General features: G+C 43.8%; 2 protein-coding genes across 7 annotated transcripts; one reads left to right on the top strand and one right to left on the bottom strand.

Annotated features, from left to right (window-relative positions):
- Positions 1-50,635: 50,635 nt before the first annotated feature.
- On the bottom strand, positions 50,636-69,770 carry LOC103529419 (protein transport protein Sec16B). 3 transcript variants are annotated; one of them, XM_030455665.1, is made up of 26 exons: positions 69,735-69,770; positions 68,018-68,330; positions 66,513-66,619; positions 65,919-66,024; positions 65,684-65,798; positions 64,790-64,931; positions 64,313-64,470; positions 64,093-64,154; positions 62,791-62,926; positions 62,193-62,423; positions 61,535-61,632; positions 60,742-60,823; positions 60,522-60,639; positions 59,887-59,998; positions 59,618-59,726; positions 58,950-59,090; positions 57,443-57,556; positions 56,537-56,609; positions 54,238-54,429; positions 53,351-53,421; positions 52,931-53,068; positions 52,638-52,745; positions 51,717-51,804; positions 51,507-51,604; positions 51,353-51,418; positions 50,636-50,862 (listed from the first exon to the last, which is right to left on the bottom strand). In XM_030455665.1, exons 2-26 carry the CDS (start codon positions 68,254-68,256, stop codon positions 50,794-50,796), a joined length of 2,973 nt encoding a protein of 990 aa, XP_030311525.1. In that variant the 5' UTR covers positions 68,257-68,330; positions 69,735-69,770; the 3' UTR covers positions 50,636-50,793. The 3 variants fall into 3 exon arrangements, with proteins under 3 accessions (XP_030311525.1, XP_030311527.1, XP_030311526.1); XM_030455667.1 differs by having other exon boundaries at positions 52,952-53,068; XM_030455666.1 differs by having other exon boundaries at positions 59,618-59,723.
- A 22,832-nt stretch (positions 69,771-92,602) lies between these two features.
- On the top strand, positions 92,603-265,846 carry RASAL2 (RAS protein activator like 2). Of its 4 annotated transcripts, XM_030455340.1 has the most exons (19): positions 92,603-92,863; positions 175,521-175,648; positions 183,680-183,803; positions 218,300-218,406; positions 233,281-233,390; positions 242,104-242,257; positions 243,405-243,503; positions 244,195-244,749; positions 246,882-247,026; positions 250,303-250,447; positions 251,317-251,553; positions 252,238-252,439; positions 254,014-254,213; positions 255,137-255,452; positions 255,561-256,001; positions 260,335-260,469; positions 261,832-262,034; positions 262,241-262,328; positions 265,563-265,810. In XM_030455340.1, the coding sequence occupies exons 1-19, from the start codon at positions 92,698-92,700 to the stop codon at positions 265,725-265,727; spliced, it is 3,720 nt and encodes a 1,239-aa protein (XP_030311200.1). In that variant the 5' UTR covers positions 92,603-92,697; the 3' UTR covers positions 265,728-265,810. The 4 variants fall into 4 exon arrangements, with proteins under 4 accessions (XP_030311200.1, XP_030311199.1, XP_030311198.1 ...); XM_030455339.1 differs by having other exon boundaries at positions 254,035-254,213; positions 255,137-256,001; positions 265,563-265,846; XM_030455338.1 differs by having other exon boundaries at positions 255,137-256,001.
- The last annotated feature ends 22,512 nt before the right edge of the window (positions 265,847-288,358 follow it).

Genomic DNA, 288,358 nt, shown 5'->3' with positions numbered 1-288,358 from the left:
CAGAAGCAGCATTCCCAGTACAGCCTTCCTTTCTTTCACACATAAACCAGATGGCTTTGTAAGAGCTGAACCAGACACCCCCAGCTACTAAATAGAAATTAAACTTACACCACGTGGCTCCTTTATCAGCAAAAGACTTCTGCCATAGTTCAGGAAAACACTTGTGTGCCAGGCAGCACTTAAGCAACTGAGACCCTGTGTGCCAGGAGAACAAATAGGAAAGCTTTGCAGGAAACAGACCCTAATCTTCTTCAGAAACATCTTGGCTACCTTTAAGCTCCTAGCCCCAACAAAATGTACACAGATGACTTTATAACTACTTATAAGTAGTTTATATAAGTAGTTTATAGTTATAAATAAGACCACTACATACTGAATGTTACAAATAATCACTACTGCTCCGCTTCACTTTAAACCAGTCCCAGTGCCTCCCTCATCCATGAAAGGGACCAACACCTTTCTGTTCTAACATGCAAGAGCCTTTCCTGCTGGTCACCAGCCTCCAAAGTTCAAGGTTAGCCCATAACTAGTTGTCCTTGTGCCAACATTTGCTTACTCTGAACAGTTCATCTCCCTGCTGACTATTTCTGGTTTGAATTACATGCAGTGCAACAGCTCTCAGCCTTGTTTTTTTGTGAAGCCAAGTTCCACCTGTGGAGGGATATTCCCACTTCTGAATTTTTGTGGGCTTCTTTATCCTGTCTCCCATTTAAATCCATTTGCTTCCAGGAAGACTGGCCAGAGCATTCCTGCTATTCCTGATGTGGGCTCACCCAACTACCTGACAGCAGGGCTAACACTTATCCTGGTCCATCAGGAACTGATGAAACACATCAATGGGTCCTGAAGGAACTGGCTAGTCCAGTAGCCATCCTGTTTGAGAAGTTGTGGCAGTCTGGAGAAGTTCCCACAGACTGGAAAAGGGGAAAATACAACCCCCACCTGTGCCTTAGTACAGATCTCCCTGGCATCCCTACTAAGGCACAACACAAACAAGGTGCAGTGACCACCAGCATGGCTTCACTGTGCCTGACAAACTTGGTGGACTTCCCCAACAGAGTAGAGTAGCTGGTAGATACCTGAAGAGCAAATTATGTCATCCATCTGGACTTGTCCATGGCATTTGACACTGTCCCACATGACACTCTGGAAGCTAAAAAACCAAAAAAATAATAAAAAGTATCCTAGAGCCTGGCTCTGGAGTCTCAGCTCTCCCTCACCACAGCTTTGAGACACAGAGGAGATGTAGTGAAATGAGGCAGCCAGGTGCCACTAATTGCCAGGGAGTGAGCATGAGCTTGTGTCAAGCCCACCTGTGCCTAATTAGGGTGAGCCCCCACTGCGCATGAGCAGAACCAGCAGGCCAATAAAAGGACCCTAATTAGGCACAGGTGAGCTTGACACAAGCTCATGCTCATTCCCTGGCAATTAGTGGCACCTGGTTGCCTCATTTCACTACAAGGAGAGGTCAAAAGAGGAAACATTTGCTGGAGAGCTGGGTAGGATCACCAAACCTTTTCCTATCATTATTCTTTCAGAATGGTGAGACTCAGGCACCCTCACCTGGGAGCTGAGAGAGCCCCCAGGCATCTGGGACATAACCTTCCTTCTGCTCTCCCCCAGCACAGGCAACATCAAGTTGCTTAGAGAGGGCTGCCTCACCCCAGCTTTACTCTTCTGCATTTCCACTACAGAAAAGCAGGGTAAAGAGCTGGAAAGGTCTTTAATTTCTGGGAAGGGCAGCTGAAGTCCCACCAGCTCAGCCCATCACCCAGGAGCTAGCTTACCCACCAAGAGAACTGTCCTGCCATGAAAAAAGCCTCACTCTGTCTGCAGAAGGGACCTGGCAACAACCACTCCCTCCCAGGCAATTGCCCAGATGATCCAGAGGCAAAAAATACCAGGTGCATCCCAGCCAGGGGCACCTCTATTAATCACAGCCCTCTGCAGTTAAACTTATTTCATTCAGAGGTGAGAGAAGCTGCTCAGCTGTTTATGTCCAAGGGTTAAACTTGCCCCAGCCACACACTAAACACATTTTTTACAATCTGGCAGTGATCCTTGCCTATTAAGCATCTCTGGCTCCAGAGAAGAGTTATTGATTTATTTCACTTTTATGGCTGGAGGTATTTATTCCTATTTGCTTTCTTACTTCTTCACCCCAGCTGGCAGGGCTGAGGGGGGAGGATGAGGAAGAGAAAAACATATTATGGCACTGGTGGAGGCAAGACATGATGACTCAGGGTTTTCTGATGGAGGGCTTGAAGGCTGGGACAAGAGAGGTGGGGACCAGGTCCTGGGCTGTATCAGGCTTTGTCACAGATTTTCTTTTCATGATGAAAGAGAGACAAATATGTGGCAGCAAGAAGAAAAAAAACTTCAGAGGGAAGGTTCCTATCAAAGCTGTGTCCCCACAGGGTGCTTTGTGAGTTAGAGCTTGAATGATGTGCACCAACTAAGGACCTCAGCAAATCTCTCCAGTGGGAAGAATGTCAACACTTTCCTGTATCTTAAAGACAATCTGGAAAGGAAGATAAAACCATGCAGTCACAAGAGACAAGCATGGACTAACAACCCTGAATTTAGCCCATTCTCCATACTGCACAGACACTCATTTCCAGGCAAGATTCCTAGACAGGGCCCAGTTTTAATGCTGTGTTTCCATCTCCTCCTGCTATACCTAATTTTGTAAGGGAGAAGGCTTTGTTCTACAGTGCCAATACAATCACAGATTTGCACTTGCACCCTTCCAGATGTTTTTTTTTTTTGCACGTGTGACATGCCATGAGATGCCTGAGGATGTGATGAAAGCCACAGAAGAACAGTTCAGACTCTTCAAGACAGCAGATGCTCACTGCATGACCCCCATCTCATGGGCCCAGCTTGTTCTGCCTCCTAACTGGGAGTTTGCTTCTCAGAAATGCCAAAAAGTCACTCACTATTAAAAAAAACCCAAACACATCCATTTTCAGCAGCATCCCATGTCAATGCAACAGCTTCAAGCTCTGCCACAGAAGCTTCTTGCCACACAGGACCAGGCAAAGCATCTTCCTCCTGCTCTTCTCTGACTGCTTGGCCTATTTTGGTAGCAGACAAGTTTGGGGAGGGCATTCCTTCCATTCCCATGTGCATGACATGAGGATGCAACGTGAGAATGTGGTGTGTAGGCACCATCTGAGGATATCTGGAACCAGAGTCTGTGAAATCCCATGGCACAGGGCATGCTGACAAAGTGAACAAGGGTTTGGTTGAAGCATCAAATGCTGGGAGAAGAAAGGGAGGTGAGTGCCAGGGGCTGTAGTGAAAAGAACTGGGCAAGGAGAAGCTGGATGGGTGCTGGGGGAGGTGGGAGGTGCATTTTGGGAGCTCTGGGGTGAGAAGGGCTGGCAGCTTGGAACCCCATAGAGAGCAGCTCTGGGGCACAGAGCACCCCAAATCCAGGTCTGTTGTCAAGGATTAAAAAAAAATAATAATAATAATCCATAAGGATTTCTGGGCAGTTAGGAGACACTCAAAGATCCCTTCTTTGCACCCCACTGAACCTACAAAATTCAGGGTCTCCATTCAGCTTGAGGTCCCAAAGACTGTAAAAATCCCTCCCCCAGATGCTTTGCACATCCTCCAATACCCTAGCACATCCTCCCAGCCCAGGAAAATAAGAATTTGAGCTCCCACTCTATCTGCTTGTTTGCCATCCTTCCTGCTCCAAAGCAAAGCCTGCGTTTTCACTCTTCAAACACAACATGCAAATACAGAAGGAATGGAAGGCAGCAGCATGCAGGCAGGCAGGCAGGCTGGTGGCAGATAGCACAGGAGCTGCCGCTGAGCTCAGCCAGCTCACGCTTCATTAGCATCCCCTCTCCCCACAGCCTTGCAGCCTGGCTGCACACAGACAGGGAGGGAAGGAAGGATGCATGTTTCCCACCTGGGATCCTCGTTTCCCACCCTTCCAAAATACAGTTAACCCCCACTGAGGCTTCCTTGGGCTCAAAGGTGCATACTTCTGCTCCAGTGTCTCCAACAGGAGTTAAACATCCCTTCAGGCAAACATCAAGAGTGAGCTCAGTTTGAAACTTATTGTGTTGTCAAGCTGACAAGTGCTCTGCCAGGCTGTTAAGTCTCTACTGCCCTTCCTGAGTCTGTTCCCCCTCCCCTTCTGCTCATTAGAAGCTCCCTTGATAAACCAAGGCTGAGTGGTGTGGGTTGTGTTTTTTTTTAATCATTTCAATGTTTTCTTAGCTTCAAAACATCAGCAGCTGTGGGACTGAAAGAAGAATGATGCTTTCCCCCAGATACAGAGAGAGATTCAGCCCACTGCAACGTGGTAAGTCAGGTTGGTGGACGGAGCAGAGCCTGGTGTGTTGTACTCAGATGGCAGCAAGCAGGAGCCCAGCCTGTGACAGAGCAGCTGCTCAGCTCACCCCAGCCTGGTGATCCTGCCAAGAGACTTGGGGAACCATCCAGCATGTCCTGCTTCAGCCTTTGCCTACCCCAGTGCAGTATTCTCACCTCAAATACCCCTCACTTCTGTTTTTTATATGACCAAGGCACTTGAGCACATCCAGAGAATAGAGCTGGGGGAGGTTCTGGAGCACAAGTCTTAGGAGGAGCAGCGGAGGGAACTGGGAGTGTTCAGCCTGGAAAAAAAGAGGCTGTGTGAGACCATTTTGCTCTCTACACCTCCCTGAAAAGAGCCTGGAGCAAGGCAAGGGTCAGGTTTTTTCTCCCAAGTAACACACAACAAGACAAGAGGAAACTATCTCAAGTTGTGCCAGGGAAGGTTTAGATTGGATATTAGAACAAACTTCTTCACTGAAAGGCTGAGGTCCCTTCCAACCCAGCCAATTCTATGATTCTATGATTCTTATTAAATACTGGAACAAGCTGCCCAGAAAGCTGCTTGAATCACCATCCCTGGAGATGTTTAAAAGATGTCCAAATGTGATGCTGAGGGATGTGGTTTTGCACTGGACTTGGCAGGGTTAGGTTAATGGTTGGACTCGATGGTCTTTAGGGTCTTCTCCTACCAGAAGGATTCTCTGGTGGCCTTCACAGGCAACCAAACCTGTGTTTACACAAGGCTAGAGCCACAGAGCCTGCTTCTTAGTCCCCTGGCCTCCATAGCATTAGATTTCTGTTCCTGTTGCTGGGTCCTTTAAGCATATCAGTCAGGGAGTCAGCTGGTTCTGAGAAGCACAAACTAAACTCCCCTGGAAAATAAACTGGTGCTCTGAGCCTTCCTACAGACCTTTCCTAGTGCATGCTCCTGCCTGGTTTCCTCACAGCAATAAAATAATAACTCTCTTGCCCTGTTAGATGTACTGGAAAGCATCTTAACTAGCAGCCTGAGCCTCTGGAAGAGCTTGCTTTAAGTCTCAGCCAGACCACTGAACAAAAACAGCTTGAGAGGGGATGTGAATTAAGCATTCTCCTCCTTGCCTGCAAACAAAGGCCTCGGGGTGAGGATTAAAGGCCATCTGAAACAGTGGGGAACCACAGGACTATCAGATATGACTATTGCCAGAATTTACTCTCCCTGTCAAGTTTTCCTTGGAGGACTTAAAGCTTTTTTTATTCTCTCCTACCCTGGTTTCCTCAGGAAAAGAGGTTTATGCAGCTGTGCAATGTGCCTGCCCACTTGTCTCCCCAATAATTCTGGTTCCAGCTGATGAAGCCAGAAGTACAGCAACAAGGAGGACGTGTGGACAGCAGAGAGGTTCTGCTGCTGCTGCTCAAGGGAGTATTTGTTAAGCAGTGTGGTGGAGAGAGATCTCCACTGGCTTCAGTGATTCCCCACAGTGTCTTCCAACAGCAGCAAATGCTGCAGCTGGGGCTGAATGCCCCATCCAAGTCTGCCTACCTTGCCTGGGCTCTCCCTCCACAGTGAATCCATTCTCCAGGGCTGGCTCCTCTTCCTTCCCTAAGCACACACAGCATCTGGCACACTGGGCTCCTGTCGTGTGTGGGGGGGGGCTTTTTGGTGCCACTGAAAATAAATAACCATGATTAGCTGCTCTCTATGAGCATTCCCATCTTTCTAATACACATTGTAAAAGAGAAATGAAACTTAATTCACTTTTACTGTCACAACTGACATGTTGCAAGATCTTAATTGGACTGAAAAGAGTTTCCAGTAAGGAGAGGCTGCTTAACTAACACATTAGCAGCAGCCTGACAGAGATGGATGCTTCAGTTTTAGAAAGAGATGAAAAGGAAATGCAGATCTCACCCTATCCTCACCTGCCTAAGCCCATAGACACAGGGCATCCCTTGGATGGTCCCAGGAAGGGACTCAACAGCCTCCTTTTTAATTCAGGTACATAGCAGCCAGTGCAGCACACACCCAATCAAACATCTGCCCTATGTTCCCTTCTACCAGCCAGCAACAACAATCCTAAAAAGGGATTTGCTTTGATCTCTTCTCCAACACTGCTTACACACTGGGGTCCTCACAAGGTCTTGGGAAGGCAGGCAAGGAGTGCAGCTCCTCACCTTTCTCTCACACAGAAAAACAAAACCTCAACTCAGGAACCTAGTCAGATAAAACACCACCCCCACAAAGCAAACTCCTCAGTAAATTCAGGAGCTGAAATGAAAACCACTGTGGAGTTGTTACTGCCACCCCAGCACCAGCAGCACCTGAGCATCTCAGACATGGACAGACAGACAGCTCTGTGCCAGTTGTGTTACTCAGCTCCAAGATCTGGAGCAGCACCTGGCTGCTTTACTCCAGTGCTCTCTGTCCCAGTGCAGATAAATTTAGCTTTCTGCTCTCACTGCCTGGGGAAGAGTAGGGAGGGGGAGCTGATATCTTTCAAATGAGACCTTAAAAATAAGCTGTCTGCATGTCTGGATATTGAAGAATCCCAGGCAGAGCTTTGGCTGGATAAAAGAGCTTGCTCCAGCACCTCAACCAGGTTGTGCCCTAACCAGACTGCTACTCACTCATAAACATCTCCACTTCAGTACCATGATAATCCTTGTTTGTAGTAAGGTTGTCATGACCAGCATTTCTTGCTGTGCCAGGGATGCTCTGGGTGTGCCACCATGCTATGTGCAGCAGTAACACTCCCTGCTTTTAATTTCTTAAGATCTCCACTGAAATCTACAAGACAAGGGGCCAGGAATAAAAGTCCAGATTGCCCATCTTCCATAACTGTGACCTGCTCCAGTCACTAGCCCAGCTTCCCTTCTAACAAGATGCTTGCTTTCCCTGGGGCTGAAAGCTGCTCTGTAAAGGCAAGTAAGCACTTGATAAAGAAAATAGCAGGATGACTAAAACTATGTGTTTGTACAAGAAAGCTTTTGCTCTGATCTTTAGTGCTGCAGTATGTTTTGACCTACTACTGCAAGACTCAGCTACATCTCCCCTCCTTCCAAATGTGACAGAAGGCAAAAAGGAAGCAGTGACTGATGCTGCAGAGCCCTGTGCTGGGATTCCAGCTGAGGAAAAGCATCAGCAGAGCTGTCTGCACACACACAGATTAAAACCCATGCCCTCTGCTCTCCTGTCACCTGCAGGAGGAAGCACACACACCCATACATACACAATATGGGCCTGATTCCACCCTCAGACACTTGCTGAAATATCAGCAGTCTCCAACAGGTTCAGATGTGAGGAGCAACACACCCACGAGATTTATTCTCTAATGAGGGCTGACATTTCCCAGCTACCACATATCCCACATGACCAAGAATAAAACTTACAGGCAGAACCATCTCTGCTTGCAGAGGGCTGTTTTCTAGCAGTGAGCCAGGAGGGTGAGGGTGGGCACAGGTTCCAAACAATCCTTGTAACAACTGCATGCAGAAAACACAAGGAGAGGGCAGCAACCCACCACACACGAGAAGCTGAGGGTGGTTTTCCAAGTGGCAACTTGTGCAGCATCCAAGGGGAAGAAGAAAGATTTTTCATGGCCTTCCTCATACATCCTCTCCAGGCTGCCTGGCTACCACACAAACCTTATAAACTTATATGCTTATAAACTCCATGTTGATACAGAGGGAAAAGGGCCACTTGGCACTACCATTAGAGGCTTGTAGAGTGATGAAGACCCCAAAAAGCCCTAAAAAACTGCTGGGACCTCACCCAGGATGGGATTTCAAGGTTTGCTCCAGAGAGCTGTAGGGCCAACTCTTCTTGTGTATGGGAAAGTCCTGAAAAACACACAAAAGAAGTGAATTTTGCAATGGACTCCAAGCCCTTGCTGGACACGCCTCATCTGATTTGCTATTGCTGCCAAAGAAGGTGGATTTATTCCCAATTTTAGCAGGTGCCAAATCATTGTGAGAGTGTTGACACTGGGACTTGTCACAAGCTTTTGTTAAGCCAGGGCAGGACCTGTACAGTGAACAGCTCTTCCCTTGAGAGGTATCAAGTCCATGGCATGGGTTGTTCATAAGGTATCTCACTCCTGCCTAAATCCTGTTTGAAGCTGGTAACCCACCTTTCACAGATGACACAGTGACAGACGATGAAGAGATGACAAAGAAAAGGGTTCTGTGCTCCACATTGCTCTTCTAAACTTCAGCCCCAGCTTGGCACATAGGATGCTTAGCAGTGGGTCTATTTTTCAGTGAACAAGTTTCCTTTCTTCCAGTCAGCTCAGAGGCAATAAGAGGTGGGTTTCAACACAGCATAAATCTGCCAGGAGTGTATCAAGGCTTCTGGATAGCAAGGGCACAGACAATTGTCCAGTGGAAAAGCAAAAAAAAAAAAAAAAAGGTTAGAGCAGTAACTCTTGCAGTATATGTTCCACAAACAGAGAAGGTTTACAAAGCTTTTCTGGGCAATTATGAAGCATGAAATAAATCTCAACAGAAACTCATCTTCTTCTCCCACTTTGCAGCTAAACCTCTTTGCCTCATGCCCCTAGAAATGTCCCCAAAATGCTTTGCAACAAGATGTCAATTATACAACCCAAGGCTGTGCCCCAAGAGCCAGTGGAGATCTGTATTAAATGTAATAGCTTTGCTCCAGGTAATCTATGGCCACTTCTAATGACATGTCCATGCCCACCACAGCATGACTGTAGCCAACTTCCCAGGGCTGCAGGTGCAGGACTGGCAAAGGAAGCTCCTGCAGAGGCTGGGGACAAAAGCAAGCTCTGGCACAGCCTGGAGAAGAGGAGGCTGGGAGGCAGCCAGCCCACCCCTGCTGCCACACTCCTGTAAAGCCAGGGTACAAGGTCTCCTAGTGGATCAGAGAGCCCAAGCATAAGGACACCAAATCCAAAGAAATTGTTATCCATGGCAAGGAGGAGCCAGGGTTTCCCCTTTGGCATCAGTTCAATGAGGCAAGAAAATGATTGCTGGTTTATGGAGAGGGAAATGATGCACATGGAGATGGGAAGGATTTCTCCTCTGCTGTGACAGAGTTGGGAAATGATTGGCATCTCCTGCAGCTCCTGACATTCCAAACCCATCCATGCTCTGCAGCAGCAGTGTCATTTCACTGCCCATGACCACCTCTAAGGTCTCCTCCTCAGCACTGGCAAAGAGGAGCACAAGGTGGTAGCCCACAGATGACACAGTGACAGAAGATGAAGAGACAAGAAGCCCCAGTTGAGGGGGAGAGGGCTCAGAGAGCCAGCCAGGCAAGGGAAAAGGTGGAGCAGGGCTTGCTACTTGCCAAGCAGGTGGGAAACACTTGTCACACACACCTCAACACTTCCCACAGTGGAAGAGGCAGGAATTAGCTCAAAGTACCACCAAAAGCCAGGGAGGAGATGGCCCCAGGGTCAACTGTTAGCACCACACCAGACAAGTTCAAGCAGGACTGGGTCTTGTCTCTATTTCTGGTCCACAAAACAGACCTAATCCTCCCAAGATGAGGGTACACTTGGATTTGTGAAACTCCAAGGAGTCCCTGCATGTACAAAATGGGTCACCTGGATCTCTTGCCCAGACCTCTGCTGGACACAGTGCTTTGCCTTGCCTGGCTCCTTCTCAGCAAGGGACTGCATTTTCTCAAAAGCTTCCAGGAGGATGGGAGGAGGGAAGAGTTACAGGAGCTCAGTCCACACATGCTGCACTCCTCAGTGTCCAGAGGCTGGAAGACAACCCCAGTTGTCTAAGTTTTCCTCCTCTCTTCTTGCCAACAAGTATGTAGAGTCCATGATAAAACATGGTCAGGAGAAGCCAGGTGAGCTCAATCCCCCAGGGGGACTTCAAGGGACAGAGTGGTTTGGCATGGCAGCGGACTCCTCTGGTAGTCACCAGGTTGCTTCTGGAGGGCAAGAAAAGATTTGCTTGAACCAAGGCTGTCTGTGCATCAGTGAGGGACAGCAACCACCTGGTAGCCCTCCAAGCCTTCCTCCAGCTTTTCCCTCTGGATACTGGAGAAGGTAACTGTTGCCCTGGCATGCAGGGGAGGTGATAAACACACACACAGCCTCCAAGGATGGACTCTCCATCCAGCATCATGGCAGAAGCCCCAGGAAAGGGAGAGGGTCTTGAGCCCAGCAACGCCATCAGTTGGCAGTGAGCAGAGACAGCTCCAGGGGACAGACAGCAAGTGACAGTCCTAAATGTGCAGGAACAATTACAGTCTCCTCTCCAGGAACATTCCCCTTCTCTATCCTCTCAGCTCTTCTCCAGCCAAATAGCAAAGCCCTTTTTCCATACATGTGCCCTCCACACACAATGATTGCATCAGAGGGAGATTCCCCTACATCCTCAAGCACACGGGGGAAACAGCCCCGAGCACCAATAACACCAAACCCTTTACCCAGCAGCTCCCAGTCACAGCAAGGGACTCCCATCACCTCCAAAACCCTGGTACCTCCCTGACCAACAGGCCTGAGCAATCAAGCCTGAACCAATTTCATTGCATGGAGGGGAAGGACAGCCAGAAAACCACTGCCCAGCCTGCTCAGACTGCTGATCCTCTGAGGTCACAAAATCCAAGCCATTTTCCCTGAGGAAGAGATAAGAGACAGCAGGGAGCTAAGCTGTCCACTTCAGCCCAGCATAACTCACAAAGCTTCTCCACAACTCCACATGAAAGGGAATAGTACAGCTTGCCTGAAAAACAGCTCCTGGCTTCCTGAACAGAAACATTGCCATCTAGAGGCCCCTTGCCTTGGTTGTGGAAGGGCTTGGGACCAGGAACCTGAGAAAAGAACTGTGAGTAGGAATGGAGATTTAGGAATGAAGCATGGACCAGACTCCATTTCAACCAGCACTGGATAGGGAGCCTTGAGGGATGTTGCGACACTTTGGTCGTCCTTTTTTCCTTGGGAGAACTTGGATGGAACTTAGGCAATTGTTCCTCCTGCTTTGGGGTGTCTGAAGGCATACCTTGATCTCAGCAACCCACTTGGACAGAAATGAGCTGGGCAATCTCCCCTACACCCATCCCCAAGTGACAGAGCTGTCCTGTGGGGAGACACGAGTGGAGCCTTACTGGAGAGTCTGTGAAATGAACAAGTGTGAAAGCACCTGGCTTCTCAGTGGATCTCAAGATCCTTCTGCACAAGCAGAAGTGTCAACCACCCAGCAAAGTCTCTGTAAAGGTAGGCTAAGATCCCAGCAGATCCCACGTTGGACAAGACCCCTGTTCCACAGCAGAGACATTCTGCAAGAAGCTTTTTTGGCCCATGCTCCTTTCCAAGTTGATAGACCCTCACACACTGCTCTGTCTCCATCACACAAGGCCAGAGGCACATCAGGACCTGTAGTGGCATCAGCTGCTCAGCAGAGAGAGGAAAGTCCTCCAGAGAGGAGAATGTCTCAGGCAGCAAATAAGTGTGCCCTGCAGGATTGCCAACAGTGTCCTCTTCCAGCATGCTCAGTGCTGCAGAGATCATACCTGCACCAAAGGCTCCAGCACAAGCAAACCTGAAGGACAGCAGACCAGAGGAGGCTGAGCCAGGTCTCCTACTTCTGGTCACAGGCTGCAAGAGCGAAGAGCATCCAAGCACAGAGAAGACCTTCCTTGAACCTTGAAGGGAGATGAAACAAGAACAAGGCAGAGGAAGAGCATGGCAGCCTCTGTCCTTTCCAGTGACACCTCAGCCAGCAGCTAAGGCCCAGCATTGCTGCTGTGGCTCAGATTTTGGCCCTGACAACAGAAGCAAGGTGGACCCCAGCAAGCTGGGGGTCAGCAAGGCAAGGAAAGTGGAGGTCTGAGTAGACTATGGGAGATGTACCAGGGAATTCAACTGAGGTCAGAAGTAAAATCTCGTTTCAGGTAAACTGAATCTAGCTTGTTGAAATCAGCAGCTGTAGAACAGGATTTGGAGCATATAGCCTCCAAGCTGGAAAAACCTCTCATTCCTACAGAGCAGCCTGGAGGAGAGATGCAGATCTTATCTTTAGCTTATGGGTCTCGCCCTCCAAAATGCCCAGCAATAGCAAGGGCTGAGCAAATACACAGTCACTGTCACAGCCAGAAAGTGGCCTTAACTCTGTCCCATGGTAAGTGTACAGCCTACTGTGTTCTGCAACTGCAGTGGCAAGGGACATCCTAGTGCCATCTCCACCTTTTCAAGCTCACCTAGCAGTGCCCTTCTCACGCATGGTCTGCAACTTCAAGCACGTCCTCAAATCCAAACCAGTGCTTAGTTGGGAAGCTTTTGTCAGCAAAGATTAATTCCTGTAGTTTGCAGCTTTCTACCTCAGCTACCTCAGAGCTTGAGCTGTCTGAGGAGAAAAAGAAAAGATAATAAAATCCTCTGAATGTGTTGATCAGAAAGAAAGTCTGCCCAGGTATCCCGCAGTCCTCTCACATTTTTAAACTACTGGATCACTGGAACTACTAAAGAAAAGGAAAAAATGCCAACCCTGAGCCACAGAAATCTCATCTGGGAAGGTGAGAGGCTAGAAAAATGCATTTGGAGCATGGGTTTTTAAAATAAACCACTCTCCAGCCATAATTAGGGCTGGCCCAGGCCAAGCAGCCATTAAGGTGCTCGAGCAAGGAGTCGTGGTTTGTACCCACTAATGGATGCCTGAGAAGTATCCCCCAGGACTAAAGGTACTGGCGCCTCCAAGGACTGATGGAGGCAACGCTTCCTGGCAGCTTTTTCTTCCTCTCCTCCACGGTCAGGGGTTTGGTGATGGATGTCTGAGTCCCCAGTCCTTCTCTCCCGCAGCACATCATCTGATTTGCCGCAGACTCGGGGCTGGAGGTCCCTGGCAGCGCTCTGTGTGCCAGGAGAGGTCACTGTCTCTTTGAATAACGTCCTCTTGGAGCGCCAAGAAGTGACATCAAGCTTTGCCCCTTGCCACCCCCTTGGCATCACAAGGACGCTAGTCAGAGTAGGGGCTAGAGGAGGCACGTTCCCTGCCGTCTCCGGCTGCCCATGCATGATTTATACCTGCTGTGTCAGACAGACATTTACATACATTGCCGTGATGGCACAGGCTGCCTCCCGGCAGCGGCAGCACGGCTCACAGAGATGGGTGGGAAGATCGGGCTGCACCCTGCCAGCCCAAGACCTCTCCCATCCCCCTTCCACAGGGGAGAGTTAATCCCCCCTTCACCCTGCCAGCCATGCGAGACATCCCCCGAGGGCACTGCTGTTAGCACACAGGACACTTCTGTAACAGACTTATCCCCCTGGGATGCCACTCTGCAAAGGACCACGTTGGACAAACAGCTCAGAGGACTCAGAGCATGAGCCAACACAAAGCCAGGATAACACAGCCCACACCGAAGGCACTGATTTCCTAACATCTCATTCCCTCTCCATCCCAGCCCAGCACTTCAAGCCTGTCTTCTGCTCCCTGCCCCTGCTTTGAGAGGCAGAGACGGTCTATGAAGCAGCAGGTCAGACGCAAAGGTGATGGCACAGGGCTGACAGAGCTGAGGAGACACAGCCAAAACACGGAGGAGAGAGCCCCGGCTGCAGGAAGGCCCCGATGGAATCAGAACAATGGAACAGACTGGCTCGGCAGAGCAAGAATTCCTGACCACCCCAGGTCATGGTTGGGAAGCTCCCCTCATCCCAGCATTTACCTTTTCAAGTCACCAAATGGTCTGGCTTTAGAACAACCCACAACTTCACATCCTACCCATGTCCCTGCCTGCAAGGGAGCACTGTTCTGGCATGGATAACCCTCCCCCACTCACATTCACTGTTGTTATACAGCCCACACAATCCTATTATAAACTGTGTTTTCTCCTCCTTTCCCTCCAAGAAGGGGAAGGGTCCCACCTTCAGACAACACACACGAGCACTCATCTACAGACACCACTGAGCACTCCAGGGCCGGAGCTTTACAGTGGCATTTCTGCTGCCCTCTGGCTGGTACGACCCAGGGATGATTAAGGGGGTTGAGGGCATCACTGTGAGGTTGCTCAACCTGAAACCACAAGTATTGTCCCATCACCGTGTCACTCACCACAAGATCTTCCACCACCGCAGCCAGCAGGGATCCTTGCTAATTTTCAGCTGCAAAATCAGCATTCAGACAGGGCTGGGGCTGCTCTCCCATCCACTGCCAACCGGGTATTTAAAAAACTTAAGCGCAGAGGTAGCGAAGTGCCGGAGGGGGTGGCAAGGAGCAGGGAGATGTTAATTTGTCCTTGGCATAGCAGCACCGCGGCACCAGCAAACGCTCGGCTGTGAGGGCAGAGAAAAGCACAGGCAGCTGCAAATTAGTAATCAATGTCGGGTAACAACAGCAGCTAATAACAAAGGGCTGATCAGCTTACTATGGGAGTAATTATTTCTGACACCAGCCCTCAGAAGGAGCATCCAGGCTTAGGACGCTGTCTACCCTGATGGTAACTCATGATAACTAGAGAAATCTTGTGCTAGAGAAAAGGGAAGGAGAAGAGGGGGGGAAAAAATTATCTCGGCGATTAGCAAGACTTGTGGTGCTAATTACACTGTGAATGGTGTGCAGGCTTTGTCAGAGCTAACTTAAGCACCTTCCCCGTGATGCCCGGGAGAGATGTGAAGTGCCAGCACACCTTTCACAAAGCTACGGTGACAAACGCTTTTGGCACCTGATTATTTTTGCTAACAACGCAACTGGCTGCTATCACACCAAACTCACCACCACCCTGGTGGAAAAGCTGGGGAAAAGCCTCTCACCTCCGTTGTGTAGAAAAAGTTGGGCTTCTCTTTGCATCACTAGGTGGTCCTGTGCCCACCTAATCTGGCTCATATCCTTTTGACATGAAACACAGCCATTGTGAGGCAAAAAATCTTAATTTATCATTGTTCCTGAGGTGTGTTTGTTCAAAACTTGCCTTCACCCACAGCCTCTCAGTAACCTGCAGTGATGATGCTCTGCCAGCAGCGCAGATCCCCACCACTTCCAGTACAACCACCCATCCTGCTGTTGAAGCAAAGTTTCTGTCAGCACCCATTCACCAGTGAAGGAAGAGTTATTACACCCAGCAGAGGTAGAAGCATGAATGTGTGAACACACATGTGCTTCCTTCCATGCCCTTCTGACTGCTAGAATAGGTGAGAAAAAAATATAACAGCCCCCAAAGGCTTGTGATTGCACATGCCACCCCTCCCATTTCTCTCCCTGGCAGGTGTAATTAAGTGCACCCTTTCCTTACATCCTTCATGCAAGGAGGCTGCCAAGTTCCTCTCTCAGCAATGGTTTGTATTTTATCGACTTGAGCTTCCTGGGAAGCTGCTTTGGGGTACAGGTCACTGCAGTAGCTGGTGCATGGAATCTTAAGTTCTGTGTGGCCAGAGACAAATGAAGAGGTTGCAGCATTTCTTGGTGCAGAGCAATGTGGTTACAGCAGCAGGAAGAGCACACTGTACCTGGTTCAGATACCAGACTCCCAGCCTCTTCTGTCTCCTCAAAGGCTCCCAGACATTGGAACCATACAGAGAACAGGGGCTTTACCTCAGAGCCCTGCAACCTGCCAGGAATACAAACCAGGCATTTCACCAGACAGGTAAGACCCAGAAATTTGAGACACATGAGAGGTGCCTTTCAACTCCATGGCTGAATCCTGCAAAACATCCCAATACATCCCAACTTCACATCCTACCCATGTCCCTGCCTGCAAGGGTGCCCTGTTCTGGCCTGGACAACCCTCCCCCACTCACATTCACTGTTGCTATACAGCCCACACAATCCTATTATAGGGCAGTGTTAGGGGGATGTGGCTACCAGCCCCTTGCACAAACAAAATCCTATTACAATGGAGATCCTGATCCCAGCCTTTATTTAGAGAAGTTATTATTATTACAAGGGACCCTGAGGGAAATCATGGTTCTGGGCTTTATATAACTAAACTCATCATTGCTGGGGAAGAAGCCTCAGAATGCTTTGAGACACGCTGAGATGCAAACCACCTCCAAGTTGTATATCATGGAGTGGGGAAGGGAAGAAAAAATAAAACACGCACAGACTAAGCTGTTGCAGGAGAAGAGGAAGGGAACAGCACACATGTGTTTCTGTTGTCCATCCCCAGGCAATTTCAGTCTGCAAAGGTGCACTGAATCTTTTGCACCACTCAATTAAATTATGACTGACCTAAGCACAGATCGTTGTTCTGCCAAAAAGACCAAAAAAAGGAGCAATCCAGCCTCAACATCTCCCTCCACAGGGTAAATAATCCTGTAGGGGCAACCCAAGGGGGCTTAGGAAGGGAAGGAGGGAGATGCTGCAGGGCTGAAGTGGTTTGGAGCCACTGCCACATGTGGTATCACAAGCAGTGCCAGCACCAACACCAACTGCTGGGCTGGAGCATCTGCTTTGGAGTGAGAGAACACAGAGAAGGCAGAGGGAGCAAAGTCCTGTTGCAACCTCCTGAGATGCCACATTCAGATGTGCAGGAAAAGTCAAAGGATCAAGTGTTATGGGACACCCTCCCAGCTGCAACTCATGCAGAGCCCAGCAACATCTGAGCTCCTACATGGTCCTGGGGCAAGAGAGTTCCCTTGTCCTTTGACTGATTGATACAAGGAAAGATGGAAGAGTTTTGATGTCAAAGAGGGAAGAGACAGGAAGTCTTCAGGTAGATCAGCCTGTCAGATGCAAGCTGTTCAAGGATTCTGAAAGCAAGGAGAAGGAGAAAGAGGAATCTAAACTACACAGAGTGGCTCCTAAAAGTTGATGGTGCAAAGTGGTTGAGGTGTCAGAGGCAAAGGAAAGGGGATCTGTACAGAGAGGTCCCACAACACTGCACCCTCAGGATTACAAGTCAAAGAGCTGGCACCAGCCCAACTGCATGGACCACACAGCACCAGCAGCATGACAAGCACCTGCTACATACAGAGAGACCTTCTCCAACAGTATGATCCCCCTCACCCTGTAGATGCTTGTAATAAACCAACATCACTTTTCTGGCACAAAGGCAGAAATTCTGACTTGCCTTTTCAACCAGATGTTTATTCAAGCATTCCCATCCACATGTACCTAGAGGTTAGGCACTCCACTTGAATATATCTTCTCATGGTAAAGGGCTCAGGGACATGTCCTACATGAGAGAGAAGGCACATCAGGCACACCACAGCAGAGAAGGCAAATTCTGACAGAGAAGAGGAAGGTCCCACCAGCTAACACCAATAGGGGACCATGACAGCTCTCCAGGAAAGAACCTGGAGAAATGGTGTTGCTCAGGGACAAACCAGGAATGACTGGCATGTCCCTCAAGAGAGGGAGGGGACATCAGCACAGGGTGTGCTCTCAGGTGCTGAACCAGACTTCCAAAAATTAAAGGTTGGAACCAAACTTTTCCTCATTTGTGGCCTCAGTCAATTCTTATCTCTTGCTGCTGTCTCCACCAGGAAGGAAGGTTGTGGTCTTCCTTATCTCTGTGGTCTGCAGCCAGAACAGAAGCCCTGACAATGGAAGGTAACATGGGTGTGGGTCCCTGCAAAGCTGTCTGCCAGCATCACAAGGTGAATCTGAGGACAAAGCTGTTTTTTTCAAGTGTTAAGAACCCTGACTTCTCATCTCCAGCAACACGCAGTGCCCAGGGGCAGTTTGCCAAAAGCAAAAAAACCACACACAGGACAAAAAGCAACACCTTTGGGAAATCTGCATCCAAGGTAGGCTGGAAATCTCTCCCCTCCCTTCCCAAACTGACATAAGCACAAGGTTATTCAAATCCCTCCCCTGCTGAGACAGTCTCTTTCAATTTGTTCAGTGGAGGCATTTCATGCCTCACCTGCAGAGAGACTGTTTCCTGAAGAAGGAGGAACCATGGAAAAGTTTGAGCATGGCAGAAAGCCAAACCTGGATCCTGCCTTTTGCTTTTTACCTCTTTTTCCCCCACTGAGGCATGCTGGGAGGGAGATTTCAGAGACACTGGCAATATTGGTAGCATCTGAGCCACAAGCAGCAACCTCAACTGGAAGGAACACTACAGCCCATTAAAGGACCTGCTTTTTCTCTTGTCATAGCACAAGTTGGTGGTTAAACTCACACTCCAGTGACAGCACTGGGGATGTCATCTTGCCTGCTGTCAGCTGGAAAGGTAATGATGAAATTTCATCAATTATCAGCAACAAGGCAGTAGGGACAGGGGCTGCAGGAGCAGCAAGAGAGGTCAACATTTCATCCTGGCCTGTATCAGGAACAGCGTGGCCAGCAGGTCCAAGGAAGGGATTCTGCCCCTGTACTCAGCACTGGTGAGGCCACATCTCGAGTCCTGTGTCCAGTTCTGGGCCCCTCAGCTCAGGAAGGAGATTGAGGTCCTGGAGCAGGTCCAAAGGAGGCAACTGGGCTGGTGAAGGGACAGATCCTATGAGGTGAGGCTGAGGGAGCTGGGGTGTTCAGGCTGGAGAAGAGGAGGCTCAGGGGAGACCTCATCACTCTCTACAACTCCCTGAAAGGAGGTTGGAGCCAGGGGGGGGTTGGGCTCTTTTCCCAGGCAACTCTCAGCAAGACAAGAGGGCAGGGTCTCAAGTTGTGCCAGGGGAGGTTTAGGTTGGATATTAGAAAGAATTTCTTTCTGGAGAGGGTGATCAGCCATTGGAATGGGCTGCCCAGGGAAGTAGTGGATTCTCCGTGTCTGGAGATATTTCAAAAGAGCCTGGATGTGGCACTGAGTGCCATGGGCTGGGAACTGCAGCGGGAGTGGACCAAGGGTTGGACTTGATGATCTCTGAGGTCCCTTCCAACCCAGCCAATTCTATGATTCTATGATTTGTGAGCCTGAAAGAGGGACATTCTCAGAAGCCCCAGCCTTTTTCGCAGTTCCTACATGAGCTCAGCATTGCTTCAACACCTAAAACCAAGTTAAACATCTGCTTGCAGAGACAGCAACTGCCTCTTGCACCTGCCTGTGGAGAAGAAGACTTTTGAGGGAGTCAAGGACAATTTTAGCACCAAATGATGGCAAGTTATTAATGCTTTCAAGCTGGGAGTCCTGCAGGGTCACCAGAGGTGGAGTCACAGATCATAATGTCACTGACTAATCACACCCAGCTCTTGGCTGGCTGCCTGGTTAAAGACCTGGATTACTCTGATGGGAAGTTGATCCTGACTTAAAGTCAAGCCCATATTTTACAGCTTCACACAGCAGCTGCAAGGCTTTACCTTATATACCTTCTCTTTTATATACCTTCTTTCCTCTCCCTCTTCTGATCTGCCACCAAGAAGCAGGACCACTGGCAAGGTTTCATAATTGACAGGTCTAAGAAAGCAACTTCCAGCAAACCAGGATGGTACATTAGAAGCAGTCAAGCAGCAAAACTGACTGGTTAAAAATTACTTGCAGCTGTACATGTCCTTTCAACAGGCTTCCCTAGGACAGCCCACTTTATTAATACTAAAAGCAATACCTTCAAACTTGCACATTTCACCCTCAAGATGCAAAAGTAGGACCCCTGTCACATAAAAAGTGCCACCCACCAAATTGGAGAACACATTTTAAGAGCACCTTCCCAGCTCCAAAAGGAGGCCTTGATGTAGCCCTTGGCCTGCAAGATGGGTGCCCATGTTCCCATGGCATGTTTAACCCTGAAAAGTGACAGCACTTTCCTCCTGTAATTTGAAATTTAACAAGGCAGCTCAGGCTCAGTGACTCATGATGGAATGGGTATGAAAGAGATGGTCTCTTACTCAAATACATATAATTTTGGATGATAGCTATAATGGACATCAGAGCCTTGCTCTCCATGGGAGATTCAGTCAGAGATCACCTCCACAGGATCAGCAATCTGACCAGAATATAAAGGCAGCCATTGGCACTGAGATTGGTGCTTCAGGGATCTGGGAAAAGTTGCCTTCCCAAATGGCAAAGTAAAGCAGATAAAGAAGCTGTAGGCTTATTTGATTATTAAATCAATAAGATAATTACATTAATTCAATAATTTGATACAAAGCCACTTCCTTTCTTTTTGATTTAACTGCGTTTCAGAATTCATTACTTAGTTGATCAAATATATAAAATAGCAAATTTCTGCTAATTAATTAATCAGATGTATCCTCCTTAACTATGAATTGCAAGAGGCCCAGAGGCAGAGAGCAATCACCCAGTGACCACGTAATGACAGCCCATAGATTTGCATCTATACTCATCCTGAAATCCACTACTGGTGCCAGATTTCATCTAAAAGGCAGCACAACCAAGGGGAGCTGGCAGAGAACAGAGATGGTGATGCTCTCACATCCTGACAGTGTCCACACTCAATAAAAATGGGGTCCAACCCCTTCTGGTAAAGAGGGATCAGTAGATCAGATAGAAATATATTTTTCTTTTATAGGGAAAAGGAGAAAAAATTCTTCCTTCAGGAGGGTAGAAGAACTTTTAGAGGTGCATTTTTTAGCCAGGTACCCTAAGGAAACACTAGCTAGGAAAGCCAGTCAGCACCACTTAGATTGGATAAAAGGAAAAAAATTATTTACTGAAAGAGTGGTCAAGAATTAGAACAGGCTGCCCATGAAAGTGGTGGAGTCACCACCCCTGAGGTTGTTAAAAAAAAACACCTAGTGTAGATGTGGCACTTGGGGACACAGTTTAGTTGGCACACTGGTATTAGGTTGATTGTTGGACTTGATGATCTTGCAGGTCTTTTCCAGCCTTAATGATTCCAAGAGTCTATGACCACCTCCCCTGCCCAAAGGCAGAGTTATCTGGTGAGCCCCATCTCTTGTATTAACACCCCAGAGAATCCCTGTAAGAGGCAGTAAAAACACACTGGAAACCTCCACCTTGTTAGACTGCAGGTATTAATCACTCTGTCTCACAAAGATACTCTTCCTGTTGCTGGAGAGCAGATCCTTGGGCTTTTCCTTTCCTCAGGAAGGTCAAAAAACCACACACACCCCCCTGACTGCAACTAGAGCCATGTAGTAATTCCCATTGCTACCACAACTTTCTTTCAAACCAATTCTTTTTTTTCCTCCCCTCCTCCTTTCTCTACTTGAAAATTATCCAACCCCTGACACTGCCAGAAGAGATGCAGTAAAGGCAATCATAGGTCAGCCTCCTTCAAACAATTCCAGAGTCTTCTTGCCAGGTTCCTCTCTGGGTAATGCCATCCCTCCAGCAAGAAAGCCTCTAAATTAAAAAGACCTGGACAGCAACCCCCCAGCTCCCACTCCTGCCCTGATCAATGAAGCTTCATAATTAAAAGCAGTTGACCTGAGCAAAAAAATGGCTTGGAGGAGATTAGCCCAAGGGAGATAAGATTTGAGAATTAAATTACTTGACTGGTCTGTTTCATTTTATTTTACAACTGTGATTTTTTTTTTTTCCTCATCCCACGTGCAGGTAAATGGTGGTTTTGAGGTCCCAATTTGTAAGAGCAAAGGAGCAGAGAACATGGTCCTGCTGTTTAATTCACTGTCAAAACACCACCACCTGAGTGCTTGGGGCTGTCAGAGCAGCTCCTCTGTCTGATCACCAGGTGACAACTGAAAAACAGCCAGGTGGGTGGCACCTAGTTTCTCCAGATTGATTAACTAGTCCTCTGCACCCTGCCACATCAAATGGCTGAACAAACACCCCAGCAATGCCTCTGCCACTCACTCTGACTCCACAGCCAGGGCCTCACTGATGTATTTATCTTTGGCTGTAATCCCCTGGGAGATTTATGCTCAGCAATCAAAAGATGACTACCAACCCAAAAGCAATAGCTGGGGTCAGGTCCCCTTCATCCAGTCTGAATCTCAGCTCCTTGGTTGGAGAATCACACTGCACAGGGCTGTAAAGCAGACCTGAAGCAAACCAGCAGGTAAAAACCACCCTGGGTCTTGTATCTGGGCATCCTGCAGGAGGCACTGGAATAGCAAGGAAGCAAAGAGAGGACTGGGCTCCAAGGAAGAGCTCTTGCATCTAATTTTTAGAGTTTCTTTGCCACATCTGTGGGAACTCAGTGCCTCTGGAATCCCTGTTAATAGGAGGCAAAGGAGAGGACTGGAACATTTCCTCACTTCAAGGGAACTGGCTGGAAACATGGTGGCTTTTTCCCCATACAACCAGGAACTTCAGTGCAACATTCTCCTCCAAACATCAGTATTCAAGGGCCTTCACCACAAAATAATCTTAAGGTTATTTTGCCCAGAGCACATGCACAGAGAGAAAGAAGTATTCTTGGGAGAATAAAAAAACCAAAAAAACCCAGCTTCCTAACAAAACACTTGGGATTTTGTATATGCTCCACATGCAGTCTTGGCATTTGTTTTCTTTTAAAAATCACTGTCTTGGACTTGAGGGTGATAAGACCCAGAAGAGGAGCAACAGCAATCTGATTCGTATAACTTATTAATCCCCTGTCCTTTTTGCTCCTGCATCCCATTTCCTTCCTCATGCAAGACACTTCCTTGCTCAGATGCTTCAGACCCAGCTGGCTGGGGAGCTGTCACACTCCCAGGCCATGTGCTGTCTCCCACTGTAATAACAGATGTAATACAGTGGGTGCTGCTCCCTGATGGCACATATAGTCAAAGGAGGCAGCAGTCTGTGCAGGCAGCTGGGAGTGGGAAGCCCCAGGTGGATCATGCACCCTATCTCCCAGACCAGTGTCCTCCCTTCAGAGCTTCCTTTTCTGGTCACCATGCCATGTTCTGACTTGCCACAGAGAACAGCTTGTGCAAAAAGAGCCACATACCTGACAGAAGAGCTTTGCCCACATATAAGGAAAGAGAGTGGCCTTTTACAATCCCCATCCCAGACAAAACACACACCTGGATAAGAGCTGCTGTAGGTCTGGCTGTTCCTTCCATGAGCCTTTCAGCAGAGTACTGGATTTCTTCTGTACCTACACTTCAGTGGCTGCTCCAGTAAATTGGAAACTGGGCCCTCCATTGCAATCCAAAGGCTTTCTGTGTCCAGCAAGACCTGCAGTGAGAAGTAAATGGTGTAGCAGCCCCATGGCACAGTCCACTGGCACATATCCCACACCTCTCAATGCATCTGAGGTCATCAGGCACAGGCACTTGCCATGAGCTGGCAAACAGGCTGCTTTGCTCCTCAGCCTGCTGGCAAAGCAAACCTGCTTTTTCCTCCAGCTCCCATCTACTTGGGGGACCCCAGCTGAGAGCCAGTGGGGTGAGGTGACCAGCTTGCTTTTCCCTCTGCAAGTGAAGAGATTTCTTCTGGATAACCTGCTGTGGGGATCTTGGTGACAATGCAAGTGGTGGTGACACACCTGGTCCTGTTCTTGCCCACTTTGTCTCTGGCATGGCTGCAGGGACCAAAGGGTACCCCTGTACTCCTGGCTGTTGATACCAGATCTTCAGAGTCATCTCACCTTTCTGTCTGCCATGATTACACTTTTCTTTTCACCTTCATGCAGCCTGAAGCAACTTGCTTCTTATTTTCCAGCCAGCGTAGCTTAAACAGTCCCAATGCTGGACTGCCCACTGGAACAAGGCATTATTATTTCAACTGCAATTCCCCAACTAAAATAATATTCTATTGCTGCCCTCCAGTTCCCTGCAGAAAAACTAAGAGTGAGGAAAAAGTGACTGCATAGCATCCAGCAAGAGGCACTAACAACAAAAAAAAATAAAATGTTTTCTTGTGTCATGGTTTAGGTCCAGCCAGTACCAACCAGGCCTCTGTTCACTGACCCACACTGTGGGACAGGGAGGAGAAAATCCACCCAAAAGCTCATTAATCAAGGCACAGATAGGGAGATTTTCACTCCCCAGTTAGAGGCAAAATACAGACAGGTTCAACTTGGGAAGAAAAAAAAAGAGAAAATATGACCAGATCTTAATAATTTCCCCCCACCCCTCCCTTCTTCCCGGGCCCTTCCCGCCTCACTGCCGCCTCCCCCTCAGGGCACAGGGGACGGGCAGGGGGGGTTCAAGGTCAGTTCCCCACACCGTGTTTCTGCTGCTCCTTCCTCCTCAGGGGGAGGACTCCTCACATTCTTCCCCTGCTCCAACGCTGGGTCCCTCTCATGGCAGAGAGTCCTTCAGGAACCCCTCCGACATGAGTCCCTCCCGTGAGGTGCAGTCCCTCAGGAACTGCTCCAGCCCGGGCTGCCCACAGAGTCACGGCTGCTGCGGGAACAGTCACCTCCTCTGACACGGGGTCCTACACGGCTGCAGAGCCACATCTGACCCTCTCCAAGATCCTCCACAGGCTGCTGCTTCAGCTCTGCCCCACCTGAGACACTTCAGGGGCTACAAATCCACATTTACCCCACTGGGGTCCTTCAGGGACTGCTCCCCTGTGCTCCTCCATGGGCTGCAGGGGCACAGCCGCCATCTCACCATGGGCTGAGGGGAAATCTCTGCCCGGGCACCTTTCCCCCTCCTTCACTGACCTTGGTGTCTTTCCTCTGGCACTACTCTCCCACCTCCTCCTCTCCTCTGCAAGTCTCTTTTTTAATATTTTTTGCAGTTTTATTTCACCTTTCTTGAATATGTTCCTCACAGAGACACCTCCAGCTTCCCATATCTGCTTGGCCTCAGGATTGAAACCAGGGAAGCTTCAAGCAGCTTCTCACAGGAGCCACCCTTGTGCTCCTCCCTCACTCCCAAATCACCATTGCACTAACCTAAGACACTGCAAAAATGTCAACCAAAGGCGAACTAATTCAGCATCTGAAATCTAACCATACCCAAGCTGCCTCTCAGCAAGGCAGCAATCCATGTTCTTCACCCACAAAAGGTGCAAATAAGCATGTGCCAGTCACCAGGGAATCAAACATATTCTGCAAAATCAGAGATGTGTCTCAGAGGTGCCCTGGATGCCCTACAGCTTGTAGGATTCACCAAACCTATGGGGACATCATGGCTCATACATTGTTTAAGCTGCATAAACAAACATGTCTGAGATGTTCTAATATACTGCTATTCAGCCTTAATTCTCCAGCCACTGTCCCTGAAGTAACCCCATCATTTCTATGACCAGGAGGGAACCAATTGCAAATCCAACCAAATTTCCTTCTGAAGGGAAGAAAATTCATCAGAGATGCAGGAAAACACCTTCATCTGACTTGTGAAGCAAGAGATTTCTTTAAATCCTCTCTCCAGTGGCACCTCCCTCCTGCCCAAAGGAAGGAGAAGTACAGAAAGGCATGAAGGGAAGCAGTCCTAGATAGTTCATCAGAGGAGGGTGCTGAGATTCAGAGCCTTCAGCTACCTGGCTGCAATTCAAATGCTGGATTAGTGTCTCTGGAACATTGTTAATAGAAGGCAAAAGAGAGAACCGTAACACTTCCTCCCAGCCTTTCAGATTGACAGACTTCTCCCAGGTAGCAGACAGTCTGATCCATCAAAGGGAGATTAGAATCAGAAAGGAGACTAATTTGTCATATAAATTTTCCAGGTATGAGGAACTATGCTGAATTTATATCAGGCAGGGATGCTGAAATAACAGAGCAGCAGCTGGGAGCTCCAGTCAGGTGAAGGTTAGGGCTGCTTGGCAGCTGGTTTAGTCATGGGCCTCTCAGAAAACCAAAAAGAGCAAAAGGATGAACAGCTTCACAAGCTTTCTCCCATCCAGCTGGATTTCATGGGCTTCAGTGGTTGGAAACTCAGCAGGGTTGGCTGCAGTGGAACATGGGGGGAAAGGGAGATGTGGCAAAAGAAAAAAAATCTTCAAAAACGATGCATTTTTATTCATCTTGTCTCTGGTCACCAAGGTAGCTCCAGATGTGACATGTGCTCTGGGACTGAAAGGAAAATGCCAGATGGAGCTCTTGAGAACTGGAGTCACACATCCTCTTTGTACCCAGTTACAGCTCACAAAAACGAAGGTGGCAAGACCTGAAGGTGCTCTTTGGCCTCAAAAAGGCAAAAAGTGCTGCAAAACACAGAACTTGGTAAAACATGATCCAAATGGGAACATATTCAGCATCCCTGGGGATACATGAAAGCTGTGCAATCACCCCAACAGCTCCAGGCAGGGCTCGGGCCCTGGCTTCTGCCCAGATCCATTCAGCAGGTCAGAGCAAGAGCAAAGGGACTGGTGTTTCACTCAGATTTGGGTATGTCCTGGTTACCCCTATCAATCTCTCCAAAAGCAGTGGTTTTCCACTTCCCACCCTGGATACCTACAAGGATCATCAGCTGGAAGCCCTTCACCACTACCAGTCCCAGCACCCAAGGACCTGCCATCTGCACTGCAGCCTTTTTTTGTACCCATTTGTTAAGTTTTTGCCCTGACTGCACTCCTCAGGCAGGTGGCAGTTGCTTTGTGCAGGACTTGGAGGAGAGAAATTTTACAGCTTGGCAGCTGCCAACAGGCAGATGTTAGAGACTGGGGCACGGCAAGGTGCTAAAGGCCCTCAGAAATGTTGCAAAGCATTAATTATGTTACCACAGCTGTTCTTTTTTAACCCTCCTGCATGTCTCCTTTCTTCCTGGGGCTGCCAGAATGACAACTGCAAACAGGAAATCAAAGCAGGAGGCTTTGAAAGAAAACAAAGCAGAGACTTTAAAGGCTAAAAAGAAACAGCACTTGGGGAACACAGTTTTTTGCTTGTCCCTGCCATTTGAATGTTTCCTTTTCTCCCACTTCATGCTGTGCTGAACTCCAACAGCACCCAAGGAGAGATGGGAGAGGACATCCCAACCCTGACATGTCAAAGAACCCATCTAAGCTGGGAGGCTGATCCATGGGCTCTGAAATACTGTGTGCAAGACTGGAGGGAATGGTTTGTGAGGTGGGTTTAAACAGCATTCCCATCTGTGTAGATCCAGAGATGAGAGTGCACTATAGCCACCTGAGAGGGAAATGGGATTTCTTCAGAGGTCAAAACCACCCCGTGAGGACCCAGTTGGAACAGAGCTGTAGAAGAAAACCCAGATGCACCAATGACCAAACCAGAGTTTCTACCATCCCTGCTCCAAAGGCCAAAGAATGTCAAAGGTCAAGGCAGCATTCAAGTAGGTTTACCTGGAAAGTGCTGGCAGACACAGGGACTCAGTAGACTCTCACTTCATATGCATCAGACCCCAGACAGACACCTTCCCTGCAGAGACAGTCTCAAGAGGACCTTGGGCAATGGGAGCACTGGAAAACCTAAAGCTACTAGTGAGAAAGCAGCTCTGTCTATACAGCCTGGTGACATTCTGAGGTGTCACCACAGGCAAGCAGAATCACTTCATTTAGGAGGTCTGCATCCATCCAAGCCCTGATGAACATGGGGACTAATGAGTGCCAGTGCAACACCAGGGCAGTCGTTCCACTGCTAAAACTGCAGCCTGCCTGGGGAGGGCTTCCCACAGGAAGAGTGGGAATGTAGATTATATTTATGTAGATTACATCCATGGCTACATAATCTACATCCAAGGCTAATCTACAGACCAGCTGCACATTGAAGCCCCAGACCAAACATAGGCATCCACTAAAGATGTGCACAGACTGGGCTGCAGCTGTGACACAGGACCAGAAGTAGTCTGGTAAAACCCACCAGGCTCCTGACCAGCTTCTCCCTCCCCCCATTCCCCATGCTCCAAAGCTGCAGTCAAACAAAGCACAACTCCTTCCTTTTAAGACTCACAGATGTTGTGTTCCTGAATCATCCGGCTGGGAAACTGGCGCTGGCAAGAGGAAACAAAATTGTCCCTGGAATCCTTTGTGCTGCAACTCTTTGTGCACAATGAACTCCTGTGCCCTCTTCTTATGCTAGAAATGAAGTAGGCAGGGAGGAAAAAACCAAAATGAAGGCACAACAGCAAACAAACAAGCAGAGGCTGAGGTGACAGCAAAAGCAGGCAGAAAAAGCTACGTTGTCGTGACTGGAAATCCATCCTACACAACAGCATCTTCCACATTTTAAAAGGCAGAATAAAGGCTAAGTTTGGCCTGACATCTCTCAGACATGCCTTCAGCTGGGGATCATTAATACACACAACACTGGCCATGAATTTAACTTCTGTATAATGGCCCTAGACAGCTTCTAAACTGCTCAGCTACTGCTGGCACAAATGTTTGCTCCACTGGAGTCTCAGGAGCTGAGATAACTAAAAAAAAAAAGCTCAATGTTCAAGCCTTGAAAAGGGATCCACCACATCATTAAGCACTCTGAGCCCCAGGGCCACCTAACACCAACCCCAAAACCCCTGACAGCCAAAAAGGAGCTTTCTTCAGGCAGCTCAGGACCCTTACCCCAAGTTCCCAAAAAGGATGCAAGTCCACTCATACCAAAGCAGTGGGTGACAGGGACACCCCATGGAGAAGCCTGGCCCTGGGCATAATGCAATTTCAAGAGGGAATCAGGGATGAGAAGTGTCACCCTAACTCAAACTCATTGCATTCCCTCAGTCATTCCAACCTGGGCTTGGGATTGCTCTCCATGGGCAGCTGGGGATGGGCTGGCACCAGATTCCCACCAAAATGGACCAACATCAGTCTAAAGGCTTTGCAGGAGTAGTTCCTGCCTCAGATATTGCTGGGATCCCCCATTAAATATGAAGCAACCTGACAATGTTTTTATCTGCTTAATAGAGCTCTTCACCCACAACCACGTGGCCTAGGCTGGCTGTTTTAAACCAACATTCAGCTGAGACATTTGTTTGCACCAGAATAATTTAACACCCTGCTCTCCCAGAGTACTTTCACCCCCAAATATCAGAGCATTTGATTTTACAAACCAGGGAGGGGAAAACACAGCAGTATCACTGATACCACCTGCCATCCCAGGAGTAAAAACTCCATCCTGCCCAAAACTGCCCCAGCAGGGACAGGCAGAGAGGCAGCTCCTCCAGCAGCTTCACCCAAACTGCAGCTTTCCTCCTTCTGCTTCTTTGTCTGCCTTTTTTTTTTTTTTTCCTTCACTCACTCTGACCCCAAGTTCAACTTACTTAAATTTCATGGAGGAGCTGACATCTTCTGCCAAAGATGATCCCATTGGTGTTGCTGTCTGGCTGCCAGCTCCCAGGAATCAGTCAAGGCATGAGGGTGGTTGCTGTTTTTAACCAGAGGCTGTAACTGACTCAAGCATTAGGAGAGTTAATAAGCACAGTGCAGTGGAAGGGAGGGCTGGGAAAAAGCAAAAAGGGAAAGCCTTATTTCTGTATTTAATTATTTCTACATGAAATAAAGGGCAATAAAAGGGGGAAACAAAGGGGATTTTTTTTAAATTTTTTTTAAATTACTGTTATTTTTTAATAGGATTACAGGTTTGCAGCTGGAAGAGCCTGCTAGGATGTCCTGTGCCCAGAGGTGAGTAGAAGGTTCTCCATGCAGGATACTACAGGAGCCCTTCCTCTTCTAAGTTTCAAGGAGGTCTAGAAGGGAGACATCTCTCAGACTGTGTTAAGGGGATGCTGTTGGGGATGGAGCAGCAGCCAAAAGGGAAGCTTTGACCTTCTGTAGTAAGGGCCAGACATGTTCTTCACAGCTGCTTGAGGTTCACTTCACCTTCTAGAAATTGATACCTGCACCAGTTTGCAGGGTATGAAGAAAAGACCACACCAGCCACTCTTGCCAGTGTGAACCTCAAGATATTCACATACACACACTACAGCTCTAGAGAACCCTCTGTAGCTCACCACATCCACCCAACCCCATCCCAGACACAAGAAGGACCCTGCATGATGGACCCTCTCTTGGGGGTGACAGCCCCAGGGTGTCTGAAAATGTCCAGGCAACCTGGGAGCACCAACTACAAAAGGGGTTCAGGCCACTCAGTGGGTGCTCAGCACTAGGGAATTGGAAGCCAAACCAAATTGTCTCTAGAAAGGATGGACAGGGACAGCAAATGTGACATTATTCTCCTTAAAGCAGCAGATAAAAGGTTAAAAGAGAAGATAGATGAGCATACGTCTCTGCCAGAACCACCAGGTGATCATGTGCACACATTTCTCTACTCTAAGACCTAATTTTCCACCATTTCCCTTGATTTGCTGTTCCTTTTCTCCCATTTCCTTGATTTAGGGCCCAATTATTTCTTGTCCTATTGCCAGTGAAACAAAATATTTCTTAAGCACTCCTGCTGCCTCTCACCATTCCCTCCCTCCATTGGATGGTGCTTTCAATGCCTGACTCATGCCTCATGTTCTGCAAAATTTTAAGTATTTTAGTGAACACCTAACAGTGATTTACCATTTTTCACAGCAATGCAAAGGGGATCTGGCACCAATGAGCCCACTGGTGGAATTTAAGCAAGTCTGTGTGTGTCCCCCAGCTCTGGCATGTCTTTGGAAAGCTGTCCCTGGGGATTGTCACCTGGGCAGGATGAGACTGTGTCCTTCACTAAGGATTTGCCACATGCCCTGGGCTGATGGCAACACTCTGTGATGGGGTAGGGAGAGTGCCAGTCAGCTCCATAGCTCATCTAACTCCTGACCAACCCAGATACAAAAGCAACACCCTGCAAGAGTTGTGAAGAGCAGGACTGTGCTAACACCAGGTGATTCCCTGGATCAACCCCCTCACTCCCTTGATGTAGCTTCCATCCCCACACAAATACCTCTAGGCTCTGATCCTTCCCTTTAATGATACAGACAGCAAATTCTGCCTTTATTTAAAAAATAAGAAAAAAACAAAAGGAAAATGCCTGTCTCTGGTGGGCTCCCAGTCTAAGCTTCCAGGCATAATCAAATCTTTCAAGGGGTTTATCACATGTGGACCCCTGGGCCCCACTCCAAAAACAGCAGCAAAGGGCAGACTGACTTCTGTCAGCATGGAAAGCACCAGCCCTTGGGAAAAAGTCCAGGAAAATGCTCTCCCTGTGGAGCAGTGGTTTTACAATAGCTTTCCATCCTTCTTCCTCCCCCATGCCCAGGCTTGCACAATCACAGCATATAGTATTTCTATAGCATCCTCCTACTTGTTCCCATAATCATATCCAAAGCTGTCACAATACAACACAACCACAAAAAAGACAGCTAAAAGTGCTATTTCAATAGTGCCAACCTTTTTCAGGGAGATGTATCCATAAAGTTGAGTCAGGAAGGTTAGGGGACCAACAGCACAGATCACACTGGAGGTTCCCTAGGCTGCAAAAGGGAATTAAAAAACAAAGTTTGATTTGGAGCAAGCAGAGCAAGGACTAAAAATGAGGTCTGCTGTGTTCTCATGTCCCAGACCCTAGTGACCTCTAACTTCTATGACTATCAGCTCCTTACCTCTACCTGCACAACACAATTCCTTTACATTCCCTTCCTCCCAGGAGCTTCTGCTCCTGTATCACTATTTGTTGTAAAGCCCAGACCTGAAATTCCACCTCTCTGGTTTACACCATGGCTGTACATGGATTATAAACAGAAGGCACTTGAGCCACATAGGCCAGGAGCTTCTCCTACAGCCAACTCCTCTTCTCCATGCACATACCCAGCAAGGGGCATCTCCAGAGATTCCAGCTCTCCCAGTAACAAGGAGGACTGAGCATCTGGAGAAGGTGATCAGAAGGAAGGGATAAGGAGAGGTAGACTCTCCTACTTATTTTGATCTAGGCCCCTTCTCTTCACCCAAGCAGACCATGGCCACAGCACATGGAGCCATCCATGTCCAAACCTGACTCCAGCCATCACTGGTGGGATCAAGCAGGCAAGAGAGCTGGGCACAAGCTGGGAGATGCAGAGCTATCAGAAACCAAACCCTAAAGTATCATGATGAGAAGCCCTGGCTACTCCCTTATGCATTATACGGAGCCTGAGGGACCAGCAGAGCTGTGTGATGCTGACCAGCCACAGCAGACTTCTGTGGGATTGGGCAATTTCTCTCTAAAAAGCTTTCCAAAGTAACTGACAAGAAAATGCCACAAAAATGAGACTGCTTTGGTAATAGAAGAAAGGACTGATATTTGTTGAAGGGGGAGGGGAGGGGTTTCCTCTATCTGAACTTAAGCATAAAACTAGAACCTAGCCAGAAAGAGATAACAAGACAGGAAAAACAAATGCAGAAGCCTGAGAAAGGTTCTGTACACTGGCTCATGCACAGGCATCTCCTTTTTTATCAGAGGCTATGTAAGGCAAGACTATTTTGAGAGTGCCCTGGGAAAATCTTCTGGGACCCTGCCTGCCATTGTGGGGGACATCAAACCTGCTCTGGGCTCCCTCTGCAGATCAGCCCAGCTGAAATCCACCTCCAGCTTTGGGAGATTTGAGGATCAGTATCCTCCAGGTCTGTAATATCCAGAGCCCTTAAGAGGAGGCTAACCAAGCTAACTTCATTCCTCTTCAGGACTTGGTACTATCAGCTCTGCTAACTGTGTTGGTCTGGGGCTTGCTAGATTAATGTCACTTTGAATTCATCACATGGCTGGGGCTGGCTGGAAGCATCCCCACCAGGGAAAGCTGCCTCACCCTGAGCACACTGCTCTCCACAGGGCAATCTCAGTACCATCCAGCAGACCAGCTTTCCTTCAAGCTACTTGTCAACCTAGCACAAGCTGGAGAGTCCCCTGAAGCTAACATACCCCAGGCTGTGTCCCTGGAAAGTGCCATCACAGGGCTTAACTGCCCTGAAAAACAGGAGAGTAAAAGCTAACTGTTAGGACACTTTTATATGGATAGAAAGATTCTATGCTGTAAAGTGGGTTTGAAAGGACCATTATACTTCTTCCCTTTTCCCTCCTCAGAGAAAAGAAGACAAATGTCTAGCTGGCTATATGTAACCCACAGCAAAGGAAATGCAAGCAGAAGTACTGGCAGGAAGAGACAAGCAGGAATTCCACTCAGAGACACCACAACTGGCTTGCCCAGTGCTGCACCAGCTCAAACCCAAACCAGCACCAGCAATCCCACTCCAGCAGCTCTGTAGCACCCACCCTGCAGCTGAGATGTTAGGGGAAGAGGTGCTTGCTAAGATTCTATCCCTGAGCAAAACTGCAGTGCCTGGGACTGCTCTCAAGATAACAAGCATCCAAGTGTGCAAGCAGTGCAGTGCCTCTGTCTCCTTACTCTGCCACCACCAGGAACCTCTCCTGTTTGATTTGACAGTTCCACAAGAAGAGAGAGGAACTGTGTTTGGTCCCAGAGAGATGGCTAAGCCACTATTTCTCTGGGAAACAGGTGCCTGTGCACCAGCATCTAAATACAGCTTTAAAATATAACATCAGCCTCTACTTCATCTGAACAAGAGAAAAGTCTTCAGAGGGAAACCAAGACAAGAGTGTTTGCTCAGATTTATGGGGAGGCTGAGTAACAACCTAGAGAGGTCTGAACTGAATCCATCCCTTGAGTGGCAGTGTAACTAAATAACTCCAAAGTCCAGCTCTATCTTTCTCTGCTCCTTGGCAAAATGCCCAAAAGAGGCCTTTAATGATCTTTCTCAGCAGCTTAGATGGCAGGGCCCAAGGCACTTCTCACAAGCTTGCAGCTGACACAAAACAGGGAAGAAGGGGTGGACAGACTGGATGGCTGCCAAAAAGTTGATGAAGGCAACTTCAGCTGACTCTGCTTTGAGCAGGCAGGCTGGACAAGATGATCTCCAGAGGTCCCTCAAACCTCAGCTTGTTCATGATTCTGAGGGATGCAGGGATTCACAGTGCTCTACTTGTGATGCTGGGAATTGCAGGAACGTGGTTAGGGCCACAGCAGATCTTCCATCCTTTGTTCCATCTCATCTGATTTCTAACAAGACTTTGATTCAAAGAGCTCCAGCACCTTCCCCAAAAAAAGGAGCTGACAAACATTTACAGGTTTCAGCTTTAGAAGGGCAAATGTCCAGAGATTCATTTTTTCACTCATTCATGGGATGGATCAGATCAAAAGAGCAAAAGCAACAACAGAAACATACAGCTCCTCAAACACTAAAACATTTCCCAGCCCTTTCTTTGCCAGATTTTGGGGTGGGGGATGCGGGGTGGGCAAGGGAAGAAGGGAGGGAAAGGGAAGAGGGGAGGGAAAGGGAAGAGGGGAAGGCAGGGTAAGATGGCACAGAAGAAAGATGAAACTTAGTTTACTGGACCCTCTAGTGTCTGGGATCAAATATTAGTTTATTAAAATCCAATTTCAAAGCTTATTAACTTTTGAATGAGAAATGCCTCCATGGTGAGCTTCCTCCAGCAGGCTATTTCTGGCTTGGCAGAAGTGGCTGGCAGGGAAAAAACATCTCTTTGGTTATCAGCACCCAGCTTAGACCCAGATGAGGCAGGAGAATTTTGTTTCCCCAGACCACTTTAAACCAAGGCTAAACATAATGACAAAATGTCCTGTCCAAGCCTAAAGCCCTGTCATGCCACCACAAACCATTGTGCTGCATTTCTAAGCTACTCAACATTTGCTTCCTTGCAAGATATTTTGGTCAAGCTGCCAGCTCTGTCATGAACTCTCTAGGTGTCCTTCAGCCCATGTCCTCCATTGGACCTGTGACCTGGAGCTTCAGGATTAAACACATTTCATTGCCCTAAGGACAAATGGGAGGTTAAGCACTGCCTTTTGGAGAGTCAGGTCACCCTTTCCCTCCTGTTTGAGCTACACCCATTGTACCACTTGCAGAGTTTCCCAGCTTTTGTTTCCCAGGCACAGAAACCACATGTAAGAACTGCAACACTTCCACACAAACTTCTTCAGATGCTAAAGGCCCATTTTTCTCTAAGGCACACAGCTTTTCAGAACCCCTCTCCTTCAGGGAGACAGGATTTCAGGCTGTCTGTGCCCAAACAATGGGCTTCACCTCCTCTGCTGAAGGACTGAGTTTATCAGCCAAGTGCAGCAGTTGTCTGCATCAGCTATTGACAAGGACTCATACCTGTGTGACAAAGGTGACAACTGTGAAGCATCAAAGTCTGGGTCTTGTCCTATTCAAAGTGAAACACATGACATTACCTCAAAAAGCATCATAACAAAGAGGTTAACACTGAAGCAGGGTCTGCAGGGGTGAGGAGGGGGGAAAGGAAGGCTATTAAAACAATTGCACATTAAAGAGAGCAGGTAGCAAGTCCTCTAGGTCACCAGGGTTGCTTTGAAGAGTGGTTGGTGACAGCTATGTGACAAATATCTCTCTGGGAGACACCTCAGTAGCTTCTTTCCTCTCTCCTGCTCTGCTCCAGGAATCTCAGACACACACTGTGGAGCACAGCATGGCTGAAAGAGTTTCACCTCACCAGAGGCCTTCCAAACCCAAAGCCAAATGGCCACAAGAACACTAAATGACACAGCAAACAGTCAACTTGTCTCTCATTTAATTAAGCCCTTCTTCTTTAACCAAAGGAAAAGGAAAAGCAACCTTTCACAATGTGCCTGTGGTATACAGAGGGGCATGAAGTATGCAAGTCCCCCTCAGAAGGATTCCTGCTCTAGCAGATCACACACAGGCTTTCCATAGGAGGGAAATCAGTTCTTTCCATGCATCCCTTTGCAGAGATCAACCAGGAACCAAAGGGCTGCTTCCTGCTATGCACTCCTTCCCACATCCCCCACCCCAAAATCTGGCAAAGAAAGAGTTGGGAAATGTTTTAGTGTTTGAGGAGCTGTATCTTTGTGTTGATGCTCTTGCTCTTTTGATCTGATCCATCCCATGGATGAGTGAAAAAACTCATCTCTGAACATTTGCCCTTCTAAGGCTGAAGCCTGTTTGTCAACTCCTTTTTTAGTGAGCTTTCTGGGGAGGGAGCAGTCTGGACAGCACAAACCAAAATCCTTCCCCATCCCTGCCAAACCAGACAGAGCATGAGATGATGGGGAAAGAAACCCACAGAGCGGCATAATTTACCCAGGTATGGGCACACTGCTGGGATCCAGTCTCTGAGAATGAGCCCATAGAGAACTCTGAATATATAGAAAAACACTGGTTATGAGAATGTAGTAGCACATTATCTCCCCACTGGTGATGAGGCAGCTATCACACTGGGAAAAGAGGAGAGCATATTTTTTCTCCTGAGAGAAACTGTGCAGAAGTTGGTACAGAAAGGTTAAAAAAAGTTTTTTTTTCTGTAAATTATAGGTTTTCTAAACCACCTGATAGCAGCATCTGGTGCTCCCATGATGCAGCCAAAGGGGAAAGAGTCTCCATGCAGTCTCTAACAGGGTCAGAAAGTCAGCACAGGTTTTGCAAGTACAACCCAACAACCCCAGCTTCCTGCTCTCAAGACCTGTGACCCTGCTCTCTCTCCCAAGGCCATGCTGCACTCTCCAGCAGCCAGGTACAGGTCCAGCTGAGCTGTGGAACAACACTCAGGAGCAAAGACAACACCACATCACCCAGGCAAACACTGAGGGGAGGTGACTGTAATCAGAAGGGTTATGTTTAGCCTCACATCAGTGCTGTTTGAAGGTTCTCTTCAGGGAAGGAGAAGAAAACATCTTAAGAATAAATCTTTTACTAGGGAAATATCCAACCTGGGGATAATAATTAAAAAAACAAAACAAAACAAACCTAAAACAAACAAACAAAAACCAGTCTATGATAATAAGTAATTCAATGGAGACATTGTTGAACAGCAGAGGTCAGGATATGATAAGAGTCCTAGAATGGTTTGGGTTGGAAGGGACCTTAAAGATCATCTAATCCAATCCCTGCTATGGGCAGGGACACTTTCCATTAGACCAGGTTACTCCAAGGCCCATCCAACCTGGCCTTGAACAATTCCTGGGATGGGGCAGCCACAGCTTCTCTGGGCAACCTGAGCCAGTGTCTCACCCACACTGGAAAGAATCTCTCTCTAATTTCTAACCTAAATCTACCCTCAAAATTGGTTTCAGTGCAGAGAGGATCTGGGGAAAGCAGCCACCTTCAGAGAAGACAGGAAAGCTTCTGCTCCTATTGCCTTGCTCTCTCCTCAGGATCCCATTGCAGAGGAAGGAATGAAGCCCTGTGCTGTGTCCACTTCTCACAGCCTCCCCTCATAGAGAAATGGGAATTAGTTCCATTCTTCCCTGAGCTCTTCCATCCCAAAACCTGGCAGAAATCCAGATGCCAGGCACGAACTGGGAGTTACTGCTGAATGGAGCCCAGTATGGAGGACATGCAAAGTCACTGGAAGGCTGTCTGAAACTCCCCACTTCATACAGTAGCCAAACAACACAGAGACAACCTACACCTCCTCCAAAAAGTAACAGTACTTCTTTCTCAATCTTCATCCAGCTCCACCACACCAGGTCTCACCTTACCTGGTCTTGGATCACATTTTACTGCAACAGTGTGAAGCAGCAGAGTGCCAGCAGAGCAGTGGGAAGGCTCACACCATTTATTTAGGATCAGCTCAATCTACACAACTGCAAGCACATTCCCACCTAGTTTTCCTGTGTCCCAACAGCCTCCAAGAGCCAGCATGTCATGGCAGCAATTCCTCCCTGCTTACTGCACTCCAGTCCCAAGCAAGAAACATCACTCAGTTAAAATTTCATGCAAACAGCCACCTGGGCCACATAAAGCAACTCCAGACAGGCTTGCTAGGGACATTTCTCCAATGCTGCTTCAGCAGCAGGTGACATATCTGAAGCCCACTGCAGTACAGGTGGTTCAAGCCTAATTTCCTTCCCTAAAAAACTAGGCATTTTTCCATGTACCATGACTCCCCTGCACCCTGCCTAAGGATGGAGAAACTGGCTGAACACTCAGTTCAAACCCCACTGAGCATTAATCCTGCATGTTCAAATCAAACCCCCTCATCTCTAATTTACTTCATCCTGAAGTCACTGAAATGGAAGCATCACTCATGGTCTGGCTTCTATATTTATTTCTATGGTTTCAGGTATTATAATTATTGTACTAACAGCACTTCAGCTGTGATTATAAATACACAAACTCCCACGCCTGTGGATGTGCAGCCACACATCTGCACACACTCACTCTTCTGCCTCTTGAGAAATGGGCCCGTTCCGCTTTCTTCTGCTACTGATAAAATATTGATTAGGGAATTTGAAAATTTGAAATGATTTAGGAGTCCCTGGATGGGAAACGTAATGTACTGTGCCGGTCACATTATGAGCCATCCATCACCTGTCAGCAAGCAGCAAGAAAGTGACAGAATCGATACAAACTTGTCTGAAGATGGGTTTAACTCATTTCCCTTCCCCCTCGGGCAATGGCTGGAGCATCAGCTGAAGCATCCCCTCTGGAGGAGAAGGGAGGCTTGGTACCAAACACCAGCCCAACCTCAATCGACCCAAAGTGCAAGGGGTTTAACTTCTTCCTTGGCAGCCCTGCTACACCGTGTCCAAGAGCCAAGGGTGAGGGAGCTCAGCCACACTTCCTGGGGAGAAAAGCCAGGCCAAGCAGCCAGGAATTGCTAATTCAGCTGCCCTCATGTCACACGTTGCTGTTTCAGGGGTACCTGAGACCTCCATGTGGGTCACAGCACCTGCACAGCTCCCACTGAGGCTGCTTTGAGACTTGGGGCAGGTTTGGTTTTTGTCCCTAAAGCCTCCCAACAGCTGAAAACATTATCCACTCCTGCCTCTCCCAGCACACTTCAACCCCATGGCCCACTCCAAGACACTCACACATTATTCCACTTTTTGCAGTAATCAGGCTGGGCAACAGCACAGTCCAAATCCCTGCCTTGCTTCCTTCACCATTGCTGCCACCTCAGCTTCAGCTTCCCTTCTCCATCACTCACCCTCAGTCACCACAGCCTGATCCAGCTCCTCGTCACACCACAGAACTTGCTACTTAAACTCTCTGTTGTTCTTACTAGGTTCAAGAGTTTTAAAATTTAAAAAAAAAAAAAGGAAGGAGAAAGGGGGGGAAGGCAGAATCCACCCATAGGGTGATAAATTATCCTCCCGTGCCTTGCAGATGGATTCAATTGGCCCGTGATCCTATTTTGCAGATTCCCTTAGAGCACTGTAATTCATCCTGCAAGGCATTTCAAATGAGACCAGACAGAACACCAGAGAAATGATAGAAACAGAGCTTGCTAGCTCACTGCCTCACTGCTCCCAGGCAGGGTGACCAGGCAGACTGTTGCTCATGGGTTATTAGAGTTAATTATTCTGAGGGCACACCACAGGAGGTGATGGCAGCACAAGGGCAGCTCAAACAAGGCCAATAGAGCAGCCTGGGCCTGGAGAAACTGTTCCTCAACTCAAGCCTGACACATCTGGGATGAACAGGATTGACCCTGACTGCAGAGAACGTGGCATGGGGTGAGGGGTGGAGCAGGGGACAGCACCAGACAGCTTTTGACCTGCCAGCTGTGGGGTGCAAGACTCCAGACCCACTGGGGGGGAGTAATGAGGATCTCAATGAGGATCTCTAAGCTTTCCCAGGTCTCACCCTGGGATGTTCTTCTCTGTCTTGCCAGGCAGCTGGTACACACCCTTTCCTAACACCTTGCAAGGCTCTGGGGAAGCAGCACTGGGCAATGGATACAGCAGCAAACACTCAATCTTCTGGGCAGCTCTGATCTGCTCTGCTCTGCCCACAAGGGTGACACTTCAGGCTGCAGGCAGAGTCAGGGCTTTAGGAGGTTCAGCCTTTCTACAGGCAGCAGAAAAAAAAACAGAAAAGTATCACAGCCCAGCACTGTCATGGCAGCTGATGACATGATTGCAGGTCAAGCTTCTCGGACAAAACTTTTTCATTTATTTTGCTTTTAATTCCATTATTTAATAGGCTGCAAAAGCCTTAATTTGGGAGTTTCGACTACTGAGTCTGTGCAATTCACTCCAGATACATCCTTTCTACCTCCCAAATACCTTCTACATCCCTAATAGACTCTATAAAAGGTTTCCAAATGCAGCAGAAGTGGTCTATTTGCTGCCTAGTATACCATGTAATCTTTTGCAGAGGTGGTATTGATCTTATTAAACCTGCAGCCATTGAGTCCTCAGATCTCAGTGGCTCAGCAGTTGCTTTCCCCACAGCAGAGCAAAGCACCTCTTCCCACCCCACAGCAACAGGCAGGTGACAGCCCCAGCCTACCCTGACCTGCAGACAAGCTGATTGCAGCCTTTCTGAGAGCAATTTAATAGTCAGTAGAGCCATGGCTGTAGGGTGCTTAGTCAGAAGCAATACCCCATTTCAGAAAAGAAATGTCTGGATCATTTTAACTCCAAGAGACAGAAATTAGGGACTAATTCAGTCTGTAACAGGTACTGAATGCTGAGCCCAGAAGCAGCTCTCATGGGTAATGGATTTTGCACAGTGAGAGTGGCTCAGGCCTCTCGCCTCGCTGCGCCAAGACACTCTCAAGATTCCCTCCCCGCAGCCTTGCCAAGCACTCCTCTTCCAGCCCCAAATGAAGAAATTCATTTTTTCCAAACATCTAACCCATCACAGAGCACACAAGCTGGCCCCAGGTAAGTGAGGAGATACACACAGTGCTATGGAGGCAGGAGGCCAGGTAAAAGAAGAGGCAACAAGAGTCACAAAGCAAGAAGCACAAAGCTCCCTCTAAAAAAAAACAACAAAACAGAAAACCAACCAAAAACCAGCTATAAACACACACCTATATGTGCAGATACATGAAGAAGCAGCTCACCTTTGGGGAGGGAAAGCAGCACCATGGTGTGCTGGGAAGGTAGAGGCATAGAACACAGTCTACACAGATGTTTATCTGACAGAGCATCAGCACTGTGTTACATTCCCAAGCTGCCCTGGCAGCAGCATCCAAGGAGATGACAGATGGCAGCCTACAGAGCAGATTAGGACCAAGAGTGGTGTCTTTCTTCTAGATGAGGCTCTAATGCTGCCAACTTACAGCAGTCACTGAAGGAAGTGGTGATAAGTGGCCACTGTCTGTCCCAGAGGCACTGGGGTGCCAAACAGAGGGGAGACAGACACAGCCTCCACCCCTTCAACACTGGCACTGGCCCAGTTGTGTCAGCCCCACTTCTCAGCCCATTTGTCACCATGCTGGTTCCTGTCAGGGCCTCAGGACCTGCAAAAGTGGCTGCACATGTTGGACTATTCATCTTTTTGAGTTGCTGGAACAAGAGGTCTGACAGCCCTATTAGTTATCCTACAAAGCAAAGTCCAAAGGCATCCTCAGGGAGGTGAACAGGGAAAAACCCCAGGGAAGAGGGAAGCACCACAACCCACCTGGCTCCCTGGTCCTCCATCCTCAGAGGCAGCAGCATAGCCTGTGCACTGAAAACCTTGCAGTAAGTATGTGAGGAGGAACCCTGGGAGTTGAAGCTTTTGCTCATCATCTGTCACCTTCCCTTAGCCATGAGTAAGGCACCACAGTTCATGGACAGGGGTCATTCCCACTTTTGGGCTGAACTTCCAAGCCCCATCCTGGGATGCCACGACTCTGAAGGGTGAGGCAAGCAACATTTTAAACACAGCTACACACTGCAACTCGTGAGCTCTTCTAGGAAGAATCATGGGCCAACACTCACCTCTTCTAGGCTCATGACAACACTGATCCTTTGCTAGGCTGCTGTGGTGGAGACTGAGACTATTCCTGCACCATCCCAAACTAATCATACAGTCCTCAAGGAAGTACAACACTCCTCTGGGAACCAGCTGCCCACCCTCAGACTGCTGTCTACAAAAAGGAAGAAACTTACCTCCAACAGCTACGAGATGCTCACATGTCCTGGAAGCAGCAGTTTGGAACCAGCTTCTCTCTCTACTCCAGAAGAGCCAGGATGTAATACAAGAGCTCACCAAGGCACTGAAGGAACCAGACATGAGTGGGTGAGTGATTAAGAGAAAGTGTCCTACAAGTCCTCAGGACACATAAGTGGGAAGTATTGCTTCATTAAGATGGCAAAAGAAGTGCCCTGTTCCCAAAGCTGCCACACCAAGAGCTGCTCCAACTGGTACAAGTGTTTTCCAAGTGGCACACACACACACACAAACACACACAGCCCAGGCCATGCATCAAGGCAGCTCCAGACTCCTCATCTGTGCTGGCTTTTGGGTGGGGGATCTCCACATGAGTTATTATAAGCCAGCTACTCACTGACACCTAGGGCTGTCCACTTGCCTCACTGACACCTCCAGCAGGGCAGGAACACCCCCAGTACTAGGGGAGAATCCACTTCAGCAGCTCAGGATACAGCCAGGATTCAGAGGCTGAGGAAAGGCTTAGTAAAATGGAGCATGTTGCAGGTGGGAAGGAAGGAACACGGTTCTTTAGGCAACTAATTTCAATTACCTTGAGAAAACAGGTTGGTAAAATGATGGAAATAAAAGAGTTGTTTGAAAAGCCTCAGAAATGCTTTCAAAGAAAGCTTCCAGGTAGGAATGTTGATTGCAAATACTCATTAACCACTGCTTCATTGTCAAAGATAATGATAGCTATGTTTACATATTTTGATATGTTTTTATTAATGCTACTTACCTGTTCAATTCCCTAAAGCTGCTCAGAGGGGCTGTCACCAAGCAACTCTCCAAACACAGCCTCAACTTCTGCACTATGGGTGTGAGCATTGGAGGAGTCACTCAGGCGTCTGCCTGTACTGAGGAACACCCATCACCTGGAACAGCTCTTCTGATCCCAGCCCCCCAGCTTCTATCCACAGATGGAGCAGGGTAGGGTCATTTACCTGCTTTTGTCCACTCATGACAGCCATCAGCCAAGCAACTGTAGGTCCCCCTGATTTCAGCCTCCTATTTCCAGCAGCAACCAAGCTTGGTGCTACTGGAAAGAGCTGAACTAAAGGAGGAACAAGGAGCTGTTGTTTCAGGACATTTCTCCAGCTCCTAACAACCTGGCACTTAGAGACTCCCAAGCTATAAATCACTCCAGGACTGTGTTCTCTGCCCATAGTCAAGAGTTATATGCCATGAAATTGCTGAATTACTATTTAAAGGTTCATAGTATTTTTGGCCTCCACAACATCCTGGGAAAAGAAGTTTCCAGGGTTGAATTATTTCACCCCCCTACACATAGCATGTAATGCTGTTTGGTTTAAAACCACTGCTTGGTATTTTTGGTGGGAAGCCCCTGCAGGAAACACTTCCCTCTTCATCACCTTCATGGGTGATTTTATAGCTCTCCTCACTCACGGCTTTTCCCAGCTGGTGAATCCCAATCTAGGCCACACTCAGATGGAAGCTGCAACACCATCAAGTTACATAAAGCACAGCACCCCAATTCCAGGCAAATCTCCAGCAGCAGTACCAGCTGGAGCAATGCACTGTGCTGGGACAAGGTTTCTCCTCTGGGGCTCTTCTGCAGCTCTTCTTCCCATGCAGAAACCTGAAAGTCTGTTTCTTTTAACCAGGGCTTGAGAGAGATGCACAGACAGAGGATGGGTGAGGAGGATGAGGAGGATCCCTGCCCCTACATGATGGCACAGCCTGCCACAGGCAACTGCTTCAACAAGAGACAAGATTTTCCCCTGAGCTAGCCCATGCCAGAAGGGTGCAAAGATCAGCACCTTCTGGCCACCTGGGCAGGGGTTTCTGTCCAAAGCAGAGGTATCCCACTGAAGGACAGATCCTTTCAGGATTCCACAGCTTCCCTCATCTTGCTGGGAGCAAAGGGCCCTGCAAAGCCCCCTTCCAACAATCCTGCTCAGGAAACTGCAATGTTCCAGCTAGGAACTGCCCTCCCAAGTACAAGAGAAGCACAACAATAGCACTACAGTCTATAGACTCCATCTACCACAGAGATCACAGTCAATTAAAAACCACATCATTTAGTGAGCTGCAGAGTCCTGGACTCTTCACTGTTACCACGTTGCCTTCAGACCACACACAGCATGGCTGGTGTTTGCCAGAGAAAAAGGGAAATATCCTCTCTCCACATACAGTCAGTACAAAACTCACCAGAAGGGTAAATCCAGCAGAGGCTCCAAGGTACAAATTGGGAGGCTCAGAATATCTGATGGCCTTCATTCCCTGTACATTATCTCCCATCAGCTCCAGAACTAAAAAACCAAACCAAAAGCCACTAACCAAAATAAAAGACCAAGAACCAAAAACAAAAACAAAAAACCAAAACAAAAAACCAAAACACAGGCAAAGACAAAACACACACAGCTCTCCATATATAGCATTGCCTTGGTGTTGCAATTTTCATTCTGTTAGAGCAAAGATACCAGGTCACAGCAGCCAGATGTGTTTTTGCACCAAACGTGATATCCACAGAGCTTTTGGCCCTCAATACCTCTGCAGAGTCCTAAAATGGAACCAGATTCTTTGGCACAAAAGCCAGTCCCCAAGTCATCTGTGGGAAACCCAAATTCACCTCCCAGCCACACAGCCTCCAGAGACACCTCTGCCAAGATGTGAGACCCAGCACACTGCACCCTCCTTAATTCAACCCTAAGCCACTGCCTGCAAATTTCACTTAGAAGTATAATAAAGTTTTGGGTTTTTTTTACCAGCAGCCAAGTAGGGGCCACAACCCCAAAGCTTTGGACCTATCTGTAAAGCCCATGCAGTATTTCCACCACAGAGAGAAAAAACCAGCAGGACTTTCCACGTGCACAGACTTTAGCCTTCCCTCTCTGCAACTATGGGGTCCTGGGGGCCTTAATTAACTGTTGTGCCTTCTTGCAGGGAGATGCTCCACGGGAACATTTACATGTTCAGATCCTTTGGACAAGTTCACAGGCAGGCAGCTAATCCTCTCCCAGGTCTCAATGTCATACCAATTTCCTGTTTGAAGCTGAGCTCTCTCCATCAGGGTTTTTAAACTAATGAGATGCACCGAGGCCTTCAACTCTGGGGATATCAAATGCAGTGGGATTCAATTTCACTTGATTTTCATGTCATTTTCCCTTTGTAATTAACACCAGACAGCATGCAGCTTCTCTTTATCCTACCACCAGATACAATCTCTGCTCAAGACAAACATGTCAAGAAAGGTGATGCTTTTACCCTACACTGCCAAAGCCTTCTAGCATTTTTTTTTCTGGTTTGGTTTTTTTGGTTTTTGGTTTAGGCTGTTTTTTTGTTTTTCCTCTGTGAATATAATCCACATCCTCAAGGTGATATTCAGAAGGTTAAATCTCCAAGAGCAGTGGCATAGGTCCCTGTGGGCTCATAGCTCCAGCAGCCCCTCCTGCTTCTTCCTCACATGGATTCTACTCCAGAATCACGGGTGCATGGGCAGAGGCTCAGGGAAGATTTTGTAGGTCAGCCTTTCCTACCAGTGTTAGGGGTCTGAGGACTTGAAGCATGGGTGAGCAAAGATGAGGAGGTATGAAACCTGTATCCTTCACAGAGGCAGCTCATTAGTCTTCCTGCCACTGCAAATCTCCCTTTTCCTCATTCCTTCCAAAACACTCCTAGGCTGTGCTAACCAGGTCACAAAACTACCTGCAAGCTCCCCAGGCACATGATGTTCCTGCACCAGCTAAGCTTTTCCACAAGTTGGTTTTTTTTTTTTTGGGGGCGGGGGGGGAACTGAAGGATCAGCTTTCTGATCTATTAATACCTTGCTTACAGTAAAAAGCCAGTTTTACTGCAGCTGCTGGACACTGTGAGAACAACTAAAACAGTTCCCACCTTTGCATTTCATCCCTGGGTGTCAGATGAAGGAGCTGAGCACCTTCACAGGATGCACAGTGTGGCCTTGGAGGCTTTCAAGGCTGCTGAGACACAACAGCCTGCAGTGGCCATAGCCCTGAGACAACACACAACACCTACCACATTTTTTTTTTAAGCCTGAATGAGCTCAGCTGTGCCACACCTGGCAGGACCTGCAGGAAAGGTTATGCTGCTTTTGCTTGGAGGAGTTTGGAACAGGGTCCCTGTAGAGCAAGAGGATGCACAGTAATACAGCATGATGAAAAAAACTGGTGAACAAGGGGCAACTGGTACATGAAGGTTTTGAGGGAGGATTTATGTAATTTCATGTCTGTTACTAAAACCAGACACCACCTAAATCCCACTGATTCAGCAAAAATCCCTGCAGTCTCTATGGCCACAGAACACCCCAGGTTGGAGAGGAAAAAAATGCTGCCCAAAGCAAAAGCAAAGTAGTCAGATCTGGAGTGAAGCAGATATCTCCCCACAGACAAGAAAATAAGCCAACAGCTATCCATGCCACCCAGCCTGACCCTGGGTTCTCATTTCAGGAGTCACATGAAGAATCAGAGCAAGAGACCTAAATGAGGTTTTCTCTCTCCAGAATAATCTTTTCTGGGAGGAAATTTGCTGCCATTCAAGCACAGATACTAAACATACCTTGGTTAAAATGCCCAGTGCACTGCCTGCATAATATATTCCAGATTAGTATGGAAAAAGCCCCATATTTCCTAAAACAACAGTTACTACACTGATTTTCCTACAATGAGTAGCAGAAGCTGGAAGGGACATTCCCAGCTTAATGCAGCACAAGCCCAAATTATGCTCTTCCTTTGTACATTATCTAACAGCTGCCATCCCCTTCCTTCTGGTGATTCCCAGCTGGTACCAGCAACCCAAAAAGGCCATTTTAATATATCCCCCTTTGCTTTGATCACAGCTCAGAGCCTTGGAAAGCGTGAGGTTCCACTAACCAAACTGTGTTTGGCACCTGGAGCACCACCAAATTTTCCATACTTGCATCACCCAAAATGTCCCCAGGAGCCCCTCCCTGGCTGGCACCCACACTGCAGTGCAAGAACCTGCTTTAGAAAACACCAAACCAGTGTCACAGTGCTGTGCCAAAAGTCCTGCACAGCACCTCAGAGCAGAGTTCACAAACACTTTATTATGGAACCATCATGGAGTTCCCCGCACTGCTGGGAAGCTCCAAATGAGCCCTCCACAGCCATGACAGCACCATGGAGGTTTCATTAATATTTATTTCCCATTGGCACTTGAGTAAGCAATGAAAGCTTGCTTTCTACAGCAGATCATTAAGGGAGGAGGAAGGAGCGACCTCATAAGACCAGCTCCATCACAAATGTCACCAGGAGCTGAAGGGACCGAGACAGGGTCAAAACCCCCGTGCTTCTTTTAATAAATAATAGTTCTAAATGAGTGTGGCCTTGTACCCAGCAAGACCCACATGAGACTGAAAGCATCCAAGAACTGAGAGCTGGGCAGGGCTGTGGCCTGGAGCGGCTGGGTGGGCAAGATGCAGGGAAGCAAGAAAGCGACATCTCACTGGCAGATGGGGAAGGTGCTTCTGAAATCAGTTTCAGGCACAGTCAAGTTCAGTGGGAACACCCTCAGCTTGGGGAGCTGAGACACAGCTCCCTCTACAAGCTGGCAGGAGAATCCAAGGGCTTCCTGGAAACACCTCAGCTCAGGGTGTTCAGCAGAGAGCTTCCCCGGGTGTTACAACCCTAATGGCTGCTATCAGTCTGAGTAACTGCATCAGCTTAATGCATTCCCAGTGTTCCGAGGGAAGAAAGGAAAGGGAGGGAAAAGGGAGTCTTAGTCCCAAGTTTACAGGTTAATGCATTCCCAGTGTTCTGAGGGAAGAAAGGACAGGGAGGGAAAAGGGAGTCTTAGTCCCAAGTTTACCTCAAGTTCACAGGGAGGCTGCGAGAAAGCAGCACAGGGAAACTTCCAAGACACCCAGTTTCCCTAGGATATTCACTACTTCTAACACCCAAAGCCACACAGAAAAAAATCAGCACCTCCAGCCCTCCTAGCCCAAGCAGGCAGCTGCCTTACCTCTACATTTCCAGAGACAGAAACTCAGGGAAGATCACATCTCACACAAACCAAGCCACCCTCCCTTGCTGCCAGAAGCCACCGACATCACTGACAGCCTCTCCCCTTTTCTCAGCTTTCACTGAAGCCTGACTGGGTGCCAGACAAGGCAGATTCAGCCTCTTCCTCATAACACTCAATCTCCATACCCCCATGGTGCCAGAAAGAGTACAACAGGCCACAGAAAAGCAAGCAAACTCCTGTATCCCCCACACATGTGGCTGCCTCTCCTGTGGGGATCTGCAGGATGCTACAAACTTCACCACCTGACTCTCTATATCCTCAGGGGGGTTAAGAGAGGAGTCAGAAACTAAAGATCTGAGGAGCCATCCCAACCCCTCAAGTTTTATTTCTAAAACTATATGCCAGATCTGCAAATTTATACAAGCGAGAAGTCCCTTGTGTTTATTATTTTCCTCCAGAAAAGAAATTGCCCGAGGAACAAGACAGACCATGTTCAATCTGGGAAAAAAAAAAGCAGGACATGCCAGGCCTCAGGTGAGAGCTTTGCTTACTGCTCAGCCCATTTAAAGCAACACAAAAGACTGGAGAATAGCAAAAAGCCCTTACAAAGCCAGGGGAGCAACATATTGACCCCACAAAGGGTTGGCCCACGAGCACTGCTGCCCAAAGCTTCCTGCAGCTGGGACAGATGGACAGAAAGGTGCCTACACACAGGACTACAAGAGGCAGAGCTGTGAGGACACCAAGCCTGGACACAGACTCAGCACAACATGGAGAGGCCTCTTCCTGCACCACAAGAGGCAGAGGCATCCCAGGAGTCCCATACTCAGGAATTCCATTGGATTTTTGGTGCTGCTATCAGCCAGACTCACCCAGTACAGTATTCTGACTCATCCAGTGCAGTATCCTGGACTCAGCCTGTCCTGGGCAGCCCTATGAGCCATACCCAGAGGAGTTCAGGCCTGGAAGAAGGGCAATGTGTGCTGGGAGCACTTCTTTGTGTGGTGTCTGCCCAGCCAGAAACACATAACCCCAACACTAAGGAGGTTCACATTTCTGGGGGTGTTTTAAAGCCACTCACATTCTTCTGCACCACCTTCACCCCAAGCTGACTCTGTCCTCCCTGTTCCACATACCTCCAGCCTTGTCCTCTGCTGGGGGGCACCAGTGATGAGGGATAAGCATGCTGCTCTGCAGGGCTGCACACCTAGGCCCCCCCAGGAGCCCTGAGCCTGGCCCAGGTTGCCCTCACCCACCACCTCAGCCCTCGCTGCACCTCACCAGGTGCACTGCCTGGAGCTCATGGGGCAGTGGCCCCCTCACAAATGAGGCTCAGCCCCGCAGCCTCTCATAAGTGCACCCCAAGCCCACTGCCTGCAGGTTTCAGCCTCGTAGCCCTTCACGAGTGGGCTCTAACCCCATAGGCTGGCTGCAAGCACTGCTCGGCCCCACACTTTGTCACATCAGCCTTGCAGCCTGGCACAAGCAGGCCTTGGCCTCAAAAGCCCACCGAAGGAGGGGTGTGCTTGGCCCCCAGGACCCCTGGACCCAGCCCCTGACCCTGATCCAGCCCCTGACCCAGACCAAGACCCTGACGCAGGCCCAGACCCTGATCCAGACGAAGATCAAGACGCAGACGCTGACCTTGACGCTAACCCTGACTCTGAACCTGACATGACTCCAGCCCCTGACCCAGCCCAAGACCCAGACCCTGATCCAGACTCAGCCTCAGCCCCTGACCCTTACCATGACCCAGACCCTGACCCTGACCCCGACGCCGACCCAGCCTCAGCCCCTGAGCCAGAACCAGAACCAGAACCAGCCCTGGGCATCAGGCACGCGTCATCCTCACACACTCCGCCTCCTCATGAATAAATTACCATACAGCGCAGTGCACGCTGGGTAGCGCCGGCACTCACCCTGCCCTAGATAGCAGAAAGCGAAGCGAGTCTTTATATATCTCTCTCAACTGCAAAGTTCCGTGTCCGGGGGAAGCTCACTGCCGAGGCCACGCACTGGGTGCTCCGTCACCCGCGGACCCCGCCTCGGGGAAGGTCTGAGAGAAGGGCCTCGTAGCGGCTCTAGCAGAGCTCCGCCCGCGAGGGGCGGGTGAGCCACCAGCAAGGGGGGGCGCCGCGCTGGCCGGCCTGGGCAGGAGAAGCCGCGGTGGTTCCTGCGGGAACTGCGGGTGGATGCTCGTGGCCTCGCGGTGCTTTGAGACAGACTCACGGCCGGCGAGTGCTGAGTCCAATGGGTGAGGTGGGGCACGGCTCTACAACCCAATTCAGACTACTCTCTCCCGGGCACTTTTTATCTCTCCCGACCTTTCAATTTGTTTTACAGAGCTGCTGATAGGAGCACTTCTGTTTGTTTAGCAGAAGCTAAGACACTGTCTAAGAGAGGCAAAGAAATTGTTTAGGAAGCAAAATAATAAGGAAAATATGTTTTTTTATATATATATATAATATATATAATTTATATTATATATAGTACATGTTATATATATATATATGCATATTATACATATAATACATACTATATCTAATATATATAATTATATTATATAATATAAGGAAAATGTATGTGGTAAACTGATAACTATAGCAACCTTGAGATAAGAAACACAACGTTGGCTTGGCTGAAGAAATGTGCATACCCAGAGAGGAAGAAGAGGTGAAAAGTTTACCCGGGGAAAGACCTTTGCTTCATTTTTTCTTCATCCCCACAACCATCACCAGCAGACACTACGCAAGCACAGGAGGGAGGAGATGATGAAAATGAGCTCTTGGGACTAATCTGAATACGAAGCAGGAGTAGGTGATGCATATGTATAGGTGCATTGTGAAATCTGATGAATACGCAGCACTTCAGTGTATATAACAAAAGCCTAATTGTGAGATTGGTGCACACAGATTTTGGAGGAATTATCCCCTCCTGTGCCCATTGTTGAATAAACACACCCCTCTCTAGAACGTTCCCAGTTGTAGAGTCGTTTTCCACAAGTCAATGTAAACCCACATTTTAGGTGCCCCCTCCCTTCGAAATAATCACAACCACGCTTCTGATTAAAACAACTTTCCACTCTTGATTTCTGCTCACAAGGGGTTGGGGTAGCGGCGCTGGGAAAGCAGCCTGGGTTGGTTGGGTCGGGAGGCAGCAGCAAGCTGGGAACCAAGAGAGAAATGGTTTAGGTTAGAAGAATGGTTTAGGTTTAGGAAGAAATTCTCCACTGTGAGGGTGGTGAAACACTGGACCAGGTTGCCTAAAAAAGCTGCTCCTGCCCCATCCCTGGAAATATTCACAGACAGATTGGATGGCTTGAAGCAGCCTGGTTCAGTGGAAGGTGTCCCTGGCCGTGGCAGCAGGATTTGGAGTATATGAGCTTCAGTCTGTGAAGCTAGGATGCTAAGGGAGGGTTGTATCCCAAAATGAACACCCACTGTCCTCAGGATGCAGCCAACAAGTATCTATCACCACCACCACCTATCACACTCCCATCACTGTCCTCCCCCAGTTTGTTTTCTTAGTCATCAAACTCATCCCCAGGGGTGGTATCCCCCTGCACAAATAGTTGCAGGCAACCTCATATCACTCCAAAAAGCCAAGAACCACCCCCATCCCTATCCCACAGCACCCCAGGAGGATGGGTCTCACCTGAGACACCTGGAGAGGGTTGAAGAGGGGGATTGTCCCCACTGGGAGAGATTCCTGGGAGGTGGTCTGGAAGGGGTGAAGGGAGAAAAACTTAATGGCAGCTCCTCAGGTTTGGACACCACACACCCCCAACACACACAAATACACCCCTCACCTGCTGTCCTGCTGCCTCCCCACCATCTGCACCCCACAAGCCTTTCACCTCAGTGGATGCTGGAATAGCAGGGAAGGAATTGTCACCTTGCATTCCCCCTGGGACACACAACCAAAAAAAAAAACAAAAAAAAAAAACCCAAAAAAGCACCTTAAAATCAGAGGCTTCTACAAGACTGACAAGGAGAGAGGGGATCCATGCAGCATTTACCAGGGTTTCCAAACAGAGGTTGAGCCAAAGGGTTTTGGTTTGTCCCAGCAGTGAGAGGAGTATCCTGTGGGGATGGTGATGTCCGTTCCTGAAACCACATCCACATCCACCCTTTAGAGGAGAAGCTCCTTGTGTGGTGAGGGCCTTTCCACCAGACAGCACACCACACTCTCAGGGTACTGCTCTGCACCCGTCCTGCTGCAGAAGTACCCCAAGAGCTACAGGCACCCAACCCACAGAGGAGCTACAGGGCAAACAACCTCTGTCACAGAGCTAAACCACCTGGAGAGCTCAAAATTAGGCAGGATTCTGGATACCAAGCCTCTCTACAGTGTAAAGTGCCACTAGGTTTGGCCTCTGTTCCTCACCTCCTGCTAGTTTTGAAATATCCCAAAATTTCCTGCCCTGGGCCCGTATGTCATTCTCAATCAGGAGCAAGGTGCCAGGGAGGATCTTGCTCTAAGATCTGCCTCCAAGCCCACTGCCAGCCTGCAGTCAGAGATGTAATACCCTGAGGACTCAACCAGGACTGGGATAACCACACATGGGTGCTTCCTCCCTCTCCTGTGCTTCCAATTAAAGAGGTTTTCATCCTTTCAGCTCCTAAAACCTTCCCCTCAGCTCACAGCACTGCTTCCAACCCAGCAGAGGCAAGTGATTCCCACAGAGTTTCCCAAGTGCTCAGAGGGCCTCCTGGATCAAAAAGGCTTTATAAATGTACAATTATTATTAATCAAGGATTCACTTCTAGGCTAAAAGAGCTCCTGGCCCTGCCCTGTCCCCATACAGAGTGGTTACAGCCATGAAGAGCTGTAGCAGGAGGACAGAGGGAGAAATAGGGGATGAAGGGGAACATGTGTTCACCCTGTTCCAGGAGCTGTAATCCTGGATGTCACCAGAGGACAGACTTTCATTCCCTACCTGTGGTTCTGGTACAGGAGAGTCCGGGGCTGCCTCAGATGTAGCTTTGGGAGCTTTTTCTTTGGTGGGCTTCAACCAAAACCACCCAAACCACCTGAATCCAGAGCTCTGGGAAATGGAAGGTTTTCCAGTCAACAGAAATGGGTGGAGAAGAGGAGCATGCCACAGCCTTCCAGTTGGCTCCCCACATCAACTGGGAGCAGGCACTATTTTGCCCAGGTCAGGCATGGTGGGCATCAGGGACAGGAAAGCCCAGAGCCAGGAGTCTTCACACCAATTCTGTCATGGCTCACCTTATCCTCCTCCTTATTCACTTCTTTTGGCTCTCCATCAGCATCCTCAGCTGTGCTCTCTGAGGAATTCTGGCTGCCATCTTCCAAGGAGATGGTGGAGCTCTCTGACATGGTTCGAGCCCTTGCTTTTAGCTCCTCCTGGCATCAGAGGTCAGAGTCACAACTTGGTGCTCCCAGAGCATCTGTGTAACTGCTTTGCATGCCAGGCTACACAGACACCAACCCTGGGGACACTCTCATGTCTCTTACACATCAAGAGGACAGCACCCACAGCAAGGTGCAAGGCCACCCTAAATCTCTCAAGGTCCCTGAGGGGACTGCTGGCACAGCAATGGGAGTTTCTGAATGAGTGCAGGGAAGAATGAGCCAGCTAGTCCCAGATTTCCCATTGGGATGGTCTCCCTGATCCCTCTGACTCACCTGCTCTGTTGGGAGAGATGGTTGCACCCCTTCAGGGGACAGAAGGGTGCCCCAGGACTCCCCAGCTTCTCCTGTGGAGCAAAGGGAAGGACAGTGTCAGGGTTTGGCCTGAGGACCTCCTGCCACATGTCAGAGCTATTTTCAGTGCTTCCACCGCAGAGCAAGACTATGTGGCCAAGATGTACCCCCAAGAGATGCAAAAGACCCTCCTGGACCCTGTTCCCTGGCACCACCAGGGAGAGAGGAATCCACAAGGCTGCATCAGAACATCTCAAGAACCTTCCTTGCTCTGCTGGACATGGAGCTGGTTTTCTGTTGGCCAAGAAAACCAGCAGCATCGTGGGGTACACCAGCAATAGCATAGCCAGCAGGAATTGTCCCCCTGTGCTTGGCACTGGTGAGGCCACACTTTGAATCCTGAGTTCAACTCTGGGCCCTTCACAACAAGAAGGATGTTGAGGGGCCAGAGAAGGGCAATGGAGCTGGGGAAGGGTTTGGAGCACAAGTCTTACAGGGAGCAGCTGAGGGAACAGGGGATGTTCAGTCTGGAGAAAAGGGGGCTGAGGGTTTACTAGGGGAGACCAGCTATGCTAGGGGAGGTTTTGACTGGATATTAGGATATTTCTTCACCCAAAGGAGGTTTTGACTGGATATTAGGATATTTCTTCCCCCAAAGAATTGTCAGGCTCTGGCATGAGCTACCTACAGCAGTGTAGGAGAGAAATAAGCATCTTGCAGATGTGGTGCTGAGGGACATGATTTATGGGGCAGTGATGGGTAAACAGTGGGACTTAATGACCTTAAATGTCTCTTCAAACCAAAGTGATTCTATGATTCTCTTAATTGGGCATGGGCATTTTTCAGAGAAATTAGGCTTGAGCACTTACCTGCTGATGACACCACCTGCAGAGGGGGCTCAGTAAAAACCTGTCTTGAGGGCTGCAGCTCCTGCCTAACACTGAGATGTGGCAATGCTGCCACATCCTCGTGTGAGCTGGGTCCCTGGGGTGGCATGGCATGGTACCTCTGGTTATACTGGTAACCTTCACCCTGTGGAAGCTCCTGGCCAGGCCTTTCATCTGAAAATAAAAGCAAAAAAACCCCACATCAGAATCTTGCTCTGATGCTTGTAACTACTGCACACAATTCTCCCCTTTTCCATTATACATTAGCAGAAGCCAGGAGGGTGAGGAGGGACCCCAAGGACAACTGGTGGGCAAGGGAGGAGGTAATCCACAGGCTTTAAGGAAGGTGGGCTCTGAAAGATGACAGGGAGGCGGGGGGGTGTGGAGAAAAAAACCTCCCAGGAACATGCCTGAGGTTGCAAATGAACTCAGAATTAAACAAACTACGGAAGCAAAGAGAGATGCACAAGCAGCACGTGCCCAGTAGTTCAAAGGAGCCCAGGGCCTCCAGCCTTTTCTTCCACTCCCAATGCACATCTCAAGTAGGAAAGAAAATTCACCAGGAAGCTGCAAGCTTTCATTCCTGCTCAGCAGGAGCAACCATGGATGAGGTTTTATTGCTTTAGGTAGACTTATTAAGGTGGTTTGGTGGTTTTTTTATGTTTTTTGCTTGAAAGGCAGATTGAGCAAAAATTAAGTTTCTTTCATTTAAGACAGACACATATTGCTGTGTCTGATGTTTGACAGTGCAGTCAGCATGATGCCACTGGCCCCAGGTAAATGTTCTGCTTTTTGCAGCTCTGCAGTCTCCAGCCAGAAACATGCTGGGCACCAGAAATTTTCTCTCCTATCACTATGAGACACAGCCAGGCATAACCCCAGCCCTGGCCATAGCACCCCTTGGATGTGGTGCTACAAAACATTTTGCTTTGCCCACCAGCATCACCTGCAGCCTGCTCAGGGTCAGCTTTTCACCCACAGGCTGCTCCTGCACAGCCTGGAGATGCTCAAGATCCCTAAGAGAGGAAGATGGATGCTCAAATCCATGCTGCCCAGCAAGCTCAGACAAAAAGAAGTCACAGAGGACAAGCCCAGGCTGTAAGGATGGAGATGGAGGTTGCTGTGATTGTGTAGATCCCAGCTTGGCACTTTGCTTCAGGGTTTGCCTTTCCAAAGATGAATGAATTCAGCACTGAGCCATCTTTCTCTGCATGCAAGGCCCTCAGATGGTGACCCTGGATGGCCTTCTCCCTGGGATGGCCCAGGGATTAGGAAAGCAAGTTAGCAAGACCACAAGAGGAAGACCTCACCACTTAGACAAACCATCCCATCATAATTGTGGCTTTTTTTCCAGGGAAGGATGATCATAGCCTCAGCCCTGATAGCAGCAGAAGGCAATCAGAATTGATGATCCTTTTTACTGCCCGGGAGAGCTCTTTGAAGAGAGATTTGGCAGGGAAAGCTGAAGAAGAAATGGCTTGGAGGAATTTGTCATGTTTTATCCTGTCTGCCCCAGCATCCATTCTCCACCCAGCAGAAAGTTACAGCTGAGGAGCAGAGGCTGTGTTGGGGGGTCCTGCTGATCCCATGGCTGGGTAGCAATGCTGATGGGTCACCAGCTCCTTTACTTCTCAGTGGGACATCCCAATGGACATTATACCCAGCCAGGAAAGGAAAGCTTTCCAGCCCTTGACTTGACAGCCACCCAGGGGAGGGTCATGTCCTTCATAGTGATGTCCCTCTTGACCCTCTGAGTGGACTGGCACTGGAGGGGATCCCTTGGCATCACAGAGAGGCAAAGCAAAGGGATGAAAGAGGCACTGGGGAAGGGGAAAAGCTAGGAGGCTTCACCCAGAGGCACGCTGCATGGAAGGACAAGCTCCTTCCCAAATCTTCCACTCTGCAAGTGTGAAATCCCCTTAGTTCAGCTCCAACTTGCATCCTCGGAGGAGTGCCCGGGAATGGGGCCATCTCCCCAGAGCCCCAGCTGGGAGGCAAATGCTTCATCCAGCCGCCCACCACCACCCCCTTTTTTTCCCTCCCCATGGCATCCCACAGGGACTCCTGAAGCTGCAGTAATTAGGCCCAATTACTCAGACTTCACGGGGAGAACACAAACCATCAAGCCCTTGTTTTGCAGCCTCATGCTGGTGGGATGCTTTCAAGCAGGAGCCAGATTTTGAGCTCCGTGGGGATGCAAGGAGCAAGGAGCATCCACTGAGAAACCCTCCAGGGAGCAGGGAGCTGTGGCCATTGCAACCTCCTGCTTCTTTTTCTTTACCTGCCCGTGATGAAGCAGCCCAGGAGAGCCCTGGCTGAGTGGGTGTCACCTCCAGAGGGAGCTCATTCTTCATCTGTAAGGAACCAGAGGGAAACAGTGACAAAACAGCGAGGAAAAGGGACAGCACAGGGCAAAGACTGAGGAAAGCACAAAGCTGAGGTAAAGGGCAACGTGGTTCTGGTGGATCTGGGGCTCATGACTCCCTCCAGTCTGCAGGAACCCAGGTTACAGGTGAGGTCCATACCAACAGGGTCACAGCAAGTGAAGGGGCCAACAGCAAGCACAAGGGGTAACTGGAGAGAGAAAGGGCCACAAAATCAAAAGCAAACATGCAACCTGAGCAAACAGCATTAATCCAAGTACCTGACCACAGTTAAGGGACCCAAAAGAACACATCTGCAAGGTGATGGCCCAACAGCATTCTCTGCAGCATCCTTGCTGCAAGAGATCCTCACTCACCCTCCAGCCCCTGGCTGCCCTCCTTGAGCCAAGGAGCAATTTTCCTGGTGGGAAGCTCCTGCAGCCCTCATTCCTTACACATGCAGGTGCTACAACCTCCCTGTTCCCACTGAAGCCAGAGATCCCACACTAGAGAACACACCTGGGAGCTCACAAGCCAAGGGGAAAAGCAGCCTCCCCTCAACATCCATACCCCCCTCCTCAACATCCACACCCTCCCTTCAACATCCATACCCTCCTCTCAACATCCATATCCTCCCCTCAACATCCATACCCTCCCCTCAACATCCATACCCTCCCCTCAACATCCATACCCTCCCCTCAACATCCATACCCTCCCCTCAACATCCATACCCTCCCCTCAACATCCACACCCATCCCCTCAGATGAAGGCAGAGGAGGAGGATGGTCCTGCAGATAGCCCATCCCCAACCTGCTCCTCCTTACCTCCCACTCCTGGCAGCAGGCTCGGAGCTGTTCCAGCCACTCAGGCTCCAGATTCTGGTCCTTCTCTGGCATCTCCAGGAGCAGTGGGTCAGAGAGCTTCAGCCTCTCAGCAAGCTGTGGAGCCAGGAGGGCAATGGGGCTCAGCACACTTGATGCATGCATCAAGGGCCACCAAAAGCCATCAAGGCCACCAAGAGCCATAAAAGGCCACCAAGAGCCATCCAGTGGTTGACTTTGCAGCTCATCCTCAGCCACACAGGTCTCAGCTATCCCCCAGCACCAGCCCTATGGGCCATTTCCTTCCTACAGCTGAAGTATTTTTAAAACAAAGCTAAAACCAGCACAAACCACACTTCCCAGTTCCAGGAGGTTACAGTGAGACGTGACCCATGTGGTCACAGCTCAGGACAGGGGACAACAACAGAGAGTGGAGTAACCCAGCACCCAGCCAGAAGCTTGAGGTGCCAGCAGACCCACCATCCCCATCATTTTTTGCAGACACACGTGTGCTCATCCTAAAATCAATGGCAGGAAAGAGGAAATTAGGAGCATGATTACTTCTAAACAGGGGGGAATGTTTAATCCAAAAGCTAATGTGCACTTTGATCCAGTATTAATGAATCAGCACCTGGTTATGTATCGTCCCCAGCTTCAAAAGAAGGGAAGTCTTAATCAAACACTAATATGTATCATAATTTGTAACACTGTCTAAAACATCAAAGATAAGAGCATCTACCAGTGCACTAGTTTTTCAGATGAAAGTGTTTTCTCCCAGGAGGAGCATTATCCCCAGCAGAACGACAGATTTGAGAGGCTGTTAGGCAGTAAATAGGTTTCAGCAATGGGGTGAGGGGTGAGGGAGCTGTGCCAGCAATGGGGTGAGGGAGCTGTGCCAGCTGGGTTTTGGGCAATTTCTATAGCACCTGCTCTAGCTTGGCACCCCCGTGCTGCCCCTTGTCTCCCAGAAACAGAAGTGCTGAGGTACTAACAGGCTGACTCCTGTTCTTACCTCTGCTGTCAGAGTGGCTCCAAAGAATGCTTATCATATATATGGTGATAACCATGTGGTAATATGGTGATAGGCGATTTATATATAAAAATATAAATATATATTTTTTTTTTTTCTCCCCAACCCCATGGAGGAAGGCTCCCAGCAGACTTGGCACTGCCCCAGCGATTCATATGGAGCAGATAGGGACCTGCTCAGGGGGAACATAGGACATTTCACTTCTCCTCTCCCTGCCCCAGCACCCCACTCACGAGACAGATGAGCTGGGCTCTGCGTTACAAGCTGGGACATGCTCCTGCTGCCTGTCACACCAAAAAAAGCCTCCTACATCCATGGTTATTAGATACCCCACAAAGGTGTTGGCTTTGCCATGCTTAGGGGCTGCTCAGAGCTTCCAAGCACCACTCTAGACTTGGGATAGCCCAAGGATGCTTCCCACCACACCAAGTCCTGAATAGGTACCACCTGCCAAGGAGGCAGGAGAGGGATGAGACTCACCTTCATCACTTGCTGGGCCAGAACAGGGTGTCTGGCCAGACCTTGGCCCAGGAGGGCAGTGGCAATCTGCTCACAGTATTGCAGGGCCTGGGCTGGGAGCCCATGGTCAGCCAGGCGAGAGGCGTAGAGGAGTTTGTAGACCTTGGGAGAGGGAAGCAGAGCAGACAGAGGTGAGCAAGGAGATGCTCATGCCCATGGGTCCCCTCTGCCCTGGCATAGCATCTCAGCATGATTCAGAGCACCCCAGGTCATGAGTCTCATCACCCAGAGGTCATCTGCACCTTGAGGACACCCAGGTATGGACATGCCACACCACAGTGCTGTCATGGGGACAGACTGCCTTCATTTATCCAATTTGTGTGCAGCAGCAGCATCTGGGTGCTCATTTGCAAAATCAAAACTAATCTGTGTAATCAATTACCCAGAGAGCAGGAATACAAAGAGAACCAAGCAAGCATCCAAACACACCACCTCCCAAAACCTGCCCAAAGCTCTGCCCTGGAGGAGCCCTGCAGACAGGGCAGCATCACTCCCAAAGCCCAAAGAGGTGATAACGCCTTGTAGAACAGCCTAAACCCCTGGATTCAGGGAGATGGATGGATGGATGGATGGATGTTTGGGGGCAGGGCTGTGCTGCTGCTCCAGATGTGCTCGTGCACATCTGCTACCTGGAAGGGGAGCAGGAAGGACTCAGGCTGTCGGAGCTGCTGACAGTACTCCAGGATTTCCATCCTCTGGATGGCCTCTGTTGTGGCAAACTGGGTGAACGTCTGACTGCTGGGGAGAGAGGCAGGTTCAGCAAAAGCAAGCAGAGCTCTTCCCCCCAGGGAAATAAAATCCACAGGGATTGATTTTCTCCACAAGGGAGATCCTAGGGATGGGGGGAAGGTGGGATATGTCACCCTGCCCAGAGCACTGTCTGCCTGGGCTGGCTCACCGGTGGCTGCTGCCCAGCAGAACCATGTGGTCTGCCTTAGCCCCAAAGTAGCCAAAAGGAATATCTGCCATCAGGTAGCAGAAATGGGCTGCTTCCACTGCTCCCTTGCCAGCTGGGTGGGAAGGAAAAAAAGACAAATACTTAAGCATCACTTCATGGTCAGCACAGCTTTGGAGGAACCCAAGCTCAGGTGAAAACCCAAACCCAATCACCCCACTGTTCTCCACTGCACACTCAGACCCTGAGACCTCTCTTCTCCCCAATTTTTTTCTCTTTTCCTCCATCGGTGCTTTCTGTGCCAAGCAGGGAGTTTCAGTTCAGTGGCAGGAACAGGGGAGCCAGTGCAGGGCCCAGCTTCACTTCTGCAGAGTGAAACCACTGAAACCCCTGTGGTTCCACACCACTGGGAGCCAGGCTCTGTCCCTGCAGTCCCTCCTGGTCCAGTTGCTCCAGAAATCTCAAAAAAGCAGCCAAATGATGTGCCCTAACCTGACAGCTCCAGGGGTACAGGTGTGCAGGACCCATTTCAACGCTGACACAAATCCATGCCAGCACCTAGGTGCATGGTGACCACGCAGGTGACCCACCCAAATGTTACAGCAGGAACAGAACTGCTCACAGTGGTCTTGGCTCACCCAAAGTATCCCCCATGGTGATGATGGCTTGGTGGTTCAGCTCCATGTCTCCAGCTTTGTTGGACAACATCACTGCCAGGTGGGGCCTCCAGTCTCCCCATGTGGCATCCCCACAGCACTGGAAGGAGAGGAGAGGAAACGTGAGCAGAGATGGTGACCACAAGGTCAGCATCACAGGCAAGTAAAAGCACAGGGGTTGCTTGCTCTCTTGCTCACAGACCAGTGCTGCCTGAGGGATCCTTCCTGACATGAGCTGGAAGAGGGTCTGCAATGGGTCGTTGGTGGCCAATGTGCTGGTGAACCTGTGAGGAGACAGCAGAGACAAGGCTGCCATGCTGGCACCCCAAACTCCCATTCATCTCCAAGAGCATGTCCCAAATGCCCTCCCAAACCCTCATTCATCTCCAAGAGCATGTCCCCAATGCCCCAGGGAAGTGGAGTCCTGAGATGATTCCTGGAGAAAACAGGAAGGACCATCAGCCCACCAGGCTGCTCTTCTGCATCACCTCCAGAGCAGGCAAATCTCCAGGACAACAGTGGATAAAATGCCTTTGAAAAGATTGGGGTTACACAAGAGTGAAAACTTCTACTTAAGAGTCCCTGAAGGGATAAACTCAGTGAAGACAAAGTACATTAATTCTACCAGGAAAACATACACAGAAGTGGGATGCACTGTTCAGACCAGGCTGGATCATTGTGAAGATGGCTCAGCTACCCCAACCCTGATGGCTGCCTTAGTTTGGGCAGCCAGGGAAAAGCCAAAAACACAGAATAAATCCACCCCACTTCTCCAGGGAATGGTTTTCCTTTTGCTTTCTAGCCCTCACCTTTTTCCTGTCCCTCAGCAAGCCTAAAGGACTCAGGCCCATCCAGATGGATGCCTCCTATCCCCTTTGCCCCTTCCAAAATCAATGGGCTTTTTACAGGCACTGGGGCTGAGGGAACCTGAAGGGATAGCAGGCTTGGCAGAACCAGTTGGCAAATCCTACCTTGCTTTAGCTTCTCCAACTCACCCAGTGAGCACCCAGCTGTAGGTCCGAGGGTCCATCTTGCTGGAGAGAAAGAGGGCATGGCCCCATAGATGGTTTCTCATGGCCCAGACCAGAGCATCCTTCAGTGAATGGGGAGAAGAAAAAGGATTTGCATTAGCTCTGTTTCCCTGCCCTCTCCTGGACCATGTGCTCACCCCACTCAGAGAAGAGCTCAGAATAACAGCTCTGGCTCTGATGCATACTCTCCAAAAAAACTCTTCCATGTTCACAAAGGCCACTTTATCTTTCTACCTTCTGGGACTTTCACAGCAATGTTATCCTTCCTGGATTTCCAGGTCTGTGCTCCCTGTTAGATTTTCCATGCCACTGCTATGAGACTCCAGCCTGGGCACCCAAACTTCTCTACCTCCAACCCTCCTCTCCTCCTGTGCCTTTGGTGTCCCTTGAGCTGCAGCTAAACCTGCAGTGCTGGTGCTCAGCATCTTCTCTTCACTTGGGGCCTCATCCCAATTTGCAGTGGTGGGAAACAGCCCTGTGGTTGTACAAACACCACTTGAAGGGTTGACCCCACAATCACAAGGCACATTTTGTCCATTCCCCTCCCTCCCTCTGAAACCTGGCTGAGAAGGGACCAAGAAAAAGCATCAGCTCTGTGTCCTGCATCCCCCCCACCACTTACTTTCTTCCTGCCATAGTAGAGGAGCTTGGTGAACTTCTCCACTATCTGTGCCTGAGTCTCCACAACAGGAGGCACCTCCCCTGTGATAAGGTCCAATGTCCCTGGCTGATGGGACATCCACTCTTCATCTGTCAAGCCCATCAGGTTTGCTTCAGGGTTTTTCCTCTTGTATTTCTCCCGGCACTTGCAGTCCTGCATCAGCAGCTCAGCTGTGTCTGAGCCCACCATGGACTGTGACAGGGAAGGAGAGGAGCTTAAGAGGCTTCTTAAATTTGTATCATCATCAACATGACCAGCACCCACTTTTGGAGGGGTAAAGGATTCAGCACAACCAGCAAGACTTCCAGAGCACTTGCTCTCATGATCTTACTCATCTGCTTCCAACAAGCAGCCACAGATTAGATTGGGTGATTAGATTCCCACTGGGTTAAGGGAATAATTCCCTTTTAAGCATAATTGCTGGCTTCTCCATGAAGGAATGGGATGCATTTAAGGTGCACCCACCCCTGAAAACAACAGGATTGCAAGGCACCTAAATGGCAGAGAAGTTGTCTCATTTCTAAGATCCAAAGGGTCAGCTCCTCCACAGGACACCCACCCCATTCTGCTGGCAGAGGACAACCAGCAGTTTCCAGAGAAGAGCTGAATCTCTGCCTCTTTGTGTTGAGAGATCACAGCCTGTGGCTATCTTCTGCTGACAAAATGTCATCACATCCACCTTGTGCAGATCTTCCCTAGAGCAGCAGAGAAAAGCATCAGAAGGACCCAAGGCAGAGAGATCTGAGGTAACAAACTCAAAGCAGCCCCAGGTTCACTGATGGGCATGCCAAAGATTCACAGGGAGAGATGGAGGAGACAAGATCCCCAGTGTCAATGACCACATGGGCCACACCAAGCCCAAAGATGCTTAATTTTTATCATTATTGTGACTCTTTGGAGGTCTCTGTCTCAGGGATGCAGATTGCATCTCAGCCTCTGCTCTCCTGCTAATATTTTCCTCCATTCATCTGCAAAGAGCCTCAGTTTTGTTTTGCTGTGCTGCTGCCTGGGTCTGCAGTGCCTTTTATTTAAGTGCCAAAGTGCAGAAAGACCACACAAACCCTGTGGGTCTGAAATAGAAAGCTTTAAGCTATGTGCAAAGCCAGGCAGAACTCCTGCCTTCCAATAAAATAATCAGGCAGCTGGGAAGAAAGGATGGCTGAGACACAAGATGGAGGGATGGAGATGCTGATCCTGACTCAATCACACCAACATCTCATATGGAGATTCCCAGCATCACAAGGGGTAACCTCCAGGTCTCCTACCCAGATTCTAAGGATACACCAATCTTTTGGTCAGGGGGTGGTTTTCCTCCTCCTGCACACTCCTTTTCTATCCCCACTTTAGCTGTGAGTGTCCAGCAGGCACCCTGGTGTAACTAGTGCAATACAAAGTCAGCCTGGGGGACTTCAGGCCATGGTTCATCCCCAGGCTCATGATGGATGAAGGTGATGAAGGTACATACAAGGTCTGACCCTGCTGTGCTCAGCCTCAATGGACAAAAAACTTGGGAAAAGCAAAACCACAGGTTGACTCAGGACTTCAGGCATCCCAAAAATCAATTTTCTGAGACATGAGTATAAAATAAGGTCAGACATACAAACCACACCAAACCCACCCCCTAGAACCATTCAGAAGAAATATCTCCCACTATCCAAAGCAATCCACACCCTAGCAAAAGGGCTGAGAGGGCTGGAATAGGCTCCCAATCTGAACCCAGATTTTTGCAGCTATCTCAAAACCATGGGAACCCTAAAGTCTGCCTTGAGCTCACATCTCCACCCAAAGGAGAGGTGCTCCCAGGTGAGCCCCACCAGCACAGCCAGAGAACACAGCTCCCAGAACTGCTGGTGCAGCACACCTGACCAGGGGTCCTGGGAAAGCCTGGAGCTCCTCCAGCTCTTTTGTGTCATGAAGGATAACCTGAAAAACAAGAGCAAAGTCAGCAGCTGGACTCCAGCAATCAGACCCTGATTGTGGGCTGGAGATAAGAGGGCAGCAGGGAATGGGAAGGCAGCTGAGGAGGCTGCTTGTGTGATAAACCATCCCTCAGGTCACATCAGACAGAGGCTGTAGGATACCTCCAGGCTGTGTAGCTCCACATGGGCTTGCTGTCCCTCAGCAGGGCAGTGGGGACACACCAACACCAGCTGGCCTCCAGCTCCAAAGCACATTGCCACGTGAGGCAGTGAGAACTTTAAGGGTACCACAGGGGCTGGGGTGGACACCAAGGACCTCCCTGCAATGACACAGAGGCCACCATCAGTCCCCTTGGCCCTGACTCCACGTTACCTCCACTCTGCAGGAGGTGACCAGGTCCCGACCTTGGCCCCCAGATTAAATCAGTGATTCCCTCCTGAAAAAAAACCCCTGTCCCCTAAAGCAGAAGCCATGCATGGCAGCTCCTGTACCTACTCCTGCAGCCCCCCAGTCCTGCCTGTGCCTGCACAACCTTTCTCTAGGAAAGAACCAAGCTATGGGACAGCAAACTGGATGCCAGCCAATTATTTCTTTCCTCCACCTTTTCAGGAGGGGGCCAGGGCACCATCAAACCTCACCTGGTGGTGCTGGGCTCCAGGTCTCTGATGGTGTGGGGTCGTGGTGGTCAGCACCATCATGGATGTACTGGCTGAGCTCGTAGGTGCTGGAGCTGAGCCCCAGCTCCTGGTACTTCAGGAGCAGACTGGGGGGGTCTGAGGGCTGCAAGGAAGGGAGACAAACACAAACCTAGCTGGGAAACCAGGGACACCACTGCTTTTCTGCTCCCCAGGCAGTGGGCCAGGCTCTGCTGCTCCCTGAAATGGTCCAGCTGGAGAAGCACAGAGCAGTCAGTCCCCATCTATGCCCTTCAGCACCACAACACACCCCCTGTCACACCCAATGGCTTTTAAAGTCATTTTCATCAGCCACTGGTCTAACCCAACAGCTTTCCTAGCCCTGATCACACAATCCCTTGATTTGCTGGCCATGCTTCTCCTAACACAGACCCAACATGGCCAGCAGACAGGGTTTGGAAACCCCCCCCAAAAAAAAACATTGCCCAGGGGCAAAACTACAATACAGCTCAACTGATCTTTTAATTTGTTCTTGGCAAAACACATTGCTCAGGACACAAGCATGGTGGAGCAGGATGTGGTGGACAGAACTGACAGTGACATACAAAGTCCCATCTACCTAGGGAGCATCCCACCAAGCAGGGATTTCCAGCCTGCACTTGGCCTGGGCAGCCCCATGACCTCAGGGAGTGACATCCCCAGATGGAGCCTTTAGCACTAATAACCTGCTATAATATATATATAATATATAATAATTTGCAACGTAGCAAACAGCCTTTTTCTCCTCAGCCTTCTTCCCAACTGGAGGAAGGACATTTCAATTGCTACCAAAACCTTTGGGGAGATTCCCAAAGTTGTTTTATTTTATTCCTCCACCCCTTCCCACCCTGAGGTTACCTCTTGGGGCTGACCTCCAGCCTCCCTCAAATCACTGCAGAGGGTTCCTCCCCCTGACTGCTCCCTCCTGGCAGCTGGGATGTAGTTCTCCTTGTGAGAGCCATAGGCCTGTGTCCTACAGGTGGGAGCAGCAAAGACACCCTAAAGGTCATGGATTTGGCACCAGCCACCAGTATTACCACCCACTAATTTTGCAGCAGGTGTTTGCACCAAGGGGATGCCCAAACACCCTCACCTCTCCTGCCCTGGGGGTGAGGTGGCCAGGTTGGGGTGGTAGCCCCTGTAGTAGTGATGGTCCTGGTACTTGGTGCTCTTGCCATAACGCTCTCTCTGCCTCAGGTCTAGAGGGAGAATCAAGATGTAGCCTTGCCCCTCCAGAGCAAGCAGCCATAATGAAGTTGCAAAAGAAAAGCAATGAGTCAGGCAACGTGCCATGCACACCCCATTTGCTTCCAAATTAGCCCAAGATGTTGGAGGTACGATAAAGCCCTGCACACATTTGCCAGCACAGAACTGAGGGCCTTTCCTTTTTCTTTCCTCCCTTTTTCAGTCCAAGAACTCAGCAGCAAGGAGGCCCCGACCACCCTGATCACACAACAGCACTGAGTTCAGCATGGTACAGGGAATGATGCAGGGGTTTAGCCATGGAGATCAAGACTGAACATTCCCTTGGATGCCCCTTGTTCCTCCTCAGGTTTCATGGAGAGAACACCCACCCATGGCCCAGGAGCAGGAAGTCCTGGAGATGTGCAAGCCCTGGGAGAAGAACCCATCCTGGAGAAATCATTGCAACTCACGTTGCCTCCATCCCTAAAGGATCACCCCATACCTCTGTCACCCTGCCAGGCCACTGGCTGCCACTGGTGGCTTTGGTAGGTGTAGTCACCCCCATAGCTGCCTGCTGGGTACTGCCAGTCAGGGTCTTCATAACCTTGCCTGAAACACAACACAACAGACTTAATATGAGGAGCAAAGAGCAGCACTGCAAGTTCTGGATCACATATAGGGTTGGATTCACACACTGGAGACAAAAGGGGTGAAGGAAATAAAGCCAGGTGCCCTGCCCAGGTGCCTTACTTGGTCCAGCATCACACCTGGAAGGAGCAGCAGGAAAATATCTTGGATATTTTCCCATCCCCAGCTATGAAAAAGCTTTGCCCTGCAATTTCAGGAGATGCCCTGTTCCAGCTCAGTGGTGCAGAGTTGTCATGGGGACCAACATTTACCCACATTTTAGGAGAGTCTGCCCAAAAACACTTTCTCTGCCAAGCTGCCACGTTCACTGCACAGCTCATCAGGTCTCCCCTGCACTGGCTCCCAGCCCTAACCACCAACCTCTCATGTGCCTTCACCCCCCCCAATTTACACAGCAGTGAATTCACTCAGCCCTACACAACACCCCCCACACAGCCTCATGCCAACCCCCTGAGTACACACACCAATAACTCAGGGAAATCAACCCAACTTTGCTGGAAATCAACCCAACTCAAAGCTTTTTCTCAGCACTGAGAGCATCCTCCAGCCCCACTATTTTATCCTTGCCCTGTCTCCTCTCCTGCTGCAACACCTGAGCTTGCCCTCTCCCTTATGCTCCTCTATTACCTTTGGATTTCTGTTGTTCACCTTGTGCACGTTTATTCACACACTGGTTTGGGCTGCAAAAGACCTTAATCATCTAGCCCAACCCTGCTACCATGGGCTGGGACACCTTCCACTGGACCAGGTTGCTCCAAGCCCCATATAACCCAGTCTGGACCACTGGCAGGGATGGAGCAACCACAGCTTCTATGGGCAGCCTGGGTCACTGTCCCACCACCCTTACAATGGAGAATTTCTTCCTACTGCCTAAATCTCCTCCCTTCCAGTTTGAAACTGTCCCTCCCCAGCTTCCCTGTAGCCCCTTCAGGTCCTGGAAGTTGCTCTAAAGTTTCCTCAGAGCCTTGACTTCTCCAGGCTGAAAAATCCCAAATCTGTCAGCATGGCTCCAGCCCTCTGATCAACCTCATGGCATCCTCTGGACTTGCTCCAGCAGCTCCATGTCCTTCTGCTGGGGACTGCAAAACTGGGCACAGCACTGCAGTGGGGTTTCAACCAGAGTTGGGTAAAGGAGGAAAAAAAATCACCTCCCTTGGCCTCTGAGTGTGCAGCTGGTGGCTGCTCATCACTTTGCTCAAGTTGTGAAGAGGGCAGCATCCCCATTGCAAGCCACTCATGAGAGCAGCAAAGTGGTCAAATCTTATTTTAAAGGGAGTTATTTTAAAGCAAAAAATGTATTATTTTATAATAAATTTTATTTTAAAGCAAAGGGAAGGGGGGGGGGGGGGCAGCTCTCACCTGGAGTACAGCCAGTTGGGGTAGTCAGCCCAGGGAGTGGGTCCATGGGTGTCCCTCCAGGGCTGGTGACCCTCATCCCAGGGGTGGTTGGGAAGGTGGCTCCCATCCCAGGAGCTGGATCGAGGCTGAGGTCCTTTATGGAGCAGCTGCTGGAAGGGCTGGGAGGGGTGTCTGTGGTGAGCCTCTCCCCACCCACCCCGGGGTGGCTGGGGTGGCCGGGCAGGGGCCCAGGGGTCCATCACCAGTTTGCCAGTGAGAACCTCTCAAGTGTTGGAGTGGGAGGGAGGATTAAGCCCCAAATGGCTTTAATGACCTACAAGCAATGAGATAAACCACAGTGTGTTTAAGCAGCAGCTCTTCAGCCCTCTCAAAGCCCCCTGTGAAACCTGTTGTCACCAGCTCTTCTATTTTTTTTGGCATCATCCTTTCCAATAATGGGCAGAGATAAGGAAAAAGCTTCTTCCCCTTTACCCAGACTTGAAGCTCCCCTGCAAACACCTGGATGAAATGATCCATTTTTGAAAGCATCAGGCATCTGGCTCTCCCAAAGCAAGAGGCATCCAGGTAGCTTCCCCCTGCAACCCACCCACAAATTCCTAAATATGGAATCACAGACTGGTTTGGGTTGGAAAGGACCTTAAAGACCATCCAGTTTCAACCCTCTGCCATGGGCAGGGACACTTCCCACTAGACCAGGTTGCTCCCAGCCCCATCCAACCTGGCTTTGAACACTGCCAGGGATGGGGCAGCCACAGCTTCTCTGGGCATCCTGGGCCAGAGCTTCATCACCTTCACAGTGGAGAATTTCTTCCTAATGTCTAAGCTAAATCTCCCCTTTTCCAGTTTGAAACTCTTTCCCCCTCATCCTATTACTCCATGCCCTTGCAAAAAGTCCCTCTCCAATTTTCCTGTAGCCCCTTCAGGCACTGGAAGGTGCTCTAAGGTCTCCCCAGAGCTTTCTCTTCTCCAGGCTGAACAACTCCAGCTCTCTCCACCTGTGTCCAGAGCAGAGCTGCTCCAGAAGGTGAGAAATCACTTCACCCCTGTGAGGAGGCAGTGAAACCCTGTTTTATACATGGTAGGGAAGGGATACTGGCAAAGCTACAAGCAAGGAGAGTTATTCACAAAAATAATGAGTTGGGATTGAGGCAGGAAATGTGGAGCTTTGCTCATGGGAGCTATGAGATGGGGTGGAAACAGGGATTCCCTCCTGCCTTGCAGCTCCAGCAAGAATACAGCAGTTCCAGGGGACACTGGATTTACTGCAACAGTCCCACAAAGAGAAGGAAACCGTAAGGAAAGCCAAGAGCAACATCTGGGTGAAACTCCAGCTGTGCTGGGGGGGAGATTCCACTCTCCAGCCTCCCCTTTCTCCTGCTATAGCATCAGTACGCAAATTACAAAGGGTCACAAACGTTCCCAGCACAGGCAGGTGGGTCAGATGCTTTCCAAACCACTTGTCATGCTGCTCACACTCTTAAGTTTAAGGCATTTTGGAGACATTTCAGGGCTGGGAGGGGAGGACACACTCAGACCAGAGCAGAGGTGCCTCAGTTTCTGCCTTTCCTAGGTGAAATCAGGGTTAAATCCTTGCCCTAAATAACCCCCCAGGCACAAGCATCCAGCCACCCATCATTTCAGACCCACTGAGGGTCCCCCAAATTTTGGGCCAGGGGTCCCCCTCCCTTTTCCCCCCCACCACAGCAGCCACACACACCTGCTGGGAGGCTGCTGGGGCCCTTCTTCCACTCCCTGGGTGCTGCTGTCAAAGTCCACTGCCACATGGGCAGCTGTCCCCGTGGTGGGCAAAGGGCAATCACAGCTCATCCACCCCAGGAAGTCTCCCAGGGCCACTCACTCAGCTCCTAGGGAAAGGTTGTGCTGCTCTTTGCATCCTGAGGGTCACCTTCTCCATCACTTCTGCCTCTTCTCACCCAAGAGATGAAGCACACAGCCTCCCAGGCTTAAGAAAAAAAAACCAAATCTTTCTTCTGTAGGGTTTTTTTTGGGTTGGTTTGGTTTGTTTGCTTGCTGTTTGGTTTTTTTTTTAATGCCATGGCTGCCCAGGGAAGTGGTGGACTCACCATTCCTGGAGGGTTTTAAAAGCCATGCTGAGGGACATGGTTTAATGTTGGGTTAGATTCAATGACCTTACAGGGCTTTTCCAACCAGAACAATTCTGTATTTCTAACTATCCTCCTCTGCACATCCTCACAATTCCTAAAACCTGCTGTTCTTGAGTTAACCTGGGACCAGACACAGTTCAAATCAATAACATCCATCCCACAGGGCAGAATTTGGGCAGGATGGAGTCAGGGTCCCCCCCAGCAGTGCCACATCTCAGTCCTTATAGTACAGTAACACCTTCATTCTAGAAGCAACCAAGGATCCCTGCCTAGAAACCCTCTCCCAAACTCCCTCACCCTAAAAAACCAAAAAGGGAGTCAATTAAAGCAAATGGCATCATAGAAAAAAAAATAATCAGTAAAAGCTAGAGATAAGAGGCAGCATATTCCACCCAGCAGCCTGGTTCCATCTTCTCCCCCTTCTCCTGGGTGAGCCCACAGAGCTCCTGACCCCTGAAACCTCCATTTGCTGAGTGCCAGCAGCCAGAAGGCAGCACAGAGGAGCACAGCATGACCAGCAGAAAACCTTTTTTTTTTTCTCCTTAATTTCCTTTTTTTCCTTCATGTCTTTTTGTCCCTCAGACCCTCCCAGTCATGATTTTCTCTGGCCTCTAAATTAACTCCACCACGACACTTGAACACCAACTGGTTTGGGATTCACAGGCAGGATCATATTCCTTGCATCATGGGGGCACCATCAGAAAAAAGCTATTTTAATGGTGTTGGAAGACTATATATATATATATCAGCACTTCAGAGCTTAAAATTCCCACCTGGCTGGGACAGGAAGATATTTTCCCTGGTGAAAATAAGAAATGAGTGTTCAGTCTCTTCAGAATTCAAGGTTTCAAATAAAAAAATATCCTGAGCACTCAGAGGCAACAAGAGCCAGGTGGAAAAAATACAAACCAGGGATGAATGACTTGGGCAGCCTGAAATTAAGCATCTCCTGTTCATTTCATAGTAGCCTTGGGGAGGCTTTGAACAAAGTGAAAGGTCTGTTCTGGCCAGGTCAGGTCCCATGAGGAAGCTAAAAAGGATCCCTTTGAGGCCACGAGGATCCCATTTTTTTAATATATAAGTGTATATCTCATACAATCACCTGGCTGCTGGCTAAGGGGTTTAGGTTTCTCTCCCATGAGGTGACTGGTGGATGTTTCCAGCCTGTTTTATAGCAGCAAATTTACCCTGGGAATCTATAAGGGTTCATCTGGCCAGTCCCAGATTTTGGGGCTGCTGTTATCAGCCAAACGTGGGGGATTCAGGTTGTGAGGAGGACTGAGGAGCATCTTGTGATGCTTGTGTTTGGGAGGAGGAGAAACCCTGTCCTGTGCTATACCAGGAAAGCAGATGCAAGAAACACTACCAGCTTTGAGCAAGTGGCTTAACATCTACAGCTGGGGGACAATAATTCAAAGGAAAAAGAAAAAAAAAAAAAGCAAAAAAAAAAGCACCTTGGAAGGGGAGAGAGCTGGGAAATTAGAAGTGAAGGAAGAAAAAAACAGAGATAAAAGGACCAGATGGGCTAGAAATAAAGAGAAAAAAATAGGTAACCCTTTAACTATATTGCTTCTAGCCAAGTTATTTCTGTTTTAAAAGGATTCATGGCTTTCTTGGAAATCCCAGCTCCGTGCCATAGCACTGCCACAGCATGTATAGGACTGCTGAGAAGCTCCAGAGAGCATTCATCAGGGCTGAAGGGACAGCAACAGCTCTTAAAAAAAAAAAAATTCTCTTTTTTCCACTTTAAAAGGTTTCACTGCTGTTGTCACAGTAACAACATTAGGTGGAAAAGATTTTTCTTCATGCTTTCTGGCTATTTGTTCCATACCTTGAGCTCTGCTCACAGCCAGACCCTGACCCCCACACCACACCCAACAGATGAGAATCATCAGCCAAGCCTCACCTGAAATCTTTGGGGAAATCCAGGTGGCTTCAAGACTTGAAGTTATTTTTAGGTGATTTATGTTGTTTCTAATTGGTTCTGAGATGAGATCATGATTTTTTAAAAATTGGTATCAATAGGAAGCTTTGTTCATCCCTGAGCTTTAAACCTCCTAGAAATGTGAGAGATAAATATACTTTATTTTTGTTTGTTTGTTTTCCTTTTTTTTTTCTTTTCCTTTTTTTTTCCCTTTCTTTCTTTTCTTTCTTTCTTTTTTTTTTTGTGGAAATGTCTTATGCATCATGTCACAGCACAGGGGAGTCTGAAAGCTACAGTCAAGAGACAGAAATGAAAGCAGCTCATCTCTCATCACATCTGTGGGGCAGAAACACAGGTAACAAATGAGCTGCATAAAATGTGAAAACTCCTCTTAAACATTCTTTAGAGTGAAAACATCAGCCCTGAACATGCTGCTGGCATTTAAGGCATTTGATGGAGTGTGACAATACAAGAAAACTAAAACCACCCAGGAAACACAGGATCTCAGAGCACCTGCAGCAGGATGGGGAGAATCCCCATCAATAGCAGATAGCAGGTATCAATATCAATAGCAGATAATTAGCTGGGACTGACAGGGAAGGAGTGGGAAGAACCCTGGTTCCACCTGGGGATGGGACCTGGAGCCCTCCCAAGCCAAATCCATTGCAGTGAGAGGAAGGTGAGATGTCTGCTCCCACCTCCAGCTGCTGCATTAGCACCATCGTGTGGTTTTTCCCAGCCAAAGTGACACCACACAAGTCCCCACAGTTTCTGTGCTTCAGCTTTCCCTGATTTTTTTGCAACTTTATCCCCACCTTAGGTTATTTCCAGCTCCAAGGAACTGAACCATCCCTTCCACCACCACCCCCCTGAGCAGGCAGGGTCACGTTTAGCACCATCCAGATGTGCCTATTAATTTTGGAGGCTTTGTCAGGAATATTAATTGCATTCTGGAGGCATTCAGCACACAGCAAAATAAAAAGCATTTTACACCCATGTTGTACCCAGCAAAGAAGCAGAGCTGCAAAACTGGTGAAAATCAGAGCCTGTCTGCACAGAGTGCTGAATAAGTCCCCTGTCTGTCTGCAACAGAAAGGTAACTACTGTGTCCTCAAAAAAACCCAAACAAACCCAAAATGTTTGAGGTCTTTGCCTGATTTAACTCCAACAAAACCTCTGAAGTCCTGGTTGCAGATACTGTCACCCCTGTTTGCATCCTACACCCCAAAAGCAAAGGTGATGCTGCTCCTGCATCCCATCAGGACAGGCTCTGCCTGGCTTCACTCACCATGGAACTGGGATTCATGAGGCCCAAGTGAAGTCCCAGCAGCTGCACTGAGGAGGTCAGAGAGCTCTCAGTATTCAGAACCTCTTGTTTTTTCCTTGCAACACCCCCTTATATTTTCCCAGCCATAAAACTGATGTTTATCTCGCTGCTAACAGCCTTGCAGAGATCATTACACAGTGCAAATTCAGCCATTTGCAGATAAAAATGAGCAGGAGCAGCCTGGAAGCTGTCACACCAGCCCTGTCCCTTTGCCACGTTGCAATGCCTTTCAACCTTTATGAGGAAAATTAACATATAAAACCCAGAGGCCTGGAAATATTCAGCAGGCAAACAAGGAGAAGCAAGCAGAGGTAATTCCTCCACCCAACCCACCCCCTGCTCAACCAGGGAAAAATCATTTTTAAAGCAAAACAAATTTGGAGGCTATTCTTGTGGCATTCAGTGAAAAAAAAAATACAAGAGGAAGTGACTCTTTGTCTAAAACCTCCTTGCTATCAATCCCCCCTGATCTCTATGTATTAGAAAACAGCAGGGGAGACAGAAAGTCAAGAGATGGGTGCAGGTGGTAAAATAAGCCCAGCAAGAAGCATCTCCAGCCAGAATTGCTGCATCTTGTGGCAGAGGTGCCATGAATGAGTAGGGGAAGGATGCTGAGCTCCTGTATGGATCAGACCATGAAGCCACCAGCCCTGTTCATGCTGCTGCTCTTGGAAATCTCCACCTCACCCCTTCAGGCTCCTGTACTGGTGGCCACAGAGGAAATGAGGGGGACAAGGATCCTTTCCTAGGTTCTCCAGCAAGTGCCAGCTGATAGCTTGAAAATCTGTAGCCCCAAGATGTTCCAGGATGCAGTTTTGAAAAGATTGCCATCTTGTGTCTTTTCAGACACTTGAACATCAGTTGCCTTTGTATTTGAGACCACAGATCTCCTTCAGGAACTTTATTACATGCAATCAGGGACAATAAAGACCCTTGATAGTTACAGATGGCTTTGCTGTGTCCTGTTCTTAGTGTTACCTTGTAAAGTTGGACAGTAATGTTTCCCACATTTTTTTTCACCTCAATTTATGACTCCTCTACCATGAAAAGCCACTTACACCCTCCATGGTTTCATATACCATAACCTTCAAGGCCAGTAAATCACAGTTGTGAGGATGTCAAATTTTGCAAAATAAAACTAAATTGCAGTTGTCCTCTAAGGCAAGAAGCTACAAAATTGAGAGAGAACATGCCCTGTCTAAAGTCAGAAATCTGTCCAACAGCCTCACAGGATGCTTGGGGGCAAGGACCACCAAAAACCTCTCTAAGTGAAAAATAAAAGTCTGATACAAAAGAGGTAATGGGGCCCTCTGTGCCACCCCAAGAAGCTGCCTTTGTAGATGCTTCTGTGCCCTAATGGCACAGAAAACCAAAGGCACACAAACCCAGCTAAAACTCTCCCAAACTCACATAATTTCTCTATTTAAGCTGAGCCTGCAGCTCCCCAGAGCCCAGGGATGCAGAGGGCTGGGAGCAGGAGGGAGCTGGGCTCCAGCAGCATTTATTCCTTGAGGTTTAAGCCCCTCAGTTGTATTTGTGCTTGGGGAGCTGATGGGATCATAACTTCTCATGGAAAGATTTTAGGGAGGCAGGTTGTGCTGACAAGAGTTAGAGAAATACTAACGCAGGAAGGTTTTGTGTGGCTGAGCCCATCTGGGGATATTCAAAGTGCTGACCACCTCACCAGGGACTGTGGGAACTGAGGACAGGGATAGAACACACACACAAAAAAAACAACCCAAAAAAACATTGACCCCAAACCCACCCTTTACATTTTTCAGGGGCACAGTGACTTGTTTTCTCCCTTCTGCAGCTGAGTTAAACTTTCATGAGAGCTGAATGGACTTGGAGCAGAGCCAGGGACAGACAGGAGCTCACTGGCATAGGGAGGCTCTGTACCCACTGCTGAGCTGGGTAATTTCCCTCCCAACATCCTACAGCTCATTTGCTCTATGTTCAAATTCCCCCCTACATCCCAGCTTCACCATCATGACACAGCAACCAGCCTGGCCCAGGCTCTCCCTTCCACCATTTCTCAGCAAAACCCTTATAACAGGCACTGCTATTTTAGAAAAACCCTATTTAAAAGTTTATTGTATGGTCAGAGCTTTGGAGGCTTCTGCACTTCACAAGGTGACCTCACACCATGTCATTTAAACCCAGGACATAAGGTGCAAAGTCTTCAAGTGGAAAAAAACACCTCTGTAGCAGGAGGAAAGATCCAAATCACACACATGCAAAAAAAAAAAAGATGAAAAATATGAGCAGCCATAACAGAAACAAGAAAAAAAGGGAAACCATCTCGTGCCAGACCCTGAGCTGATAAAAACCCAATGTGTGTAATGCAGAGCTTCAGGCTGGGCTGTGCTTACCCATCTCTGAATGTTTAATGGGAGGCTGTGCATTGGTTAGGCAGCAGCACAAGACACAAAGCATTTTGTACCTCTCTCTATGTGTTGGCCAATTAAAAGCCTTCTCATTCAGACACAGAAAGAAAAGTCAGGGGACTTCAGCTGTGAGATATCCATTATTCAAAAGTGTATCCATTATTCAAAGTTTTTCTTACAATCCCATTGTCAGCTTGAAAGGCAAAATAAAATGAGTTTTTGAAAGCTGTGCTCTGTTGATATTCCACTCCAATTTTAGCTGACTGCAAGTACTAAAATGCCAGATATTTTGAAGAGCTGAAAAAAAAAATCCTCCAAGGTTCCCAAGAAAGGCATCACCCTGTGTGTAGCTGCAGTTTTTAATCCCCTCACTTCACCCAGCAGGGATGGGCTATGCTGTAACCAGTAGAATATTCCTTTCCCAAACTGCTCAGCTACCCCAGCCTGAGGACTTCTTCAGAAGGCAATCACAAATTACTCAGCAAGCATCAGCAGATACCCACAGTTGTCTTGGTTTTGATACCCAGCTGAATGAAGTTGGAGTGGAACGAGCAACCTTACCACAAGCCCTGAAAGCTTTGGTGTAGGGTGCCAAACCTAAGATGCCAAAACCAAGATGAGAAACAGGTCCCAAGGGTGCCTTCCACCTCCTAGATGTGGGTGCAGAGGGGCAGCAGGCCCCAAAGAGCCAATCTAAGGGAAAACCCAGCTCTACCGCAGCTTCTGCTGCAAAAGGAAGACATTGGAACAACCAACCTGTGTTGGGATAACCAAAGAGCACTGCTCCAGGAAAGAACGGATACACCTGGATGCTGGAAGATCTCCAACATTCAGCTGCTGAAATGAGGATATAAACATAAGTAACAGGTTTTGCCTTATCTGGAGGACCTCCAGGGAAGAGTATTCTTTAAAACCTTTTTCCCTTTGTCCTGTTGTTGGACACTCTCATGAACAGTCCCTCTCCAGCCTTCCTGGATGTTCCCTTCAGGTATGGGAATGCAGCTATAAGGTCCCCCCCAGAGTCTTTTCTTCAGGCTGAACAATTCCAGCTTCATCAGCCTTGTAGCAGAGGTGCTTCAGGCCCAGGATCATCTTTGTGGTCCTCTTCTGGACTTGTTCCAACAGCTCTGTGTCCTTCTTTTGGTGGGGACAGCAGAACTGGATGCAGTATTTGAGGTGGGATCTCACAAGGACAGAGTAGAGGGGGAGAAAAACCTCTTTGGATCTGCTGGCCACGCTCCTCTTGATGCATCCTAGGATACAGGATGAGCTGCACGAGTGCTCTGCAGGCTCCTGGGGAGCTTCTTGTCAATAACAACCCCAAATCCTTCTCCTCAGGGCTGCTCTCATCCTACTCTGTACCCAGCTTGTAATTGGGTTTGGCCCAACCCAGAAGCAGGACCTTGGGCTTGCTGAACCTCATGCAGTTGGCACTTACCCATTTCTCAAGCCTGTTAAGGTCCCTCTGGATGGCTAATCCTTTCCTTCAAGTGAATCCATCCCCCCCCGAGCTGGGTGTCACCAGCAGGATGCACTCAATGCCATTGCCCATGTTGCTGACAAAGATGTTGGACCCAGAACAGCCCCTGAGGAACTCCACTTGTCACTCACTGGTCTCCAGCTGGACTAAAGCAGAGGCTAAAACCTGAAAAAATGGTCCAGAACTATGAGATAATGAAGAAGCTTATTATTTAGATAAATATTTGTGAGAAATGAACAGCAGCCTTTGAAAGGCCTTTCTGTCCTTGAAGAGATGAAGCTATAAGAGACAGAGAGTCTCTGGAAGCCTGAAAACTCTTTTACTTGGGCAATGTAAGAAGGAGAGAAGGTGTGACAGAAGTAAGCAGCACCCAGTGGTGGGGGAGATGCATAAAAAGATATTGCTAAGCAGATTAAAAACACCTTTGTTTAGGTTTCCTGCATGAGTAGTGTATAGCTAAACTCTGGAACCTTCTCTAGAGTGGCCTGGAGACACCAGATATTATTTCAACAAAGCAAACTGATGAGTGAAGCCTATTAAGTACAGTTAACTTAAATGTAATGGTTTTAAGTGCTTAAATGCTAACTATAACTTAACCTGGTGTTCTTAGGTCTCTGTGCTCACCACCATCTTTAAGCATCATATTTACATAAAGCACAGAGTAACCCCAATAGTGGATATTTGCAGAGTGCTTCCAGGTCACTGAAATGAGCTGGATGTTATCTGCAGGGCAGCTGTGGCTCAGAGTTTATTTCAACCAATTCTTGGCTGCAACAAGCCATTTTCTGCTATTGACAGTGAAATAAACTAAAAAACCACCCCACCTCTCCTATTCTGCAATGAGAAACTGAGTGATGTGATGAATTCTCAAAGCTTTTAAAGGATGCGTGAGAGTCAAACAACTTCCATCAGGGGCTGAGGTGCTGCAATGCAGGACTGGAGCTGCTTCTGCAATAAAAGCAAGTGGAGAAAGCTGGGAATGTTGTTGCAGCAGGGAAAGAGCTTTGTGAGCAGAGGCAACACTGCTTGAGTAGCTGGAGATGCTGCAATGCTGGAACAACAGGGCCTGGCACAGGCAGACTGAGGTGTTGTCAGATTAAATGTCCCTACAGCCCACTGTAGTTCAAATCTCTCTCCTTAAGCTCTAAAGAGGACAGGCAGTGTCTGCAGGACTTCCAGGCTCCTTGTGTTTGGGGTGATGCTGCTGAAAGTAATGCAGTTGTAATCTCCCCTCCTGCAGCCAAGCTTGATCCACACTCTGGAGCCCCCTCTGCCTCCTGAGGCAGGGATGCAGGGGAATGCAGTGGATGATGAGGATGAAAGGCAGGAGAGGCCTGGAAAGGTATGCTGAACCCTGCCATGCACTTCTTTCTCATTTTGGTCCTTGTTTTAGGTCAGACCTTTCTGTCAAGCTGCTCATGGTGAGACACTGGGGGAGGGAAGCTGTGGCTGCAACCTCCCTGGAAGTATTCAAAGCCAGGTTGGATGGGGCTTGCAGCAAGCTGGGTTAGGAAGATGTGTCCCTGCCCATGCAGGAGGGTTGGAACTCATGATCTTTAAGGTCCCTTCCAATCCAAACCATTCTACAATTCCAATAGGATGCCACTGCTCTGGTGTCCTGCTGGGAGCTGGGACTCCCAAATGGGGATCAGTGGGACCCTGCTTAACCCCAGCTGCTCTTGGTACGGCTCAAGCTGTAAAAAGAAGTTTGAAATGAGCTGCTGTCCTCTGCTTCCATTTACCTGCAAATTCAAAGCCAGAGGTATTTGTGTTGAAAGCAATCAGGGGAGGAAGGGGCAAAAAGAGGATGTGTGGCAGAAGGCTGAATCTGGGAATTTCATTCCTGGGATCCACTGCTGGGACCAAAATAACTCAGTTCCTGGGTATTTCTCTGCCTTACATCTCTGAATGTGCTGAATGGTGGCTATGTTAACATTCCTGAGCAGATGAGCCATTACTTAAGGATTAAAATACCATCAAATAAGAAAAAAGATGTTCTGAACAACTTCTGAAGTGCTCAGGGAGGGGGGAAATGCAAATGAAGGAACATGAGGGTCCACTAATCCTCTTCAAAAATATTATCTCAGCACCATATTCTTTAAGTGCACAAACTGTTTGACATGAAAGGGAGGCATTTTTATATGACTTTGCCACTGAGCACATCATAATTCTAGCTTTGCAGTACCAAACCAGTTAACAAATCCCTGGCTCAAACCCAATGAAAGAAGATTAAAAAGGGGAAGGGGGGAAATGGGATTTCTTGATTTAGCATTTTTGTTTCTCAGAGCAGCAGGACTCTGAAGGCTTCTGTGCCAGAGGCCAAACTGCACACAAAAACCTGTTTCTACCTACAAGAAAAAAAAGAAAAATAAAAGGCCAGCTTTGCTAAAATAATGCTGATGAATCTGCTCCACACTTATCTTTTCTACTTTTGCCATAGGTAGCTGGCAATGCCACCATGGCCTTTTACACCACCTTTAGGGATCTGTCACAGCATCTGCCTTCAGAGACCTAAATTGCAAATAAACCCAAGTAGGAATGGGGTTGAAGCTCTGCTAGACTGAACCCATGATGAGGTATTGCAAGGAACTAGGATGTGGAAAGGTTTGTTTAACGTTTTTCATGTCTTTTAAAAGCCCACTCTTTGGAAAAAGTGCAAGCATCCCACTCTTCCAGTGATGCCAGGGGAAGGCAAAAAAACGAGTTGGAAGGTTGTGAGGCAGCAGTTCTGGCAGAACTAAAGCCCTGAACAGAGACAGAAGACTTTTGCAATTTTTATATTCTTACCTTCCAACCAAAGAGACACTCAGCCCCCATAGCTTTAGTGCCAGTCCCACCGATGAGCCTGTATCCCTGCCAAAAAAAAAAACCTTACTGGATGGCTGTCAGGAGAGAAATCTCACTGTCCTGCTGCTCTCTGAATTAAACATTTGATTTTCCTGTGTCTTCAGGAAGAACCGGCAGCAGCTCAAGCTGTGCCTAATAACAGCCCACTTAACAATTGCATTAATTGCATCAATTTCCCCCCCTTCATCTTTTGAGTGTGATCCCTCCCCCAGACCCTGCTGCCCCCTCCATCCTGCAGAGCTCAGCACCCCTCACATCATCAGATGGCAAAGGCTTGAAGAGAACAACCAAAACGACACACACCTGGAGCTACACCCCCAACAACCCACGAGGGCCCATAAGGCCAGCCCTAAATTCTTATTTTCCCCTTTGCACCTGGGGCAGGTCCCTTGGCTGGGGAAGTTTTCAGTAGCAAAGCTGCAGATGGGCAGGAGATGGCAGCATCAGCCCAGCAAACAGTAGCCTCTTGCTCCACTGGGGAGGGATTTCTTCTAACTGGGAACACCTGGGGGTTTTTGCACAGGAAAGGGGGGAATTTTCCCCCTCCAGGATTTCACCTGTGTGATTAAGGCACAACACTCCTGGAGGGGCAAAGCCAAAGGAGATAGTTGAGCCTCAAGGGCTTACTGCAAGAAGGATCATGTAAGTATTACCCATGTATTTAAAAGATGCAGGAGCTCAGGACCAGAGAGGGTTTTTTTGCCAAGAGATTGAATGTTCCTTCAGGAGGGGAGTAGTTCCTGTGGCCATGCAGGGTGGGACATCTGCCTGGGGACAGGCTGGCACTGCCACCCCCAGTGCTGGGCTGGCCCATGTGCTTCTTACAGGAATTATTGCAGCATTGAGGAGCTCTAGGCTGAGGAAAAAAGGATTCAGCTCTCCCTAAAACCTCTTGGTTCAGTTTTCTTAGCTTTCAGGCAAGAGGAATATTCCCTGTAGCTCTCCACAGAGTAGCATGAGTGCTTTTTACACACTGCTTTGAAAATGCAGAATATTTTACACCGAGTATTTTCAGAGAGGATGTTAAATGTGATCTTGCTGACTCCAAGAAAATGCATTAAGTGATCCTTTGCTTTACCTGCAGGGGCCTTCCTTTCCCAGGGCTGGTAATCCAGTGAGAATTAATACTTTAATTCATTAGTTCCTCCACAAATCCTGCCTGGATCAGGCTTTCCAAGAATGAAGGAAAGCAGAGATTTTTCCTGCTACAAACCCTGGCAGGCTAAGATTTAACCCCCAGTCAGGGACACCCACTGGGACCTATGGGTGAGAAGGGGACAAAGAGAACCCCCTCCCATCCCACAGAGACACAAAGACCCTGCCCTGTGCCTGCAGCAAAGTCAGGACAACCAAACCCTGATCTTTCCAGCTGCCAGGCTGACCACTGTGCTGTCCCAGCTCTCCAGATGCAATTCCACTGAATCTCTTTGGTCACAGGGGCAGAGTCTTAACCAGGTGAAACTGGGGACAGATTCTGCCCTGGGATGTCCTGAGGGACCTGGTGGAAAATGGACAGCATGTGTTGAGGCACTAAGGAGCAGCTATCATCCCGGGATAGTTGTACTATGCTTCAATTTGGGATTATGCTTTAATTTGGGATGCTTATTCTTTCAGGCTATGTTGATCCTTACAGGAGACTTCTGTGTATTGGGCCTGGTGGGTTTTAAGCTTCCCATTCCTTTTTCCTGGTGTAAATACCTGGAAGAAGAAGATGGGGAAAAAAAATAGATAAAAAAACCAACCAAAACTCACAGCCAGCCAGATAGATGGATCTTTGTCCAAGTATGTGAGCATCCAGGCTTCAGGCTACAGGGAACCTACCGTGGGATTCCTGAAAACAGGGGGCAAGCAAGGGAAATGGAGGGCAAGCAAAGCTGGGGAGGTGTGACCAGGTGGATGAACTGTTCTGTCTGGTGGCTGAGCTTCAGGAAGAGGAGGACAAACTGAGGAAAGCAACCAAGGGATTTATGTCTGGTGCACACAAACTGTGTGAGCATTCCTCAGGTGGGTCCAGCATCTGTGTGGAAAGGGAAGCAGTGTCCTGAGGGGGGGTTAATACATGGAGCTGTAGGAGGAAATACTCCTTTAACTTCTCCACTGCCTTCATGGAATAGGTACAAGGCTCTGGGTACAGATGATGAAGCTCATGATACAGAAGAAGAACCTTCTTCTCTCTCATTGGAAGAACAAACACTCCCATCAAGGTCAGAACAACCAGCACCTGACAGCCAAACCTGTATCCAAGCCAGTGCTGAGAAGAAATAATGGTGAGTTATGAGGACAAGGGAAGAGAAAGAGGGAAAAAAGGGTGACTTTGGGCATTCCAGGCCCCTCTGTGCCCCATTGCACCTCAGGGCATCTGGGGAGGTGTCAGGCTCACTGTCACCTGCAAAAATACAATATTGGATAAATATTTAAGTGCTGGGTAAATGTTTGAATGTCTAAACAGATTTTTGTAGCTTTGGGGAAGCACATTTTGCAGAGGAACATTTTGCATCCCAAAGACTGGATTTTTCTTTTTTTTTTTTTTTTTTTTAATGTGCCCTTGCAGCAGCACATGGTGGTTCTATGATGGTTCTGACCACCTGCAAATGGCTGTGTGTTATTGTTGCAGTGTCATCCCACTGATTTTCCAGATAGGGAAACCAAACACACATGAACCATGGAAGGGTCATGGAGTGAGTCAAAGCTCACAGAGGTAGGGGATGAGAAACCCTCATCTGCTGACTCCCCATCCCATGGTTTAACCACAAGTTCAGCCTTTCCCCCCTCAAGGCATCTCCTGCTCTGAAGCTGCATTGCTGTTTGTGTATGATTTTCACAGAAAAATACTTTAAGATAAAATAATGTGCTGCTTGGCCTGAAACATCTTCTAATTCTTTGGGGGGTGGGTGGGGATGCAGAAGGAGAAGGAGGGAGTGTGAGACAAGAAATTTGGGTCTGGAGAAAAGAGTGTGGCTCTTTGTTACAATAATGACCAGAAGAGGAGTAGACTGAGCAGTGATTGAGCTGCTGTGCTGGTCCCTGTAGCAGTCACCTGGTGAAGAATTACAGACTGGGGCCTTAAAAACCAACCTGTCCCAACCCTCCTGCATGGGCAGGGACAACTCCCACTACACCAGGATGCTCCAAGTCCCATCCAACCTGGCCTTGATGTGACTGAATGATTGTGCCCCAGCTCAGGATGACTGTCTGGGGAACTTAGCTTTGTTTCTTGGCTGGCAGCATTGCCTGTTCCTCCTTGAAGTGGTTCAGATGCAATTCAATTGAATCCCTCATAGACCCATCCTGGCTTCTGCTGAACTATGACACAGATGGGTCTGGCTCATTGCATGCAGCAAAAGCCACTTAATTAGAGCAGCAGCTCTATTTATTTGCTTTGAATCATCTTTATTAGCCATCACTTAAGCTTGTAATTAAGGGCAGAGTAGGGACTCTAAGAATGGTCCCATCCCACATCACTTGCCTTTCCTTGTGCTGCAGCTGCTGTCTGCTCAACACTTTCAAGAGTCTTTCTTTCCTCCTGTATGGAAGGCACTGCTGCCACCTGCACCCCAAAAGTATGCTTTATTCCTGGAAAAGCAGCAGCAAATGGCAGTCTTTTTATGCTGGAACCCTTTTAATTGACTGAGGTAGAGCATCTGATGCCCTAAATGCCACAGAAGCAGAGCATGAACAGCAGATATGACTCCTGGAGGGATGTTGCTGAACATCTCTTTCAAAATATCCCCAGGTGCTGACACCACATGAAAGAGAGCAGCAAAACCCTGGCAGAAACACAAAGGCAGGAGGGACTGAGACCTGAAGCTCACGTGGTAACTAAAGAAACACAGACTTTCTCAGGAGGGACTGCTGCTCAGAAATACAAAATTACACCATTTCTGTAGCTGTTGTTACTGTCATGTGGTGTTTTACCCTTGGATTCATTGGAGGCATTTCAGACCTGGTGATTCTTCCCAAGTGCCTGAGATGTTTTTGTGGTTTATGCCTCTGTACCACTCCAATGTCCTGAATCTCCTCCTTGCAGCCCTAAATCCTGGTTGTGCTCTCTTGGCAGGAGGGCTGCTGTGACCAGCCCCACACAGCCAAGTTGCACCACAAGGCAATTCTTGCACTGAGCCTTCAGGTTTTCCTTGTCCAGCCCAGCTCTGGCATTCCTCCACTTCATTTTTAAATGCAGCCTGAGCCAGGACAAGCATGGGCATATAGCTTTACAGACCTCTGCATTTTTTAACAGGGACTGAGTCTACAACATCTATACTGGTGTCCTATGTCCCCTTGATGGCAGGTCCTGGACCCATGACCCACCACAGCCATCAAACCTTATGGACCAAGCTCTGTTCCCAGGAGGTTGAAAGGTGACAGGCAGGGATGTCCCAGCACCTTTGTGGGATGGCTTTGAGAGCTGGCAGCTACAGTCCTTGCTTCCTTGTGTTCCATAAGGAAACTCCTCCAAATGGCATCCAGTTCCTGTAAAACCAAGAGCAGATACTGATTGTGGTGCAAGGTAAAACTGTAAGGGCTGCTCACAGGACAGGGGAGATAGCTAAATGTTGAATTTGCCTGTACCTGTTAGGAAAAAGTTGTCTTGTGCTCCAGAGCAGTGTTTTTTTCCTTTATTTATTCAACCATCTAAAGGAACAATAGGTTAGAGGATTGGGAGGGGAGAGGAGGAGAGTTCCTACATTTTGCTCCTCCTTCTGTCAGCATTTTACAGCTCTCTTGATCCATTCTGCTTCAGTGGATGCTGCTCCAGTAATAAATACTGGGGACCCTGCAGCAGAATAAAAATAATAAAGTGCATCTCCAAGCTACACTGAAGGAGACTATTTGTGTCCTGGTACAGCCTTTGTTTGCAAACAACATCCTCTCTAGGTAACCACACAACCAAGCACAAGTGCCTATTTATTTCCATCTGTCTCCATTCACAACAGAAAAGGAAGGGAACCCATCTGCTTGGGCAACACAGGGCAAAAATATAGCAGAGAGAAGCTGGAGAAACTAATAATACAGGCAGCCTAGAAAAAAAAAAGAAAAAGCAGCCCATGTTCCTAGAGATGTAGATAAATCTAGTGATTAATCTTTTCTCAAAGTTCAAGCCCAGTCATTTAACTGGAAAGAAAAATAGGGACAAATAAATCATTCCCTCCTTACTGGCCACTTTTTTTTGCTCAAAAATAAACCCCAAACCTTTCTGTCTGAGCGGATGGCCAGTATATGTACCCTGTGTCTATCCCACAGCTTCCCCTGAACTGACCCAACACCAACTCTCCTGTTGTCACCTCAAGGGGTTCATTTTCATCACAAATAAAAAGACCATTTCAAAGGCTAAATTTTTAAATGCCAGTCCTGTGGTCCCAGAAGATCATCCAATCCAGGAAGAAAAAGCTGGCATGTTTGTCAGAGTCTTGCCTTTTCTTGTTAGGATCAGTTGGAGCATTTTACAGATCTGGTCTGAAGGTTGCTGGGGGCTGGATATTTTGTGTTAAAGTGGAGAGAGAAGCAGACAGGCAGCTGCTATTAAAAAGGGGGATGGGGGCTTGAGATTTTTTTGTAGGGTTTTTTGTTTGTTTGTTTGGGGTGGGGTTTTTTGTGGGGGCTTGGTTGGTGTGGGGCTTTTTGGTGGTGGTTTTTTTTCTTTCTTTTTTTTTTGTTTTTTTGTTTGTTTGTTTTGTTTTTTGTTTGTTTTGTTTTTTGTTTGGTTGGTTGTTTTTTTTGCTTTTTGTTTTGTTTTTTTTTTAAGGAGTAATTTGGACTTTAAAGCCAGCTAACTGCTTTTGACAAGCTGGAGGATTTCTTGTGTCTGGATATTCCTGAGCTGCAAGGCAAGGGGGACATGTTGCCAGAAAGGATTTGAGCATCTTCAGCAAACAGAGAGGGAACTCCACCTTCTTTAAGGGCCCTGCATCAGCTTGTGAGCTCCTTTGCTCAGCTTCCAGATACCCCAGCTAGATCACATCCAGCCATTCCTGGACCTGAGTGTCCAACCCTCACAGCTCAGAGAAGATGCTCAAAATCATAACTTTGCATTCCAGCAGCAAATGGAAAGTTTCTCCCCCTCCCCAAGTCCCATGGAAGGGAAAAAATAATCAGTGCTGCATGTGCCTTAACTTCTGCTTTTCATAAATGGGATGGGATGAACACAGATTTCACCATAAAAGCATCCCACAGGCAGGATAAGCTGCTCTTATCTCAGGCTGCTCCCTTAATTTCTTTTGCATAGTTTTGTTCAGAGAGAGCATTTCTCAGAAATGAGCAATTGGTTGATTTGGTGCATGGAGGAAAAAGAAACTAAATGTTTCCCATACAGAAAAATCCTGGAAGTGAAGAGCTCAAAGGTCACTCCTCTTCCCCAAAATGTCCACAGAGTCATCAGGGCTTGTGTTAGGACCATGTTCCCCCAAGACAGAGTTGTGTTTCCTTCCTGTAGGAGCAAATCTTAAGGGTGATGTTTCAGGAAGGATGCACATTTCTGCCTGGTTTGTGCAACCCTTTGTTGCATCTGGATGGACTTGGATTACCAAGTGCATATGAAAATAAGACCTGAGCTGAGTAAACAAATATTGATCTACCCAGCTCCAGGTCACTGCTGAGAACAGTATTTTGAGGCAGTTTATTGAAGGGGAAGGATCCCATCAGATGGTACAAATCCAGGACAAAATTCAGTCCTGCTCCAGGAGGTTTGCAACCTTATACAATCAGTAATAGTGTCTGAAGATGCTGGTCTCATTTGGGTGACAAAAATGGGTGTCTCTGAGCAGTTTCTCCTTTCCTAGCTGTGCATCAGAAAATAATACCTGTTTTGGAAGCACACAGGGTGATAAGCAGATTAGGATGGGGGAGGAACAGCCTTTTTTTGAGGGAAAATCAGGGCAGTGGGGTAGAATTTCTCGAGATGCTGAACGCTGACCTCCAGCCTGTCATCATTCAGGAGATGAGTGCTCATTTTGTACAGCAGCTTCCACTGATGAACGTGCTGCATAGTAATTTTCCAGGTACTTGGCTGCTTGACTTGAGGGTTTTTTTAACATGCTGAATGAGATGTGATGTCCTGTCAGTGCTGGAGTGGAGGGAGCAGAGCAGATTTTCCCCACCCTGGGGAATTAAGTAGGAAATGCCACCTTCCCAAGCAGTCTCTGACCCTCTCATGTCTCTGCAGGGTCAAAGCTTATTTGTTAACACCTTGTAGGGAGAAGCCAGGGTCAGATGGCCTCTCCCCAATGGTCTGAATTTTCCTCCAAAGGATATTGAGGTTGGCTCATTCAGACCAATGAGGTTGGCTCACTGCAAGCCTGTTCCCTGACCAAAAAACTTCTCCAGGATAACTGAGTGAATTGCTGTTATTTTCCCATTCAGATGAGTTTTCCTCATTTGCTTTCCACCAGGATGGAAGGACAGGAGCCACCCTGCATATTGTGGACCACTGTCATGAGTCCAGCAGACAGCAAGCTGTCTGAGCAGTGTTGAGCAGACAAGTTCTCCCAAGTCCCCATTTTTAGGGCTGGTTTCTGTTTCACATCACAGCAGGCTGGCCTTGACCTGACAGAGTGGGACATGGCAGCTTGAAAGAGGATGTTGAGTGAAGAAACAGCTGAGCGCTACAACCATCCTGGTGTGTGTATAAATAGACACAGAGCTATTAATCCTGATGTAGCAACACCAGATGATTCCCCCAAATCCCTCTTCCAAGTTATAGTTCAGTTACAGCAGCAAAATATTTTAAACCTACTGATGTTAGTAAGTCAAAGAAAATGCTGGAGGAGAAAAATTGGGGTTGGGAGTGCCAGGGTAGCCACCCAGCAATGCTTCAGGGATGAAGGCACAGGGTGGGTGCAAGCTGGAGGAGCCACTTGCTGCTTTTGTTCTATTTTTTTTTGTTTGTTTTGTTTCCTATCTCAGTATTAGTGGCCTGAGTTTAAAGCCCATGCTGGGGCCACTTTTGTGAGGTAGAAATTGAGTGTCAGCATAGGTATCCTGGAGGCAGCTGGCATGAGATGAAGGAGGGACACAGCAGCAGATAAAAGTGGTCCTGAGCTCTTCAATATTAAACTTTCCCCACCTCTGGGGGTTTTTAAATCACTTTGCACCTTATCTGGCAGCCTGGTTGAAAGTTTTAGCACAGAGATTTCAGTGATAAATCCCAGGGGCAGGGAAAGCAGAAAAGTCTCTCTGAAGGTCTCAGGGCTCAAGCTGACCTCAATCCACCAGCCTAAATCAGTGAACTGGGGCCAGGATGGACTTTACTGGGACTTTACTGGGACCAGGCTGGAGGTAACAAAATGAGGAGTTGGTCCTGTATCAGGCCAGGAGATGGCTCTGATCCCAAAGGCTCCATCCCCAGGGAATCACCAGGAGGATGTAAGAATGGCCAGGCTGGCTCAGGACAAATATCCACCTTGGGCAATAACCAGAGCCTGCCTGTGGCCAGCTGCAGATGCTTAATTAGGAAGGGTTATTGGAAGATGGAGAGTATAAAGTGCTCTTTCCTCTGGCATTCCCTCACAGCTCCCCAGCATCAGCAGTTGAGAGACTTCCTGAGCTGGAGGTTGTATGAATTTTGTCTAATTTTGCCTATTATTTTTTTTAAATTCATTTCTACTTTTGGCTTCCATGACATCCTGTGGCAATAAGTTCCACAATGTAATTATGTGTTGTGTGAAAAAGTACTTCCTTTTGTCTGCTTTAGACCTGGCTCCTGAACATTTCTCTCCGTTGCTCCTGAACAATGAAAGGAACGGGGAAAATAATTCCAGGTCCACACCAGACCTCTCTGACATCTTTGGACTTCTCTGCCTTCGCTTGCCCCAAGGTTTCTTTCTCCCAAACTGGGGTGTCTTCATTTTTCTGGTCTTTCCTCCTCATATAGTATCTACCCCATCACTTCCACTGTCCTTACCACCCTCTTTCATGCCTCTTATTATTATATTATTGCCTTCCTTTGAGGTCTGATCACTGAAGTGAGACTTGCTCACCCCTCAAGATGCAAATTTCTTCTCCTAGAAGAACATCAGCCCAAAAGCTTTTATTTTCTCAAGTCAAACCCACATAGTTCAGTTTCTTCTACAACATACAGAGTATTTGGCTTAATGGAAATACATGTGCAGGCTCTTTGAACACTTTGATTTAGCCTACTGAGTTAACCATCAGCCCTAATTTAACTAGAACCTGTGGATTAATGTGATAGCCATGAGTAGACCAACTAATGGGCTGTTCTTTGTGAAGGGAATTCCATGCACATGTTTGTATAACTGAGCAATTATACCTGCAAAAATCCTGTGTGCTGGCAGAGAAGACACCACCCCCCAGCCCAAGCCAGAACAGCTGAGCTTTTGAGCCCAAAACTTGGGTGTTTCTGATTTCCAGGACCTCTTTTTTAATAAAACATTTATTTTTACTACTGTCATGCCTGCAAACCCAGCCTTCCTGTTTTAGCATCCCTGCTCTTTATTATTGTTTATATTGCACCAAACACCACAAATAAAGGCAGGGGAATGGATTTTGGTTTCTCTTAGCATGTGGCTTGCAGAAACCTCACTATCCAGTTATTCTGGCCTTTGCTTGATCATGCTTGCAGGTACAACCAGTCCTCACTTGGCAGGAAAACAGTTGCTGGTGTCTTGCACTGCTCCTGTTGAATTGTCACCCCAGGATTGTGCTGCAAGTGTTTAAAATGTCACTTTTAAAAAAAATTTCACTTTTTAAAATCCTTTTTGGCAGGAGCTCATCAGCCACATCTTTCCCTTGCAACATGTCAGCTCTTCTTTTTCTCAGTACAGCTTCATCCCTTTTTTCCTCTGCAGATGCTGATGCAAACTCCCTGAGGCTGCAGCAGGTAAAGGACCCCATCTTCTGTGTTTCTGAGTTTCTGTGAGGCTGATGGCAAGAAGGGGACTGCATGGAGAGTAGGAAGGGAAATGCTTGAAGGGTTTATTGGATGGTAGCCACTGAAATATAAGCTTGGAGATGATGTACATTGTTGTATGATCAGCAGTGGTGGGAATGAGCAGGAGTAGAGAGAATGCAGGAGGGAAAAATTGGTTTTCCTACTGTTTTATGGTGTTTTTATGGCAATTTATACAGATATCTGTCCTGAAAGAAGAAGCCTGCATGCCCTCAGCTCCTGGTCCTTTAGAAACCACGATGTAAATGTTTTGGGGTGGGATGAGCCAGGAGAGGTTATTGGGTGTCCCAGCTGTGCAGAACTGCCCAGTGCCTGTCACAGGGGTAGAGGGACAAACCCTCACCAGATTTCAGCAGGTTTAACTCTTCTTGGTTATAGGGGTAATTTAAAAATCCTTATTTCCCTAAAAATTGAGGCTGACACCATCAAGCCCACAGGATCTCTCTTTTTCCCTGATCCTGTGTCTTCCCTCCTCCAACCTCAGGAAGCATTGAACTCACTGGTCCGATTCAAAAGAAAAGCAAAAAGGGACAAAAGGCCAAGAGCTAATTAAATACCTGGAGCAATAACGAAAATTGGCAAGGTAAAGCAGGGTGATCCTCCAAGCCTCTTCCCTGGGGGTGTCACCCCTCTGCTAGAGGCACCAATCTGCAGAAAACTGGGACACCCCAGCACTGCCAATCATGAAACAAAGGAATGTTTTGATGGATCATTCCCAAACTCAGCTAGGAAATTGCAGCAAAGCAATTCACACCATACAGTGGAAAAAATGCACCCCAAACACAGCCCAAACAGTGCTCCCAAGTAGGTGGAGGATGACCCAACTGTAGTGCAAGATTCAGGTCAAGCTCTCAGTCAAGCATGAGGCAGAAACACACAGGAAATATGGCTTCATCAATTAATCACAGGGCTGGCAGGACTTGTTTTTTTCTCTACTAAAAGAGTTAATACATCTTCCATCATAGACACACCTATACTCCAATCCACTTGGATCTGGAGGGCATCGTTTGTTGTCATTTTGCAAGTCCTCAGCTCCCAAGACAAACTTCTGGGAGCATCTGAGACAAACCTTCAGGTTCAGTCAGCTGATTCCAAGCTCCACAGCTCAGAGTTATGGCCCTGTCAGAGGGAATTTACTGCTCTCCAGCAGAGCTGCAGTAACTTGCTGTGGGAACTACCTTATTTCTGTGCAAAATAAAAGAAGGGGATGTTGAGCATGGTTAGAAAGTGAAGGAGCTGTTTAAAGCATCTTTAGGGCAGTGTAAATGTTATGGTCTGTGGGAATTCAACAGGTATTTCAATAAATAAAATTTTTAGGACTTTTATGCCAACGCAGAAGTTGTGTACAGAGATGAGCCCTTGGAGACAGCTCGTGCTAAGCTTCAGCCCTCAGTGGTAAATGAGGAGATGGCCAATTTGCTAAATCCTTCATGCACCGTGGCAATAATCTTCGAATCTAAATGGTTGGATGAATTTATTCCATTCCTATTGATCACAGAGAAGCATGAACTCAGACCATGAGATCACAGGGAAGGAACCCAAAGCAAGCTGAACTCTCATGTCCACCCCCCATGGAAATTCCATTTACAAAAGTCATTTTAGAGAGACATTTTAGAGAGACATTTGAGATGCACACTACATTCACAGATATTTTATTCTGGATTTTTAAAGAACATGCTCGTTAAGGAATGGGAACCTCACCAAAACAAAAACAAACCCAAACAAAATACAAAATTTAAAGCTGTTATACTCAGGGAGATGAATAAATAGGCATTCAGAAGAAAGTAACCTGCAAAGTCCTTTAAATCAAGCCACTTGTCCTCCTTTCTCTCCAGCACATCTTCTTCCCATGTACCTGAAACAGGCTCCGAGTGCATGAATGATTTATCAGGCTGGATCAGCTCTGCTCTGCAGTGAGACGTGAACAAAGGGAAGGAACCCGGGAACCCCCATCTCACACTTTCTTGAGAAAAAAAACCCAACCATCATCTTCACATCCCTGACACGTTCTTAGCAGGTTGCAGAAGGACTCTCTGTGAGATGCGGGTGGCCACACATCCCACCAGCCTCCCGCGGGGTTTTTCCTTGTTTTTTTTTTACTCTTTAGATGCCACCCAGCCACAAACTCGGCTTTCAGCTGCCTTCCCCCCCGATGGGGCCGGGATACCCTTTTCCTGGGGGATCGCGACGAGAAGCCCGGGTTCCGGCCAGCGCAGTAGCGAAGCTCCGCGACCCGGCTTTTCCCAGGAGCTATCCCGGGATGAAGCAGGAGGGAAGGCCCAGCACCTCCCTCCATCTCTCACCGCCCCCTTCTCCCTTAGGGCAGGGGCGGGGAGTTGTGGGGTGGGTGAAGAGGGGGGGGGTCTCGGCTCGCTGCCTCGGCGGGCGATTCCTCTGGTCTATCCGAGCTCCGCCGTCCACCGCCCGTCTCCCTCGGCTCGCCACTGTTCAGCCCTGCCCGGCCGCGATGCCGCCGGCATTGAGGGAGCGGCGGGGCCGCCGGCACCGGGCCCTGGAGCGGGCGGACAGCGGCCACCGCCTCCTCCCGCGCTGACGCAGGGGGCGGGGGGCGGCGACGCGAGGGGAGGGGAAGGATGGAGCCGCGCCGAGCCGCGCACTGAGGCGAGGCGCGGCCGGCGGCGCCTCGTCCCTCTCCACCCACCCACCCACCCCCCTACCTACCTCAGCATGGAGGTGCCCCCCGCGGCGGCGGGAGAGTCGGCGGCCTGGGCAGCGGAGGCGTTCGGGGAAGCGGAGCTGGGCTTGGAGGAGCTGGAGGCAGCGGCGGGCGGCTCGCTGGACCGCGTCCTGCTGGAGTCGGTCTGCCAGCAGCAGGGCTGGGTCCGCGTCTACGGTAAGGGGGTACCCGGGGTGGGGGGGTACCGGCGTTGGCTGCTGTATCAGGTTGGAAGTGGGCGAGAAAACTTCCTGGCTTTAACTTTTCCATTCTTCTCGTTCCCTGAGTCTCTTTACCATTTTTTATTTTTTTTTTCCACTCGCCCCACCGGGGGTGTCCCGGTAGCCGGCCCGGTGGGAGCTGTGGCGGTGCGAGCGGGCGGGGAGCCGAATCCCAACCTTTTGTTTGGCCGGGAGTCAAGTACGGAGTGCGGGTGCATGCTGCGCCGGCTCTCATTAGTATTAATGAGGTTCTGAAGGCATGGGAGGTGCTGAGACAGTGGGTCCCGTCGGCCCAGACTCGGTGTGGTGTGTTAAATTGGCGCCTTTATTTTTTATAAAAGGGATATTAAAAGCTTTAGCAGCCTCGATCCAGGCTACAGGACCCGTCGCTGTTTCCCCTCCTTTTGCTCAAACTCCCCGTGGTATGTAACCTTTGAAAATTATCTTGATTTATGTGGCCGGGGTCTGGTTTGTTTAGGCTCTCCGCTGAAATGCAGTCAGGCTTAATCTCTCGATCAGCACCTAAACAGTCGAAATTCTGTTTTATCTTTGCCTTGTCTTTCCCTCTGTTTGTGTGGGTAATCTGAACGCTAATTGCTCCCATGTTGCAGAGTGAAGATCGCTGCAGACCCTGCTGTGTTCTCCCTCCTGTACCCTATCTGATGGTCCATCCTTGCAAAGGCAGCAGCTGGGGGCTTTTCTTGTGCAATTAACTGCTTTACCATTCCCTAAGATTATGTAGAACCTTTAAAACCACTCTCACGAGTACTTCTACTACATCTTGATTGGTACTTTTTTACATCAGATCCTGTCACGCTGGTGGCCATCCCTGCCTCCCTTCTCTTCCTGCTGTGAATCCCAAAGAGATCCTCCAGGGTTTCACTGGTCTGTAAAACTAGAAGCAGACGATCTCTGCTACCTGTATCACTGGTTGCATTACACTTGAAACACAAAGATGACAAATTATCTACAAGAACTATGCTGAATTTCCTGGCTGATATCAGTTAATTATTGAGCGTTAGCCTCTTGCACATATCAAATGAGGAAGATCAGGCTGCAGGTTTTCTGGAGGGCATGGTCTGTTCAAAGACCTTTGTGTTTATTTTGGAAGCTTGAAAAGCTGGTGCAGTGGGAAGGGGTTGTCTGTCTGCTTTTTGTCTGGTGCATCAATGAGCAAAGTTATCCTCAGTGCAATTAGCTGTAATAGAAGTTTGGGATTTTAGCAGTTTCTGCTGTGTCTAGCTTGCTGCTTCTTGTGTGGATCTCTTTTGTTACTCTCAGCCTAATGCTGACAGTATGAAATGCAGCCTTCTAAAACAAAGTAAAATCTCTCTGCTGTTGTCAAGGGGAACTCGGAAGCAAGCAGATTGCCTTCAGATTGTTTGTTTAGAATACTTTCCAAAGGTAAAATGAGAAAATACTTAAGGAGAGGATGTCTGGCACCAGCCTATCTGATTGTTAACCAAGGTTATATCTTGTATGAGTGGAAGCAGGAATGTGGTTTCAAAATTAGCCACAGCAAAAAAACATTGTTTGTTGATAAAGTCACATCATACGTTGTGATGTGTTTGTAGTCTGACACTAACATGTAGATAAATGGGGGAAAAAAACCCTGTGACAGAGCAGCTAGCTCACAGGCTATAAAAATCAGCACAGACTCCAAGCATGTAAAAATACATCTTGTAGCCCAAGGACAATAACTAATTATTCCTAGTCTGTGTTTAAAAACAACTCATTATCTCTCTCTCCCTCATAAAGAATCTGATGTGGTAGTGTCTCCCTTCCTTCCCTATGAAACTGCAATTGGATTAGCTAGTATTTGTTTGTTTCTTCCTGCTTGCTAGCCTATATTTCTTGGATTAACACATCTGGAGAAGTTTGCAGACAGTGAACCCAGCTGAAACTGTGCCATGGTTGTGCACAACTAAAAATGGGTTACAAACCTATGAGTGACAAGTGTTATTTATAGGATTAAAAGTAAAGCCTTGCACAGTAGTTTGAGGAATCACACCAACACAGAGAAAGAAAACAGGAGCAGAAAGCTTAGCCTTATTGTCTGTATTGTCTGATAAACAATGAGAACACTAACACTAATTATTTCCCTGTGAATGGCTGGGGGACAGAAGGAATATCTAACACAGAAAAAGTGGAGAAGCATTTTCTGTCATGGAAAGAAAATGTTGTAGCATTTCTTCTCCATGAGTCTTCATGAGCACTGGGGAGTGTTCCAAGTAAAAGGTGACGGAAAAGTGACTCAAATAGTGGAAACACTTAAAAGAAAAAATGTTCAGCAGCTGCTTAAAAGACAACTGTTTATTTCTGTGCATCTCTGGTCTGCAGTGGTGCCATCCTCTTCGTCTCTCTCTAAGGAGGTAATTACTGGCTTGAGAGCATCAGGGCTGGTTGCAGAGCCTGTAAAAACTTCATCTGATATTGAGGTCCTGTAGCAGGTCCAAAGGAGGCAACTGGGCTGGTGAAGGGACTCGAGCACAGATCCTATGAGGAGAGGCTGAGGGAGCTGGGGGTGTTGAGGCTGGAGAAGAGGAGGCTCAGGGGAGACCTCATCACTCTCTACAACTCCCTGAAAGGAGGTTGGAGCCAGGGGGGGGTTGGGCTCTTTTCCCAGGCAACTCTCAGCAAGACAAGAGGGCAGGGTCTCAAGTTGTGCCAGGGGAGGTTTAGGTTGGATATTAGAAAGAATTTCTTTCTGGAGAGAGTGATCAGGCATTGGAATGGGCTGCCCAGGGAAGTAGTGGATTCTCCGTGTCTGGAGATATTTCAAAAGGGACTGGATGTGGCACTGAGTGCCATGGGCTGGGAACTGCAGCAGTAGTGGATCAAGGGTTGGACTTGATGATCTCCGAGGTCCCTTCCAACCCAGCCAATTCTATGATTCTATGATCTGTAAGTACAAGAGAAAAGAATCTAGAAGTGAAGTACCATGATTACTGGTCTCTGTGGCTGGCCAGCAGTATGATAGTGATGTGAATACAGTAGGACTTTTCAATGTCTAGGATGTGATTTCAGTGTGACACTGAGGTCTTGTATGACTTCACTATGAGATCTAAATCACAGTCTGTCTATTTTTGTATTTCCTGCCTTAGTTGCAGTAGTTAAAGTGCAGCTTTTTTCATGTGTTTTGGAGGTCCGGCAGCTTCTGGTTAAGTGAATTAGCAAGGCTATTATCAAACCTTGGAAATACAGTTTCCAAAGGACAGTGTTTATAATGTAAGCAGTTTCCTCTAACCTGATGTTTGAATAGTGAACAGGAGCAGCAAATTTGCTTGTTGGAGTGATGGACTTAATTGCTCGTGAAACACAAATCATGTGTGGGTTGTTAAATGTTTTCAAGAACTAGTTTTGATACAACTGATGTTTCTGCAAAATATGTATCAGCATGTGTTCTGGGTGATGGTTTCCTTTCAGCCTTGTAGCATGTGTGTAATGGGTAAGGGGAAAGAGATTGCCTTGCTTGGATTAATGTTTTGATTATTTTTTTCCCTCTGCAAAAGGCTAAGTAACTCTTGAAAGCAACCAGCAGTGTTTCAAGGTCTTTTTCTCTCCTCTTTGAAACAGATTTGGGGGGAAGGAGAAAGGGGAATGACTGAATTGACAGCATTCTGTGAAAACAGAGCAATTATATTGCCTGGTGTGGCTGACTGAACATTCATGGATTTTGTTGCAATGAATTATAAAGCTCCCATAACTGCATTATTGTTAAATGTTGCATGTCATAGGGACAGAATTGGATTTTGCATGACTTACAGTATGTATCTAAACAGGTTTTGAACTTCTGTAACAGCAATTGCCAAATTAGGTTCAAGTTTGCCTGCCCTAAGCTCACTGCAAAGGCTCTTGTGCAAAAATGATTAATTTCAAAATAGGAGCTGCTGAAGTACACATGAAATAGCATTGGGAAAAAGCTGTTCTTTCTTGAATGTTCATCCTGTGAATTGGCATTGCTGCTCTGGAGCTTTAGTTGGAGTAAGAAATGTCTTTCTTTTCTAGTAGTAGTGCTAGAAGATTACAGTAGCTTTACAAACTCTTCCACAGATAGGACACGGGCATTTTCATCACCTTGACCTCTGATCCTGCAAGGAGCCTGGAGATATTCCTCACTGCCAAAATAAAGCTCTGCACCCTCCTGCACTTGGCAGAAAGAGAAGGCTCTTCTTGGAGGGCTTGAAGGGCTTCATGCTCTTTTGTGGGTATTGATCTACAGATGGAGCTCTACTGTCTCTGACTCCAGAAAAAGCCCCAGACCCCACGGAATCAGACACAAATATCTCCTGGCTGCCTCAGACCCGAGTTCCAGGCTTTTAAGTATTGGCCCTCAGAAAATAAGAGTCATTGCCCAGAACTGAAGCCAGGGTAATGCACATAGTGTTATGAGGAGATCTGAGCTGTGGCTCAGGGACTGAACAGCCACATCTTTTAATCATGTGAGATTCAGTCCAAACCTCCAATTTCTGTAGGTACCCATTCCAGCAATCTGTTGTTTACCTTATTCAACTCTTATGTCAATGATTCCAACAACTGTTCTCAGAGTTTTCTGGTTTTTTACAGCCTGCCTTGCCATGGCTTTGCAGATAGCTTGGTAATTACCCTTTCCCTCCCCCCTTCTCTTTTTCCTTCATCTCCTCTTCTGTTGCTTGCAGTTGTACCTAAAAATGCAAAGATTGTCCATCTCCAAACCATCTCACACTGGATGAACACCAACAGGCTTTGGTAGTGAACAGCATCTTCTCACTGTCAGCAAATCCTCTCCTTCCAAACTGGCTCTTGCTGCCAGCCAGCTTTTTCCAAAATAACCATGTGAGGATGGTGAGTAGGAGCCACAACCCTTCCAGGGGGTACTGACCTCTCTCCCTGGGGTCTAACCAACCCCTTGGACCTCCACCCAAACCCAGGGTGATCCCACCAGATGGCGGCATCTTCATTGCAGTGGTGCAGGAGCTGCGGAAGGACTCCTGAGGTTTCCCAAACAGGCTGGAGGACAGTCCTGTCCACTTCTGAACCTTATCACTCATCTCCAGCAGCTCAATTAAAAACTAATCTGGAGTTTGCATAACAAGGGCTAGACAGGAAGGGTGTATTTAATAAAAAGAATAAAAAACCCACAAACCCCTCGTACAAGTTGAAGTGATGAAGCAATATGAGAGCTGAGGGATGTTTGTTATGGCTGTGATCCCTTGCAGGAGATCTTTGCTGTTATGAAGGACTTAAGGTAAGCTGAAAATGGGGATGAGACCCTGGGAAAGCTGGAAGGGAGCTGAAGAGCTTCATGGCATGCCTGTGCAGACAGTCTTGTGTTGGAAAGTAGGGAAGGTTGGTGCTCATCAGTGTTTCTCTCCCTTCTGATCAATAGCCTTGTTTTTATCTTGCTTAGAATGTCACAGAAAAAAAAGAATATAAACTTTGTTGGGGTAGGAAATGTCATTTCCTGCGTATTTAGACAATGCCTGCTATAGTGATATCTGCCCTTGTTGTGGCCTTAAGGTACTGCTGCAGTATATGAGTTACAAACATTAAATAAGGAAGGCATAAAGCTTTTTTTTCTTTTTCATTTTGTTAAAATGGTCATTAACTGTCATTTCTAGTTGGTGCCCCATTGTAAAAGACAAAATCAAATAAAAAACAAGGTTTGAAGAGTTTGCATTTGCTACAGATTAAAAATCACCAAGTGTGCTTTGGGTAATATCAAAAGATGGGATTGAAGTGCTCTTAAAATCAATCATCAGAGAATGTTTTGGCTTGAAAGGGAACTTCAAGACCGTGTTCTTACAGGTGATCTGCTCATACCTGCTGTGTGGCAGCTCCTCTGAGAGCTCTTTTTGACTGCAGGGAATTTTGCAAGTGTGTAGGGGGTGGATTATGGGTCCTTGGTGCTGCTGCAGCACTTGAATCTCTGGTGACTTCCCTGGGTATCTGCACAATACACCCTTGCTTGTGTGTTTGGAGTGCAGCTGGGCTGGATATACCCAGTTTTCTTCTTGGTTGCTTTACTCCCAAACTCATTGCAGAATTAGCCCTTTGACGTCAAACCCGTTTGCCCTTCCTCTTTTTAAGGAACATTGACGTTAATTTCAACATAAATGGATTTAAAAAAAAAATTTTTTTAGGAGTTTTTAGCAGGGCTCTTTCAGCTGGCTCTGTTGTTGCAAATGTTGCCTAGGTTACTACTTCATTAAGTCACTTAAATATTTGGAGGCATCCATAACACTAGAGTGTGTTGGGAAAAATGAGGATGACATTATTTTAAAACACCAGTTTCCTGACTCCTGTGCTTCAGTCACAAGATTTATCTCTGCCTGAACATTTTCATGTGCTGCTGTTTCCTATTTTTAAACAACAGGGAAAAAAAGGGAAGATAAGAGGAGCATAACTGTGACCTATTGACATGTTGTGAGATCATGAGTTCCTTCCAACTGATATTTATAGAGTTTTAGAAAAAATAACTTTGATTTCATCATTTTCTGACATGTATGCCTTCTTAGTCCCAAGGTCACGGAGTTAAGTTCTCATCTGAACTATTGCAAAATCCTCTGTAAAGGCACACAGAAGTAATGGAAATTAAATTTGTATCTGCAAGGGAAAACCAAGTGAAAAGAAAAATGAATGCATTTTGGTTTGTGAACTTCTCACAAAGTCCTTTGTGTGTTTTGATACTGTTCTATCTCGGAAATCCTTTAAAGAAGTGATCAGGAGGGAATAACATTTGTTAATTCTCTTTAATGGAGTTTCAGAAGGTCACAAAACTATAGAAAATCTCTTTTCCAAGAATCAGGATTGTTTTAAATGGGAGAGCAAGTTGGAGGGAGTATTGCAAGTAATGAGCTCTTAGAGAGAGGCAAAGGGGGTCTTTGCACTTAAATAAATGTAAAACCATGTCCTGGATTTAGATCTCTTATTATCTAAAGAAGTTTGTTTATTTAATTATTTATTACAACCCATTAAAAATTAGCTCTAATTCAGCAGGCACTTAGTTAAACACATTAATTCTGCAAACTGTAGGAAATAGACACTGATTTCAGCAGATGTGCTGTGCATCTGGTGCAGGTTTGCATAAGAACACATATTCTTCTCTGTTAGTTTCTGGCTTGATTAAAACTTGCAGGCACCTTTTCCCTTCCTTTAGGGCTGTGTCTGGATTCTTGGACATTAGTGGCTTAATTTAAAATGCCCCATTTTTTTTCTCTGCTAAGATAATTAATTTGATTTACACAGCACTGTGCTTGGTGTTTTCCAGAGGCTGTTTTCCTTGCCTTTTGAAATTTGTAGCCTGGACCAGAGAAGAAAGGAAGCAGCAAAGATGAAAAATGGCAAATATGTTTAGAAATGGATGGTGGATTACATGGTAGCTCATAATGAGAAGGGAGGGGATTGTGTGTCTTCTGTCCTTGCTTTCAAGGAGGTTTGAATCGAAATCAGTACAGTGGTAAGAGGGAGAGTTTAGGAACCTGTGCCTGAAAATGATCACCCATATCTTACACTTAATCCTTCCCATTGCTAGGCTTTCATTTAGCAGTCCAGTTCTGTTCTTAATCTCAGTTCTGTTCTGGAATGGCATGAAAAAAAGTATAAAAAATTCTTTCAGGTAGGCTATAGATACTGTACCATTAGTGCTGAGAAACCTCTGAGCTGCAAGGAGTTGAAGCAACTCCTCTTGCATGAGGGCTGAAGTTCCCTGGCTCTGTACTGGCAGTGTTGATGTTCAGGCTGAGCAAGCTGAAAAACCTAAAAATTAATGTGGTATCCATGTTTTGGGATATCCTTCACAGCAGAACTTACAGTGACTGCATGGAATATAAAAGCATAACCACATTTTTCCTCTTGGGAAGCACAAATTTTGCAGTGAGAGTTTGGAGGAAATACAGATGGGGTTGGTACTGGAGGGGTTTCTTTGGTGCTGGAGGGTTTTCTTGTTTGGTGCTGGAGGGTTTTCTTGTTTGGTGCTGGAGGGTTTTCTTGTTTGGTGCTGGAGGGATTTCTTTTCTGGTACTGGAGGGTTTTCTTTTCTAGGGTTGCTACTTGAATGGCAGATGGAGTTAAAAAACTGCCTCCTTTCTTTAGTTTCTCATTACTTGAGTCAGTGGATTGGCTTGAGATAAGCAGAGGTAATTCACACCCTCATTTAGCTGACTCTGGTGCACTGATACCTGTCTCAACAAGATAGTGCTGACCAGTGCAGCATCTGTACCCTAACAGTTTGATTTGAGAGGTTGTGTGAGCTGGAAAGGGAAGAAACAAGGTGCAAGTAGGTCAGGAAACTTGCCTAAGGGCATACAAGCACCTTGGCAACAGAAGTCAGATCTCCTGAGACCTCTACAGTGTTTGCATGCTGTAAGTTGTGTTTAGGGTATCTTTAGGCCTGCTACTTGGATCCTCTTGTGCCTATTAATAATCCTCTCCAGTACCCTATTAGATGTCAGATCTGTAGGTCAGCAGAGCAAGGTGCTCTCAGAGGAAGAAACTCATTCATGTGGTTATGTCTGCTTACTCACCTTTTTTGGAATAAAGGTAAAGTCTTTTAACCTTCAAAATATAATAAACTTGTCTCAATACTGTACTAGCAAGCTGAGCTGTTGGTCTGAAGATATTGGGACAGGTGGCACCCATTAACTTAATTTTTGGCCAGGGTCAGATTTTTGGCTGATTCATTATTGCCAAGTAGCTAAGTCTTCACTGGAGACTGGGGGAGGAAAATACATTGCTGGATTGAGACTGGAAAACTAGGGAGCAACAATGAAACCACCTGAAGTTCTAATAGCTTTTCCATGGCTTTTGAGACCCTGTGCCACTGAGTGACACTGAAATGTTTTGTTGGCTTTGCCAAGAGATTTGACTGATCCACAGTAGTTTTCCATATTAGCTAGGTATGGTACCTCATTGTGTAGGGCAAAGGAGACAAAAAGCTTCCTGAGATATATTTATTTAGATTATAAGGTTGTCCCTGAGGCTGTACAGCAAAGCTGCTGCCTTTTCTGGGTTTTTTAGCTTGCTTGAGTACACTGGAACATGTAAATCATGCACCAAAAGCAGAGTGTGTTTGTACTTAGGAAATCATTAGATTTTCCCCCCAAAATAATACTGAGCATTTGCTGTTTTGAGGTACATTTCTGTAATTACTTTTCATCTTTTTGTTCAGGATGGTGGGGTAGTTGATAGGTCTCCTGGAAAAGAAGAAGTCTGGTAAAATGGAGTGGTATCACCAGAACAAGGAATAGAGAATGGTGGCAAAGGGAAATGGTGTTTAGGAAAAAAAATAATAATAAAAAATCAACATTCTCTTAAACTTGATTTGAGAAGATTGGTCTTCTAGATGGCACAGGCTAGCTTTTAGGGTCTCTCTCTTGCTTTCTGGCAGTGCTTGTGTAGGATGTCAGCAGTGTGGGGTGATGGATTACCCCACAGAATGGATTTCATGGGGGTTCTTCCTTAACTCTTTCCATTACCTGAGGCCTTGCTGAAGTTTTCAAAGAACCTAAACTTGAGGTGATGAGCTTTGTATCCCATATAGTAAGGTGGTAAATGTTCTATGGTCTTTCCATAAACATTTATGTCAATTTTCTTTCTCGTGCCCTTGGCTTGTGATTCTTCCACTTAAAGAAGCATTTGTGGTGAGATTTGTAAGTAGTGGCAGAGCAGCAAGAGCCAAGACTGTTTCAAACTCAACTATCCTCATTTTGATTCCAGTGGTTTCTAATTCCTCAATTTACAGCCATTAAATCATTATAACTATTAAATCAAATTAAGCAAGAAAGTTTTTATTGGGTTTTTTTTGTTTTGTTTTTTTTGTCAGCCTAGACAGGCTTTCTAGGTGGAAGTTAAGCAGTTTCTGCTCTTTTTAAAACTTATTAATGTGGAAGTCAGGAATGGAAAGTAAGCAGCCTCTGTTCTCTGAAATGATGAATGTATAAGAGGAAAGAAAGATGATAAGAAGGAAACAAGTATTTTTTGATTGCAACCCAGTGCTGGAAAGGGGGAATATACTTGCTGTAAAAATGAAAATGTGTCTGAAACTTTAGTGGAAAAAAAAATAATTGGGTAATTATAGTTAAACAGCTAAGTGGTATGAAAAAAGCATTAATCTCCCTATACTGGTACAGCTCAGTCTCTGCCATTTCTTTGTCAGAACACATTGCTTTTTGTGTCTTAAAAATTAGAAAAGGGTGAAAATAGAAAACTGTCTGAAAATGCAGTATGGCTGTCAGTGATAAATGTAGGTTTAGTGCATGTGAATGTCAAAGGAATTTCAACAACTGTGACATCCAGCTCCTTTTAGGGTCTGGATGTGAACTTATTGGTGTTGGATGTGGAAAACCTTTAGCAGAAGGTGAATGAAGAACTTAAACCAGCAAGAGGTGTTCACTGGTGGTGCAGGTAGCAAGGCATTTGAGGAAAAAGTTCTTGTTCTTCTGTTAAAAATAATAATAATCCTCACTCCTTTCCCTTTTGCCTTCTGTCAGGTGCCTGTTTGAGGTGCAGGTACACTTGTAAAAGGAGTACTGGAAGTCTGAAGGGCTAAAAATTTAGTTAAAAGCAGCTGCATTTGAGTCTCCTGCATCGAAAAGCAACCCTGGGCTGTTAGACTGAGCACTACTGGGACTCTTTGAGGTAAAATGAACTGGGGTGATTGGTGAGGAAAGGAAGAATTCAGGAACCATTGTGAATGCCAGCTGCAGAATGTTACTGTTACTCAGTAGGTTTCTGGATAGACCAGCTATTTCTCCCTATTTCTTGCCAGGAGCAGGGTGTGAGAAAGGGAGGAGGTGTTGGTTTTGTTGGAAGCAACTTGATACAGAGGCTGTGCTAGTCCTGAGGCATCACATGTGAAAAGGTTTTGGGGATGTTTTTTTTTTTCGTTGGTTGAACTATCCTGCAAGGCAGGTGAAATATTGGCTTCTGTGAGGGAAAGGATCTATCTATCTATCTATCTATCTATCTATAATTCTTCCCTTTATTATCAGCAGATTTATAAATATAAATCTCTTCACTACCACGTGCAGTTGGATTTGTTGCTTGGGAGCTGAGCAGTAGCTTTGAATTATCTGCATCTGATTTCCAGAGCTCTGACAGTCTGCAATCTCCCTAATGTTCTGAGGAGCCATCGTGGGCATTGTTCCTCTGCATTTTTTTTCCCCCTTTTGTATTCTTCAAACACATATTGCAATCTGTTGGTTTAGGATTGAAAGAAGTACTGGTTGGCTCTGTGCTTTTTCTGACAAGAGAGGGGGAGAGAGTGGGTTGTATGGTTCTTCTTCCCCCTCCCTTGATAGTACAAATGCAGCCTGATTTAGAAGCAACTTTTAAAACTGAAGAGTTGTTTCCTGTTCGTAGGAGTTCCTCTCAATATTAAGAGAGTAAAGGCACTTAAATTATTCATATGAAGAAAAAATCCTAAATAAACTTTTCTTGAGACTTCTAGAGGAAAAAAAACTTTGCCTCTGAAGACTTTGAGCAGCTCTGCTCTGGATTCCCTGGCAAGAGTATTCTTCCAGTGTAATGTAAAATAGCAGGATCTAGAGTAGCTCTCTAGCCTAAGGGCTGGCCTTTTTTACCATCCAGCTGTTTTCCAAATGATTTATTTCATTTTCCCACTTGGTTTCTTTGCCTCAGCCCTCGGTTTCAGTCTTGCTGCTCAAAGTACAGTGTGGGTGGCAAGACAGAGGAGGAACAGCTGCACTTAGCAGCCCCAATAAATTACTTCATTAGAATTGTGTCTGTGTTACTCTAATACCAAATGTCTTAGCCCATCTTGTAGGTTCCCAACCAGATTGTTAGAATTTCCACTCTGCCTGCATCGAGTCGGGAAAGACTTCTCTGACTCAGCCCCCCAGACAAATGGGGTTACAGTGAATTCTGTGCTGCTGCCAGGAGGTTTGTTAGGGCTTTGTCAGCAGCCAGAAATAACTTGTGCCTTTTTCCCTGCTTCTTGGATGTTGAGCATAATACACAGGAAGAAGGATGTGCTCTCCAACAGCTCAGAAGGTGCTCATGAAACACCTTGTAAGTGAAATGATGTAAAAATGTCCTTATATTGTGTTTCTAGCTTCAGGATTTCATTTGGAAATTTAGAGGAATGGTGCAAATGTTACTTTGGGAAACAGCAAAACCAGTGATAATCCTCCATCTCAAACCTGCAAGTTCTTTGGCGTTCCTTGGAAGAGAGAAGGCAAAATGCAAAATTTAATGTTTTTCAAGTTTTTTTGATGAAGAACAGGCTTGTGAGTAGGGACTTGCCTTTTACTTGTTGTGAAGTAGCTTATATGTGGTATGGCAAGATGAAAACCAATTTGTTGCTGCCTCTCCTAATTCGTGGAGCTTTCTGGAATACCTGCAGTGTCCTGGGAGATGGAGCACAGAAATCCTGGGAGGCCAAACTCCAGGATCCACCTTGCAACTTCAGAATCTTTAGGAATAAAGTCTGGAGGAGGAGGAGGAGGTAGCTGGAGAGGCCTTGCCAAGAGGCTGGCTTGCTCAGGAGGAGGATTCCATTTGAAACATTGCATCTGGGCTTTGCTTTGAGGCTTCTCATCTTTTCATGTCTGCTGGTTAAATGTTTGCTGCTGTTTGCATTTGTCTGGTCTTTGGATCAAGAACATTGGCAAGTGTGCTGCAGAGCACTGGGGAATTGCCACTGGAGAAGCACTGCTACTTCTGAGAGCAGTAGGAAAAAACATTTCCTCCTCTGCATTTTTTAACTTCTTGTGTGCTTTATCTGCAGGTAGTTATTGTTCCAAACTAATCCTTGCCTGAAATACACCTGTGTGGGTCTTAAGCACAATTTTGTCTGGTTTAGAAGCAGAGGCCAAAGGCTTGATTAGCATAATTCTAATTAATTTTGCGAAGGAAGGGCTAAAGAGGGAGCAATTTGTGAAGTCTTCTCACCCTTACTTAAAAGTATTTCACCAGAAAATTGTCACCTTTATTGTAAGTAAATGGACATTTTTCAGGCTGGTATGCACAAGGTATGCACTTCCAATCAAGCATCTTTGCCATCATTTTTTTACCATCATATTTTTCCCCTCACTTCAAATACCATTTTCATACAGTTGTATGATCAGTGTAGCTTGTAGTGGATAGAAGAAATGGGCTTCAATTTCATCTTTCCTAAGGTATGATCCAGTCTTGAAGAAAAGAGAAGTTGGTATTTATAAGCATGAAGATAATGCATTTTCTAATGCAATGTGCAATGTACTTTTCATGGGAATTCTGTAGGTGAAGTGCTAGAATAAAACACAGCAGCTGGATGCTGTACATCCACTCCAAAGGTAAAGCAGAAAGAAAAATGCCAAGAGGGGTGGGCAAATGGGCAGTAGCCAAAAAAATCTGAACTCCTAATCCTTGTTTTATTTTATTGTGATACTCCACAGGCAGCCTGAAAGCTGAGACTGAAGTGCTTCAAGGGGGATGTGACAAATCCACCTGTCACTGTCACCAGGCAACTGATTTATCATCTTTGACAAGTAGAAAATTGCCTTGACTTGTCTGCAGGACAAGTAAAATTTAGTTGTAGTGGTGGAGTATTTTAAAAATTTTCATGATCATGTAAATCCTGTTATCTCTGTCAACCAATGGTAGAAGTTCTGAACTGTAAAATAACATTAACTTTTGGGGGAAAAAAGAAGTCTGGTATTAACAGATAATTGGACATTTCCCCCCCCCCCCCCAGTTCATTTTTAAATCTGGTTGCCTTTCAAAGACTGACACTTCTGTATCTTAGCCCTATTTCCCTGGTAATTGAAGGAGATGTTTTTTAAAGGAAAAAAACCAGCATGTAGCTAAATCACATCAAAACATACAAAGAAAGCAAAGTACACTTAATCTGACAAAACATCAGTGTTTAGGCTATAAGCTCATTATAAGGCTTGTGTAGTAGGGATTTTTTCAAATTAATTTTTCTATATTACCATAATAAACACTTTAATAATATCCTTTCCTCCCCTCATATCCTCAGCAGCTGAATATTTTAGTTTTCTGGTCTTTCCTAGCAGCCTTTATCCCCATCATCCATGCATGGTTTGTTCACAAGAGTGCTTATAGGTATTGTGAGTTTAATTTCATGTCCTGGGTTATGCTGCCTCAGCAGTTTTTCTCAGTGCATTTATGAGATGATTTTGGATGCTTCTATGAAATACTCAAATATTGAGATTTCCTTTTTTTTATTTCTAATTTTATTTGATAGTAAAACAAACAAGCCAACAAACCTCAACAAGCAAAACCCCACATCTCATTCTGTTTGAATCTTTCAAATGTATGAAAATAACTTGCAGTAGGTAGCATCTAACACCTTGAAAAACAAGCATGTAGGGTTTTGTTAGGTTCATTATTTGCCTACAATAATTAGTGAAGCTTTGTGTGTTGCTGCCTGCAGTAACTGAGAGGTTGGGGGAATCTAGAAAGTAGGAGGAGGACACTAAAGTGTAGGGATTGGCAGGCATTAGGGATCTGTTGAGAACCCAAAACTACTTCCAGCTTCTTAGGAGCTGGTGGAGTTTTGGATCTTTACACCATGAAGGTGTAGTCTTGCAGCTCAGAATTCTATTATTGGTTTTCTTCACTCACAGTTTGTGAGCTGCTCACTGGAAATGTCCAAACCATTCTCTTAACCCAGATCCACTGAGCTCCTTCATCTGCATCCAGAACCTGCCTTAGTTACTGTCTCAGTTTTCCACAACAGTCTCCTGCTCAGTATGTCATCCACAATTACCCCATCTCTTTCAACACTCCTGCCTCCTGAGTTTCTTTCTTATCAGTAGCTTTGGATATTTGTCATCTTGCCTCAAGCATCTTTTTTGTGTCTTGCACTCTGCCAAACTAGTTGTCAGCAAGTAGAAGAGATGGAATCCCTCAGTTAAAGGTCTGGAAAGCTGCATATGGAAAGGCTAAATGAGCATTTAAAATCAAATTAAACCCTTCCCCCAGCAAAATACTGGTTTAATCATGAATTCTAGTATGTAAACTGATTTTTTTCCTAACCTGTCTTTTCCACCTTCATGTCTCCCCACCCTCCACTTCATTTGGCCCTCATGTTGTCTGCTGTTTGGGTGGGTGGGGACACCCCTTTTTTAAAAATAAGATGCACTAAGTGCAGTAGGTAAATTTACTGACCTAATAGAACTGCAGAAGAATAATTTAATATATCTCTAAATCTCCTGTCAAAATGTGTAATAGAAATAACACAGTGATAAAATGGCATTTTTCAGTGATGACATTGGCACTGAGGATGGGCAGCAAAAACTAGTAATGCTTTTTTAATGGTTTTTATTTCCTTTTTTCATTTTTTAAGCTTCTACTTGGCTGCTGGTAAGTGACAGAAATGCTGCTCTCTTCAGGCTTTTCAGTGGCAGCTTGTTAAGAAATTATGTATTCCCAGAACTGTGCTATTATAAAAATTGGGTGGGTGGAGGTTTGTGTGCAAATGAGGAAGTAAACAAAAAGACTTTGGAATTCCAGTCCCAAAGAGGAACAGGTTCATTGCTGCAGGAAGAAATTGTTTCTAAGTTCTAAGAAACTTCTGAAAAATAGGAAGAAAAATAGCAACCCTTAAGCCTGTGGCCTGGTAGGTGCTTTAAAAGAGTTCCAACATCAACATGGATACAAGCAGTAAAGATGGAAGATGTGAGTTAAAGCTCTAATGAAAATACTGATAAGAGGAGAAGAAACAGGTTTTACTGTGGAGATGAAATGCTTCTCGCACTTGCATTTTAAGCAGTGCTAATGTTTTGTTTTGTTTCTTTTTTTTTTTTTTAAAGTATTTATGAGAAAGACAAAGATAAAGCAGTAGGAGACATGATAATTACATGAAACTTTACTTCTGGCATCTCACACCAAACAGTAAGAGTCAGGAGGTGTGATGGAAACAGGTTTTGCTAAACTTGAGCTGTCCTTGTTTCTTCATTCTATTTTAGTTGTAATTTTGTCATCTAAAATCTGTGAAGGCATAAGGCATATATACATCCAAATATTGCAGCCTTTTAATCTTGTGCTCTTTCCTAATGACAGACACTGCCTGCTGACTGCATCCCTCTGGATTATGTTACATGCCTTGTTGGTTATTGTGTGGAGTTAAGGAATGTGTTTTAAAATGTGGCTTTTAAAATTATTTTTAGTATTTTATTTATTATTTGTGTCTGGAATGCAAATAATACAGATTTTTTTTAGCCTGATCTAAAATATTAAGATGTTAATTTCAGTAGTATTGACCCTCATTTTCTGTGGGAATGAAATATCTTTTTTTTTTTCTCCTGCCATGGAGAAATGCCAGTGACCACTGAAGACCAAAGCTGCTTGGATTTGAAAACTGGCCATCATCAAGCAGTGCTTTTTGCTTATTTTAAGGCATGCAACACGTAGTAATTCCATGCTTTTTGTCTCCTCAGTTTCACCCTGCAGTGCCTCAGTTTCCTCTGTGTTTACTCCAAATATATCCAGAAATAAAAAAAAACTTGTCTTCCTCTTGCAAACTCCAAGCTTTTAGTAACACTGATGCTGTTGTTATCAGCAGGCTGAAGTTCACAGGGTGATGCTCAAGTGAGTAGAGTGTAAATGAATTAGTTTGTTACTATACTCAAAGCTTTTTCTCAAGTGGGAAAATAAAATGCCCTCTTAGAAGCTCAGTGAGCATCTGATCACCAACATCTGGTTTTAAAGATACATGATTAGAGAGCAGACTGACAGTGAGAGAAAGATGATGTGCATCATCTGCTGCTCTGCCTGAAATCATATTAAATCCATTCAGAAAACTTGGTTACCTGAGTTAAATTTTACCATAATTGACTTGTCCAGTTACAACTTTAAGTAAGATTTGGCAGCTGCCTGAGTTAATATACATGTGAGTGGTTTCTTCATGTCCTCAGTTTTGCCCTGCAGCCTTGTTAGTCTGATCCTTCTTGCAGATAGCATTGTTAAATATGCAGGCTCGTTAGAAAAATGCCATTTTTATTATTATTATAATGCCTTCTGAATATAGTCTGTATGTATCTACTTTCCCTTGTAAGTCTATGCAAGCCTGCCTTTTTTTCTTGTCTTTTTCACTTATTTCTCCCCACCTCAATGTCTTGTCAGCTGTGCTAGATGAACCAAGAGCAGGAACCCTGCAGTGTACTATACTCAAGACTTTAGTAGTGACTTATCTGAAGCCTTTCCTTGAGTAATGGCTCTGTCAACATTTGCTGAAGTGGATAAATTTTGCTCCCATGGTTGCAGGGTGCCAGGTCCACTTCTCTGGTAACACCTTTGACTCTTTCCTTGCTGGCTTAAAAAAAAAAATTAAGTCCATCAACAGTAAACTGTAACCAAGTTTACTATCCCCTTCCTTAGGGACAGAAATACATGTTTTAATCCTTTCTCCATTTGAGCTTTATTTTGATTATAGAAGGTGGAAAGGTCTTAGTTGCTCTGTGGCTGCCTGATACAGGTGTATCATTTTAATATGTAAAAGAACAATATTCTTCAAATTTAATTTTTGAGACTTTTTTTCCTCTCCTGTGATCTAAGAGATTGGGATATTTTCTCTCACATTTTCCTCCTCCTCTCTGAACTCTGTGTTTCTCAACACTAGGTCACCAAGATAAAGCAACAACTTATTTCAGGTTTACTTGCAGAGTGACAGTGCTGGGCTTCATGGAATCATTACCTGGAAATCTTTGTGCCCTCTTTTTAGGATTGACCCACTACCCCTGTGGTGTTCTGTCTCCCTTACCTTGAATACTGTATTTGTAGATTATTTAACTACTTTATGAAGCAAATGCAAATCTGCCAGACCCCCAGTTTCCAGCAAGAGGTTTTCACTCACTGCAATTCCCTTATCATAAACACAGGAACTTCAGTTGTCCCCAAATTATGGTCCATCTGTCTCGGATTTACTAGAATAGTATCATGGTTTAAATAACATTCCCTCCATCTGTGGAAGGGAACATTTAGTATTTTATCTGCAGGAGAGACTGAGAAATGTTGGTACTTGCAAAGAGAAATGGTATTTGATTGTGGACTTCTACCAGGATCCCACTTGGCTGTATCTGCTGCTTGAGACAAAGTACAAGGAAGAAATTAGTGAGTTGACTTACAGGCTTAGATGAGAGTTACCCCTCCTCTACCTCTTGAAAGGACATGTTTAGATTATTTATTTTTCTTATTTTGAGGTTTCTGTTTGAATTTTCACTTTTTCTTTAATGATGAAACATTTCTCCCGACTCCTGTTTCCCATATTTCTTGAGCATTTTTTTTTCCCCATGGGGAATAAGAAATGATAAGATGATTCAGGTAGGGGAGATGTTTGCATGCTGCACCATTTGGTTAGGTGTCCTTGATGAACCAAACATGCTGCTTTTTTAACCTACCTGTGAGGCTGTATGAGTATGAAACTGACTTTTAGAATCATAGAATCATAGAATTGGCTGGGTTGGAAGGGACCTCAGAGATCATCGAGTCCAACCCTTGAACCACCGTTGCGGTTGTTAGACCATGGCACTGAGTGCCACATCCAGTCTCTTTTGAAATATCTCCAGACACGGAGAATCCACTACTTCCCTGGGCAGCCCATTCCAATGCCTGATCACTCTCTCCAGAAAGAAATTCTTTCTAATATCCAACCTAAACTTCCCCTGGCACAACTTGAGACCCTGCCCTCTTGTCTTGTTGAAAGTTGCCTGGGAAAAGAGCCCAACCCCCCCCTGGCTCCAACCTCCTTTCAGGGAGTTGGAGAGAGTGATGAGGTCTCCCCTGAGCCTCATCTTCTCCAGGCTGAACAACCCCAGCTCCCTCAGCCTCTCCTCATAGGGTCTGTGCTCCAGTCCCTTCACCAGCCCAGTTGCCTCCTTTGGACCTGCTCCAGCACCTCAATCTCCTTCCTGAGTTGAGGGGCCCAGAACTGGACACAGTACTCGAGGTGTGGCCTCACCAGGGCTGAGTACAGGGGCAACTGTTGTTTCAACCTGAGAGATTTTTAAAAGAGTCCTTGGTTTTTGTGCTGGTTTCACAGATGGTAAAAGCTGATCTTAAAAAATATTAATGATGATACAATATTAAGAATATTTAGGGGGGAAAATCATCCTGCAGTGTAACCAGCATGAATAAGCATGACACTTTCTGTAGCTTTCTGCTGACAGTTTTTCTTGTTACAGTGATTTTTTTTTTTTGCACCTCTTTTTATATCTACTCTGTTGCTGGCTTGTAGCAACTGTGAGGAAACTTTTAAATGAGAATGGCTGTGAGTGTGTGGGGGGATTGAGAAGTTATTAATTCACAGCCGCTTCCATGTGCAGGAAAAAATAGCTCACTCCCCTTTCCCAGTCCCCAGTCATTTCCCCCATCACTTCACACTTCCAGACTCCTTTGCATCCTCCAGGTATGGGCCAGTGCTGTCATACTTACCAGCACAGCCAGTTTTGGGTCATCTGGTCATCTTGAGAAGGCTGTAGGTCACTGTTTTAAGTCAGAGTTGATGCACATGCTCTGCTGCCTTGGAAAGCTGAAGTAGTTACCATCTTCTGTTTTTCTCAGGACAGTGAAACAGAGCTCTGCACGGGTGCTGCAGGCAGCTGCCAGGAAGCTTTTTGAGTCAGGGACTCCTCTGTCATCCCTTCTGTGCCTTGCTCATCCTCAAAGGTACCTCCTGAGGCACAGCCAGTCCTGCTAGGAGAAAAGTACTAACCCTGGTCTTAGTGCTGGGCAAAAGGTGGGGTTAATTTTATCTCCATTCATCAGTTTGCCACTCCCAGTGAAATGAGTAGTCTGCCCTTGCTGGATCACCTGTCTACCCGCCAAAGTTTAGGAATAGAAGGAAAAAGTAGTATGTGTACTGTCAAAGTAGCCACTAACCATTTGATTACAGGGCTAGAAAGAAAATTGTAAGACAAGAAAATCCAAGTGCAGATGACACATTAATCTGAGATTCTCCCTCAGTTGCTTCGTGTGTTGGTTGCTGAGGGAGCTTGGCAGAACCCTCCTCTGCTCCTCCTGTGTCTCCCTGGCTTTGGAATTCCTTCAGGTTTATAATTTCCTTGCTTCTATTGCTAAAATCACTGCTGAGGGCAGCCTTCTCCTTTAGGTTAAAATAAAATGGCTGAGTACTTCTTCTCAGCCCAGGCTGGGCTTTGGCACATTGGGAGTGGGATAGGTCTCCTCTTGTGCTCTCAGCTGGCACTAAAAGCAGGGTGAGCAGCCTTCCTTAATTTTCCCAGTTAATTTGTACATCAGTAAGACTTCCATCAGTTTCTTACATGTCACAGCACTTGTGGAGCTGTCCTTATTTCTCAGGGTTTGGGATTCCAGTTGTCCATAGCCCTTACACTCTTCCTCCCTTCCATCTCTCTATAAGCATAACATGAAGGTGAAGTGTGACAGACACATGGCAGGTCCAACGTGTTCTGCATTTGCTTTTCTTTTTTCTTTTTTTTTCTTTTCCTCTGAGCTTCTTTCCTTCCTTTCCCACCATGTCTTTTCAGTGGTTTTAGCCACTGTAATGTTTCTGCTATAATTAGCTCTGAGCATGACTGTTGTTATCTTTATGGAGTTTAAATTTTAAAGGATGGTCTGGAGGAAATCGTGCTCGTTTGGCTGAGATCCATTTATTGTTCTAGCTGAGTGCCCAGGTTAGGGATCATAACACACAATGGACTTCTGAAAAGGTATCTGCTTGTCCTCATCAGGTCCTCAGGCTAGATAAAGGACCTGATGTACAGCTGAGAAGATATATTATAAACACACACACACTATACACACACTTTTTAATTTTGATTTTGTCTTGATTTGCATCAATATAATTTCTCATATCTAGGTCATGGGTGAAATCAAGCTCAGGGTATTATGCCCCACAACTGTCAGAGCTATGTAAAGAAAATCTGAATTTTTACTTTCTTCCTCAGTAGGGAACATGTCAATTGTAGATTTTCCAGAGGTTGGGGCTTGAATGTATAGATGAAAGAATTTATTTGTGCTTTGAAGCTTGTGCCAGTTAAGGCTGAGATGCTGGGTTGAGATGGGATGGTGAAAGCTCTGCTGTGGTGTTTCCCTGGGCCGCCATCACTTGTGCCTTTTTAATTCACAGAGTACACACATCCCTAAGGCTTCTGTGCCACCTCTTTGGCCTGCAGCTGCTCATCTCTATTAATGAGCTAGGCTACATTTTTTTTTGTGTGTGTTATATTGGTTTTTAATCAGTGCTTAGCATGGGCTGACTTTTCACCCCTTTCACGCTTTTCCTTTTAGCATTACACAGGGGTGAATTTTGTCTCTGTTTAATAGTGTGGAATTTTAAAGAACAAAACCAAACCGAACACAAAACAACTAAACAGGATATGGGATCATTTACTTTGACTTCACCTTGCACTGTCTTGCAAACAAATCAGCAGCTATGGCAGTGCCCTTCCCAGAACTGGGTGTGGTGGTTGAAATAAAACATGTCAGGAGTACAGAGTCCTATTGTTTCAGGGCAGACAGAAGGATGACTTCTGAAGGCTAAAATGTGGTTTTGTTTGTTTGTTTATTAAATAGGAGGTATGTGCTGTTCTTGCCACTTTTTCTCCAATCTTATTATTTTATTGATTATCAAATATAGTTATAGAGGAAGCCTTCAGAGCTTCTATAATTTGAAGCTCACTTCGAAGTATCTGCTCCAATTTAATTGAAGAACTTCAGCAAGTGGTAGTTTAGCTTTGAAATGTTCCTTTGCACTGAGGAGGGATTTTGTCTAAGCAGAAACTCCCTTGACTTTTGCTCCAGTATTTAATCTCAGAGAAATGTTCATATCCCTTTCTTTTCCTTGTCCCCATTGTTTTATGCTCATGCTTACAACTACTGTGAATTTGCTTTTTAGTTTCCAAGTCAGGATTTTCCTTGATGAATGCAGTGCCATGCAGGATTCAGCCTTGGACGTGAAACCCAGTCTAGATTTAGTACCTGAATTACAAGGATGACAAGAAGGTCTCTCCTGGATCCCCAATTTAATTTTCTTGATGAGTAAAACTTATTAGCATTTTTTAACTGGCACCAGTCTCAGAGGGTTTGTAGACTAAATGCTTGTGCATGCCCAAGTCTTGTGTTGTGACTTTCACCTCTGGATTTGGAAAAATTTGGAAAAATCTACAATTGACACATTTCCTACTGAGGAAGAGTTGAAAGTCAAAATTTCCATATTTGTACCTGCATAGTTCCTGTGTTCCTGTTGGAGAGCTTCTGTGTACTGAACAAAATAGCTGGATGTGGCACACAAGGACAAGGAGCTGAAAGCCTTTCAGACTGTCAGGTGGTTCCTCAGATCTCAGTGTGAGGCTCCTAAAGAGCAGAGGATGGTGGTGCAGCGAAACTGAAGTTAAAAGGAACATCGTGCATAATTAAAGCATAATTTATGATTGTGACTTCCTTGTGCCAAGTAAGTATGTGTGGAGACTGTCATCCTCAATTACACATGAAGTGGTCTTTGTGTTTATAGTTTTATTTACTCAAAACATTACTTGAGACTGAGGGTGTTTGAATGGAAGCTATTTTAGGGTGGTTTTTCTCCCTGAAACTATGGAGTGGAGCACACATTCCATGATGTGCCAGGGGATATGAGCACAGCCCCAGGTGTGGCATTTCAGCTGATGTCTTACTGATGTCAGTTCACATAAAGGAACACTTGACAGTTTATAACAACAGTTTTCTTTTTTAAATTTCTGGTTTTACTTAAAATCAGCATTGCTCAGTGTGGGAAATGAAAAGGTGTTTTTTTTAAGAGACCAGTTGTTACTCCTTTCATATCTGTCTTTTAAATATAACCTTGTGTGGCTTTGCTTTTTTCTCTGTGTTTCCTTTTGGAGCAAATTTGATAAAAATGGTTGATTTAAAAAAAATATATTTATAATTCAAGTATCCTGCTTCACTGTGAACCCAATAATAACAATTTTGGAGAGTTAACATCTTCCAACTTTTTCAGGTTATTTATCACAGTGGACTCATGTTTGATCTTTCAATCTCCGTTGGAAACATAAAAATACAAATTTTAAAAGCTCCCTCTCTGTTTCAGTCTGCAAGCTTAGGATGCATAAAACGTAAGTGAGCTGAAGCAACACGTGCTAGTCAAATGAGATAAATATTTTATGTCCTTTAGCTCTGGTAACAAAAGGCCTATAGTCTGTGGAATCCCTAATGCCAGCTGTAATGAAAGTTGCTGACTACTGGCTTGTGGCTCTTTGCTGCTCATACAGTATTACCCTTCCACACACACAGTCTGAGCTGTTTGTAGCTTTCCTTTCTTATAAAGAAAAAGCAAATATGCACAAGTATAAGCAAAAGAGGTAAGTGAAAGGTGCAAAATGAAAGCAGGCAATAAAGCATGTTTGTTTATGAGAGTTTCTTTGTGAGTAATCTTGGTTTTGGCTATTGGTTGCCACACCTTCATATCTTTATCCCCTTTTTGCTTTGTTTGTCTTCACAACTGCTGCAACTTTGCCTAATTCCTTGAGGAGAGGGGTAATAAAGTGATAGGATTTCCAAGGAATGTGGCATCACATCTCTGTGCAGCCTCCCTTGTATTTCCTGCTTTTGCTCTCTGCTACAGGCAAATAAACCTCTTTCTTCTTAAAGGACTTTTCTTGTGTATTGAATTGAATGTAACAGAGATACAACACCTCCTGATAGGTATTTTTTTGTGGTTTTTTTCCTTTCTCCCTGCTGGGGAGAGGTGAGTAATGGAGAAGCATTTCCTTTTTTCTAACCACTTACAAAAACAGAGCAATCTATAACATGTCCAGGGTGCAAGTAGGATTGCTGTGTGTGAAAGCTCAGTGTCTTGTGCCATACAGTGTTTTAACAGAGATGACAGCCATGCATGAATTTGGTGATATGTATGTACTGACTACTCATAAAAAGAAGAAATTGTGATACTGTTTAGAAAAGTTAAATTTTTCACCAAATATTTTCTGTTCTCCAGACTCAGAGCCTTTAAGTACAGGACCAAGGTAAAATCGATTTAATCTGAAGTTGTAGAAAGCATGCAAATATTTAATGTGACTAATTCTGGTAAGCTTGACCTGAGAAGATTAAATAACTGTTTTACAGTGTCATTTACACAAGGCAGGAGTCAGGAACACGTGTTTCTTTGAAGGATGACTCTTTCGACTGCAACAGAATTTTATTGGGGTGTTCTTGAGATCTGTTTGCTCTACAAGATGCTTTGAACTACAGTAGTAATTCTCCCTGTGCAGAGAAGGATGGGTGGCAGGATTAACCATTGGTGTGAGGGAGTCACTGACACATCTTCTTTACCACAGGAGAAGCTGCCTTCTCAATCATTTTCACAACAAGGACACTGTTAAGAAAATGCTTTTGTAGCTTTTACTTTGCTAATGCAGTTGGAGAGCCCTTCGATTTAGGTGCAAGCTGAGAATTTCTACTGCTCATCTGCTCTAGAGAGGCAAATTAGAGTTAATTGATGTACTCCTAAATGCAGCCTGTGTGAAATGAAGTTCCTTGTAGTGTAATTATTTTTTTTTAAATAGCATGATTTATTATTTCGTAAGTAGGTAATTTCTCATTGCTGATAACATGCTCAGTCTTCCCTTCTGATGTCACAGTTCCCTTGCCATAGAAAGGTTTCCTTTCAAAATATCATTGATTGAGTTCTAGCCTCTTGGGGGGCTGTATTTAGACTCACTGTTAATACATCAGCTCGCTCATGTAATTACTGAGCTCTGACAGAGTAGCTTCTGTGGCTTAATGCACATTATCACTTTACATTTGCTCTCTGTGAATTGCAGGACAACCCTTCAGGCTTGGCGAGGAGTTTGTGACTCCAGAAAACGAAGAAACCATTTTCTAGCTCCCAACAGACTCTTTAAGTTTAGTTTTAGCATGTTCCGTTTGTCCGTGAGATAGTAGGAAAATATTTTCCTGTCTGTTTCTGTGTCATGACTTCACTGGCTTGAAATGACTCGTTTTACTGGGAGCCAAAATGCCTCTCCTGCTGGGATGTGAGAGTTGCTGTCTTTGGCATGTGGGGTAACAAGTTAATTCCTGTCTCTGCTTCACCAGAAATCCTCAATGAAGGATCATATGTGAAGCTGAACCCCCCTTTGCAAGCCACTCAGCTTGCTCAACTACAAGCAAAACTGATGCTGCTGGAGACAGGAATTTTTTTTGAGGTTTTTTCTAAGATTTTATTTCTGTTTCAGCATTACAGAGCGGTATGAATGAGGTGGTGTGGTGACCAGGAGAGAGGCTTTGTGGTTTTTATTAGCAGCAACTGTGCAAGCAAACTTAATTTGGCAGACTTCAGTCTGTTGGTGTTTTTCCAACTTCACCCATCAGCTGTTGCTGACTGCATTGCAGAGGACTCTGCAATCTAGCAATTTCTCATTGTCTCCAGTCCCTGCCATTAATAAGTGGAGATTCAGATTGTGTAGCAGATTAAGTGAGTGTTCTCTTTTAATTTTGATACAAATATTTCCTTAAGTCCTTTGAAAATTGACCTGGTACTTACTTGCCTGGGGATATGCACTTATTAGCTGGGGTGAAAAATACCTGTATGATCTTGTCTCATATGGCTTTATAGGAAAGAAACAGTTACTAACTTCGTTACACTTCTTATATTTAATCTCCTCTCCCAACCCCCAGAACAACCAGTCTGGCTTTATTCTTTCTCTGCTTCCTCCTCTTGTGTATAGTTCCTGGTTTCTTTTGTCTGCATGCTTCCCTTCCTTACCACTGCCCCATCTTGCTGATTTTCTGCCAAAATATTTCTACCTTTTGATGTTCTTTGGGATGTCTTTAACCTGTGCTCTTCTTCAGTCCATGAGAGAATTAGAAAAATGTTCAGCAGTTACCAGTAAAAGGCCAAGCCTTTTTTTATCTCTGTGCAAAGGGGACAATTCCTCCTGTCCCCTCACTCAGCTTTCAAATTTGTACTTTATTCAGGGAAATAAACACGAGGGGAATTGTGGTTTTCACTCACCCTGCCCCTCCTCCCTGAAGCATTTTCTATAAAACCATTTTGCACAAGTTATTTTCACCACATGTTGGTGGTGAAGTAGCACTTCAAACCATACTTTGGGGGGTCCAAAGTGTCTTTTGCCTTTCATGCAAATTGTATCTCAGAGCTGGTTTGAAGTTCTTTGAGTTGTTGTGAGAGTTTGACTCTCAGGAGAAGGCAGTGAGTGGTGGAGTCAACTCTGATTCAGTGGACAGGGTAACTGTTACTCAGCATAAAGATACTCCTAATTCCTTCAGTAAAACCAGCATTTTTTTTCATACTACCCCTGCTTCATTGCTTTCACCTCTCCAGCCTTTGAAGGAGAGGAGAGAGAGGAAGTTTGGTGATTTTTCTTCCTGCTAGGTAGACACTAATTGTAGCTCAAGCAAAAGCGCAGTATTTCAAGCACCTAGGAGGGAAAAAAATCAGTGATTTTAGTTAAGTAATACAACAGGAGTGTGTGAAGGTGTGGTTTACTTTTTTGGGCTACGGTATCATCTACCTTTATTATTTTTCCCCCTGTCATTTACACCTAAAAGATGAGTCCCTGCCTGGTGGCAGAGGCGTGTGTCTGGTCACTTAAAGATCCATTCAGGAAAGCAGATGAGAGTTATGCAGAACAATTGAAAACAACTGCATTTCTGTTCCACTAAAGGAAAACCAGTTGCTTCGAGATGGTTGAGTTCAGGATCCTGTGTGGAAGGACCAGAATGCCCAGTAGGACCAGAACCCTGGACTTCCGCAGGGCAAACTTTGGCCTCCTCAATCAACTGTTAAGAGAAATCCCATGGGACAGGGTGTTAGAAGATAAAGGGGCTCAAGATAGCTGGTCAATATTCAAAGACCACTATCTGCAAGCACAGGATCAGAGCATCCCTATGGTTAGGAAATCCAGTAAGGGAGCTAGGAGGCCTGCATGGTTAAAAAAGGAACTGCTGGGAAAACTTAAGTGGAAAAGGAAAATCTACAGATCATGGAAGGGGGGGCTGGTCACTTGGGAGGAATACAGGACTGTCGTCAGAGGATGTAGGGAGGCAATTCGGAAAGCTAAGGCCTCCTTGGAACTTAACCTTGCAAGTCAGGTTAAGGATAATAGAAAGGGCTTTTTCAAATACATAGCTAGTAAAACTAACACTAGAGGCAATATTGGCCCACTAAGGGATGAGATGGGAGCCCTGGTGACAGAGGATATAAAGAAGGCAGAGGTGCTGAACACCTTCTTTGCCTCTGTCTTTACTCCTGCAGGGTTTCCGCATGAGCCCCAGATTCATTTAGCCCCAGAAGTAGTCGAGATAGATGAGGAGCTTGACATAGTAGATGAGGATTGGGTTAGGGATCAGCTGAGTAATCTGGACATCCATAAGTCGATGGGTCCAGATGGAATGCATCCAAGGGTGCTGAGGGAACTGGTGGAGGTCATTGCTAGGCCACTCTCCATCATCTTCAGTAAGTCATGGGTAACAGGAGAGGTGCCTGAGGACTGGAGAATAGCAAATGTCACTCCAGTCTACAAAAAGGGCAAAAAGGAGGACCCGGGTAACTATAGACCGGTCAGCCTCACCTCCATCCCTGGAAAGGTGATGGAACAACTTGTTCTTGTCGCTATCTCCAGGCATATCAAGGACATGGGGGTCATCAAGAGCAGTCAGCATGGTTTTATCAAGGGTAAATCATGTTTGACTAACCTCATAGCCTTCTATGAGGAAATTACTAGGTGGATAGATGATGGAAGAGCGGTAGATGTGGTTTATCTTGATTTCAGTAAAGCATTTGACACCGTCTCTCACAGCATCCTTGTAGATAAGTTGACCAAGTGTGGGTTTGGTGATCAGGTAGTGAGGTGGATCAGGAACTGGTTGAAAGGAAGGAGTCAGAGAGTTGTAGTCAATGGGGCAGAATCTGGTTGGAGGTGTGTGACTAGTGGAGTCCCTCAGGGGTCGGTACTGGGACCAGTGTTGTTCAATATCTTCATCAACGACTTGGATGAGGGTATAGAGTGTACCCTCAGCAAGTTTGCTGATGACACTAAGCTGGGAGGAGTGGCTGACACACCGGAAGGCCGTGCGGCCATTCAGAGAGACTTAGACAGGCTAGAGAGTTGGGCAGAGAGAAACATGATGAAGTTCAACAAGGGGAAGTGTAGAGTTTTGCATTTGGGGAAGAACAACACGATGTCCCAGTATAGGTTGGGGGCTGACCTGCTGGAGAGCAGTGTAGGTGAAAGAGACCTGGGGGTCCTGGTAGACAAGAGGATGACCATGAGCCAGCAATGTGCCCTTGTGGCCAAGAAGGCCAATGGCATCCTGGGGTGCATTAGGAAGGGTGTGGTTAGTAGGTCAAGAGAGGTTCTCCTCCCCCTCTATTCTGCATTGGTGAGGCCACACCTGGAGTATTGTGTCCAGTTCTGGGCTCCTCAGTTCAAGAAGGACAGGGAAGTGCTTGAAAGAGTCCAGCGCAGAGCTACGAAGATGATTAAGGGAGTGGAACATCTCCCTTATGAGGAAAGGCTGAGGGAGCTGGGTCTCTTTAGTTTGGAGAAAAGGAGACTGAGGGGTGACCTCATCAATGTTTTCAAATATGTAAGGAGCGAGTGTCAGGGAGATGGAGTTAGGCTTTTCTCAGTGATTACCAGTGATAGGACAAGGGGTAATGGGTGTAAATTGGAGCATAGGAGGTTCAAGTTGAATATTCGAAAAAATTTTTTTACTGTAAGGGTGACAGAGCCCTGGAACAGGCTGCCCAGGGAGGTTGTGGAGTCTCCTTCACTGGAGACATTCAAAACCTGCTTGGACACGTTCCTGCTCGATGTACTCTAGGTGGCCCTGCTCTGGCAGGGGGGGTTGGACTAGATGATCTTTCGAGGTCCCTTCCAACCCCTAGGATTCTATGATTCTATGATTCTATGATTTGGACTTTCACAGAGCCAGTTGTATGAATCCATGAGTTTTCAAACCCAGCAGTTTTGGTTCCCATGATGACATGGGACTGAAATGCTCATTCGAAGTTTTGTGTGGAAAAAATGCATTCCTTTGCACATAGATGGCCGTGGCTTTTAGGGTTATTTTGGAGAGCAAATTACGAGATTCTCATGTGGTTCTGATCTCTTCTGTTTTCTTTAACAATATGCTCAAGTTGAGAGATTAAGAGGGGGGTTCTGGCAGTTGTCTGCTATCTGCAAAACCGGACAGTCTCGTACGTAGTCAAAGCCATTAAAAATGTGTGGTCTGGAGGGAGGGAGGAGGGACACCCAGGGAGGAGAAAGGCAGAGACCAGCCAGTTTGTTGTGTTGTCCTGGAGGAGGACCCGAGAAGCCTGACCTCTCTTGCACTGCCAGATTGCTGCTGGGAGGATCATCCCAGGTGGAGGGAGGGTGGCTCCACACTATTACCTCATCTCCTGAAAGCTCATGGTCCCTTTTGGGGAACACATCTGGGGAGCATGGTTCTGATTATTGCATTATGGGGAGGTTTCATCATATACCTAACCCAGTATCACTGCTCACTGCTACCAGAATTTTCCCCCTCTTCTATGGGCTCCAGAGCTCAGTAGTCCTTTTTGTTGAAGGTTTGAGGGTGGAGGGTAGAAGAGCAACTTGAATCAGCTGCTGGGATTCCTTTTGGAGCCTTGGTGGCTGCAAGCTGTCTCAAGGATGCAGTTACCTGGAAGGGTGGCAAGTGTTGGAGCTGGGGAGGCAAAAGGGCTTGTACCTCTTGCATTTTTAGAACTTAGCCTTAATACTCAGGAGAGTATTTTAAGAGCCATGAGAATTATCCTAAAACAGTGGGGAGGAAGGCAAATAGTCATCTGTTGAGAAATGCTTTTAAAAAATCATTTCTCTTAGCTGAGCTTCTTGGTAAAGAAAACCTTTATATTAAAAATTAATATCTGCATCCTGCTTTTAAGGTATTGATACCTGCAGTAAGCCTATTCCAGACTTCAGGAATTAGCAATAAAGCTGCAAATGAGTAAGTTTGGAACCACTGAGGGGTACCTGAGAATGAGGGAGATGGAACTTTGAGGCATTTCTACCTTGCAGCGTAGACAAAGCTCCCGTTACTGTCAGGTGCTTTCATAACAGCATGTTTTGGTTTTTATAAAGGAATCATGCTAACACAGTAACAGTACTATTTTAGTATTTGAACTTGACAATATCCTATGATAAATGGGTAGTTTATTAGCACACTGGTGAATTCTGTACTCATGCAGAGCACTAGTAAGTAAGGTCTGTTAGAAGGCACTTGGTTTTTTTAGCATCATTTGGCTGGTGTTACCCTCTGAAATGAGGAGCATAGGGTAAGGCAAGGTCTGGTGTGGTTTCTGTTGTGCTGATGCTGGCAACAAACTTGTTAATCTCCTCACCACTGGCTCTGCTGGGAAGGAACTGGGAACAGTGCTCTAGTAACAGCCCCTGGAAGTGAGATGGATGTTCTGCAGGTGCAGGCTGCACTTCCTCCCTGTACTGGACACAGGGTTACGGAAATACACTTCCATCTCCTATATGTACCCCAGAATTGGTTATTTGCAGTGGTGCCAGGGCTTTTCCATCTGATATACTCTGGGCTAAGGGCTGTAGAATCCTTCATGAGGACCAGGAGAATACGTAATGATAAAAATCTAAGTGCATTTCTTCCGTTTTCTCCTCATTTTTAAATCTGTTGTAGAAATCTGATCCTTTTTTAGTTTCCCTTCCTCAGCCTCCCTGACTTCCTCCTTCCCTTCTTTATTTCCTTACATCTCTCAAATGTGTGGGTTTATTAGGAAGCTGTAATCTTCTTGTCATTCACTTCAGTTGCAAACTTCTTATTCTGCAGAATGGACCCCTGGCTGTTTCTCATTCAGTTTCCAGTAAATTTCCTGTTTGTCTGGATTCTGGGTTATTTACTCAAAAGAGGCAATTAGGCAGCAGCAAACTCCTTGCTGATGAGATCTGCCAGGCTGGCATGCATGGCTGCATGTCAGCCACAAAGGCTTTTCCCCCTGTCCTGGAAATTGCATAATTTGTGCAGTTCTTTTTCATCTTTTGTTTCACATTTCCCATCTTCTGAATTTCGTGTATTGTTTGTCTTTTTAATTTGTTGGGGTTTTTTAAAATCTGTCTCAAATTGTCGTGTCTCTGTGCAAAAAAATTCTGTTCTCTGGAGGAGGGAGGGCAGAGAACAACCTGCAAATTCCTTTTTATCAAAATCTTTTATTGAGAGAATTGAAAGCCTCACTCTTTAGAGACTTTTTATTTAATACATATTAAAATTAGTATGTATTAAAATACTGGATAAGCTCCAGCAAAGCTCTTTGGTTCATCAGGAATGTTGTGCTAGAGGTGAGAAACCCTTCTCACAGTGCAGCTCAGGTTTTGGCGGGAATTTTTTGCCTCATCCTCACAGGTTTTTGTGCAGGACAAGCAATTTCCCTCAGTACCAGACTGCCTTGTTCTGCTTTGCAGCCACCTCCTGAGGTTGCCCTGCCCATCCCAGCTGACTTCTTCTCTAAGGACAGGCAGGAGATCCCCTCTTCTTGACCTATTCCTGTCATATTCTTTTTTTTTTTTCTGTCATGAAGTCTGTAAGCATGAGGAAGAGGAACTGCAGGGAGATGGGGTCTATCTCCCAGAGGAGGTGAGCTGCTGAGGAAGAAGATGGTGGCTGAGTCTGAGACTTGAAAGAACTGAGACAGAACAGGTCTTAAAAACCTCCGTGAGGACTGTACCCTGCACCTCAGGCCTATACTGAAAAATTGCTGAGCTGCTGGTGAGAAGTTCAATTTTTACAGACAGTAAAATGTAGATAAAATAATGGGCTCTGTTCATGCTGCATGCAGACAAGGGCGACGCCATGTCAGCAGTGCTTTTTTTGTCTTCAATATTAGAGATACTTGGTTTTGACGTCTTGGATTCAAGAAGGCAGTATGTAATTCTGTCAGTATGGTTTTTTGAAGTGTGTATATGGTTATTCCCTGCCTCTTCCCTTGCTAGAGGTTTTTAGCATCTATACTAAAGCATTACTTTGTATCCGTCACAGCAGCGTTAATAATGCTGCTATTATTGATAATTACTCTGTTTCAGATTTTCCTAAAGCAAAGCAGAGACATGGAGCTACTATAGGACATAGATGTAGACAGTAAATATATTTCTGCTCCTAAATAGAAAACAACATTGGATACAAATTTACAGCAGTCTCCCATGTAGTCTCAGTGGTCCTTTTCCTGTCTGTCTTAATTTCTAGTTAATATGCAGAGAGACTTGGTACTGAAGAGGCTTACAAAGTTTAGTTTTTCAACTAGATGACCAGATTAGACAAAATTTGTAAGGATGGGAAGTGGGGAACTGGTGAATATCTGTAGACATGAACTTTAAAAAAATTTAGCATGTTAATCTGAATAATCCAGCAGATCATCCATTGGTGGAAAGTCTTTGAATGCAAACGGTGTAAGTACTTTGAGACTGATCAAAACTATTAATGCATAAACGATTTCCTCTGTTAACTTATCTGTTTGATATTTAACCTCTACTTTTTAAAAAGTGTGCAGTTTTCTGCTTCCAGAGCAGCCTTCCACTGTCCTTTGCATAGTGGGAAGCATCTCCTGCTGGCATCCTGTCACTTTGCCAGCCTTGAGGCTTCACTTTCAAGGTTGGATGAATGCTTTGGGTTCTTCCTGTCCTGCTGGAGTTGGTGGAGTGAGCAGATTTCCCCTACTGCACACTCAGTTTTTGTGCCTGGATGGGGCCATCTGAGACAAAATACTGTCTTTTCTGAACAGGGCAGGCTATGATCCCAAAGCTACATTGCCAAACTCATGGCAGGAGCTCTCTGAAAGGAATCACTGTGATCTCCTGGTTACTGTATTTCCTGGGTGATTTTTTTTTCTGTACCTCCTTTCTCTTTGCTTATGCCAGTTGTAATAATGTTTTTTTAGACGGTCGCTATTTTTTTTCATAATTGGCAGCTGCAGTAAAAAGTAGCCTGAACTGCATCTGTTTCACAGAGTTCTGTAATAACTCTGCTTTTAGGAGTACATTTCCCTTCAAAAAAAAAAGAAAAGTAAATCCGAGAAATTATAATCTCTCCTAGGATCTGTACAGGGGCTGTGGTTTGAGAACTTCTGAAGTGACTTGTTAAGTTGAATGTCTGAGAAACAAAATTATTTGACTGGCTACTTATATTTAGTATCATTACCTACTGCATTAGGTTCTGTTTTCTTCTGAGCTTTAATGTTTCTGGTCAGGAAGGTTAACAGGGAAAACGCCCAGCTGAAGGCATTTGTGTGCTTATCAGAGGGCAAATGTATGAAAAACATCAGGTCACTATGCTGGGTGTCAAGTTTGTTTTTTTTTTTTTTAAGAGTCTGTAGAAGGGTAGTCATGGGTGGGGAGAGGATGTCCTTCCTTTTTGGTAAAACCTCTAAAATTGGAGGCACTGGTGAATCCTTAGTGCACACATGACCTGAAATCACTGAACCCTCTATGTCTTGGTGCAGAACCACATATCATGAATATATGAGGTCCCAAACATATATCCTGGGATTCTAGCTACTCAAGATGATGATTTCTCTGGTTTTTAGTATATTTTCAACTGAAAAAATTCTAATTACAGGCTTATGTAGTATTAAAAATGTGACTTTTTTGCTATGAGAAAGCTTTTACTAGAACCTTCTCTAATAAGACAGCAAACAAAGGGAAGATGCCCAGGTTTAAAGTGCTTTTACACCATTATATTACATCATTATATTTGGCGTGTATCAGGTGAAAGCCCCTGATACTGGGAAGGTGGGGTTAAAAACCAAAGGGAGCAGAGGACTTGAAGCACAGTTTTTTTCTGGTCTGAAGCTGTGTCCTGCTCTTTGTTCTCCCCATTCCTGTCTCTGTATGTTATAGTACTGTTTATCAGAGAAAACCTCTTCAAGGGATTAACTGACCAGACTCCTCTCCTTATGTGACCTTAGATAGCACAGTCAAGACCATTTTCCTTTTCCTAATGGGGTGTGAGAGGCAGCAGAGCAGCTATCTTATTTTCCTTTCTTGAAACACAAAGGGCTGTGACTCCTCAATATTTTCTTTCTTTCTGTCCCAAGAGATCTTGCCCTGGGGCTTTTTATTTTTATTACCTGGAACCCCCTTCCTAAGCAGGCTGAGGATCCTCTGCTGCCTGAAGCAATTGCTCTTTAAATTGAGACAAATTTGAGGCATTGTGTGGAGTCTTTCAGCATCTCCTGAGATTCCCCATGATAATCACATCATCCTGCTGAAGAACTCCTCTTAATATTAATGTAGTAATTGTTTTGGTGCTTGGCAGGGATGAAGGCATTAATGTGAAGCCTTCAACTGGCGGGTATTAACAAAAATGATTTGTGTTTTTGTTTTGTAGCAGTGATTTCATTACACTTGAACAATGAAATTCTGGATGCTTTTTGGCAGATGGAGACATAAACACTTGTATGAAGGCAGTTAGCTGGCATATGGGGCTACATGAACCTTGCTTTATCTTGCACACATCAGTTTCCCAGAAATTACTTCCATGATATTGGTGCTGGATGAGCTTCCTGGACTCTCAAGGCTATCCAAGAGAATGAGGATGTCCCTGCACAGTCCTTGGACGTACATAGGCAGGCACAGTCCTTTGGCATGGCTTTTGTCTATGTGGCTGTGCAGTCTGAAGGCCAAGTGTTGTGGACTCATGTTGTTGATGTCTAATTGTTTAATTGTTTATCAGTTTTGGGGGGGGTTGTTTTGTTTTGTTTGGTTTTTTTGGGGGGGGGTTGTTTTGTTTTAATTATGGTGTTTAGAGGTTTATCACAGGGCCCTCTTGAAAGGTTAGCAGGGAAGAGTTCGCTACATGAACAACTTAAGGGTTGGACTAGATGATCTCTGAGGTCCCTTCCAACCCGGCTAATTCTATGATTCTATGAACTTGGATGACCAATTCCTTGCCTGGTGTCTCAAGAGCTGCTAGGAGGGAAGACTGAGAGGTGAACCCATGTCTAGATGAAGATTTCTGGTAGGGCACGGGGCCAGCAGCCATGGCACACGGGATGCCTGCTGCTGGTCAAGTGAAGTGGCATGAGCATGAAGGGATGGTTTTTTAGCCTCTGATATGCTAGCATGTTGTTCCTGATTAAATGGAAATGAAGGTTTGGAACTGTCCAGTTCTTCCATAATGAAGTGTTGCTTTTTAAGCTTGGAAGCAGCCCTTTGGCAGAAGCCTTGCACACTGCTTGCCCTGTGCTCCCCTGTTTCTGTAATTGGTCTTCTCCCTCTTACGTGGGAGAGTTGCTCTGAAGCTTGTCCCATATACTCTGGAAAAAATAATGTGAAATCTCTGATTTTAAGAGCATCTCTCTCTTTTGACCCTAAGCCTTTCCTTGGTGTTGCATTCGTGCCTTAAGGGATAGCAGCAATTTAATTTTACTTTTACGGGAATTTGGTTTGTCTTGAAAGACAGGGTGGGAAGAGGAGGGGGTGGAGTGGACTGTGGAATCTGCTGTTGCTGTATTGAAAGTAAGAAAAAAAATGGGGGATCTTTTAGTAGCCAACTTTGCAAATAAAAAGGACATTTGTTGAACAGTCACAGTTCTTTCAGTGTTTCAACTTAGATGTAATAAAGCTCTTTTATGAGACAAGTGGCCTTTGACATGAAGATAAATAACATGCATCTGTATGAAAAGGCAGAAGATGGCAGCTTTTTCAGACAGACACTCATATCATCTGGGAGTGAAGTATTGCTAAGATGCCCACTTCTCTTCACTCAACCTTTTGTGCTGGCAACTGTGCAGTTGAGTTTGAGATACCACAGAGTGGTCAGGAATTATTTCTGTGGAGTTACCAGTAAAGATAGTGGCTGCTAAAAATCCCAAACCAAGAACTGATGTAACTTTGCTATACTTTTAAAGGCAAGGAAAAGTTTCTAGTTCTGCAAAGGAGCACGTCTCTTAGCCTTTCCTGCCACAGGTGCTTGGGGAGAAGTCGACCAGACCTGCATTTTTGGGCAGTTATGGCTGTGTCTTGGACAAGGGTAAGGATGGTCACTATTTAGCTGCTCCTTGGGGGTGGACCAAAGCTGCTCTGTCCAGCTTTGCTTGGTTTGGAGGGCTGCTTATGCAGCCTGCTGCAACCACAGAAGATGGGCAGCAGTCTGTGCCTGGCTTGCTCCTCTGTAGCCTGGGTAGGATGCTCTGCAGAGCCACAGGACTTGGCGTATCTGAAGCAGGACATCTCTGAGGGCAGTGGTAGCTGAAAGCAGCTGCTGCTGTCTGTCTTCTGGACTCTGTCTGCCCTTGCTCACTGTGCCTGCCAAGTGCATGGGCCTGCTGGAGATCCAGGAGAGTGGCCAAAGCTGTTGCTGTCTGTCTTTGGAGCATTTTGGGTCAGGAGAGCTTGGCTGGCCTGCTCTCTCACCTCTCTGGAGAGTGTTGGTTGCTGGCAGTGAGGCAAATGTTATAGCCCTCTGTGTCTGTACAAAAGGATTTGGTGGCATATCTGATGCTGATGGTGTGGTCTCCACTTTGCCCAGAGCTGAATTCCTCAAAATGGTGGAGAAAGCCAGGTGAAGACTTAAGGAGCCTGAAGCTGTGTGGCTTGAGACTGGGTTCTCTGAAAACAAGCAGGCTGTTCAGGAAACATTTTTATGTTTATGAAACATGCATTTTACTCCTGCTTAATCCTTGCACATACACATACACACACACACACACACACTCCTGTCTGCCTGTTGGGGACAGGGCTGGTGGTTGTGGCTGTGTGGTCTGACCCAGGCACAAGTGAAGCATCCCTGTTGTGCTTGTTCATGGCACCTACACTGCAAGGTGCAGTAGTTGTAACTGGTGGTGCCTCTTCTGGGTTTTTCATCTGCCTCCCTTTTCCTTGCCTTCTCTCCCTGGAGTGAGGTGCACACTTCAGTCCAGGCACTTGGAAAGCTTATGGGACACTTCGTACTGGAAATCCCGGAGACCTCTCCAGAGGAGGAAGCAGCGTCTCCTGTTTGTCTTGAGTTATTCTGTCAAAACAATGGCTTCAGAATCTGCCTAATTGAAAAGCTAGTTTTAATCTGATGGGAAGATGTTTGTATATTTAAAATAGTTATTCCTTGCTGGAGCCACTCCCTGCTTTTGTCCTTCTCGGCTGGACTTTTCGGCTTCGCTTAGCTAATATGCAGAGCCTGTTTACAGCAGGGATACTGGAGCATGAAGAAGGAAGTCAGTACATTTAATACTGATTTGGTTCCAAGCTTCCTGTGCATGTGCGTGCATGTGTGTGTGTGTGTGTGTGTGTGTCTGTTTCCAGCCTTGTTCATCCAGGCACTGTGCAGCTTTAGGAGAAGAAGCCAAGGGACTGGCGGAGGTGCAGGGACTCGATGCGGGCATTTTATTTTTTTGAACTCTTCTACCCAGTTTGGTCCTGAGCAGGTTTAGACAACGCAGTTAAAAATTCCACTATGGCAAGCCTGGTAAGGAAGATGCTAGTGCAGACAAAGGCATTCACTGGTGAGTATGAGAAACACCTTGCCTGATGGTAAAGATAACTGATAAGGGTCGAGGTGATGAGGAGGAGAAATGCCGTAGCAGGCTGAGAGCTGTGTGGTGTTGTTGCTTTCATCTTCTGTTTTCAGTGCCCAGTGGCTACCTGGAAATGCCAAAAGCTTTGTCCATGGAGAAGGTGGTTATCCAGAGGAATGCACCTTGTTATGATTAGGAGGCATGGTCCTTTCTGAAGTCTGTTCCTCGGCGTGCCCTGGGATTTCTGCCTTAGCTTGTCTAAATTCCAGCAGCAGTCTGTAAATGTAGCTTTGATGGCTTTTCATTTTGGAGGTTTTGGGAGGAGTGGGCAGCTTGCAGGAGGCAGGCACCTCAGGAGCATATAAACTGTTATGTCAATTGTGCCTGTACCGAAAGATGGGATTGAGAAGAGAACAATGCTAATAATCTCTAGGAGAAACAATTTTATTGCTTTTTTTATTATTATTCTTTTGATTTGCTGGTAAGTACCTAATTGGGTTTCAGTAAGGTGCTCTTGTGTTGCGGTGGTTACAGAAATTGTCATCAGGGTGTTGTATATTTTGGATTTAAAATATCCCAGTAGCAGCACCAGCCTCTGCCTGGGGTTTTTCATTGAAATTTATGGTGTTTATTCAGCTCTTAATTGTGCAAATTAGAATAATTACAGAGTGTGATTATATGCCTACCCGGTGACTGTGTTTTTTAAGAAGTCAACTCAAGATTTCAGGAATTTATTTTATTAGCCTTGTGTCTTTCTGGTGCAGCTTGTCCTTTCTTCATGCTGCTGCTCTGCAAAGCAAACATCATAAACTGCCACAGCAGGAACCAATTTTTGCAGCAGTGTCTCCCAGTGAATCAATCTTTAATAGGGCAGAAGGCTTTTCAATAACTCTGGCTAATTAGGACTGATTCGGGGAGTTCTCAGTGACTGAAACAATCCTTCCCAAGCCAGCAAATTCTCTCTGCTCCAAGGGTCTGTTAAGGACAGGAGGGCACAATTGGAGCCATGTGTGGTCAGGTTTGTGCAAGTGCCAGTTTTATCAATATATGAACCTTAATGGAAGGTTGTTCTTGGAAAATAGGGATTCTGTGAGTTACTGACTGCTGGGAGTCTCTCCCAAGGCTGCAGTTAAAGGGACAGTTTGACCCACAGATGTAAGCAGCATCTCTTGGGTACAAGTTACAGACTGGATGTGCTAAGTATTATTCTGGCCTCTGCTGGGAAAGAGACCTTGTGGCAAATGCTGTCCCCTTCTCATCCAAACTTAACTGGTCTCTCTTTGCTCACTCAAGATGAGTCTCAAGTCTCAGAAACCATAAATTTCTGCCTCTAGGAAAAATAGAGCTATTGCTTGAAACAGAGTAATTCCTGATTATGTTGTAACTCATGTGGCATGACAAATAGAGGGAAATAAAGAGGTCTCCCTGGTCTCTCTATAAGTAACTTGGGACTTGGGATAAATTAACCTGTCTTTACAAAAAAGAGCTGAGTGAAAATAAATGTGTTTCCTTGAATCAGAGGGAAGGATATTGGAATGATTCTAGTTGAAATTTCACTTGAAAAACAAGCAGTCTGAGAATTAGCATACAGGACTTTTCTGTAGTGAAGTCTAGGAGATCTTAGATGACAAAAGCATAGATTTACCTTGCATAGATTTCTTCAGAGAAGTTTTAGCCTATCAGTGTTTGAAAGCACAATTCTTTGATGAGGGAAATGTGTAATAAGCATTGTCTTTAACTTTTGGCATGATTTTAGGATCTCTAAGGAGGTTTTTTGAAAACTTAAATCTCATTATTTATGATATGATGATGTGTTGAATGTTTTGGGGTTTTGGTTTGTTTTTTTTTAATATCTGCAGGAAGTCCACAGTGCTAGGAGAGTGTTGTGAAATACAGCTGGTGAGAGGCTGACCCCAGAGGAGACACAGCCCTTAAAAAACTGTTTGTATAGGGTGTATAAATACAAACACTCCTTCTGCTGAAGTTAGTGCTTGAAGACACTTTAATTACTTCATTAGGAAAGGTTGGGGGCTGAGACTTCAGTTCTATAATCTCAACCTTCTCCAGATCTTGTAATACTGAGCAGATAAAATCAACACTGTGGTGATTGGATGGAAAAAGAAATGACACAGGAAGGAAACATTATAAAGAAGCATAAAGGGCACTTAAAAGCTTTATTTTCCGGTGTTTAAAGTACGGGGAGCAGCAAGATTATAAATTTATATCTTAGTCTGTCTTATCACATGGAATTCCAGCAGAAGAAAAGTCTGCAGCAGATTAGGTTGATGAGCATTTTGCCTTTATTGGGTCTCTGATTACCAGTATTTATTTAATGCTTCTCCTGCCATTAAAAATCTTTCATTCTTAGTTCCTAGTGAGGGATTTTCTTCTCGGATATCTGAAAGTGATCTTGGTTTGTGTGTTCCAAATCTATGCATTTGCTTAGCTACTAACAACTCGGAACAGCATTCAGAGATTTCAGGATTAATTAACTAATGAAAGAACATCAGTCTTTAGAAGGGACTTCTCAGTGGTGACGTCTGTATAAAAATAGACATAGTCAAAGGCTATTTCTGCAGGTGTTACATTCTGAATACTTTGAGACAGTTGGTTTTTTAATGACCCTTCTGTTTAAACATCTTTAAGTTTAGTTCTTGTAGAGAACATCATGAAGTGGTGGTGAAAATGTATGTCCTAAGCTTTCAATCTTTATTTAAAACAACAGGTTCTAAAAAGTCCAGGTTAAAGTAGGCAGATGGCATTTTGCCAGCTCAACAAACACTATTGCATTTTCTCCTGCAGTTGTAGATCAGCAGGCAGAGAAATTAAAATGCAAATTGTTTTTTTGGAATTAAGATAAACTGAAATTAGCTTCAGTCATGCCCTAGCTGAAGAGACATTCAAGTCAGCTGGAACTGGCTGTTCCTTAACATCAGTGCTTGCGCTCTAAAATACAAAAATACAAATTGTATGGAAAACTTAGCACATTAAAGAACTGCAAAACCTTACAAGGAAGGACTTAGCTAGGCAGTATTCTTTGTTTTCAAATGGTATGTTGTGTTTCCTTCCATTTAATGTTTGAAATGAAAACCATTATTTCAGCTGCATAGCCACAAATGGTGCTGCCACATCATATGAAGATTGTGCAGGATGATATTGGATAGAAGAAGCTGTTAAATTAAAGTTTTAAGTTGTCACACCAAGGTTCTTAAATAGCAGAAAAGTTAATAACTTTACTGGCTGCACCATGTTACAACTACTGTCTTTCAGAAGGTGAATACTGGTGGTCTAATATAAATGTCCAGTACCTCAGGATTTTTTTTAAGGATGAAGAATATCTTATCTTTTATCTGAGACTGCTGAGGATGGCATGTTGGGGACCTTTACAGTAAATGGCTCTAAATATAATAGTACAGATTTTAAAGATAGTAGCCACTAGCTGTCAGATCAGAAGGCTGTGGCAAAGGGAGCTTCAGTATTTAAATTAATAACCTGAGTGCAGGGCTATTTACACTCCTACATGCTGTAGGACATATTTACTAACAAAAGCATCTTGCATAATGAAGATATTGCAGTACAGGTATCAGAAATACTCTGGTTTGGGTTTAGTAATGCTGTATTCTGTCATGGAGCCATCAGAATCCTGTCTTCACAAAGTCTTTTAATATTCTTAACCAAAAAAAAAATAGTTAAAAAATAGTGTTCATTATCTAAACATTGGAGCTAAGCACAGAATGCTGTGTGCTATTTCCTCTGCAGACAGATAATTGCAATACTGAGAGGAAACTGAAGAGTGTGAAGTACAAAATCTTAAATAGTGTGTGCAGAACTTAATCTATATTATTTTTAATTTTTTTGAAATAATTAAAAAATTTTAGCCTCTAAAAATCGAAGTTTTCATTGGGAATTAGTCACTTATCTCTGAAGATACCTTGTGTTGAAAGTAAGCTTTTTACTGTTCTTTGTATCTCTCCACCTGCTCTTCCCTACAGATAATCAAGGGACTGCAGCAAGGCTCCTTCTATTGTTCCACAGTTGATTTTCCTTGTGGAAGTAATTTACAGTCCCCCTCTGACATGACAATACAGGGTATTTCTGTATCCCTGGACTGCAAGTCAAATTCTCTGACAATTCTGCATTCCAGGCTTTCCTTTTAGACATTAAGAGTTCCATGTTGTCTTTCCAGCTTCTAAAACAGGACTAATAACATCTTCAGTATCCTCCCTGTGTTTTTGCTAGGAGTGTTGTAGAACTATTTTGGGACAGGCTTTTTTAGTGATAAATAGAATTTTTCCTGATTTAATTCCAAACTGAACGAAGCCAATGTAATTCTGAATGGGGGAGGTTTCTTATAGGCTTTGTTATCTGTGTTAAATCATCTTCATTGCTGAACATGTATTTTTAATATCCCTGTGTTTCTCCACTTGAAGTTCACAGAGGGTTGTATCATGTCAGCTATGACAGGAAACTATTTTGCCTTCTGCTAGCCAGCTCTCCACTACTACCACTGTGTAAATAAACAGTTATTGCTGGTGGTGTAAACACTAGAGGCATTCAGGTTCACTTGTCAGTATTTTCTGTTGTTATTATGATTAAATTTGCAGTCCTGAGGGTTCTTATCAGATAACACTAAGGGAGTGAATTAGTTTTGAAAATGAGATTTCCCATCTTAGTATGGCCTGAGAGAAGATAACAAATTAGATGATAGTTTAGGTAGAAGGATGAGTGAATTTAAACTCAAGAGTTCAGTTAATTCTGGATGTTGCTTTGGGGCTGAAAGTTACATCTAGGCTAGTCAGAAAAAGTACAAATGTTAATTCCCTGCTTGTGTCTGTAGGTTTTGAAGCTTTAAAAGTCCTTGTATATATCTTTTGACCTCACCAGTTACTTTCTGGTACAGAAAGCAGGCAGCACCTAGTTCTTCTCCCAGCTGAATTCAACTTTTTCCTGGATAAGTGTTCAAATATATCTGCACTTGATAAATTACAGCCTTCTAGCTGTCAAATTCAAGAGCTCTGCATCAGTTGTCAGATCTCTATGGCTGGGTAATGGCAGCATTAGACCTGCCTGTGACAGAAGAAGCTGCTTTGGCATCCCTAAAGTTAAGATCTTGAGACAGCAAATATTTTTTTCTTCCCTCTCTTCCCTTCCCCTCTGTGTCATATTTCCCCTCTTTATTCCTGGCTCTATATTTTTGAACTTTCAATACACATTTATTTATCCTTATTGTTGAAATTGTGTTGTGTGTCACTAATCTTTTCTGCATTTGTTTTTCATACTGCTTAATTTTCCCAATAGTGTAGTTTGTGCCAATTGGCTTCAGTTGTTTTATTAGGAATCCTTACATTTAATTATATTGCACTTAACAATAGAAAAAGAAGGTGTGAGCAGTGATTTTTCCTCCCCTGGCTTTGGAGGGATTACCCAGAAATTGCTACCTTCTCTGGTTAGTTCCACCAGAAAATCCACATGACTGACTAGTGCAAAATTAAGTCTAAATGGTAAAGGGGTTGAAGCTCTCATTTAAGTATTGCTCTCATTGCCAACTTCAGAAAGTGTTAAAAAGAGAAAATTAAATCAATGTTGGAATGGATGTTTTTGTGTTGCTAAACCTATTTTATTGTTACACAGTTGGTAGTCTAGAGTTGTGAGTACAAGGAGGACTTTATAAAATGAACTGAAAGCAGAGGTGCAGGTGGGTGAACTCTTCCATTAACTTCAGTGATATGCAATCTCTTAAAAGCCTTGTAGGTTGGAATGGATATGGACTATTCAGCTGTGAAAAATACAGTTAATACAACAGGAAAGGTTATGGGGTTTAATCCATCTATTGGTGGTGTTTGGTTGTAGGAGAATCATGGAGTGGTTGGCATTGGAAGGGACCTTAAAGATCATCAACATGGGAAGTTTAGAGAGGAGAGAATGAAGAAAAAGTAACTGAAAAAACTCAGTGGGGTAGAAGAATGAAGGAGAGGAATAAAGCCAACTGGTGACTGTGACAAAAAGGTTCTGATTAAGGAACTGGTGTGCAGTCATCTCTGTTAAAATCTTGGGCTGTTTCTGGAAAATTTGATATTCCACAGTAGACTGATTTGGGTAACAAGATCAGTTCAAGAGGTATTTGTTTGGATTCTCCCACCCTTAGTGAAGGTTCCTCAGTTGTGCTGCCTTAAGCTGAGGAGTTGTGAACTCACAATCACCAAAGTGAAAGATTTTAAACAGCTTGGAACATCAAAATGCTCCTCCAAGATCACCTCTTAGCCAGAGCTTCTGCAGGGTCCAGCAGCAGCCTGCTGGGAGCAGTGAGTTTGGGGTTTGCTTGTACTTCTGTGCACAAATAAATATCAAATAAATACCAAGCTGATTTTGGACTTCAGCTATCCTCCTGTCTCTGCTTACCTGAATTTCCCCCCAAACCACTTTGATGTGCTAAGCTGGGTGTACATTCTAAACTTTGAACACGGTTTAATGGTTTGGCAAGAAAGATGAATTTTTGTTCGTTTGACAAAAAAACCTGAGTTAACACTGAAAATTTGCTGTATGGTTGGGATTGGGAGGGGAAGTGTGGGTGATCTTACACCCTGTCATGTGAGGAGACAGTGAATCATGGTTATCTGCTCTGGGAACAGTGTATTCTGCTTCTCAGCTGCTTGGGGGATGTCTTTCTGTCCATGGAACAAAGCAAGTAAGAAAATAGAGAAAAACAAGCTTGTGCTTTCTGAGCATGGGAAACAGATCCCATATCAAGATTTTACTGGAACAGGAAGGACAAGGGAACTCAAAAGAGGGCTTGTTGAAATAACTTTTTTATATCTAAAGATTGTATAAGGGGTTATTTTAAGTATTGGCAATTAAACCTGTCTTGAATGTAAAACCAACCTTATATTTACTGTAGGACAGTAAATATCTATAGTGTTAGCAGTCCCTTTCAAGCACTTTAGTATCAATAATTTCTTGTTGTTTTGAGAGAGCCTGGTGATGTCACTGTGTCTGCTAGATGAATAAATCATGTTGGGAAGAAATTCAGGGAAGTTGTATACAGTACAAGCAGAGATCTAAGGCTTCTCGTGAGTTTAAGAGTGAAATATTCAAAACATCTTAATTGAAAAAGGTCTCAGTTGTCCTGGAAAGTCACCTGTCTTGCATACCTCATGTTGTCTCCTGCTTATCAGCTGGGGGAAGGTCAGAAGTAGGTTTGAGAGGTCAGTTAAAAAAACCTGATGCAAATGTATAAAAAAATCCCCCAAACCAAACCACAACTTCTTAAACTCTTGAGATGATTTGTTAAGGATTATATTGAGTATTGTTGTTTTATATTTAATTGCAGCAAATCGTATTCCTTGAGGGGGTTTATACTTTAAGAAGATAAGCTCTGATTTATTCCTATTGTGTTTTGTTTCTCCTCTCTTCCAGTTTATTCTGGAATAATACTTGTTTTTTTTCTGTCAGTTTTTCAGACAGTCCACAAGATGAAAGGAGGACTTGACAGTGTTTCAGAGAGCAGAAACTTAATTTTGTTATGGTTTCAGTTGTCCTTGCTCACTATGTCTATATTTATACAGGGAGGTGATTTTTGGCCTCTGTTGCTAGAAACCATGCCAACTGCATGATGGTAAAACCACTCCACTTCTCCCTGAGTCTGAAAATTGTGTGTTAATCCCATGCCACCAGCACCTTTTAGTGTGAAGCTGTTTGTGCCTTGCTCTGCCCTTGGCATACAGAGAGGGCACAGCTGCTCTGAAGTGGGAACCTGAGGTATGGGTTGGAAAGGAGACTTTTAAGTGTGCTTCACCCCCTTTCCTAATTTTCTGTGTTTGCTGTGGGCAGGAGAAAGAGCTAATTGGGTCCCTGTCCCACTCATCCCTCCTACAAGTGATGAGAGGACTGTTCTGAGCTTTGGGGTCTTTTCCTTCCATCATTCCTTCCCTTTTGACCATTTCTCCCCCAAAACCTCTGACTGGGGATAGTAAGAGGAGAGCCTCTGGCTTTTGCAAGGAGCCTGGCCAGTTAAGTTTTTGGTGTAGCAATGAGAAGTGTAGGAGGAACTTTACTGACCTTAAGACCTGATAATGGTTTTCATAAAAAAATGGGTGCATTACTATGGGATAAGAAGTTAGAAATCACCCAGACAATGAGGATAATCTCTGAGCTTGTGCAGAGTTGACCTCTGAGGCTTTTTCTCTGTTTGTAGCAGCTCCATGAAATCAGACATTGGCATCATCCTGCTCCATCCTAACTTGCTGTGAAATGAGAGAAGAGGAAGTGAAGGCCTTGTATTTCATGTAATGTGGTGGTGTTGGGAATGCCAAATTGGGAGGATTTCCTGGCCTTTCTTGGGTTTTTTTGTTTTGATTTTTTGTAAGAAGAAAACAGACCTTTATGATGACAAAAATAATCCTTGTCTGCCTCTTCCCTTGCCACTCCCCACCTCTTCTGCCTCATGCATCTCCAGCCAGGGGTGTAATATTTCAAGGCTCCTTTTTGAAGATATTTATAAATAAGTTGAGCTCCATATGTTTGTTTGTTTTTTTTTTTTCCCAAATGATTTCTTGACTGTAAGTCATTGTATTTCTGTATAATTGATCTGTGTGTGGCAGCTTGCATCTGGGGAGGGAAGTCACAAATAGGTTTGGCCTGTGCAGGCATGGAGAAAGGAAATTAAAAAATAGTTTGACATTAACCCTAGCCATGACAACTGGGGAGAAAAGCTTTTTTAAAAAAATGCAAGTTAGTTTTAACTTGTTTTGGAACAGTAAGAATGAATGTGCCTCTTAACTGGTGCAAAGAGCAGAGAATGATGGGCACAGATTTCTCTCCTATAGCCTCAGCCTGTGAGCAAAATCAAGCTCTACTGTAATTAAATAGACCAAGAAAGGCAAAAAAAGCTCTCTAAGTCTGTGAGTATTTTTAGCAGTGAGGAAAAGGACTTCAGCTCAGTTCCTTCCCATACGTGATGGTTATAAATCATGCTACCTTACAGTACTTCAAAACAAATCCAGATTTTAGGTTCAGTGTCCTCAGTAGGGATATTTTGTTTCCCAAAAGTCAAGGTGGATTTTACTTGCTCCTGTGTGGTTGGGGAAAGAGGGGATGGATGGTGGGATGTCTGCTGCAGTCAGGAATATTTGTGGTGGAAAAACATCAGCCCCAGCATGGCAGGGGAAGCAGATGCCATGCCATGTCCTGTGTAAGAAGATTAGGTTAATACTGCAGCAGGGACTTAGGAAAAAATTAGAAAGGATAATGCTGCATTAATTCACACAGGACTACTTTCTGTAGCCCAGTGACAAAACAAAACTGGTAATAACCTAAAAATATAACCCTGAATAAAAGAACTTTCTCCTTCTTTTTTTCCTCTTTCCCCCTCCTCCTCTCATTTCCTCCCTGAGCATCCGAAGCTGTAAACTTTGACTGGGTTTTGAATGGGATTTTTCTCCAACCCCACCACCCTCCCCTCTCCTCCCAAGCCTTCATTAAAACAAAACAAAACAAAATTTTAAAAAATTGGGAAACCTGCCTGTTTCTCTAGCTGTGACTCAGTCCTGTGGTGCCTATCTGCCTTGTGTCAAGCCTGGGGCTGTCTGGGGGGAGCAGCACACACATACCCAACCCGTGATGCAAGCTTTGAAATTGCACCAAGTGCACTCACAGCATCAAATGTGCTGGATCATGCTGGGTTTCCAGTAACAGCCAGAGCTCTCTTGGCTCTGAGTGGGAAAAAGTGGTCATGCAGCCTGAAAAAGGGGAGAGAGGCCAAATTACACATTCATTTGGGTAATGAGGTAAACAGTAAATATGAGAAGTCTGTCTTCTACTCAAACTCCACTGTTTTTTCCTAAAAGTCTATATTTAGATTTGGCAGCCAGTTTTATCACAGTAATTGGTGCATTGTTTAAACAAGGTCACTGATGCATGTGCATGTTTATCTCTGCTTAACTGGATTGCTTGTTTGAAGTAGAAATACCTCCAAAAATATTATGCAGACCTCTTGAAAACTCATGTACTCAACTCCAGAGCCACATGGTCTCTATTAGAAAATAGATGCAACTATTCATGTTTGGGTTTGGAGCTTGGGAGTCCTAAGGGATTTGTACATAAAACTGTGGGGATCTGATTACATCCTGATTGTATGTCTCACTGCTATATGAGTGTTTCATATGTGTAAAAACATTTTTATAAGGCATAGATTATAAGAAGTTGCTAAGTGAAGCCATGCAAGTGCTCTTCTGTCTCTTGGAATACACTTGTTCATTAATTTCATTGAACTCCAGTGGTTGCTTATGTGTTTATAAAACCCAAGGTGGCTTTGTGTTTTGTGTTTAGAGTACATACTTCTTGACTTGCTGGCAGGTTGGTTCAAAGCCTCAAGATAGAATTTCAGAGTTGGATTTAATTGTTCACAGAAGCTCTGCACAGCTTGGTGAGGTAGGAGCACAGTTTACTATCAGTGAGTGCTAGGGTGGTCAAGGTGAAAATAGCAAATAACAGCTTGTTTTCCCTTTTACTGATCAAGTGAGTAATTCTGAAGGCCTTAGAGTAGTTTAAAGAGGAATGTTTTAATCAAGTAACTTTTTGGCAATAGTTGGACCTCAAGAGAAGGTGGAACAGAAGTATTTTTACTGAAAGTGCAGGTTATTGGCAGGTCATTTCACAGGGCTGGCAGGGATTTGTTTTGTGGACAAATAGTGGCTTCTTTTGGAAGGCTGTTGTTCTTTTTTGTAGGTGTGATGGCTGTCATGGTAGCATGCTAAAAAGGATTGTTCAAAACTGTCCAAGGGTTTGAATAAAAAGCATTTAAGAAACATGAAATGCAAGGGCATGAAGTTCAGGGATTTCTATTTGTTGCTCTTTTTTTTTCCTGATGCTTTTAAACCATTTGGTTAAAATTTCCATTTTTACAGTGGAAATAATTGAGCACATTTTTTAAAAGAGATTGCTAAGCAGTGGCTGGAATTGCTGCCTGTGCATACTTACAAAAGGGACTTTGCAAGCTTAATTTGGAAAGGATTGACCTCAGAAATAGGCAGTTGTGGCATATGGTAAGCCAGTACTCACACCTAATGAAACAAAAGCAAAGTAATTTTGAAACTTGGAAGAGCAGTAGCCTCTGGGACAGTAATAATGAATGAAAAGACACACATTAGGTGCTTGTGTCATGGGCATGGGCTTGCTGTTGTGTGCAGTTGTCTTAGGGCAGGGCTTCAGGACAGACAGGAGTCCTCAGAAGCACAGTTTTAGTGGCTGGAGACTGTCTGGGGTACAGTGATTGGTGCTTTGTTTAAATCCTTTTTCATAACGTCCAGCTTTTGTTTGGTTGGGGTTTTATGGGTCCTACAGTGAGAAGGTCTGTGCATGTGTCTCAAGTTTGTTCCCTAAAAATTCTCTGAAGGAGAAATTCTCTTGCCTCTCTCTTGCCTCTCTCTTGCCTCTCTCTTGCCTCTCTCTTGCCTCTCTCTTGCCTCTCTCTTGCCTCTCTCTTGCCTCTCTCTTGCCTCTCTCTTGCCTCTCTCTTGCCTCTCTCTTGCCTCTCTCTTGCCTCTCTCTTGCCTCTCTCTTGCCTCTCTCTTGCCTCTCTTGCCTCTCTCTTGCCTCTCTCTTGCCTCTCTCTTGCCTCTCTCTTGCCTCTCTCTTGCCTCTCTCTTGCCTCTCTCTTGCCTCTCTCTTGCCTCTCTCTTGCCTCTCTCTTCCCTCTCTCTTCCCTCTCTCTTCCCTCTCTCTTGCCTCTCTCTTGCCTCTCTCTTGCCTCTCTCTTGCCTCTCTCTTGCCTCTCTCTTGCCTCTCTCTTGCCTCTCTCTTGCCTCTCTCTTGCCTCTCTCTTCCCTCTCTCTTCCCTCTCTCTTCCCTCTCTCTTCCCTCTCTCTTCCCTCTCTCTTCCCTCTCTCTTCCCTCTCTCTTCCCTCTCTCTTCCCTCTCTCTTCCCTCTCTCTTCCCTCTCTCTTCCCTCTCTCTTCCCTCTCTCTTCCCTCCCTCTTCAAAAGCTGAAATTACTCTGTGTCTTTCTCTTTTTGGGAGACACTTTTTTGCACGTTACCATCACACATAATTCGTATTAACTTTTAAGGGTTTTTATTTAAATTCTAATTTCAGGCTTAGTCTTAGGATGTAGAGGTTAAAATGTTGGAGGTCATACAGTGTGAGTGCAAGCAATGCCTTACACTGGGACATCTTTCTATAAATCACAAACACCCTCTTGTAGTCTGAGGGGGTGTGTTCCTTTCTTTCCTTCACTCTTCTGCTGTTTTGGTGCCTGCAGGTCACCTTGCTTCATCTTTTTGCTCTGCATGTTGTTGCCAGTTGTGAAATCTCCTCCAGCCCTGGTGATGGGCTTGTGGCTGGCTCAGGCTGCCTGTCAAAAGGTTCATTTTCATTTCAGCACTTCATCTCTGCCCTTGTCTTCTGGCTTTTGCACAGACTCCAGGCTATTCCCAACAGAAAACCTGTGGAGAAAGAACTCTTCTAGTTAGAAGGTCATTTAAATGTAATAGCTGCTCTTTTTTTCTCCTCCCCATCTCTTTTTCCTTCTCTTTTAGTTATTGGGTTTTTTTTTTTTGTTTTGTTTGGTGTTTTGTGGGGTTGGTTTTTGTTTGTTTGTTTGTTTGTTTTGGTTTTTTGTGGGTTTTTTTGGTTTTTTTTACTCTCCAGTACTATTTGGCCCCACCATAAATGGAATTTTACAGCTTCTCTTTCCAAGCTGGTACTAAATGTTTTATTTCCAAATTTCTGGCATCTTGACACACTGGCATGTTTCATCTTTCCTCTTTGTGATCCGTTTCTCCATTTAGATGAAGGTTTAATACTGAACTCCTACACATCACTGGATTATTGTCAGTTGTTGCACTTAAATTTGCTAATATTAAAGCAGCAATCTGGAGGGACTGTGAGGTGAGTGTTAGGCAATTTTTATACATCTCAAAGAATTTCCCTGCTTAAATTCAAAGCCTAAAATAATTCTGTATTTCTAATTTATTCTTCCCAGTTAGTTCTATGCAGCTCTTCCAGTGCCCAGCTCCATGGCTAGCACTTTATCTTGTCATATATGCAGGTTTTCAAACAATTGCTCTTTGTGATTTGATCTGGCAGGCAGAAACATGCCTGGATAGCAAAGCTTGTTTGGTCATGGTCCTTCAGTTCACTGACAGATTCTGTATGTGTCAAACATCATGGATTTAGATACTTCAGAATTATGTTTCAGATTGTGTGAGCTGATTGTTCACTTTCTTGTTACAGACTGGACTTGGTGTTGTGTGAAGAAACAGCTCAAATAAAGGTAGTTTATTCTCTGTCATAGGGAAGAACAGAATAAAATAAGACCAGCAGAGCAATTAATTTTTAGAAAACATAAAATGAAATTACAAGTCCAATTCCAATTCCTAATATTCTTGGTGGACACTAGCATTGGTAGGTCTTATTTTTGCAACAGTCAGCACTGAGGATGTGCTCCTTTAGATACATAAAAATAAAGGTAAAAGCTTTATTATATGTACACCTGCTAATTGAGCGTAGGTACCAAGACCATTTTTGAGGTGTTATTTCATTGTTATATATAATATTTTTATTTTTATTCATGCCTGTATACTGTACCTATTTTTCCTCTCTTAGTAGGGATTAGGCTGCTGTTGGTTTGTATGCAGGGATCTCATCTGTGTTCTTCTGGTAAACTTCTTTGTAAAGATTTCAGGAATAATGTGCTTTTTCCCTCTTCCCCCCCCTCTCTCCCCAAAAATCCAGAACACTTCAACTGGAAAATGAATGGGGAGATGGAAAGGTAGTTTTGTTTGCTGAAAAACCAAGTCATTAAAATCCTATTTTGGTAGCTTGTGTATGATATTTCAAATGGTACCAAGCCCAACCAGTAATCATGAAGAAATGGGTGTCAGAGTGGGGATAAACACTCTTGCATCTATATAGTCAAAAGGACTGTCTTGCAAAAGGGGTAGATCAGTTCACTTGTCTGTCTGCAAGGGCTGAACTTGGTGACCTGTGGCTCCAGAGGGTTTCCTCCCAGTTTTTGCCCCTTTATTGGTGGCTCCATGGAGGGGAGGACACAGAGGAGTTAGACCTGCAGGGCAGAAAACCTGTGAACTTACAGAACTGACAGAAACCTGTAAATTTCCACAAAGTTCTAGGCTGACTGCCCCACTCACTCCAAATGGATTGTTTTACTGTTCCATGCTGCACAGCAGTTTCCAGAGTGCTTACTTGGAGGTCACACGTTTGTTTATTTGCATCAGGGCATGTGGGTAAATTAGTTGGCTGTCTCTGGGTGGTATTGCTGGCATCTGCATGTGGGATCACGTAGCCTCTGCATGCATTTGGCTTTTAAATCTATATTTTTATGGCACCTGAAACTTGGCACGAGCTGTTTTGTCATCAACAACAAGAAAAGATTGCTAGTGGAAATAAAATCAGTTCTACAGGTTTATTTGTCATGTATTGAAATGGGATTTTCTTGCTAACTTTTCCTGGTACCCATCCAAAGCCCATCATCTCATAAATTTATATTATCTCTCTGCTCAGTTGACAGGGCTGTAGCAGCTTCTTGTGCAGATCATGGGAACAGCATGGAAAAATGAAGGCAGGAGGCTGTCGAGTGATGTGTCTCTTAACAGCAGAGAAATCATAGGAGAAGTTTTGCCTTGGAATTAGAGGGCAGGAATCTTGAAGAGTGTTTCAGCACCTGCCTCCAGGAAGCTAGACCACCACAGAGGAGGAGCTGAGTCAGTCTGCATCTCTGCAGCTTTGGCTGTAGTGAAAGGTAAAGGGCAATGATGATGCAAAAGCTACAGAATGCCTTGGCACAGAAATTTCCAGTCAGGAAAATGAGGTGCTCCCTGGCACTTAAATGTGCTGGTGTCACTGTCTAGCTTGTCCATAGATAGATTTGATTCTCAGCATAGTGACAGTGGAAACAAAATACCTTGGTGATTGATCTGGGATGGGTGAGCTTTCAAGTGTGGTCACTGATGCCCTTTGCCAGCTCAAAGCTCCTCCAGTAAACCCATGGCAGCTTTGCTCTCAAGATCTCTAATTTGGGCTCAGGAAGGTATCTGTATTCCAGCCATGCCACTTGCAGACTCCAGCAAACTTTGTTCTCTTTGTCATTCTAATCCCAAATGCCACAGTTTTTAAGGTGCTATTTCATTTCTCCTCTGCATAGCTTCATGCACTAAATATTAAGCAGTCAAGTAAATCAGGTGCATTGGGCTGCCCTGAGCTGAGAAGTGATATCCACCTGCAGGAAATGTTGCTGGGGGAAACAGATGCATCTTGGTGATAGGAGATGGGAAGGGGATGTTAGGTCATTAATTACTTGGCCTTGCATAAACAGAAGTTAATATTTTGAAAAGTCTCTAATTTAAAGGGAAGGAAAAAAAAAAATCTTTCATCTTTTATGCTATTTAGCAGCATGCCAACAACAGTCCATTGGAAGAGGTTTGTGATGGTTTTTGCTCTATATATTGATTACTCCTCCAGGAACTGTTCCTGTGCAGTGAGCTTTGGACTGGTTTTGAGGGGCAAAAGAGCTTAGGAGAGCAAGGCCACAAAATCAAGGATCCCTGCCTGACTGCATCCATTCTCAGTTGTCTGAGGAGGAAGCAGGGTGCAATTTGTTTTACTTTTTCTGCATGTTTGGCTGGTGGTTGTGGACTAGCTGGGATCTTCTCAGAGGGTATGTTACCTTAGCCTGTTGTCTTTATTATTTAGAAGAGAGGGTTTTTTTGAAAACCCAAGTGTCATGACTAAATGTTCAGGGTTTGTTCTGGGTTTTGGTGGTTGTGTGGGATTTGGCTTTTAGGTTTTTTTAACTCTCTCTCTCTGTTCTTTCTTTCCTCCCAGTCTACATGTTGGCAAATGATTTTGAAAATAAAAAGCTAGTAAGTTTGTGCTTGGTCCAAAACTAGTTAGAGTGGTTCAGTCATGGCTTGTCTCAATTCATCATCATCTCAGCTGTATTAAAGGTGAACTAAAATTTTACACAAAGTTATTGCCTTTACTCAAGTACTAGACAGCTTTCAGACAGAGTATGAGCCTTAAACATGAATTTTTTATCATGAGAGACAAGTTTTCCCTCCAGCTTCTTGGCAGTGATGCTTTTTTTTTTTGTCTGGTAGTATTTATTAAGCAACAGATAATCTCAGGAATTTCTGAAGCTTCATCAGCCAGAGCTGGGATTTTTTTGAAAGCAGAGTGGTGGAGAGTGGACTGCCCATGCAGGAGGCCATTGCCAAGATGTTGGTGTAAAGTTAAGATTGTTTTCACAGTGTATCCCTGAAACTGAAGTACAGTTATATTCCAGTGTAGCAAATCTCCATTTTGTGCATAAATGACTTAAATATCTGGGAGTAATGAAAGAATGCTGTTAAACATGTCACGTTAGATGAATAAATGATTGGATTGCTATGAAGAAAATAGTAATTTTCTGAAAAAGCTAAATGAATGATTTTGGCATGATGAGCTGCAAACATTACCTTCTCCTGAGGAAATTTTTCTAGCTGAAGATCATGTTTTGATTCAGCAGGTATTAAAAACAGGAGGTAAAAGTGCAAATATTCCAGAATTCTCAGGTTAATTGACGAACTCCTTTCTTCTCTTCTGGTCGTTTCACCTGCAGACAGATGAGTGGGTGGCTCAGTGTGGTTTGGGATCTCACAGAACCAAAGTGTTAGCAGGCACGGCTGTGAAGTTGGTTTCTTTATGACAATGACTGTGTAAATGCTTCCCAAGATGAACTGCTGCTCTGAAAGGACTTGAACTTTTTTGCATTAATAACAGGACTCTGGGATAAAGGACAAAGTTTTGCTACCTTCTTGCATTTTATATGTAGGCAGGAAATGCTAGAGACCAGTTTTAACACAGAAGTAGCATTATATTAGTACAGGTACAGCATTTATTTGGACATCATCTTTGCCACTGATGATACCTGTAAGGAGAGTCCAGTTTGACTCTTAAGCCCAGAATGAAATTTTTGAGCTAGCAATTGAAAAGAATTGTTTTATTTGTAGAATAAGCAAACTCATGTATCACTGACTTTGTCAGTAAACGTGCAAGCCTTGTATGCTGTTTTTAGAAGCATTTTGGGACAGATCATTTTACACTCTACAGAGTTCTCTGTGAGGTCTCAGCTAAGAGAAGGCAGCTGGATGACTTTTCTTTGATCACAAAGTACATTGATCTGATCAGTGATAATCTGAAATCATAAGGCAAAATAAAGACCATTTGAGCTATTCAGACTTAAACTAAACTGTTCCTGGGCTTCATACTGAGTGCTTATTGAAGCCTGTCTATTTCTGTGTTGTTAGTTCTCTGCAGAACTGTGGTTCAGCCCCTGGCCACACCAATAAAAATATTTTTAAGGAGAAGTGAACCCGTAACTGGTTTTGCATGTTGCTTCAGGCTGTAACTGAGATGTGGGTAATCTTGCTGTGCCTTCCCTTGCTGAAATGGGTGGTCTGTGGAAGTCGGTGTTTGATGTAATGCAAGTTGTATAGGAGATGTAATGATCTTTCCATATTGTCAGATGTCCACAGGGTGAGAAAGAGAACTAGGATGAGGCTGATCCTGGTGGTCATCTCTGTCCTCATGCAAAGACCAGTGTCTCCCCTAAATTTTAATTCAGTCCAAAGCACACTGTTGTGCTAAACCCCTGCTTCACAATAACATTGTCCCAGCTGGTGTCACATTCTCTGAGCTGAATCATTCCTGTTGGTCATACAGAGCCCTCTGATACAGAGATAAGTGCTTTCAAAACAGGGTTTGCTGGGTGCTCTACTTGATTGTTACATTTCTGCAGGAGTTAGAAAGTGTGCTAGAAATCTACAGCAAGCAAATCTCAGGAAGACTTTGGCTGCTGCACTGGCTGTCTCTGTTTTCTGTCCTCACCTGCCCTTCTGTGTTCCCAAACCAAAAGTATATGTGCAAGCAGAAACTTGTACAAGCAAGGCTTGCAGAGCTGACCAGAAACCTACCTCACATTCTTGGTTTTCTCTGCTGATTATGGCTTGTGCTGCTGAAGTGAACCACATCATCATCTGTTGTATTTTTTTCTTTTTATTTCTGAAATTCCCTAAAGCCTGCTTTACCAGACTGGCTAATTCAAAGCATTTGTTGAAAGCACTACTGCTTCTTCACTGCTACATTGGTAGTAACAAGCTCACCAAGGAAAAGAAGGACCCACTGCTGAAAGGGATGGGTGATCCAGTAACAGCAGACCCAGTTTAAGGTGGGGTCCTTGATGCTGTGTTTGCAAGAAACAGAGGTTCCAGGTGTCTGTACTTGGTGAAAGGGACTGAGAAGGAGAAAACAACCAGGCAGCAGATGAGGGTCATGTCAGGAATTACTCAACCCATGCAAGTCCATGGGACCAGATGGCCTGCATCAGAGGGTGATCAGCAACCACTGGTATCAAAAAAGAAGGAGAAGAGCCAGTTAACTTTTTCCTGGTGGATTTTGTCTGATTTTCACAATGGGGGAATACTTCTATCTCTGTACATATTCACATCTCCTTTAGCTTCCCTGAGGAGATCATGACTCTTGGTGGTAATTTTAGCAGATTTCTTGTTCAGATACGTTTTGTCATTTCAGAGTGGTGCTTTGAGCATGACTTCTACAAAGCACCAGAGTCAGCACTGTTGTTTTTGATGGGGAGTTTGCATTTCCGTGTCTGAGCTGTATCTACATATGAGGTTCTGTGTTGCAACTTCTTGAACATGATGGCTTTAGATAGGTGCTTCAGTCACTTCTAATTGAAGAATGTAACCTCCCCACTGGATAAGGAAATTATTTTTCTACGTGACCAAGACTTCTGGGTGTCTCCATCCCTGTTCTAGGCAGCAGTGATCCCCTTTTCCATGTATACATTTAAGGAAGGAAGCTTTTGCATCTGCAGCTGTCAGGAATGTGCTTTGGCTGATGAATGCAGTCTAACTAAAAAGCAAGATCCCACAGCGGGTTAGTTAAGCTTTACTGGTCTGCCAGACCAGATTATCATTTTATATAACTTGAGAATTAGTTTTCATTTTCACTTCATTGCCAAGTGTCTGTCAGTGGTTCCATTAGAAACCCCCTATTTTCAGGGAGTTGAGTAGACTGGAGATTGAAGTGTTCTGATCTAAAACTTGGCAAGCATGATCTGAGCTCACCAGTGGATATTTTCTTTATGAGATTTTAAAACAGTCAGCTGTTTCTTAAATTGTAGAGAAGGCAAGGATTTTTTTCCTTCTTGGTTAAACAGATAGGACTTTTACCATCTTATTCATTCCAACTAGATCTATAAAATACCTTTTCTGTTGTTAAAAAAAAAAAAAAAAAAAAAAAAAGCTGGGGGTAGAGGGAAGATGGTGGGAGAAAAAGGAGAATCTGCCTGCTGTTTGCCAGAGGATCATGTCTCAAAACCTTCCCTTTGGTCTGTTCAAGTTCCCTTTGGACTTGAAGTCCTACCCACCCTCTCTGTTCCTTTTCTCCTCCCCCTTATTCCCCTTCATTATATTAAGTTTCAACATTTCTTTTCCTTACTCCATTCATCCCCTTTGCTGCCTTCTCCCAGAGCTCCAGTGCTCGATTCTGATGAATCCACCTATTTTACCTCTCTCTAAAAGGCAGCTGAAGTATTCCTAAGTGATAGGACGTACCTGTGGTAAATAGAAACTCAGGAATCATCTTTATGCTGTGTATTACTTTATATTTTACAGCTTAAGAACAAAACGTGCATGGCTCAGTTAAGTATTCCAATTTTTAAAGCTTTTCTGAGACTTTGCAGTGACTCTAGAGTGAAGTAACTTTGGCATTATTTTTTAGGGGATTTTTTTTCTTATTTTTTTTTAAAAAACCAAATCTTTAATGTAGATTGAAAAAAGTGAAGCCTGATTGGTGCAGCACACGACTGTGGTTTTTTCATGTCTGGGTTCTTTTAGTCATTTCCTGAGTGCTTGGTGCAGAAATGTGACAATGCAGGAAATGGCACCAAGGTGCCATTGGAAGCCCACTTGCTGGAAGGGAGGACACATCTTTCTTGCTGGAATGTAGAAATACCTGGTTCTGGGATTGAGGCTGAAGCTTTTAAGGAAGAACCTTTGCTGTCTTGCAGTCACAGGGATGAAGAAAATGACTGGGGCATTAAAATAGTGAGTGAGGAAGTAGAGCTCTCTGATTCTTCACTGACAAGGAGTGCAAGTTAAGAGCTGAAATTCAAAGGCTGGAAAATGAGCACTTACAAGAAGTACTGTAGCTTCTCACCCAGGACCTCCAGAAGATCACTGTCAGAACAAATTGCTGGCACTGCTGCCTTGAAAAACTACCAGTGGTACCACCAAATGAAACGCAGGAAGATGGATAAACAAATGAGTTCTAATCCCGAGAACTCACTCAGGGTGTACAGGTGGCAGACGCATCCTCGGCTTCCCTGGAGGATAAACAAAAGAGAGTGCCTGGAAAGGGAATGCAACCATCCAGGTCTTGCCAGGAGTTCTACAAGTGTGGATGCTCCCAGTGCTGATGATCTCCACAAAGGTTCAACAGAGACTTTTTTCCAGGCAAGGAATAGACCGTTCCGGGTTCCCTTCAACCGTTCTCTGTCTGAACCCGTGCCACACGTTGGCAACAGGGATGCAAAGCCATTCCTGCAAGCTGTGCATTGGATGGACTCTGAACAGCAGGGTGATTTCATCCGTGGCATTTTCTCTTCTCTCTCAAGTGGCTTTTCAAAGATAATGAGCCGAAAAGGAGAGCCTGGCAGTGAGGCAGCAAATGAAGGGAAGACAGATGATAGTCAAAGTGATTTGAGTCCAGGTAATGAGCTCAATTTTGTTTCATTCTGCTTCTCTTTGTGTAGCAGCTGAGTACAGTGAGGCATTCTTTGAGAAGTACTATAGTTGTTTAAATTGTTTTTCAACTTGGTTTCATTAACATGACATAGGTGAGTCTCTGTTACGCTATCTTAACTTTTTAAAAGAAACTGAAAAAGGGCCTTTCCTGGTGGGGAAGTGGTGTGTGATGTTTTGCCATGTGCAAAAATTCAAAGGTCCCTTTAAAAATAGGCATCATCTCTGATAGCATTTCTGTCTCAAAAACTCTGGGTGTGGGGTATGCACTCCTGCAAGCACAGGAGCCTCTGCAGGATTGTAGTGCCCTGATTAAGCTATCCAGCCTTCTACTGTAAATGAAATACAAGGGAGAGGGAGAAATTGAGCTGTCTTTTAAGCAGTGTTCAAGACAGCAGAACAGATCTAGTTCCTCAATCTAGATTCAGTTTTGTAATCAGCCACCTAAACTGATGTCTGCTCTCAGGTAGATACTGAGGGCAGCAGGGTTGCTGATAACAATGCTCATAAAACAGAAGGGGGGGAAGGGACAGGAAGAGAGGAGGGGGAGAAATTTGCCTTCTGTTCTCTCAGTCTTTCCAGTAACTTTCTAGTGAGCTACTCAGCCTGAATCAGGAAACTGGTGATGCTTTGAGAAAAGAAAAGAAAAGAAAAGAAAAGAAAAGAAAAGAAAAGAAAAGAAAAGAAAAGAAAAGAAAAGAAAAGAAAAGAAAAGAAAAGAAAAGAAAAGAAAAGAAAAGAAAAGAAAAGAAAAGAGACCAAAAAAAAAAAAAAAAAAAAAAAGCCACAAATTTTAAATTTTTTATTCAAACAAGAATCAACCTTCCTTTTCCCCAAAACCTCCGCATTCTCCAGAGTCCTCTAGATGATCATATTAAAAGCCTGATAACATCTGGATTCAGTTTAAACTGCTGGACAAGTCTCCAGTATTCAAAAACGCTTCAAAAAGTTAAGTAATAGTTGTAGTGAAAGAAGAATATACTCTGTCTGCCGGGGCATTCAGTCTTTCAGTCACAGGAATGTCCCTTTCAGGCTTATGTTTGCTACTGGGGGATTGGCTGGGCTGTTTCTCTGCTCTCTATTAATTCACATTAGAAACAAAATTCTCTACTGTAGGCTCCCAGTGTTGCTGAGACCTCCTGGGAGACTGAATTACTATTTTGCAAACTGCTTGGGAGAGTTTTTCTGTTTGGTCACTTCTGCCCGTCAGTGCATATCAGCAAGCTACACTGGGAATGTATTCTGGGTGATATAAGTGTTTTGGATCTAAATCTCACGGTATATGAAAGGTACTTTCTGTACTTTTTTTCCTCTATTCTGGTGGACTTCTATACCAAATGGTCCTCTCATAATTTGTAAGTATTCTCACTGGAACAGATTATTTGGATGCTTTGCTTTCAGTAGCATGAAAAGTTAACAAAGGAAAAGGATAATTTGTGAGAAGCCACCACTTGGTAAATACTTCATGTCAGTTATAGAACAATGACAGAGCCTTCTGGCTCTTTTGGGTCAAATAAACTTCTGTCTGAGCATGGCAAAACTGATTTTGCAAAGAGAGGCACAGTTCAGGACCTGAGAGAAAAGCAGTGGGACTCAAGATTAAAAGTTTGACTCTCAAGGGAGGAAGTCATAGCTGGGAGGGTGTCTGGGGCAAAGAAGGTTGATGCAGTCAGCTGCAAAATCACCCAGAATTGTCAGGTCCTGCTTGGGCTGCTCTCATGGGACCACAGAGCTTTTGGTGGACACCTGCATGGAGTTTCTTTTCAGCCTTTTCATTCTCAAAGGTTCAGTGTCTGATTTTCATGTAGATAACAGCTTAGGTTTAAGGGAACTCGTTCACCCTGTAGACATGTTGCTATATGGGATATATAGCTATAGGACAACCAGTTTCTTTTACTTACCACTGCTTTTATTTTTCCCTCAAGAACTGCTTTTGCCAGAGTTAGCTGGAGCTGCTGGGTCTCCTGCCCCACACAGACTGCTGTAGGCTGAGACTTGCTAAAAGGGTGGCAAAGCTTGTGAGCTTCTGTGGTTTAGATCTTGGGTCTGAGTGAGCTAACATGTAGACAAGAGGGGAAATTCTGTCTAGGGAAAATTCTGTCTAGTCTGTCATGCTCTTCAACCATATTCTGGATGCTCAAAAGTTATTAAATTTTCTATTCTCCTTCCAAATACCACATGATTTTAGTTCAATAAGATGTGATTGAGTTGTCCACTGACAACTTTGGTGGGCAGAAGGTATCTTCCCATAACTACAGCCCAGTTATCCCTACTGTTAAATGAAAAATCCAAGAAAATGGTTTCTGTTTTCCTCTCCAAGAGGGGCAGAATCCTCAGGCAGCTGAAGTGCATTTTGCCAGCCAAGAGATGGTGTGAGACATGGGGTTTCTCCAAAGCATGCAAACAGCTTCACTTGGAAAAGCTTCATCAAAAGTCTCCCAGGAAACATCTGTTTGGAGAGAAATTCTTGTCATTATGACCCAAATTCAAGAGGGCCTTTTCTGTGGTGGTAGATACCCAGTGGGAGAGGTGTACTTTTGGTGTTCAACCAAGAGCAACCTGAAGCATACTTCTTGCTCAAGAAGCCAAGCCCTTCACTTTTACAAGCTCACTTCATTCAGAGTATTTCCACTTTCTTCTGATTGCAGATTGTCAAATTTATAAGAGATTATTTTTCTTTCAATGCTTTCTTGGCCTCTTGTGTTCTGTTTCATCCCTACATCAGAATTGGAGAGGCTGGGTTGTCTGCATGGGTTTTGTAGTGCCTGGGGGAGTTTGCAGCTGAGCTTTGTAAGTCTAGGGAAGGGCAGTTCCCTCCTTCAAGAATGGTTATGTCCCAGATGAGGGAGGATCAGTTGGGTTGTTGTTTGTTTGTTTATTTATTTATTTATTGCAACTTGAAGAAAGTGGGATTTAAAAGAAAAAAAAAAAAAAAGAGTGGATAAATATTTTGCAGTTGGTCTCACGGTGTAGGAAATGTGTTCAGACATTGCTTTAGTGGTTCTTGGCTGTAGAAATCCCTCCTGGATTGACTCACTCATCCTCTCTGGTGCTGAAAGGATTCTGAACCTCAGGAGAGCTGCCTCCTTTGGCTCTGGGAAGAGGAAAAGGACTTAGGGGTGCTGGTGGATGAGAAGTTCAACATGAGCCATCAGGGTGCACTTACAGCCCAGAAAGCTGAGCACATCCTTGGCTGCATCAGAAGTGTGGCCAGGAGGTCGAGAGAGGAGATTTTCCCCCTCTGCCCTTGTGAAACCCCACCTGGAGTTCTGCATCCAGTTCTGGAGCCCGTGTTACAGGAGAGACATGGATGTAATGAAGTGTGTCCAGAGAAGGGCCAGGAGCATGATCAGAGGGCTGGAACACCTCTCCTGTCAAGACAGAATGAGAAAGTTGGGGTTATTCAGTCTGGAGAAGAGAAGGCTCCAAGGAGACCTTATTGTAGCCTTCAGTATCTGAAGGGGCTACAATAAAGCTGGGGAGGGACTTGTTAGGATGTCAGGGAGTGATAGGGCATGGGGGAATGGATTCAAACTAGAGGAGGGGAGATTTAGATTGGATGTTAGGAAGAAGGTCTTTGCTATGAGGGTGGTGAGAGGCTGGAACAGGTTTCCCAGAGGAACTTTTTAAGGTCAGGCTGCACAGGGCTCTGAGCAACCTGATCTGGTGGGAGATGTCTCTGCCTATGGCAGGGGAGTTGGAACCATGTGATCTTAAAGACTCCTTTCAGCCCTGAAAATTCTATTATTTATATTTGTAAGAGCTATTTTCTGACTCATGAAATCACAGCAAGTGAATGACAAAGTCTTGCATTCCAGATTGGTTGTGGGGTTTTGGTTTTTGGTTTGTTTGTTTTTTTTGTAGTCTGTATCCATGGGACTGTTGAGGTGTACAGCTGGTGCTTGTAGAAATGTTATCTGTGATTACCTTGATCATGAGAAATTACTGGATTTATCTAAGGAGAGAGTAGTTGTGTCCTGGAGGTGTCTCTTGTCTCCTGTATCTTCTTTGCAGGGAGATGGGGTCTTGAAGAAATGCAGCTTGCTTGGAAGCAGCCAAAGAGTGAAAGTAATTTTAGAGATTAGGAAAAAGTAAAGATTTGGAGTTTTGAAGGGGGAAGCTTTTCCTTTGATAACAATCCAGACAAGGGCAAAATGAAGTGGCTGGGAAGAGGAAAAACAGTCTTTGCTTTCCAGACCAAGGAGCTATGCCTGAAGCAGTTGGATTTAGAGTTTTTGGCAAAGAGTCATGTTTTGACTTGTTGAGTCTCCAGAAAGGAAAACTTCAGCTGGATCCTCAACAGGGCAGGATCCCCTGGAGGGCAATGGGAGATGCTCATGGTCCAAGGGGTGTCTGTGGCCTGTTGGTACCTACTCTGCATCCCAGGAGGACAACTGGTGTTGCCATCTCCCTTGAAGGGTAAGTGAGCCCAGACTTAGGAAGTGTAAAATAAACTATGTTAGATTTTTGTCAAGATTCTGTATTAAAGATAGGGCTAAAGCTTAGCTGTTGGGGCATGCAGAAAGGGGAACTGTACCCAGTGCTTCAGCTGTCCTGGAAGACTTGGTCCCTGCCAAGCTTGTTTGATACAGGAAATGGGAATTTTAACTTTTGTAGACGTGTACATTTAGAGTCTGTAGTGAGAGTAAGTTCTGGCATGGTATAATTTCCTTCAGGCTAAGCTCCCTGGTTTGCATTTCCACAACTGCTGTCTGTAATGGAACTTGGTGTGAGTTGAAAATTGCCTGCATGCTTACACAACCACTGCTTCCTAGGCATGCTGACTCTTTTTTCCTTAAAATAACAAACCCAAAGGGAAGTATTTGGTTTTTAGGTCTTTGGATTTTTGCCAAATAATGATTGGGATGGGTTTGTAATGCTTACAGTATGTCATTTTGGACTCAAAACAATTGAATTTTAGAGGTAAACAAACACAAGCTTATCTCTGTGCCTTTATTTATACCACTGCTCTCTTACAGAGTTACTTGATCACTTGCTTTATCTAATTAACTTGTATTATTGTTTAGCTTTATGCTTTCTCTGGTGATACTTTCTCTGTTATAGACTCCGAGGCTCTTTTGACTCTTCTGAAATAAATACTTCATAATCCTATAAAACATCACTTGTTTAAAGGAAGCTGTTTATGTAAACAATAGGCTAATGCATGAATTCTTGACATCTTAGCATTGAAACCAAGTGTCCCCTGTGTGGTTTTGTTCTGACTCTGAGGAAAGCTGAAGCTAGACATGTGGTCTTCTGTGGGCGACAGAGCTCCTCAGAAGTTACAGCACCATTTGTTCAAGTGAAGTTAAAAAATACTTTGTACAGAGGAGGTGGAAAAAAAAATGACTGAAATAGCTACTTTCTCAAAGAAGCTTAATGCTATAGAGGGCAGGCAGACCTTGTGTGACATTCCTTATGTGCTGATCATTTTGATGTGTGTTTGGTATAGGAGCATCTTTCTCAAAAACCACTTGTTTTAAAAATGATGCAGAGAGGACCCAGATGATTGACAGTGGTGTGTGAGAACAGGTAGTGAGCAAACACATTTCTCTAGCTCAGGTGTCTGTATTTCAGTCAGTTATTATCACACATTGCTGTTGGTGCTGTTTATAGGTTTGAGACCTAGGGGATCAGAGTTATCTGCTGGTTTAATAGTTTCTTGTGTTTGTGTGCAGGTTGAACTCTAGTTCTTGACATCTGCCTATTTTGCAAAGCTCTCTGATTCTCCTGGTCTTTACTCTTCCCTTGTCACAGACAAATCCTGTATTTTAAAAAAGTGAAATATGAGTATGTTGTAAACAGACCTGCTTGTTCATTTTATTTCTTACTTTAGTTGCTTTTGCAGGTTTTATAGGAACTGAAGTGCTTTCCTGCATCCTATACTCTCACTGAGTAAAACCTTGGAATTACTCAGTTTCAGAGAATACTTCTGTGAGGCAATGGCCTTGCAGCTATGGTCAAACTTACAGCTGCATCTCACTCATCCTAAACTCAGCTGCTATAGATTTTCTTCTACTTAGACTCTATGACTTTACAGTGCATTTTCATAGGGATAGTAAAAGCCCTTTTAATATATTCATTCTTAAGAGCAATTTTCTTCTAACAGTCATTTGGTGACATAGATGCTTTGATAAGCAGTTTTGATAAATTACTACCAAAAGATCTGCCAAACTTTAAATTCTTGCAGTGTATCTCCATCTACCTTATTGCTCCTATGAGCTCTGGCTTCACTTGGATGTGAGAAGAGGCTTTTTCAGCAGAACTGCCTCAGGTGGAACTCCTGAACGAGCTGCATGTGAGGGGAAGAAAGTGAAGTACATGGCTCTGAAGAGGAGCTTCCAGTTGCCTCCAGCCATCTCCACTCAAGCAACACTTTTTTACATTACTGATCAAGTATATTGGCTGTGACCTATATTAATAGACTGTCTTAGTAACCAGTTCCTCTGCAAGCTTTATGAAGCAGTGAAGACTTTCATTCTTAGTATACTCAACATCTTTAGGCTGGGGTTACTGAGTGCATGGTTATTATCTGGCTGCAGTGTGGTGGAGGCTTCCTGTCAGCTCTCCTGTAGCTTGAGATGGTTCAAACCACCAATATCTTGAAATGACAGTACTTTCCTTTATTGTTAAGGTAGTACTTAATGATACTCAGACTTACTCTTATAAAAACAGGATGAAGAAGAACCAATGGGAGAAGACAGGAATAATCATTCAGTCTACTGCAACAGAGCTGAGTTGTTTGTCTTGACATTGGTTTTGGTAATTTCTCACCCTGACTTCCACCCTCACTTGCATGTGTCATTGTCATGGGAAGATTTGACTCTGATCTGCCTGTGTCAAGAAAAGCCTTTTGATTTATAGAAAGCATGGGGCACTAGGAAAAGGGTTGAATTTCATTGGTAGAGTGTGTGGTAAGGCCTTCACCACTGAGGGGTTAGATACCAAGAGGTTTATATATATATATATATATATATATGTATTCAGAAAAGTCAGTGGGATAGCAGAGCACGTCATTAATAATAAAGAAAGAGCAAACCAACATAAAAGATGGATGCAAAATTTTCTTTATCTTGGTCTGGCAGATATAAATCCTTTACGTGTCCAAAATCAGGCTATCAGCCTATCATCAGGTATCTGCTCCAGCCCTGCCCTATGCTGCTCCCAGACTGGGCCAGCTCTTAGCTCTGCCCATACAGCATTCCTGATTTTATTTTTTTTTTCCCCCCATACAGATATGGGACTGCAGCAGCCACTATTTTGGTGGTGCTAACAAGGTAATTTTTAGCTGGCTTACCCAGAGCAGCAGGGAGCTCAATGCCCCAAAACCTGCCTGAGGAGCTCATTAAAATGACAGATCAATAGCTCCTGCTTAGATCTACTCAAATAGCTGCAAAAGGGGAAGATTTCAATCCAGGAAATGCATTTTTCCTTGTTCACTGTGGAATTTCTTGGGAGCTTTCTCTGAACACTGTGTCTATAAACAGAAATGAAGGCCTGTGATTTTTAAAAGCAATTGGGTTTGTCTGAGAGGAATTTTATACATAGAGCAGGAGTTTCAAGTTACATAGCAAAAGCCTTTGCTTTGCTTTCCCTTAGCAAAAGGCATGAATGGCTCCACCAATTGAGAAATTGGTGTTTGCACAGCAACCAAGCCAAGTTACTGTTTGCATATGTAGCATTTTGAATTTGGGGGACATACACTGTGCAGTGTGTGTGCCCAGACTTCTGACCCCTTCCCATTGTTACTGTGGAAACTGGAATTTGTAAGTCCAGACTTATATGCCTGTGAAATGGGGAGTGTTGGTGGGGGTTTTTTTGTTTGGGTTTGGCTGGTTGTTTGGTGTGGGTTTTTGGTGTGTTTGTTTTTTTTAATTTGTGGGGTTTTGTTGGGGGTTTTTTGGGTTTTTTTGGGGGTTTTTTTTGGGTTTTTTTGGTTTTTTTTTTTTGAGACAAAAGGGAACAAAATCAGCAGGTGAGAAAGAGGAAGGCCAGCTCAGTATGAGCCCTGCTAGTGTACTGCCTGTATTTGATTTCTTTGGTTGTGCTTGATGGGGAAAGGCATTTTCAGATTGATGTTGATGCATTTATCTTAACAGTGGAACTCCAAGTAGTCCTGCTTCATATGAACTGAAGCACATGAACCTAGGGGGACCTCCCCTGAGAAATGGAAACTATAGAATGCAAGGGGAAGAAAAACATCCTGAGTCACACGTTTTTGAATCCTCAAGGAAGTGGAGGGGAAATGTGACAGAGCCTCCCCAGTTGCACATGGTGATCATTGGAGGTCCCTTCAACTATGTTTCTGTGTTTCATCAGTCTCCCTCCCTGCCCCCAACAGGCTCAGGCTGAGTTGAAAACACATATAGCAATCTCAGCCTTGAATAACTTCTGCAATTTCAGAGAGAAGTGCTTTCAGGGTGATGATGGGCTTTGTCTACATCTGTAATGTCTCGTTTGTGTTTGAATACCCCACAGCCTTAGCTTTGTTTATTCTGAGATGAGCAAACATGAAACCGAATGTACTTTTCAATGATCAGGGTGAATCAGTGTGAAAAATTGAGATCAGTATAAAGGATATACACACATAGATATTTAGCAAGGTTTTTTTGCTCCTGAACCTAGAGCTTGGCTCTTCTTATGTGCAGAGGATTCATAAAGAGACAGTCGAAGGGACAGTGAAGTGTGATCAATGATGGGTAAATAAAATTCAAGCCTGTTTGGATTTTAATCACATAAGAGTTTGGGAAAGAAAAAATAGTTTGGTTTTTTCCTTTTTTTTTCTTTTTTTTTCTTTTCATCATCATGTCTGATAGCTTCAGGACTAGCAAAACTGGTTCTGAGTACCAAGATATCATTTTCATTTCTCATGCTGTTATTAAAAGACATTATTACAAAGACAAGGGGTGTGCATGCTCATCATTAGTCACTGAGAGCAGAACAAATAGTACTGGTCTGTAGAAGTGGCAGGGAAAGCAGACCTTCAATTTTTTGGCAAACTGAGGAATAAGGAGGAAATGAGCAAGATGCTGTGCATGGTTTTTATCACCAGAGATTTACAAAAATAAGTTTGACATCTGTCAGGGGATTGTGGGTAGGGTACCATCCTCTAATGATGTGGAAGCAGCACCATCTGTATTTAACAAGCTGAAACTCTTGAAGAAAGGGAGTTGTTCCTTAATCTTTCACTCTTTGGTGCTGTATCTCATCTGTTTCTCATTTCTGCTGCCTGTCACAAGACCTTCATGTATGTTTCAAAGGTTTTTGCTTTGTACCACTGGCATGGGGTAGCTCTGCCTGATGCCCCACTCCCTTCTGCTGTCTGCTAGAGGAGCCTCATTGATGCTTTATCAGCTCCTTCTCGTTTCATATGAAACTTGATTCTCTGGGCAATAATGTTGGGCTGAATTTATCCCTCAACCCTCAGATGTAATATTTGTTCAGGAACACTGTTGCAAAGGTGGCTAAGTAGGGTATTTTATGGTACAGTGTCATTAAAAAAAAAAAAAGGTGTATGAATATGTGGATTGGAGTATGGTTAAAACGCCAAGATATTTTATAGTGGACAGAAAATAAGAACAGCTCAAGTATTTTCCCCCCATATTTTCTTTTGTTATGTCACTAAGTGGATGTTTGGGTCTGTTTATACTCTGATTTCGTGTGTGTTTTGGAATCTCATTGTACTTGGTGGTGGAAAATTGGCTTCTTAAGTAAAGGCATGTTAAGGACAGCTCTCTACAGAAGCTGGAAGGAAATGCTTCTCAAATGTATTGTCCAAGTTGCCTCTGGTTAATAGTCTCTTGGGTAATTGAACTTTCCTTACCTTCTCCACCCATCTTCTGGCAGCAAAAAGAATTCTTAGTATTTCAATTTAAAAATAATTAATGAAAAGCTGTGCTGCCCTTGTAAATTGGTTCCCAGTAGGAGTGCAATAAATTTCAGTAATAACTCATAAAGTTACTTACATCTGTTGATTATTCCTACTGGAGGAGTAACCCCCAAAAACAGTGACATAAGGCAAATCTCTTCAAACTGGATGAAAACTATTATATTTATATAAAGGTTCCCCTCTCCTTCCCCTCGTCCTGGTTGGATTTACTGTTACAAAATGTAGTTGTGCAACGGGACTGCTAATGAGATGTTATCAGGGCTGTTTCTGCAAGGTTGTGACCTATTAATTTTTGTTTAGCATTGCTGTAGGAAAGATATTTTCTCTCCACTGGCTCTTTATTCTTGGATCCATTTGTTCTAGGATTTTTGAGATGAGCACCTATGGCTCTACCTTTCTGCTAGAAAGGGGTTTTGGTGGGTCTGTGAACTTCCTTGTGTCAGCTTGCAAAACATATGGCAGGGAACATTGGGGAAAAAGTGCTTGTTTGCACTTAAGGGATTTATGGCATTACCATGAACCATCAGATAAATCAGGTAAAAAGCAGAGTGGTCAATAATGAAATGATTGGTCCTCACGAGCTTTATATTTTACAGGTTTGGAGGAATGTGGCAGGATTAAAGAGGAAAAACTAAGTTGGTGTGGGCTTTAGGGTGGAGGGTGTTTGGGGCAAGGGTGTGGGGTTCCCTTTCTTCTTTGTAGCCTGTTCTGTTGGAGAGAGAAGGAAATGTGTTATGTAGAGGGAAAACTCAATTGAATACCTGAAGTGCTGCACCCCAGCTCCAGATCCTTTTAACTAGCTAGCCCATCATCAAAGCAGATATTAATCATGCTTGTTTGGGTTTGCCAAAAGCATAGCAAACCTGCTCTGCCTGTTTTGGTGGTATCTCAGGAGCCTTGATCTCAGTATGGCTGAGATGTCCAAACTGAGCTGACCTACAAGACTGAATTTCCACAGACACAGTGTTAGCTCAGCACTTGTAATTTCTGTTCCCTGGCACTGTTATTTCTTCCCATGTTGACTCTTTCTTTCACACTTAGTTTCCCTCAGCATCATACAGATCAGGCAAGAAGAGAGAAATCATCTGCTCTGTTCTGAAATATTGGAAGGGAATTGAGCTGTGATTTGCAGATATTGACATTTGGCAGTAAGGAGACCAAAGACCTCTGAGTCAGAAGGTTCCTAAGCCTTGATCTGAGCCAGCACCTCAGTGTCCTGCTGTGACTAAAGGGGTGGTGACCTCCTTATGCTTAACCAAAGTGGATTTTTCTCCTGAAGCCAGCTTTCCTTCCCTATAAGTAGTACAGTATCTGGGTTAAATTACAAAGGGAAACTAACCTCATATAAGCTTTAAATAAAGGCTAAAGAGCAGAGATGACTAAAGAGGTATTGCAGGTTGTTACCTCTCTGTCCTGCATTAAATGTGGAATTCAGATTATTCATAATAAGGCATCTCTTTGCATAAACCTAAATATGGTTCAGAATTTCCACTGCATTTATGTAAGATCTGCTCTCCTTCCTCAAGTTTTGTGTCTGAATCATCTTTAAAGGTTAAAAAAAGTCCAGTCCTTTGTATGTTAGCACTGCATTACTGAAATGCTTGAAGACTTTGCAGATGTTACAGAGAAAAATGTAATGAGGAGCATTCTGGAGCTTTTGTATGGGCTTTTGATTTTAAATAGGTCAAATCAACTAACTGGTGTGTAATAGCTAATTCCAATAGCTAGTCTGAAAGCATTTTGAAGATGCCAGAAGGAAGAAGAGTACATCTTTTTAATAGCATGGGGAGTACTGGAGGGCTTCTTTTACATTATATTGTAATCCCTTGAGGTGTGGTCCCTTCCTAAGCTGTTTGTTTTAAGTGGTTAAAGTAAGAAAGCTAAATTTAGCCTGCATGCTTGAATGACCTTGATAATATGAAAAAAAAAAAAAAAAGGCAACAAAAAGCAGAAAAAAAAGCACGTTGTAGTGTTCTGTGAACTTTCTCTTCACTGGGGGAACTAAACTCTTTCTGAAATACTGGCAGTGGTCAGATCCTCCTATGTTCTCTTTTCCCAGAAGTCTGCTGAGACAAAAAAAAAAAAGCCAAACCAACCAAAAAACCACAACCCAAAAAGGCCCCTAATCACTTGTGTATGCTTGGGCTTCAAGAAATGCTCAGATTTAAAATAGCTAAAGAGGTTCAGCAGCTACAGGCTGTGCAGTGATGGGAGGGTGAGCAAACATTTAAAACTCTTGGGCATAGGAGAGCATCATTGTGATTATTTTTTTTTTTTTAAATTCTTTCTTTTTCCCTTATTATTCTCTCTCATCATGAAAACCACTGTGTAGTGGAGGGTTGCTTTTTGAGACAACAGAGGCTGTTTCTGTAGAGGTAGGTTTAAGGGAAGGGGAATTCAACAAGTCTGATATTGGTCAGAGAAATCAAGTTTATGGGCTGAGGCTGTTGATAGAAGAGACAATAAATCTATCAGTTTTCTTGAAAGAAAGCAAAAGATGAAAGTTACTAAACGCACCAGCCTGCATGGCCTGATTCAAAGGGCACATGAAAGCCTGAATGAGGTTGTTTGTTTCTCATTTGTTCATCTTGAACTTGTGGTCACTGTCTCATCACCTCATCTGTTCCTGTGACTTTTTTTCACCCCTGCAGAAATTCCTCTCTACCTTTGCTCTTCCCACACCTCCTTTCTTGGCAGAAGAAGGCAAAAAGGGCCTTGCTCTCTTGAAATCCATCTGTGACAGATCAGCATCATATGGTTGGTGCCTTGTTGGCTAGGGTGGGGAGTAAAGCCATCTATGAAGCAGAACCTCTGGTAATGGTGCTTTTAACAAGGTTTGTGCATTGCTTGTCTGTTTAGCTTTGACTGCAAGTACACTGCTGCATTTTTTGTGCACACAGCAAATGTGCAGGAACCAAGAAGTGTTTGCTTTAAAATCGTTTTGGTTTGCTCTTTTTCTTTGTACAGCTGCCTTAGGCCAAGATTCTCTTTAAGCTCAGGGTGATTTTTCTCTTGTTGTCGTCTTGTACTGTTGCAGTGAAGAAAGAACTAAGAGAGAACAGCCCAGTCTGGGTATGTGGTGCTGAAGAGGCTGTAAGAAGGAGCTTAAGGGTTGGTGAGAGCAATCACTACAGAGAAAAAAGCAAAAGGAAGGGTATATAGAGCTGGGTAAGAAAAGGACCAGACATATAATAAGAGGGGAAAACTGCAGATTTTCCTCCACAAATAATTATCTTTTCTGCTGTTCTACATTTTCTGCCTCCTAAACCTCTCATGAAATTCTCTCCTTGCTTTGGAGAGAAGTGTCACTTGAGAATCTTCTCACAACTTGGCAAGTCTGTAATAGGAGCATGTAATCTTCTATAATCCTCTCTACAGGTTCATAATAACCATTTCTGTTTCGAGATTCCAAGGTGTTTCATAATCCAAGTGGGAATTTAACTGTTGGAGAAAAAATGTACTTAATATATTCAGGAGCAAAAGGGAATGATCCTGGGCAGGGAACAAGAACAGAGTAAGAAGGAAAACCTGCTTAGCATTGTAGGAATGGTCACAGCAATGGCTTTGAGCAACTCTGGGTTATTTGAAATCCTAGGTATCCTGGGAACCAAATTGTTTTTTACCCAGATAGCAGCTTCTGTTGAGGTGATGTCATGAGCTCCTATGTCTGCAGGCATTCACAGGAAGCTGGGCTGAGCTCAAAGTGCACCTGCATTTTTTGTAAGGTCCCCACCTTGCCTGGGTTGTGTTTTCTGGTTCCACTTGTTGAGCTATGAAGTGTGCAGATGACTGCATGGTTTGAGGTTGCTGGCAAAGATCCAGTCAAGAAGGTGCTGATGTCTCCTGATAGCTACGTCTTTCACACTGCCTTTCACGAACCTGCCTGGGTGTACAGGCCATGAGAACAGAGAGGCACAGCAGAGGGAAGTGAGGATCAATTTCCCTCTGCAAGTTTAGCAATCGGCATGTAAGAAGCTTAAAGGACCTCAGGCTAATTGGCAGCTTTAAACTGCTGCTAAGAGCTCCCACACCTCTTGCTCAAAGAAGCTGCACAGTGACAGTGAGCTGGTGCAACTTTCTGCTTTCTAATCAGAATTGCCCTGCCAGGCCAATTTTAGCTTTATATCACATTTTTGCTTCTGCTGCTAGCTCCTTAGCTCTCATTTTTTTAGGACTTTACAAGAAAGCTCAAGATGTTGGCATACTCAGCATCTGCTCGCTGAACTACTCATAAGGTTTTAAGGCTTGTGATTTCTTTTTTGGAAGGACTGCATAATTTTTCCCTTTCAAAAAGAAAATCTGGGTGAAATTGCATGGTTGTGGCCTAACTGAATTTATGCTCTAAGTTTGTGGGGAGCACTGAGTCCTTTTAGCAGATTTTGGGGGCTGATGGTGATAATCATGTTAGCACAGGTCTTGTAAAAAGTTTGAGTTTTGCATTGCATATGTTAGGGGGAAATGAGGAGGGAAGTCTTGGCTGATCTCTGCCATAGTCTCAGCTTTGGTGTGAAAACTACTTTTGCTAGGCAAAGTGGTGATGTTGCAAGTACAAGGCAGATGTACTGACTTGGGACCAAAATTGGACCAAAATTGGCAGAGCCAGCTGGGAGCCTGCTGGAGAGTGAGTCTGCTGTACCTTGCTTGCTTCCGGACATCTCTTGTACAAACAAGTCAAATCTCTGTTTGGGAAGGAATGAAGAGGTGGGAATGATGTCAGCAACTGGGAGGAGAGGCAACAAGGGCTCATCCTTCTGGGAGATGCCAGGTTTGAACAGTCACATTCTGTATTTTGTCTCCTGCTGGTTGCAAAGGAGACAGACAGCCCTTGGCTGGCTCTTAGATCCTTGGCTCATCTCATAACTTAGTCCTTCCCACATAAAAATTGCTCCTTACACTTTTTAATGCAGATACATTCTGTGAGAAATTCAAGGATCTGGCTGGTAGCTCTGGTCTCATGGACAAAACGTTCCTGCCCACTCTTCCAACTTCAAAGGTTAATTTTGCTTTCTCTGTGTTGAGGCAAGATTGCTGCACATGAGAAGTTCAGAGCAGAAAGGTGACTCTCCTCCCACCCCAATCACAGATCTCATCAAAACTTTTCAGCAACTCGTGGAAAATAGCTGTGCCTTTACCTGTTTGCATGCACTGTGCTCATTCAGAGCAGGGAAGAAAGCTTCATAACCTTGGTGAGTAGCAGGCATCCTCAGGTTACTCATCTCTAAATTTTAAGATTTCTTCACCCAGAGTTGGCATACTGATGGCAGAGAAATGGAAGCATGCTCAGTCAGCATAAAAAATGTCATGGTGATATTTCTATGAGGTTACAAGGGCAAGGAAATTGCACCTGACTGGACAGTTTTTAAATGAATATGTCTGTGCCCTATGAGGTTCTCCACTGGGATAATGGAAAAGCAGTTTTTAGACTGTATCTGATCACTGCCACTAAGTAAAAAAGTAGTGGAAAGTTAATAGGTTAGATTGGCAAGATTGGCCTGTACTAACAACATTAAAAATCCTGTGAAGAATTCATGTTGCTGTGCCAAGTGTGTTTGAATCTGAGAAAGTCATGGTGCTGCTCATGGTTTCTGCCAGCTTCTAAAACACCATTTTCACCTACTTAAACCTTTTATTACGTTATTATGTGCAGAATGGAGTAGCATTTTGGCTGTAATCAGATGGTGGGAGAGCTTTTGAGATTGCTGAAATCTGATATTTTGACTAAGCTTTCTTTGCCTTCTACCCACCATATTAGATTTCCATACAAGAATTTGGTTATCATGGCTTGCAGCTGCCAGTGGAGAGCAACTGGATTCAGATGAATTGAGGGCTAATTGTAGCATGGGTAATTAAGTTTGTGTGTGGTTATTAAATAGAACAAAAAGAATTCACACTAGATACTTACTTCTGTAATAACATCCTCCATTAATAGCATGCCTCTCATCCCAAAGGATCTGCTCAGGCTTTCTACACTTAAAATAACACCTACTTCACCAGAGAGATCTGTTTCTGACCATGAATATGTGGGTACCTCTTAGCTGAAATGGAGCTGTACCATGCAGCAATCTAGAAGGGCAAATGAGCAGGACTGTATCTCATAGTAGCTACAAGAAGCTACCTAGAAAACCTACAGTCATTGCCCGTGTTGTGATTTGAAATAAAATGGCAGCAATACTGGGTTTATTCCTATAAAGTGTACAGGTCATATCTCTGAAGTGTTCTGTGATTCAGAGAGTTTATCAACCCTAAGAGCGTGGTGTTCTTTTTGTAGCATGTGAGTCTCTGCATTATCAGGCACAGCATGTGCTTTATTTTCCTTATCATTTTAGACAATTAGTCACAAGCATCCTATCTTCTGTGTTAGGACACGGGGGTGGTTGTCCATACAAACTTGGAGCATGAGTGTCCCCTCCTCTCCTCTCAGGTGGATTTTTCCATCATTATGGGTTTTCTTTGACCTGCTGTTCCTGCTAGTGCCTGTCTGTAGTCCTGCCTGAATCAGAAACCATTGCATATGGCTGGGAGATGGTTTGAGAAATAAGAAATGTCAACTAAAGCTATATATATCACCATGAGAGAAGGTGGAAGTTGCCTTGATTGTACTTTTCTTGGCAGACCCTCAGTGACTGACCTCTGTTGACATCTGCTTTGTGTAAACATGGAGAGATTGTTCCTCTTGTAGCTGAGCCAGGGTTGCTCCAAAGGCTGTGTCTGCTCTGGGGCAGCAGTGCTTGAATTCTCTTCTGGTTTAAATCCAGACCCTGCAGATCTTCATCTGAGCATCACACAGCTGCCTGCAATACTTGCATATATACACACACAGCTGTATGTCAAATAACTGGGCTGTTGCTGTTTATTTTCACTCTCATTAGTGACCTCTTCTGCGGAAATCCTGTCTTGTTCACTACAAGACACAAGACTTGAGAGAACGAAACATGCTGACACGTGGTGTGTGTCCCTTTCCTGCCTCACCTTTCCCTTGAATCATAAGCTTCATCAGCTCTCAGAGACTGTGTAAGTTTAGGTCTGTGTTAGTCTGAAGGACTTGTAAGTTGCTGTTTGTCTTCGAAGCTTCATGCCAATACTATGGCTTGTTTGGGCTTCTGTTCAACAGCTTGGTAACAGCTCAAACTGCTGATTTTTGGAACTGGACTATATGCTCATGTGTAGGTAGGTTGGGGTACTGATAAGTTCTTACCTAAAGTTCTCTACCTCTATGGTAAGTGCATAAAATGACTAAAAACATCAACACTGGGCAAGCAGACCTGTTGACAGGTGTTAGGGCTCCTACCTATCTCTTCCCCAGGGGGGAAAATACCACCCGTGAATACAAACTTGGCCACTACATTAGGTACTCAGCAGCTTGGTAGCTCCTTATTGGAAATACTAGGAAAAGAAGACAGACCCTAATAAAGTCAATGAAAATCTGGCAGGAACTTCAGTAAGCCCTTGATATCACCAGGAAGAGTGTGGTTTAAAACAAGGAGCTTAGACACATGCCAGGGGTGCTCTTGTCATCACTGGGATGGAGGTTTGTTTCTGTGTTTTTATTGATGGTAGGAAGAGAGTGCTTTTTGTAAAAGAAACCGGAGGTGTGGGTTTACCTTTAGTGTCATTTTCTTGGCCTGATTTCTGATAATTCTGTGCTTTTTTACTAGTTTGGAAAAGGAAAGGAGATGCCCATTTTCTGGTTGTGAGAGAGCTGTTGAGGACTGAGTAACACTGGAGCACCTGTCATCTCTTGGAAATATTTTTCTGATTCTGACCATTGCCTGTTTTTATGAAGTATTCTCCATTTGCAAAGGCATTTAGAATTTAAAAAAAAAAATTAAGAATTGTTATGTACTTGTAATGGAAGATTCTGAAATGTTCCCATCTGATAGCACTAGTTCTGCTCAGTAAATATTACTAAATTGTCATTAGTTTTCATAAAATGTCTTACCCTTTCTGTGGGGATCAGCTTGGCACTGGCTGCTTCTATCCTTGTTTCTTCTCCCTGCACCAGTCAAGATTTTTTTTGTTGTTATGTTGTAATGTGGTTATAGCATAACTTCCTCCTTTTTTTTTTTTTCCCTTTTTTTTTCCTCCCCTCCTTTTTAAAAATAAGCTCTGTAGTTAAAGAATAATAAGCTACAAGCTGTCATTTGGCTGAGAGGAAAGGGAGCTTAGTGGATATTTATAACATGCCTAATGGCATTTCAGAGCCCTGAGGAAAAACAACTGAGTTTCCAATCTTCAGCTGTGTCGGATGTGGCAGGCAGGGAGTTGGATTCTCCTCACTTAAGCAGGAGAGGATGTACCAAGAAGGGGATTTTTTCCAAGCTGTTACTTAACTGATACCAGCATTTGAAGGCACAGAAGGCATGACCTTTAATCCTCTGTGCAGACGAACTGCTTGATTGAATGCCTCATTGTAGTGATGCAGAGTGGAAAGAATTGCATCAGACTAGAGAAATCACAGAAATCACAGAAAGTCAGGCATTGTAAGGGACCTTGAAGGATCATGGAGTCCAATCCCCCTGCCAGAGCAGGGTCACTTACACCAAATCACACAGGAACACATCTGGATGGGTTCTGAATGTCTCCAGGGAAAGGAAACTCCACAACCTCCCTGGGCAGCCTGTGCCAGCTCTCTGTCACCCTCACAGTGAAAATGTTTTTCCTCATATTTATTTGGAACCTCTTATGCTCAAACTTGTACCCACTGCCCCTTGGCCTGTCACTGGAGGTCACTGAGAAGAGCCTGGCTCTGCCCTCCTGGCACTTCCCTTTAGATATTTATAAACCTTAATGAGGTCACCCCTCATTCTTCTCTTCTCCAAGCTGAAGAGACCCTCAGCCTTTCCTCATAAGGGAGATTTTCCACTCCATTTTCTTTGTGGCTCTCTGCTGGACTCTTCCAATCAGTTCCCTGTCCTTGAACTGAGGGGCCCAGAACTGGACACAATATTCCAGATGCAGCCTCACCAGGGCAGAGTAGGAAGGGAGGAGAACCTCTCTCAACCCACTAACCACCCCCTTTTAATGCACCCCAGGATGCCATTGGCCTTCTTGGCCACAAGGACACATTGTTGGCTCATGGTCATCCTTCTGTCCACCAGCACCCCCAGGTCCCTTCCCCCTTCACTGCTCTCCAACAGCTCAGTCTCTGATTTGTACTGGCACTTAGGGTTATTCTTTCCCAGCTGCAAGACTGCTCTTGCCTTCATTATAATTCATTATATTTTTCCCTGCCCAGCTCTCCAGCCTGTCTGGGTCCCCCTGAATGGCAGCACAGCCTTCTGGAGTGTCAGCCAGTGCTCCCAGTTTTATGCCATCAGCAAACCTGCTGAGAAGACACTGTCCCATCATCCAGGTCACTGATAAAGATGTTGAACAGGACTGGACCCAGCACTGGTCCCTGGAGACTCCACTAGTTACAGGGCTCCAGCTGCACTCTGCACCACTCACAACCACTTTTTGGGATCTATTGTTGTCACTGTTTGAACAGGAGGAACTGCAGCAGGAGGGCTTGGGGATTCTGAGAGGGGCAGAATGCAAAGGGAGGGATCTATTCCCTCCCATTTCCTGCCATACTCTATAGAAGATCGGAAAATCAGCAGCTCCTCCCTTTCTTTTTCCTCCCACTTCCTGCTGGCTCTGCTGTTCTTTGTTACCACCAGCTCCCCACCTGCTATCTGTGGGGTTTTATATGTATAAATTTGTATATAATTGTCTTTTTTGTTACTTCACCCTTTATGTTATCACTTTTCCCTTGTGTCAGTAAGATCTGAATCCATTAGTTCTCCCAAGTAACAAGTCCCTTTTATTTCTTCCACAAGACTTTCTTCAGAAGCTCTGTGCTGATCCATGCAGGTCTCTTACCACTTCTGATTTTTTTTACCCAAAGGAATGCACCTGTCTTGGGCTTGAGGGAAGTAGTATTTAAAAATTGACCAACTTTCTTGGGCTCTTTTTCCCTACGGAGTCTTACCCATAGGATTCCTGCAAGCAGGTCCTTAAAGAGTACAAAATAAGCCCTGTGGAAGTCCAGGGTTGTAATCTTACTTATTGCCCTTCTTCTTCCTTGTAAAATACTAAACTCCACCATGTTATGGTCACTGTCACCAGAGCTGTTCCCAACTTTAATGTCCCCATCCAGACCTTCTTTATTTGTTAATACAGGGCCCAGCAGTGCACCTCTCATTGTTGGTTCCTCCACTACCTGCATCAGAATATTATCATAAAGGTAACTGCAAGAGCCTTTTGGCATATTCATGCCTGGCTGTGTGGGCTTTCCAACGAATATCAGGGTGATTGAAGTCACCCATAAGTACTAAGGAATGTCATATAGAGGCTACTTCCAGTTGACTGTAGAAGGCCTCATCAACACCTTTTTCTTGGCTTGGTAGTCTAGAGTAGACACCCACAACAATTTCACCCCTATTTGCATGTTTCTTAATTCTTACCCACAGGCTTTCCACCCTTTCTGGATAGACCTCAGTACATTACAGCTGCACTTGCACATAAAGAGCAAACAGCAGACAGCCATCCATGACAACATTCCAGCCATGGAAGCTGTCCCACCACGTTTCAGTGATTGGAATTATATCATAGCCATGTAGATCTCCCAACCCCTTGTGCTTATTCCCCATACTCCATGCATTGGTATATAAGAATTTCAGAGAGGGAATCAAGCAATTAGTTTTCACTTTTGGTACTGACCATTTCCAGCCACTTCCATGGTTACTAAACTGTTAGTGGGCCCTGTGTTTTTATTGTCACATTTATCATGATTTCCCACCCCTAATGGATGGCAGACTGAATGGCATCCTTAGGCTCATCTCTAGTGATCCTGGTTTTATCCCCTTCCCCCTTTAAACCTAGTTTAAAGCCCTCTCAATGAGGGCTTCTAACTCCCATGAGAACAGAAAGAAAACTTCTGCCACCAGAACTTCCAGCTGTAGGTGTGTGGCTGCAGGAGCCCATCCCACATGTAACATCTGCAAGCTCAGATGTGGACCTCAGATGTGTCTGCTCCAAAATCTGTCTGAAATTACATTCAGCAGTGCATTACCATCCAAAGCACATATGAGCTCATGGAAAGCTGCTCCAAAGTGTTTAAGGAGAGCCCTGATTTTCAGTCTTTCCCAAAAGGAAAGGTCCCAGTTACACATGGACTTCTTGCCATTTGCCTCCTTCAAACAGTGGTGGTAAATTAGTTTTATGGGGCATTAGTAGAAGAGGTTGTTGGTGGATTTTATTAGACATTCATGTGAGCAGTTGGAGCCAAGAATGTAAAATAAAAACTGAAGATGAAGAGCACCAGCAAGCAGAAGAGGGTTTGTGAAGTGACTGAATATACATGTGATACTGTGTAAAGTCCCAAGGAGTCTTCAGTCTAAACTGGGAACATACGTCAGAGTAAGTTTTGAAGTTAAAGCTGTTGCAAGAGGCTCTGAGGAGGTCAACCATGACTGACAACTTCCTGAGAAATGATTTAAATAGGTGGGATAAATGCACCAAAGCTATGCTGCAGTTTTTATAGCAGTGTATTTTCTTATAACATGGATTCAGCATCTGTCCAGCTTGTGAGATGGGCTTGCAGCCTCAGCCTCTGGGACTGAGGACTGGAGTTGTGGGATCCTATACATCAGAAACCCAGCTTGCAACCACTCCTCTTTGTGGAAGAGAGTTCTTGGTCAGCCTGCAGGGATGGTGGGACTGGGTCCCAACATGTGTTCAAAAGAATACTGATACAAAGACAAAATATTAATGCTGTGGTGTTCTCTAGTGGTGATTGACAGCTCCAGACAAAGGAGATGGCATGTTACTCTGCCAGCAGCCTGTGGAAAGCTATTCTAATGGAGCCAACCCACTTGGCAGCAGAGCTATGGCTGGCTTGCAGCATCTGATGATTCAGTTATGTCCTGGAGTTGTTATTGCAGTGGAAGAAGTAGTTCTGTTCATTAATTCCTTTGTGCAGCTGATAGATCAGTTGGATGTATTCTTCCAAAGCCTGTACTTAGTAGAAATTACAATGCAAAAGTCTTCAGGGGCTGAGTGAGTCGTGACTGCAGATTCTGTGTTGGAGCTAATAGTCCAGAAGTGTTGGATATTTTTTTTCCCATCAGAAAGACCACTGGCACTTCAAAACTTATTTTACTTGGTTATCACTCAGCATAGGAGGCACTCAACTTGCTGCTAGCCCACCCACATGAGTAGCATGGGGCAAACCTTCATCCCTTTCTCCTCTCTGGGATACACTGTGTGCTTTCATTACCAAAGAGATGAGATCCCTAGAGCTCTGCCCTTCACATTTCTGTTGCACACTCATGTGAGGAGCCAGTGGCCTGATCCTCCTTGCTCATCTTCCCTCTGTCATCCCCTTGCTCATAGGTTTGTCTTGCTTAGGTACAGGTGGGGTTGATGTGCTTTTTTTTTTTTTTTCTTTAAACCAAAGTCTAAGCAGAAGAAACAGTGGATTTATTTTGTATTTGTTTAGGTTTCTGATTGTACACCATAATAAATGTGAGTTGAAGTTGTGCCAAAAATCTACCTGGAGGGTTAATGTCTATAAGATGGACAAATGTGTAGCTTGTGAGAGTGTTAGTTATGCTCCAGGAGGTTATACAAATGCACATTTGCCTCACAGAGATTGTGGTGGTTTCCCTTAATTATAATTGAGTTGAATTTTGGGCAATTTTGAGGCTCATAGCATTGCTTATCACTATTGGAAACAAAATTTTTAGGTAAGATGACCGAGTAGAACCTGATCTTAAATCTCTTCTTCCTTCTGAATTATCTTATCTGAAATTCAGGTAGCAAAGATGAATTTCATTATTATTCAGAGCTGTAGAAGCCTGGTCCTCTTCTTTCATTTGTGTGTTTCAAACATTCTTCTCAATTACCCCAAAAATCCAGCTGCTACACGAGGCTGAAGGAAGTACTGAAAGGCAGTTTTCAAGTTAATTCTCTGGCTTTAGAAGTTGACATGTTCCTTTCAGTGCAGCCAAAGTTGCTATTGTGTGCAGGAAAAGAGCATGAAGGATGTTGTGGCTTTTTAAATAATTAGATGGGATTTGGCAGATCTGCAAGGATTGGAGTCAGGTGAAGGGTTTCTTCACTCAAGGCTTGATGCTTCTCTTTGGGTTTGTACTCCTCCTTGCAGCTGGGAAGTGCTGGGTGAGGATTCGCTGGCCTCTAGTGGTGAAACTGGACAGGAGCTTCAAGAAGTATTTTGAGGTTAGCTCTGTGCAAGCACTGGGTTAGTGTGTGTGCTGAAAGGAAGCTGATGTTATAAATCACTTTGGTTTTGAACACTGGTTTTGGCTCCTAAAGTAGTTGTAGGAGGTCCTGGAATCCTGTGCAGCAAGCCCTTGGCAGTGTCATGATTTTTGAAGTATCTGTTTTCATCCTCTGAAAGGTATTTCAGAGACTTCAGGAACCTACAAGCAAATACTTTGAGAATGGTTGATTTTTAGATCAATGCAAGTAAAGCTGCATAAAAGTAAAGCTGCATAAACCTACAGTGCAACATAAAACCAAAACTTAGTGTTACAAAGCATCTCAAAACTTTAGGAAGAGATGGCTTGAGGCTGTTATCTAAGTTTATAAATGGTGTTACCCCAGGCTCTCTTCCTACATCCCTTTTTCTATGAGCCCCATACAGTTTCTGCCTCCTCTAAAGAGGTTTTGTAAGTTGACTGAATACTTGAGTTCCTCAGGTGGCCTTCTTTGTACCCAGTCTGACACCATACCTTCTGCTCCATGGCTTTCTCTGCTTTTGTCACTGGGTAAGAAGTCTGTTTGTCTGTCTGCTGTGCTCATTTGTGTGCTTTCCTTTCCTTGTCTTTTGGAGAAAAGTTCTTAGTACTGAGAGGCACAATGTGATATGTAGTTCAAGACTGCTTATGGCTGTGGCTAAATGAAAAGCTGGAAGACTCCTATCTGTCACAATTCAATCACATACTTTGCCTACCAACAGATACTAGCAAGTCCTTCTTAATTAAATGCCTGTCCCTTTGAATTTTTCCTTCCCTTCTTCAAGCCTGCCTTCTTTGATCTGCTTCTGCCTTCCTATGTCTCTCTATCTTTAGTCTCAACTAATCTGCTTTATTTAGATTTAGAGTACATTCAGGGCCCTACCCATTTAACTGCCTTTTTTTTTTTAAGGGAGTGAAGGGAAAGCTAAGTTTTGGTCAGAGCTCTTAGTCTGTTTTTATTTTTACATTTCAATCCTTGACAAAGACATTTGTACTCATTTTGGGTATTGCCATTTTTGCAAGTCGTGCTGTAGACAAATATCTTTTCATGGGGTGCTTTACCTACTGCTCCACATCGGTGCCTCCCAGGATTAGCATTTTCTCTTTTAATATGCTTGAAAGAGGCACTGCTAAATACAGATTACAGTTTGGCTTTGCATCTACCTGTAGAACCACAAAAGCAAAGGAGGTTGTCCCTGCCTGGTGCTAATGATTCTGACTTTTTCTGCTTGCAGATGTGAAAGGGCCTCCTACACACAGACTGTCCTGTGGCCAATCCCCCTACGCTGAAACAACAACATGGGAGAGGAAATACTGCATCCTGACAGACAGCCAGCTGGTGCTGCTCAACAGGGAGAAAGAGGTGAGAGGAGAAGCTCATGTTGGCCACTTGAGATTTACCTTTTGACATTCACTGGTAAAACAGGAAGGCTTTTTTTTTTTTTTTCCATCTCCTCTATTTTGTTCACATATTTAGTGAAAAGGGGGGAAAAGAGGAGTTAACCTCTTCTGTGTGTGGATGGCTTGCTGCACAGTTCTAATCCAGCTGGCACAGGTGCTGGTGGCATGGAAGAGGTGACATCAAAAAACTCCCTCCTGGAGTTTCACAGCCTGCATTTAAATCTGCCACTATGTTTTCCTATGTTATTGCTGCCTTTTTGAAGTCACCACAGCTGTGTAAACCTACCTCCTCATATCACTGCAGACGTAAAGGTAGGGAAAAGCTAAAGGCAGGGGAGAAAAGGGTTGGTTTGTGGCTCTGTTGGAGTGCTGAGCACAGAATGTGTGTGCAGCCTTCACACTGTACAGTCACCCTTGCTGCCCTCACAAGATCAAGTGTTTTGAGACAAAGGTTTGCCCTCTGCCTTGCTAAATGCAGCAAGGATGATGGGGTGCTTCTTGGCATGGGTACTCAAAGCTATTACAATGATCTTTGATTTAATTATAGAATTACTCTCTGCATGGTGTATGTGTATATATAGCATGTAGGACTTGGCATCGTGCCTTGCTGTGAAGGTAGAGTCAATATGGTTAAAGAATGGGCATGTTTGAATTGATTGAAACACTGGGCAAACCAATGTTGGTAAGGCCCTTTTTGTGGCCTATGCCAAGATATGTTTTTTCTTGTGATATTTAATGTCAACAGACTGAATACATGAGCTTTAGAAGTTCTTTATAATGCTCCTGAGTTTAAATCTAACTAAATCAGAATAATTACCCTATTTAAATAGTTTAGGGGGAGCTATAAAATAGGGATGTCTTCAGATTACTGATTTTATTATCTGTAAATTAATTTGAATCTAACATCATGGTTTCCTACAGCTGGAGGTGACCTGAATTCTTTTTTTTATTTTATTTTATTGATTCTTTTGAAGCTTCTCTGTATATTTATGATGTGTGTATGCTGTGTACAGGCTGAGAGTTTACAACCTGTTTTCTGATGCAGCACTAAGTATTATTTATCTTCAGCTATGACTTGGTCTATTTACAAGGGCTGAAATATTTCCTTGCATAGGGAGAGTAGGAGGAAATGATAGAGAGAACAGCTTGAGTTGTTAGAAAGGAACATCAATGCTAATGTGTAGGAGAGGTGATCAAATGCAGGAAAAATAGAAGGCCCATATCATGGTGTTTGTTTACTATGTAATTCTTCTTCTAGTCTGACAGGACCATCACCCAAAGAATTAATGTGTGTACTGAGGAAACTTAAGGACGTGTGAGAACTATTCCTAAAACTTTACTGTACCAGCACAGCTGGGCTAGAAGGTGGCCTCTCATTAAAGAAATGTAACTGGAAGCAACACTGCCTCATTTCACAAATAAGTATCTGAAGGTGGTAATCATGCATTTATGGGTTCTTAGTTTCTCCTACCAAATAATTAGAAGCATTTTGCTGGGAGTTAAGAGGAGTCTTTTGAGTAGATCCTGAGGAGTAAATATGAGAAGTCTGATGTATCACTGGTGTATTAAATCATATGTTATGTTCTAAATACACTGTTTTTTCTCAGAAGCTGGAAAAATTCAGTGTCAGGCTACAGAGAGCCTGGGTTTTAAGTACAGCAGTGTCCCCCCAAAATTGAGGAGTAGAGTAATTCTTTGCAGCATGTTCTCAAAGGAGCCTTCCTACTCTATCACAATGATAAATAACTTGTTTTGGGAAATGTTGCATGCAGATGGACCAAGCAGACATGCCTTTGGTGCAGGTGTGACTCCACAGCTGATAGTGTGATTTGCTTCAAAAGCCAGTAGCTAGAATTGCATTTGCCATTCTGATTTTCAGGTAATTTGGGACTCCCTTTAAGTGAGAGGAAAAGGGGAACTCCTTGCAGAGTAATGAGTACTCTGTAGGAAAATAAAACGTGGTTTATGTATAGCTTCTGACACATGGCACAGTGTCTGTACAAGCTTTTAAAGGAACATAAAGTGCATAGGAGGAGAACTGGCTGAGAGAGGGACACAGAGCTGATACTCTGGATTTGCACCTTCTTCTAATTTTTCTGAAAAAGCAGCTTCCACGAGGAAGGGAAGGGGAGTTGACTCACTTGAATTTTACTTGGCAGGTCATTCAGAGCTGAAAGAAGGCTCTGTGAAATGTGATCTCAAAGTAAGAGTGAACATTGTTGCCTAAGGCAGGAGTGAGGAGAGATGTTTGGGAACAGAATGGTTTGAAAAGTGTGTGGGAGGGGAATTGTAAAAAAAACCCACTGGGTGGGACCACAGGTACAGGGAGCATAAGCAAAAGACCACCTGAATGAGGAAGAGGGAGGTTATTTAAAGAAGAAAATTGAAGACTGTGGTTAGAGCACAGTTATTGCAAAAGTGATGCTGGAGGAGGTTTTTGGTTACCCTGAAATGAAGTGGGAGAGGGAACATGAAGCTGAAGATGGGGAGGTTCCTTCTCTGAAAATGGAAACTTTTGATGGAGTGGTTAGGTCAGAATTGCTTTAGACTGCTCAAGAGGATCTTAGAGACAATGTGAGGGACAGAATTGATTCCTTTCAGTAAGGGGGTGGCTAAGAGGGAAGAGGGAAAAATATCAACAGCAGAGTGCCCTTGCAGCCAAAAGGAACCACTTGCATCATTGCAAAGCTGGTGTCATTTGAAAACATGGAAGAGTCTGAAGCATCTGATTTTATTCTCTGTGCATCTGCTTTGTTACTTCCTGGAATAAAAATCCAAGAAGCTTATCATGTGTGAAATTGAAAGGGAACAGGAATGTTTGATGTTTATAATACTTTGTAAAATCATTAGGCAAGTATCTATGTCAAAGCCAAAAAGCAGAGAGGCATCTACAAAATGCCAGTGGGTAAATAAGAGATGTCTTGATTGTTTCAAGCATAATACTGAGTTTGGTTTCTTTTTGCTTAGGCTGTTAAAACACAGTGTTGTGAATTGTACAGGCTTTTTAAAACTGAAGGAACAGCACAGAAATAAACAGAGTAGTAAGAAAACTCTTACTTATAGGGATTTATTTTCAAGGAAGTTTTGATGGAGTACATGCAAGAGAGATTTTGTGCTGTGAGAGCTCAAGAGCAGATTGGAAATCAAAGAAATTTCAAGGTACAACTTGATCCAAAAATATCAGTGATTTCTAAGACAAAAATAGTCTGGTGATACCACCTTGTGCAGTGTAGAGAAATACTAATTACTCAACACCTTGTCAGCTTCATAAAATGAAAGTAGGTGTGACTGGAGAATGAAGGTTATTAATGAAGGGAAGAGACTGATGCTCCAAAAAGAAGTAGAAAGAAAATTAATCCCTGTAGGGACATGAGAGACAGCTTTGTAGCAAATAAAGGTTCATGAGAGACAGGAGATGTGCAGTTGCTACAACATATCATGGTGTGGTAGTATGGAGCAGCATCTTCCAAAACTAGGAGAGCAGGTCTAGGCTGATGCATTTACAAATCAGGGTCTTTTTTCTACGAGGAAGGCAGTCACACACTGTGAACTGTGAAGGTGGAGGTATTTTCATCTTTTGTGAAATCTGTTCCAGAGGATAAGAGCTGTGAGGGCTCAGGAAAAGATTCTGCAAAATCAGGTGAATTAGCATTTATGTAAAGAGTGATTTCAGGTAGATGATCCATTGCACAGCACTTTGATGAGGGATGTGACAAATTGCTGCATCTGATTTGGGGCTGCTTTTTAGTTATAAAGATAACTGGGCTGCAGAATCTCTCAGTTTTGTTTGCAGTTGGGAACAAAGGTTAAGAATGCTTTTCACTGCATGAAACTCTTCCTTTTTCCTCAGTGAGCCCCAAACTTCGTATTTCCTTTCAGATTTAGGAGTGTGTTTAATCAAAGGTGAAGCCCTACACTCACTGTGACACAATCTGCTGCTGGGGGTGGTGACAGAGGCAGCAACAGGACATCTGTGATATAGCTGCCTATTCTTCAGTCTCCTGTGAATGACACCAGGAGTGGGGATGCTCCCAAGAGAAAACAGCAAGAGCAGACACTGACTGCTGGGGCCTCATGGAGGTTCTTCAGAAATGCTCTCTTCAGTACCCAAAGATTTGTCACCTTAGCATCTCAACAGCAAATCTGTTTCACCTGTAAATAGGAGTTTGTCAAAGCTGAACCCAGTCATAAGGAAAGATTTGCTCAGTTCCCAAATGGATTTCATGATTTCTTTTCCAATTTAATTACTTATTTTCCCCCAAAGCCCAAAGAAATGTTTGTAGTCAGCGTTTTTTCAAGTGGGGTATGTCAAAATATTAACCAGCTTTTAACTTTCTTGAGGAAGATAAAAATTAAAATGAATTGTTTAACAGGGTTGTTGACACGGCTCTAAGCTCCCTGAGTATTAGTTCAGAAGAGGTTGCAAGTTCTCAAGTTTTTAATCATGAGTCAGTCCTTCCAGTCTCTAAAAAACCCAGCTTCCATGAAGAAACTTTTTGCATCTTACTTTTGTTTTTTAAAAAATAGCCTAGTTCAGATTGCCTTCAAGAGGCATTAAATGCTTGTAAAACTCTTACTCCTATTTCTCCTGAAATCTCTTCATCATCAAACTACCAGAAATCTCAAATATAGACTTTTTATACTTGAAAAGTGTGTTCAGTGGCAGGTGAGCTATGGTGCTGTTAAGAGTTTTGAGTCCCTGCTCTGAACCTGTCCTCATTAAATTGTGAAATCTGCCAGTGAAACATGGTTTGTGATCAGAAGAGCCAAAACTGCCAAACTATCAGCATTTGGACTGTCCCTATTTACCTTCTCATTCCAGAATTAAACTCCTGGGAGTCCTGCCCTGAACAAGCACCTATGAATTATGTTGGCTCAGGATCCAGTGATTCCCAGACTGGTAAATTCTTAGCAGGATAAGAATGGGATAAAAAAAGCTTTAAATTGCCATTAGAGTCTTGATTCTGCAAGACTGTTGTTCTCTTCCATCCTCTGCTGAAGTGCTTGCTGGAATGGCAGGGGCTAGAGGAGGAGGGTTGGGAAATTGCAGATGTCTGGCTTGGTGTTTACATAGTGTTTGGTTGTGCACTTTCTTGTGTTTTGGTGCCATCCCATCTTCCACAGGGCAGCTTATACCTGTTCAAAATTACGTCCTGCCCAAAGAGCTGCAGAGCTGCTGACTGAGAGAATTTCATGAAGCTGTATCTTGAAGAGCTGGCTGATTTGATGCTAAGCAATAAATACTGGTCCTGCAGTTTTTTAATTAGTTCTTTTCTGTCAGTATAGACTGAGACCATGGTTCTGGAGGAGAGCTACCTAAAACAACACAGCTCATATATGTCAGATTTAAGGGGCAGTCTTCTTTAGCTATTTTGCTACCTTGATCTTGTCCATGGAATGCTGAGGTGTTTGTGTGTTTTCTAGTGTAGAACAAGCTACGTAGTATTTAAATGTTGTTCCTTGTACAGCTTATAGAATTGTTGAGTGAAATAAACCTTATCAGCATTTTCTCATGCCATTACAAATACAGTAAGAAAAACAGTTTTTTGCTGGCATGGACCATAGCAACACCACTGAATCTTTTTCAGTGTGCAGATAACCATATTTTCAGAGGCTGGGTAAATGTTAAGTACAAAAAGCTAAGTGACCCAGAATTAGGAGCTGAGCTCTCAGGCAGTCTTCCTGTTAATGGCTCAGTTCCTCTTTGAAGATAAATCCTATCTCTGGTATGCAGAAGTAGATTTGTTTTTAACACCAACTCCGTGTGCTACTGCCTGTTTGCTTTTCTCAAGGACACAGAGGACAGTGTGGCCTCAATCACCATTCTCCTCACCCTCAGCTGCAGGTCAGTACATCCAGAGCATCCTCATATATACCCAGTTATCAGCATGCTTGTAGTGCTTTTGTTCATGTCAGTGTATTAAAAGGGTGCTTCTGTGATCCTGTGACCAAAAGCACACACTTACTGAAAAGGAACTATATTCCTTTTTGAGTTAAAAAAATAAAAATTGAGAGATCTACCCCACAGGAGCTTGTTGGTATAACTGGTAGAGAGCTAACAGTTAGGTTAGGGTTAAGGTAAGGGTTAGGGTTCAAGAAGTTCACTGAGAAAGGAGGGTCACAAGGAGGCTGCTTGATGCTTGTAAAGTGTGCAGAATTAGGGATGGGGTGTGACTGGTCATAGCTGTTCTGGGGATCAGACTTGCAACATCCTGCCAAAAATACTGTGAAGAAAATCACTCCCTCCAGCTCCCTGAAAGGAGGTTGGAGCCAGGGGGTGTCGGGCTCTGCTCCCAGGCAGATATCAGTCAGACAAGAGGCCATGGGCTTAAGCTCTGCCAGGGGAGGGTTAGGTTGGATATTAGGAAGAAATTCTTTGCATAGAGGGTGATCAGACATTGGGATGGGTGGATTCTCCATCCCTGAAGGTTTTTAAGAAGTGGCAACCAGTGCCATGGTCTGGTAATCATGACTTGATGTTCTCAGAGGTCCTTTCCAACCTAGGTGAATCCATGATTCCAATCTGGATGATTCCATGATTTCACACTTCCATGGCTTCATATGTTCTATGACGTGATGATTATGTGGCAGTCAGTGGCCTCAGGTGTCCACTCCTGCTGCTGTTGCTGTTGCTCAGTTGCTGTTGCCTCGGGCCAGTAGCTTGGTTCTGCAGCTCAGTTCTTTGGGTGCAGGCTTGCTTGTGTTCGGGCCAGTAGCTTGGTTCTGAAGCTCAGTTCTTTGGGTGCTGGCTTGCTTGTGTTCGGGCCAGTAGCTTGGTTCTGAAGCTCAGTTCTTTGGTTGCTGGCTTGCTTGTGTTCGGGCCAGTAGCTTGGTTCTGAAGCTCAGTTCTTTGGGTGCTGGCTTGCTTGTGTTCGGGCCAGTAGCTTGGTTCTGAAGCTCAGTTCTTTGAGTGCAGGCAGCATCTTTGGTGCCTAGCCTTTCACTAGCTTTGAAGGTTTGCTTTTTGCAACTCTTCACAAGTTGCCTTCTGCGGGTCTGTGTTCTTTAGAGGATACAGTGAAACATGTGTTTCTCCTGCTTGAAGGCTTTTGTTCCTTCTCAACGATCTGCTTCTGTGAGGCGGGCCAATCGGGCTCACGCCTCTATTGAGCAGGTAACTGAAGTTCTTGTCTGCCTTCTAAATCCCTTTGTATGTTTTTTGGGATTGGATTAGGAGCACATCAGGCTCATTTCTTGTTCCCAGACATATCCCCTGACAAAGAGACTGTACTGCTTAGGCTCTTTAGCATCTCTTGGCTGTTGTCTAAACACCCTGTAGCTGGAGTTAGCACAGTTTAGCACATTTGTAGCAAAATGTAGTCATCCAAGCAGGTGTTTAAAAAGGCTTAGGTGAAACAAACTTTGTGGGGTCAAGTTCTGTCAAAATTTCAGAAAAGAAACAAGGTCTTGATACATTTAGTACTTTTAAAGAGAGTTAGCATACAGAACTTTATTAATGTGAAATGTAGAGTACCCCAAGTCTTTAGAAAGTTTTGAGGTCCCACCTTTAAGATGAGTTTTAACTTAATCACAGAAGGTATCCCCTTTCTCCATGTACCTAGTGCAACCATCCAAAATCCTGTTTTCCTCTGATGTGCTGGTAGCTGATCATGGAATCTGCAAAATGAGGCTGCAAAAATGCTTTTGTAATCTCCAGGTTTCGTGTGCTGCCATCTGACTGGCAGCCTCTGCCTGACTCCCAGCCTGAAAGCTGGCAAGGCTGGGCAGCATTGGAGGACCAGTTTTGAAAGGCAAGACTGGCTTGTGGGTCACTTGTCACTTGTGACCTGGAGCACGGGTTATTTGCCCTCTTGCATGCAGCCCTCTCCAGGCTAAGGCTCCAGAGGGGGAGCCTCAGGAATCTTGGGGTAAAGCTAGGCATCTGAAAATTCCCACCAGATGAGGAGAAAACGTAAGGTGTTCTTATTAAGGTGACTTATAAACAGCATGAGCTGGTGGCAGATTAACAGCTGTTGGTATCCTTCTTACACAGGTGCCTGTCGATGGGGTCCCGGAGCCACAGGATGCTACCAAAGGGCGCTGCCTGCGCCGAACTGTCAGCGTCCCCTCCGAGGGCCAATTCCCCGAGTACCCACCAGAGGGGGCATCCAAACTAGGCAAGTGGAAACCTTGGCCTTAAGAAATTGATTTTAATGTGTAGATGGCAAGCTGTGTGAGAGAGAGGGCATTGCTTCCCCGGGCAGCACCTTTGCCAAGGAGCCTGCTGAGGTGGGTAGTGTTGCAGAGAGGTGGTGGTGGTGGCATTTGGCTGATAGCAAAATGAGTTGCAAACACCAGTACTCAGCCAAAGAGCAGGGGGGTACCAGGGAAGCTGCACATGGGAAGGTTTGTGGCTGTGTTGGTGAGATGATTAGACAGCTCTGGGTTCTCCAGCTGAGTGATGCTGAATGTGGATGGATAGGAACACAGCTTTTGCAGATAGTTTTTAAGTGGCCTCTGCTGTTTTTTGGTGGTTATGTCTTGCCTCCTTTTGAGTCTCTGTGGAAACTCTTTTGCTTCACGTTTCATAACAAGTACTGGTTTTTATGTGACTTGCCTCCTGCCTGTTCAGGGTGCAAATTTGTGAGAGAACCAGGCAGCTTCTTAATTACACTTGCTGAAATCTAAGGAAAGCAAAAGAAAGGACAAGTATTAAAAATGACAGACAAAAGCTCTGTTGCAGTGTGTTCCAAGTCCAGATTTGGGCTAGTTCCTCCTCTACATTCCATTCCACCTGTGACTACATAAGGAGCATCATTCCAACTCATTCCAGAAGAGAGGAAGGGCAAAGGGAGGCAGCAGCCCCACACAAGTGAACTATTTCTATTCCCAGCCCATGAAAGAAAATTCCCTTGACATAGGGTGATAGGATCTTGGAGCAATTCTCCCTTAATTCTGCTGTAAAAAATACTGAGGCTGGCAGAGAGTGTGCTATGAGGAAAAAGATAGCATGCATCTCTAAACAGTAAGGCAGCCTTAAAAACATTGTTATCAAAGGTGAAGAGCAGTTATTTTATATTTCACAGGCTCAGCTGTTTTATTCTGTGATTATATTGCACACAAGTCATTAAAATCCCACTATTTTAAAGAGTTGATTATCTCATTGCAACTGTAGCACTTATTTGTACTTGCCCAAAATAGCACTTAAATAAAACTATAACTGTTCTTTGTATGGGGAAGGCAGATAGGGTTCTTTTTTTCAGATTTGTTTGATTCATGGATTAGAAGTCTGAGAAGGAACAGGGCAGGTTGGGGATTTAGGAGAGGAAAACTACAAAATAGTTGGGAATGAGTGACATAAACAGAACCCCTATTGGATTATGTTTGTGGCATTTCAGATGCAGCTCTGAATGTTCATCTTGTTTTTCCATATGAACAAATATTCCATCCTTTTCAGAACTAAAACCAGTGTTAAACATGTTTACACAACACTCTAAGCAAAGTACTCACTCCAGGTGTGTGGCTAGGGAGGTGAATGAAAAATTATATTTAAACCAGTTGGCAGTAGGCAATGAATTCTATTTGCTGCTTTGCAAGATAAGACATTTAAAATTGAGGATTTAAATGCCTGCTTTTTCTGTACCATGTGCAAAAATCTGGAGAAGAATTTCTAGACTTCACTGAGCACCTGAATAGCTGGAAATCCCAGTGTTAAATTTTGAAATGTAGCCTTGTTACTGTCTTCATTTTCTTGACTTGCATACAGAATAGATGACTGTGCTAGTTTGGCATAAGCCTTCCTATGTATTTTGCCACAGTTTTAGATTCATGTGGCATCTTGTAGCATGTTAACCTAATATATGCTTGAGAAGAAGATACCAGAAGTACCAAAGGAACTCTTATCCACATGGTCTTCTCTATATTAGAGCTACAGCTGCTGGGAAGGCAGACTTGACAAAGTGCATAACTAAGGAAAGTGGGTGTGTAGTGGGAGATGGAAAAGAAAAGGATGAGATGGAGAAAGATTGAGCAAAGCCCATACTGTGAGGAGGGATTCCATACTACTTTTATGATTTATTGATTGATATAATCTCTTAATTTTTTTTTTAAATGGGAAAATTGGATAGTGGAACATTTTTTTTACCTGTAGCACCACAGTTACACCTTGTATGAAACACCAAGAGTATTGTATGAGGCCAGTCTTCATAGAATCAAAGAATTTTCAGGGTTGAAAGGGATGTGGCATTGAATTCACAGACAAGTAACCATTGCTAAGACAAACTTTATTCATCTGAGGGTCCTACTTACACTCTTAGCCATTCCTCAGGATCCACCTGCAAGACCCTCCCAAGGTTCTGGTGTTTTTCCACTGTTTTCCAGTACTTTTCCACCAAGCCTCTGGTAGCAAGGTAGCACATTCCTTTCTAATCATCCACATCAACTTTGCTATCTCCCACAAAGGGACTTTTAAGCCCATCCAGTTCCAACACCCCTGCCATGGGCAGGGACACCTCCCACCATATCAGGTTGCTCAGAGCCCCATCCAGCCTGGCCTTAAAAACTTCCAGGGATGGGGCTTCCACCACCTCTCTGTGCATCCTGTTCTTGTGTCTCACCACCCTCATGGTGAAGAACTTCTTCCTAATATTTAATCTAAATGTACCCTCCTCTATTTTTAATCCATTCCCCCATGTCCTATCACGCCCTGACATCCTAAAAAGTCCCTCACCATCTTCATTAGGCAAGCAGCTGGAACAGTGTGTGTTGTTCAGAGGCAGCAGTACCCATTCTGCAAATTTCTGTGGCTCTCTTTGTGCACACATCCTTGTAGCACCCTTTGTAGGAAGTGTGTGGGAGAGAAACTACCCACGTTACAGCTGAGAAGTTGAAGCAAGGGATGTGTAACTTGCCCAAGGTCAACATTAAGCCTCGAGTGCTTTATCCAAGAGCTGTTCAAGTCATTCTTGCCATCTCTTTCATTTTTTACACTTGCTGCAGGGTTGGCTCAGCTGTTGGTGAGGCAGCTGCTGAACCACCATGGTTTCAGTCCCATGTACTAAGATAGACACCAATTTCCACATACTTCAGTACAGTAAGCTGTAATTTGTGATGCTTCAGCAGCTGCCTCACCAACAGCTGAGCCATCCCTTCTGTGCAGGCAGAAATCACCAGTCACCCTCAAATGAGAGGTGGAGAGGTAGACACAAAGGTAAAACAGAACCTAGAAAGTTACTTGTTTAGACAGTGAAAACCAGTAAAATATTTTTAAAACTAATTCCAGAGGACTCTCGCCATCTACTGCTAGTTTAGAAGTTTGCCCTCTGCTTCCAGGCAGTGGAGAGGTTGTTTCTGATACTGAAATTCTTGATTCCCATCTGGAAGGTAAATTGAACACAAAGTTAGATCAGCAAGGCCTCTGATTCTCCATTAAGATTCACAATGAAGTTTCCTTGGTAGGTAATGTGTGTCATTCTCACAATACCTCTCTGAGTGAATAGGCACACTCTAAATAAATAAGTTATTTACTTGCTAGGATTTCATCTTGGCAGCTCCTATTCAGAGGTGCTTCCATTCAGGGAAACTAAAAATGTAGCTGTAGTTTCTTCCCAGCTCCATCTTGACAGCCTCTTTCTTCCTTCTTTCAAGCTATTTCTGGTTTGAAGTGTGATATAGGCCCTGGAAACCAGCACCTAAATGTTCTAGGAAGAGGTAAGATGAAGAAGACTCCAGCTGGTCCACCCCTGTACTTGCCTCCATTTCTACTTCAGATCCTGCTCTTTTCTAACTGGTATATTCACAACCAGTGATATCAAAAAGAAAAGATGAGTGTTTATAATAGCATATTGAAATTAACAATTCATACAGTAAAAGCTTGATTCATAAATCCACCATTCATACTGTTTGACAGGCTAGTAACAGTTGTTGCTTCCTTTCCCAAAATAATTCTCCTCTCTCCCACTCTGCTGCCTTCTCACCACCTGCTCACACTAAATGAGAGTTGTTATGGAGAATGTCTAATGAAACTCTTGATTCTGGCATCTTCGTGGCATTAATAAGAGATTTCTTTTGCCTGCATGTGTCAAAATATCAGGAGAGAGTGAAAGTGAGGAAATATTGTTTGGGGTTTTTTAACTTATTTTTAAACTAGTACAAAAAAAGCAGCATCAGGGGGAAAGTTTTTTGAGAGTCTCTGATACTTAGGAAGGCTGGTGTTGATGCAAATGGATTTTCTTTTTAAATTTGGAGATGAAGTCATCTGGGAAGAAAATGAAGACCTCTCAGGACCCATAGATTTGTGGATATCCAGCCTCGTTAACTGATCCTCAACTCACCCCTCATCAACCAAGGCGAACTCATCCTTTACCCTGACTTCCTCAGTGGTCTTAGGGGCCTGAGGATCCTCCAGCTGTGTACACAGAGGCAAAGAAGGTGTTGAGCAATTCCACCTTCCATAAGTGGTTTAGGAACATAAGTCACCCTCCATAAGTGGTTTAGGAATATTTTTATTTTTATTTTGACCTGTAAGTGCTTTGTACCAAAAATCTAAATTGAAAAGTCCCCAGCAGCTAAAAGGTGATGCTCTGGGGAGAGGAGTACAGACTGCACTGTTCCACACTGATCTGGTTTGACAGAACTTGGGGATGGATAAAGAAATGGTTGGTTGTGTGCTGTGTGTGGGTGCCATCCATGTTCAGCCATGGGATGTTGTTCTTCCCAGCTCTTCAGCCCTGACCTGGCAGTGTTGGCAAAGCCCATGCACGTGAGCCTTTTGTGAGCTGAGACCTGAAGCTTTTAGCTCGTGTAACAGCACAAACTAGGGGTTGCTGAAGACTTTATCCTTACCTGCTTCACTGCCTAATGCACTGGGTCATGATCTCTTAGTGCTGTGACTATTGGGTTTAGTTAGTAGGGTTTGTAGCTACATCAAGATCAATTGAAATTTCTAAATCTTTAGCTGTCTTTAAATGACATTGTTTACCCAGCATGTTCTATCCGTAAATGCAAATAGATTCAAACTGTGAGTTGAGTTTTTTAACATCTCCAGTGAAATACAACTGCTTTGGGGCATAATTAAGAACAAAGAGGCTACAGAGGGAGATGCCTACTGTGCAAAAAGTGTCCTGCTTTCTTCTGCATCCACAGAAGAGGTTAGGAAACTTTGGAAAAAGCCATGAAGTAAACTGAAATTTAAACAATGTACAGTGCAATTTGCCTGCCTAGGAAGGAGGAGGAATTTAGACAACTCTGCTTGAAATTAAAACTGACTCCAGGGAGGCTAGATGTAGCAAACAGAATGCCTTCATCTCAGTGACATTCCCCTGGGCAATGGGAGTTATTTGTATACAGAAAATTGCCAAGCTGCTATCTTTTTCTTCTTCCATAATGCAAGTGAAGCCAAAGGACTTTGTTTTGTTCTGAATGCTGCTGAAACTGTCTTCCTTTGCACACAACTCATCTGTGCTGAAAGCCAAGTTTCATCATGAAGCAAATTTTATCTGTTTACATCTAAAACTAGAGCAGAGATTAAAAGGGATACAAACCCCTAATCTTAAGTTTCTAGTAGAGACACATAATCCATTAGGGCTTTTTTTTTTCCATGGAAATTTATTATTACATCCCTGCCCTCTACTTCCAGCACAAACACAAAAAAACACTTTAGCAATTTTGTTGTTTTGTTACGTGAGCATAAAGAACGTGTTAGAAGTAGAGCATGTTGTGCTGTGTAGTAATTCCTAAGAACTGGGAGCTCTTGGAGCATTTGGGGCAGATTTGTTGTTCATAAGAAACCTCAGTTTGTTATGAAAGAAGGTATAATTCTCTTTAATTTTCTCAACAAAACAGGAAAGACCTATTTCTGAAGTTTTTTGAGAAATCTACCTTAAATCATGTATAAAGTATCTGTGGAGTGTTGATTTTGTATGTCCTCTTTTACAGTTGTTTGATCTTGTGGCAAAAAATAATTACACTTCACCCAACTGTGTATTCTTGCTTTTTTTCCTTCAGTAGCAACTGGCTTAATATTTAATGGAAAATTAACTCTCCTTTCTACAACCTGAGTCTTGTCTAGAGTTAATTTGAACCATTGAACTAAATTTAAAGATGTTGATCTAATTAAATCTCATTCAGACTTCAGCATTAATTACAGAATTTTTGCTTTACCATAAATTGACAGTGGAAATACTTATGAAATGGGATTAAGTTTGAAGTTTCCATGCAATCAGACATAGAAAGTTCTCTCCACTGAGTGGGGGTGTGCTCCTATCTCCCTGCTTTACCACCCTCTTTGCTGCCAGTTCTATCACCTGCTTGCAAGGTGAATGGATTTGGTTTCATGCATCAAAATAATTTTCACATACAAAGTTGCATTAATGAGTGAGCTTTGGATATGATCTAGCAGATGCTCCAAATAGCCCTTCAGCCATGGCTCTAACACAAAGGAGATGGTGGAAGCATATTGCTTAAGAACAGAAGGAGAGCCAAATTATTTCCACTTCTGCTTTCACCTCTAGTATCAGCCTGGGGTTATAGTGGCTTGGGTGTAAATAATGTGAAGCTGCTCTCTGAGTTAGCTTTGATCTAACCAGTGCACTTACAGGAAAAGTGGAGCCAAGGCAGCAGAGATTTAAAGAAGGGCTGTGGAAGATTTTCAGAAGAGCTTGGGTTACTCCCCACTTCTGCCACAGCTGAAGTTTGTGGTCTCCCATTCTTAACTTCTGGTATGCTCATCCATGCAGTTAGGGCTCAGAGTTGCAGCATAGCTGTTCCTTGCTTTTGAAAACTATTTCATTACACTTGCACATTTTTTCTGTCCTAGGCACAGCATAAGTTCTGGATCTGGTGCTAGCTGTGCATACATTGTGTTACAAGTTCACCCACTTCTGTGTTTCTGTAATCTTTTTATAGTCCAAATGTCAAAACGAGAAAAATGCACACACAGTGCACAATATTTGATGGAAAAGCCTCTACAAACAGTGGGGAAAAATGTGAAGTCTTGCTGGAGGACTAAGAGATGCTTCCAGGAACTTTAAAAAAATAGATTTGTTTTAAAATAAGTCCACTATGCTGAGTACTAAAACCATATTTGTTTATTATTTTAATCAAGCTTGTGGCTGTTAATTTTGTTGGGGTTTTTTTTTTTCCTTTTCCTTAGTTTTGTGTTGTTTCTAGGGGAGTTGAACCAGCCTTATCTTCTCTTGTCCCTACCCCTTTCTTCAGCATGCTTTCTCCACATCATGAAATGTTGAACGTTCTCAGAATGAGCCCATATGGACTCGTAGGGTTGGCTGGTATTGTACTATAATAATTACTGAGCTGTCCTCTATCTGATCTCTGGGAAAACCTGTGACTCCTTGTAATTTTTGTTTTGGCCTTACGGATTGCTGTTGTGGCCTTTGGCATGTTTCTATCTGTGCAGCTGAGCTGCCTTGTGCTGAAATGTTTCTGAAGGTATTTGGTGAAAGGGTTTTGTATATCTGCATAAAAAGTGCTGAAGAACTTTATCATTGCTGCCCTAGGATCCAAGGTTTTGGGGGTAGATGGCATTCTGGTTGTGGATGGCAGAAGAAATCCTTTCTCAGTTATATATTGGGGTTTTTTCTATTCAAGACCTCAGGAGATTTGTTTTCCATCAGGCTGCAATATTCTTACATCTTCCAAATACTCTGTAAACATGAGCTAATTAATCTCTTTGATACCTCTAGGAAGTAGACAAGTAAATTGTTTAAAAATAAAGAAACAAAAGAAGCAGTTTTCATTTTTTCATTTGCCAGCTTATGGTATTTGTACATCTCTGGGGCAGTGCCACACCTCCTGTGGGTGATGTATAAATTTTATTGATGCATAAATAAAAAGATTGATAATATACAGGGTGTCTTAGGTTTTAAATTAAGCTTACTCAGGCAGGTACTGGATATTTTACTAACCTGCTACCTATTTTGTAGGTGATCACTCTTTCATAGTACAAAGGGAGGAAAGAATGATTACTGTGATTTTTATCTGCAAAACAGACAAAAATGTTTCAGCAGCACAACAGAGAGATAATTTACTTAAAAGAAAAATAATAAAGCCACAGAGGAAAAGTGGGCTCTTGAACTCCAGTGGAGTTCATCAGAAATTCCTCTAATAGGCACCTCTATGTCACAAGCAAACCCTTGATTCCCAAAAGAAGCCTTGGAGATACAGAGAACTATACATTCTGGCAGTGATTAGGGTCCATTAAGATTCAGCTTGGTGTCCAGTAAAGTGCTTTTGGCTACAAGCTAATAATTCTTGATGCATATTTGAAACTACTTTACCTTGTGCACTATCCAGTGAAGAAGTGAAGGTTTTTCTGCTTGCTTTTTTTTTTTATTATTATTATTCTTTTTTCCCCTCCCTTCTCAGCTGTCACTGCAGACATTCCCTTGACTGGCAGCCTCTTTTTGCAGTGAGCTGGATGTAGGTTAGATGAGAACCAGAAGTCATCTCACTTGTTCCTCACCTCTGGTCTCTCCCAGCTGTCATGTGGCAGGTGTGGAGTGGTCACCACTGCACAGAGCAATGGTCACCAACATCCCTGACCCCCAGGTACCACTGCTGTGCAGAGAAGAAAGGCTTTGTTTTTACAGTCAACTTTGTTATCCACTGACTGCAGTTGATGTTGAGGATTGCTGGGAAACCCCAGTGGAGCCTTGGATCAGTGCACTGGGTCTTGGTTTTGAGAGAGAGAGGAAGAAACTGTTCACTCAGGAGCAGACAGGAAAGATTTAAGCAATGGTTTTTGTTGGATTTCAGAGACTCTGAATTTTGGAAGATATGTTTTATTCCTGTCCCTGGTAAATCCTGTTGTGGGTTGACCCTAGCCAGCTGCTGTCTGCACCCTGAGCTGCTGGGTGCTGTCCTCAACAGGACAGGGGGAGAAAATAAGCTCATGGGTCAAGAATGGCAGGAAACCATCATGGGCAAATGAGGCTTGGCTTGGGGGAAGTTTAATTTAATTTCCTGCCAATTAAGTCTTGTTCCTCCAAACTGATTTTAAAACACCACTTTTCCCCCCTCCCTTTTCCAGCTTAATGCCTTCATTCCAGACCCCTCAACAGCTTCTTGCTGGGGTCTGGAACCAGACTGGGAAAGGTCTCCTTGCAGAGCCTGACATGGCAGTATGGTCAGAGATGAAATAAATTATTCTGGCTGATAAGCTACATTCAGTGCATATTACAATCATATAGATTTATTCAGATGGTCAGTGCTCAAGGATAGTAGAAAACTCAGTTATGTTCCTAAGATTTTAAATGAATTTGGGTCCTTTGCATAAGACTATGCGATGGGAACTTTGCTGAATGCATACAGTTGGGCTTTTTTGATAAATTAATCTGGAATATCCTGGATATATGAACAGAAAGTTTATTAAAACATTTTTTCCAGTAGCTTGTCTCTGCATAATTTGGCATTTAAAAAAACCTTCTGCTAGCTGAATGTTTCTAAGTTTAAGTGGTGCAGATTGATCATGAGAAGGTAGACTGTAGGTTGACATCTCACCTTTAATTCTATAAATCATTTATGCTAAACGAAATTGATTTATTTTTAAAATTTAGATTTTGTTTTTATGAAGAGATTTTTTTTTTAATCTCTTCCTAATGTACTTTCTGTTCCTAAGTTTTCAGCTGGTGTGTTTGCTGGAGTCTGAAAGCTCCTCCAGCATTTCAGAAATATTATTTTGAGATCAATACAGGAGGTTTTAGAGTTGACAAAACCAGATACCACTTCTAAAACTTTCAAGCTTGCAGTAAATGGCTTCTCTGGGAGAAACAGGTGGATTGTGGCCTTGTTTCAGAGCTGACTTCAAAGATAAACCCTTCTGTTTGAACCTGATTTAAAAACAGAGGGCTCCTAAAGCATGTGAAATGGAAAGAAAAAGCAGAAATGTAATTGGAGACAAAATAAAAAAACAAAACAAAAAAAGCAAAAGCTGGTATTTGCCCATGAAAACATTAGAAGTCTTTGAAGAGATGCACAGGCTAAGTTAAATGTCCCAGTCCTTAATTTTTCCATCTTTTCTATTGTGCTGTGTGGTATACATGAATTATCTGATGTTGCTCCACTCTCCAGGGAGATGCTTTTCTGTGGTGCTGTGAATGCAGTTGGTACAGTGCTCTATATAATTACCAGAGTATTTGGCTTTTTGGGTTTTTTTCCAGAACAAGGGTGGTGGGAGAGAGCAGACTGCAACCATTTAGGAGCTGTTACTGCTGCAAAATCTATCTCAGCTGGGATCATGAGACAATTTTACCCTACTGTTACCAGCAATTAGGCATTTCTAAGCAACAGGTGAAACTAATTTACCTGTTAGTGGGACTATTTATTTAGTTACACTGCTGTGAGTGTGATAGTTTTATTGAGGGCAAATCTGTTCTTGAGCTTCTGTCCTGTTCCAGTGCTAATCCTGGTTTCAGGATCCCTGGGTTTGGTTTAGTGATTGGCTTTAGAGGGCAAGGGAGCAATTATAATTTTCTATTATTTATTTTGCAGTGGGTATTGTTTAGGCACTCATTCAACAAGTTTCTTTCCCAAGGACTATGCTGGGCTTTTCACAGATTTCTCACGTGAACCTTGGCAGGGAATGGGGTGACAGAATTAGAGTGTTTCTTCCAGGGGAAACACTGTAAGGCTGAAGAAGGTTTTGCCTAAGAAAGCATGCAGTAGCTTATTTTAAGTAATCCAGTGAAATAAAAAAAGGAGCTGAGTAGCATTAGAGGAAAAAAGGACTGAATCAGGAGAGAATCTTGTGTTGCAAAGAAATGGTGCAATTGGAGTAAATAGGTAGATTCTCCACATACACACAGAGAACTGCAGAAAACAGAGAGGCTGCAGGTTCTTAGCTCTTTGTGAGCAATTTTAACCTATTTAACAACAAGCTGAACAACTTCATGTTCTTTTTGTGTGTGCTCTGCTCCCTGACTGGCAAGTGGGATCTGCTTGGGTTCAAAACTCTGGACATCAAAACTGATCCAACTTGACACGCTGTTCTCAGCAGGGACATTATGATGTACAAGGAACATAGGATGGCAGCACTAGCCAAACTGTGGAGGTTTTTTGTTTCTGTGTCTTAAAGAACAGCTTTTGTCCTTTTATTTTAGAGCAATGCTATGCTGTGCTCAGCTCTCAGCACTTCTAAAATGACCCAAGCTCAGGAAAAGGCTGTTGGTATCAGACTTTACCATTTCACTTTCAAAGCCGTGGATCTTAGGTGAAATTTAAGGGGGAAAAAAAAAAAAGCAGTGCTGGAAGCAAAGAGTGTGTGTGTGTTTGTGTATGTTCATTGTTTACATGACTCTCCTTGGCGTTTTTGGTACCGTATTACCTAAACTCTAAGAAATATTTGAAGTGGGGCAACATCTTCAAGGAAAGTGCAGTTTTGTCAGGCACATTCAGACCTAGTCCCTTGCTCAGCTGGCAAACCCATGTTTGCATCTTGGCTGCTTTCTTGTAGTCTTGACAGTCTGTGCAGTGATCATCAGGCTCTTGAGTTTCCCTGTGGCTGATTTTAGACTTGGACTCAGCTGCTTGAAATCCCCGCGTTTTCTCAGCATCTGATGTGTTTTTTTTTTTTATTTTTGCTGAACAGGAGCCTCCTCCTGCCCACACCCCCTTCCACCCCACCCTGAGTGCTTGCGCTGTCTCTCAGCTCCCCCACCCTTCCTTGGAACAGGAAAAATGCCTGTCTGTCCAGGGAAAGCCTCTCGCTCTTTGCAGGGAGGATGATCTGCATCCTGCACGCTGAGAGGGAAGGCGACTGACCCGGGGGTGCCTTTTGTGTTCAGTTGGAGCCAAGGAGCTGAACACAGAGGCTTTCTCTTGGACCAACTTCAGTTCTGGCTTCTCCGCATTCCAAACCGGCTGAGACAGAGAAAACGGAGCCCAGGAGAGGAGCAGGCAGAGGCTACAACCCTGACTTTCTGGTTGGCACGGTGGCAGGACCATGGTAGAGGTATTAGGATTACCACAGAATGCAGTTCACAGGTGAGAGAGATCCCTCCTGACACGGTCCATGCAAATACAGGGGAGTGGATTGCTGCAATGTTTCTGGTGAGGCAGGAGTGGGTAGATAGGAGGCACATAGGTATTAAGCTGGGAATTTCAAGACTTTAAGCAACTTGAAGGTTGTTGGTTTGGTTTTGGGTTTTTTTTTCTGTGTTGCATGTTTATGCCGACTCGTTTCTTCATTATTTCAGTTTTCTGCATAAGTTTCTAAAGAGAGGTTTACATAGGTTTAATGTGTTGAATGAAAAGTGGATTACTGGTGCTTTTCTGCTCACGAGTGCAGAAATTGCATCTTAATATTCAAACAGCAGGAAGATGAAGAAATGAAAACCAATTTTTTGTAATGGCTTTCAATGTTCAAAATCCAGTTTATTCCCATTTAAATCATTAGGTTTTCTTTTTTCCCCCTCTTCCTGAAAACCTATACTTACCTAACAGAGGTCAGTGCATTTTTATATGACATTGGACTTCCAGTTAAGGCCAGACATCATTCTTCCAGGGCATGCTGTGGGAATATTTTTTGGATGTTTTCAGTAAATTATATTGCCAGCTTTGTTTCCTGGCCTCCAGCAAGTGATGGTAAATCAAAGCAGTTCAGGGAATCCTACAGATTACTCATAAAACTACTAGGATATATTTTTCTCTTGAGTATAAAGGGCACTGCCTTAGTAATGCTGCTTTTCTAGCAGCTTTTGTCTGAAAAGGGATTATTAAATGATAGCAAGCTGGAAAGCATTTATATTTCATGCCTTTTGATATAGCTAGACATTTCTCAGTAGCTCCAAAAGCAATAATGTTGTCTGAGGAAACTGGGAATGGAAACTCCTCAGTTAATTATTTTCAGCCCTGGAAACGGCCTTTAATAGGAACTGATCATGAAGTCCATAGTAATTTTCCTCCTCATCTGTAGACACAGGAGAATACTAATTTGCTAACTTGGAGAGACTGTTTTTGTTACCCTGAACCAATGAGATTGTTCTGCAGCTGCTTTTGAATTACATGATCAGAAAATGAAAACCTTCTGCCTTATTTTTTTTTTTCTTTCTTCTAAATATGCTTTTTTCAAAAACTTTTTTGCAAAGTAATAAGAAAAGCTCAAGCCAGCATAAGCCTGGTCCCTTCCAAGTTTCATTTAGGTGATTTTGTGGTGTTTGCCAGGAGGTACCCTATAGAATTTCACATCTCTTTTTGGAGCTCTTTGGTACAATTAACATGTTAATAGGGTAGTGAATTAAAAAATACAATACTGGGGAGTTCTGGAAGGCAGCCCCAAGCAGCAGCTTGCATTCCTGCAAATTCTTCATGTTGTCCCTAGCTTTATCTGATGCTCTGTGTGTGCTCTTGCTCTTTCTCTCTGTAAAAAAACTGTGGGGAGGAGAAAACAGTGTAATTGTAATGAATATTTGAGTTGAGTTCTGTCAGAAAGATCAGTCATGGCTCTTTAAAGCTCATGGGAACAAATCAGCTTCATTGGTACATAAGCTGGAGGAAGAGGCATTCTATATACTGAGGCTTGACCAACTCCTTGCAGTTTTCTGGTATCTGGGAATAAGTATTGCATCAGCTGTGTAATATTGGAAATCAGAGAATTCTGTGATGCAGGAAAACACAGGATATGGACAGCATTTGTAAATGGCTCGTTGGCATCAAAAAACAGATTCATCTTCCAGCCTGTAGAGGTTTCAAAGCCAAGATTTCTTGGCTAATTGGCATCAGACAGCACAAGTGTTTTTTTAGGAGAGTTAATAGTGGTGGGATTTGAAACTGTGCCAGTGTCAGAAGGGGGACCTAATGATCTCCCTCCATTTAATTTTCCACATAGATGGGTGACTGTAAGGGAGAGGATATCTGCACAAGAAGTCAGCAAGCAAATGGTGCAGCTACAGTGGTGCTTACAGTTTCAGCAGTATCATCTCCACATGTTAAAGGGTCAACTGACTTTGACTAAATATGCTATGGATTTAATGGGAGATTGTGCTGAAATTGTCATGGTGAACATAACTGTAAGAATTGGGTTGCATAGTTGTGTAATAGCTGGTTATCTGAGCAGATGATGGGAGCTACAAATAACTGTGGTGAGTCTGGGCAGTTTCTGTGCACAGCTGAACAGTGCTGCTCCTTGGGCAGGCAGCAGATCTGCTGTGATTACACACAATATTATTGCATTTTTTTTTCTCTCTCACCTCCAGCATGCCTGGCAGGGTCTTCAGGAGGGCAGGGTTGTGATGTGGACGTGCAAGTCTGGCTTAGAAATAGGAGGTGGAAAAAAAAAAAAAGTATTTTTTTACATTCATTTTTGTGCTTGTTTGGGTCCTTTTTGGAGTGGGCTTCAGGCAGATTTTCGAGCTCAGCTGCAGTCAAACTGTGGAGGCCAAGTCCTTTTTCTAGAATCGAGGCTGTAATTGCCTCCATTTTCTTGATTCCAGAAGAATGCCAAATATACAAAATACAGCATAATTGTGAAGCAAGCCTTCATGGCATTCATGCCCTTAAAGCCTTGTCCTGGTGTGTCCTAAGGCCAGCCTAAAGTGTCAGCTATATTCTCCAGGGAAACCCTCACCAGAGTGTCCAAGAAAAATCTTTTAAGAGACTGCATCAGGACTTAGGATCTTCTTGTAAAAATTCCCCAGACAATCTAGTTTCTTACCTTGCTCTGTTGCCTTCCTTCACCACAAAATTTGGTCCCTGATTTGGAAGCAGATTTAAAAAAAAAAACCCTCCATGAACTGCCTTTCTTGTACTGATCTCTGGTGTTTGGAAAGGCCTTGGGCTTTGGCAGTTGTGTGATTTTTGATGCTTACACAGAGATCAACATAGTATTCCTATAAACACAGGTGGAACCAAGGAGTGAGAGGGAGGGGAGGCCCCATGATTCATAGGCAGGGATAGGAGGAAATCATTCTGCTGGCCATAACCACTCATTCTCCAGAATGCTTCTGCTTTTCTGCTGCTTACCTGGTAAGTGCAAGCTGTACGTTTTCAGGCTGCTAGACATGGATGTTTTTTACTGGTGCTTTTCTGTCTTATCTGCTGTTAGAACCTAAAGTTATTGTGCATTATTCTGTTGGGTTGGGTTTTTTGGGTTTTTTTTTTTGTCTGTGCCAATCAGGGAGAGTTCAACTCCCACCTGATGATGTCTGCAGAGCTGTGGTTTCTTGGCATTCAGAGGGAGCAAGCAGTGACCTCAGGGTGGAGTAAAGCTCCCTGTTGGCACAGTACCCTCAACCCTGCTCTGCAAGAATTGCTGGTATTTAGTTTGTGCTGAAAACAAGCAAGTTGAACTTGTTGTGAGAGTGCTACATAAAGCTGTTACCTTGTTCTAAACCTTGTAGGAAGAGGGTAAATAATCTGATGGAGTGATGTGGCTGTTCCTATGTGATCAGACCAAAAGCCTCAGTTGTCATATGGTCACTATAATACCATGTAAATATTATCTTGAATTTCTTCCCAAAATGCTTTGAAGTCACCTGTGTGGGTCTTACATATTCTGTTCATGCCAGAATGTTGTAGACTGGAAGATAAGACATTTGGTTCTCTCTCATCTGAAACTGTTTTTCTCAAAATTGTACTTCTGTGTTTACCTATATAATATATCTAGTCACAGGACACCAAAAAAAATCCTCCAAACCAACCTCCACCCACATGCCAGCTCTTACTAAGTTGTTCTTTATTTGTCTGCATGTTGTAGATGTCATCCAAATAACTTTGTCTAAAAAACAAAAATCATTCCTCACTCTTTCCCTGCTCCATTAGAAAGTGTATGCACAAGGAAAACCAGTAAATCAGAGAGTGAGAGTATAGACCAGCACGAATGATGGTAGTGTTCCAACAAATCTGCTTTAATCGGTTATTTTCACTTGCATTTTTTTATGAATTTGGGCAAAATTCAGCACTTTTGGAGACATGAGTTGTGCAAAGTACTTGGCCTCCAGGGTGAGAAGGAAAAGTTGCTTTTCCTTTTCCATGCTTGACTGCAACACTGATGGGGAAATGTTGTGTTGTACCAGGAGCAGCTGGGATGACAGCTTTGTGCAAAGTATCCTCTTTACCCAAAAACCTTCCTGCTTGAGTTCTCCTTTCCAATTCCAGAGCACATCAGCCTCTTGAAGTGCAAAGATTCGAGCCACTGGGTCCTCAAGGATTGTAATAACCTTGTCAGATTGTATTCTGCCTGTCCCTATCACTTATAAGAACCATGAAGAAATATTTAAAACCTACTTTTTCTCTGGTGTTCCAATATAATTTCTGATAAATCCATCATATGTTAAATGCTTCTCCTTGTCTGTCTTTCTAACAAAGCTCCTTGATATAATGAGTTAGAATGGATAAAATCTGAAGTGCCTTTATGGTCATCTATAAAATAGCAGTGGTGCTTTACCCCAACTTCTTAAGCAAGAACTTTCTGGGTCTTTTGAGACAGGACAAGGAGAAGTAGTTGTTTCAGCTTACTGCCTGATTGCACTGGGGTTTCTGGCCTGTTAGCTTTATTTATTTACTTTTCTTAGCAAATCTTTATACCTGGTTTTCTGCTTTCTCTAATGTTTTCTTTCCAGTAGCTCTAAAAAAATTAATGTTCTTTCTTGTTAACATTTGTCTTGGTCATGTTTAAACTGTTTTTAGAGTTTGTGTTTCTTGGAAATATTTGTACAGAGAAACTGGGATGCTGTTGGAACTTTGTCACTTGAGAAACTGGCAACTTCAGTCCTCCCAGTATTTAAGTTTAAAAAAATCACTCCTCTTCCATTTTTCATTTAAAGATGAAGAGCTCTTGGATTGCTGGTCTGGATCTTGAGATGTGTGAAGCAAGGTGATAGAACAAAGCTTTGTGGCTTGGGGACCAGACTCCTTTTTTTTCATTTTCTTCACCTGTTCTTAAAGGTTTGGCACCTCTCAGGGCTTCTTAATTTTTTAGCATTTAAGTAACATTTCTAATGCTGAATAACTTTAGAAGAAGCTCAACAAGTTTTGCAAAGATTCTAGCTCAGAAATCCTCTCTTAAAGGGAAGTTCTTGAGACTCAATAAATTGCCACTTTCACAGTGTTACTGAGCAAAGGTTTCCATATCAAGCTTTGTGCTTGGCAAATCTGGGGAAGTGTGGAGTTTGCTTTTACAGCTCCCTGTTTTCAGGACCTTTTTCAAGCTTTTTCAGGACCTTTTTCAAGTTTGTTTTGAACACCCAATGTTTTTGGTTGGAGGTAAAGAATAATCTTCATACTTAAGACAGACATTCCTGGGAAAAAAGTCATTGTGTAAATGCCAGCATCAGAAATTAATTAGTCTTTCCATACTGCTCCTTAAATATATAGCTTGCTGGATTCATACTTCAGTACAACATGACTATTTACACAAGGCATATGGCTCACAGTTTGTAAAGGCACTCCAGAGTGGATGACTCTGTAAATAATTGTCTTGGCCCTAATTTAGAATCCAGTTAGCTTAATGGTTTTCCAGTAGTCATTAGTAGATACTTAAAAACTGTCATCTGCATAGCTTAGCTGGATCCTTTGGCTATGCTGAGGATACCTGAAGTTGGATTGAGTACAAAAATGTCATTAAGTTGTTGTGGAAATGGGGGAAAAAACGTGGTTGCTGCATCAGTGAAGTTCTGAAAATGCAGCATTTCTCCCTGACAGAAATAATTGTGTCCAAGCTCCTCGTGCTTCTGGTTGGATCACAGTCTAGCAGCACTGGTGAAATGTTTTTTCATGAGAAGGTGGACAACAATAACAGGATGGTGTTACCTTTAGTAGTAAAATTTCCCTGTTGCTGGTTCTTTTGGAACCTGCTTACTTAGGGTTAGCATGCCCACGAACCAAAGTCCCACTAATTTGCCTCTTTAATTACAGTAATTTTAGAAAGATCATTTAAGACTGCATCTTTCTTGCTGTAGGTAAAGAACATGATGGTTCCTTCTGTGATTACTTCCTCAGACACAAGACAGAGACAAGTTTATTTTATTATATGATGCTGGACATCTGTGCTGTACATGTCTCACTCATGTTGACCTGAAGCTGATGGTATGATTCAGTTTTCCTGTGCTCCTCAAGCATCTCTTATATTAATATGTCACAGAGGGAAAAAGTACAGGGCTCTATAGGCTTAGGCTCAGCAAACCTTCATTTTGTGGGCAGGTACAGTCAGCAGCATGAAGGATTCATCTCCAGCCCCTCCATCATTACAGTCTTGCATCAGTTTTGCCAGGGAAAATACAATACTGAGATCTAGAGGTGTAAGTGAGGCAGCCATCCTGCTAAAAAAAGCCACCTGGTTTATGTTTTATTTGAATGTTCAGAGGAAAAGATGGAAAAACTGAAGAACTGTTTTAAAAGTGGTTTAAAATTCAGCTTCAGAGCAAGAAGCTCCATAGGCTTCTGGCATCTGTTCTTCTTTAACCTGAAAAGCATGTCTACAATGTAGAGATACTGTGTATACTCAAAATAGTTCCTATACATCAAAGGAACAATGTAGTAGGAGGTCTCTTAAGGCATTCCTTGCTGTTACAGAGATTTTGAGACCTTGATTAGGTTAATATAGGCAGTTAGATGTATGTTTATATTGCAAGAGAAGTATAAGCCAACTTCTATGCTGAGACTTGTCATTCTTTGTGTCCAAGTAATTTAGTCTGAGAGGCCAATGACTGTGCTCACATGTTTACCTGTTTTTGAAGTGTCTCTGGTAAGGATTTGCTGCTTTCCTTAAAGATGAAGAGCCAGCCATGAGGCCAGATGATTTTACTAGAAAGGCTCAGTGGGTAGGGAAACCCTTTGGCTGTCCCTTCACAGAATCACAGAGTTACAGGGGTTGGAAGGGACCTCTGAAGATCATCAAGTCCAACCCCCCTGCCAGAGCAAGACCAAAACTAGGGCAGGTCACTCAGAAATGCATCCAGATGGGTCCTAAAAGTCTCCAGAGAAGGAGACTCTGGGGAGCCTGTTCCAGGGCTCTGTAACCCTGACAGTAAAGGCAATCAGATTAGTCAAGCGTGATTTCCTTTTGGTAAATCCATGCTGACTATTCCTGATAACCTTCTTTTCCGTGTGCATAGAGATGACCTCCAGAATAAGCTGCTCCATCATTTTTCCAGGGATGGAAGTGAGGAAAAATGGCTAATATTCACTTACTGACTTAAGTGAATTTAGTCTGAGAAGCCAGTGACTGTGCTCACATATTTAGTCTTGGAGTTCAGTTTAAATTTTTGTGTCAGTTTTTGCCCTGTTTGTCTCTAATACCCTATCAAAACTGTGTCAAAATAGCTTCCTGACATTTTAAATATGCTGCTTGTAAAAGGAAGCTCTTGTCTGTATTATGTACTGAAGAGCTTCAAGATTTGTTGGTTTTCTCACTTTCATTTTGAGCCTTTCTGTCCCTATTCATGTTTCTAGGCTGGCAGCAGTTGCAGCTTTCACTGCCACTGGATTCCTCACTGCTCCCATGATTGGTACTTGGGAAATTCTGTGCCCTGCCTCCCTCCTGAGTAACCACTATGTGAGGTCTCTGATCTCACCTGGGTTTGGAAGGATAGTGGTATTCACTCTGGAAAGTAAAGGGAACTATTACCATGGTAAAAAATAGTATTAGATCAGTGCTGTGGCATGTAGAGGTTGTCATCTTCAGCTGACTGAGAGCTCTTGAGAGTGAGTGCTAAAGATCAGTGACTCTGCTAAAATCACTTCATGTGTGGGCTGGTACTTCATCAGCATAATTTCACTTTCCACAACAGAATGGACTGGTTTAAAGAAAGACTTGAGTGTCCATCAATTTTCTTTTTTTTTTCCTGATAAAAGTGCTTTCTATTTGCTGTGCTCCAACACAACTATCCACATCTAATCATGTCATGATTTAAATCTGCTCTTGATTTCCATTGCATTATAATTACTCTTTTCAGGTGCTCATAATTTGTTCATGGGATTGTGTCATGGCATTACACACTGCTTTTGCTTATGTAGCTTAAGCCAAGAAGTTACTCGTGTCACAGAATAATTGGAAATCTTCCACTGTGAATCCATTATACAGGAGTTACTCAGCCTTGGCTGTCCAGATGCTCTTGAACTAGATTATAGCATGGTAAAAGGCTGTTATATTGTAATACCACTTCTCAAAGCAAACTTATTTCATTCTAGATAGGCATTTAAAATTATTTATTGTGGGAAACAGAGCCTTTTTCACATAGAATTGATATTTTTAGCTCTCTGGAGAACTTTATCTGCAATCTAGTTTGCTTGCTCTGTGCAGTAGCATGGAATGGGATAGGAAAGCTCTCACTGCCTCCCATTTTTCTGGGGCAAATAAACTCAACTTGCTGTTTCCTAATGGAAAAGTGTAGGGATGAGTTGTGTTGTCAGGTACATATGACACTGATTCAGAAGTTGGAGGAGCAGATGTTTGTTGTTTCTTGTGGATTAACTAGTGCTGCAACTTTGGCAAGCTATTTGATAGGGTTTTGCCTGACTGAAATAAAATAAATAAATAGTCCTCTCCCTACCCACGGTGAGTTCTGAAGAGAGCATTTCATTTTTCAAATGTGCAAATATCCTGTCTTTATTCACTCCTAAATTAACTGTAAAACATATTAATAATAATGACTTGAGTGTGCAGTGCCTGATGTATATTGCTGTGAAGACATCATCTACAGGCTGTTGCCATATCCATCAGTCTGTCAGAGGCTGTCCCTCGTGCAAGAGAGATCCTTTTTTCCTCTTGTTTTAAGTGCTTCATTCAGAGAACATTAGTATGTTATGATTTATAATAGTACTGGTACTTTGTGCTTACAAAGCATCTGCATTAGAAAGCATCTGTGCTCTTATTATTTGCATATATAATGAATTGTTGTTTACTGAAATTCCTGGAAAAAAATCTGAGCATTCAGGCTTCTGTGCAGTTTCACTTCACAAGAATACTAATTTTTTTTAGTCCATGGGATAGCAAAGCTGCTTAGCTTCATGAATTTCAAACCCAGAACTGTAGGAAGGTGACATTTCTGATAGCTGCAGGAAGGAACAGAAGCTCATTCACTCATGGCAATGCCAAGATTTGCCAGTTGGGGATGTATAGGAGGTTTAAGTGGTTCATTTATAGAAGAGGTTCCAAAACAAAAGGGTTTGGTATTAATTTTCACCCTTGTGGACTCATCTGCTTTCAGAACTTGGGGGGGAAGAAGCCAAACACTTTGAAGGAGTTTTCTGACGTTTTCACCTGCTATTCTGGATATTCTGGATGGCTGCTGGTGCTAATTTTGGAAAACAGCATTCTCTCAAGGCAGAGATCTTAGCTGCTTCTTACTCCTATTGTTTTAGTTCTGGTTTTTAATTTTTTTTTTTTTTTTTATTACTCCTTTCCTGATCTCTCCTACCTTTCTATACTCCTGAGCACAGGATATTTTCACATTTTTGCATTACTCTGGTCAATACATCCATCTGTACTTGCATTTGCATTGGTTGAACAAACTTTCCCAGTATAGGTAGGTCTCTGAGCATGGAAATAAGGGAGTCATGTTTTGAATATTCCTCTCACTTATTTGCAGCTTATCTCAAAAACTAAATCTCTTGGAAAATCTGGATAAGTCTTTCTGCAAGCATTTGGTAAGCTCTAGAGTACAAGACCTATTTTAAGATGGAGAAAGGCAAATTTAAGAAGCTGTTAAGACTGTTTCTGGCAAACTTCAGTGGGAGACCAGTGCTACAGTCAGTTGTGGAGCAAGCTTAGTCTCTGTTTTTCTTGCTCAGCAAAAGGTTTAAAAATTAAGATGAGTGTTACAGAGGAGTTCCAGGATGTTTTGGAAGTGATTGTTTGAAGCTAGGTGTCCAAAGGATGTAAAGGGAGCATGTTTGTGGTACCACCATTTGGTAATGGAGAGAATCAGTGATTGTGGGTGATGAGGCTGGACAAGTTAATTCTTGGAGCTGCAGAGCAAACAGAAGTGGGATAAGGCATTGGAACAGCTCACCAAGAGGAGTGACTGGCTCTTTATGGCTGTAGTGTCTGATTACAGTCAAATATCCTTTTTTTTCTGGAAGGTTTTGTCTTTGTTCAAGTAGAAATAATACGACGAGTGGCTGTGAGTCACTGAGTGAGGTTCTAAAGGTGTTTTAAATCAGGTTAGATGATTGTAATAATTATTTCTACTTTTAAATTTAATGTATTTAGTGTTTCCAAATGTCAGTGGTTCTGGATTTCTACTGGGGGGGTGTTTTGTGACTTACTTTCTTACAAGGACTTTCCGTTCATGCTTTCATTCAGATGTGTACACCTCCACCTTCTGACAGCCCATTACAGACAGGCTTCTTGCATGATGTTGTGACCTGTTAAACCACACAAAAATATAAAAAATAGGGAGATAGCCTTTTTTGTGTTCCCTCATGAATGTCAACACACAAAACAAGTTTGGTTGTGAAAAAATTTAATGCCATTTCAGTTCCTGGGTCAATCCTTCTGACTGAGGTCTTTTCCAGTTCTGCTTTAATTTTTAAAGAAGTTTTTAATGTTCCCATATTTTAAAATGCTCCAATGAGCCAATTTCATATTTGATGTTTAATATGCTTCCCCTGTTATTATGAACATTATAAAACATTGAAAGGGATGAATAAAGCTAAATTAGGATACAGGATGAGGCAGCTAGGAAGGCAAACAAGATCTGTACACAAGCTGTACTAAAAAGGAGGCAAAATTGCTAAGCATTCATGGGAAATCAATGCTCTTAACTTTATTTTTGCTAGAACCTGGTATTTATGGAGTTGTAGTTAATATTACAAATTAGAGCAGGTTTGAATGGGAGGACAGTCAGGTGGTTGTGGGCACAGTATTTTTTTCATAGAAGGAAGGAGGTGAGATTTTTGCTTGATATTGACCAACCAGAGAGAAGGAAATAGTTATATAATCCTCTCTCTAATTTTTTTTTAATTCCATTCATATTGCAAGGAGATTTACATCATCAGTGTGCGTAGTCTCAACTTAAAGAAGATTATGCTTGCAGAAGTTGGACAAAATGTCATCCTCCCACACACACTGTAAAAATCATTGGAAAAGCTCATTTTCTCAAAAAAAAAAAAAAAAAGTTATTTTTTGCATAGATGAGAAATACATCTGATGTAATTCTATTTTGGGGTTTTATATTGTGTAGGAAATGTTTCTCTGTTTTGTTTTATTTTTTATCCCTCTGTTCATGTGGAGGCATCCACATCCTGAGTGGGAACTGCTGGGCTAAGCCTTCCATGCTGCTGTGGCGCTTCCCTCCCAAACTGCCTGTACCATGTTCCCTCATTAATTATGGATTCTCTATAGCATCTGCCCTGCTTGGCAGGTGTTTTATAAAAGCATCTGTCCAGCACAAATAATACTTGCTACATTTTGTCTTAGTAATTGGATTTTTCTTCCTTGCTGGGACTTGAGAGCTTGTTTTTACCTCAGTTGTTGGTATCTAATCCTTCACTTTGCTGATCTAATGGCTTTTTGGTGTCGCTCTTCTGCCTTGGGTTTTACTCAGTGGTCACCAAGCATCAGGGTTTGTAATAGGGATTGGCAACTCTGTAAATTATTTAAAATAAAGACAGATTCAGAAAGTGGTGAACAAAAGGCAGCTGTCTCTTTAAAGAGTGCAGTTTGATCAGAGCATCAGCTCCATCCCCTGAGGACACAGGCAGTTTTTACTTGTGGGGCCCAGGAGTCCCTCACTTACAAGGATTCCTCTCTGCTTGTGCATGTGTAAACCTGTAACCTGCTCTTTGGTGTAAAGTAAATCATATCCTACACATCCTCTAAATGTGACCCTTCATAAAGTCAGGATGACAGATCCTCATTGCAAAGCTGTGCAGAGCAAGCTCGCTGTCTAGACAGAGCAGAATTATTTCCCATTTATCTTTTTTTTTTTTTGGTTGCTGTTGTTAAATTAATAACTGACTGTCAGGCTTGGTGACTTCTTTGACTTCTTTGAACCCCCAGGAAGGCTGCTCTCTCCTTACCTTCTTCCCAGCTGCCCTGTGAGTGCTGAGCTGAGGAAGAGGAGCAGCTCCTTCCTCTCATGCTGCTCTTGGCAGCAGATTCCATTATTCCCGATCAATGCCGCCGCCATGCAGGAGGAGGGGAGAGGGAGGAAGGGAGGGTAGGAGGGGGGGAGCTTCCTATTCAGGGATTGATCAACCTGCCCTTGCATGAACAAATTGATTGCAAGAAGGGCTGGGATGCTGCTGTAAGGCTGGAGCAGGAAAGGGCTTGTAAACAGGGGAATGCAGGCTCTTCAGTAGTGGGGAGGGTGTTTGAATTGCCTCGAAGCTTGCTGGGTTTTCTTTTAGCATAAAGCATAGTACCTGAGCCTACAAACAAAGCCAACACTATAAGGAATTACAGGGATATCTAACACTTAGATGAGGAGCTATTGTGCTGACTTACTTGAGCTGCTTCAGCACTGAGATTTATTTCTCCTTTTTACTTCAACCGATTCTACCATAATCTGCTGCCTCTTTTGCATTTTAAAAGCTCAGTTTCCCCTGCTCCCCATTTATTTTTATTTTTTTTGCCTTCTTTCTATGCCTTCCTTGGACTGAGAGCTGACACAAAGGGATAACAAGTATAGATCCCCTTTACTGCTCCCACCCATGCCTGGCTTGTAAGTATGGGCTGTCAGACACAGGGCTGAGAGAAGTGGGCAGGATCACGCTCTCATTTTGTCACTGTAGACAATAACTGCAAGTACTGGAATCCCAAGACCATCAGCTCCTCCTCACCCTTTGTGCCCTGCTTCGTTCATTTATTGTTTTCTGTATGGAAAAGTTTTCTGGCTGGAGAATGAGTCTTCTTTCTCCTGGTGATGTGGCTGAGTGGCTGGATAGCAGCACAGAAGATGAGAAAAGCCTCCTCTCCTTTCTTGGTACGGTAGGGCACTAATTGTATTTTTTTTTTTCTTTTTTTCTTTTTTCTTTTTTTACATAACACTTTATTAGGAAGCCTTTGCTACTTTCACTGGTGCTTAATTTCTTCAATCCCTCAGTTACCTGACATTGTTTCTTCTTACAAGCTTTTAAGTGGTCTGTAAGTGTTAATTAAATTTTGTTACTATCTGTTCGAAATAGTTGCACACTCTGGGCCAAGGTCAATTTATAAAGGGACATGTGCCATCTGAAAAGTCATTTCAGGAATAAACACTGTTACTTGCAGGTCTGTTTTGCTTCTCTCTGCCATTTGACCAGCTGATCACTGGGTTCAGTCTGCTTCCACTCTTTTCTGTCACTTTACTTCCCCCTTACCAACTTTTTGATGGTAGTAAGGTGAAACAGAGGAACCTGACACTTTTCCTCTTAAGAGTAATGTTTAGATGCATGTGGAATAAAAATCTAAGCCATGGGATTCCTCTCTAGACTAGAAATTAAATCTAGGAAGCACAATCAAACAATCCTGTGCTCTTTTTATTGATACTTACACATCAGTTTAACTGCATCCAGGTAGAAAATTGAAACTGTTCTTTTATTTATAGTCCTGTGTAAATAACAGTAGAGGCTGAAATTGTTTTTAACAAAATTCACAGGTAGAGGCTGATTATTGTTTTGTCTTTTCCTTTGAGTTGTTGCTATGTTACACTGTTGTTATTTGGTTTTGTTCTTTAATTCCATCACTACAAATCATTCAGTCTCTCTCCTTGATGGCTCCTGTTGTTCTCAGGCTGAAGGCTGTTTTCTTTCTATTTTGATGAATTCCAGGTACTGAGTTGCTCAGACAGCCTTCTTGATATATGTGCCTCTCTTCCTTTCCATGGACTATTTTAAATCATGTTTGTTACAGTATCTGCTAAAATATATTTTCCTTTTTCTTCCCAAGATGCAGTAGTCATCACTGGGGATCTTTGTCTGTCTGTTAAGTGTGTGACAACCAATCCAGCTGCTATTTCCCCCTGGTTTGGTGTCCTCCATCCAGACCATATTCAGATACTTGGTGTGCCTGAGCTCTCTTCACTAGATGGAGTTTACAGTAGACTCTAAAGTAGCAGTTCTCTTATTTAGCAGGTCCAGAACAGTACAGAATGTGGGAGGAAAATAAAGGACTCCCACAGGGTTTATTTTCATTTGCTAACCCTTCATTGTAAAGTGGCTTTCTTTGGGAATATCACACCAGGAGATTCCCACTTACCACCCTTACTTGAATGCATCCATGGTTTGTTTCCCCCCTCTTCTCTCCAAGAGATGCTTAATGTGTCCCCTAAATCTCACCCCAGGAAGTGTCAGCCTGGAATGTGAAGGGTATTGCAAATCTCATCTACTTAAGGTAGCATTTTTTTTCCTCCAAATAAATATTTTTATTTACATTATCTCTTAAAAGACTTCCCATTTCTTAAATGCTGTCTTAACTCTGGGGTTGTATTTAAGGTTCAGTGACATCCCTCAGATGCCTACAGTATGGTTTGTTTGGGTTTTTTTTCCTTCTTTCTGTGTCCATAACAATAATTCTTACTGCTTGGGGTTGTTTAATCCAGCCATAGTGAGCAAGAGGTACTGAAGCTCAGAGCAGCCTTCTGGCCTGTGGAGAGCAAGGAGGAAGAGCTGTCAGTTTTTGGTGCATCCAAGAGCCAGTTACTTGTGGGAATATCCCAATAACTAGAGCAAAGGATTGCTTTTTAGAGAGTGCCTCGATTCACAGCCCCTTTGCAGAGAGTAAAAAGATGAGTTTTGAAAGCGGTGGCTCAAGGCTGTTGTTTAATAAGGATGATAAATATTGACATCACACTAATGTGTTTCAAAGTCATAAAACTTTAAACATATTACACTGCAGGAATAAGTTGCCATGCATCAGCTGACCTGCCTTAATTGTCTGTGTGCAATCTCTCCACAGCAAACACAAGGTAATTTGAATTAGCAGGGGCAGTCCAAGATCATTAGGGACTAACAAGGACATCAGTGTCTCCAGGTCATGTGCACCAGCTCCCTGTGTCTGCTTTGTGTTGTCACAGTTGTCCAGACAATTTTTATTGCTGTGTGGAGAGTCCACTGTTAAAGGAGGCTTAGGAGGCTGAGGCATGAGGACATTAAAAAAGGGCAACTATCCCAAATTTTGTACAGCCACAGACATCATGCAGAGGGTATGTTGAATGGTTTGCAGATGTGCATCTGTGTCGTTTCTGACTCGAGTTTGTAGAGCTGGAGGATTAGTTCCTCTGTCTCAAAAGTGAGTGCATTGGTCTAATAACATCTGATGTTGTACTCACTAAATGCCACATGCAGTTTCCTTCCAACCCTCTGTGAAAAGAAACTATGAAAGCAAATGCCTGAAATAAAAAAAAATATTCTCTGCTGTAATATTCTTGCCCCTTCTTCCGGCCTTCTCAGAGTATTCATCTGATTTGCATGCTAGGTCTTGTCTTTCAGATTATATAGTCCTTTAGGAATCAGGACTTACATGTCTATTAACTGATTCAAACTATCATTTAGGTTGCTTGATATGCATCTTCTGGACTGGGCACTAGTTCTTTTATGTGCCAGCACAATGCAAGTTGCCTAACAGCAACACAATTACCAGTCTGTAAATTAAAAATCTCTTACATTCACCTGGATCATCTGGCAAGGCTTGTCTGATCAACTCAATACCTAGTTAAACACAGTATCTTCTTTTAAAATCCCTGCTAATGGACTGGGAGAGTTTATAAATTAAGTGGTATCCAGTTGATAATGAAGTTCTGTAGCAAGTGAGCTTTGCAGTTTTCTGTGTATTTCCTTCTCCAGATTTGGCAACTGTGATCCAGTTCAGTGTGCTGTTGGGTACTTTCTCTCTGGTGAATCTTCTTGTGGCTTTTCTCCCCCTGTTTAGTTGTCTTTATAAATGTGGAAAAGATATCACTGCAGATTTCAACTTTTTCCTTGTAGAATTTGCATGATGCATTTTAGTCAGAATGCAAACTTGGACTTTGCGCCTTAAAATGGATCAAGGTTTATGGATTTGCTTTTACCTTAAGCCTCTTCTACTGGCATTTAGTTAAACTTTTATGAACTTTTTTAAGTCTGTGAATTGAGCCCAAGTAAGCAAAATGAAAGAGTGCTTACTCCAAGATAAAATATTAGCATTTTTATTTCTTTTTATATGGGGCTTTGCATTTCATTAGGTGGCATCATCTGAGAGGTGCTGTTCAGATGCTTCTTGTTGTTTCTTCTGGTATATTTCCTAGAGCTTTCTATCATTCTGCTTTTTATTACTGTCTCTAATTTCTTGTGTGTTCTCACCAGGATAGCAGAAACCATAAGTAACTCCTGACTGCACCCAGGATGTCTGTCTCATTAGTGCTGTCACATGTGCACTCTGAGATGACTCTAAAGAGGCAATGACACAAAAACAGTCTCCTCAGTCTTAACAGAGTTGTGAATGCCATGTTATGGAACTATATATGCTGTACTGATGTATCATGAACTGCCTTGGAGCATGCTGAATTTTTGTACTTGATGAAATGCTTATTTATTTTAAAAGGGCTCTAAAAATGAATTAGCTAATCCCTTTTTAATAGGCTTAGTACAGTAGTTTATTTGAAATTAAAATACTTGAATTAGCAGCCCCACTGAATATTCCCACTTGATGAGTATTTGTTCATGCATGCAAGACTTTTTAAAAAATCATATATATATGTATGTTACATTTTAACCAAACCATTAGGGTCAAACAAGCACCTTCCTTATTTATGGAAGGTGGGTGATGGACTCACTATGAAAACAGTTAATAAAAATATATTGGAGTAGAAAGGCAGGATCACTCTTTTGGTTTGATTCAGTTTCCTGCCCTGCAAGCTGTAAGTTTTGTTGTACTCTTCTTTTTAAGGTTAAAAACCAAGCTCTCTAGTTCCTGGTGTCCATGAAACAAAGACTAAATCTGTTTGTCTCTGTAGTAAATCATGTAGCTGGTGGTTGCATCTATGAATAACACCTTCAAAAACCAGCTGCCAGCAGCACACCCAGAAATGCTCCAACTTTTCCAAGCTTAGGTTTGAGCCCATTATTTCTTTAAGTGTGCTTGCAAAATAAATAGTAAGTCACAAAAAGTCATGTGCTGCAGGGTTCTATTCTGTATTTCTTTTGTAGATAGTCTGTAAGACTAACTGGGTTTTTGATAGAGTAGAATATAGCACTGAAAGAGGCGTTGAATTCCTTTAGTCCTTTTTAGTCCATTGCCAAGTCCCCAGCAGTATCTCTTCTGTCCATCCTCTTTGAGGCAAACACCTGTCTATGCTGTCCTTACAAATCCTCAATAACAAAGATCATATTTTTCCCAAATCCATCCTAAAGATACTCTTATTATCACTCCTTAGGATTCAGTTATTTATCTGGAGATAATTACTACAAGGTTTATTTGAAAAATTAATAATTACTCAGAGGCCCATGAAGAGTAGCTTACTTAATTTTCATGTCTGATTTGTTTAATGTAATTCTTCCCTCCTGCCTCCCTTGTAGTGTCTATCACACTCTACTAGTGCCTCATTTCAAATTAAGACTGCAAACTCTTGGGGGCAGAAATGGGGCCTGTTCAGGACAATCTGGCTGGTCTGCATCCTGGGAAGATGCCTCTTGGTGTTACCACGTTTGAAATGTATGATAACTCATTCAGGCAGAAGAATGTCTAAAATGGCTTAGATAAAAGGTAAATATTCAGATGTAACTTTTTGTCTGGTAGGAACTATTGCTACAGGATGCTTACAGCATTTAAAACAAGGGCACGTTTTGCTTTAAAAAAAGGGACATAATGTGTGTGGTTTATTGATCCTTCAGATGAGAGGCTAATTGGAAGGTTGGTTTTGATTGTTCTGTACTGCTCTGACAAGCAGCATTTTCTTATGGGGAGTGCCAAGTTAGCTATAGAGAAGGGGTAAAAATATTTGGGTGGGGTTTTGTTTTGTTTCAGCTTTTTTTAATTTAAGTGCACCTGAGAGGTAGTCTTTAGGAAACACTTGGTTCTGGGTAGGTAGTTGTCCATGGTGAAGTGGGTTTGTATTTTTCCAATGCCTGTAATTAAGCTGGACTTGAGAGGCAGAATGAATTGATTCTTTTTATGAATCTTACCCTCTATCCTCTCTAGTTGCAGACTGAGGTACCATCATATCAGATGTGTGCACACAAACAAAAGAAGTCTCAGTCCCTGAGATCTTATTGTGTATTTCTTTTATTTTTCCATTCTGTAGGGAATACATAGCAGCAGTCTGATAGATAGATAACACAAGGATGCAAACTAAACATATTTGTAGAATGAATTTAAGGATGGATTTATTTATTTATTGCTTAACAAAACCTGTCTTGGGAAAGAAACATTAATTATTTTTTTGTGAGTAGTACAGATTTTTTTTCCAGTGAATGTTAAGTGCAGCCTTTCACAAATCTTTCTTGCATGTTGGAGTGAAGGATGTTGCAGGAGCTCAGCTGTGTGTTGTTATGAACTTCTGAAAGTCACAACTGGTAAAATGGTGACTTTGATTGTGAGTTTGGGTTGATTGTTGTGAACTGTTAAAAGCTGGGGTTGCTGAAAGGTCAGTGTTGCAGAATGTGGCTGGACATAATAGAAATGTAGGACCTGCCATCCTGGGGTAGGTAGTCTGACCTGTTGTTCACTCTGGCAGAGACCAGCACCACCTATTTATGAATAATGACAGACAAGAATTATGTTTACCAGTGTGGTTACCTTTTTGCATCTTCAGGTAGGCCTTTAGAACTGCTTTAGAGTCACCTCCTGGACTTCATAAGAAAGAACCCAGGTCTGGAAATGTTGCAGGGAGGACACAAGCCCAGTCTGAAAGGTGCAGCAGTCTTGACACTGGCACCACGCAGTCATTTTGTTGCATTGCCCTTTGCAAAATGACAGGAACTCCTGTAACTTGTGTTTCTGTGACCTTCTTTGCAAGTTCAGTAACTTTATTCTTTTCACTCTAACCCCTGAGGCTGTTTCTTTGTTCATGATTGTTTTTCCTGCCCTTTTCCAATCCATTTCTAACTCAGAAAAAGGGAGATAGAGTAGCAAGTACTGTCCTGCAGTGCTGGGAGGTTTAATCTGTTTCTCCCGGCCTAAGAAAAAACTTTTCATAGTGCAATACAAATTCCCACAGCACCAAGGTTGTGTATTTCAACTGGCCAGAGAACCCAGCAAGGGGAAATTCAGATCTCCTGGCTGGAGGTCATTGAGGCTGCACCACTGTGACCAAGGTGGTTGTCTTCTAAGGAGAGGAATCATCACCTCTAGTCAGAGTAGTAAGTGGCACCTCTTAAACACAAACCTGGTTTCTTGCCAGCAGAACAAGCTTTGGTGTTGCTGAAAGATGGAGTTATGCAATATGAAGATGCAAAGAGAGCCCTTCCTTATATCCTTATATACCCTACCTTCCTTCTATCCATGGCCAGTTCTGTTTTCAGAGGCATCCACCATTCCTTAGTAATGGGCTTAATTTATAACTGAAGATTACAATGTAGTGCATGAATTTTTATTTGCATAAATATTTATTTACAGAAGTGTTACCACGTTTCACATACCTATGGGATGATAAATTACATGTCCCATAGGGATGTTTACACCTCACTTGATGGGTTAATTTTTATTTTTTTTTAAATCAGGCTGCCTTTTTCGTCTGGGTTTTTAGTTTCTTTTGGGTTGTTTTTTGGTTTGGTTTTTTGTTTTGGTTTGGTTTTCTTCTGAGAAACTGAGGGTGGATGAAAAGGGTTATTGCTTATCCATAGAAACAATGTGATTTATCTATAGTCTTGATTTATCTGTAGTCTTGGTCCCTGAGAGTGAGCAGTGCAGAAAGCAGTTGTAATTTAATACTAAGGCAATGCAAGGTGCATTGATTTTTACAGCAGGTGAAGATTATGCAAGAGCATCCTCTAGCATTATTTTCTGGAGCAGGGGATGGAACTTTTTTTTTTTCTGGTGGTGGCAGTATAGATTTTCCTACACGATTCAGCAAAAATAGTGTTCTGAAGGCATCACAGCAGGTTGCTTCAGGTTTTGGATTTCCAGTTTACATATCTTTACAATTTTGTTGGGACTTTTTTTCCTGAGACTGAGCATGGTGGTTTTTTGCTAATGGTTTTGAGAGGGAAAGGTAGTTTTCTTTTTAGTTCATTGTGGGAACCTTGAGAACATCTCATTTTCCCTTCCTTATTTGCTACAGTTCTGTGATGAACTGAGAACAGAAGAAACTTATTTTACCAATGGGATCCCAGTGTTTTATTTGCAGAGAACATGAGTTGTTGTTGGGTGTATGTGGGGGGAAGAGCAAAGACAGGGAGAGCCAGGCATGTTTCTTGTAGCTTTTCAACTCCATTCACTTTCAACTTAAACTTTTTCCTAAACTGCCCTTCCTGCAGAACCTGGTGTTGGAAATAGTGGGGATTCTGGCTCTTGCCTTCCTATATAACTCAGCAAAGCTAACAGTGTGTTAAATTACTGAAGCAGCTTTGATGTGATTTCCTGCATGTGAGAAGTGGCAGAAGCCAAACCTATTCTGTTACACATTACTGTGTGATGTAAAATAAAAGGTGCTCGCTATAGTCTCCAGTTCACAGTGAATATATCACTCCCATTTGCTTTTGCTACGTTTACAGTGAGAACAGCAGAAGCAGTAATTTAAATCCCACAGACTACAGCTCTTTCTGGAAGAGCAGTACTTACAGGTGCTGCAGGAAATAAGTTTCCCTTCAGAGAGGCAGGGGGAGGAGGTCAGCAGCAGAAAAGAGCGGATCCTCAGATGAAACAGCAACCTCAGCAAAGGCTCCTGAGATGGTGACACTGCCAGTTATTCAAAAACCTTGGGCTAGCACTGGCCCTGCTCCAAGTGCTTTGTTCTCTAAAGGTGCCCTGACAGGGACTTACCCTTAAGCACTGTAACAGGCGATGCCTCCTTAGCTGGAAGAGAAAGGAGCTCATCAGCTGAAGGAGAAATCTCCCCCAAATTCACGTTGCATTATCCCAGTCACCGTGCAAGCTTTGACAGCCCACAATGTACTTGGTGTGTGCAGGGCTTGTGTATCATCCTCATGGTTGGCAGCTGTGCCCTGCCCATTTTCCAGTGGTTGCTGTACTCTGTAGGTGAATCTTCATTTCTCCAGGTTAGGAGGCTGTTCTCCTTAGCAGTTCTTTCCCCATCGGTGGTTACAAGCAGACTGATAAGCTGAATGGTAGGGGTCTGGGTTTTTTGGAAAGATTTAACACCTACAGTGTGAGGCACTAATACTGCAGGGTCCTGGTTTCTTAGCCTCTTGCTCAGTATGCTCCATTTTGTCATTCTTCAAGCATCCACAGAGATTCGTATTATAGCGCCGGTGACATTAAAATCCGGTGTGCACAAGACGAGTAATGCCATCCCTGAAGAAGCCTTTTCTCATTTTGTCTTAGATTATTGGGAGGAAAACACAGCTCTTGCGGCACCAGCTGGCTGTCTCTCTCTCTCTGAAAACCTTTCTTTTTTTTTTTTTTTTTTTTTTTTTTGCTGCTGTGAATCAGGATGTACAGTGAAATTTTCTGTAGCAGAGGGAAGCCGGCAGTTGGGCGTCTGTTAATAGCCTGAAAGTAACTAATGAGGATGTGCAGCCGGAGCGATTGATTGAATAGCTGCAGTCCTGTGTGTTTCTTTTCCACTTGCTTGCTCTCTGCAAGCCGTGGGAAGGGGGGGGGAAGAGAGGGACCCAGCTTTCTCCTAAGTGGAAGTAGCACAGATCCCCAGGGCCAGGAATTGAAGTTTAAGCTGCATCTTGGCTCCCGAAAGGAAAATGACAGGAGTCAAAATGTCATTGTCTGGAGTCATGGCTTACTCTTTTTCTTCAAGATTCAGAAAATGACAATGGATTTTCTGCTAGGAAGTGATTTTTTTCTTTCCCCGTGGTGGGGAATGTTTTGTGAAGCTGGATTCCTTTAAATCTGGCAATTGAGCTGGAGATGGGCAGCAGTTGTGATAAAGGTATCTGTACGTATGTGTGTGTGTATCTGGATAAATATTAAAAATGTGTATATGTATATAATGTGCTTGTGTAGAGATTTTTAATAGCCTGTACACTTTTATGCCTTTATTCTAGGATTTATACTCAAAAAAGATTTAAGTGCCTCTTCTATGAATATTTATGCTCATTAGATCAGCCTGCATGGATTTAAGATGCCAAAGTCATATCTTAGTAAGATCATATTGCCAGAATGAGAAGCTGACCTAATTTTTTTATATGCAGAGATATATATATGTCATATTACCCAGGCAGTTATGAGTCTTCTGCTAGTTGCATTATTTGACCAAATAGTGTGATCATGTAAGAGCAGACTTTGACCTTTGTCAAATTGTGTTCAGCTGTGACTAAAATTGAGCCTCTCTGTGCAGTTGTAGTTATCTGTTAGTTACTGCATTGCTTATATTAAAAAAAATAAATCTCTGAATTCTATCTCACAGACTGTAATAGACTACTAAATATGCTTGGGTATTGATCTTCACTATTTTTTATTTTAATTGCCTGTTGCCTCTATTCAAATCAGATTTACAATCTTGACTCTGTCAGTGGGAATGCCACTGTAATTTAGTGATAAAGGTGGAGAAAAATAGGTGTTATTCAGCAGTTTACTAGAGCACTTCAAACTTTGCTGAGGTGTCTGTCCTATAGGGCATAAAACCTGACTATTCCCCTCCCCCCAGCACCCATTCACCTTGGTTTTTTTTTTTTTCCTGTTCCTTAGAGGTCCCAGCAGAGAGATCTCCTCGCAGACGGAGCATCTCCGGGACCAGCACTTCTGAGAAAACCAACTCCATGGATGCTTCGAATACTTCTCCTTTCAAAGTGCCAGTAAGTTTGCTTTTCCTCCAAAGGAGGATTTTTTTTCTCATTGAATCAGAGGAAAATATTAAAATATTACATTGTATAACTAAAGATTGGGGGTGGGGGGGTGAGCTGAGGAGAGGGGAGCAGGGAAGAGCATTTAGTTACTATTTCTGTAGACCAAGATGTATTGCTATCAACTGTCATGTATTATCAAGAGATTTCTGGTAAATCCATAACTTGCTTATTTTCATTGCCTTGATCTGAAGCTGAAAATCTGTGTTAATGTCAGCAGTGACCTATATAAATACTTTTGAAGTCGTCACCAGGGATTGCATTATAAATTCAGTTTTGAGTAGGGAAAAAAGTTCCTGTGGGTTGGTGTTATGTTTCCCTCATACCAGTGAAGTACATAGAAAAGTGGAATGGCTTCAAATTTAATTTGCAAATTGATGGAATTTCTGCAGATGTGTTAATTGCTCTTGAGCTCTCCAGGTTTTGTTGTGAGTTTGGTTGACTGTGAGTCTGCAGGAGACATTTTCAGCTTGAGTTCATATTTTCTTGGTTGTGTCAGTCTTTGGTCAGAGAATCCAAGAGCATAAAGGCCTTTCTGTGACTAGGCTGAGGGCAAATGCTCCAAGTTAAAAAAAGAGGTGCTTAGTAATTTTTTAACAATGTTTGTTTGTGGTTTAAAATATTACTTTGAATATTGCAGATGTTTTTATTTCTGGCAAGTAATCTCCTTACTTTAAAATATGAGGAAAATCAGAAGAATTGTCTAGGGGTTGAGGTCCTTTCTGGTTTTTATGAACATGAGTACCATCTCTCTATCTCAGTGTCTGTGTTCTTGTTTTGCTTTAGGCAGAACTCATCCCTTTAAGCAGACTCCTTAGCTCACTTTAGATCCAAATGTGTGAGACTTGTCCTTTTTGAACAAATCTTTCATTGTGTCATTTTAAAAGTAAAATTAAAAGACAGCCAAGGATTTAATGATAATTTAAATTTAATTATAATATTAATGTTGGTCAGAGTGTATAGAACAGATGGTGTTCTATAGAACAGCAGCCTGCAAACTCATGATGCACTGGAATTGAAAGAGACCAAGGAAGCAGTGAATAGACTGGGTATCCACACTTGATCACTTTGCAGAGTCATAGAGTAATGTGTTTTGGAAGCAACCTCTGGAAGTCTCTGATCTATCCCCTTCTTTAAAGCTGGGGCATTTTCCAGTAAAGTGTTGAAAACCTCCCAAGAATACAGAGTGCACAGACTTGCTGTGTGACTTGTTCCATTTAAATGTAAGAAAAACCTTTTATTTTACTCTGAAGTTGGTCAAATACTGGAACAACTTGCCTGGAGTGGTTGTGGAAATCCCATCCTTGGACATATGTTCAAAAGCAGACTGGACACACAGCTCTGGTTTAATCTGCTTTGAGCAAAGAGGTTGGACTAGAGAATCTCCAGAGGTGTCTTCCCACCTCAGTTACTCTATGGTTCTATAAACTATCTTCTGTCACTTCAATGACCAGTTTTCTGGATGGGACATGGAGATAAAAATTGTCTTGGTCCAGTTGCATGTGAAGTAGTCACAAGAATATTCTCTTCTGTCAAGTTCTGAGGTTTTTATGCTGAGCCCACGGGCCTCATAGTTCCAGGATGATTTCTGAATTCCAAGAGCCTTCAAAGGTTCTAGCTATTCTCATCTTCATTTATAAGAAATTCTCTGTCTTCTTTGCCTTCATCTATAAGTAAGTGCCCTGGCCTCTAGATGCATACCTGCATTGCTATACTTCTTATCTAACAACTGCAAGCTACATACTGGAAGGATTTGATTGCTATCTGTGTTATTTTTTTCAGTTTGTATTTTTCTTCTTAACTTTTCTACCATCCTTTTAGGTAATGCTTTAATGTTTCTCTAATAGTTCTCTAATACTTCTTAGCTCCTTGTCCTTTTCAAAACAAGAACATTGCAAAATGTTTCTCATTTCCCCAGGCAGTCTATTGATCTTTTAGGACTGGCAAGTAGGCTCAGGAAGCAATACATGGTGGCCTTGTTTGGGCTTAAATCAGCAAAAAACCTAGAAGCTATTTGTGCCACATGTAGCTGGTATTATGCTGCTTTGTCTGGCCACCTGTATACCCAGCATAATGCACCCTTTTGCCTTTTTCACAGGGACAAGGCTTCTGGCTTTGTAGGTTTTTCTCTAACTCATTTCTGTGCTCCTTAACATTTCTGTGTTACTCCTTAGCAGTTCAGGTGGAGGCTGAGATTACCCTGTTTTAAAACATGCCAACTTCTAATCTGTTTCAAAAGAGCAAGCTGCAATTAAAAGTCAGATTTGCTTAAGCATACAGATGAACTCAAGCCAAAACTACTGAAATAAAATCCCATGGATTTTATTTCACTTTGTTAATTGACACACATCTAATAGGTGGTTGATAAGACCAGAGTGGGTCTCTTACTTTGATTTTTACTAAGAATTTCCCAGCTCTTCAGAATTAGGTAAGAAGAGTTGAGTGCCTCGAGGAAGCCTCAGATCAGTTGTCTGAATAAAGCTTCATGTGGAAGATGTGAAGGGTGCCTAGGCTGGCTTTAAATTTGTGTGTGAGTGTGTTCATCTTTATTTTTCATATAAAGGAGATGATTAATAACAGGAGCTCTTGTGGTTTTGTTTTCCCAGCCATTGACATCTCCAGTAGAGGTTGGAGGGCTATAGGCAGCTGCAGGGCAGTGCTGTCTCAGTTATTCTTTCCATGGACCTGACTCTGTGCCATACCTCTTCTAGTCACCACTTGGATTTCTAACAAGAAGCAGCTTAAAGCAGGGGACAGCTTAACCTTCTTCCATCCTGATGGGAAATTATGCTGAGACTTTCATAATAAGTTGCTTTTACAGCTTTTTAAGTTTGCCTCTCAGAAGAGCTGTTTAAGAGCTGTCTTCCAATAAGACAGTGGCTTCCAGCATGTTCTGTGAAGGTTTTTTTTCCCTTTCAAACACCAGGCAGTGGTACTCACTCAGAAAAAGGCATCTGTTTTTTTAAATACCTTTAATTGGAATGTGTTGAGCATCTGGAATTTTGATTCATAACAGCATGATGGCCTTTAGTGAACATCTCCTTGACAAGACATTTTTTAAGTCTTTTCACTGGCAGTGGTCAAGGAAGGTTTTTCTTTTAAGGGGCTAATTTGTAAAGTTCAGGAAATTTGCCTTCCTTTCCTACCTGTGCAGTAGTAGAAAAGACATTGAAATTTACTGTTGTGAAAAGTGGAATTCCAGTTGTTATAAACATACCCTTTCTCAGGCCTAACAGCTCCATGGTCCTGCACATGCAGTGCATTAATCCTGGTTATCTTCCACCAAGGAGAATTAAGTGGATTCTGCTACTGGTGACATTGCACAACACCAGGGACACCTGAGATAAGAGTTATTTTCTTCCTCATTTCCCCAAACGATGCAGTGAAAACATCAGTCTCCCTCTAGCTTCAGTTTTTAAATTTTAGTTTGATCATTTTCAGGTGTATCTGGGAGGAATATTGAGGAAGAATGGAAGGGCAGGAAAATTGAGATGGTTGCTTGTCTTCTCCCATACAGACAGATATGTGCTATTTGCATATATAGGAAAAGTTGTTGTTGTTGTTGTTATTATTATTATTCTGAAGAAACAGGAAGGCAGATGGAACTGGCTAGAAGTTGGCATCATGACACATAAATGGGTGAGAAAGCAGCTTTTCCCATCCCACACATGCTATGTCCTGGCAGAGTGTCTCCATCTCAGTGCATCCCGTTCCCTACTGTTGCACTGTTGAGTCCTGGTAGCACTGTGGCAACCTACTGTATTATCTCATAGCCCTGCCATTGGAACTGAGAGACCAAAATAAATAGGAAATTATCAGAATATTCAGGCCTCCTGCAGTGACAGGGTAGCAAGGAATTACCAAGTTCCCTCTATAGACTCACGTTGTGCTCTCCAATTTTTGCTTCTTTGCAGTAGGGTTGTTTGTGAACTGTTATTACAAATAATACATGATTCATCCATGACTGCTGGCTGTTAGGGAAAAAATGATGAGAAGAGGCAAAGAAACAAGTGCAAATGAGATAGGAAAACCATAACCCCATTTTTGAAGTAAATAAAATCAGTTTTGTAGGAACCCTATGTGAATATGATGGGAAGACTAATACTTGCAGTTAGCCTTCCTTGGTTTGTTTCTACTCAAGAGTATAATTGGATCTATAGAAATGCTGTGTGCCTCTTTGCTCTTTAAGAGTAAAGGAAAATGGAACAGAAAAAAAAAAAAATGCAACAGAAAACAATGCAGCCAGCCCAAGTGAAGGTCAGAGCTTGATGGGATCTCGTGACTCCTGACTGCCCAGCTTCATTTTATATGCAGTCAGCAAGATTGTTGCTTCTCCAGAGCACTGCTCCACTGCTGTCATGCAGCCAGGTTAGGACAAAGCAGATCTCTTTTTGGCCCTGTGACCTGACAGCATACAAGTTGTGTTCTTAATTCTGAGGCAGCACCAATGCAGAGATGGAATTCTTGATCATCAGGGAATCCTTTGTGAAAATTGGCTGTGCTCAAATGTGTCCTCCCTATTGTAAGATGAACATTTTCATCCAGCTTTCCACTCTTTGCTTACCATAATCCATTTGTTTGAGTCTGCTTTAATTTTTTGTCACTTGCTTGTGATATGGTGGCTTAGGTATGCTGGTTATTCTGTGGATTTTGTGCCATAAATGGGTGATTGATTTCCTCCAGAATGCTCACCAAGTTCTCATCCATATCTTTATTCTAGGGTAATGTTGTTGATAGGCTTCAGAACTTTAACAAGGTCTTTCTGCCAAAGTGGATTTGTTACATCCAACTCCAGCATTGAGTCAGTCTGTGAAACCATCTGGTGACATCAACAGCAGGAATGTTTTTATCATGTTTGGTGTAAACTTGACTTTATCTAATTCCCCTGGAATCTATGTAGGGGAACTATGAAAGTATATAGCTTTAAACACCAGTCACATTCCAGCTGTCCTAGGTTGAATGGTATTTAAATGTGTACCAACTAATTTTCTTCACCTCTAAATGCTGCCTCAGTCAAGTTATGCAAAGTTTAATTAATGCATCCTCTGCAAATCAGGTCTTCTGGCCCCTTTATCACTTTTCTTGCTCTTCTGTTTTTAATTCCCTTCAATTGATTCCCCAAGTTCTGGTACTAAAGTTCCCAGGAATGTGTGTTATCAGTTTCTGTTATCAGCTCACAAACCTCTGTGTTATTTCTGTCCTTGCTGACCCTTACTTTACCTCTTAATTTAATATAGCTCAGTGTAATTAATGTGCTGTTTAACTTTTCTTCCAGATAATTAACAAAGATGTTAAACAGAAGCAGCCATGCCACTATCCCCACCACATCCCATTGGACCCTTTCTCCTACCTTGATACCTTATCATTTGTCATTATTACTCTTTTTAGACACTTTTTCCATCCCTTCCTTCATGACCTGAAATGCCATGGGCCCATCTGGCTAAAAATAGTTCACCTTTAAGGTCCCAGTCCCAATCTGTTTGGAACACTTGAGCAGCCTCAGCTGCTCGTTGGTTGTTTCAAGGTTCCTCAGTGGCTCGACGTGAAGGTCCATGGGCATCTGCATCATGCACCTTTGCTTGCATCAAGTTTCTCTAACCAAGCAGCACTGTTTTTCCACAGTTCAGCAGTCCAGGTAGGTTCACCTCTAGCAGTTGGCAGTTGTTTTGCTTCCACTGCTTTAAACCACCCCCATAAGGCATTTGCTGCCATCCATGAGTCAGTATAAAGTCTTTTCTTGTTCAGCAATGCCCAAAGCCAACTGGATGGCTTTTACCTCTGCAAATTGACTTGATTCACCATCTCCTTCAGCTGTTTTTGCAGCTTGTCATATAGCATCCCCTACAGCAGCTTGCCACCTATGGTGGCTTCCTGACAGACCACAGGACCCATCAGTGAAAGCCTCTGGTAGTTGGTCATATGGTGGGGCTGCTTCATCCTGTTTTACCACTTTTTGTGGTGGCATTCCTAAGTGTGTGCCTTCTGGGCCAGTCTGTTATCACTTCTACAGTTCCTGGATGATTGAGTCTCTCTATGAGAGCAAGGCAATCCTTTTACTCCATGTAGTGTTGGTGGCATGATGAAGAGATGATGCTCTACCTGTGTACCTAAAACCCAGTACAGGTAATTGGGGCACCAGGAGGAGCTCTGCTTCAGTTCCCATCACTTCTGAAGCAGTTCTGACTCCTTCACATTCAGCCAAAATCTCTTTTTCGGTGGCTCTTTTTCTCTTGGCCCCTGAGCCTTTGTAGTTTCAACCCCAGAATCCTAGAGGACAACCTCAAGTCTCTCCTGGAACTTTCTGCCAGAGACTCCATGTAGGACCATCAGGGTAGAGCACATTTTTAATGTCTGGCCCTGTCCAAATTGGTCCAGGGGCCACTGCCTGTAGAATCTCCTGTTGAATATTTTCAAAAGCAGTTTGTTGTTCTGAGCCCCACTTAAAGTCTTTCTTCTTTTAGGTAACCTCATAGAGAGCTTTCCCAATCTCTCTTTTTTTCCTTTGTTTTACTTCTCTCCTAGTCACAGAGTCAACTAGAAGCTGGGTGGATTGTGGGGGAGAGGCTGTGGTGTCTGCAGCAGTAGCAGCAGCAGAGCTATATGAGAAAAATGTATGAGAAATATATGAGAAAATATTAAAAATATATTAACACCCACCAGGAGATTCAGATATGAAATGCTATTGCTACTAAAATCTGGTGGAGTCAGCCCAAAATAAGATGGAGTGGTATAATTTCCCAAATTAAAACTGGAAGTGTAATTACCAACCAAGGTTTTTATCTCTGTATGAAACACGACTGCACCATGTACCATCCTGTATATCAATATTGAAGACCATATCTCAACGATGGTTCTTAAGCAGCTCTTACCAAAAATAAACTACATATTAAAGCTAATTCCAGCTACAAAGACACATATCACATACCCTGAATACCAAAGGTACAGCATGATTGGTTTAATTTCCAACCCTGTGAAATTTCCAGAGCAAGAGGTCTGATTCCCAGTCAGCAAGGCCATCTTGGTATCATTCCACTAGAGTTAAAATTGAAACTACTCAGGCAAATTGGTTGAAATTTGAACTGGGCTTGAGCTAATGGGCTTAAGCCCCACGTTGGGTGCCACTAAATCTGTCAGTTTAACACTGGGCCAGCAATTAACCAAATTGACAGATGCTCTCTATTAATCCCCCTCCCTTAAAAAGAAAGGAGAGAGAATAAGGGAGAGAAACTACACAGCATTACTTTTTATCACAGTAATGATAAAAAGGAAAATAATTAAATATATAGAAATATACAGGGAAAAACATCCTCCTTCCTTCTCCCCAATAATGCTCACATCATTCCCGAGGCTGCAGGGCAGCCCTGGGAAAGTCCAGGCTGGAATCCTGGAGTCAGTAGCAGTAAGGAGCTGAAGGCAGGAACCACACAGATATGGGCTGGCACAGGCAGAGGAATGGATGGAATCCTCCCAGGATGGCAAAGCAAACAGGGACAGGTGAAGAAGGGCAAAAGGCAAAACAAAAAGTCAGAAGAAGAAGGGGAAGGGGTCTGACCCTTGGGATCCCTCTATTTTATACCTAGTATGACTCGTATGGGATGGAATACTCTGTTTGGTCAATTTTAGTCATTTATCTTGTCTGCTCCTCCCTAAAGGAGGGTTGCAGGTGTAACTTCTTTACTCCTTTTCTCTTTCTGGAGCACAAGATGTTCCTCAGAACTGAGCAGTGGCTCAGTGGTTCTTTCTGTAACTATAAACCTCATTGTTATCAGTCCCAGAAGCAGACACTGACTTAGAAACTTGCTGTTAATTTCAGCAAGTGTAGCTACTTACAACAAACATAGCTGAAAGCAAAATTACAAGACAGAAAATCAGCTCTATCCTGGCCCAAACCAGGACAATATTCCTGCAGCCAGTTCTCAGGTTTGTGTTACTAGCTTTGATAGAGCTCACTTCCACTAATTTTTCTAATTATTATGTTGTAGTATCAAAAGCTTTTCTGAAGTGTTGGGCTGCTTCCTGGCTGTCTGCCAGGGTGCTGAGGAGCCAGAGTCATGGAAATCATTGCTTCCTCCCTGATGGGAGGGAAGGACAAAAATTTCCTGCTTGAGTTGTGGTTGAGGTAGGCTTGAGGCCATCATTTGGGCATCTACCTCACCAGCTGCAGCCAATTTGGTGACAAACTGCTGTTTGATGAAACTCTGATAGACTCAGGTGACCTCTTTCTTATATTTCTTATCATTATTTTGTTGCTCTCTAGACAAGCTTCTGATCTTTATTCTTTAAGTCCTGCAGAAGGGTTTTTACAGATTATCCTTACTTATGCTGGTGCCTGAGGGGGGCAGCTCCCCAAAGCCAGGCTGTGCTCCCAGTGGCTTCCATTCCAAGCACCTTGCTGAACTGGGATCTGAAAAGCTGGTGTAGGTCTCCCCAGCTTTTCCTCACCAGTTTTTAAGCATGATTCCCAGTGACACAGAAATTTGATTCCTGTAGTCCTTTTGACTGCACATTACACTGAATATGTGCCATTTTATTATTAGATGAATTATCAATTTTTCCCCTCTTGTGGTATCCTCTCCATTTCCTTAGGTTTTTTATGACTGTTCTTAAACCTATTCCACATCCTTCTGTGGCAACAGACAGTTTTTCATTGGAAAGTTGAAATTGTTATCTGGCCAAATCAGCAGTGCTGTCCCATCAGGGGAAAAATATCTTCCTGATCCTTGCTGTTGATCAGCTTGTGTCCTGAAGCATGATAATTGCTCAGTCTTGTTATTTTTAAACCTGACTAATGCAGCTACATATGTTATTCTTCCTTATATAAACCTTTATCCTTTTTTAATCTTGCTGAAAAAAAAATTGTCTGTATAATATCTTGTGGTAGAGAATTCTGCAGGCTGATTTATAGATAGCATTAGGAAAGGTCTCCTGACAATCATTTAAATGTGCTGTTAAATCACCCTTTGGTTTTCTTACATAACAGGGCACATGAGGAGCTTAGTTAATTTCCATTCTATTTGTTTTATACATCTATAATCCCCTCTTGCTTTTGTTTCTAAAATAAGTGGTTGCTCTTTAAGATGTATCATTGGTAAATCCCCCTCTTGTCTGCCTGTAATCAGTTTATACTTCTGGAGTTGATTTTTGTTCTGCTATTCTTGCTGAGATGAGATGATCAGAAGAGAGTTGGTGCATTAGTGTGAAAGCCACAGCATCTTTACATAACACCACTTTACTTTTATTCTGCTTTATCCTTTGTTTATAAGCATGTTTTTATTGGTTTCTGTGCACAAACCACCTTTTCAGTGACATAGTGCCAGGCTTTTTGAGTTGATGGTGAAATTTAACTGGTGTAAGTCACTGTCTTGTTCTTTATATTACCACCAGGGTGTATTTATAGGTTTTTTTTGTCTACTTTTCTACTATGTGAGTGGCTGAGAGGCTTTTCATTGCTAATATTTTAATAACAAGTGTTCCTGTGCCCATAAGCAAACATCACCTCAGCACTAGTAAATTGTGGGGTTTTTTTGTTCTACAGGGGATAGTAAACTTCACCATGTTTGCTACTAATCCCTGGAATATCCTGCTAGCTGGATATCTCCACGACCTGGCTATCTTTCCCTGCTTTTTTGCTTCCCATAGCTCCACAGCATTACTGCCACAGGAGAGTATTTTCAATTGAGTATGATTTATTTTTTTCTTGATAGCTGCTTGTGAGCAACTTCAGAACTAAAATGCTTTGCATACTAACCATACACAGGAGCTGAGAGGCAGTTCTGCTGCCATCCAGAGCCACTCCACTGTTACCTTTGTACCCATTCAGTCCTTCCCCTCAGAGGGAATGTCTCATTGCTCTGTAAGGATACCCACCTGCTGCTATTAATAATATATTAGTGCTCATCAAGAACTATAAATGTTCAGGATGTGTTGCAAGCAACGGGTTTGTCCACAGAAATAACCTAAAATAGGCAATAGTGCTGCAAACCACAGCACTGTATATAAGATGAGCCTTTGCCATTGCCCATTTTATCTCTGTTTTTTGTGCTTTGAAACTTCTACTGAAACCATTGCACTTTATCAACAGATTATTCTTGTTGTAGCTACATGTAGTTTTACTAGTTCATGGCTAAATTAACCTTTTGCTTTCAAAGCAACAAAAGCAATTATTATTAAGCATGGACTGATTTCTCCAGAGTGAACTATCAGTCAGTCTGTAGGGAGCAGTAGTGAAAGACTTGAGTAGTTCATCCTTGGGCTGTCTTTGAATTTGTTGGACAGTCTAAATGCTCTTTTACTAAGACTAAGGACAAGCAGTTGTTACCTTTGCCCCAGGATGTGCATTTCCTAAAGCCAAAGCTGCCCTGACCAACACCACCCCTGAGTTTAATGTACTCGGAGGTCAGAATTTCTGTACCTTCCCTGAGCAGCTGTGGAGGGGAACTACAAAAGCCTGTTGAATTTCACTTCTCCTATAGCAATTCCTTCTTGGCAGAGTGAGAGAGATGAGTTACTTAACTTCCTGACGAGGTGAATAGAATTCTCAGTGGGACTGAATTATTTTTAGATGTTGTAGCATTGGGATTTCTTACCCTGGTGTTTTTGGCTGTGATGAGGAACCTGCTCTGAACCTATTCCACATGCCTGATTCAGTGCATGTGTGGACTCTGCTCCATCTTTCTGTTCTACCCATCTTCCCCCAAACTTGGGTTCTGAGAGGAATTTGTTCTGTGCTCTCTCCCATTAGGTAAGGACCATTAAATCTCTCTTAAGAGACCAAGGCACAGTTATTCTACAGTTATGCACTTGCTGGACTCCTCCTTAAATACTATATTTGCACAGTACTGATCTTTTCAGGTTGTACCCAAGCTCATTTATCTCACCAGACACTTTGTGCTTTTTCACTAAGAACATAGTCTCATAATTTCTGGTAGTTTGGGTAATAAGCTTCCATCTTTTTGTCTTAAAGAAGAGAAAATTCCTACTGTTTTAAAAGATGTTCCATGATGATTCTTAGAGCTTAGATGCTTCTTTACTTTTAGATATAGGAACTAAACAGCACTGTATCTTCTGTTGGAATAACTATTTGAAATAGATACTTAGACAATAAAAATATATATAAAGGTGGGTTTGGCTTTTAATGGTACAAGCTACAGTAATTAGCATTGGCAGGAGTTTCTCCTTATAGAAGGAAAAGGAAATAAAACTTCCAGTTAGATGGTATTAGTATAGGTAGAAGTTTACTTTTCATCACGACATCTTTTTTTTTATCTGTATTCATTATTTCAAAGTCTTTTCTTTGGCAAATGGAAGTCAAAAAGCTCTGCTCAGTTCTGGCACATGTGAATATTTCATGCTGCTCCCAGGTTGTCCATCTGTAAGCACTGGCCCTGTGTGAACTGCCAGCAAGCAGAGAGCAAATATTGCAAAGATTTTCAAGTCTTTTGAGAATGACCTTTAAGTGCAGTGTTTGAATACATTTTTATCCTTACATATGTTCTTATCCTGATTTTTTTTTTTGTCTGTGTAGTCAACTCTGGATATCCTTATTCAACCTCAGATAGCATATTTATTTCATTAGGGAATAGATTTTACTCAATTAAACCAAGAACATGTTTCACTAATGGGAATGCAATGCCAATTTCATATTGTACATGCACACAAAAATGAATATTCACAGTTCCTCTCTGTATGGGACTTGGAATGGTTCACTATAAGTGCTGCTGAACCTCTGCTGAATTGGGTCAGTTTTGTCTTATTTGTCCTTAAGGGAAGAAAAACATGGTATTTTGTGTTTGCAATTTGAGTAGCCTGAAAAGGTACTGGAATGAAGCCAGAGTCTACCAGATCTGAATCCCTGTGGTTGAGTTTGTTACCTTTTATGCTGAGAGGTCAGAATATATGAAAGTGCCTTTGAAAGTGCTGTACATCCTCTGCTTGTATTCCAGCAATGGTCCCAAGAGAAGCCCAAGAGCATCTATTGATTACAGAGTTTTTTCAAAGGCACTTTTTCAATACCAGGACCAAGGGAAGTGCAGGAACATGGGTAGATTTTGAGTGGCACATACAGCTAAAAACATTTCTTCCCTTTTAGCAGTACCTTTTCCCCCAGCATGCCATGTAGATCTATGCGAGGGGTTTTTCTGTTGCAGTACCATGGTATCACACATTTTTTTTTTCTACTTTATTTCATATTTCAAGAGAGCAGAGCAGCTTTCACCCCTGAGGAGCCTGCTGGCTGGCAAGGCTTAGAAATTGAAGGGCAGACTTAAATATAGCACTGCCTTCAGATGCAGAAAACAGGTTGCTTCTTCCTTTGTCCCCAGCAGCACCATCCCACAGGGCATCCCAGTTTCTCTGTGCTGCCTGTGGCTGGCTCAGGTGTGTGTAAGCAGTTTCCTGCACAGGTATTTGGGAGAGGATGATCTGCATAAGCTGGAAACATCCTTCATCCAGCATCAGGTGTGGAGAGGCTTTCAGTAACACATCTCTGTCCAAATGGCAGTGAAAGAGAGGAGAAAGGCCATCTTGGTGTGGTTGGTGGAGATGCCCTGGGTATGGGCCTGAGGAAGTGGAGATTTGGGATTCTTTTTACACTTGACAACTGAGCTGGACATATTTTGTTGTTCATTAAAGATGCAGAGTAAGAATGAGTGCCAGGAGAGAGAACCTCTCTACCAGTATGTATGGAGAGGGGAATTGGATGGTTTCAAGGAGGGTGGGGATTGTGTGAAACTGAAGGTAAAGGGACCAGGAAGAGCTGAATAGAATTGGTAGAGGTGGGGTGAAGGGTTTGCCTGTTTAAAGGAAAGAAAATATTTATTTTTTTTTCAAAAGGAGCTCTGAATGTATAGGAATGTAAAGGCAAATAGGAGACTTGAAAATTGTTTTAGAGATTCTGGCAGTGTATGTCTTGAACCTTACCAAATGCTGTTTGTAAGCAATATCTTTTCCAACAACAACCTGGCATCCACTGGTGAGAAACAGGTGATAGCCCTTTCCTTTAAGTACTGTAGAGCAGCCCAGATTGGAAGGGGCCTCAAAAGATCACTAGATCCCAATCTTTTGTGGGAAAAAGAAGAAATTATGTATCACCCTGTCCAATTGTAAATAAACCTCATCATCTTCCTGAAGTGGTGAGAGAAATGTGAGATTTTTCAGACTAAAAGATTACAGCTAAAGTACTTTTTATTTTTTTTGTGATAGCCTGATTTTGAGTCTGAGAGCTGATACTTCAGCCTGGCTGAGTCACCTGGAGCAAATAAAACACTTTTGCTTTGTCAGGGTTCTGCAAGAAGACCTTGTTTTTCTCCAGTTTGCTGATTTCTGTATTATGGGATGCAGCTGTGGGCAACATCTGTCACCTGCCCCAAACACAGCATGTAGAGGCTTGCCTTGCAAATGTGTTCAGAATTAGCTGTACTTAACTTCTATCCCAGCAAAACAGGGGTGATAGGAGAGAGGGCTGGCCCCAGCTGGCTGCCACTGTCACCAGACCTGTGCTAAAGTCTGCTGGTTCAGTTCACACCAAAAGAACTTTCACTTGAAGCAAATTTTACCCATTTATAACCAGCCTACAATATTCTTGGAAATACAGTTTTGCTCCTGTGTTCAGTTAAATCTGACAGCAGTGCACAGGGTGCTTTGTGCAGCTGTTTGGTAAAGGAGCAGGACAGATTTGACCAGCAAAACATTGCTTAACCCCATTGGATTAAGAACCTGTATATTTGCTTTAATCATGCATGTGCTGGATGTGCGTGTATGTCTGCAAGGCCCAGAACTATTTGGACACAATTATTTAAAATGCATATTATGCTTTGAGTAATTTAATGGAAAATGAAACATGGAGGTGGTGAAATATTCCTGTGATTTCCCCACACTTAGAGGTGTACACACCCCTTTGTATTCCAGTAGTCAGATGGACTCATGTTTCACTACTGGTAACACAGCAACAGCTTTTGATGGTATCAACAAGAAGAGAACTATGAGGAGAGGCTGAGGGTTTGTTTACCTGGAAAAAAAAAAGGCAAAGGGGTGATACAAGGAAGCTTGTGGCAATTGAGAGGGGAATCATGAATGTGATGGTGTCAAACTTTTCCCTGTTGTAGCAGATGCTCTAAAGAGGCAGCTGTTGCAGTTGTCTGCTTGGGAGGGTTTTGTTGAATGCAGCACTGGACTGATGTTCCCAGAGAGATGGTTAAATCTCCATCACCAGAGGTTTTCAAGTTAGCAAGGGTCTGCCTTCAACTAACAAGTCTTTGGTCAGCACTTGTTTGGTTACCAGTTGGAGTTCAAAAGATGAATTACTGGAAGATTTATTTTACTATCACAGGTAGATTTTTGAGTTGAGCTTTGCTTCCAAATAATGCCAGAACTGGTATCTGAAGTTGCTAGTATGTGAAGTCTTCTGTAATTTTCAGTTCTGCCTAGTGAGACTGTTGATATTACAAATTATCATAAGACTTACCCACTATATTTAAATTTTAAAAGGAAAACCAGGGTGCAGCTGTAGGTGCAGTAGAAGGTCATAATAAAAAATACCTGGTACTCAATCTAACAAAGAATTAAAAGCATGGCTTTTAAAGGAGAGGTAAGAGCAAATACTGATATCTAAGACCACACCTTATTAAATTATAATTGAGGGATTTGGGGTCTCCTGTGTAATTGTTGGAGTACACTGAAGTGCACCTTTAAAGAGGAATCCCAATACAGCAGGTTCTGCAGTCGTTGTCTGCAGGAATTGCTGCTTTGTTGGAACTCAGTGACTGTTCATTGATTGATTTATTACTGGCATTAGTTTCCTTGATTCACTTCTGCAACTTCTCCTTTTAGGGCTTTTTCAGCAAGCGTCTGAAGGGGTCCATCAAGAGGACCAAGAGTCAGTCAAAGCTGGACAGGAACACGAGCTTCCGCCTCCCATCTCTCCGCAGTGCTGACGAAAGGTAAGGATCCCTGCATCTCCCAGAACAATCCCTCCTCATCCACAGCCTCTCCTACCCACTCTGTAAGCATGGGTGTGCACTTAGAGAGTGAGTGCAAGCAAGGGGATTTATTTTTAAACTGGCACACGAGTGGTTTTCAGACTGGCCCTGGTATGTCAGAAGTTATTCAGGATGCAGGGTACTACAGGACTGAAAACATTTACTGCTCTTAACAGCTGATAAAAATTTCAGGTTAAGTATAGGGACTCAAATACCTTATTCTGCATCTGTTTAAGCTGCAGGCTATAAATTTCACCATGCAGAACCCTGGGATTGATCAGCTTTAGAGAAACTTGCCTTTATGCATGCAATGCCCATCCCCAGATCAGCACAGTGGCCAATATGAGGGATTATGCTGGTGCAGGCAGATCAGTTCAGCTACCACTGGCAAAGTGCAGAGATGCAGTTCAGGCATATTAAGAATCCTTGCTAATGTCAGTCAGCTGTACAGTTACTGCAGTGTTAAACAATGAACAGATGGTCTGTTTCACAGAAAACTGGAAAACTCAGTAACTTTTGACTGTCTTAGTGCTCCATTTGGTATATTCTTGCTTGGTTGGCTCTTGGCTGATGATTCAGGCTGGGAATGGGTAGTATATGAGGCAAGTAAAAGCACTCACACACAGGTTTTCCAACTATTTGTGAGGTCTCTTGATTGTATTTATTAAGCATGACTCTGTCTTACATTCCACAGTAGCCCAGCAGGAGAAATAGAATGAGTGAAAAATAAGCTGCCCTGTACTTAAGGCCATGTCAGGCTTCTGTGATTTTACATTCTTTAGTGCATTTTCCATTCTCCTTTAGCTGAGATGAATTCATTAGGTTGTCTCTGACGTGCTGTGCTGCTTCAAGCCATGGTGCTATCTTCTCCATCTGAAAGGCAGCACCATAAAATCATGGCAATAGCAAGGCTTTGGATGTTGGAAGTCTTGTTAACTTCACAAGTTAGACAAGACTGCTGCTTACCAGATGTGACCATTGATGTGGATGATGTTGCAGTAATGCCCACCCAGTCTGGTTTGAGCATCAAGGTTTATAAATCTCTCTTTTCAAGGAGGGGCAGCACGGCTGTAGAAAGCAGGTTAAAGAATGCCACCATGTGATAAAGTACCTGTTCCTTTTACTGTTTGTAACCAGCTTTGTAATGCAAAAAATTCTCTTTGCTATAAAAAAGATATCTGTGTTTCCTAAACTTGGCACTCACAGTGAATGGGGACTGATGATACTTCCTTTTGCAGCAGAAGGGAAATGCAATAATTCTGGGAAAGCAAATACATTCAGCTATAATTAATCCCTACAATTTTGGTTTAAGACATGATATCACAGCAAAGCTGCCTTCTCTTTAAAGCCAGATCCCCTTCTCTCCCCTGGCAGTGTGAGCATGAATTTTTAACCAGAGCAGAATGAAACATGGATTTTCTCTGACTACTTGCAAAGCATCAAATCCAATGCATTCAGTGATGACATTAGGCATAGCTGGTCTGTTTTGTCAGTCCTCTCATGTCTTCTTGGCATGTATTTAAAAAGGAAGATCCAAGAGCAAATTAACTGAGAAATTCAGTGGGCAGAGTCCACACTGACTCTGAGAGGTTTTGGGGAACGAAGCCCTGGAAAACGGGGGATATGTGGGATGTCAGACAGGGACAAGCTGATGGCTGCTCTTTACTTCCCATCTACTCCCTCTCCTTGGCTGGCCTTCTACACAAGCCTCACAGCAATGCATCCTGTGTCTGCAGGTCAGGGTTTTGGGGCTCAATGTCAGTAGCACCTTACTGTAACCAGTCTGTGTGATCCTCTCTTTGAGAGCTCTGTGCAATGAAGTGAAGAGAGACAGAGGTGTGGAGGGAAGGGAGATCACTTAGGAGTAACCAAGCTGGGTGGAAAGGAAGCTGAGCTGAAGTTTACTTTGAGTTAGAGCCTTAAACAAATGAGCATTGCTGTTCAAAAGCATGAGCCTCACCTCAGGCTGGCTGAAGCCTCATGCTGTAGGTGAGGGTGACAAATTACTGATATGCTTTCTTTCTAAAAAGAACTTTGCAGCACCATTCTCACTACCAGTTACCCTTTGTTGGAAAGATTGAAGGTTTAATGGAGTTATTTCTGCATTTGTGGTCTGATCAGGCAGTGCACCAATTCAGTAGACCAACTTGGAGAGTTTATGGTTAGAGCTTTTACATTTCTAATGGTATTTTATAAATAAAATCATAAAGGAAATTCAGTTCCACTGTAAAGTGAAACTTACCAATAATTTCTCCCTTCCCTCCCATATGTTTCACTCTGTATCTAAGGGTACATGAAACATGCAGTTGGTGGGTAGAACAGCAGGAAAAACAACTTGGAAACTATGTGGGAATGAAGCATTGAAGATGAGCAGATTAAAATATTGGGAGGAGATGGACTGGGGGAAAGAGGAGGCTAAAAACATTGATTTGTGTTTGAGATTATGCTATTATTAGGGATTTTTCCAGTGGGACAAATCAGGGACAACTGTTTCTGCATGAAGGAAGGTAACATACAGCTGCTGACTGTTTGTTCAGGAAAGGGAATTACCATTCTCTCACCTTCAGCTCTCCCTGCTTTCTGTATGAGTCTCAGTCTCTTTCAGTAAAAAGTTCCCCATCCTACCCTGGTGAGTCAGCCCTTTCCCATTTTAAGCAGGTAATACCAGATGATGTCATGGTGCTATATGGGTTTTCAGGGCCAGGTTGGCTGATAGCATCTAGATTTTCTTGCTCTGACAAATACAAGAGCCCTGCCTTCAAAGAAAATATTACATAGAGTTATAAAGAAAGCCCTGCAACGATTTGAAGGAAATAGAAGTTCCTGTCGTGATGTTTTTCTCCTGCTTTTGAGAAGCTTGAGTCCTGTTAAGAAATAGGAGATGTTTATAGGAAAATACATTTTCCTGGTGCACATCAGGATTTGGGGTACTGTAACACTCCATGACATTCCATATGGTGACAGAGGATGGATGCTGTCTGTTCACAGTTGATCTAAAATAGGAAGGATTCAGGAGTGCTATAGGAAGGAGTGATGGAGATTAGGTGCAGATTTTTTTGGTCACATTTTCTTCTTTGGCAGAAAGCAATTGACCAACCTGCTTTCTCTGGCTTTTGAACTTGGTTTCAGGGTGACTATTATAGTGAATGTAGAGAGGAGAGAGATGTGGTGCCCCTCCAAAAATGACATTACCATGGGTTAGCATCCAGGTGTCCTGTAGAAATCCATAACCTCGCAGTTACTATCACTGTTCAGGTTGTTTTCTGGGTTTTCTGTACGTGAAAACTCCTGTTTTGTCTTTGCAAGGCACTAATGTGGAAGTCTGAGACCATGCTCAGTTGTGACCCATGGCAGATGTGAGTGAAGCTTTTCAGAGGTGTGGCCCAGACAGCATCTCACCAGCTTATCAACAGCTCTTGCCATCAGGCTCTCTGGCACCATGTTACTGTATCATCTTTTTCATGGCTTTTCTAGCCTGTTTCTCACTGAACTCTTTGAGCTCTTCAACCCACACATTTGTCTCTAACATTGTCTCAGTGTCACTAATAAATAAAACATGTAAAAAAGTATGAAAAAAAAAGACCTAAGGGAAATTACGTTGGAAAGGAGAGCTCAAATTAACATTTTGAGTTTGTGGCCAGGAATTTGAGAGTATTTCCAAGTGGACCAGCAGTCCTCACTTCAGTTTTGTTTGTAGTGAGGGAGCAAAAATGGTTGAGACTGTCTGCATATGGCTTCAGCGACTGCAGTAAAGCTCTGCGGACAGCTGGGAGGGTTTTGCCCTGCTGGGATTTACTGCCACGTGGGAATCCTCCTGCTTTACTAAAAGTCATTTTATGGCATTATCAGATAGTTGTAGTCGAGTGCAGGATCTGTCGTGTTGCTTGCTCAGAATGAGCTCCAGCAGGTTGCAGGGAGGTGAGTAGCCATGGCTCTGGGGTTCATGGTGAAGCGGTACCGCTGCTCAAACGAGGCTTTTTTCTACTTTCGGTAAGTTCTCCTTCCTCCCTCCTCTCTTTTTTGCAGCATGAAAATAGCACAGATGGTAATAGAAGCAGATCTTGCCGTGGTTTTGGGTTGTTTTTTTATTATTATTTGTTCGTTCTAATTTAATCACAGTTTTCAAAAAAAGGTGTGTGATTTTTATTTTTTTTTTCATCCTGGTTTAGATGTAAGGATAAAAATCTGTGTTACACAATGAGTTATTAAGGCTTGACTCATGCCCTGAATTCATTCAGCATATCTGTTTCTATCTGCATACTGGAGTGTGGGGAGAGGGGGGGGAGTGGTTTGTTTCTGGAGAGACCTCTCACTCCCAGTCTGGTGAATGCATTTATTTCAAACAATCCTTTTGATCCTCATGCAGCTGTTTTGGTTTTTGGTGAAAACTGAACATGACCTCGGTGATAAGGATTCTGTCACAAACCTTCACCTTTGGGCTCAACTGCTCTGTCCTGTCTGCAGGATCAGTTGACCCCTTTAGAAAACCACACTTCTTAACAGCTGATGCTTTTCTGCAAACCCCAGGCACTCACCTAGAAATAGCTTATCAGGGAAATAAAACTGAATTGGTCCAACAGAACAAAAGAATTTGAAATGTTCATAGCAGTGACTGTTGTTACAGTGGAGAGGGAAGAACTCTGCCCCTGTGAAAATCAGCAGCCTGTTTGGCTGCACACAGGAGGTGTCTGTTAGACAAGCTGTGATCTGTAGCAGAAGCAGGCAGGCAGGGAAGGGCTTTGCAAGTAGAGGATTCAAACAGTAAGGCTTTGGGAAGGGCCTTGGCAAAAGGCATCAGCATCTGAATGGAAGGCTAAAGAAATACTCTCAGGAAAAGCCAGCATTTGATTGAGGCCAAGTAGAACTTGCATCTGAATAAGTTAGATGAAGTTTCTGTTTTAGTAATAATAATAATAATAATGAAACTGGTTAGACTTGTAGAAATATTGACCAAATAATAGGATGTTCTGTTAATTGGCAGTTGTAAAATGAAGTGGGGTGTGGTGCCTACAAAATGAACACTTGCACGGGCAAACCTGGGAGCTGCAGCACGGGCAGATCACACCTGCATTGCATATGATGTTGCTGATGTTAGGGTCCAGTTGAGCAGGGCTGGGATTTCAAATAGCAGTGCTGAGCAGTAAGTTCACTGCATTACAGCCCAGGCTCTCTCCTGTGACTTTGCTAGTATTGAATTCAACTTTCAGATCTCGGGGAGTGCCTCTAAACACACAGGTACTGTGCTGAAATTATTTGAGGCATACAGATGGACAGTTTTGTGTAAGAGCAGTGGAGACATGGCTTTAGCTGGGTGTTTGGGCTGAACAAAAAAACCTCTTTTCAGAGATTTTTGCCTTTGGTAAATCAGGTAAAAGATTCTGTTCCTTGGCAGTGTGTTTCTATACAGTTATTTTATCTTTTGCATTATTGATGTCCACAGCCTTGTTTTCCAAGCAATATAGTGCTCTCCCTGGTAAGCTCTGTAATTGGAAAGCTTTTGTACTTTGTAGGTTTGCTTTTAAATAGGTCAAAATCAGCAGGAGATCATAACCAGAGCAATTAGGATTTTAACCCTTTGTCCTGCATGCCTTATAGTAGACTACAATAGAAGTGGACTAATAGGCTGATGTGTGCCATGGGTGGCCACTGAAAGCCAGAGGTCTCTAGTTCCCAGCTTACAACCAACATCTTCCCATAGTGGAAAATCACTGAATTATGGTGTGCAAAGAGAGAGGGTTAGTTTGGGGTTGGGCCAGCAAGATGGTGGGGTTGGGGAGATGGTTTTCTGTAGGAGTCACAGGCTACTGCCAGGTCAGTGGTTTGGGGCACTGACAGGGCTCAGCTTCAGAAGGAAATGATGCAGCTCTGAAAACCAGTACTGCAAAGCATGTGAAAGGAAATGAGAAGTTAAAAGTGTTCCCTGACATCCTCTTCCACCTGCCTTTCCTCTTAGAGAGAAATTATGGGGAATATTTATGTTAGAGCTGTTGGGTGCTGTTGGTAATTGTTTAAACTCTTATGTTGTCCTTTGCAATCTTTTGCTTGTATATGGTAGTAAAAAGCAGCAGGAAAAAGAAGTTGATTGTTTGAGGTTAATTGTCATTTAAAGCAGGATTTGTATTGATAATGGAGCTGTTTAGCAGAAACAGATTTGTACAAACAACCCTTCCCCCACCTTTTGCATGTGGGATCTTCCTGTTTACAGTAATCTGCTTCTCTGGGATTACAGCTCTCTCAGAGTCTCTCAGACACTCTAAGTAGTACTCATTTTACCAGCAGCTTCTACCTAATACAGGAAAGACCCTGTTAATCCATCCCCTTTGCTCGACATTGGGAAGCAAATTAGTGGCATCCATGCAGAAGGGAAGCCAGCAGTGTTACTTAGAGCTTCAGAATATTAGATGAGGCTTTAAGGCAGCAGAAGACTGTTATTTCTGTATAATTATTGACTATATTGATTTGCACACTGCTGATTTAAGCACAAGTCAATGATTGGCTTTGCAGATCAATAGATGAAATATATACCGTGGTGCTTACAAATGGATGTACTTGTGTTGTAAATGTGTGGCTGCATCTAACCAAGGGCTTTGCTGTGGTGTTTATGGAAGATAAAGTGCCAGTTCTAAGCCACTTAATCAGTTGATCGAGCTGTTTTAAATATGGTAACTTCAAGGGACTGCTCAAACAGAGGTTCCAGTGCCCCACAACCCCAAGTCAACAAAACTGACCATGCTCCAGCTGATGTGGAGCAACAGAAAACATTTAAAGCTAAGTAGTCAGAAAAGCAACGAAGCAGAATAAATGCTACTAGATTTCAATTGCAAGAGGAGATGTGGAAGCATGAAGTACTCTTTGTGGGTACCTGTCTTTGCTCCCAGCCTGTCCCCAAAGGCTGTTTGGAGGCATCTTGAAAGATATTTCCCTCTCTCGAGCTGTCTTTAACTGTCTGGGCCCTATTAACCTTGGTGTAGGAAAGGAAGAAAAAAGACTCCTTTCCTTCTGGAAAGGTCACCTTTGTCACATCTGAAGTAACCTCCCTGTGCTTCCTGCCTCTCCTGGCTGATGCCCCCCCCAATCTCCTTACAGGAGGCTGCACCATGGCAACACCCCCCTCCTCTTAACTAGAATTCCCAAAACTTCTTTTTCTTTCCCCTGTATTTGGTAATTACTTTTCTTTCCCTCCTCTTCCCCATCTTTGTGGCCACTCCATGCTTTCCTATGGTTACAAAGCCCTAAGGCAGGAGGAGTTGGCTGCGGGCTCTCTGCCAGCTCTCCTGCATCATGCCCCAAAGTACTTTGGTAGGACTGGAATTGCTGAGGGTTTGTGCTAGGGACAGAAGCCAGGTGACCTCAGCAGTGCTTTCTTGGGAGGACAAGTTAGAGAGGATTTTGCAGACATGATATTAAAGTGGTGTATTGTGGTGTGTTTATTTTAGACTTGCCCTACCTTAACTGCAATAGGTGCTCAATTATGCATGGCTGAGGTTTTGGGTTTACAGCTGCTGCTGTAACCTGTTAAAACAAAGCATGCACAGCACAGCCAACACATTTTCACCAGTGCTGCTGGTTTGCATTTGAAATCAGGGGCTTTGTAATACCCTTCTGATGAAAGGCTCATGCTGCCTGTGTCTAGGTCATTCAATATATTAAATGGAAAGAAAGTTCTCCCTTGCTGTTTAATAAATTTTATCGTATGTGAATCTTTTAGAACACCTTCAGCATTTAATTTTGTACAAAACAGCAGTCAGATGAACTCTGCTGCTTTCTTTACCTGCATTCTTCACAATACTCCAGGTTTTGCTAAGCAGCCTTAGAAGTACCAAAGGTGCCTTTTTCAAATGTGGGGTTTGGTTTTTGTTCCTTTCTGTTTCACTGTAGGATTGCCTCAAGGGTAGGAGGAATTTGTTTTTACTAAGCTTACAAAAGGTGATGACACAAATGCAAAAGATACAAGCAGGAGAAACATATAAGAACTGCTTATTTTTCAGACTTAAGGAAGCTATTAGAGTTAGTTATGCTTTTCACTCCTCCATAAATACGTTTTTAAAACATTTTCCATTTGATACTGGGAATTGGTTAGAAGAGGAGGTACTGTGAGGACAAATGCAGGTGAGAGCATTTCAGAGCATTTTCTTTGCCTGTTGTATAGAAAACTGATGCCTTTCTACTTTCACATCTGTTCTTTAAACTCAGTCACACTTGCTGGAAGTGCATCCATATTTATGGACACACGCTCATGGAACATAGAACAGGCAGAGGGACGAGCACAAGCTTCAGTATCTTAAAAAACCCTAAAACTGCCCAGTAAAGAGCCCTTTTCTGCTAAGCTAGGTCTTGATGCTCTTCTTCCTTGGTAGTCAAAGCCTTCACAGTCACTGAGTTCCAACTAAAAGAAAAATGTGTGTGCACATGAGTTTGTTTTACTGTTTTTACACTGATGGCTCAGCACCTGCAGTTTCTAGGTCAGTGGGAATGGACTTCCTGGGCTTACGTAGGTAGATATTTCCTTAGGAATCTGGAATTACTGACCTCATGTTATTTTCATAAGATTTACAGACTACTAGTAGAAGTTGTTCTGAATAAACACCAAGTTGTAGCTTTCTCTGTGATCTTGCCAACTCTCTCGGCAATTACGAGAAAAATAATATTTCCTTTCCCCCTTCTTCTCTTACAGGTCACGTGGCTTGCCAAAGCTGAAAGAGTCTCGATCCCACGAGTCTTTACTAAGCCCAGGTAGTGCTGTGGAGTCCCTGGATTTTGGGGCAGAAGAAAAAGTCTTTGTCAAACCACTTCACAGCAGTATCCTTGGACAAGACTTCTGCTTTGAGGTAAAGAATGCTCTCCAAACCCGCAGATGATGATACAGTGCTGGTCGATCTGAACCCTTTTAGTAAGCTGTTTTGTGACTTTGTAATTGGAGAACAGATCAGTAGCTGCTGCTCTGCTGAGGTGTGGGTGTGGGCTCTCTCACCAGCATACATTTTTTTTAAAGCCTTGAGGCTAATGGCATCAATCACTCAATGGAGAGAAATCTTTTTTTCAATTATCACGTGTTCAAATTGAAAAATCTCTTTAATTTGATATCTGTGCATGCAAATGTGGGATTGAATCATAAGCTGTGTACTCATGCTCTCCAAATTCACCTAAAATTAAATTTAGAAACTATACTGTAATTGAGAAATGTGATTTCCAGTCAGAGCAGCTCTGCAATGCTCAGCTCTTTCACCAGTTGCTGAAGGAGAAGCTTCAGTAGCTGTGGAGGTGTCTGTTGCACCATGGAACAGGATGTTAAGAGCACAGCCCCAGGTGGCTCCTTGATCTGCTTCACAAGCAGGCTGCTGGTGTGAGCACAAATGAATGTAAAGAGTAAACAAAATTTGTTAGGCCAGGTAAAAGTGACAGGAACTAAAGTGGTTCCCTCCTGTGTGAAAGTAGAGGTGTGCATGGCCTCGAGTGTCAGGGCTGGATCAGAGCACAACTCATTCAGTTTCAGACTGTTGCTGTAAATATGGGACCTCAGAAATATTTTTTATTTACTGAAGAGACTGTTTCTAGTGTCTTTTTCCTTTAATAGTATTTTTTTATTAATTAATACATGGTTAGTTCTGTCTGTCGATACCCTGTTAGTACCAAGCCATCTGCCTTTGGGACTTAACAGGGAAAATGGCAAGCATTTCATAGCTTTGAGTCCCTATTAACAAGTATTCTTTAAAAAAAAAAATTAACTTGTTGATTAAAGCTTTGTTTTTAGAAGTCTTTTAAGAGGGGGTCCTGATGCTCCTCATATGTTAATTTGAACTCACTTTTTCTTCCCTCTACATTTTATTGGGCCTTTTACCCTCTCTGCCTTCAGGGCCTCTGTGTTTTTTTCCTTTCTCAAATTTACTTTGTTGCTCAAACATTGCTTATCTTCTTTCTCACTCTTACATGTCTCCAAGGCTTGCCTGTACTCAGCCTGTCATTTATATGTTCCAGGTAACCTACTCCAGTGGCAGTAAATGCTTCAGTTGCTCCTCTGCAGCAGAGAGGGACAAGTGGATGGAAAACCTACGCAGAACCGTGCAGCCGAACAAGGTAATAGAAACTGTGGAAATAAAATTACCAAGCAGTGGAGATGGCATGATGGGATTTTAGTCCAGTGTGCCCAGGCTTCCCAGAGATGCATGCTCAATTAATTTAGTCTGGGGAGAAGTCAGCTCATCGGTGTATCATAAGCTGCTGTGTACTGTTCCAGTGAATGCAGTAGGTCAAACCTTTGATGGATAAACACGTGTCAGCATGCTTCCTGATCCCTGCCCTAGTTCCTGCTTAGGATGTTCCAGACTGGATTTTTGATACCATGTGCCTCAGAAGGACAGAATATGGTTTCGTGGTTTGCTCTGGAGGCACAGTTTGGGGCAAAAAAAAAAAAAAAAAAGGAATTTGATCCAGAGTGAGAAAGGGAATCAGGTGATTGATCATATGGTAAATATCTGATAAATCACCTTCATATCTGGCATTCCACCTTCGAGGCACAGGCTAGCAGTGCTCTTGCAGTCAGTAATGAGAGTAAACAAGGCAGAGTGCCAGGCCAGTCTAGCAGCTTTTGAGTGGCTCCTCTGCAGTGTTTATTTTCTAAACCATTTCAAATACAGCTTTTGAAGAAGATGTTGTAGTCCCCACTACTGACGTACAAAAGACAGCCCTTTGCTGTTACTTTAGAAGACAAAAATGTTCAATTTTTAGGGATTCTGAATCAAAGCTGAGCTCTCTTTTTTCCTCACAGGACAACTGCCGTCGAGCTGAGTATGTTCTCCGTCTCTGGATCATTGAGGCAAGGGAGCTGGCCCCCAAGAAGAAATACTTCTGTGAGCTGTGCCTTGATGACACCCTCTTTGCCCGCACCACCAGCAAAACCAAATCAGACAACATTTTCTGGGGGGAGCACTTTGAGTTCTACAGTCTCCCACCCATTCACAGCATCACGGTTCACATCTACAAGGATGTGGAGAAGAAGAAGAAGAAGGACAAGAACAATTACGTGGGCCTGGTCAACATCCCCATGGCCAGTGTCACTGGTCGCAATTTTGTGGAGAAATGGTACCCAGTCAGCACTCCCACACCCAGCAAAGGGAAGACAGGGGGACCATCCATTCGGATCAAGTCCCGTTACCAGATCATCACCATCTTGCCCATGGAACAATACAAAGAATTTGCTGAGTTTGTTACCAGCAACTACAGCATGCTGTGCTCCGTGCTGGAACCTGTGATCAGTGTGAGGTGCAAGGAGGAGATGGCTTGTGCTTTGGTGCATATTCTTCAGAGCACTGGAAGAGCTAAGGTAAGAACAAGGCAGTTCCTGTCGACACAGCTCCCTATCACTGCTAGTAAGTGGTATCTTTTCCACTAGAAACTGGGAAGCCTGGGCTGGCATGACCATAATCATGTGTCTGATAGGATGAGACTCAGAAAGAGGTCTCAAAAGAGAAAACTTGGGGAATTGCATCTTCCAGGAAAGCACGTGGATAAGCAGTGTACCAAGGGTGATTCAGAGTTGATACAAAGATTAAATGTGCTGTGTACAAACTATAATTGGGAAGGCTTATACAACTTGATGTTATTATGAAAAGTTTGGGCCTGCACTTGAGTGCTGAGGAACCTTTTCTGTATTTCTAAAATCATAATACAGGATAAGAGATTCGTGAACTAGAGAATTACTTCTATAAATAAGTCTCTGATAAAACAGCAGGGTGCCATTGCTGATTCAGTGCTAAGTCAGATAATCAATGCTAACATTGATTTAGTCAGAGTTTGAACAGCCTTTTGGAGAATCTGTGCTTGATTAATGGTGATCCTGCCTGCCCCAGGAACTTTGTTAGGACATCTGGGTGCACACTGACAATTCTCTGTGAGGTGGCAATTGGAGTGAGCCTCACCTTCTTCCACTAGATTGTGGGAGAATATCCTGCAGGTATTGGGAAGTTCTGAGAAGAATTAAAAAGCATGGATTCTCTGGATGCTGCCTGCCAAGTGGTTGTGCAAGTAGCACAAAGCTGTCGCCAGCTTCTTCCAGTAATGCTAGCCAGAGCAAGTCAAGCATGACCAAACACCAGTGAAAGGTTTAGAGATGGGGAAGGATAGCCCTAAGCAACACCCCAGGGACAGCCTAATTTAACTGCTCCCAAGTGGTTCTTTTATGTTAGCATAAATCATATACCACTCTCTACTGCTCTTCCCTTGACATACATCCATCTCAGCAAGGCTGGTGCTCTGTGACAGGAACTCTTTACCAAGCTGTTTCTGGTGTTTAAACCTTGCTTGAAAGCAGGCTCTGGATTCCTGCAGTGCTAGCTGCAAGAGGGCAACAAATTAGTGTTTAAACTTTGCTTTCTTAGTGCCTGAAGATCTGAAGCTCTGTTTACTGAAAGCATTGAGCAGCTTAGGCTGCCATAACCTAAAGCTGCAGAGAGAGTGGTTCCAGGTCACACTGCATTGGTTGTGATGCAGCTTCATGTTCCCTCTCCGTGCCATGTGAAAACAGCTCTGATTTTCCTGAAAAGGAACAACAATAATGGGTTGAAACCCAAAAACACTAAATGTATTTTAGTTTTTTTTTATTTTATTTTTCATGTATTTGTTCTGCATGTTTTACACTTGCACACTAGGAGTGGATTATGGCTTCTTGAGTTAACAGGGGGTGATGAAACCTTGCTGCAGCACATTTTAACTGTCTGGAGAAAGTTGCTGTTTGCAGAAGAAGCAGCAAGTCACCATTATCACTCAACACTAAATCAGAGTGATGTTTCTTACCACTTCAGGAAATAAGTATTACTGCAGAATTAGGCACTGTATCAAGAGGTTATTCACTATATTACACTATATTATTCACTAAGACTTACTGATAGTTCCTGCCTAGATGGTTGAAAGCAATTCAAGTTAAGCCACATAGATCCACAGCAGGGTATGTAAGTATGGTAACTGTTTTGTGAAATCCTGAACCACTTTTGGGTTGTGAATGTAATTTACATTAACCATTCTTCATATTTAAATTTCACCAAGGTGAAAGAACTTCTGCTGAACTTCCATCTTGGATTTTTGAATCCAAGTTTTTATGTAGTATTCAGTATTAAAAGATAAATGTAATGTCACTGTTTGTTTCAGCAGGCAAACCTGCTGATAAGGAAACTGGTGAATGTTTCTGCTCAGGTCCTAAACTGAAACGTAAACGTGATGTAAAGGTTTTCTTGTAGAGACTTTTGCTTCTCTTTTAAATTTGTGATCTGTAGCATATCTATAAATATAATAAAGCCAAGAGCAGCCTTAGGTATTTCCTTTATCCATACTACATGTAGCATCTGCAGCCCTCTTTATGGCCTGGGTCATGATTTCAGTGATCCTCTTGGCTTCTGCAGTGAACCTGGCACTATGGAGTTTGGTTGAAATAACCTCTTGCCATTTGACCTTTTTCTGCAGGAATTCTTGACGGATTTGGTGATATCTGAGGTAGATCGTTGTGGGGAGCATGATGTCTTAATCTTCAGGGAGAACACACTTGCTACCAAATCTATTGAGGAATACTTAAAGTTGGTAGGGCAGAAGTATCTTCATGATGCACTAGGTAAGAAAGTGCTTGTCATTCACTCCTTTACGTTGCAGGGGGCTAACCCTGAACTTGTCTGTAATATGACTGCACCCTTATGCACCTGGGAACATGGGATGGGAAGGAACTGCCTCAGCACTGAGCCTGGTGTTTAGTATCCAGATAGCAAAATACATGCTCTTGTAATGCCCTTCCTAGATGCTCTTTGGAGCCTGTATCAGTAGCACCCAGGGAAAGACAAAGTTGATTTGATATAACAGAGTCCTTCATAAAGTTTGTCTTGCCACGTTGTTTTCTGCATAACCCTTAATATCTCCAGTTGTGACCAAGAGGTGTAACACTGCAACTGATCTGTGGGAACAGGGATAGTTCCATCTGATACCTGGCTAATACCATCTGATACCATCTGATGAACCTGGCTTTAAAACGGGATTTTGACACATAGTTTAACAGAGGAAATTGAGACCAATACCTTGTGGTGTGAGGAGTAAATCAGGTATCATGTGCAGTACAATTAACTGGGGATTTCAGAAAGTTATGAATGTGAAGCATATATTTCACTAATCTCTTTTTATGCAAAAGAAGCTCCTGCACTCACTTTAGGCCCAAGTGCCACAACTGAGAGCATTATTTACACTCAAGGGTATCTGGTTGACAACCAAAGTTCTCATCCATAAGTGCATATTGCTGCAATCTTTTTCATTAGCTGTTGTAATTAACAGCAAATAAATGTTAGCTGTAGTGTTCACAGATGTTAAGAAAATTATTGCCAGATGCAACCCTTGGTCTTGCTCAGCTGTTACCTTTGCTATGGAGCAATTAATTCATAAACATTTGTGTTAACATTTTAAACTGGCACCTTGCCCCAGCAAAAAATCTTTAGACAAACATGGCTGGAGGGAGTGAGGCTGCAAGGCTACTGAGCAGCACAGGGGAGGAGATGAAGATACAGACTGTTTAGGGAGCCTCCTGCTTGTATTTACCCAAAGTGCTCATTATTCACCACCTCATTAAAACTGCCTGGCCAGCCTGTGATGTCCTGGTCCGTAGTACAAGGGGAAATGGTTTCACACTGAAGGAGAAGAGGTTTAGAGTAGATCCTAGGAAGTTGTTCTGTACACGGGTGGTGAGGCTCTTTTTAAGAGATAGCCCAGAGAAGCTGTGGCTGCCCCTTCCCTGGAGGTGTTCAAGGCCAGATTAGATGAGGCTTTGAGCAACCTGGTCTAGTTAGGTGTCCCTGCCCATGGCAGAGAGGTTGGAATAGATGATCTCTAAGGTCTCTTCCAGCCATTCTGTGATTCCTCCAATGCATTCTTAATGCTATATTCTGATAACTGTATTATTGTCCCCCTCTCCACCAAAAGATTCTGCCTTGGTCATAAGCCTCTGCCTCCAGAATTCCTGTCCATTCAACTATTAATGCAATAAAGAGGGCCAAACCCATGCCTGCTGTATTACAAAGAAACTCAGAAACTCAGTTATCTTTCACCAACTCCACGTAATCTTTGTTACCCAGGGTTGCCCAATGAGCCACCCATCTCCTTGTTGTTTCTTGAACCAAGAAAGCTTTGGCAATTGATAAAAGATGAGTGAGATCAGGCCAAAGCCAAGTTGCACACCACATCCTCTCACAAAATGTAAAAATAAATAAATAAATAGGCAGCTTACTTTCCCAGCAGCCACACTTGTCCTCAGCAGTCCTGGGCTCTGGCAAGCCATCAAGGAGGAGGTTGGCTAAATTAGGGCTCCAAGGGTCAGTGTGGCCAGGTCTGTGATTACATGTGTTTTGCTCATTTCTTAAATGCAATGTGCCTGTTCTGGCAACCTTATTCTCATGAGTGAAACCACTGGGCATAAGTCACAATCTTGGGCTCTCATCTGGTACAGAGAAATGAGCAGCATATTACTTTGTGCTGTGCTTTTCAGCAGACTGAATGATCAGCTGTGGGACCAGTATATTACATTTAACTGCAAGCCCCTTAATGTACAGTAATTACATAAAAATATTTCAAAATTAATGACTTCTAATGAATCATTTAGAGCCTTAGTGCTGAGTGATAAGGTTGTAAATCACAGACAGGAGAGATGGAAAATCCCCCTAAGGTCATCCAGCTTCTCTGTAGCTCAGGGCAAGATTGCTCCTGACAATATATTAGTCTAATTCTTTGTCAAGTTTTAAATATCAGTCTGCTCAAATGCTATGTGCTTTGGAACCTGTTTAATACAGTCTTGTGAACCTCAGAGAGTAAGTTTTAAATGTGTTTAGGGAAAAAAATATAAGCCAGTAAACAACAGCTAAAGCAGAATTGGCTCAACAGAAGTTTTGCAGATAAGTGAGCTAGATGCCTTAAGCAGAAAAGTTTTGAACCCTAACAACAACAACAGAAAGAAATCTTAGGGGAATGTGCTGTCTGCTTTGCCTGCAAGAACACTGAAGGGGAGATTTGGGGTGAGGGGTTTGGGAGGTGTTTAAAGTGTTTTTATGAAACAAAGACAAAAAAAAACCAGAACCCTTTTGCACAAACAAGCCTTGTGGTGTTAGCTCAGAGCCAGCAGGATCATCTAAGGAGAGGAACTTAAAATACATTGAATCATTAAATACATGAAGAGTTTTTCCAAGTGAACAGCAACAGTTAAAAAATTACTTGGTGTACTAGGATATATAGGAGGGAAACTAGTAAGTAGTACATTTCAAGATGTTACAGAAAACTTCATCTGTTTTGTCAAGTGTCCAGTTTTGAATGTGATGTCATGAAGAGAAGGATGACAAATGCAAAGGATATTGGAAGGTGCAGGTCTCTCCCTAGTACTTGAGTATTACTCTGATTCAAGAGCATGACACTTTAAATTAAAAAAAAAAAATAGAAGCAATAAATAAAATAGCATTGTCAAGTACATTTCTTTGAGAAATGATGAAGACTGCACAGCTTCATTTCCAAGACTATGGATACTTTTATAGTTGCTAATATGATTTGAAAACAAAGTCAAATCCTATTCTTTAAGCTACAAGTAAAGTGTCTGCAGGGTTTATAAGCAAAGCCATCCTATTATTGCACCTATACCATACAGGAGGCTGAAGCATCAGAGCATCAGCCATCTTAATCTGGTACAGCACATGCTCTGTTCTGAAAGAGCTGGGAGGAGTCCCAACATCTGGTGTCCTGAGGCTGCATTTGCAGATTCAGGGAGCAGAAGAGGCAGCTGCCAAGGAAAGACATAAGCAGGATTTAAAGGTGTGACAAGAAGGCTTTTCATGTAACTACCCTGATTTGTTATCCGCTTCCCTTTGTCCAGGGGAGTTTATCAAGGCTCTGTATGAGTCAGATGAAAACTGTGAAGTGGATCCCAGCAGATGTTCACCCAGTGAATTATCAGATCATCAGAGCAACCTGAAAATGTGTTGTGAGCTGGCTTTCTGCAAGATTATCAATTCTTACTGGTGAGGCATCTCCTCTCCCCTTCTACCCCCTTAGCTCACAGGGTGCCCATTTTACTCTGAAGATCAGAGAAAAGTGGTTGTGCAAGGAAATAACACAGACCCATCTGTCCTCTGAGACTGCCTTCATTTCCTTTCCTCACTACCTGCCCACGTGTGACACCATGTTGAGGTGGAACTTGTGCCCAAATGGAGGGGTTCCAGTGGCACAAACCATACCTTACAGGAGCTTCTGCTGAAATATTCTGCTAAGGGAACACACTCTGAGCTGTGACTTAATCAGGAGGGAATAAAGTGAGAAGACAACAGCTTAGCTTGAACCTAGAATAAAAAGCTGACAGTTTTGATGTCTGTAGAAAATTTTCAGGTCCTTTGGATTCGACAGAGAATTGAAGAGGAAATTACAGGCAGGAAGTTACAGGCAGAGGGATTTCTGTTAACCTCTGTTTCTGTTCAGCAGTGACAGAATGGCCCTTCTGCTGAATGACAAAGCATGTGTGAAAAGCATGGGGATGCTTTCAGTTTGTTTTTATAATGCTAACACCCAGTTTTCTTCAGGGTAGCATTGGATAAGTAGATCCTAGCTTGGAGATCTGTGTGTTTAAAAATGGCTTCACTTAGAATATATGAACAAGGGATGCTTTAAAGACTGCTTTAGCATTGCCAGATTAAATGGGGATCCAGGAATAGATGCCTAATGACATTTCCTACCCTAGAGAGTGAAAGGGGGTGGGGGGCATAAAAAAAGAAAAAAATAAAAGGAGAGCATTATGTTTTCTGACAGATAATTATTTGAGGTAATTGGTCACCAGTTCAGCTTGTTGCATCTCATCACTCACGTGATTTTATTTCTCGGTTTCACTGTTTTCCAGCGTGTTCCCTCGTGAGCTGAAGGAGGTCTTTGCATCCTGGAAGCAGCAGTGCCTGAGCAGGGGCAAGCAGGACATCAGTGAACGTCTGATCAGTGCCTCCCTTTTCCTCCGTTTCCTGTGTCCTGCCATCATGTCTCCCAGCCTCTTCAGCCTCATGCAGGAATATCCCGACGATCAGACTTCTCGCACGCTGACTCTGATCGCGAAAGTCATTCAGAATCTCGCCAATTTTGCTAAGTAGGTGGTGGCAATGAAACTGAAATTTGTGCCTCCAGAGGTGCAAGTCACCTCTGATTCCTCTTGGGCAAGGAGAGCTGGGTTAGGGGTGTTTGCAGGCAGCTGGTTCTCTGGGAAACTGAAGCCAGTTTTTAGAAAAAAAGAACTTTTCACTCATCTGTGAACCTCCTTGAGACACCTCAGCACTGAGCTAGATAAATTCCACATTCAGACTTAGGCTGTGTTGAATTCAGTAGAAGGGGGGACAGTGTAAAACCAAGAAGACCCATGTATCAGCATGTCAGGGTGGATGCTATTTCAAAAGAAAAAAGCTTGTTTCCCACAAGGATCATGATTTTCCTCCATTCTTCCTCAGAAAGTCTCAGTGGAATGATAAAAAGGGCTTAGCATGTCTCTTACACTGGAGAGGAGGGAGAGAAAGGGTGTCTGTAGGAGACAGGAGGTCACTCCTGTGGGGCAGAGATTGTGTTAGATGCCTTGCTCATAATATCACCAGAGAGTCACTATTAGTTAAATCAGTTCTAAAAAGCAGTGAATCTCCTAAATTGTACTCTGTTTTTCTCCTGGAACAAATCTTCAGAAAGGCAGGCCTAAAGTTAATCCTTTTAGTAATTGTGAGTGCTTGTACTCTGTGTTTTATGTGGAGTCTATTGACTGGGATCCCTCCCTTCCCCGTTCCTGCAGGTTTGGGAATAAGGAAGAGTACATGGCTTTCATGAACGACTTTCTGGAACATGAGTGGGGAGGAATGAAGCGTTTCCTCGTGGAGATCTCTAACCCAGATTCCATCTCAAACATGCCTGGATTTGAGGGCTACATCGACCTGGGCAGAGAACTCTCTGTTTTGCATTCCCTCCTGTGGGAGGTTGTGTCCCAGATTGATAAGGTAAAGCAGCCTGGAGGCCCAGGAGGGTGAATCCAGCAGTGGTATCACAGCAACAGTAAACACTAGGAAACATCAAGGAAGCAATTTAAGCCTCCTTTGGGGAGAACTTAACACCATTTGAGAGAACTGCTTGATAGTGGTATTTCACAATTGTTCTTTCTGTGATTTCAGATCCAGGGCCTAAAGCAGGGCATGTGAAATGGTTGAGCTTCAGCAGTTAGTGTGAAAACTTTGAAGAGCCTTGGAGAACTTTGGAGAGTCTTGGGCAGCTAGGAAAGGGAGGAGCTAGACCTGGATAAATGGTCAAAGCAGATCTGCTTTGCCCTTCCTGTAGTTAGGTGCATGAAGCTATCCTAACAGGCCCTGGGGAATTGGTATGGTGGTTTGCTAAAAAGAGAATTAAGATGTAAAATTACTTTGCAGTGCTACCTTACTGTAGGTAATGACTGGGAAATGATGACAGAAATCACCTCAAAGATTTTAATAGACACAGAAGAAGTGCTTACATGAAAGCACTCCCTAAAGAGACCTTTGTCTGGAGCCAAGTGGCCTCAATACCCAGTTACAGGAAAAATAAGGATATCTTTGAAAATAAGGTTATCTTTGTAGCTGAGTTTTACTTTATCATAAACATCCAGCATTTTCACCTTCTTCCTGCAGTCCCAAGAGGCTGAAGGTGCCCTGTAGTTGATATAAACATCAGTGCCCCAAAGCAGGGGTAGAAGGGTAAAGAGCCTGAAGGAGCAGCCTTTGTTGCTGGAATGTCATCTGCTCTTATCTTAGGCCTGGCCAACAATGAGCTACCATGTAATTGAAAAAGGAGCTCCACATTTAATCACAGGGCTGATATGATAATGCTGAGATGAGGATCATTTATGTTTTCATGCAGTTATTTTTTCCCTTTCAAGGAAAAATGTCTTGGTTTTTGATAACAGGGTGCTGCAGAAGACAGCATTGGTGAAGTGGTGGTGCCAAAAACGAAAGGCTTATGAAATGAAAACTTTTCCTTTCCCCATCTCCTACAACCCTTGTGATTCTCTCATGATCCCCTGGAATGCTGCATCCCCTTGTCTGCTGGCACACATTTTCTTTACCACATGACACCCTCTGCCTGGAAAATCCCCCCTTTAGCTGAACCTGTAGTCTATGAATGCTCTTTTAATGAGCAGATATTGTAGTTTTCACCTTGACCTCCCCTCCCTCCCAGACATAGTTTGCTTTGCATGATAGTTTTGCATCGGAATGGCATTAGTTTTGTTTTATTGAGCATGATTTTTGTTTTGGGGGGGGTCAACCCTAATCTCTATTTCCTTTTCTTTCCTCAATGTCTGCTGAACCCCGTTTCGTCTCCTCCATCCATCTCGTCGCCGTGGTTATGCTGCTCCGTAACACTGCATTATGGTCCTGACACACCCAAACACTACCACCCACCCTCCTTCCTTCCACCTCCATCCTTCCACCTCTGTGCATCGTTATATAAAACAAAACAAACCCAAAAAAACCAAACCAACTCAAAACACACCACCAAAACTCAAAACCACTGGCGGATGTTGTGGTGCTTGGTGTCCAATTAGGGTGAAAATTCCTTCCTACAGGCGACTGTGGCAAAGCTGGGACCTCTCCCTCGTATTCTTGGTGATATCACCAAATCAATGACCAACCCTACACCAATACAGCAGCAACTGAGGCGCTTCACCGAGCACAACTCAAGCCCAAACATCAGTGGCAGTCTCTCCTCAGGGCTTCAGAAGATATTTGAGGACCCCACTGATGGGTAAGTACCAGCCAGAGCTCCAGGGAAGATGTGGGAGAAGGAGGGGGTTGGGAACCCTGTTAGGAGCCTCAGCTGCTTCATCATCTGAAGTGTCTGCCCAGGACCAGGGAGCTTGGGCCTCTCTCAGGGGGAACACATGCTCTCAGTGTGTTTGTAATGTGGCACTGGAGACCTGAAGACTTACACAGAACTCAATCATCTCTCTTTGAGCCAGTGAGTTTAGCTGCTAAAAAAACAGCCTTGCAATTTATTGCCAATCTATGTGTCAGGATGCAGAGTCAGCCATAACGTTTCCTTCTGGCAATCAGGCCACTTATTTACTGCTAATGAAAAAACTGGGCTGTAGGAGGAACTTGTTATCAGTGGAAAAGCAAAGACAGTCCCTTCTCTGTCTACTGCAGCATTTCTCACACTGCAATAGCCATTAATCTGAAGCAAAAACCTGTCAGGTGGTAGAAGTGCCAAAAAACTTGGATAATGTGGTCTCTGAGCAGTTTCTGTGCTGTCAGGTATGTTGGACAGTATTGTCACACAGAAAGAGCCTACATCTAGATCTACAGGAGCCTTAACACAGCTCCTGTTGAATCAGACACCCACAGTATGTAATGTCAGCAAAGGGTTAAATGGAATCTGAACTGTCTCACTGGAGACAGACTTGTCCAGGGGGAGAGGATTTGGTGGGTATGGTTTGCATTTTACCTGTGGAAAAAATAAAGATGAAGCACTTCTTGAATCAAATGTAATTCTCAAAGATAAGTGGTGATTAATGAAGAGTGTGTTCTGACTTGAACACAAAGAGCTCATAAGAGGAAATAGTTTCCTTGAAGCTTTCACATGGGGGAAGGTTAAATGAGGTAGAGAGACTTCTTTGGGACTTCCATCAGAATGCTTCAAAATTAACCAGATTCCTTTCCACTCCACAGCGACATGCATAAGGTGAAGTCTCCAACCCAGGAAAATGGGGATGGATATTTTAGGGATGAGACCTTGCTGATGGTTCAGCAGGCATCCACCCAGAGCATGACCTACTCAGATAAGGATGAAAGGGACAGCATCTTGCCCAATGGCCGTAGCATCTCTCTCATGGACCTCCAGGATCCTCACACATCTCACAGTGACAACTCCTCCATCATGCACGAGGTGCCTTTGCGCTTGGCCGGCAGCCAGCTCTCTGTCACACAGGTGGCCAACATAAAACAGCTGTGGGAAACCCAGAGCACCCCCCAGAGTGCTCCCCAGGTGAGGAGGCCTCTCCACCCCGCTCTGAACCAGCAGGGCAGCCTCCAACCTCTTTCCTTCCAGAACCCAGTTTACCATCTCAACAACCCAACCCCTCCAATGCCCAAGGTTTCCGTGGACTCCAGCCTGGAGAACCTGAGCACTGCCAGCTCCCAGAGCCGCAGCAACAGCGAGGACTTGAAACTGAGTGGACCCAGCAACAGCAGCATGGAGGATTTCACCAAACGCAGCACTCAGAGCGAGGACTTCTCCCGGCGCCACGCGGTCCTGGACAAACACCCCGTCCCCATCGCCCTGCCCCGGCAGAACAGCAGCAGCCAAGCACAGATCCGCAAAATGGACCAAGCAGGGTTGGGGGCCAGGGCCAAAGCCCCACAGTCCCTGCCACACAGTGCTTCCCTGCGGAGCACGGGCAGCATGTCCGGGGTGTCAGGGGCCATGGTGACCGAGCCCGTTCAGAACGGGAATCGCTCACGCCAGCAATCCTCATCCTCCAGGGAGAGCCCCGTCCCAAAGGTGCGGGCGATTCAGAGGCAGCAAACCCAGCAGGTAAGGAAAGCCTTTTTCTAGGTAATTTCTGCTGTGATGTTTACCCAGTTGCTCCCTCAGAGCAGCTTTTTGACCTGTGAGTTGAACTGAGTGCTGGCAATTAAGCAGGTGTAGCAAGTTATATACCAAACACATACCAACTCCTAATGTACTTTACACTTGTTCGTAGGTGACTACTATTCAAGATTTTCCTGTCAAAAAGCCAATATTCCTTTACCTTAAAAAAAACCAAAACAAAACTGTTGTGATTTGCTGTGTATGAAAATCTTTTCTTAAATAAGCTTAATGTTAAAGAGAAAGTTAGTAGCAAGTGTAAGGAATAGTCATGCTTCTTGCCCTTACCAGCTTACCTGTTATTTTTTAATGTTTTCATACTGAACTTAAAAAAAAATAATCCACCATTTACTAAGGTTGCAGTTAGCCTGCTGAAGTAAGCAGGACCTGAAAATTCATCTGAATAAAAGAAATCAGAAGAAGCTTTTTTTCCAAATTGCAGGTTGAGATTGCTAGGTGAAAATGTGTTTGGCCTGCAGTGCTAATTTATAAGCATAGCTCCCTAAAAACAGAGAAGTAAACAGATATAATATCACAGTTTAAACTGCTGCCAAAATAATAAATTAGTAGAGTTGTCTTAAGTGAGGAGAAATCTGTATTTCACCATGATGCAGCAATCTATTGCTGGTTCCCAAATAAATACTGCTTTTTAATTAATCATCCCAAACTATGAATAATGCAAACACCATCTGGAAAGCAGTGCTTATAGATACCAACTCCTAATGCACTTTATCACTTGTTCATAGGTGACTCCCATTCAAGATTTTTCTGTCAAAAAGCCAATATTCCTTTACCTTAAAAACAAAACTGTTGTGATTTGCTGTGTATGAAAATGTTTTCTTAAATAAGTTTAATGTTAAAGAGAAAGAAAGTATTTAAACGCTTGCCACTATAATGAAAGTAGAAGATGTCTCAATCTGCAGGTCAGAGGGAAGGTGGTTTTTTTGTCAAAATGTCATAATAGTGCATATAGAGTTAGCAGCAGAGTAGGGTGGGATCTTGAAGGCAACACCACTATTCCTTGGCGTTAAATGTTCTCTTCTGTGAGGGTAAACATGGTCATGTTTGATTTACCCTTCCTAGTGTAGAAGGAAATTTTTTAAGGTCCTGCTTTCTGCAAGACCTTCTAGAAAGGAAGGCAGGAGGGAAGACTTGAATTCCAGCAAGTTGCAGTCCTTGAGGCTGAGATTGCAGCGTGCTGCTGCTGAAACTACATCCCCAAGGAAGTTCTGGATCCTGTTGGCAAAAGGGCTGATGAAGCCATGGTTATATAGGGGAAGGGTTTTGCCTTGTAAGGCATAGCAGGCAGAAGTCTTGAGTTGCCAGTGTAAGCTCCTGACCTCCTTTGATCTGCGAAAGGTTTGAAGGGGTCCTTGCTGGTGTGGCTCTCTTGGAAAATTCATGAATGTTCCAACTGAAAGGGGGAAAATCTGGATGATGCCTGGGAACCCAGGAGCAATCAGGGCTTCAAAACTACATAGATACCTCTGGTTCCTTGTAGTATAAGGAGATCAGAAACACAGAATCACAAAGAAAAACTTAATTTGACAAGTTAGTAATACAAAAAAAAAAAGTAATTGTCTGTTGTTTGAAGTGCATATGTTTGTGTCCTCCTTTAGAGTGTGTTTTGTTGGGGATTGGAGGGGTTGATAGGGAAAGTGTACTGAGCACTGCTGAGCCTAGTGCAGAGGTGGGTGGGAATTTTTAGGTCAGTAGGAAGGATAAACTCCCTCTGCATCATTTCTCAGGCATCCAGTGAACCATTATTGTATGATCTGATGGGTTTTATTGGATGGTTCCATGCAGTGTCCTAGCCAAAATCCCCGTGGACACGGTGCCTTTCCTCCAGGCTTGTTATGGGAAGTGCAAAGGCAGTGTTACTTGGAGGTGTTAGGATAAGGAGCAGAAGAAACTGCAGGTGCTGCATCTCCAATCTGTGTGTGTACATCTCATGTGGGTGGCTTCTGCCCTGTGTCTGTTTGCAAGAAACCTTGGGTTAGCTGTTTGCAACCCCCTCTTGTCATCTTAAGTTGCTGATTACCTAACAGTACCCAAGTGAAATCAGTTTCCTTTGCTTGCTTAGCATCAGAGTGACATTTCAAACTTCCCTCTCCTCCATTTACATTTCCATTCAGCTTGATAGATGCCTGTGACTATGACTGGCTACAGGGGTGTCTCCTTCCCCCCTCTTCTAAGCAATGTTCATCTATGTCTTTTTCCACTTTATTTTCCGTGCTATTTGTTTTCACTAGAATTGTTAGAGTACTTGCTCCTACTTTATTTGGAGAAATCACTTTGTTCTTTCCTTCTCCACAGCCTTGAGAAATGTCTTGAAGTGTCCCAAAGTGAGGGGCCAAAATTTTTTTTTCAGGCAAATTCCATTGCATCCTTTTAATTGCAAATTACAATTAAATTCCGTTGTGTGGAATTCTGTTCTTATTTTTAAAAGAAGAAAGAGAAGTTGGGCATGTTCCTTCTAGGCATGCTTTGTGGGCGTTATGATTAATAGGCTGTTCTTCACGTTTGTTCCTGAATATAGAGCTTGGCCCTTTGTTTGTTGGGAGAGGTCACTTTTTGCCTTCCATTTCCATTTAGTAGGTAGGAGGGAACAGAAATGTCAATGTGTTCCTCTGGAAGAGAGGCAAAGAGGGGAATTAATACACATTCTTAGCAGGCTTTTTTTTTTTCCCCTCTTTATTAGTGTTTAACTCATAACCCATTAGCATGTGTTTGCCATCCACTTGGTCCTTGTAGGCATTCTGTGTTTGGCTGCTGAAAGCATTCTGTCCCACAGCTTGCAAGGTAGTTTGGCAAGGTTTGCTGGTGATCAGACTGTTACAAGGTTGTGGTGCTACAGTTTATAGTCAACCTTCTGCTTAGTTTTCCATGACTCCAGTGAATAGTGACACGGTTCATCCGTAGCTGTTCCTAATTCCTCTCCAGCAGTTCCTAGAGCCAAAGTGTTTACCTCCTAGAAGAGCCTGCTGGTGGCAGGGTGACACACAGTCCATTATCTCTCTTGTCATGGTTGCCTCACAGCAAATACCACCAAGATATCCCACTAAGGAACTTTGCAAAGCTGTCAGGCTGTGCTTCAGAGGGGCTGTTGGCCTTTCTGCTGCAAAGGCTTCCTTTTAGCACAAAGGCCCCTGCCTATATCCACGGATTTTTGCTTAATTCCTACTTCTTTCCTTTGCCTTTCTACCTGTCCTTCCTGAGGCTTCTTCTGGTGCTGGAGCCTTTATCACTGCTCAGAACACTGCAGATTCTCTGGCCAGAAATGGAGGCTGATATGATCCTTCACCTGACTCGTGGTCAGAGGCTTTTTCTCCCCCTGAGGCCACTGGAACTGCAGCTTCAAAATCTCCCTGCCCTGCCAAGGAGCACAGCTCACTGAGGTGCAGTACTGGGAGGGAGCTGAAGAGCTGCTTTGTGCACAAAAAGAAGCTACAGTTGGAGAGGGGGAAAGTTGGTCTTTTGCATTTCTCAAGAAGTTAAGACAGTGTTGCTCTTTCAGGGGTAATAATGCTAATTCTTGTGCTTATAAACTTGTCTTTGTCCATGAAAATTGCTTGGAATTTGATGCAAGCCATATTTTCCCCAGCCAGGGGGAGAGTTTCTTGTTTATTTTCTTGACTTCCTTCTCAGATTTCCGTAAAGAGGGAATGTTAATGATGTTAATGTCTTACATTACAAGCACTGCTGACCCTGCCTTCCTTTTGTAGACTTGCCTGGGTGTACATGCTGCAGTTGACCATCTCAGCCTGCTTTTCCACTTGGAAGTAGTGCTGTGCTTTCTTGAGCCCGAGCAGTTGAACCCCATGGTCCATTGCAAAGCCTGCCTGCAGCCTTGCTGGGAAAGCTGCTCCTCAGAGCTTCAAAGAAACCAGTCTCTTACCTGAGCAGGCTGCAAGAGAAGCTTTGTCCCTCTCTTTTCTTTGTGAGAAGAATCATAGGCTGAGAAAGCCTTAGTGAAAATTTGGGAAAGGGGAAAGAGGATCCTGTGAAGAGGATTTGGTATCAAGAATGTTTCCAGAGAGAGGCTTACTTAGCAAGGAAGAAAAATCAGTAGTAGAAAAATAAAATTAGTAGTAGAAAAAAATAGATTGGTTTTACAGGGTCCAAAATCAAGGGAGAATCCTGTAGCTCTGCAAGAGAGGCTTAGGGGAACCCATTGAGACTGACAGATTCATGGTCTGTTTTCTCCAAATAAATTTGGTTTCAGAGCTTGTTTGTATCCAGTTTCTTTGAAAAATGCTTACAGGTATCTCTGCTTCAGGTTCAGTCACCTGTGGACTCTGCCACGATGTCACCAGTGGAAAGGACAGCTGCGTGGGTCCTCAACAACGGACAGTATGAAGAAGCAGAAGAGGATGTAGAGCAGAATACTGATGAAGTCAAGCATGCTGAGAAGGTAAGATTCTGTCCTGTATGCAGCTGACTTGTGGGTGGACAGTGAGCCCTAGCAGAGTTCAGACCAAGTTTCAGGCACTGCTTTGACAGTTTTGCTTTCAAGCTGAGGTTGTGTTGGCATCACGTCCTGCTGTGCATGCTGCCACACATCCTTGTAGTACCACATCCCATGCTATAGATTAACCCGTGTACAGGCTGTAGCATGTCAGATGGGTGCAAACTGACACAGCTGAGAGTTTGCACGTAACAAATTGATATTTGGCACTTATGTGCATCCTGAGTCATGCTGCCTAACTGTATTAGTTCTGCTTAAGTCATTACTTTTTAATGACACTATAGCTAGAGCATACTGCAGCTTTTCTATGATTACAAAACTTCCAAATGGTCATTAAGCTCCATTAAAAAAAATAAAATTACAATTGCTAGCCCGACTAAGTATAGCTTAGGATATGCTAAATGATTGTACCAGCCTCTGTAAATGAAACTTAATCTTCATCAACAGTTGCAGTCAAATTGTCTTGGGCTTCACCTGAAGCAATGGCTCACATGGTAGTACAGGGTTTCTGAGCTACACAAAAACATCCATGGTCTTTTTTTTTTTTAAAGTGTATTTAATATAAGGAGAAGATACATACCATTTTTCCAAGTACAGTTACACCTATATGCTGCTATGGTGGTAAAGTTTAGAATGAGGTTTGGTATTGTGAAAAGGCAGGGAGTGAAGAGGAGAACATCTGATAGACAAAAAGCAGGAGCATGGGATTATTAGGAAAGGAGAATGAACCCAAACCAAGGTGCAGAGATTCACTGCACTGTTGCAGAAATGATTGTTCACAGAGACAGTAAGTAGAACAAAACCTTAGCCAAGTAAACTTACAGGCTTTACTCTGTAGTGAATTATTTGCTCTGTCACATGCTCCCATGCCTCAATGAGGTCCTAAAGAATGAGCTGTTTGGATGCCATACTGGATGCAAACAGTTTTGTAAGTTCGATCACCCCATGACAGTTTTGCAGTTGAGCACTGTTAGCAGCTTCTGCTGGGGAGAGGCTTGTATCTGGAGTTAATGGGGATGTTACTGATCAGGACTGAAGAGTCACATCAGAATCCTCTGAGTGCTTCAGTTGTGCTACAGAGTGACATCCTGCAGTGGGGTACCAGCTTAGTGCTCAGTGGGTGCCTGAGTGCTCCTTGTCTGTGTTCCCCCACAGCTGTTTGCTTGTCATCTCCTTTGCTTCCATCAGTTCACACTTCATGAAAAAAAAAAAAAAACATTATTTGAAGAGCAGCAGCAGATTATAATGATCTGATCTCTTCCTTTTCTCACTGCATCTGATTCCTCCTTCCTCGTCTTCCACCTGCAGTACGAACAAGAGATAGCAAAGTTGAAGGAGCGCCTGAGGGTCTCCAGCCGCCGCCTGGAGGAGTACGAGCGGCGGCTTCTGGTGCAAGAGCAGCAGATGCAGAAGCTGCTGCTCGAGTACAAGTCCAGGCTGGAGGACAGTGAGGAGAGGCTGCGCAGGCAACAGGAGGAGAAGGACAGCCAAATGAAAAGTATCATCAACAGGTGAGGCTTTGGAAAGTGTGGGACTGTGTAGGACCAAGGCTGGGCAATTGGGAGTCTCAGATGGATAGATGAGCTTTTCGCAGTGCAGGAGAATTTTTCTCTTGCAGACAGGACAACCAGAGGAGTCAAACCAGCAGGCCAGAGGACTTGAAGAGCTCTGGAATAGTATTGAACTATCCTGATTTGTACCTCTTTTTGCTCATCAGATTAATGGCGGTTGAAGAGGAGTTGAAGAAGGATCATGCAGAGATGCAGGCTGTCATCGATGCAAAGCAGAAGATTATTGATGCACAGGTAAGGAGCTCAGGATCACCAAGAACAAGGTGTTTGGTGTGTAAAACCCCTCATTTCCACTCTCCTCCTGCCCCAGCACTGTTACCCAGCTCTCAAGTCAGTGTGGTCGCTGGTGTTCCACATGCAATTTACTGCCTTCCAGGAGAGAGCTGGGTTTTTCTAATTAATGAAGCTGTACCTGCCAGGCACTAGGCTTTGAGAAAGGCTGACAAAACTCACAGGACTGCCTGCTTCTCCAAAACCCTTTTTCCTCTGCAAGATCCCAAGGGGGTAAAGGAATAATGCTTCATTGTGTAGACATTGTTTCAAGTGTGGGCTTTGGAACTCTGGAAAAGATGTGCCTCATACCAGCATAGTTTAATTGCCATGTGCATGCATCTCAGCTATGCAAGCTAAAAGCATGGCTTTGAATATTCTAGTCAAGAAAAGAAAATGCTTGCAACAGAGCATTGCCCTCTGTAATGTCACACATGGCATTTCACCCCATCTGACTGCCCCTGTCAGATTTCCTGGAGAAATGCCCACTTTGCCATGAGCCTGCAGTGCTTGTCTCAGCCAAGACCGGTGACATGTGGAAAGTGGGACACCCTGAGCAATGTATATATAAATTTTTTTTTTCTTGTGGGATCATTTCAGCTTCTGTGTCTGTGCTGATCCCAGAGAGCAAAGCTTGTCCAGCAGAACCTGTAAAACCATTTGATATCTTCCTGCCATGTTATGTTTGTGGTTATTTGCGTTTGGAGGACATCTTCCCTGCTTCTGGCCTTTTTGGTAGTCACCTGTTCTAGATGAAGCTCAAGGTTAAATCCTTTCTGTGAGGACTGGCTCTCAAAATGCCCAATTGGAGAGTGCAGTGCTGGAGAATGAACAGGAATGTAGTCAGTCACTGAGTATTCTGTTTGCTTGATGGTGGAGAAACAGTACAGCAGCCTCTGTCTGATCAAGGAGTATGGCAAGTGGAAGCTGGAGTCAAACTTGAATGTGCTGGGCTGTTTTTTGGAGATAGGCACAGTCAGGGCATCTTGCTGCTACACACTGGAGGAAACAGCAGCTCACCCAAACAGCAGCCTGGTTTTTGGAGGGGTTGATGCCTTTTTCAGCTGCCCAAGAAGGTGGAAACTCTGCCCAAGAAGGCTAAACTCTGTCCTCTGAGCAGCAGAACTGCAAAGAGTCCCAGGCCCAGTTGCTGCTGTGAGTGACATCTCCGCTGTGTTTAAAATTACAGTCATAAATGGGATGAGATAATTCAAACAGGCAAGTAAAAACCCAATCAGTTCTCTAGCTCAGCAGTCCCCAAGTCCCTGGCCCAGTGCACTGACCTCCTACCCATTCCAGCTCCTCCCACTCCCTGCATCCAGTTCTTGGTGTGTTAGAAAACACGGTTGTTAGTGTTTTCCTTTTGAGCGAGAAGATGGCCTCTGCTCACCAAGCTCATGCTTTTAAGATTCATTTTTCAAAATGTGTATTTCCAGTCATTTTGCAAACTATCATAGTGAGCACTCGTTGGTGCCAGAAAATAACCAGCCTTTCATTTTTACCTCTTTAAGAAGTCATATTCTTTGGAAAGAAATTTTGATTTTAAATTATACATTAGAGGTGAAAGTCAGAGGAGGAGGAGCTTTAACTTGCTGAAGAGCACATTTCTGCTAAGGCAGTCCTTTTGCAGGAGTAATTTCCATGTGGTAGGAAAGGCAAAGGCCTTTCAGCCCTCCTCTGTTCCTTCTCCTGACGTTGCCTGGATCAGGGCAAGTGCTAGAGCAGGCTCCAGCCTGCCTTGCTGTTTGTTGACTTCTCATGATTCTTCCTCTGTTTCCTCTGCTATACAGAGCTTGGTCTCTTCAGGGCTGGAATATTAGCACTTCTTAAACTCTTCTGGTTTGGGTGGGTTTTTTTGTCTTTTTGCACCCTATGACTTACCCCTGTGGGGAAGCTCACAGAGAACAGCAAACATGACTTGATTGCTGATTGTGCTGGGATCCAGATCTCAAGGGGCTGTTGCAGCACATAGGTCTCCTGATCAATGTGTCTGAATTATCCCTTAATGTTTGTGCCTTCTGTGCATCACTTGTCCTTCCATTTTGTTTCTCAATGGGCCAGACTGGGAAGAGTTCTTGCGTGCAGCTTTTTTCACCCAAGTAAATGAGACGTTTTTCCTTCTCCAAGTGAAAAAGCTCACCAGCTGGTAGCTGTTGCAATCTCTTGCTGCTTTCTGTGGCTCCATTTTAGTTTGTTCTTTTTTGATGGAAGATGAAAATTGCCATCTCTAATCATGGTCTTTGGCTTGGCCCTCCTGTGCTGCATCCCACTGTAGATAATCTAGCTGCTAGTAGGCTGGGTTCTGTTGGTGGATTTTTCAGTCTTCATAAATTTAGTCCACATCCTTTAGTTTTGTGAGTACTGCTGAAAGTGGAGGCCAGCTCTTTCTGTGCTGGAAGAGTCAAATCTGGGCTGTGGGAACCCTGGATTTGGTGGAGCCCAGGAGCCCCTTTGAGCTGGAATGGGTCTAGGAGTGCAGTGTGTTCAGTGTTTGTTGTGTTCTGTCAATGGCATCTCCCCCTCCACCCACACTGCCCTCTTCCCCTTCACCTCACATAACCCTTTAGTTGTAGCTTTTGGCTGCTCCTTCTCTATGTTGCTATTGCACCCTTGCTCCTGCTGGTGACTGCAGGCTGCCATTATCTGCTTTTTAAAATTATTATTTATTTCAACCATACCATGAGTTTATTCTGAGTTGACTCCATCCAAAACACAGAGACAACAACCATGAGTTACCACTTGCACTTTTTTTCTGCCAGATGAAACCACCACTTTTGTTTTCTGCTGCTGTTTGTTTTTTCTACCTATTTTTTAAGATAACCAAATTGCTGTTTTGTTACTAACACCAACACCCTTGCCCTCCCTCCCTGTGACAAAATACTGTGTTTCACCTGCCTTGGTTGGAGCCACTGGACACTGGATCAGTTCCACCACCATCACTTTGACTCACTGTCACCCTTCCATCACATAAAAGGGCCAGGAGAGCCTGAACCTGGCCACGCAGCCCCAAGAAAACAGAAAGAGGCAGGCACCCATCTTTCCCAAAGGATTAGCTGAGCTGCCTCTTCCTAGAAACCCATCCTGAAGACAGTCAGAGCCCCGGGGGTTCCTGAAATCTTCCCCCAAAAGCACGGTTTGTGGGGCCGAGGCACCTCCATTTGTGCAGCACTCTTGACTCTGTGGGGTGTGTGTTTGCAGGAGAAGCGGATCGTTCTCCTGGACTCTGCCAACACGCGGCTGATGAGTGCCCTGACCCAAGTGAAGGAGCGCTTACAGGCGTCCAGGGCCTCCAACGGAGTCCCCTTCTGGCAACCCACCAAGCTTTCCATCACGGAGAATGGTGAATTCAAAAGCAACGGATGACAAGAGGGAGCAGACTCCATTATAGCCCCTTTCCTTCCCTTTTCTTTCCCTTTTCCCTCCCCTTCCGCTTTTCCTCCCCTTTCCCTCCCCCCCTCCCACTTTCCCCTGACATAATGCTGCTAAAAAAAAAAAAAAAAAAAAAAACACAAAAACACAACAACAACAAACTGGAAATCACAACAACAACAAACAAAACTTGGAAATACAACAACAACAACAACAACTTGGAAATACAACAACAACAACAACAATTTGGTAATACAACAACAACAACAACAACTTGGTAATACAACAACAACAACTTGGAAATACAACAACAACAACAACAACTTGGAAATACAACAACAACAACAACAACTTGGTAATACAACAACAACAACAACAACAATTTGGTAATACAACAACAACAACAACAACTTGGTAATACAACAACAACAACAACAACAACTTGGAAACAACAACAACAACACAAAAAACAAACTTGGAAAAAATACAACAAACACAACAACAACAAACTTTGGTAATACAACAACAACAACAACTTGGTAATACAACAACAACACAACTTGGTAATACAACAACAACAACAACAATTGGTAATACAACAACAACAACAACAACAACATTACAACAACAACAACAACAACTGGTCAATACCAAACAACACAGAACAACTTGGTAATACAACAAACAACAACAACAACATTCGGTAATACAAACAACAACAACAATTTGGTAATACAACAACAACAACAACAACTTGGTAATACAACAACAACAACAACTTGGAAATACAACAACAACAACAACAACTTGGAAATACAACAGCAACAACAACAACAATTTGGTAATACAACAACAACAACAACTTGGTAATACAACAACAGCAACAACAACGTGGTAATAAGAACTCTGAAAGGTGTACTTCAGGCTCCTGACAACAACAACAACAACAACAACTTCCTTCCATATCACTGTGTAAATAGAAGGAGCTCTTAAGTCATGTACAGAAAACGCTGATGTAATAAACCAAAAGGAAGTTAATACTGTTAGAATTTTTTAATTATTGCCTATTTTTATTCTTATTTTCCTCTTGTTGGAAGCACTGCAGTCCTCGGAGGAGGAAGAGGGGAGTGCATGTGTGTTGTGGGTGATGAGCAGTGGTTATATTTGACGGCAGCTGTGTATCTCAGGCTGACTGATACATGAGGAGTGAAATGAATTCTATAAGAAAACTCATCTGCTGGTTTTATCCCCCTCTAGCTGTTCTTTAACTGAATGCAAACTTGATAGCAAACGTTTTAACAAGAAAATGGGCTTTTGCTGGATCCTGTACACACTTTCGGTATGACTCCAGCAAAACATTATCAGTCTTTGTGAACTTTTAAAGCTTGGAGCAGCACAGTTTGTTTCCTTGCATTTGCACACAGTCAATCTCCCCATCAAACAGCATATCTGCAGTTTTTTAAGGTAGAATTCTTTCTGTTTTTACCCCAGGTCTAATTTAGTTTGGTATTTTCTGGTCTGAGAGTTTACAGACCTGTAAACACTTTGTTTCTTGCTAAATTTCTATCCAGTCCCTGCAGAATTCACCATACAGCAGGTGACCTGAACTTTTTCTCTGCACTCCACCAGCAACACCTGGGTTAATGCTCTGAGAAAGGAGTGAACTAAAGGGTGCCCATTTCCAGCAGAGCAGGCTCCCATATGCAAAATTCCCTTTTTCCTATAGGATCTCTAGATTTTAGCTCTTGTTCCATTTAACTGGTTTAGCCATTAGCTCAGCCAGTCTAGTTTCAATTAAGGATGTTTCTACATGTTAGTGTTACAAATTCTTCCATTAAAATTTGCCTTTCTCTGGATAGTTTAGGAGTTATTTGGAGTTCCATACAAACCAGTTTTTTCTTAAGTAGTTTAAACTAAGCTTTCATGTTCAATTAGTTTCAGTTGCATTTCATAGAAGCATAGTTCAGGCTGGATGCAAATACACATAATTACAAAGTGACCTTTACTCCTTTCAAGACGTAGGCACTTCTGTGCCAATCCCTCGACCTCCTGAAGGTGACCCTGGGTTCCCTGAACATGGAGGGTTTACAATACTGAGACCCAAATTCATTGTCAAGTTTGTTCTTTGAAAATTTATTTATCTCACCTCTGTGGGCAAATGCAGCATGTGGCAGATTGCAGTGTGTTTCTTAATGGTTCTGCTGGATCATTGTGTGATGATGATTCAGTTAAAGGTCATAGTCCAAGAATGTTACATTACAATGTATAAATGTAAAGACCGTATCTCCTGCACTGCTGTAAGAAAAACACGTATGAATCTTTTCTAGCAAGGCCTCAGCTATTAATTCACCTTTAGAGAAAACTTGACTACAATGATTTGGGATTTACATTTAATACTTGATTAATACTTAATATATTTAATAGATCAAAGCTCCTCTGGCTCCTCAAATACGAGCTGGTACTCCAGGCCAAGGAGCATCCCTGGATGTATCACAGCCCAGTCAGCTCTGCCTGAGGCACCTGGGCTTGGGCTCTGCATTTGGTCAGTAGTGAATTTTATTTTTATTTTTTTTTCTTACTTTCCAAACCGTCTTCCAGCTCTGGGTAACTGCTGACCACTTGATATTTTCTTCCTCAAACTGTGCCTTTAAGTTCTATCTACTTTCCTGCTGCCATCATTCATCACAGTCATAGGCAGTCTTAGCTTGTATTAGTGTCAAAGTCTGATGATGCCCATTACAGACGTGAGGTTTTGGTTCATCCTTGCAGCAAATGCATCAGGCTGTGTCTGATGCTGTTGCAAGGAGCTGCTTGCTGTCCTTTGGGAACAGCTGAAGTAGTGCAGGAAAAAAAATTTAATAGCCTGGAGGAGCAATGCTTGGGTGCTCCCAAACCTGAAACAGGAAAGTTGCCCCATCTTGGCAGCTCAGTCCTTGATTACCTTGAGTATTCAATACCTTTCTAGGATGCTTCTTGGTTCTTCCCAACCTGCAAAGCTGAAAACCTCAGGCTAGCAGGGCAGGGAAACAGCAACCTTGTGGAGCTCCATGGTCTTTTGCTGTGGTGCATGTGGTATGAAGGGTGTGAAGACCAGAACGAGCAGGGAGGAAGTACAGCTGAGTGTACAGCTGTACATAAATGCCTGTTCTCTGCAACTCAAGTTCTTCAGACCTCTTTTTGTTTGTTTGTTTGTTTGTTTCCATCAAAACAGACAGATTTCACATCCAGGAATTACTGGTTATTTGCCTGGTGTATTAGAAACAGGCAGCTATGCATAAAAGCCCAGATTCTTACAGCTATACATTTTGTAACATTCCTCTCCAGTGGTGTAACTCAGGCAGGGGATCCAGAGAAGCATGGAAAAGGATCTGTGCATTTTCTATTTGGAGAAAATAAATAAAAATAAAAATAAAAATTAAAAAAAAAAAAAAAAAAAAAAAAGTCTATCCAGGAATAAATTCTGTACTTATCTAATAAGTCATCCAACAAACAAGTTTTATTTGGCATTTTTGCAATTACTTTGGATTGGCTTAAGCTCTTTAATGCTTGTTTAAAGCCATCTGCTTCTTACTTTACCTGAAAACTCAGTAGTTGAAGGCCATCAATTTTACAGCATTGCAGGAGGAATGTGTCTGCAAAACTGACCTGCTGAGGTCTCTGTGTATGTACAATTCTGTTTGTGTTCTGCAAAAAATGTCTCTGTCATTCCTGGAGAATAATTCCTGTGCAGGTTGAGCCATGAAATGTATTTCCATCTGTGATTAGCTTGGTCAGCCACAGGTATCCAGCTGAGCAAAAAGGGTTAAATTTAGGCTGATGCTTTAAGATATTTCCTTCTCCACTGTAAGTTAACTCCCATGAGAGCGAGCATGTACCTACAGACCATGCCTGCCAGGAATCCTACCTGTAAAAATAAATTTTCTGTCTCAAGGGCCTTAATAAAGGTGTTACTACACAGAACTGTTTTACTATGATAGCTCTAAATAATTTATTTTTTATTTCAAGAAAGTACACCTTAAAAAGTAATAAACTTGTTTTTCAAGCTGTATTTTTATGCTAATAGCACTGGACTTTTTGGTCTCTGAGATCCATTTCTGCATTTCATTGCCTGAGTTTGTTCTAAAGAAGATTTATTTTTGTTCTGTGAATAATTTTTGAAGGTTCTTGTAATATGTACAGATATAGATACATTTGAGGTCTTTTATTGATATTCCTACAAAGAATACAAATAAACTTTAACTTTAAACAGTTTGGACTCAGTAAGCCTGTGCTGATTTAAAATCCTGCTGTTTCCTCTCTCAGCTATGCTTGGCTTTTGTGTAACTTTGGAGGGTGGATGTGTGTGACAGAGTGTCTGTGACAAGAGCCACCTCCCTTTTGGCACCCAGAGCTACCTAGGGTAAACCCAGGGGTCCGTGGCAGAGCAGAGGAGCAGAATTAATTTCTTTCTGGTGTTCTGGGGCTGGCTGTTTGCTGGGGTGTCCAGCACAGGTCTCAGAGCTCTGCCTCCCCATGCTGTGCCAGGGATCTCTCCTGCAATCTGAAACTCTCTGGGAAGCATCTGGCACTGTAGAGTGGGAGAGCGACAAGCTGTGGAGACACAGGGAATTGCTGCCTGCTTCATGTGGGCATGGAATTTTTTGGATATTAATAACAGCTGAAGTGATGAAAAGAGCTACCTTGTATGAATTCAGACTTTTGACACCATCCTTCACAGCATTCTGCTTGAAAAACTTGCAGCCCATGGAACAGACAGGTGGGCTTTTCAGGGGATTAAAAACTGGCTGGATGACCAGGCCCAAAGAGTTGGGATAAATGGAGTTAAATCCAAGTGGCAGCCTGGCACCAGTGTCTCCCAGGGCTCAGGATTGGGGCCAGTTTTGTTTAATATTCTTATTAATTATTTGGATGAGGGTTTGGGTTGCACACTCAGCAAGCTTGCAGACACTAAATTGAGTGGGGGTGTTGATCTGCTCTGGGGTAGGAAGGCACTGCAGAGAGATCTGGACAGGTTAGATGGATGGGCTGAGGTCAGTGCTATGAGATTTAACAAGATCAGCTGCCAGGTCCTGCACTTTGGTGGCAATAACCCCAAGCAGCACGACATGCTTGGGGAAAAGCTTTTTGGAAAGCAGCCTGGTGTGTTTTGTTAAAAATGATTATAATTTGTATTGTAACAAGTTTTACAGTTTGTAAAAAAAAAAATGTAAAAAGAAGTATTTGGGAGTGTACTGGTGGATGGACAGCTGAACATGAACCAGCAGTGTGCCCAAGTGGCCAAGAAGGCCAACAGCATCCTGGCTTGTATCAGGAGTAGTGTGGCCAGCTGGAGTAGGGAAGTGATTGTGCCCCTGTGCTCAGCCCTGGTATTTGGTCTAAGGAAGAGCAGGCTTAGGGGAGATCTTGCTGCTCTCTACAACTACCTGAAGGGAGGCTGTAGAGAGGCTGATGTTGGTCTCCCATGTAACTAGCAGTAGGATGAGAGGAAATGGGTTTAAGTTGTGCCAGGGGAGGTTTAGGTTAAATGTTAGGAAAAATTTCTTTACTCAAAGAGTGGTGAGGCATTGGAATGGGATACCCAGGGTGGTGGTGGAGTTGCCATCCCTGGATATGTTCAAAAAGCATTTAGATGTGGCACTTCAGGTCATGGTTTAGTGGTTGTGGTAGCTGGATTACAGTTGAACTCAATGATCCTGAAGGTCTTTTCTAACCTTAATGATTCTATGATAATTTCTGTGTTTATTCTTCTTATGCCAGACTGGTGAATGTAATCAGCCCAGTTTTCTCCTTCAGTCAGTTCCTAGTTTGCAGCAGCCAAAAGCTGCAGAATTTGAGGCATGGATGTACAGAGAAATATTTATTTGCAGGTTCAAAAAATGCTGGATTCTAAGCAATTTATATTTATTCTTCATATGTGTATGAAATCCTGTATATAATGAGTGAGAAAACCTTTCATACTGAACTTACTGAATGTAAAACCTGCACTCAAGGGGATGTTTTGCTAAAAGTATTTTCATTTTTCATGTTGTTTTCTTTTTCTGTAACTTTGAAGCCTGCAGAATATACACAGCAAGCTTGTAGTTGTTACTGTGTGCCTCCAGCCTTCACTTTGTTCTGCTCTGGTCCCCTGCATGTTCTGCCTTGTTCCTGCTTAGGTGGGAAGTTTTTCATGCCAAGAGCTGTCTTCCTGCATGTTTGTACAGAACCCAAAGCAGTGAGTGCCTGGGCAGGAGACAGAAGCAGCTCTCTGGAGGAGGTGAGTCTGTGAATTCCTACACCCCTGGCCTGTCTGCTCACCCAGCAGTCACCCCCTGTCCTGTGGCAATGCTGAGCACTGCCAAGGGGAGCAGGCAGGCCCAGCAGCCCAGGATGTTAAATTCTATTTCACCATGGAATTGCTCCTTACTTTCACTATGTGAAACTACAGGGCTCTGGAGCCCATCTTCATTGCTTTTGCAGTTCACCTGCTCCAGCTGAGAAATTCCTTTGGAGAAGTTCCCTCCAAGAATCTTCTGGACTAAAGAATGCAAGTGTAAAACTTTTAATGTTTTCCTATGTGCAAGCGTGTGAACTGCTGCTTAAATCCCATTACCAGCTGGAATATTAATTTGCTTATGGTGAGATATGAATCTTGTGCAAAGAAAGTCCTTGCTCTGACTAGAACACATCTCACGTTGCTGTCCTTCACCTTTCTCCTGGTCCCACAGATTAAATATCCTCATGTTTCCAGAAGATGTATTAAATTCCTGGTTTTTGCTGTGAGAGGTAGATCAAATATCTTCATTGCAGGCATGAAACCTGGCTACTTGTCAGTTCTTCCTGGAGTATGAATACTTGTCTGTACTCAGCTCCATAGGAACATGTAATCCTGCTGATGTAACTGGAAATTTGAGTTCTTTAGCCCTGAACCCACTTTTCTATAGACCCAGTTAGCCCAGCTCAGCAGCTGAGCAGCTTTGGCTGAAACAGAAACTCCTACTGATATTGCAGACTTCACAGTAGCTGCCACAAGCAGGGCACTTGGTAGAGATCTTGCTTGTGCCCTCCAGGTTCTTCCAGCTTCACATATACTACATGACCCTAAAGACTGTTGTGTTACCACTAGGGAGAGGGGAGGTGATGAGGAACAAACACCTGGTGTAGACACCAGTGGTGATGGAAACCAATGCAGAATGAAATGTGATCTGCACAAATGAATGACATTTCTTACCCCATTTTTCTCCACTGTTCAGGCTTCCATTTGGAGCAGGATACAGATGTTGAGAGCATTCCCTGTCATCATGCTTGGGAAGAGGAAGACCTGCATGCAGTGAAGGTGGGAGAGCTATAGCAAAGTTGCAGGCTGCATTTCTTTGTTGCTTCTCTTCCTTGGCACAGCTGATGTAAGTCAGACAACAGACAACATGCAGGCTCCATGATGAATTAGTGCTGTAGAAGTGGTTGTTCTGGTGATGGGACCTACATCTTGCCTCCCTAGGTTAACTACAGTTCTGTATTCTCCTGGTCTCAGAGAAAACATGAGATAAAATCCCTTGTCAGAACTATGGGCACAGTATATTTGCAAGCAGTGAGCATAATCATGCTCATACATGCAGAGTACCACATAGCACGTGGTGTCTTGCAGGGACAGTCCTTCCTGGGAGTATGTGCAGTGCAAGTGTTTCAACTTGATCATTGCTTTAAGGCTCAAAGAGGTGGCCATCTGTGCAGAAGTGTTGCTTTTGAATGTATAGGTGCAGACTGAACTTGTTGGGGAAGGAGGCTGAACACACCAAAGCTCTGGGAGATACCTGCCTGGAAGAGTGCCTTGAAATGGGCTGCCACTTGTGCAGTCTCTGGTAGGGGGCTCAGCACCAGTGCTGCAGCTGATGCTACACCCCATTTTTGTGTTGGCTGAGGTAGAAAGAAAGACTTTTCTCTTTGGGAGATGTAGAAAAATAGAAGAGCACAGTGTGGATAATGACTATGAGGTTAAAACAGTTCTATAAGCCCTTGGAAAGATGAGAGAGAACAACTGATTATTGACTACCCAGGAAGCAGCATCCACAGGAAATTTCCTTCCAGAGAAGCTGGGTTTTTTCTCCATGGAAAGGTTTGTGTAAAAGTAACAGTGCTGGGCATTTGGGACAGCCTCTCCTCCTCTGGGACCTGGAATTTGTTTATGTGTGTATATATTTGTATGTATTTGTATTCTTTGTTACTTTGTCCCTTATGGTATTACCTTCCCCCTCTGTTAGTGCAGCTGTACCCAATTGTTTTCAGTCTCCAAGTCTCAAGTCTTTATTCCCCTTTTATCTTCCCTTTGTGGGTAGGGGGATAATAGAGAGGAATTCTGTCCTTGGGTTCGTGGTCTGCCCAAACTGCTAAGCTGTGACAAGGCATCACTCCCTGCTCTGGCAGCCCTCTGGCTGTGACACCCTCTGGGCATTCTGCAGCTGACTTGTGTGCAGAGAATCATTTTGCAGAGCCAGCATTTTCCTGTAAGGAGTTGTAAAGGCCTTGAAAAAGGTGCTGGGTGGATTTCAGTTGTCATCATAGTTCACTTTGGCCTCTAAATTAGCTGAAATGCACAGGGGGGCCATATATCCCCTTTGGACACAGGGATATTTACTCTTAAGCTCGTACCCATCACATGTGTCCCTTGGTCCCTTTTCATCAGGGATGGTGACATGGTCTGTGTTGTTCAAAGCTTTGCTTTCCAGCAATATCTCTGTGTGCAGTAGTTCTGTCAGAACTTTTAAAGAGCTCTTTTCAGGGCTTCTCTAGTGGGAAGGTAATGAAAGAGGAGGTCTGACTTCCCTTTCCCTGTTATTACCAGAAGCCACTGCAAAATTTCATCTTGTGTTGCTGCATTTTTTTAGGATCAGGAATCACTGAAGAACTTACACTTGCTCAGGATTCTCCTAATTGGGATTAAGTGGAGCACTGCCTCTCAATTTTCTATTTGTCAGGGAAAGAGGGAATGGCAGCTCTTTGCTATACCAGGGTCTGTGCTTTACTGGGGATGCATTTAGAAAGTCATTGCTACAGCAACCAATAAGGCTAAAAAAGCTGGTAAAATATGTAGCAGCTCCTCTGGGGTTGGCTGAAGGGCAGAGAGATTGCTACTCCTTCAGTAACATTTTCTTGGTTGGTTTTGTTTGGTTTTTGGGTTTTGGGTTTTTTTTGTTTTTTTCTTGAAAGAAATAAATTCCCCAGAAGCAGGTTCCAGATTGTGGCTTTGGCAAAATCTAGATATTAAAACAAAGTCCATCTGCCCCAACTGCTGACTTGACAACTGTGAAGCTAGAATAAGCTGTGTGCCTGAAAGGGAAAGATGGAAAGCCATAGGAAGCAATATCCCCAGCCCCTCTCACAGTTCATGATTGCACACACAGCAGAGCTCTGTTCAGTCACAGCTGACGTGGCTTTATGAGACTTCTGCCAATGATTTGATGGTCAAACAGCTGCTAGGAAATTTTCCTGAAGGGCTAAACTGGGTTTTTTTCTGTAATCACTGTCCTCTAGAGAGTTAGCATCATATCACAGGTTTTAATGCTTCCACCTGTATGTAGAGCATTTTCTCTTCTGATGAGGGGCAGAGGCTGAGTGTTAGCAGGATGTCTGTGTGAGCTGCTAAAAGGTATCAGCACCAAAGAGGTCTGAGTCAGTTATTTCAAAGATCAGAGATCCTGAGTGAAAAGAGCCATTTACAGCCATAGTGCTGATAGTGGCTTTTCAAGTGCTACTCAAAACTACTAAAATTACCCACCACCTGCTGGGGCTGTGTGTGGATTACAGCCATTACTAAAGGGAGCAGGGTGGCTGTTGCAGGCCTGTCGTCCAGAGATGCTTCTGTCACATCACTCAGCTTTTTCAGGGAGCACAGCTGCTGATCTCTGCCCAGGGCAGGGTTGGCTGCAGTGCTTTGGGTGCAGAATGAGCTGTGTGGGCAGAACTGAGTGGAAGGCAGCTGCCTCCCTCCCACATGCCATGCTCTTCAGCTGCTTCTGTCTGCAGTGAGAAGCTGTAGTCAGTCATTGATGCTGAGAGGAGGAGTAAGGGAGCTGGGTGAAGAAGGGAGAGCAGTTTGTGGCTGCCCAGAGCAGAAAGGATCTGACAGGAACGTGAACACCCCATCATTTGTGCACCCTCACTCTGAGGGTGTCTGTTTGCCCCAGAGAGCTCTTGTGTTCAAAGGCAAATGATCAGAAAGGAGACTGTGCCCATAGGCTCATTGAGCTTTGTCCTCTTGGTAAGGAGCTTGGCTAATCCTTGGCATCTGTTTTCAGAAGGATTTAAGTATCTTGAGGATCTTGAGTATTTGGGTGGTTTCAGCCTCTCTGTTCTGGACACTAAACCTTGGTCCAGTGTTGCCTTGGTGGCTTTGCTCTGTGCAGCTTGCCTGTACTCACACCTTTCTCTGTGGTTTGCCCAGATGCAGGATTATGCTGATACAGATCCATTCTCTCTGACTGGGACAAGGCCTGTGGTATGTATGTCACACTCATGCTGCCCAACAATACATGCCCTTCCAGGCTGGGGAAATAAATGTTAACCTCACCTCTTCCTGATTCTAAACAATAAAAGCAGCTCTTGCTCCAGATACATTCATTATGCTACTTGGCATTAGGTTAAAGGGCTTCTATTGTCTTTAAGGCATCAGCAGATCAGTACTTCAGGTGCTGAGCCCACAAACACAAAACAGGATGCAATTAAATAGTTTGAAAATTTATATTGTCAATTAGGTTTTTATACCTTCCAGTATATATTTTTATATTTCTATTTATTTATTTATTTGCAGTTGCCTTCAGTTGAAGACAGGATGTGTGTCAGCATGAAGAGCCCATGCTGGTGGACTCATCAGAATGGCAGCCCCCAGGTCTTGCACCAGCTTATAATGAATGTGAAAGAATCCAATGATGTGGAATGTGCTTAACTTAGCACTGGCCTCAGCCCAGTTTGGGGCAGACTGGCTGCTTCCCCCATGGGAAAGGTCACCCCAGCAGTTGGAAGGAGGAAATCTGGTGAGTCAGGAACCTAACTGTAGTACCTTCACCTGAGGATTGGCATTTTCATTGTCAAGAATCTGTATGTAATTTGCAAGTTTTTAATGTCATTTTAATCTCTTTAATATATGTGCACGTGGCTGGCTGAGTACATACTGCACTGGTACCAGGCTCTGTGGCCATTCTTTTCACGTTTCCCCAAGTTCCCACTGCATTTTTTGCCTTGTAAGTACCACAGCTATCAGACAGGCCCCTACCACACTGAGTCTGGAATGAACTTGATAACTGAATCCTACACATGCATGACACGAACACACTTAATGGCTACAAGTGTTTCTTTAACCACTGCTCCCTTATCAGCATGAAAAACAAGTATGTTGAGTATCTTGGGCAAATACACTTGTGCAGATGTTAGGAGAGCTACAAGCCTTATCAGCAAACTGGTTCAGGGATAACATTTGCAATTCACTGTGCTTAAATTTGCTGTCAGCAAAATGCTCATCTTCCCTGAAAGTCTCAGGCCAGCCATGTTAAGTCACTCCTGCCCTCTCTGAGACCACATCAAGATCTGTCACTGTGACAAAGTCCACACAGACTTCCCACACACACTGCCCTCCAGTGTATGTCCTGCTGAAGCACTGGGAGCATAAAACGGAGGACAAAGCAAATACTGACTGGCTAAATAACAAATTCGTCCTTCCCACCTTCAGACTGCTGTGAAATATTTCTCACAGAAGTGGTATTTGTTAGGAAAGATTGGGTAGTGATTAGTAGCACTAAAATAATGCACTGAAGTTGTAAATAAATAGTGTAAAATGAGGAGGGCATTCACAGCAATATTAAGAAGCTTCCATTGTGTCAGCATGGGCGAGTTGGACAAATGTTACTGAGAATTAAAGTGCATTTGAAGCCTTCCTCTTACAGAGAGTGAAACAGTTCAGGCCTGTGCACAGCCCACCTAAGAATAACTGTGGGGAAGGGTTGTTCTTAGGCTCTTGATGACCATACAGTGCTGTGGTTACCAGTCACTCTGAACTTGGGATTGTTAAGAGTCAGTAGATATCTAATACCCCAATTGGCCTCCCTTTTCCCAAGATTTTCCTCCCACTGGACTTCTACTTGCAGCTCTCTTAGTGATGGTTAAGGAGATATCCTAGAAATAAGGACAAATGGAAAGGCCTGAACAGGACCTGAATGAAACTCTTAGGGAAAAAGGTCCTAGAAAAACTGTGCAGAGTGGGTACATTGGGAGGAAAGATTTTCTTGCTGTTGGGAGATGAGGGAAAGTGAAGCTTCCAGAAGATCTTCTTAATCTCAAAGTCCAGAATCCATGTGCAGGAAAAGGCCACACTGTAGCAGGCCACAGGGAAAGCATCAAGTCTTGAATCTCTGCTTCATATCAGCGGGGAGGAATTTTGAATGGTACTGAAAATGTCTGTTTAAGGTGGTCTCCTGGATGACCCAACTGGAGAGCTGACACACAAGTATAGCAGCACTTGTCCCAGGGATGCAGCATGTTTACCTGAGCTCCTTTCTTGCCAACACTGCAGGACTGATACTGTCCTCCCTAAGTGAATGCCTCCATCCCACTGTAACCCCCGCAGGTTTGGTAAGTTGGCTACTGCTGCCTTCCATGCAGAAGAACATTGCTGTAGGGCAATGCAGGCAACTGCACTGCTTGACCCTCTCCACCCCTGCCACTCCTCCCACAATGGTAAGAAAAGACATTTGGGTTTAATGTTCAGTGCACCAGAGTAGCATTGCATTTCTGTAAAGCTTTGTGAATACTGGGCTATACTTTTCTGGTTTGGTTTTGGTTTGGCTTGGTTTTTTGGGGTTTTTTTTTGTTTGTTTAATTAATTCTTGGCTTATGTTGTCTTCTCTTGCTTTGACTAAACCAAGACTGCTGATCTGAACAGCCATGGTAACATGAAGGATCCATGTTAATAGACTGGTGATAAATCCAAATTCTTCCTTTTTTGTTTTCAGAATGCCTCATCTCCTGGACCTTCAGGGCCATCACACTGGAACTCAGGAAAAACTCTCAAGAATTGAGAGGAGTTTTGAATGTCCCCTCCCTGAAGGGGTTCAAGGTCAGGTTTGATGAGGCTTTGAGCAACCTGGTCTAGCTGAGAGGCATCCCTGCCCATGGCAGAGAGGTTGGAGTAGATAATCTCTATCATACCATACAACCTAAGCCATTCTGTGCTAAGAGGTGATAATGCTTGTGTCTGTAGCTACACTGCATTTCTGGATGTTCTTCACCATGTAACCTGCTTCCCTATGACAAATTTTCAACCCAACAAACAGGTTGAGATTTAACAGTCCAGACTCTGAGTGAAGAACCACGTGTTTTCATGACCAAGGGGCAGTGATAGCTCTTGTTTGGAAGTTGGGAGCTTCCAAGAACAAGACTGCTTAGGTGCTGATTTGGGAGCCATCTTCAAACATGGGAGGACAAGAGTATCTTGCAAATTAACTTAATGGGCTGGGGTAAAAAGAACAGGGGCTCAGCTGGGAACAAAAGAAGGAAATGATTGAAAGTACATGCAGTAAGAGTAGTGTGGTTGGGTTTGGATGTTACAATTAATGATTTACTGTATAGAAATGCATGATGGAATCCCACTTTCTGCATGCAAACCATACCAGAGCCCCACTGTGCAATTTGCATCTCCTTTACAGGGACAGAGATCATTTGTTACCCATATCAGGTATTTTAATTTCTCCCATGTGCTCCAAATCAACAGAAATCCTTACAAGAATGAACTATGCAGTCACATGGGCTGAATTATTTGCTCGTGGAAAACAGGGCTGAAAAGAGATCAGGCTTTCATGCCACCTTAGGCAATATTTTGGACAGCACTAATTACTCTGGGAATGTCATCTGCACATTTCAGTGCCTTATTCAAAGAGGGCAGCATCCTGTGAAGATTGGCCTTTGCAGCTCAGTCCAAACCACGTGCCAGGCAAGCAGGTCAGATCCAGTCCCAAAGGAAGGAAGTTTATCTGTGTCTGAGGATTTTAATAGTGTGTTCCCAGCAGAGGCTTTGTAGGGCTTATCTTTATTCTGTGCTAAGCTACAAAATGAAGAACCTTGCAAAGTGCACTTGCAAACCTGGTATATTCATCCCTCCCTTTTGAGACATCCAGGAACAGAAAATCAACACAGAAGCAAAACTTTTGTTTGTGTTTAGATCTGCAAACTGTGGATGTGAGAAATAAGGTAAGACATGCCCCTTCCTGAACTCACAGTCTTTCCTGCTGATGCCTCTCTTGTCAAGCATGGGTTTCTGGAGCCAGAAGAGCTCCCTGCAGAGTTGAAAGCAGACAAAAATAGTTCTATAAAATCCCCCGAGCTCAGCTCTGACTGAAGCATTAGTGGTTTTAAAGCACAAACTTATCACAGTCATCAGAGCATGCAGATTGCTGAGGAGATGTGGGCAAATCCAAAGTGATACTACACTATCCTTGCATCCTCAAACACAAAGTTTCAGCTGTAGAGAGCAGACATGCTTCATATTTATTTCAATGGAGTATTGCAGAATGCTGGTTTTATAATGTTATCTCTAAACACTAAAAGTAGTTCTGTGTGCTCAGTCTTCCCATTTCCAGAGCAATGTATTCACCAGATAATCAGGGAAGCAGCTTTACCAAGCCACACTGCTTCTCTCTTACAATGGAAACCTGAGTTAAGGAAGGAACAAGTCCTGCTCAAGATCACACAGCAAGGAAATACTGACTCAGTATTTCCTGACACTTATTTGACCAGTGCTGCATCTGTGTCCTCAGAAATCCCAGCTACAAGCTGAAGTCCCTCTGTATCAGACCCAGTGGTGTGGCCCAAAGCTTTTTTTTCAGAGCTGGTGCTCTGGTGTCTCCCAGATTTCCTTGCTCCATAGGAAGTGCAGCAACATCAGGGCCTGGCCCTCCAGGCATCTTTCCATTTTCTGACAGTGGATCCTATGGAGTGAGCAGCAAATTCCAACTGGGGCTGCTGCCAATTGGGAGGGAAGGCCCAGCTCACACCATCTATTTCATTATAGAAGATGAAAAATCATCAGCACTGATTAAATTGTTGCTTCTTCCTGTACTGAAAGACTGATTCAAACAGGAGACTCCAGAGAAGAGGTGATGCACCATAAATTGTGATTTGTTTTGCTAGGAAGATTTAGGAATTAATTAGATTGTGTTCTTAAGTATTGTGAGTTTCAACCATTTAGATTTTAGGGAGGAACAGCATTGGTTTTACATTTCCCTGTCCAGCTTATCACATTTCAGTAGTATCTGTTTTCAAAGACTACTCTTCATGCAATGTCAAACAAGTCACCATCACTTTTGCTGGTATGTGGAAAGTGGCAAAAATCTCCTGTCAGTAACAGCACTTCTATACCCTAGAGCTAAGCTTCTGATGGGCTGACCTGGATCCCATTATCTCTGCACAGACAACACTTTTGTTTCCCTGCCACATTCTTGCCCTCCAGGCCAGTTTTACAGCAATTCTCCCCAGCAGTGCAGCCTTCAGGTGCAATCTCCATGCCTATAGTAATTATGCTTGAAGGTTAATGTTTCATGAAAATATCAAAGCATTTCTGCCCCCCAGCTTTACTGCCAACTTTGGTGAAAGGCTGGATTTTTTTTTTCCTTGTTTGTTTGTTGTGGTCTAATAGTAATCTGCTTGGCAGCCTGATGCTTTTTTCTTTCCAGGTTTTAAGCTATGTAATTGAACTGAAGTGGAATACAAACTGTGGCTTTGTCATCTTTGGAATGTGATGGGCTATGAATGTCTTTTTCTCCCTGAAAATTCTCCTGATTGCTAAAGGAATATTTGGGGCTGTGTAATTAGGCTGTATTTAGCCAAAGATTAAATCAAAGGCCAGAAATGAGAGGCCTGTATTAGTGACAAGAGGGAGAAAAATATTTATCTTTTGGCTTTGCCTAATACAACATAGAAAGGCAAAAACTGAACTAATAACTTCTGCATCTGTAGAGAAAATACCTTTTCTTAGAAATTTGCCTGCCATATTTCTTAGAAGTTTTGTTTTCCCTACACAATGTGGAGGAGAAAACCTTTCCCATAAAACCAAAATTCCTGCTTAATAAATATACTCTAAATTGGCAAGAAGCTCCTAAAAGCACCAATAGCACTATTCAAAAGACAGGAAGATGGGCACAGATGAAGTGAGAATGGGGTTACTTTTCATCAGAGATGCTGCTGGCTTTGCTCATGACACACTGAAGACTTCTGATTAATGTGTAGAAAGTGATCTTGTTTTTTCTTTATCCCCAGACTGATGGACAGCTGATTATATCTGCAGAGAAAGGGCAGGGTTAGGGTTGCTGCCTCTCTAAATTATGCAGAAGAGAGGAGTGATCAGTGAGGAAGTACCCATTCTATTCCAAGCAATGTTCTAGCAGCAGTTTGCCCAGCCACAGGGTTTGGTGGGGTGGTGGGAGTCCTACCCAAGAAGCAGGTGATTGGATTCAGCCAGACCAGAAGTTCAAAAGGTGATACTCTGAGTTGTCCAGGAAAGGTAAACCAAAGCCAACTCTCTTGGTTTTGTTGCACAGGTCAGTGCAGTGGTTAGGAAAGAAAGAAGCTTATCTGGCCAGGTGTCCCCACCATAGAGGGGTGCATGGCACTGCTGACAGTATGGTGTTGCCTAATTGGGTCTCAGTGTAAGAGGTTAAGAAGTTGTGCTGCTTGGGCAAGGAAAGTGTATTTCTGTGATAATCAAGTGTTACTGCAAAGCACAGTGTTCTCAAACTCCCTTGGAATTAGATTTGTGCTAGCAAGGGGTCAAATGCTGAGTTACTTTGATGATAAAACGCCCACAGCATTCAAACCAAGGCAGTTCTGCCTCTTCCCTGTGATGTTCCTGGTAGTAGGTACAGGGTGGGAATGGGGGGCATGGCTGCAGCCAGACCTTCTCTTGTAGAGTCCCTTTGGAAGCTTTATGTCACCTGTTCTGCACAACCCACCTTTCCTCCACCTTTCTGACATTAACAGATGTGTACTGGTGCCTGCCTGCATTGACTACCTCCTGTTTCATCTCAGTAAAACCATAATAGTGCTTTACTCAATAATTGTTATTGCATATAAAACTAGCTTTATCTAGTTTTGTCACTGATGAGCTGAAAAATTAAATAGCTGCTCTAAAGTGTTTTGAAATACTGGTCTTACAAGGTAGATTTTGTGTGGGAGAAGAAAGACTGGCTGGATTTTTTTCATATTGTTTCTGTATCGTTTTCAAACTTTAATTGATGAATGTGATTTAGTTTGATGCATAAAAGTTTTATACCAGTTTTGTGGTGGAAATTATTAAAAGGAAATTAAATATGGGCCTCAATATGTAGGTGAGAAAGCACACATAGGAATGCGTGAAGCAGAGAGCTTTGGAAACTTTTCAGACAGGAAAAAAGCAGTTTTGCTTACATGGAGTACACATTTAAAACCTATTTCAGACTTTGCATCTGTTTTGGACTATTTAGCTGAAAATAAGGCACTGCATCAAATTATAATATCAAAACTCAGTGATAAATGCTACAGGGTCAACACTTTGAAATGTAAATATCACCACAATAAAGATACTCACATGGAGGCAATAAAGATGTAAAAAATAAGACAGCTTCTGAAAAGTTAAGAAAGAGAATCTGGGGCAGGTAGGGGGGACAGGAACAGGGATGAGAAATAGAATAAATGCATCTAACATTCTACAGTTATTAATTAGGTCAGATGTGAACCATTTAATTATTGGCCAACTAGCAGAGCTGGAGCTGGCTTCAGCTTTTTCAAGGTCCCTGTCATTCAAACTGTGAAGTTCATTTAAGGAGCTGCTCTGTTCTTGAAACCTTGGACAAGAAAGAGCTTCCTTAAAAGTATCCCCAATTCTAAAAGGAGCTTCAAGGCTTGTGTCAGGAAGTGATGCCTCATCAGAGAAATTTTAAAAAATAGTTAAGTCAGGTATTGGTAATGGAAAAGAGAAGTTTTACACCTTAATTACTCCCCAAATCACTGCAGAGAGAGTAAAGGTCATGGTGTTGTGCCATGCTGGTCATTTGGAAGACAGTGAAAAGAAGTGTTCAAAATTTGCAAATACCAAGGAGGGTGGTGATGGCTGATGTGTATGACCTCAGAGCAACGATTAATCCCCAGGCACAGTTTACTAAGGGAACAACACAGTTCAGACCTGTAACAGCTCAAACTGTAGGACAGCAGTGTCCAAACAGAGGTGTCTAGCGCTTAGCCTAAAAAAAAACGTGGTGTTCCCTGCTTCTACCTGGGGCAGGGGCAGAGGAATGGCTTGGAGATCTTTTCATTACCACTGGGTGGAGCTCAAACCCTTATGTTCAAACTGCTCCTTTCACAACTTCTCTGTCGTAGAGAAAATTGTGAATCGGGCTGTTTACAGATCGATTTGGAGAGCTCATTAGACTGATGACCTCATTTTTCTGGAAGGGAGGAAGGTCAGTGAATGTATTTCATTGGGGGATGGAGGTTCTCCAACAGTATGCAGTTGTTTGGACCTAAATGTCAAATGCAGCCAGGACTTGTGATGAATTTGTAACACAGTCAGACAGTCATATAAAATCGTTGATGTCTTTAAATGCATGTAATAAACCAGTCAGAAGGCTCTACCTGAATAAGTGAAAGGAAAAAAACCAAACAGCTGAAAGAAGCTTATCAGGGTGAGGAATGTGAGTGTGTTAAACAATAAGTTTTCTTTGTTTCTCAGTTCAGCTTTTCTGCTCTTAATGATTTTGAGTGACAGCACCAGATCCATAAAGGACAAGACTGGAGCTTGGATCCAGACCAAGGAAATGTATTTCCAAAACAAAAGGAAAATGGGACTTGTTTTAAAAGCAACTGCCAAGCAGATGGGCAGGGCAGCAGGAGGGTAAAAGCAGTTGTCCAGATCACTTGGTGCTTGTGACATCTTCTTTGTCCCATCCCACTTAGCTGGGCTCCAGCTCCCTGTTTTCTGCCTGCAACCAGACTTCCCTTATCTCATTCTGATTTCTCTCCTCAGTGTTTTGCAGACTTCCCTGTTTTCCCAAAGCAGGCTCAGCCCAGAGCCTGGTCTCTTGAAATGTTGTCATTGTGTAATCATGATTTAAAAGTCTCTGCCTGTCCTCATTGCCTCTCTCCTGGGGGGTGGCCAGTGAGAAGGTGGCACAGTGGCTGTGTCTCTGTCCCATGCATGCCACAGATCATCACCTAGACAAGCAGTGTATAATTCTAGCAAGCTCAGCTTCCTGTGACAGGAATCCAGGTCCTTAAGATCTCCATTTAATGATTCAAAGTGCTGAGGCAAGTGGTTAGTGCAAACTCATCCAGTTTTGTCTGAAGTATGAGACAATGTTCAGAGGATTTCTTTTGAGGGCCCAGCTGTAGGGTGGTAGCTCCCAGCTGGCAGATGCTGATGGACCAGTGTGAAACACATCATCTTCAGTCAGCTCAGGACAACTGATTTTGCAGAGCAGCTCTTTCTGTTGGCCACCTTGCTAATAGGAAACCCTGTTGACATAACATTGCTGGTAGAGGTACAGCTGTGAAGATACTATGGCATGGAAATATCCCTTGTTTTCACTTTGGAAATAATTCTGGACATTTTCAAGAAGACACAAGTTTCCCTGTTCTCACAAGCTCCCCGACACACCCCATCACAAGCCTCTCCTCTCTTCCCTTCTCTCTGAACCCACATCAGACTTGGCACATGCAATGCACCCCAACTGCTGAAGGGCTCTTACTCTACCTGGCACCACTCTTGAATACAATAAAAAGTCAGACAGCCCTCATTGTGGTCCTTACTTCCCCTGAACTTTTTCTGCTCTACCCAGGGTCTCTCCTGACATAATTAGAGTAGCATAATGTATGATTAAATCATGGCATAATACAGATTTCAATACAGCTTAATAATAGAAAAGAGTAGGGGGACCTTCTGATACCATAAACATGCTCAGATATGAGGGTAGTGATGTGATTGTAATCTTTGCATCTATACCCCCTTCCATGTGAGGATGACAGTAGATAATTATTACACTCATTAATAATTTCAGAAGCTAAGCAAGAGCACTTGGAAATTATATGTCAGTTTTGCAAGATTTCCACAGAACCAATAAGGACAAAAAATAGGTTAGGCAAAGTTACACTTTTGTCATTTTAGAGAGGTGAAGGGAGTATTTTTAGCAAGAAGAAAATACTCTCTCTGCCTAGCTTTGCAACACCAATAGGTACCTGTAACAGATGAGCTTCATTACTCATGATTGCTCTGGGCTGTACAGATCACTGATGCTTTCTGCCAGCACTCAGCAGGAGTGTCAGCTGGTCAGTGAGTTCCTGTGCTGCCAGCCTGGCTGCAGTGATTTGAGGGTCATCTAACTTTCTCCTTCTGGCTGAGAGGTATTGTAATTCCATGAAGTTGTGTTCTTAGAGGGATTTGTTTAGTTTCTGATAGTAATTTTCCAGACTTTTTGTTTTTATCAACATTTCTTTTTCTCTGCTTTCCTTGCTGAAGGAAAAGGAAATTTTTGAGACACATACTCACTCTGGGAGACACAAAGAGCATCTTAGTGCTCCAGAAAGTTAGTGCTGATATACAAGTAATTAAGTAATTAGGCTGTGACAGAGACCACCCTAAAAAGAGTTGGAGAGATGCACTCTGTGTGCTATCTAGTCTGCTGTAGCTTTTATTTCTGGAGTATTTCTCTGTTTTTAGTTTTTTCATCTTCCTTCAGGCTGACAGTGTGGAATCATGGGTCTTTAAAATTTCTTTCAAAAATGAAGATTTCATTTTCAAAGAGCATCGTTATTGTTTATGTTTAAGAATGCTATTTAAAATTGGAAGCCAAGTTTAAAAAGAGAGTTGTGACACAGAGTGTGTGTTTGGTATCTCTCAACCATAATAATGTTAAAAAAACCCAAATTGCACTTGTAAAAAGAAGTCATTGCAATTCTAGCTGAGGATAGACTGCTTTAAAAATTAAACATCTGTGTTCTTAAATCAAACTACTGAATTACTTATCAGTATATAGTTGTACAATCTGTACATAGTCACCAATTAATTCCTGTGCTATATGTGATTATTTTTTTCCTGGATAGCTCTAGGATCTTTGCAAATGTTCCTTTCCAGCCTTGTGGCCACTGGGGCTATTGTGGTCTGAAAAACAAGCTGTCAAAACATGTATTGCCAAACCACTTATTACCAAAATAGAAGCCACATGCTTTTCTCACTCTGTCTTCATGTCTACAAAGGGAGCATGGAAAAGAGGTTGGGTGCACCTTACAGGACACAGTAGTCTCATCTTCTGATGACCTGAATTAGTTTTCTGGACATCAGGGGCTGACAGGTCGCTTTTTTCATCCCACAGCATCCCTGCAATGTGAAGTTTGTGTGTATGTATTTAAGTGCCCAGACAAAGGCTGGTGTTAGGAGTGTTATTCAGATAAAAAGAGCAGGACACAATGACTGTAACCAGAGATCTGAAATGCAAATGGCATGTGGAGACAGACCAAGGTAAGAAGGTAAGAAGGTAGGCCAGTTCCTATCATCTTTCCCTTACAGGGGAGGGAACATCTTTCCTGGTGTAAAGGAGTGTGCATCGTGGAGGCTTTTCCTTCTACCCCATTACATAAAACAGTGCAATCCATAATTGCATCTGGGGTTATTTTCTCAGCCTCTGATAAGCTCAAGTAATTTTATATTACATTTTTGAGTTTGTCATATTTCTGGAAAGATTTAATACTTTTGAGTCATGTTTAAAAAAAAAGATATTAAAATCATCTTTGCCTGCAGCTTTTAGATTTGAATGAAGGAGCATTTGGTACTGGCTGGTTTTACTGTAGTGTGTTGTAGCTTTTGTATGTTTTATTACAGGAACCAAACAGTTACTTCATGCAGCCAATATCAATACTGTCTCAATAAAGTTTTATTTTAACCTTTGGTCAACCTTACTGCTTAGGTTTCACTTTCTTTGCCAACAGGGCTTATATATTACATAAGTCCACTGGTACCTGTAAAATGTTTATTATTTCCTGAATGCAGTATAGGTTCTGAAGCATTTAATCAAATTCCTTAGGATTATCTTCTGCATCCTGTTCTGTAGGCAGGTTTATATACCAGTTTGATCATTTTTATCTGGGGAATGCTTTTTTAGCTGATCACATATGGGGCATTTTGTTCTGCTGTTACAAATCCTGTGGAGGTAGATCTGCCCTTTGGAGCATGGCAAGCCACATATTCACATTTGGAAGAGTATTAGGGCTGCTTTTGTTTTAAAGTAATGCCCAACCCCCCCTAATATTGTTGTCCTCTTGATATAATTACTCTGCATTCCATTACAGTAGTTGTATGTCAATTAACTCCTGTTGATTTATTTACATAGTTATGAAGCATTTTTTTACTCTTCTACTTTGTAAACATTTAGGGCACCCAAGAAAAAAATGCTGTCTACCATAAATAGAGCATTTTCTGACTGAATATTCATGCACTTATTCTGGTCTTAAATTCCTGTCTTGTTTGTAGTGAGTGCAATACATTACTGCAAATTGCTTGCTTTTGGCAGGCATGACAATGAATCCCTTTTTCTGATCCCTTTTCATGTGTTATGATTTATTTATTTTTTTAGTTCCATTGCAAA

This window comes from Calypte anna, chromosome 8 (assembly GCF_003957555.1).
Source record: "Calypte anna isolate BGI_N300 chromosome 8, bCalAnn1_v1.p, whole genome shotgun sequence".
Taxonomy (NCBI): Eukaryota; Metazoa; Chordata; class Aves; order Apodiformes; family Trochilidae; genus Calypte; species Calypte anna.
This window is presented reverse-complemented; position numbering and strand designations above follow the sequence as displayed.

Excerpts from the sequence above, each read along its gene's own strand:
- LOC103529419 (XM_030455665.1), bottom strand. The coding sequence starts at position 68,256 with ATGGACCCCTGGGCCCCTGCCCGGCCACCCCAGCCACCCCGGGGTGGG. Across the intron at positions 60,640-60,741 it reads GGATCCCTCAGGCAGCACTG|TGCTGTGGGGATGCCACATG; the intron begins GTCTGTGAGCAA and ends CTCTCCTTCCAG. Across the intron at positions 53,069-53,350 it reads CATCTCTCCCAACAGAGCAG|GAGGAGCTAAAAGCAAGGGC; the intron begins GTGAGTCAGAGG and ends CTCTGATGCCAG.
- RASAL2 (XM_030455338.1), top strand. The coding sequence starts at position 92,698 with ATGGAGGTGCCCCCCGCGGCGGCGGGAGAGTCGGCGGCCTGGGCAGCG. Across the intron at positions 233,391-242,103 it reads CTCCGCAGTGCTGACGAAAG|GTCACGTGGCTTGCCAAAGC; the intron begins GTAAGGATCCCT and ends CTTCTCTTACAG. Across the intron at positions 254,214-255,136 it reads TTTGAGGACCCCACTGATGG|CGACATGCATAAGGTGAAGT; the intron begins GTAAGTACCAGC and ends TCCACTCCACAG.